General features: G+C 36.8%; 2 protein-coding genes, 4 long non-coding RNA genes, 3 other non-coding genes and 1 pseudogene across 14 annotated transcripts; 6 read left to right on the top strand and 4 right to left on the bottom strand.

Moving 5' to 3' along the window:
- The first annotated feature begins 29,913 nt into the window (after nt 1-29,913).
- On the top strand, nt 29,914-63,223 carry Msl2 (MSL complex subunit 2). The gene is made up of 2 exons (XM_005327045.5): nt 29,914-30,055; nt 59,892-63,223. The coding sequence occupies exons 1-2, from the start codon at nt 29,914-29,916 to the stop codon at nt 61,481-61,483; spliced, it is 1,734 nt and encodes a 577-aa protein (XP_005327102.1). The 3' UTR covers nt 61,484-63,223.
- LOC120884690 (U2 spliceosomal RNA) lies at nt 49,809-49,978 on the top strand (annotated as a pseudogene).
- A 1,476-nt stretch (nt 63,224-64,699) lies between the features above and the next one.
- Ppp2r3a (protein phosphatase 2 regulatory subunit B''alpha) lies at nt 64,700-231,440 on the bottom strand. Of its 5 annotated transcripts, none has more exons than XM_078043359.1 (14): nt 231,281-231,440; nt 212,462-212,621; nt 159,660-159,926; nt 153,200-153,303; nt 144,548-144,650; nt 134,149-134,223; nt 117,512-117,598; nt 112,772-112,928; nt 110,439-110,487; nt 109,744-109,833; nt 86,834-87,009; nt 86,011-86,129; nt 83,847-83,953; nt 64,700-67,481 (listed from the first exon to the last, which is right to left on the bottom strand). In XM_078043359.1, the coding sequence occupies exons 3-14, from the start codon at nt 159,711-159,713 to the stop codon at nt 67,358-67,360; spliced, it is 1,245 nt and encodes a 414-aa protein (XP_077899485.1). In that variant the 5' UTR covers nt 159,714-159,926; nt 212,462-212,621; nt 231,281-231,440; the 3' UTR covers nt 64,700-67,357. The 5 variants fall into 5 exon arrangements, with proteins under 5 accessions (XP_077899485.1, XP_077899486.1, XP_040125762.1 ...); XM_078043360.1 differs by having other exon boundaries at nt 212,477-212,621; XM_040269828.2 differs by lacking the exon at nt 231,281-231,440 and adding an exon at nt 175,504-177,940 and having other exon boundaries at nt 212,477-212,614.
- On the bottom strand, nt 75,250-75,322 carry Trnaa-ugc (transfer RNA alanine (anticodon UGC)). The gene has a single exon. It is a non-coding gene; the product is annotated as a tRNA-Ala (tRNA).
- On the bottom strand, nt 100,604-100,706 carry LOC120884715 (U6 spliceosomal RNA). The gene has a single exon (XR_005727126.2). It is a non-coding gene; the product is annotated as a U6 spliceosomal RNA (small nuclear RNA).
- On the top strand, nt 105,356-113,583 carry LOC144376266 (uncharacterized). The gene is made up of 2 exons (XR_013436532.1): nt 105,356-106,849; nt 113,066-113,583. It is a non-coding gene; the product is annotated as an uncharacterized LOC144376266 (long non-coding RNA).
- On the top strand, nt 118,339-118,440 carry LOC120884560 (U6 spliceosomal RNA). The gene has a single exon (XR_005726995.2). It is a non-coding gene; the product is annotated as a U6 spliceosomal RNA (small nuclear RNA).
- LOC120884303 (uncharacterized) lies at nt 170,129-219,048 on the top strand. The gene is made up of 3 exons (XR_013436531.1): nt 170,129-170,915; nt 211,350-211,426; nt 211,846-219,048. It is a non-coding gene; the product is annotated as an uncharacterized LOC120884303 (long non-coding RNA).
- A 10,152-nt stretch (nt 231,441-241,592) lies between the features above and the next one.
- Nucleotides 241,593-249,573, bottom strand: LOC144375847 (uncharacterized). The gene is made up of 2 exons (XR_013435698.1): nt 249,107-249,573; nt 241,593-242,077 (listed from the first exon to the last, which is right to left on the bottom strand). It is a non-coding gene; the product is annotated as an uncharacterized LOC144375847 (long non-coding RNA).
- A 126-nt stretch (nt 249,574-249,699) lies between these two features.
- LOC144376265 (uncharacterized) lies at nt 249,700-256,430 on the top strand. Of its 2 annotated transcripts, XR_013436530.1 has the most exons (3): nt 249,700-249,979; nt 251,234-251,612; nt 253,405-256,430. It is a non-coding gene; the product is annotated as an uncharacterized LOC144376265 (long non-coding RNA). The 2 variants fall into 2 exon arrangements; XR_013436529.1 differs by lacking the exon at nt 253,405-256,430 and having other exon boundaries at nt 251,234-252,765.
- Nucleotides 256,431-268,311: the final 11,881 nt, after the last annotated feature.

Below are 268,311 nucleotides of genomic sequence, written 5' to 3'. Positions count from 1 at the left end.
ATCCCAGCAGCTTGGAAGGCTGAGACAGGAGGATTGCAAGTTCAAAGCCAGCCTCAGCAAAGTGAGGCACTAAGCTGCTCAGTGAGACCCTGTCTCTAAATAAATTCCAAAATAGGGCTGGGGATGTGGCTTAATGGTCAAGTGCCCCTGAGTTCAACCCCTGGGAAAGAAAGGAAGGAAGGAAGGAAGGAAGGAAGGAAGGAAGGATTCAAAAAACTTAACACCAAAAAAATCAAATAACCCAATCAATAAATGGGCTAAGGAACTGAACAGACACTTCTTAGAAGAAGAAATACAATCCATCAACAAATATATGAAAAAAATGTTTATCATCTCTAGTAATTAGAGAAATGCAAATCAAAACTACCCTAAGATTTCATCTCACTCCAGTCAGAATGGCAATTATCAAGAACACAAGCAACAATAAGTGTTGGCAAGGATGTGAGGGAAAGGGTACACTCATATATTACTGGTGGGACTGCAATTGGTGCAACCACTCTGGAAAACAATATGGAGAGTCCTTATAAAACTTGGGATGGAACCACCATTTGACCCAGGTATCCCATTCCTTGGTTTATACCCAAAAGACTTAAAATCAGTATAGAACAGTGATGCAGCCACATCAATGTTTATAGCAGCTCAATTCACAATAGCTAACCTATGGAACCAACCTAGATGCCCTTCAACAGATGAATGGATAAAGAAACTGTAGTATATATACACAATGGAATAACCTTAAAGAATAATGAAATTATGGCATTTGCAGGTAAATGGATGGAGTTAGAGAATATCATGCTAAGCAAAATGAGTCAATCCCAAAAGACCAAAGGCTGAATGTTTTCTCTAATATGAGGATGCTGATACATAATGGTGGGGGTGGTTAGGGAAGGAACTGGGTATAACTTCGGAGGAACTCTGGATTGGGCAGAGGGAAGTGAAGGAAGGGGAGGGGGTGTGGGAGTGGGAAAGATGGTGGAATGAGACAGATATTATTACCCTATGTACATGTAACATGTGTGAACCGTGTGATTCTGCATCATGTCAGAGAAATGAGAAGCTGTTCTCCATTTGTGTACAATGAGTTGAAATGCATTCTTCTGTCTTGTATAACTAATTAGAACAAACAAACAACAACAACAACAAAAAAGAGTACCCAAGGAAAAGACAAACAACTTCTGTATTATTTTTTAGAAGAATGCTAGAAACTGTACCAAACCCCCAAGTTTCAGTGACCTAAGGACAGAAGCTCATTGTTCATTCTCATAGCATTGTAGTGTGGGTAATTCTTCTACATGGTGGGCAGCGTTCCTTCGTGTGGTGATTTTAGGGTACTGGCTTCTTTCATCTTTTAGAGACCTCTACATTTAACTGTAAAATAGGGAAGGAGACAAGCAGAACAGATGTCCTGCTTATTAAAGACCCCATCTTCCAGCAATAACTCCATAAAACAGAAGGGATTTCACAAACTTTTGGTTGGCAGTTTCCTGGGCAAATGTATATGGTAAAATACATGGGGAGTGGGACAGGATACTAAGGATTGAAGGACCCTGAGAGGAAGAAGACATGTTCTGAGAAGTAGGTTGAGAGAGTGGGAAAAATAGATAGTATACTAGGCAGTTAAGTAGGTGGAGTCCACCAATCCTGGGGCACAGGATTGTTTGAACAGCTTAATACCCCATAATTTCTTTCCTGTGGTGGTTGAACTGAGTTCTTTCTACATACAAGACCAGGTTGGCAAGAGTGATCTAATGGCAGCTATGTCCAAGAGCTATTGAAACTAACTGGGGAGATGTGTACATAGAAAGATAAGCTTTACTTTCTGGGTAGCAGGTGGGAAATGTCAAGGGTGGGGGCAGGGAGTGCTCTGTGAATTCAAAGTTGAATGTTATCAATGATAGGTGGGGGCTATGGTAGGTGTTTAGTCCATGTCTGCCAGGAAGGTAATGTTAAGACAGGAAGAAATTGTGGAAGAAATTGATTCGGGAAATCCCCATAAGGGAAATTGAGGAGGTTGTCAGGGAGGCTAAGAGAACTTTCATACTGTGAATGTTAAGTAAATCTGACCCTGAGTGAAGAAGAAAGGAAAGGTTCAAGGCAGGCTGGTTGGAAGCGTCTTAAATACAGAGTAGGCTAAGGAAAACTGAGCAGTCCATCAGGATGTCCTTCAGCAAAGTCACTCACAAGATGTCCCCTCTCCCATTTCCCAGCCACACTCAGTCATTGGGTGGGAGCAGCCTTCAAGAAGCATGGCTCCACAGTGAATCCAGTGATTGTTCTCAGAGACAGAAGGTGGGGCTCTTGGTCAGTTCTACTCCTCAAAGTTGGAGGGTGGAAAGGTGCATGATGCTTCTGGTCACTGCAGTCTCCCTTTGTACCACACAGATCCACCTCTTTCCACAGGTTTAGGAAGCTGCTACTCCGCAGATTCTATGGGTCTTTCTCCTGAGGGGAAACTAAGAAGAGGGAGTTTAATGAAAGGAACTACAACCCGTCATTGCCATTGATCTCAGAGTGCACAAACTCTCCCTCCTTTATTATCCATCTCAAACCCCTTTGTCTTCCCTTTACCGAGGCAAAGTTCTCGGTGACTTCCCTAGTGAAGAGACTCAAACTTTCTTCTGGAAGGATCTGAGTCAGAAAGGTTACCATACCTTTCTCCAGCCAGAGTTAGTTCATATGTCCATTCCAATTACAGTGGGGCAAAAGAGTACCAGGAAACACCTAAATGGACCGCCTGGCTCCCAAGTGTGTTCTTCCTTGACTTTTTTTTTTTAAAGGGAGAGAGAGAATTTTAATATTTATTTTTTAGTATTTGGCGGACACAACATCTTCATTTGTATGTGGTGCTGAGGATCGAACCTGGGCCGCACGCATGCCAGGCGAGCACGCTACCGCTTGAGCCACATCCCCAGCCCCATTCTTCCTTGTCTTCATTGTGTAAAAGCAGCCATTCTCCTGGTTGGGACTAATTACCCACAACAGGATGGTGAGTCCTTCTTTTGCCTACTGGTCCCTGGACACTAGGAGTTCAAAGTACTCTTGTAGCAGCTGTAATTTGTAGTTCAGTGGAATCTGTGCTATATCCTCTGGCAAGAGTGTGTTCTCTGTAGCAAGCAGGACCTCCAGCCATGAAGAGTTAAGAGTTGTGGGGGCAGTAAGAAAAAAACCCTCAGTAGGGCATTAGGTGTGATAGTCAATGGGGTCACTCCTCTTGCTATCCTTTACTTTCCAGACCCATGTATTCTTCCTGTCGAGTACAAAGCAACATATAGAGGCTTCTGATTTAACACACACACACTGTGTTCTAAAGGATGGCATTCCACACATTCACAATGCTGCCTCTATAGTGGTACTTTAGCACCATTGGAAGGCCATTCTGGACCTGCCTTGGCTGAACATTCAAATGTCTCTGGAACTCTGATACTCTTGACAATTAGGTCTTCAGTCTGCTACTCAGCTGTGTATGCCCTTTCTCTGCCAGAGATAAGAGTCTCTTTGTAATCTTCCCCAAATGCCCCTGTGGCTCTCTCACTTGACCAAAACCTACTTGTTATCTGCCCTCAGGCTCCCTGTTACCTCTTTGCAGAGCATTAGTACAACTGAGTAGGAACCACTCAACTTTACTGTCTTTGCAGAAATTATCCTTGCTTTTTTTCAAGTGCCTGGATCATCACATTTGTCATAGCAATCCCCTTCACTGGGACATTCTCCAGTGAAATCTTTAGTAGTAGAGCTATCTCATTTTTGTCAGGATCTATGCCACACCTAGTGGCCAGGATGGCATCCTTTTTGCCTGCTGGGCAGTGGGGGAGCCAGTGCAAATTCCCATCTTACTATTTTCTTGGACCACTCCTAGTACCATCTGTTAGTCTAGACCCCTGAGATGTGAATGTAAGACAGGGTTAATGTGCAGGAAATGTATTAGAGAAATGCCTTTGAAATAAAATGGGGAGGCAAATAGGGGAGGATGAGAAAACCATCAGACTATGATGCAGTCCTGAACCACAGTGAAGGAAGGAAGATTGGATGAAAGCATGTTATATCGCGTGGCAGTCTAAGGAAAGTCTGAGAAGGCCATTTGAATTTCTCAAGCCAAAGTCACCTATGAGAGCAATCTGGCATCTCCAAGAAATGGGTGTCTCAGTATCTCTGCCATGCTTAGTCATTAGCTGGGAGTGTAGGAAGCAGAACTTTGGTGCAATTTCAGGGGGCAGTAGCTGGATTGCTCAGTCAATGATGCTTTCTGCAATTAGAGACCTAAGAAGTGCATCCTTGTGGCCACCACAGCAACCTTCATGGAGGAGGCACAAAGGAAAGGAAATAGGGACAGCACCTAGAAAACTGGTAGGATATAGATAAGTGCTGACGGCCAGAAAATACATATTGATAACATACAGGTAGACTATGATGTGTGTTCTAAATAAAATAAATAGTGTGACAGACCTAAAGTACACCTTATCTAAGAGGCATATTTTAGAGGTATAAGTGGGGAAAGGAACATAAAGATAGAATTGTTGTAAAACTTGAATGCCACGGCATGAAATTTAGACTCTGTCCTCTAGGGATAGGGAAGCTGTGGACATATTAAGTCTATAATTTACCTAACCTCTAAGTAGTATTGAATTATTGATTACCCTTTCCTTTTTTACTTTTTCCTTTGTAAAACATTCTTTTGCCTTTTTTTGACACAACACACTCCTAGTTTTCCTTTTATATCTTTGGCCACACATTCTCATTTCTCTTCCTCCTTTGAGGTGGAGTCTCACTATGTCACCCAGGCTATCTCAGAATTCTGTGGTCAATTTAACCTTCTGCCTCATCCTCCAAAGTAGCAGGGACTACAGGCGTATAACACAACACTGCCTATTCTCATGCTTCTTTGTGTAGTTCTTAATGACTTGAAAGTGGGTAACTTGCCCAGGGGAGAACATAAACAGAAGAACAGAATTCTAAGTATAGAATGAATGAATTAATGAATGATTCCATCCAGGCAAATATTTTATGATTTTGCTACTCCTGAGCCCAAACTTTTTAATGACTCCTCAATGTTCACATGATAAAGTAAAAAACTCTGAACATGACCTAGAAGACACTACCTGACCTAAACCCTAGGCCTCTCTGTAACTCATCTACTCTTATCCCCCAAACTCTCTAATCCAGCCATACTGGTCTTCTTTCTGCTTTCAACTCCTCAAATGCACCATATTTTCTCCTTCTGTGAGGTCTTTGCTTTCACTGGATGGTGATTTTATCTCTCAGGTAGGATTTAGATAAGTGATGAAGGCCAGAAATTTTTCAATGTCCACACATTATAATGTCTATTTATCCTTTTTTAATATTTATTTCTTAGTTTTAGGTAGACACAATATCTTTATTTTACATGTATGTGGTTCTGAGGATTGAACCCAGTGCCTCATGCATGCTAGTTGAGCACTCTACCACTGAGCCACAACCCCAGCCCCTACTTATCCTTTACATCTTAGATTGACACTTTCTTTTATATGGACATAATAACTTTATTTTATTTATTTATTATTTTTTATGTGGTGCTGAGGATCAAATACAGTGCCTCATATGCGCTAGGCAAGCTCTCTACCACTGAGCCACAACTCAAGTCTTAGACTGAAATTTTCTCAAAGAATACAGGAATGACTTTTTTTTTCTTTTGTTTTTTCTGGTTTTGGTACTGAGGATTAAACTCAGGACCTCACATATGAACTCTCTACCACTGAGCTACATCCCTAGCCCTATTTAAAATTTTATTTTGAAACAGAATCATGCTAAGTTGCTCAGCTGATGTGGAATTATCGATCTTCCTGTGTTAGTTTCCTGAGTAACTGAGATTATAAGCATGCACCATCATGCATAAGCTTCCTTATCTTCTTTAACTAAATCAAACCTTGGTATATGTCTCCTAGTGTGATGTGATGCTTCTTTTATTTATAGCCATTATTAAAATCGTGTTTTTTATATTTATTTGTGTATTTGTCAGTCTTATAGATCTATTTAATTGGACTGTAAGATACCCAGGGGCAATGATTGTGTGTATTTTTATTCTTGTTTTTGACAGTGCTCAGGACGTTGACTAAAGCATAGTCCTTGAAATAATGAATGAATGGATAGATGGAAAGTAGTTTCTGAGCAGAGGAGGGTGGTACTGCTTGTGTAAATAATTCTTAGATAACTTGATAAGTCAATACACAGTAAATATTGACTCATCAAGTCCTGGAAGGTCTAGGAAGCTTTATTAAGCAATATGGTTTAGAATCTACCGGTATATTAGGGCAAAAGATAAGTTGCTACATAAAAGGACCTCTAAATACAATGGCCTAGGAAAATAAAAGAAAATAGAAGTTTATTTCTTCCCATGGATATTTTCAAAGTTGAACTGCAACAGGCCATGTGTGATGGCTCACACCTGTAATGCCAGTTACTTGGGAGGCTGAGGCAGGAGGATCACAAGTTCAAAGCTAGCCTCAGCAATGTAGCCAGGCCCTAAGCAACTCAGCAAGACCTCTAAATAAAATATTAAAAAAGGGCTGGGGATGTGGTTCAGTGGTTAAGCACCTGTGGGTTCAATTCCCAGTACCGAAAAAACAAACAAAAATAAAAAATAAAAACAACAACAGCAAAAAAACAATGGCTCTCAATCTTCTGTGTACATCAGAATTACCCAGAGAATTCATTAAAGCACAGCTTGCTGGGCTCATCTTTGCAGAGTTTCTGATTTAGTAGGTCTGGGATGGTGTCCAAGAATTTGCATTTACAGTTCCTAGGTGATGCTGATGCCACCAGGGACCATAATATGAGAACCAATGTTGTAGAATAAAATTTAATGACATGGGAAAGTGCTTATGGCATATTGTTGAGTGAAAAAAAAACAGGTCCCAAAATAGAATCATATTCATAATCTAATTTTGGTAGAAAATATATGTGTGTTTGTATAAGCATAAATAGATCTGTAAAGACTACAAACTGTTAACAGGTAGACATATAGGTCGTTTTTTTTTTGTTTGTGTTGTGAATTATTTATAAGGAACATTGGTAATAAAGCGGTTTGTTGTTCTTTTTTAAGAAAAAGAATTGACAAAACAATGCATGGGAGCAGGCAAGAGGTAACTCCAAGGTTACAGACTTGAGGGAAAGGGAGAATGATGGCATAATAGAATAGGGAAGGGAAAGGGAGCACTGGGAAGAGATGATAAATTTGGTTTTGGATAAATTTTAAGGTGGCTGCAGGACATCTAGCTGAAGATGGAAGAAAGAAGCTAGGCAGGCAAAATTAAAGCTCAGAAGAGATGCCAAAGTAAAGATGTTGATAAAATGATTCTTCAAGAAGAAAGGATAGGGGCTGGGGATGTGGCTCAAGTGGTAGCGCGATCGCCTGGCATGCGTGCGGCCGGGGTTCGATCCTCAGCACCACATACAAACAAAGATGTTGTGTCCGCCAATAACTAAAAAAATAAATAAATAAATAAATATTAAAAAAAAAAAAGAAGAAAGGATAATTTAAGTCACTTGAGTGGAGTTGCCAAAGTGAGAATATGAATTAATACACATTAAAGACTTTGGCCTGAATCCATACAACAACTGATTCATTCATTCAAAAATAAATGAACTAATATATCAGGTTCTCAAAAAAACTTAGTTTAATAAATGAGAATGTAAATAGCTGGCTTTAATTTAGGGATATAAATATCAAATTGAAATGAAAGAAAATAAGTAGCAAAGAAAAAGAGAAAATACATAGAAATAGGGAAACTTGTCTGGGCAAAATCAAAGAATGGAGAAAGAACGTTTTAAGAAGAAAGATGTAATAAATGTTAACAAAAATGTTTGGTACAGGGGCTGGGGATGTGGCTCAAGCGGTAGCGCGCTCGCCTGGCATGCGTGCGGCCCGGGTTCGATCCTCAGCACCACATACCAACAAAGATGTTGTGTCCGCCGAGAACTAAAAAATAAATATTAAAAAATTCTCTCTTCTCTCTCTCTCTCTCCTCTCTCACTCTCTCTTTAAAAAAAAAAAAATGTTTGGTACAGTCAAGGAGAGCAGGGTTAAGATACTGTCAAATGGTATGTTTCCTCTGTTCCAAAGCTGGCCCTTTGGGCCCATGGCTGAGGACAATGAATGTCTAAGTACCCTCAAGTGCTGTAGACACTGTCCTGAGGATTAAGAGGTAACAACAGCAATCCTGCCTCTACCAGCTGCCACTCAACTCTTCTCTCTCTCTCTCTTTTCCCAGTTCATAGAACCAGGGAAGTAACGAAGAGTCAGATTCCAGCCTTGTAGTTGTGAATTTATGGTAAGAAAATTTGCATTCTCCTCTAGGGAAGCTGTGCTCTTTCACTATTTGCAATGCCAGCTAGGATTGGAGGTGGGAGGAGGTTGTTTTCCCAGCTAAATGTATTCTTGGGCAGGAAACTCTATTCCAGCAAGGAAAAGGAACTAGAGATAGATACCAATGGAATTTGGAGGAAGGCTGTGGAGTACTCACATTCCCCCCATTTTTCATAGCAAGGAAAAGTATTTCCAATTAAGTGGACTCTGAGAATAATAGCTGAGATTGAGCTATCTTAGTAGTATTCCACACAGGGAGTTATTACAGGAAAGGGGTCCTAGCAATGGAAAAATATAGGATAGAGTACACTAAGTATGAACAGAAGATGGAATTGGTCAAGGCAAAGGTATTCCCGTGTGTCCTGGCACTGTATGGTGGAGTGGATACCAACAAGTGGTCCTAGAAAAATGCAACCAGTGTACCCCAAGAGAGACCCTACACTTGGATGCCCTCTACTCAGAACTTAGGTTGCCAGTTAATGTTAGAGAGGCAATGACAACCATCAGAGATAGAACTGCATTCCCTTCTGAGATACTTGTCCAGGTCCACCCAGAACATATTCAGAGGCCCAGGCAGGAGAGCAAATGATGGCCCAAGTGTCCTATGTCTATATTTTCAAGTTATAAATTGCACTAACAAAATTTTAAATAAAACGTTTTATCCTCTGACCTTGACATATGTATTTTTAAAGCAACATGGAAGGCCAGACTTGAATTTAGAGTTTTTGAAATCCTTGGAGTCTCACACCAGAATGAGGGAACACAGATAGAATTGGTCCCCGGAGCATAGCTCCTGCCTGGCCCACTTCCTGTTTCTTCCTACCCATGACTCTTTCTCATACTTTGAAGAACCTGATGTGTACATTCCAACCCAAACATCTAATTCTATCACCAACTGCCATCCCTTGGCCACTTTTATTAGTCTCTAGGGAAAATCTCCTTGGTCCTTCTCTACCTGAAAGAGAGGCATAACCAGAATTGCCTCTTCTCGTCTGGGTCTAAGAGCTATACCAGACATTTCACTTTTCCTCTCCTATCTCACTCAGCAACACATCATTTGAGCTAGATCTTAAAGTCTGAGGAGGAAAATGTGTTTGTGTCAGAAACTGATCATGGCCATTGTATTTGGCATGTCCACAGACCATTGAAAGACCACATGCCTGACTCTCTTCAGCTGAGAATGGCCATATGACTAAGTTATAGTACAGAAATATAAGAGAAGTATTATGTGGGCTACTTAAAACTGGAGGGTGTTGGGCTGGGGTTGTGGCTCAGCAGTAGAGTGCTTGCCTAGCACAAGTGAGGCCCTGGGTTCGATCCTCAGCAACACATAAAAATAAATAAATAAATAAATAAAGGTATTTGTCCCAAACTACAATTAAAAAGTAAATATTTAAAACAACAAAAAACTGGAGGATGCTTAGAAGGTGCTGACTCAGCTGGGAGGCGAGGGGTGGGGCCATTTTACTCTCCTTTCTCCCTTGTTTCCTGAAGGCTCACATTCAGGAGCCTTCTTAGACTATGTGTTGGGGTGAAAGGTATGTATGTGAGTGACTGAGTGTGAAGACAGAGCTTGGATTTCTGAGCACAGTGGAACTGCCATGCCAACTGTGCCTGGACCTTTTCTTACATGAAAGAAGTAAATTTCTATTTTGTTTAAGCATTGTTATTTTAGGTTTTCTCTGTTTTCAGTCAGTTTTAACACTGACTGAAAGCTATAAGCTAGACTGGACTTTATTAACTGAAAATAAGCCAAAAAAGTTATGGTATCTGCCCAAAATATCATAGAGGAACAAGAAAGGGCAATTTAATACAGCATTGTTGAAAACACTGATTAGACAACAAAAAAGCCAAACATTAGGGACGCTCTAGTGGGGTTTTTTGGCTGTTGTTTTATGTTTTTAGTTGTAGATGGACACCATACCTTTATTTATTTATTTTTTTTTTAATGTGGTGCTGAGGATTGAACCCAGTGTCTCACACACACCAGGCAAGCACTCTACCACTGAGCCACAACCTGAACCTCACTCTGGGGGTTTTGTTTTGTTATATCTCAGTTCAGGAAGCTGGGGAGTCTAAGGTGAGGTAAGGTCCCATCTTCACATTCCAACACTTAAATACCCTCTAGTATATATACAGTCCAAGTTGGCTCCTGAACTTGAGCCTTTCAGGTAATGAGAGAAAGGGGGACACAGCTTGTTGCTGCACGTGAAGGAAGGGGCAAACAAGATTCCATGGCCTGTTATGTAACAGGCTGAGCAAGGGGGCACATGCCCATAGTCCCAGCTACTTGGGAGGCTCAGGCAGGAAATTGACTATTTTGGCTTAAGCCTAGGAATTTGAGGCCAGCCTGGACAACACAATGAGACCCTGTCTCAAAGACAAAAACCAAACAAACTGAAAATATAAGGATACTAATCCCATTTTTTAAACTGGGGATTGAACAAACCCAGGGGTGCTTTACCATTGAACCACATCCCCATACTTTTTTTTTTTTTTAGTTGTAGATGGACACAATATTTTATTTTCATGTGATGCTGAGGCTCGAACCCAGTGCTTCATACAAGCGAGGCAAACACTGTATCACTAAGCTACAACCCTAGACCTTCCCATCCCTTTTTTTAAAGGGAATATTTTTAATTGTCAATGGACCTTTATTTATTTTATGTGGTTCTGAGAATCAAACCCAGTGCCTCACACATGCTAGGCAAGCGCTCTACCATTGAGCCACAACCCCAGTTCCTCCCCAGCCCCTCCCCAGCCCTTTTTATTATTTATTTTGAGACAAGGCCTTGTTAAATTGCTGAAGCTGGCTTTGAACTTGCAATCCTCCTGACAAAGCCTCCCAAACTGCTGGGATTACGGATGTGGGCCATTATGCCTGGCCCTAGTTTACTTTATAAAATACTTCTTTTTAAAATATTCATTCCCTGGGGTGGGGCTGTAGCTCAGAGGCAGAGCGCTTGCCTAGCATGCATGAAGCACTGGGTTTGATCCTCAGCACCACATAAAAATAAACAAATAAAATAAAGGAATGCTGCCCATCTACAACTACAAATAAATAACTAAAAACTCAAAAAAAAAAAAGTTTATTCCCAGGCTGGGGATATAGCTCAGTTGGTAGAAGGCTTGCCTCACATACACAAGGCCCTAGGTTCACTCCCCAGCACCACAAAAAAAGAAAAGAAAAGAAAATATTCATTCCTTTCACTAAAAATTCCCCTTTTAAAAATATATACAAAGTTTTATTTTCAGAAATGTTCGCTAAAGACAGAGTTATTTATAATGGAAAAAAATCCTGTATTGTTTAATGAAGTGTTCAACAATGGAAGACTGATCAAATCAAGTATGGTATACCCATAGTTGCTAAAATTATATTTAAAGTATTTAATTATATTATGATATTATTACAACTAAAGGTACAATATACTAGAACCCAGTGGGTTTTTTTTTTGTTTTTTTTAGAAAGAGGGAGAGAGAGGGGGAGAGAGAGAGAATTCTAATATTTATTTTTTAGTTTTTGGTGGACACAACATCTTTGTTTGTATGTGGTGCTGAGGATCGAACCCGGGCCGCACGCATGCCAGGCGAGCGCGCTACCGCTTGAGCCACATCCCTAGTCCCCCAGAGTTTTTCTTTATGGTACTAGGGATTGGGCCCAGGGGTGCTCTACCCCTGAGTGTGTCCAATCCTTTTTATGTTTTGTTTTGAAACAAGGTCTATGAGTTACCCAGACTAGCCTTGAACTTGAGACCTCCTGCCTCAGTCTCCTGAGTTTCTGGGATTACAGACATGTGCCACCATGCCTAGTTTAGGATTCAATTTAGAAACACACACACACACACACACACACAAAATTTATCTAGGCATAAAAAAAAAGAAGATGGACTGGGGATGTGGCTCAAGCGGTAGCGTGCTCGCCTGGCATGCGTGCGGCCCGGGTTCGATCCTCAGCACCACATACCAACAAAGATGTTGTGTCCGCGGAGAACTAAAAAATAAAATATTAAAAATTCTCTCTCTCTCTCCCCTCTCTCACTCTCCCTTTAAAAAAAAAAAAAAAAAAAAAAAAAAAAAAAGAAGACTACATTGATTAATTTGGGGTATTGGAATAATAAGTGGCCTTTTCCCCACTTTTCTTTCTTGGGCAGGAAACTCTGCCCAAGAAACTGTCACTAAATTTTAAACTGTCTTGTTCAAATATGTTCATAATAGAAATTCTCTTATGAACATATTTGAACAAGACAGTTTAAAATTTAGTGTAGTTTGCCAAGTGTGTTGGCACATGCTTGTAATCCCAGTGGCTCAGGAGGCTGAGGCAGAAGGATTGCAAGTTCAAAGCCAGCCTCAGCAATTTAGCAATGCCCAAAGTATCTTAGCAAGACCCTGTCTCAAAATTAAAAATGAAAAAGGGCTGAGAATGTGGCTCAATGGTTAAGCCCCACTGGGTTCAATCCCTGCTACCAAAAAAAAAAAAAAAAAAAAAAAAAATTAGTGTAGCTTATATATAGCATTATTAGGTGTATTCTGTGTACTTTAGTAGCTAAGGGTATCGCCCTTTTCTGCTACCTTACAAACTTTGGCCTTATTGAATCACCTGTTAGGCTTTTTTTTTTTTTTTTTTTTTTTTTTTTTTCTGGTGGTAGTGCTGGGGGTTGAACCCAGGGCCTTAATACATGCAAGGCCAGCACTCTGCCACCTCTCCAGGCCCCTGGTTAACCTTTTTGTACCTTTGTCTCCTCATATGTTAAATGAGGAAAATAATGTCCATCATGATGTAATTCACAGGAAGTTGTATAAATGCAATGTTTATAGTTCACTGTGAACTATGTAGAAAATGGCACTAATAATATTATTTATATTTAACAATAATAATTATTATTATTCTCAATGGAAAGACAATGGAAACAACTTGATAACCTTTAAAAAGAATATTTTTTACTGAACCAAGAAGAAAATAAGAGTAAACAAAAGAAAAGGTTACCTACCAAAACAGATTGCAAGGGAATATATAGTAAATTATTCAAGAAACATTTAGTATTTTCCAACTGTAATAGGCTGGGCCTGTAAGGATGGAAACTTTAAGACAGCCCCATTCCCACATACTTCATCCTGGTGAGTGACCAATATCACTCCCATAGACAGAATCAGAGGCTAAAATCTTTGAAATTAAAGAGGAACAATGCTGATGAGGCAAAGTGCCCCTAGTAAGACAGTAAAGAATCATCAAATTCAACTGTTGAAGATGAGCTGAGCCAGGTACAGTAGCTAAGTCCCGTCAAGGGGATGGTGGCCCAGATTGAGTGTAATCTTCATAAGTTTTACAGAGCCATAAGTGAAATCAGGGGGCAAATTGTTTGGGGATGCACTATTCTTGAGATGTTTTCCTAGCAGGATATTTCCTTAAATATAGTAGAATGCTAAAAAACAAAACAAAACAAAAAATGGGGCTGGGGTTGTGGCTCAGTGGTAGAGCACTCCCCTAGCATGTGCAAGGTGCTGGGTTCAATCCTCAGCACCACATATAAATAAATAAATAAATAAATAGTTATTAAACAAAACAAAACACAGAGGCCTGAGGGGAGAAAAAGATCCCCATTTGCTAGGAGACTGGAATGGGTGGTGGAATTACTAAAACGCCATTCACAGAGCAGGAGATCCTCTTCCATTACTCAAAATTTCCCTTGTTACAGGAGAGTCAGAGAAATTTGTGACTACTATCCCCTTGAGCTCCAAAGTAGTTTGGAATAATATACTATTCAGTAGACTAGAGGGAAGAGAAATCTGATTTTTAAGAGATTAAGAAGTTAATAGCTTAAAAATTGAAATAAGGTTGAATTTTTCCAATAAGTTTGACACGCTGGGCACAGCGGTGCATTCCTGTAATCACAGCACGTTGGGAGGCTGAAGCGGGAGGATGGCAAGTTCAAAGCCAGCTTCAGCAATTTAGTGAGATCCGAAGCAACTTAATGAGACTCTGTCTTAAAATACAAGATAGAGGCTGGGGTTGTTATAGGGTATTGATTTAACATTTGAGGAGCCATTTTATGAGATAAGTTTCACTTCCCTGCATTTTTCTCTTACCCAAACTTCCCCAACCCCTGTTAGTGACCTACCCTGTGGTACCATAACCCTAAACCAATCCCAGAAGGACACGACCCCTGGACTCTGGAGAGCCCCAGGGTGCTATGGACCTAAGCCAATCCCATGCTATTCCACCCCCCCCCCCCAGGTCTGACGCAATGCCCCGGAGCCTAGCCCACAGCACCAGGGCTACAACCCCAACCCCTGCCCCACAAACGCCGAACACCAGAACTTCTAGGAGCTGCTCTCTTTTCCCTATAGAGGGATGGCCTTTATTTGTCAGCTTTGACAAAGTGTGGATCTCTGCCTGGCCTCCGTCCTTCATTTCTCACTCGCCCCTTTCCGGCTTTCTCCCTTTCCTTTCAGCTGGGGCTCAATGGCAGAGCACTTGCCTTGCACGTGTGAGGCATGGGTTCCATGCTCAGCACCGCATGGAAATAAATGTATTGTGTCATCTACAACGAAAACAAATACTAAAAAAATAATAAGGGCCGGGGATGTGGCTTAGTGGTTAAGTGCCCCTGTGTTAAACACCCGTTACCAAAAAAAAAAAAAAAATGTTTAACAGATTAAAGGAAGAGAGAGACAAGGACTGTAAGATGGATTTTCAATCACATAGCACAGCTGAGCAGTCCTGGGGAGGACGACAGGGAGGGACAGCCGGATGAAGAACTCAGACTTGGCAAATGTATGGAGCACATTCCTGGAGGCGCAGGGAAGGAGAGGGTGAGAAACTGATACCACCGGTTCCCAGTGAGGAGTCCTGCTCCCTCACAGGCTGGAGTTTGAAAATTGGAAAAGCTCCCCGAGGCAAGTATATAAAGCAGGGTTTACTTAAAAAGGGAAGGGAGAAGGGGGCCATAGCCGGTATCCCAAGAAGCGAGGTGTTCAGCCTTTTTTATATGTCCTAGGCTTTCTTTGTTCTCCTGCTCTCTTCCCCTTATCTCTTTCCTTCCTGCTGCTTAACTACACCCAGGAGGTGGGATGGCCAAAAGGTTTGAAACAGATGGATGGGGGAAGAGCAGGATGGAGCAGCCTAGGACACTTTAACTAACACCTTTATAACTCCCTGTAGGGAGGGGCAATTCCTGGGTCAGGTTACCTGAGCCACAGGTTGGAGCTGGGGCTGGTTATCTTGATAGGGTAGAGGAAGGGCCTCGAAGGCATTTCTTTTTTTTTTTTTTTTAAAGAGAGAGGGGAGAGAGGGGGGAGAGAGAGAGAGAGAGAGAGAGAATTTTTTAATATATATATTTTTTTTAGTTCTCGGCGGACACAACATCTTTGTTTGTATGTGGTGCTGAGGATCGAACCCGGGCTGCACGCATGCCAGGCGAGCGCGCTACCGCTTGAGCCACATCCCCAGCCCCCGTCTAAGGCATTTCAATCCCTCAGGGGGGCAGTCTCCAACTTCCTGAGCTCACTCAAATTGGCCTCCTTGATCTGACCTGACTCAGTTTACCCATCTATACTGACTGTCTGTCTAATTCTGGCTTCAAAACTATGGAATGTTTTGATGTAGGAAAGGAGATCTTGATTTTCTTAAGGTGGTGGTAGGAAATTAAGTGTGACTCCCTTTTTGAGAAACCAGCCTCTACCTCAGAGCAAAGCCTGTCCAAGGAAGGGAGCATGGCCCTTATCCTTGGAGAAACCCACAGAGCACTCCTAGGCACATACCCACCCTGCTGAGTTGTTTATCTGCAAACAACAGGAGAGATCTTCTGAGCCAGGTGTCCCTGGCTCAGGAAGGCTAGGTGAGGACCCATAGCAACCCCCTAGCACCCACCAATCAGCATGAGACAGGGAAAATACCTGGGATGCCAGATGACCCTCCCAGTAGTTTATGGTGGCTGATAACATGTTGGGAAACCATGTAGTTTAGCATATACTCCCTTGTGGCCTAAACCAATCAGTTCAACCGAATCCCCTTCTTGTACTAACCAATCACCTCTACCCAACTTGTTCCTGCCAGTGAATGTGCTAATTATGATTTAGAGTTGTTTTATGATTTTCCTGCGGTGTGTGATGATTTGCTAAGAGATGCTATGATGTAGGTTAAGTCCCTGCCTTCCCCAAAGAGTGTATAAAACTGCTGCAAACCCTGGGCTTGGGGCTTCTCAGTGTCTGCAGTTGCTGTGTGCGCGCAGAAGACCAAGCTAGCTCGCAGTAAACACCTCTTTGCTGCTTATATCAATCTTGGTCTCTGGTGGTCTTTTGGGTGGTCTTTTGCTAAGAATGGGAAGGCAAGGGAGCCCAATGTGGTAGCATGTGTTTGTAATCCCAGCTACTTAGGAGGCTGAGATGGGAGGATCATTAGTGAGACCTTGTTTTAAAATAAAAAGGGCTGGCATTTGCTGGTTAATGGATAGAAATGGAGAAGAGCATGCTAAGTGAAATAAGCCAGGGCCAGAAAGTCAAAGACCAAATGTTTTCTCTTGTACATCGGGTAAAACAAGGGAAAAAAGCAGTGGGCACAATGAAAATAAAAGGAAGATCAACTGTTGGCCAGTGATGAGTCCTTGCTTCCCCAGTGTTGAAGAATAACACCAGAAAAGCATGCCGAGGCAAGGTCAGAGTAGAAATTAGAAGTTTATTAAAGGACAGCAGAAAAGACTTCTCCTGGAGGAAGAAGGGGACCCAAGAGATGGAATCCGTGGAAATGCGGTTGTCTCCCCTTTTTATAGTTTTGGTGATGGAATGTAAGGGGGAAGGGTTGGGACACAGGTGGGCCGAACAAGTAATCTGGGCAGGAAGGACTTCATTATCACTTCTTTGGGATGGGCTATCTCCAAATCTGTTGGGGGCTGTTTCCTGGGTTCCATTAACATTTCTTTGGGGGCTGGGGATGTGGCTCTAGCGGTAGCGCACTCGCCTGGCATGCGTGCGGCCTGGGTTCGATCCTCAGCACCACATACCAACAAATTCTCTCTCTCTCACTCTCTCTCCTCTCTCACTCTCTCTTTAAAAAACAACAACAACAACAACAACAAAAACCATTTCTTTGGGGTGGACTTTGGCCTAAGGCCTTTCTGGGACTTCATTAACTTTCCATGAGTTGTCCCTTGTTTCCTGGAATCATTATCAGCATGGCCTCCATTTTAGATTTCACTCGATATGATATTAGACCCGATTTACCTAACTACACTGACTACCTAACTTTAAATCTGGCTTCAGGAGGAGGAATGGGAATGGGAGGGACTGTGTGATGAAATGGACCAAATTGTGCTATGTACATATATGAATATACTACAATGAATTCCACCTTTATGTAAACCTATAAAGCACCGATTAAAAAAAAAACAATAAATAAATAGAAGACCAGTAAAATAGAGGAAAGGGAACAATTAGAGGGAGAAGAGAGGAAAAGATGAAGTACTAGGGACCCAAAATGGAGCAAATTATATACCAGGCACCTATGATTATGTTAGAATGAACCCCATTGTTATGTAAAACTATAATTCACTAATAAAAACATTTTTTAAAAAAGGCCTGGGAATGCAGCACAGTGCTTGTCTAGCGTGTGTGAAGCCTTGGGTTCAATCCCTCTTTCTCTCTCTAAAAATAAGTGGAAGGCAATGTGAGATGAAGGCTCAAAGATATGGGGTCATGGAAAAGGGTTTGAACAGCCCCCAAGCACAGTAAAAAAAGGACTATGACCTTCCAATAAGACTTCAGTAGTGAAAGAAATTACCGTTTGTGATGCTGACAGGTGCGGGTTATTATGCTAGGTCCTGGAGGCACACTGTTCACTGAAGATGAATCATCTCTCCAGTTAATTAGCTGCCTACTTCTGACTGCTCATTCTCTGTCTCTTCCGTGGTATCCTTTCCCCCTGCTCTTTTGCTTAAATCCTGGTGGTCCTCAAGGTGTCATTCTTAGCCTTCTTCCCTTCTTACTCCCCCTGAGTAATTGTTCTCTCTCCTCCCACAGTGATTATTGACATCTGTATACTGCTGAATACCTCTAATGTCTATCCCACTCCCCTAAACCCAGGGTGCCAAGACCCATTTACCCCATTGCCTACTGGACTTTTCATTTGGATGTCCTATATATGTTCAAAATCTATGTTCAACATTTCCTTCCAAACCCATTCTTCTGGCCAAGTTTCAAGTCTCCATAGATTTTTAGAATAGTTTTAAAAGTAGAGATTCTGGAACCAGACTGCCTGGCTTCAATTCTCACCCTACATTAGCTGTGTGACCTTGAAAAAAATTATTAGATCTCTGTATCTCAGTTTCCTCATATGTGAAAGGGGGATGATAATACTAGTACATATCTTACAGTGTTGTTGAGCAGATTCAATAAGCTAATATATTTAAAGACTTAGATCAGTGTCTGGCACATGGCAAGGCCCTGTAATCGTCCGTTGTTACTATTATTGTCAAAATTAGAGCTTGGACGTCATTTTTTTTCCTCATTCTTACATTCATCAAGTCCAATTACTTGGTCTCCTTAATGTCTCTCACTCCTCACTGCTACCTTTGATGCCCAAGATTAAGGGTTAGAAAACTCTTTCTGTTAAGGGTCAAATCTGCTGTAGTAGAATTGTTTAGAAACTCTTAACAACACTAAATGATTGAGTGTGACTTCATTCCCATAAAACTTTATTTATGTACACTGAAATTTGAAAGTCATAAATTTTATGTATTCTGAAATATTATTTATTTTTGTGGTGGTGGGGATTGAACCCAGGGCCTTGTGCATGCAACGCAAGCACTCTACCAACTGAGTTGTTTTCCAAGCCCATAATTTTATTTATTTATTTTTATGTGGTGCTGAGGATCAAACCCAAGGCTTTGCACGTGCTAGGCGAGCACTTTCCTGCTGAGCTACAATTTATTTATCATGGTGCTGGAAATTAATTATTTTTATTTTTAAAAACCATTTAGGGGGGCTGGAGATGTGGCTCAAGCGGTAGCGCACTTGCCTAGCATGCGCAGGGCTCTGGGTTCGATCCTCAACACCACATAAAAATAAAATAAAGATAGTGTGTCCACCTAAAACTAAAAAATAAATTTAAAAAATTAGATGTGTGGATATATACATCTTTAAAAAAAAAAAATTTAGGGCTGGAGGTTAAGCTCAGTGATACAGCACCATCATGTCAAAAGCACTCCCAGTACCATTAAAAAAATAATAATAATACAAACAAAACAAAACAACAACAACAAAAAAACCCTACTATTTAAAAATGTAAAAAAACGTTATTATTTCTTGAGCCATAGAAAGATAGGCAAGGTGCCAGATTTGGCTTTGGACTGTAATTAGCCAATTCCTGGCAAGATCTTTTTTTTTTTTTTTTTGGTACCAGAGATTGAACCCAGGGGCACTTACCACTGAGGCACATCCCCAGCCCTTTTTTGTGCTTAGGGCCTTGCTAAATTGCTGAGGCTGGCTTATGAACTTACTATCCTCCTGTCTCAGCCTCCCTAGCAGGTGGGATTACACCTGTCACTATTGATCATCTTTGATCTTTCCTAATTGGTCTTCTAATTTCCAATCTCCCCTTGATCCCCAACTTATTTTCTGTGAAGCTTCATTGTCTTCAGGACAACCCTTCTGATGTTGATAAGGTTCTTTGTAATCTGATCTGTTTATTACTCCAGTCTCATATATCATCATTTCCCTTCTTCTACTGTGCATATCTTAACTACATGATAAAATTTCCCAGATATCTAAGCTTCTTCCTCCAGGTGTTTCTATATGTTCTTCCTACTCTTCCTCTGTTTCTCTTACCTGGTCAACTCACATTTTATACATTACTTCCTCCATATTTTCCTGAGCCCTGACATCTGGTTAGATATCCCTTCTTAAGTTTTCACAGAATTAAAGTACTTATTGCATTGCATTATTGGTGCCTATTTATTTCTGTCTTAGCTGTCAGACTGAAACTCTGAGACTATCTTTAGTGTATCCCTCCATCCATATATCCACTATGTATCCATAGCACCAGTGCTGAAAACACAGAGATGACTCACTATGTTAAGCATCAACCATTTTATGGATGAGAAAACTAAGACTCAGAGAGCTTGAATATTTTCCCCAAACCTACACAGTAATTATCAGAATACAGATTTGCTCAGATTTGATCCACTGCTCCATTTCAGTAGTAATGAGGACCGTTTGGTCTTGCTAAATTGCCCAGCTAGTCTCCAACCTGGAATCTTCCTGCCTCAGCCTACTGAATTGCTGGGATTATAGGCGTGTGCCACCATGCCCAGTGAAGACAAATTTTGAATCTTCACCTCCAGGAATGTATACTTAGATATTTTTAGAGATCCTATTTTATCCGAGTGATGTACCCTTTTAAAATTATCCCTGCAATCCCTTTTTTAAAAAAGTTTTTATTAGTGCACTATAGTCATACATAATAGGGGGTCTATTTTGACATATTCATAAATGTTCCAGTCCCACCTGCAATCTCTTTTTAGGTGTCTAATCTGCTTCCTCTCTCATTTGATATAGCAGTAATTCCAAACTTTTCATTACTCATTTGATAGACTCTTTCTCATTATCTTCTCTGATAGTGAAATGTTAAAATAGTCAAATTTAGACCTGAGGCTACTTTTGTCCTACTGGTTTAATTCAACCTGTGCGACCAGGGGACTATCTCAGTCATGTAGTGCTAGCTCTGGTGAATATGTTGGAGACTGTAAGGCCTGTGATCCTAAGGTGTACATAGGCCATATAGAACAGGTGGGAGTTGTAAAGAAATATAAATTGTCCTAAGATATTTTTAGAGACGGAGAAATTGATATTCCTAGGGGCAAATGGGCTGTGTTCCAAAAATTCAATTTTAAATTGACTATTTAGAATGCAGAACACATTTTCCATTAGAAACAATGCTATCAATAATTGCAGTTATTTTTCTAGGAAAGTCCACACAAACTAGTTTAACACATAATGTAGCAGAAATATCTGCTAAGACATTTTAGATCTGCATTGAGAACATCCTAAATCTTTACCATTCTGAATTATAAATAAGCTGCGTACATAGCTGCCACCCCAACTAGACTGTGAACTCTTTGAGGGCTAGAAACTGTTGAATTATTCATTTCTGCATTCTGAATGCCTGGCATATAACTGGCAATAAATGTTGGTTGCATAAATGAATGGACAAATTTAATAGGCATTTGAATAGTGTGGAAAGCATCTTAGGAAATGAAAACAGTAACATTTAGTGGGTACCTTAATATGAGTCTGGCACTGTGCAAGGTGGATAGCCAATAAAGCAAAGTACTTGGTTAAGGCTAGAATTAGGGATGAAGAAGCTAAAAGCAGTTTTAATATCTGAGGAGTAAAATAAATGGGTGCTGGGATTGCTAAATGTTGAAACGAATGGATAGATATACTGTTTTTGAAAAATGTCATAGGAAAACTATCTGGAAGAATTGATATGAAAAGGGAAGTGGTTCTTGGGGGCTCAACGACTGAGGGGAGGGGTATGACCACAGCTGAAAGAGCAGAGGACGGAGGAGGAAGTTTGGTAAGTCAGAGAGTAACAACAGTCAGGAAAGAACAGAAGGATGCATTTGGTTTTCTGTTCCCTATAAACAAATATTAATTTGGCTAGGTGCAATGACACATGTCTGTGATTCCAAATACTCAGGATGCTGAGGCAGGAGGATCACAAGGGCAGCCAGAGCAATTTAGGGGAGCCCTGTCTCAAAAGAAATAAAAAGGGTTAAGAATGTAGCTCAGTGATAGAGTACTCTTGAATTCAATCCCTAGTACCCCCCCACACAATATTGTTAATTAGATTGATTGCCTTTCATAACTACAGTAGATTAAGTATTTGATTAAATTTGGTTGTCTGTGATCCAAGCCTGCTCAGGAGGCTTAGTTAGGAGGATTGCAAATTCAAGGTCAGTCTGGGAAATTTGGTGAGACCTTCTAAAATTTAATTTAGAAATAATCTGTCTCAAGCAACAATGCCAACAACAAAACAAAGCAAGCAAACAAACAAAACCCCAAGAATTGGGGATTAGCTCAGGTAAAGCACTTGCTTAGCATGAATTGAACCCAGGCCCTGGGTTCAATCCCAACCCTGGGGTGTGGTGGGGTGGAGAATAAAGAATTGGTTAGGATGGGTATATGTCAATGGGTGGAAGTGGTAGTCAAGAAGAATGCAATTGGGGAAGATGGGAGAGGGAAAATCATCTCTAGATAGTTTTTGGTGGAAGAAGAAAAATAACAGAGGAAGGAGGGTGAAAAAGGATGAGAAAGGAAGGCAAAAGGCTATTTCTTAATTTTGTAAAGGGCTCCTCAGAAAGTTCCTCTGATTTAGGGCCAGGCTGGCCTTTGTTCTTTGAAAGCATAACTATGACTACATTTTCAGTATTTACTTCATTGCCCCTGAAGTGCTAGAATGCAATCAATAAATACTAGTGGACTGATATTCTGAGTGTTTCAAATCAATCCACACTTTGGGTTTTATTAAGGACCTTAGAATCGACATTGATCAAACCAAAGTAAGAACTGTCTTTAAATTTTTAAGGCATCTTAAGTCTTTCCCTGAGAAAAAAGTGTTCATTTGTCCACACCCGTCACAACATGTGCTGCGGTGGTGGTTTTACCAACATTATCACATCTCTAGTAATCATCCTTTCCATAATTACTCAAGTCCCATTATTTGTCAGACTGTCTACTAGGCAGTGAGAATAAAAGGCAAAGATGAAGAAAACAGATATGATGGGAGGACATGAGGGCTAAACCAACAATTGCAGCGAGTATGAGCTCAGTGAAAGAGGCAAGCACTTGGTGACCTCAGAGGAGAGGAAAGCTTTAATTCAAAATGGTGTGAATATACTTTGTATACAACCAGAGATATGAAAAATTGTGCTCTATATGTGTAATATGAATTGTAATGCATTCCACTATCATATATAAATTTTTAAAAATTAATAAGAAAATGGATCTACAGGAAATAAGAAAAACAAGTATTCCCAGAATCCCACTATCTAGAAAAAAATTAATACTATGTTGTACATCTTTGCAGACTACACCATAGATATTTAGTTCTTCAAAAATGTTTCTGCCTCACTCCACAGACAGCAGCAAGTGTCTCCTCTAGTATCAATATGTAGATGCCACTATGTAGCTGTAACTGCAAGTTTAGCTTAAGTTAAGGAATTCCTTAAGTTAAGGAATCTGGGGGGAACATTGAACTTAATTACTGCTAATTTTGAAATGTCTTCGTAGTAGTAGCTTTGGCACAGATGCAGCACTAGAAGGCTAGAAGATGGGGTCACACTTATCTATTTTCTATGGAAACTGTTTGAATATTTGTTTTATATGGATTTTTATTCACTTTTCAAACAAGTTACTAAAGAGTGCCCCCTCAGCTATCCAGCAAGAATTTGTAGCTTGTACATGGCAGAATGGGCCAAAAGCATAATGTTGCAACTGGTTTTGAAAATAGCGGCTTGGGAGGCTGAGACAGGAGAATCTGAAGTTCAAAGTCAGCCTCAGCAACTGGGAGGCAGTAAGCAACTCAGTGAGACACTGTCTCTAAATCAAATACAGAATAGGGTTGGGGGTGTGACTCAGTGGTTGAGTACCCCTGAGTTCAATCCTTGGTACCAAAAAAAAAAAAAAAAAAAAAAGAAAGAAAATAAATTATCTTGAAATAATAATAATAAAAAAAGTTTCTGTAAATTAGGACTTTAAAAAAGTAATGTATTAGGGGGCTGGGGTTGTGGCTCAGCGGTAGAGCACTCGCCTCTAACATGTGAGACCCTGGGTTCAATCCTCAGCATCACATAAAAATAAATAAACAAAATAAAGATATTGTACCCATGTATAACTAAAAAAATATTTTAAAAAAAGTAATGTATTAGATTGGGCATGGTGGCACACACTTGTAATCCATGCTTCTCAGGAGGCTCAGACAATAGGATCCCATGTTCAAGGCTAGCCTAAGGCAATTTAGTGAGAGAGACACTGTCTCAAAAAAAAAAAAAAAAAAGCAAGGGGTGGGGGAGGGGGGGCTAGGAATGTACCTCAGTGGTAGAGCACTTGCCTAACATTTGTAAGGCCTTAGTTCAATCTCCCGTACTGGGAAAAAAAACAAAGTATAATGAACCTCTTTCCATCTCAATAAACATATTTCCATTGTTTTTTTAGCTATATAATATTCCACTTTATAAATGTACTATGATGTAGACTATTTTCAAATTAGAAATTTGGATTGATTCTACTTTTTAAAAATAGAAACAAAAAGCATGACATGTGAACAACATAATGACAATTCTTATTCATAGATCTGTTTCCCAAACAGTGTGCAAAGGTGCCCCTATAATACCACAGAGAACTTGCAGAGAAGCTGCATCCTTTTAAGGGGAATATAGAAACATCTGACATCTGTTGGGATGCTTTATGAGCTATTAGCTCCAGGTAGTTCACGTATTCAACACTAGATCAATGAGGTCACAGCTTTGTAAAGTTGGGTTTTTGCTGGTGTTGTAATAGTGAGCTTTGTACAAAAATCAGTATGATTCTGGAAATGAGAGTGATTATGTCCAACCTGACTGGAAGGTTTGAGAAGCTGTATGATGACCAAGAGATACATGTATTCTGTTAGTTAAGAAATGTATTTAATAATGAAATACAAATTCTATTTCTTTCAATGTATGTGAATTATTTTTTCAAATAGCTGCCAAGTTAGGGCATAAATACTCATTATTTGGACCCAACAACTTAAAAACATTATTTTTTATTTCTTTTGATCTAGGGGTGTTGTGGATTGAGGAAAAAAATCACTGAGACACTAGAGTTACCATGAACCTAGAAAGTTTGGGAACCTCTAACAGAAAATTTTTAACAGGAAAACTGCTGGTTCTGAGGCTCTGCAACCTTTACATGTTTTAAATATTGCCAACTGCCCTTCAGAAATATTATACCAATTTACCACCCCCCACCCCCCAACCACCACTACTAGTAGGCTAGTTTCCTTTTAGACTGGTGACCCTTGGACTAAATGAGAGTCCAGAGGGGTTAACTTGAAAGAGAAACTGTGACTGATGCACTGGGCTGAGTTTGATTTTTTTAAGTAATACAAAAAAGAGTAAGAAAACATCTCTAGTCGTCTTAGGCTTCAAATCTTTAAGGCAGAGACTATTTTACTTCACCTGCAACTCCCAAATCTGCTACAGGGCTCTGTGAAAGCATGTTAAAAAAATGAAAAAAAAACCCTTTCCTCAAGGGTTTCTAAGGCAAGATTGAAAATAATGACAGGTTATAGTCAAGTATACATAAATACTTGAGGTAGCCAGACAAAATACAGAATGCTCAGTTGAATTTAAATTTTACAAGTCAAGGTTCATATATTTTCTCCCATATGTGGAAGCCAGAGAGAAAAAAGTGTGTGTGGGGGAGGGGAATCTCATGAAAATAGAAGGAAGACGGAGTACAGGAAGGGGATCAGATAGGGGGAGATGGGGAGGAAAATAGAAGGTACAGGGGAATGAAATGGAGCAAATTATATTATTATATTGTGTGCATGTATGAATGTATAACAATGGATACCACTATTATGTATAATTATACTGCATCACCAAAAAATTACCAAAAAATTTAAATTTCAGATCAACAATGAATCATTATTTTAAAGTAACTATTTCCAAATTTTGCATGGGGTGTATCTACACTATAAAAAGTTGTTCATTGTTTGAGATGAAAATTGTACCTGAGTGTCAAGAAGAACCTAAGGAAACATAACCACCAAGTGTGATGTGATATACTGAGTGGTATCCTGAGACAGGAAGAGGACATTAGGGAAAGACTGAAGAAGTACAGATTTTTATGAATAATATTGTATTTCTATTGTTTTATTAATTGTGACAAATACACCATAATAATATGTTAATAATAGGGGAAATTGGGACTTAGGATAAATAAGAATTATCTGTATAATTCAAAATATGAAAAAATTTATTTTATCTTTTTTTGGGGTGCTGGGGATTGAACTCAACCACTGAGTAACATCCTCAGCCCAATTTTGTGTTTTATTTAGAGACAGGGTCTCACTGAGTTGCTTATTGCCTTGTCATTGCTGATGCTGGTTTTGGACTCCACATCCTCCTGCCTCAGCCTCCCAAGCTGCTGAGAGTACAGGCATGAACCACCTCACCCAGCATGAATAATTTACATTTAAATTGATAGTTAAGGGATTTGTGTATTTTGCCTAAATATTTGATCCAAACTCTATTTTCTATAAACAACTCAATTGTTTTTCTTTTTAAGCAAGGCTCAAGTAAGCCAATAATTATTAGAAGGGAATATAATCTTCAAGATGTATTGCCCTTAAATACCATAATTTTATCACCAATTACAACCAATTTCAGAAGCTAAAAAGGAACTCTCCCCCCTTTCCCCCCACACAGTAATTATCAATAGAATTATCTTCATTTGGGGTGTACATATCATTTCAAGAGTTTTCTTAAAACGTCCAGTTATGAGAAAATTGGCAGGTTAATGCCCTGCAAGTAACCACTTGCCTAGAGTGACTGCTAATTTGTGCTGCTTGGATGGAAAACAGTGCTGATTATTTTACCCTCCACGTTGCTCCTCTAGGGGAGAACCTGTGTGTTATGGGAGAAGACCTTAAGAGTCTGGAATAAAAATAGAACCGTATAACGGTTTTATTCGAAGATGAGCTTAGAAAAGATCTTATAAAAAAATTGGCAGGTGGAGCCTTTAAATATGAGAGTTAATTTTAGAATACTTGCCTGTTTCTATATACAAGACTACCAAATACATTTCCCAAAGCTTATTCTGTCTTGTTGCTATTCAAAATCGGAAAGATTCTTATTCCTTAATACTTAAGAGCTGATAATATGCTAGGCCTTGTAAAAAAAAAAATCAGCATTCAGATGCTAATGAAATCACACCTCAGGGGTTGTATGGGTTCCCTTGATCTTAATTCTCATTTGTAAAGTAGTAAGTCCCCCAAACTAACATGTACACCACATTTACATATGACACACCGTGTATATACACAAGTGGACAAAAGATTGGTACACCATCATACATTTCACTTTGCAAACGTGCAGGGCATAGGGTTGGGGATGTGGCTCAAGCCGTAGCGCGCTGGCCTGGCATGCGTGTGGCCCAGGTTCGATCCTCAGCACCACATATAAAGATGTTGTGTCTACCGAAAAAAACTAAAAAATAAATATTAAAAAATTAAAAAAAAGATGGAGCAGCAATGCTCTGTCTTCCCATTAAAAAAAAAAAGTGCAGCACATCTACTATGTGCAAAAAAAAAAAAAAAAAAAAAATTATGCTGAAGAGCTTTGCTGTGTCCAGAGACAAGAAATGGTTCTTATGCTGTTTCTATGTGTGCCACTCAAAAAAGGTTTTGTACTTTAAGAATGGAGGAGAATCATATGGTAAGTTGTACTTTTATTTATTTCCCAATGTCCGTGGTCTCTTGTTTTTGATAAAGCAAATTTTGTTTTAAAAGACACGCTGGGAAGGATTTGGACCCCTTCTACAGCAAAGCCATATATTCAACACATTTATTCACATACAAGGGAGTCGTTTTGTTTTGAAAACTCGGCTGCTCCCGAAGCAGCTCGGCGCGGTCGGAAAGGCCTAGCAGCAGAGTCGGTCAGGCCCGAGGCCCCGAGGCCCCAGCCGCAGGGCTCACAGACCCCCAGCGACCGCCTTCCGGTGCGCGAGAGGCCGCCGGCCGAGGCAGCGCCCTGCAGTGGGCCAAGACGCTCGTTCCGGGAGAAAGGCCGTGAGGGCGGGGCTTGGGGTTGTGCGAGGCTATTTCCTCACACAGTGATCAGTCAGTACCAGAGGCCGCGTGGGGGCCGGTGCGGAGCGCCACATGGCGTGACCCAGCCGGGCCTTGGCGTTGACCGGCACTGAGGCAGTGTAATGCGGGCAGCGTATGGTCCACACGGGGGAAGGAAGTGCCAGCTAACGAATATTTCACCACAGCTCACACGCCTATGAGAGGGAATTTGAGAGCGCGTGGGGGAGGGGCGGAGAGAGCAGGCAGCTCAAAAGAGCATGCTCCGTTCTAAGAGCCGTAAGTGTAGAGCCAGGCATGCGCAGTGAGCCTAGGGTGGGCTGGCGTGAGCGGGCTAATGTGTTTATCCGGTTCTCTGGGTGGGCGGTCAAAGCGCACGCGTAAGGGCGAAAGGCGGTGAGTCGGCTGGTGGGTTGCGCATGCGCCGAGAGCCGGTAGCTCGGGCGGGAGTGGAGGGGGTTCTTAGAGGAGAAGCAGGGGAAAAGGGAAGCGAAGGGAAAGGAAAGGGCGGGGGGAGGGGTGAGAGTGTGCTCTGCGCATGCGTGCGAGCGCTAGCGACGACGGCGGCGGGGGAGTCTCGGGGATGACAGTGGCTTTGCCCGTTGGGGTAACGGTCGTCGTCGCCGGCCGGGCCTGAGGCGCCGTACAGCCCGCGGGATCCATTACGGCCGTAGCATCCCGGGCCCTGCCGAGCTAGAGCGGCGCGTGGAGTCGGGGTGAGGGCGGCGAGGCGCGGGGGAGGGGCCTGCAGCGGGGCCTTGCCGTGTGCGCTGGGCGGCGGCGGGGCCTGGCGGTGTGAACGCTCGCCTCTGCCTCTGCCGGACGGGCTGCGCTGCGGGCGGCGGCGGCCGTGCTTAGCGGAGGAGTCATCTGTGTGTGCGGCGCCGAAAAGATGGCCGGGCAGTGAGGGGGCGGCGCTTGCGCCTGGTGACCCCGGAGTGTGCGACTGAGGAGCTAGGGGCGCCGCCGCGGCCCGCCGGGCCTGCTCCCCGCCCCCTCCCGCCCGCCGGCGGCGGCCCGCGCACTTCCTCCCCGGCCCTCCCCTCTCGGGCGGGGGCCTCTCCGGCCCGCCTCACCACTCCAGGGAACTGCGGGCTGCAACCGCGGGGCGGATAGCCAGGGCGCAGTCTGGGCCCCGCGTCCGATATGGCGAGAGCGGCGGCGGTGTCCGCTTGCCGCAGCAGAAACCTCCGCCGCCGTCGCGGCTTCCTGCACTAGATCGAGGAAGCCGACGCCCGAGCCTTCGCCCTTGCCGTCGCCACTGCCTCCGCGTCGGGCGCTGCAATGGAGTAAGCGGCCCTGCCGCCCGGGAGAAGCGTGCCGCCCCTCGGACCCGGCCGGGCCTGCTCTGCGCCCGCCAGCACGCCTTGAAATGCATCTCGAGCTAAGGCCGCCCGCCGAGCCGCGGGGCTAGAGTGAGCGCCGCGTTCTGCGCTCCGCCGCCGCTCCGGACGAACTCGAACGCTGGTCTCGCGCTCGCTCGCTCGCTTTCTTCCTTTTTTTTTTTTTGGTCTGGAAGTCTCAGGGACGGAGGAGGGGCGCCAAGGCCCCATGTGTGGGAGGATTGCTTCAGCTCCACAAACTTGCGCGGATTTTCGTTACTTCTTTGGCCCGTGGTTCTGCTCTGATTTCTTCCGAATTGTTGCAAATTTGCCATTGTTCCCTGGCTGCTCACAAAGTTTGATCCGGAATTTCTTTTCAACCGGGAGCCACTGGTGTCGAAGTGTCTGCAATGAACCCCGTGAATGCTACTGCTCTCTACATTTCTGCGAGCCGCCTAGTGCTCAACTACGACCCCGGAGACCCCAAGGCGTTTACAGAGATTAACAGGCTCTTGCCTTACTTCCGACAGTCTCTCTCGTGCTGTGTTTGCGGTGAGATGCTTTTTATTGTTCCCCTTTCAATGCGTGTTTTAAAAAGCCTCCCGGGCAGGGATAACTTGAATGGTTTGACTACATGGTAGTTTGATTTAAGCTTTTGTTATTTGTGCGGTAATGTACGGTCATTAGTTTTGAAACTCTCGGAGGGACTTTTGCCTAGCGTTCCAGAAAGGCAGAGAACCCTTTCAAAACCTCTTTGTACGGCGACCTTAAGGTTCTGAACCGGTTAATTCTCCTTGGTTCATCCGGTGATTGACGATTTAAATGGGGTTAAGATATGCATGCACAATGCCAGTTTTTTAAAACCTTTGCTGCAGGAACTGATTTGAGTACTTACCGTGGTTAAACGTGGTTAAGACATGCACATGTGGCGTGTTTGCATTTCCCCAAGCTGGCGTTTTGTGGAGGTGGTGGTATAATCTGATGCACCCACGGCCAGATAACTCTGCGAAACTTTCCCCCCAGGTCCTTCAACAAATGCTTTTGAGTCAGGGAAGATAGATGGTGCTTTTAAGTGCTGCTTAGGTGATGTGATTTTTACTAATTGTTTCTTATTTTGTAAATTTAGTATATTATGGCCTGGTAGAGAGTTATTTTAGACGTTGTTGTTCAAAAGTGTTAGCTCATGGTGTGTTGTATACCGTTTAATAGAAATGCGTCAAATGGGGGGATAATTTGTGTTAACTGTGCGTTTATTATTATGTACATGCTTTGCAAAAAATCTAGAATGAAATTTTGATGCAAAGGAAAGCATGAATAGACTCCAAATTTTTACATTTTCGTCAGTCCACTTGTGTAGTCAAAATTTGAGAAGTTCAGGCATTTTCAGGTTTCCACTTCATTTAAAATTGGGTAAAGGAGAATAATTTCTTAATAGTGACCTAAGGAGTAAATAGTATTAATTTGAGAGTCATCCAGCATTTTTTTTGTGTGTAGCCTTGGGGCAAGATATTGAAGGGGCGCAGAAGAGGTGAATATTTGAACTTTTTGTATGTCAGATACTTACCTCATAGACTGAGGGAGTTAGTGGTTAAGCTTAGCTATGACAGGTAATGGAATTTAACATCTTCAAAGTGAAGGAGTCACCCAGGACAAATCTCTTAACTGCCCTGGGCCTCAGTTTCTTGATGTGCAAGATGAGAACTTTGGGCTAGATTCAGAGTTTCTTTGCAGTTTAAAATTTACAAAGGGCAGTATAATATGGAGAATTTGCTAGGTTGCACAGTACCATTCTCCCCACTTTCATCCCCCCTTGCTTTTTGTGGTGCTGGGAATGAAACCCAGAGGCATGCTAGATAGGCACTCTGCTACTGAGCTACATCCCCAGCCCTCCCCTTACTTTTATGGAGTGCTTCTTTTTATGCTGTAGCTTTTGGTGATTTGAGAAGTCAGGAGATAGAGCTGTCCTAGTTTCCTTCTCCACAGACATTCTGTCTCTCTTTTTTAAGGAGGGTAATGGTGCTGCTGTGGTAAAGTAAGAGAAAGAGTGTAGGGCAGTCCCCTCTATCCTGCTGAAACAGCTGTACTGAGTATTGTCATCAGGTGACATTTGCAGATCTGGTAGGTCTTACTGGTTTTACTAGGTGGATGGGATAGATATTTGTTATTTAAGATTTTTTCAGTAGCTTCAGGTTAGTGGTGGTCTAATTGAATATTTTCCCAGATTCTAACTTGTATTTTAAAAAGTGACTTTAAGCTGGGCTTGATGGTGCATGCCTGTAATCCCAGCAATTTTGGAGGTTGAGGCAGGAAGATCACAAGTTGCAGGCCATCCTGGGCAATTTAGCAAGACCTCTTAGGGTAAAAAACACAAAGTGGGCTGGGGATTTAGCTCAATTGTAGAGTGCTGGCTTTGGATTCAGTCCCCAGTATGGGGGACAGGGCCCAGGAGAGGGTGTTAAATATGAAGCTACATTTAAAAAGAAGGCCAACTGCAGCTTTTAAAAAAAACATTCACCGTAAGGAGAATTTTTTCTGACATCAGAGCTTTGTCAGAAATTGGGTAAAGGCCTCTTGTTCAAGCCTCCCTCATCATCCTATGGAAGAGATTCATGAATTTTAGTCTCCCTTATCATTGAGTGGCATGAAATTTTAGTAATGTGAATATAAGTTCAGGGCCCCCCTCCCCCAGTGTCTGTGCTTGTCAAGAAAGAAAAAAAAATGTTTAGTTGAATTTAGTTCTGTCATTAAATTTGTACCAGGTTCTGCCCTAAGCCTTTTTTTTTAATGGCTCAAAAGCATGAACTCATTAATATAAGGCTTGCATGTGTATTCTTATCTCATTAGAATAATAAATATGTAAAAATAAAGTTTCAATTTATTTTGGTTCTGTAGGGAGTTTATTCAACAGGTCCTCTAGTGTTTGACTTATTCCTACCTTTTCAGTTTTGTATTCAAGTATGCTCTCATATAATTTCTTTTCCAGCCAAATGTCTTTGCCTTTTCAAACATCCTTTATATCTTCCTCCTCTTTTCCTTTCCATTGTTCCTTGAAGTTTCTTCTTCCTAAAATATATTCCTTTTCTCTAAAGGTCTAATTCATCAACTCCCTTTCTTGCTCCCTCCAGCAAAGGCTTGTCTTCTTGTCTCCTGAACCTCTTTTGTAACTCTTTGTTACATTCATAAGGTACTTATAAAATTCCTTTCAATGCAGTTTTTCTATCCATCTGATTTTTCTGGTGTACTTAATAAGCCTAGGGAAAGTACATTTTTATGCTCCTGCTTCACCCTCTCCTGTCTGGTGACTTGGCGTAAAGTTTTCTACCTTCAGCCCTTCCAGTACTGGAGATTGAATCCAGGGCAAGAGCTCTCTACCTTTGAGTTATGTCCCCACCCTTTTTTTTTTTTTTTTTGTTTTCTATTTTGAGAAAGGGTTTTGCTAAATTGCCCAGGTTGGTGCCTCAGCCTCCTAAATCTCTGGGATTACAGGCATGTGTAACTATACTTGACGGTATGTAAGTTTTTATAGACAGAGGAAAAAGTGAAAGGAAGTGAGGGAAGATAAAAGACCTAATAAACATTTTGCAGTTAGGCTCAAGTCTTGACTTTTCTATTTACTGTGTAGGCAAGTTAATTTAACTTTTTGCCTCAGTTTCCTTCATTTGCTGTATGTTTATATCTCCAAGTTTGTGTTATATGTGAACTTATTAATGGCTTGAAGCAAAGTTTTAAATTCACAAGAACAAGTCTAGATTCAATGACTGGCACTACTAAGTGCTTATCCCACCTTTGCATAGAAGTAGAGGAAGGTGGAAGCAGGTGAGGGAAGAGACTGCACTGTCAGGTCAATTATTGTCAAAGCTAGATACTCACTGGAATTACAGGTTTTGTTATCCTTGTTCTTTGAAATGTTAATTAGCTGATTATCACTGTTTGCTTTTCAACTGTATACATTCAAACCTTTGGAAGCTTCTGGAGAATTGGGATAGCAGTGCTCTAGAGAATTATTGTTCTTTCTAGGTCACATAAACAGTGACCAGAACAATCACTTGGGGAACCTTTTTTAAGTGTTAGTTACTTATTCTTCTTCTAAATGTTGGACTTGCTTATCAAGAAGTTAGAATTTCTTTTCCTTTAATGGGGTGAGAATTGATAAATTATGCCCTAGGGATTTTAGATTTTCATTTAACTTTTAAGTTCATATGTAGAGTCAAATCCTATTAGAAGAAAAATTTGGAGTCCTATAAATCATTTTGGTCAGATATCTTCTCAGGTACATGAATATTTTCCTAGTGTTTTAGTTAGATACAAAGTGATTTTGGTTTTGAATTTATTGAATAGTTGTGAACCTGTTACACACATAATTCTTTATTTTTTGGGTACCAGGGATTGAACTCTCAACTACTGAGCCACATCCCCAGTCCTATTTTCTATTTTATTTAGAGACAGGGTCTCACTGAGTTGCTTAGCGCCTTGCCATTGCTGAGGCTGGCTTTGAACTCGCCATCCTTCTGTCTCAGCTTCCGGATCAGCGTTCCTTGCCATGTAATTTTTCACATACGAAATAGGGAAGGGACTGGAGGTTGTTTTCTGTTGACATAGTATGATATTTGGTGACTAGCTTTTTGTTTGCATGTTTAGGACTTAAAAACATCATCTTTTCATTTTTACTGCTATTCTTACCTTCTGCTGAAAGGTTCCTTGAGGGTGGGACCTTCCTTCGCTCACCATTGTACCCATTTCTGTTAGTATTGGCTTAACATTTCTATTTGTTGAAAGGGTAAGTACTTGTCCCATTGAAATGAGAATTTTTCAGTATCATTGGAGTACTAAGAGTATGCTTTCAGAATAAGGAATAGCTTTTAAAATTAAATAGATACAGCTTTATGAATGACTTTTTCCTCTCATTTTACTATTGTAAAAAGCATTGTGGATCTACATTGAATTAGTAGAATAGTCATGTAGAGATCTAGAATTCTGATTTTTCTCTTAGCAGAAATTCTTTGCTTTGTGCCTGACAAACAATAATCTATAAATAGTCTTCTAATATGTAATTTAAAGGTGTAACCTCAAGTGACTTATTTTAAACTATATTTCTTTTAGATGGAAGCTAAATTAAAGACCATTTGAATAATTGCATATTATGTTAATGTTTTTGTTCATTTTTCTCAAGCATAAGATCATTTTATTAAAATTTTTCTTGTTCTTTTAAATCACTTTTTTGTGTGTGGTAAATACACAACAGCATTTACCATTTTCATTTGATACATATATGTATATATATATCCTCATATATGTAGTATATTTTTATATACTGTGAAGTAGATCTCTAGACCTTTTTCATCTTGCAAATATGAAACTCTAAACCCATTAGCAACAACTGTCCATTTCCCACTATGTCCAGACTGATAATCACCATCCTGATTTGTTTTTAAAAATTTGACAACTTAGGTTCTTCATATAAATGGAATCAAATAGTTTTTTTTTTAAAGGCTTATTTCACTTAGTATTATGTCATTAAGGACATAATCAGGATTTTCACCCCCCTCTTTAAAAAATATTTATTTTTTAGTATAGGTGGACACAATATCTTTATTTTACTTTATGTAGTGCTGAGGATTGAACCCAGTGCCTCATGCATGCTAGGCGAGTGCTCTACCTCTGAGCCACAACCCCAGTCCTAGGATTTCCCTTTAAAAAAAAATAGTTTTATTTTGAGATAGGGTGTTGCTAAGCTGCTCAGGGCCTTGCTAAATTGCTGAGACTAGCTTTGAAGTTGATCCTGTCTCAATTGCTGAGATTACAGGCATGTACCACCACAGCTGGTTGAGACTCTGTCAGACTCTGTCTTTAAAAAAAATTTTTTTTCTGGATTTTAACAATGTTATTGGAGCTTGAGAGAGTGGTAAGGTGCTAGGAAGAAGTTGCAGGTTAGATAGGAATTAGAATGGATGAAGTGTAGATCTGTAGAGAATGAAGAGAAGGATGGGACAGTGTTGAATAATTTGGTGCCAGGGATTGAGGTTAGTGAGGCAGTGTTACTGGGACATATGGTTAGTACAAGATATACTCTTAAATTTTTGTTTTATGTCCGTCTCTGGAAATTGCTTGTTTTTATTTATTTATCTATCTATCTATTTATTTATTTATTTATGAATGATGGTGCTGGGGATTGAACCCCAGGGCACCAACTGAACCATATTCTGGAAATTCTTTTAAAAATAATCTTATATACTATTTGTTATTGCAACACAACATATCTTCTGAAGTTGTGTTTGGGCTTGTGGTTCTCAGTCTCAAATTGCTTTGAACATCTATTCCTCCCCTTCTTTAACACTGCTTATTTTCTTTGTGTGCGTCAATAACATGCTATCACTAAGTTGTTAATGACTTAGCACAGTTGACTCTTAGGATGTTTATCTGGTAATGTTTATATATGAATAATTTAAATTTACTTCTGTGAGTATGATGTATTGCTTTTTTTGCGGGAGGTACTAGGGATTGAAGTAAGGGGCACTCCACCACTGAGCCATATCCCCAGTCCTTTTTTTTTTTTTTTTTGTATATAATTTAGAGACAGGATCTTACCAAGTTGTATAGCGCCTTGCTTTTTCTGAGGCTGGCTTTGAACTCAACATCCTCCTGCCTCAGCTTCCTGAGCTGCTGGGATTACAGGTGTGCACCACCATACCTGCATTATATACTTTCTAAATTTTATCTTTATCTTAAAAAGCAGCATTTAAAAATCTTTATTATAATTTCTCTTAATTTTTTTTGTGTCCAGCAGCCATTTTTGACTTTTTCATAGTCATTTAGTTTCTGTTACTGTGCCCCCCCCTTTTAAAAAAGAGAAGGCTCTTGGGGGCTGGGGCTGCAGCACAATGGCAGAGTGCTTGCCTGGCCCATGTGAGGCATTGGGTTTGATCCTTAGCACCACATAAAAATAAACAAATAAAGGCATGCTGTCTATCGGCAACTACCAAAAAAAAAAAAAGGCTCTTTCTAGTTTTATCGTCAAGAAATGAATTTTGATTTTTTTCATGTTAACTACTATCTGGACAGTTATCTTTTGCTTACTCTTACTTAGTTGCAGGGTTTTCACTCATTGTCTTCTAATTTCAGAAACCTTCCTGGATCTTTGCAGTTTGGTGTCTATGGCTTTTTTTTTATTCCCCCTAAAACTTTTTAGTTGTAGTTGGACACAACACCTTTATTTTACATATTTATTTTTATGTGGTTCTGAGGATTAAACCTGGGGTCTTGCATGTGCTAGCCAAGCTCTCCCCTCCACGGTTGAGCCACAACCCCAGCCCATCTCAGGGTTTTTTCCCAAGCATAGCCAGTGCATTTTTAAAAAAAATTTTTTTTTAAATTGTTGGTCGTTCAAAACATTACATCTTTCTTGATATATCATATTTCACAGTTTGATTCAAAAGGGTTATGAACTCCCATTTTTACCCCGTATACAGATTACTGAATCATATCAGTTACATCAATTACATTTCCATTGATTTACATATTGCCATTCTAGTGTCTGATGAATTCTGCTCTCTATCCTATCCTCTACTATCCCCCCCTCCCCTCCCCTCCCCTTCCCTCTTCTCTCTCAACCCCCTCTACTGTAAAACATTTCTTCCACTTGTATTATTCTTCCCTTACCCCTCACTTCCTCTTGTATGTAATTTTGTATAACCCTGAGGATCACCTTCCCTTTCCATGCAATTTCCCTTCTCTCTCCCTTTCCCTTCCCTCTCTCATCCCTATTTAATGTTAATCTTCTCCTGTTCTTCATCCCTACTCTGTCCTTAGTTACTCCCCTTATTAGTTACTCCCCTTATATCAAAGAAGTCATTTGGCATTTGTTTTTTAAGGATTGGCTAGCTTCACTTAGCATAATCTGCTCTAATGCCATCCATTTCCCTCCAAATTCTATGATTTTGTCATTTCTTAATACAGAGTAATACTCCATTGTGTATAAATGCCACATTTTTTTAGCCAGTGCATTTTTGTGTGTGCTCTTAGTTGTATAGCAGAGAGAGTACATTTTAAAAAAATATATACATACACGTATTTTTAGTTGTAGATTGTCCATTTTCTTTATTGCTATAGCCCACAGAAAAATGATGCATTTAAAGTGTTGTCTAGTCTCATATATGGATATAAAGTATGCTTTCTGGCAAAGTTGGGTGATTGTAAAATTGTGCAACAGTTAAAGGCATGCAGAAAGTGGGATTAGAGGATGCAATGTGTAACCTAAAAGTATTTGATCTGTTAATCTTCATGGACACTATTAAATTTATGCCTGATGTACTTAATTTTGGGGCTTTGGCCTTATATAATCTGGGGATCAAGGTTTAGAAGACACCATTCAAATTAAGGCTCCTTTACCCCTGTTCATTGTATTGGGGATTGAACCCAGAGGTGCTCTACCACTGAACTATGTTCCCACTCTTTTTAATCTTTTTAGATGGGGTCTTGCTAACTTGCTCCGGTTGACCTAGAACTTGCCATCCTTGGCCTCCCTAGTAGCTGGGATATAGGTATGCTAAGGCTTTCTCTTCTGATGAATTTCTGTATCTCCTTTATAGTTAATGAATTGTACAGCCTGTGACTGAACATCTTCAGCTTTTGACATAGGGTGTGAATGCAGCACCCAGTAGCTGTGAGGTCTCTCGGGTCTTTTCATGGTGTCATTGGGCTTATTCAGTTTTTTATATAGGCCTTGCTAGGAGGATGTTACTAGATTATTTTTCATGGTAGAAAATTTAGTTTTCTGGAACAATTCAAAAAGCCTTTGATAAAAATTGCTCTCCAACTGTGGAAGACTTTTTATATCTTTTCTGAGACGGTAAGCATCACTCAGTTCCTATTCTGGCATATAGTTTCACTTTTCTCTAAAAAGTGTGGATTTGGCCTGGCATGGTGGTGCACATCTGTAATCCTAGTGGCTAAAAAGGACTGGGGAGTGCTGTGAATGTGGCTCAGTGGTAGAGCGCTTGCCTAGCATGTGTGAGGCCCTGGGTTTAATTCTCAGCACCACGCATAAATAAAAAAATAAAGGTCCATTGATGACTAAAGAAAATATAGGGGGAGGCTGGGGATGTGGCTAAGTGGTTAAGTACCCCTGGGGTTCAGTCCCTGGTACCAAAAAAAGAAAAAAGAAAAAAAGAATTTTTCCACCTTTTACGTCCACAGTATTTTAGATATGGACAGATATAATTATGCACATTGGTGACTTGGACAAATTATTTTTCTGTTTTACTTATAAGAAAATTTTGGGCTCGGGATGTGGCTCAGTGGTAGTGCGCTTGCCTGGCATGCGTTAGGCACTGAGTTCAATCCTTAGCACCACATGAAAGAAAATAAAGATATTGTGTCCACCTAAAACTAAAAAATAAATATTAAAAAAGAAAATGTTGGAGGGCTGGGATGGTGGTTCAATGGTAGAGCGCTTGCCTTGCATGTGTGAGGCACTGGGTTTGATCCTCAGCACCACATAAAAATAAATAAAGGTATTATGTTTATCTACAACTAAAAAAAATATTAAAAAAAAAAGAAAAAAAATGTTGTTGGAGTAGAACAGAAACCAGGTGCAGTGGTGTGCACCTGTAATCCCAGCTACTTGAAAGACTGAGGTAGAGGGATGACCTGAATGCAGCTGAATGCAGGAGTTTAGGGCCAATCTAGGCAACAGAGCAACACCCTGTCTCTTAAAAACAAAACAAATATCCCCAGAAATTTGGTTGTGAATTTGACTTAAAAAATAAAAACATTTATTTTTTATTTGTAATTGGACATAAATACCTTTATTTATTTATTGTTACATGGTGCTGAGGATCAAATCCAGGGCCTGGCACATGCTAGGTAAGTGCTCTACTGCTGAGCCACGACCCCAGCCCACTTTTTTTTTTTTTTAAATATGTTTTTAGTTGTAGATGGACCTTTATTTTTTTTTTTACTTATTTATTTTTATGTGGTGCCAAAGATCAAACCCAGTGCCTCACACATGCTAGACAAATACTTTACCACTGAGCTATAGCCCCCGCCCCTTCACTAACCTTTAAAGATTGATTAAAAGTTTACCAAGTTAATTAATGGTCATTGTTTCAAAATCTAGAATTCACATAAAAATCCATATTTGGGGGCTGGGGATGTGGCTCAAGCGGTAGCGCTCTCGCCTGGCATGCGTGCGGCCTGGGTTCGATCCTCAGCACCACATACCAACAAAGATGTTGTGTCTGCCGAGAACTAAAAAATAAATAATAAAAATTCTCTCTCTTTCTCTCTCTCTCCTCTCCTCTCCTCTTCTCTTCTCTTCTCTTCTCTTCTCTCTCTCTCTCTCTCTCTCTCTCTCTCTCTCTCTCTCTCTTTCTCTCGCTCCTCTCTCACTCTCTCTTTTAAAAAAAAAAAAAAACTCTGAAGAGAAGCTGACAAAACCAAAACTATGCTTAGATTTCAATAGCACTTTCAACAACTGACAAAACTAAGATAACGGATATGACCAATCAAACTGTTGCAACTGACCAGAAACACTGTGCACCAACAACTATTCTCTGACTGACAAACTAATCCTTCTCTAGGTAAGGTTTCAAAACATAATCCAAGTTCTTAATATTAGAATCCTATGGCTCTAAATAGTGTCCAGAGCACAAGAAAAGACTTTTATAAATACTCACAATGGTCAGAATTAAAAGCCAAATTCTTTACAGGGGAAATCCAGTAAAGGAGAATTTTAAAAAGTAACAAAAACTAGATATGTATGACCAAGGACAAACTAGAGAACTCACTCCTAAAACTCATAGGGGAAAAAACTCAACTCTAGCCAATAATGCTATACCATGAGAAAATGTCACCCACTGATGCAAGACCTGACAATTTTCCAGAAGGCACCCCAAATATGGATTTTTTTTTTTTTTAAAGAAGAAGTAAGGGAGAAGGGAACAACCTCTTGGTATTTGTTTATTTATTTATTTTTTTTGAGAGAGAGGGGAGAGAGAGAGAGAGAGAGAAAATTTTTAATATTTATTTTTTAGTTCTTGGCGGACATAACATCTTTGTTGGTATGTGGTGCTGAGGATCGAACCCGGGCCGCACGCATGCCAGACGATCGCGCTACCGCCTGAGCCACATTCCCAGCCTCTCTTCAGAGTTTTTATCAGCTTTTGCTTCATGTATTTTGAAGTTATTGTTAGGTGTATAAAACATTTTTGAACATATAGAATATAGTTGTGATTTTCTTGCCTGCTAATTCTGTCATCTGTTGCATTTCTGGGTTTGATTTTACTTTTTTCTGCTGGTTATGGATTATGTTGTCTTTCTTTGGATGTCTAATTTTGATTGAATATCAGATATTGTTTTGTTGATAAAAATTCTTTGTTGTATATTCTTGAAGCTTTGTTTTGGGATGAGATTAAGTTATTTAGAGACTCTTAAAATTTATATTTTACAGTGTTGGGAATTGGACCTGGTGGCACTCTGTACCACTGAACTCAATTTCCAACCCTTCTTAATTTAAAAACCTGGGTTTTTAACAAGTTATGCATGCTGGCCTGGAGTTTATGCTCCTCCTGCTTCGGCTTCCCTAGTATCTGGGATTATAAATATGTGCCATTGAACCTGGCTTGATCTTTTTTTTTTTTTTTTAAAATACACACACACACACATATTGTAGTTGGATACAATACCTTTATTTTACTTATTTTTATCTGATGATGAGGATATGCTAGACAAGCGCTCTGTGGCTGAGCCACATCTCCAGCCCTAGGACCTGAGCAGCCTTTAGTCTAGGGAGTAATTTTCTTGCACTATTGAGGCAAAAACCTTGTGATAACATGATTTTTCACTCGATGAGTGGTGGAAACAGGAATTATTCTGCTACTGAGTTATGGAGATTGTTCTTTTGCTCCTTTCTGGGAAATTTCTGGTAGTTACTTCATATGTGTATGCTAATAAAAATTCTGCTGGAGACTTGAGGAACCATTTGCAAATCTCTGAATCTTTTTCCATATAGCTCTTTAATCTGTGGTACTGTGTCCTGAGACTTCCAGATGTCTGGACTCTCAGCTCAAGGAGACCCCCACATTTTGTCTGGATTCTCTGTGCTTTGACCTGAAACTTGTCTCCAGTCAGTAAGCTCAAGGATCACTGTCTGTGCTGCTTGTTGCTAAATGTTTACAGATCATTATTTTATCTGGTGTTGAAACTGTTTAGGTAGGGAAATCTGTCCGTATCCATCAGTGTTGGGAAGCAGGATAAGGTAACATTCTATACCAATGCTATCTCACAGAGCTGTTAGCCATATAGACTTTACTTCATAAAAACTAAAAATTTTAATCTAGGTTTTTATTTGTACTTAGCTACACTTTCAGTATTGAGTAGTCACATGTGGCTACTGGCTATCATTGGGTACTGTGGATATATTTTTATCATGCATAAAGTTTTACTGGACGGTGTGTTGTAACAACTAAAGAACTTTAAGAACCATAGAGCTGTTGTTTCTGGAAGCTATGGGAGCATTGAAAGATCTTGTAGTGTTTTGTTTTCATCTCAGAATTTTCAAGTTTTGAGTTTAGAACATTTGGGCAGTATTTTAAAAAACATTTTGATGGAGTTATGAACAGATTTTTTTTGGAGCTTACCACTTAGAGTTTTCTCTGCAGTGAATTGGGCTTAAGAAGGCATTCCACAGTGTTCCTGTAATAAAAGATTTGTATTATTAGAAGATAAAAAAGGCAATATAAAGTAATTTATTTTTCTTCCTTTAAAATGAGTTGTAGATGAGATAAAATTTGAAGAGATGTCAAATGAGCACTAGGACAAATAGCAAGCAGTCCTGTAATTACTGGTGGTACCACTTAATTCATCTGAAACCTTCTGTCTACCCCCATAGCCTATAATTGTTTAGTCATGTATTTTGTTAACTTTTAGTAATATTGTTTTCATATAATCCAATGTATTACTGGTTAGAGATAAAAGCCAGTAAGGAAATTAAGTTGATATTGAAATACTAGGTAATGAGCATAAAACATAAATGATATAAATATTTGACTTAATATTATTATTATTATTATCCTTTCCTATAAGTTGTTGGTGCTGAACTAATATCCTGTATCTTTTTTTAAGTAATTTTTTTTAATATTTATTTTTTAGTTGTAGTTGGACACAATACCTTTATTTTATTTTATTTATTTTTATGTAATGCTGAGGATTGAACCTAGGGCCCTGCACATGCCAGGTGTGTGCTGTACTGCTGAGTCACAACCCCATCCCCAATCCTGTATCTTAACAAGATGTTGGTAATATTTTAAAAAGCCAACTTACAAAATACAGTGCTACTCTGTAAACTTTAATTTTAGAGAATACAACCATTTATAATTGCATTATTGGAAGTGTTTGCAGATATTCATCTGAAGCCATTATTAAGCTCATTATTTAGTAACAAAATACAAAAATGGTTAACAAATTTTTAGTGAAAAATATTGGAATTCCATATAATAGCTCATATGTGTGTTTTGACTCTGCATAATATATTGTTTTGCCCCCCCCCCTTTTTCTTTTGGTACTGGTGATTGAACTTAGGGGTGCTTTACCACTGAGCTACATTCCCAGCCCATTTTTGAATTTTATTTAGAGACAGGGTCTCATTGAGTTTCTTAAACTAAGTTGCTGAGACTGGCTTTGAACTTGGTGATCCTCCTGCCTTAGCTTCCCAAGCTGCTGGGATTATAGATGTGTGCCACTGAACCCAAGCTCGGCCTTTTTAATTTTTTGAGACAGAGTCTCACTGAGTTGCTGAAGGTCTTGCTAAATTGTGGAGACTGGCTTTGAACTAGTGACATTCCTGCCTCAGTTTCCTAGATTGCTGGGATTACAGGTGTGAGCCACCATACCTGGCTAGTCTTTTTTTTTTAAACATTCCTGAGTTATAGATTTTTAAAAAAAAATTTTTTAGTTGTAGATGGAGACAATACCATTATTTTTTATTTATTTATTTTTATGTGATGCCTAAGATTGAACCCAGTGCCTCACACATGAGGCAAGTGCTTTGCCACTGAGCAACAATCCCAACCCCTGAGTTATGTTTTAAATAGCTGTATCACCAAAATGCATTTAAAAAAAATGTGACTGAAGAGATAAAACAAGGTGTTAGTGGAAGTAAAAATTTAGCCTTGTATTATTAAAATGAACTTTATAGTACATTTTTATAGTACATTTTTATACATACTGATTAAAAAACTTTTTACTTAAAAACTTTTTTGTTTTCTTCCTTAAATGATAAAAATGATTAGAAAGAATACTCATGAGGTCTTGTTACTCTGAGAGATACCTTCAAGGTAAAAAAGGTTAAACTATCATTAGTGGTTCCTAACCTGTTTATATATCAGTATTTGGGAAATTTTCTGAAAATACACATTCCTTGGGTAGCATTCTCAAATATTTGAGAGTCAGGTCTGGAGTAGACTACCTAGATGATGGATGATGGTAGTGCTGATTTGGAGTACTGTTTGTGTGAGGCATACTTTTTTAAAAAAGATCATATACTAGTAATTTTAAACCATGCTGTCTTAGACAAGTTTCTTGGTGCTAAATACTATATGTATTTTGGGATGACTTTCCAAGACAGTAAGAAAGCAGATCTCCAGGTCCATGGAATACCAATTTGGGAAATTTGGATCTAGATTTATATTGATTTGTTGATTGTTTGGTTTAGCTGTGAATCAATTTAATTGTAATTAATTGGCCAACCTATATTGTCTTATTGGTGATAATTTTATGAGTGATTGTCGTTGAAAATATGAAAATAATGGAATATTAGGAAAGCACTCTGTAACCACAAACACTCTATAAAAATCTCCTTTGCTTGGTTATTAAGATAGATGATGTCTGGCATTCTAAATGATGTCTGGTATTCTATTTTAATTCTTACAGGAATATGTAGTGAGGCTTGACTCGTTTATGAATATGTTATGGGTCTGAGTAGTTACACATGAACCATTTAATAAGAGTGGTGGTGAGTGTTTGGTTTATTTTAATTCATAATGATAATTGACTGTTGAAGCTCACCTTATATAATAACTGATTTATCACCTTGAATACCAGAAGTTATTTGTCATAGTTTTAGGTTAACCAAAGAATTACCAAATTAAGGAAACTCGGAGGTTTAACATCAGATGTTAAATAAACAGTTTGGCTTGAGTAGCACTCATATTTTAATGCATTGTTTGTTCTTTTTCTTTACCCTCAATCCCCTGTAAAATTGGCATATAGCTGTCACTGGTTTCTTAGTGCAGTAGTACCTAATTATTTAACATGATTTAGTGAACTTTATTTTTTTAGTTGTTTATGGACTTTATTTATTTGTAGTGCTAAAAATCGAACCCAGTGCCTCACACATGCTAGGCGAGTACTCTACCACTGAGCATTAATTAACCCCAAGTCCTCTGTTACTATTTTTAGTGGAATATGCATATTTGTCATACTTTCTTTCCTTGTTTATAGTTAAAATGCACATTTTTCTGGCATACTAAATTGTTTTGTGCTGGCTGATTTAAAGAGAATAGGTTACAGTTCTGTGAAATTCAGGTGATTAAAGATATTCATTTACTTAGACAGGGTCTTGCTAAATTGCCCATGCTAGCCTTGAATTCGAAATTCTTCTCAAATTTTCTTGAGTAGCTGAGATTATAGGCATAAACCACTACCTGGCTTGATTATGGATACTTCAAGGAGCCAGCGCTTTTCTGGGCATAGCTGCTTGAATATTTGTTAGAGAACTAACAGTTACTTTTTAACAGTTTATTTGAACTTACTGTTTTTTTTTTTACATACTACTAAAGTATAAACAGTGTTAAGTTTTTTTTAAAAAATATTTTTTGTTTTATTTATTTATTTTTATCTGGTGCTGGGGATTGAACCCAGGGCCCCCCATGTGCTAGGTGAGCACTTTACGGCTGAGCCACAACCCCAGCCCCCAGTTTATTATTTGTTGTAGTGGTACCATAACCACGAATTTTACCTAATGAAAAGTTTTTTTAGTTGTAGATGGACACACTATCTTTATTTTACCTATTTATTTATTTTTATGTGGTGCTGGGGATTGAACCCGGTGCCTCAAGCATGCAAGGCAAGTGTTCTACCACAGAGCTACAACCCCAGGCCCAGTTAATTCATTTTTGCCCATTTGCTGTGTGATACATGTGATCTTTTTATAGTGTAGTCATTTTTGTTCTTAGCTGAATCCAGAGACCATTTCCTTGTGATTCTACTTTTTTTTTTGGTTGTACTGGGGATTGAACCCAGGGCCTTGTGCATGGGAGGCAAGCACTCTCCCAAATGAGCCATATCCCCAGCCCCTGTGATTCTACTATTTGAAAATGTATTCTACATGTTTAATTTTGGCATTGTAATTCAGAGATATAAAAATGGTCAGTTAAGTGTCTTAAATGATAGAGTGGTGGATTCTAGCATAGAGCTTGGCATATAATTGGGCCTCAAGAATCATCTACATAAGTGATGGTGAAAGGAGAAATGTTTTATTAAATGAAGATAGCCTAAACAATTAACTCTTCATTTGAAAACGGTAGAGAGTGGGGATATTTAGATCAGTGGATTGGATTATGAAAGGATTATTATTTAGGTTGTGTCAGAGACTTTCAACATCATTGAAAGAGTATATTCTTCCCGCTCCTACTTTTATTTATTTATTTTTTTCTTAAAATAGGGCCTCCTAGTACCTGAGATTTACCAGCATGCACCACACGTGGCACAGACTAGTTCTTGAGAATTGATTCTCCCCTTCCTTTACCATGCCTTTCCTAGTTACTGTCCATCATTTTTAGTACCTGCTTTCTGTTTCTTCTTTCCCCCAAAAGGTTTAGTATCTTGGTTAATTATTGATTCTGACTATGGTTCATTTTCAGTGATCATTCGTCTTGATATGTAGAAAGAAGCTAGAATTGTCTCAGTGGTGCTACAGATTTAAAATAGCAGAAATATTGGGCTGGGGATGTGGCTCAAGTGGTAGTGCGCTCACCTGGTATGCGTGCAGCCTGGGTTCGATCCTCAGCACCACATACAAATAAAGATGTTGTGTCTGCCGAGAACTAAAAATAAATATTAAAAAATTATCTCTCTTTGTCTCTCTCTCTATCTTTCTTAAAAAAAAAATAAAATAGCAGAAATAAGGTGGTGCCAGATAAATGAATACTAGGTTAACAATTAGTAGACTCAGCTTCATTGCCAGCAACTAGCTGGTTGGAATGATGCCAAAGAACAAGAGATTTCCAAGGTCACTCCCAAATATAATCTTTCATGATTCATTCATTATACATCTGTTATATGCATAGAGACATGAGAGATAAATTTCTGGCCTTGAGTGAGACCTAGTGAACAACTAATGTGACAAGTAGTATAAAAGTGTGAACTGCTTTCAAACAAACTGAGAGGAAAGAACTAATATAATGATTTTTTAAAAATCAGACCAATTTTATTTCATTTTAGTAAGCAGTGTTTTTGTCATTCCCCCTTTCCCATCCTTATCTCTTTAAGAACATATCCTTTAATATGAGTTTTTCTTGTAGCTTTTATTTTCTGATTATTTTTGGTGTAGGTCCGTTTGTTTGAAAGAATTTTGGTTATGATGAAAAGCATGTTGTTATGTAGAAATGTATCATCTCTTTTGTTTCATGTTGCTCTCCTCAGTGAAATCCGAATGCTACATTTTAAAAAGTATTATTTATTTTTATGTGGTGCTAAGGATTGAACCCAGTGCCTCACATATGTTACTGAGTGCTCTGCCACTGATAGATAATTGAAATCATTACCATTACCTACCTTTTTCATTTTTTGCTTTCTGATAGTAGCATTTCAGGATGTTCTTTATGTGAGTTTTTGTTAATTTTCACTAATCCTCACATGTCCTCTCATCATGTATCTTTATATAAAACTACTACTTTTATTTGAGCTTATTGATTAAGGCAGTCCTTGCTGTAATAGAAGCATGACCAAGAGAAGAACTCTGGAGAGGGCATCATGGTAATACAGAGTATATCCAGTTTTCCTTTTACTGAAATTGTTCTCATTGTGATAATTTCTTTTTTGCATTTAAACTTTAAAATGAGGTTTCAATTCCCTAGTCTTTTTGTTGTTCATGTCACATTTTAACCTATTATAATGTTTGATATAGTAGGTTAATTTTTATGGTCTTTGCTATTACCAGATCCTATGTTTATGCATTAACAAATTTTGCTAGTCATTTTAGCCATGTTAGTTTTTATTTTTTCTTTTGCCCCTCTTTGTACTCTCATTTCTCTCAATATTGAGGTTAGAATATTCTTGGAGTTAAATACTCATTCCACTGTTAGAATGCAGAAAAAAAATCTTAATTCACAAGTGGTTAGAACATAATTTATTTGGTAGTATTCGTGTCAACATACAATTTATAATATAGTTATCTTTGTGTGTGTGTGTGTGTGTGTGTGTGTGTGTGTGTGTGTGTGTGTGAGACGCTGAGAATTGAATTTAGGGCCTGTACATGCTAGGTAAGCATTCTACCACTAAGCTACATCCTCAGTGTTGTATTGAAGTGAGTGAATTATTTTCACTTTGTTCAAAATTGGAATGAGCTATGTAGTTACAAGAGTTGGCTGTTCTTCATGTTAAGTTAAAGAGTACCTATCCTTTGTATACAGATAGGGGAAAACTGTTTTGAGACCTCATTATAGTTTATTTTGATGTGATCTCTAAAATTTATGCTGTTTTGTTAATCTTGATTTGTGCTAGGGGCAGTAATGAGGGTGTATACTAGCCAATGTAGATGCTAGCTTTGGCATATTAATTAATAGAGCAATGATTTGAGTGATCTGTGTTAAATCTGATTAATATAAGTAGAAACTTATATTAGAGCATGTTGAACTGGATGCAGTGGTGCATGCCTGTAATGCCAGCGGTTCCGGAGGATCTGAAGTTCAAAGGCAGCTTCAGCTGCTTGGGCCTTGAGAGACCCTGTCTCAAAATAAAAAAGAGTTGGGAATGTGACTCAGTGGTTAAATGCCCCAGAGTTCAGGGATTCAATTCCCCCATACCAAAAACAAACAATACCAACCAACCAAAAACCCAAGAGTGTATTGATTGAGAAAACTTAGGGGAATCCCATCCACCCCCCACCCCCCCACCCCGTGATAAAACCCAGGGTCTCACACTTGCTAGGCAACTACTCTACCACTGAGCTACATTGCCAGTCCACAAAATTGTTTTTTTTTTTATTGGCACATTATAGTTATAGTACATAATAGTGGGATTTGTTGTTACATATTCATATATGTACATGTTATAGAGGTATAACTTGGCCGGTATCAAGTTATACCTCTATAACATGTACATATATGATTCCTTTCTCTTCCTTCCCCCTGAACCCTTTCCTCTACTGATCTCCCTTTGATTTTCATGAGATTCCCCTCCATTTCTTTTTTCTTCTCTAGCCTCCATATATGAGAGAAAACATGACCCTTAAGTCTCTTAAGTTTGGTTTATTTCACTTAATTTAATGCTCTCAAGTTTTATCCATTTTCCTACAAATGCTATAGTTTCATTTTTCTTTATGGCAGAGTAAAACTCCATTGTACTGATATACACCACATTTTCTGTATTCATTCATCCATTGATGGACATCTAGCTGAGTTCTATAGTTTGGCTGTTGTGAATTGTGCTACTGTAAATATGGATATTCATGTATCACTATAGTATGATATCTTTAATTTTTTAAAAAAATATTCTTATTAGTTATTGATGGGTCTTTATTTACTTGTTTTATATGTGGTGCTGAGAATTGAACCCAGTGCCTCACACATGCTAGGCAAGGGCTCTACCACTGAGCCACAACCTCAGCCCTAAATTTAATTGTTTAGGATAAATACCAAGGAGTAGTAAAGCTAGGTCATATGGTGATTCCATTCCTAGTCTTTTGAGGCATCTCCATACTGATTTCCATGGTGCTTGTATTAATTTATATCCTACTAACAGTGTAAAAAATGTTCCTTTTTTCCCACATCCTCTCTAGCATTTATTATTGTTTGTATTCTTGAAGACTGTCATTCTGAGATGAAATCTCAATGTAGGTTTGATATATACTTCCCTAATTGCTAATGATGTTGAATATTTTTTCATGTAATCATTGTCCATTTGTATTTCTTTTGAGATGTGTCAGTTCAGTTCATTTGCCCATTTATTTTATTTTTTTTGGTGTTAAGTTTTTTATATAAATTCTTTATAAATTCTGGCTATTATCGCTTCTTTATAAATTCTGGCTATTATCGCTTCTCGGTCTTTTGGCTAAGATCATGTGTAGTATCTGTTCTTACCAGTTTAATAAATTCTGGCTATTAAGCCTCAGAAGAGCAGCTAGCAAAGATTTTTCTCTTATTCTGTAGGTTCTCTCTTTATATTCCTACGTGTTTCCTTTACTGTGTGGAAGCCTTTTAACTTGATGCCATCCAATTTATTAACTCTTGGCATTATTTCCTGAACCTTAGGGGTCCTGTTGAAAATCATTGCCTGTGCCTGTATTTTCAAGCGTTGGTCTTGTGTTTTCTTTTAGGAATTGCATAGTTTCTGGTCTAATTTCTGTCTTTGATCCATTTCGAGTTGATTTTTGTACAGAGTGAGACATTAGAGTCTAGTCTCATTCTTCTACATATGGGTAATGAGTTTTCCCAGCAACATTTGTTTAAAAGATTTGTCTTTTCTCCACTGTTATTTTGGCACTTTTGTCAAGGATTATATGACTGTGTGGGTTTGTCTCTCTTCTGTTCTGTACTATTGATCTATGTGTCTTTTTTTTTTTTATGCCAGTATCATGCAGTTTTTGTTATCATAACCCTGTAGTAAAATTTTGAAGTGTGGCACAAATGTTTTTTGATGACCAATTAAAACTTCTTTCCCAGGGTTTACAGTGTTTTTTTCTTACAAAAGTTTTTTTTTTTTTATTTCCTGGACTGGGGTTATAGCTCAGTGGTTAAAAGTGCTTGCCTTAGCATGGGCGAGGCCCTGGGTTTGATTCTTATCACCACATAAAAACAAATAAATAAAGATTAATTTAAAAAAATTCTCCCCTAGTACTGGGGATTAAACCCATGGGGCTCTACTACTGAGCTACATCCCTAGCTCTTTTTATTTTTAGACACCGTCTTACTAAGTTGTCCAAGGTGGCCTTGAGCTTGCAATCTTTTTGCCTCAGCCTCCTAAGTCTTTTGAGATTACATGTATGCATTTGTGTTAGATCTTAATCTGTTTTTCAAATTTTTTAAATCCAGCGGAGTAGCTCAGTGGTAGAATATTTAGTATGCTCAAGGCCCTGGGTTTAATCCTCAGGACTGCAAAGGGGTGGGGGAAGGGTACATTTAAGTCATTTTAGGTCAATATTACATCATTTGTTTTAACAGGACACATAAATACCAAATTCATTTAATTAAAAGACTACTTGGCTTAGTAAAGGAAGGTAAATTAGATGAAATATTGCCGTTTAAGAAATCAAAGACAGTGCCGTAAGAAAACAGTAGTTTGTTATAAACTATAATTTTTTAAGGCTGAAAGTATTTTGAGCAACTTTTTTTTTGTTGTTGGAAGTATATGGAACATTATCTAAGCTAAAATAAACCCTTTTTCAATCATTTCCCAGTTTTTATAGTAGAGTCTGCCATTTAGTAATATTTTTCAAATTGCCCATCCATTTGATTTTCTAGAATGAGATGCATTTTTATAGAATTTACAATGTTTTCTTTTTTTTTGTTCATAAAACCCAGTTATTTAATTGAAGCTATAAAAAGAGGCAGTATAATTGATAATTGGAAGAGTATTTAGAATGTTCCAAAAGATTTAAAATAGTAGTAGGATTTGTATTTCTTAATTTAAGCTAAAGGGTTCCTTAGAAGAATATAATAGGTATCTGGTTAATAATGATCCCAGTTAAGAAGTTCCTGAATCTTTATCTTTGTTCCTTACATCACTGGAGCTGCTTTCATTGGGCATTATACAAGAGAACTCTTTGGGAAGCTTTAGAGGCTTGGGTGGTTAGATGAATGCATTAAAAAAGTTTTTCTGGACATTTTATTTTAATTTTTGTGTGTGGGGTGTGTATGTGTGTGGGGTTCTGGGAATCAAACCATGCTAGGTGCTCCACCACTGAGTAGAGCCCACCTATAGGCATCTTCATTGGTAGATTACAATTTTTAAATATTTGTATTGGGGATTGGTTGGGAAATCCAGTAGATTATATGAGGCTAGGTAATGGAAGTCCTTAGAACTCACTGGTGGTTGTCAGTGATTTGTTTGTTTTCTTGCCTATTTTCAATTCTCAGTACTAGGTATGGTTATTCTCCTAAGTCCTCAAGATGACTACAAGGCCTATAATTCATTAAATTCCAAGTTTTCAGTTCTGGGAATATTTAAATAAAATTGACACGGTACATTAAGATAGATGTGGCTCAAGCGGTAACGCGCTCGCCTGGCATGCGTGCGGCCCGGGTTCGATCCTCAGCACCACATACCAACAAAGATGTTGTGTCTGCCGAGAACTAAAAAATAAATATTAAAAAAAATTCTCTTTTCTGTCTCTCTCTTTCTCTAAAACAAATAATTTGGCAATTATGTGATATTGTTCATATAAATAAATCAGGACAGATACTTATTTCTTTTTGTTTACTAGTTTTTAACCCAATAATCTGGTTTACTAGCATCCTGAAATTGATTTTTTTAAAAATGAATTCTTAATTTGAATATATTAGATATGCTTAATTCCATTGCATGTATGCATCTCAGTTTTTCTCATCTTTGGCCAGCTAGAACCTCTTCAAGTATACTTCTAAGTCCTGATTTTTCTTGTAGTTTATTTGATTTCTTGCATAGCAAGGTGAACATATCTTATCTTGAATTCTTGGTACGTGAAGCCCTAATTTCTTTTGTTTGGGGGTGAGGGGAGCACTAGGAATTGAACCCCAGGTGCTTAATATCTGAGCCACATCCCCAGCCCTTTTAATTTTTTATTTTGAGACAGGGTCTTGCTGAGATGTTTGTGGCTTCACTAAGTTGCTGAGGCTGTCTTAGAACTTGTGATCCTCCTGCCTCAAGCCTCCTGAGCTGCTAGGATTACAGCATCGTGTCCCTCTCGCCCTGATTTCTTTGAATAGGAAATTGTTTTTCATTACCATTATCTGAATTTATTTGCTACTGAGGTTGGTCCTTGTTTCTAGGGGTGGTGGTGGTGGTGGTGGTGGTGGTATGGAGATTGAACCCAGGGGAACCTAACCACTGAGCCACATCCTCAGCTCTTTTTTGATTTATATTTAGAGACAGGGTCTCAGTGAATTGCTTAGGGCCTTGTTAAGGCTGAGATTAGCTTTGAACTCTCAATCCTTCTGCCTCAGCCTCTGCAGCCACTAGGTTCAGGTGTGCACCACCACGCCCTGCTTATTTCTAAGCTTTTTAAAATAGGTAGTGCTGGGCTGGGGATATGGCTCAAGCGGTAGGCCCGGGTTCGATCCTCAGCACCACATATAAACAAAGACGTTGTGTCCACCGATAACTAAAAAATAAATATTAAAATTAAAAAAAAATAGGTAGTGCTAGAAAATAGTGTTCATTTAAGATGAAAAAATGAATTATGAGTTCATACTGATAAATACAGTTGAAATTCATTTTAAAAGACTACAGGATTTTTTTTACTTAACCTTTTCTGTCTTAAAACTTTCTTCTCTTAAAATAAAATTCGGATTCTCAAGGACATTAACATTTACTTTATTCCACAATACTACTTTATCCCACAATAGACACCAGAATGTTTATAATTACTGTTTACCACTAACAATGTGATTAGTGAAAACAAGAAAAATGAGGATCTAATGATTGAAACATTGTTATCTGTTGTAAAGTCATTTGAAATAATTTATCTCTGAATGTTTATTTTATACCTTCATATTTGATATAAAATTAGTGGCTTATTTCATTGTTTTTGATTTTTAGATTTTCTTTAATAGTTGAGATACATAAATACATAAAACATGGGCTGGAGTTGTGGCTCAGTGGCAGAGTGCTTACATAGCACATGCGAGGTGCTGGGTTCCATCCTCAGCACCACATAAAAATAAATAAATAAATGTATTGTGTTCAACTATAACTAAAAAAAATTAAAAAATTACATAAAACATGGTTTGAAAGTAAAAACTACAAAAATAGATTTAACTCAAGCTGTATATTTTGTTCATATTCATTTTACTTTGTTCTGTCTTCCTTTCCCAACAAAAACAAAAAGCCTATGGTTTATCCTTCTAAGTGTGTGTGTGTGTGTGTGTGTGTGTGTGTGTGTGTGTGTATGCATGCATGCATTCGTGCGTGCATGCAGACACCCACCCACAGAATCGTGCTAAATTAATCATGTTTTTGTCTATGGACCACATATATAATGGTGGTCCCATAAGATTATAATGTAGCTGAAAAACTCCTAATGTTTATATATGTTTTGTGTAAACAAAACTGCGCTGCCTGTCGTACAAAAATATAGGGCATAAAATTATGTATTGTACAGAATACATGATAATAACAAATGACTTTTACTGGCTTATATGTTATAGCATACTATGTTTTTAATCATCATTTTAGTATATGCATCATTAAAAAAAGAAGGTTGCTGTAAAACAGTATGCTGTGTTTCATTGGCAGCAGCCTCATGTTTATTCTTTTATATATATTTTCTTTTAGTTGTAGATGGAAACAATACCTTTATTTTATTTTTATTTTTATGTGGTGCCAGATATTGAACCCCTGACTCACACATGCTAGGCAAGTGCTCTACCTCTGAGCCATAGCACCCCCCGCATCCCGCCCCCTCATATTTATTGTGTGTACTATGACTCTTGCTTGCATCAAGAAGCCACGCTGAGTTCTTGGCCTGTACCATCTAGATTTGTGTGACTGTACTGTCTTCTGATATTTGCACAATGATGAAATTACCAAATGATTCATTTCTCAAAATATATCCTCATCATTAAGGGATACATGATTGTATATGCATGTAGGTGGGAAAAGTGTGTATGTATATTATATTTATTATTTATCCCTTTTGTTCTTCTTTGACCTAGATTAAATCAAGGGTACTCTGTAGGGGATTCCTTCATTGACATTGGGTAGAAGGTTGGATTCCATTAACCATTGGTGCCTTAAGCTTTTTATTTTATTTTAAGAGTTATACATCCATCATCACAAATCAGATTTTAGAATATTTTCATCATCCCCCAAATTCCATTGTGTTTCTTTGTTTTCATTTCTCTTCTGATAGGTTACTAGGAGTAGAATTGTTAAGTTGTATGGTAAATTTGTTTAACTTCTAAAATTTTCCAGTGTGATTCTACCATTTTACATTGCACCATTAATACACAAATTTCTCCACATTTTATTTATTTATTTTATTTATTTTTTGTAGTTGGACACAATACCTTTATTTCACTTATTTATTTTTATGTGGTGCTGAGGATCGAACCCAAAGTCTCACATGTGCGAGGCGAGCGCTCTACCTCTGAGCCACAACTCCAGCCTCTCCACATTTTAATCAACTCTTTGTGTTGCCCTTTGGAATTTAGCGGTTCTAATGGGTATATAGAAGTATCATAGATTATTTATTTATTTATTTATATTTATTTTTTAGTTTTTGGCGGACACAACATCTTTGTATGTGGTGCTGAGGATTGAACCCGGGCCGCACGCGTGCTACCGCTTGAGCCACATCCCCAGCCCCCTCTTATAGATAAAAATATTGAGCATATTTTATGCTGATATGGGTCATTTGTATATTTTCTTTGGTGAAATGCTTATTCAGATCTCTTGCCTACTGTTGTTTTATTTTTTTGGGGTGCTGGGAATTAAACCTGGTGCATGCGAGGCAGGTGCTCTACATCCCCAGCCCTATCTTGCCTTTTTCATTTTTTTCCTTCATATTTTGTTTTAGTTGTAGTTGGACACACTGCCTTTATTTTTATGTGTTGCTGAGGATTGAACCCAGCATGTGCTCTACTGCTGAGTCACAATTCCAGCCCTGATCTTGCCTACTTTTTTTTTTTTTAAAATATTTATTTATTTTTTAGTTGTAGCTGGACACAATACCTTTCTTTTTATGTGGTGTCGAGGATCGAACCCAGGGCCTCACATGTGATAGGCGAGCGCTCTACCGCTGAGCCACAACCCCAGCCCCTTGCCTACTTTTAAAATTGAATTATCTTACTGATTTATCGGAAGTTTTTTTTGTTATTGTTGTTACTCTTTGTCAGATATGTGATTTGTGAATATTTTCTCCCATCCTGTTGCTATTTTTTTTTTCGTTTTCTTAGTGGTGATTTTTGAAGCACAAGTTTTTATTTTTGGGGAAATATATTTTACTGTTTTTTTTTTCTTTTGTTGATTGTGCATTTGGCATCACATCTAAAAATGCTTTGCCCTATTTTAAGCTATGAAGATTTTTCTCATGTTTCTTCCAGAATTTTAAAAATTTTCCTCTGACATTTAGGCCTGTGATCATTTTGAAGTTAATTTTTGTATATGTTATAAGGTAAAGGTCTAATTTTGTGATTTTTTTTTTTTCCTTAAAGCTTTTGGATATCAAATTCTCCTGTATGATATTGAATCTACTCTCATTTCCAGTGAATTCTCTTGGTGCCTTAAGAATTCTCTTGTCACATTCTTGTTACACAAATCACTTGACCATAAACGCAATAAGAATTTCTTTCTGGACTCCCAGTTTTTGGGATCTATATGTTTGTACTTTGGCTGTTACTACACTTTTTTTTTTTTTAATCGAACCCACAGGCACTTAATCACTGAGCCACATACCTAGCCCTACCCACCTTTTTTGCATATTATTTTAGAGACAATCTCACTGAGTTGCTTGAACTCATGATCTTCCTGCCTCAACCTCCTAAGCACAGGGATTACAGGTGTGCACTGCCATACCCATCTCTGTTACTACACTTCTTGATTAATGTGCTTTATAGTAAAATTTGGAATCTGGTAGTATAAGTTCTCCAATTTTGGTTTTCAGAGTTCTTTGGCTATCTTAAGGTCCTTTGTGATATCATGTGAATCTTAGAATCAGCTTCTCCCTTGTCTTAGGGGGGAAGAAGCACCCTGAGATCTTGAATTTACAGATTGACTTGGGGAAGATTGCAATTTTGACAATATTGAGAATACAGTTATCTCTAGATTTTTTTTTCTAATTTCTTTCATCAGTATTCTGTGGTTATGAATGTGGAATTCTTGTGTATTGTTTGTGCTGTGACCTTGCTAAACTAATTTATTGCATTTATTGGTTCAAATAGTTTTTGTGTATAATTTTTTTGTTTTGATTCTCTTTATAAAGGATCCTGTAATCAGTTACTAAGGCAGTTTCAAGTCTTTTCCAACTGGATTCCTTGGTTTTTTTTTTTTTTTTTTTTTTGACCCTTATTGCACTAATGAGAATCTTGAGTATAATTTTGAATAGACGTGGCAAAAGCAGGCACTCTTTCCTTGTTCCTGATCTTTGGGAGTGCAGAATAATTTATATTTCACTTTTTAAAGTATGATGATGGCTGTAGGTTAAAGAATTCTAGTTTAAAGTCTTTCTAACTATGGATGGCTATTGGATTATTTATTGCTTGATTCTATTTACTGTTTTATTATGGGTTTTTGTGTCTACCTTCATGAGGGATTTTTGTATTTTCTCATGTGGGTTTCAGTAGTTAACACTTCTCAACTTATTCTTTAAGCTAGTTTTCTCCCATTTATTTAAAGTTAAAAAATAAATTTATTAGAATTTACCAGTGAGGTCAGTTAGTGTTTTGAGGTATATTTTAAGATACTATTCCTTTCTTATCCTTTTTAGTTTTGGTTGTTATTATTTTGCACCTGTGTGTGGAACGGGTGCTGTATTGGGGATTGAACCAAGGTGCACTCTGCCATTGAATTATATCCCCAGTGGTTTTTAGTTTGAGATAGGGTCTTATTGGGTTTCCTAGGCTGGCCTCAAACTTGGAATCCTCCTGTGTCAGCCTCTGTTAAATTGCTATTTCAATTTCTTCAGAAAGGTTTATTCAGGTTTGAAATTTTTAAGTAAGTCAGCTGGGCTTGGTGGTGCATGCCTGCTATCCCAGCAAATTGGGAGGCTGAGGCAGGAGGATCACAAGTTTGAGGCCAGTACCAACAATTTAGTAAGACTCTAATTTCAAATAAAAAATGATTTTCTTAATTTTTAAAATTTCTATAGGATCCTAGTAATTATTCCCTACTCTCCTTCCTGGTTTTGGTACTTTGTACTTCCTCTCTCATTTTCAGTCTTTTTTTTTCCCTTAATTTTTAAGCCTTTTTAAAAAATATATATTTATATTTTGGTTGGACACAATATCTTTATTTATTTATTTTTATGTGGTGCTGAACTCAGGGATTGAACTCGGGGCCTCGCATGTGCTAGGCGAGTACTCTACAGCTGAGCCACAACCCCAGTGCAGCCTTTTTTTTATTTTTTGAGGCAGTCTCGCTAAGTTGCCCAGGCTAACCTCAAACCTGGGATCCTCCTGCCTCAGCTTGCTGAGTTGGTTACAGGGATGTGCCACCAAGCCCAGCTTGATTTGTAATTTTTGTTGTGGTCAGAACATTGTTTGTATGATTCATAAGAAAAGAGGTTTTGGATTAACTGTGAATCATTTGTCTAAATGGGGAACCAAGGAACCGTTGCTGCTTTGGGGAGTAAGGATGGAAACAGGGATTGGAATTTAGTTGGTTTATAATGTATGGGACCCTTATAATTTGAGAGTTGTCCCAAGTGTCACTTTTAAACTATATTGTTTAAAATATAGTTTAAAAATATATTGTTGTGCTTAGAATACTTGTGGTTTATGGATGGGCGTGGAGGTGCACACCTATAATCTCAAGGTTCGGGAGGCTGAGACAGGAGTTCAAAGCTAGCCTCAGCCACAGTGAGGTGCTAAGCAACTCAGTGAGACCCTGTCTCTAAATAAAATACAATATAGGGTTGGGGATGTGGTTATTGGTTGAGTGTCCTGCCCTGAGTTCAATCCCCGGTACACCCCCCAAAAATAATATTTATGATTATGACTATGGTCATTTTATTTTGAATTCTTCTATAAGAATTGGAGTCCACTATTATGCTCTGTTTACTTTTTTTCTTTAGCAAGTTTAAATATAATTTTTTCTCCATTTTGTTCTTTGTAGAAGATTTAATTGAATAGTACTCTTTAACTACATTTTGATTTTCTCTTTTCATTATGTTTATGAAGTATGTATAATAAAAGCTGGTTGAAGGGCTGGCGTTGTGGCTCAGCGGTAGAGCACTTGCCTAGCAGTGTGAGGTACTGGGTTTGATTCTCAGCACCATATAAGAGTAAATAAATAAAGGTATTGTTTCCATCTACAACTAAAAAAATACTAAAAAGAAGTAAAGTATCTGGGGCTGGGGCTCAGCGGTAGCAGTAGCGCAGTTGCCTGGCATGTGTGAGGCACTGGGTTCAGTTCTCAGCACCATATATAAATAAAGGTCTATCAACAACTAAAAAAAATAAAACTAAAAAATCTAAAAAAAAAAAAAAAAAGAAATAAAGTATCTAACTCTAAAGAAAAAAAAAGCTGGTTAAAATAATATATTTTCTTTTGTGAAAATGTCTTTGTACTAATTGGTTAATGTTCTCAGACATTTTAAAAATGCAGGGACAAAATCTTTCTTGTTCATCTTTTCCCCATTGTCCAATATAAAATAATCATGATTTTGTTTAATATTTGATATTGCATTAGGTTGAGATTCCAGGGATTTTTTAAAAAAATATTTTTAGGTGTAGATGGACATAGTAACTTCCATTTATTGATTGATTGATTGATTGATTGATGGTGCCCAGTGTTTCACACATGCTAGGCAAGTGCTCTGCCACTGATCCACAACCCCCAGCCTGAGTTTCCAAGGATTTTAAGCATAGTTTATGTTTTTGGTAATTCGTCCCCCCACCTTTTTTTTAAGTTGTAGGTGGACACAATGCCTTTATTTTTATTTATTTTAATGTAGTGCTGAGGATCAAACCCATTGCCTCACCTGTGCTAGATGAGTACTCTACCACTGAGCCACAACTCCAGCCCCTCACCTCTAACTTATTAATAGCTTTTGGAGAGAAGAGGAGAATCAGGAAAGATCATATTTTGAGATAAAGGAATATATCATGGAAATGAAGTGAACTATTGAGTATTTTTCCATTTCTTTTCAAATATGATTTTGTTGTCTGGTGCGTTTAACTCATCTAGATTAATGTCTTGTTAACTTCAATATGTGAAACTGTAGATTTATTTTACTAAAATTTTTGCTTTCCTCCCTTAGGACATTTACTGCAAGATCCTATTGCACCCACCAACTCCACCTGCCAACACTATGTCTGCAAAACTTGTAAAGGCAAGAAAATGATGATGAAACCTTCATGTAGCTGGTGCAAAGACTATGAGCAGTTTGAGGAAAACAAGCAGTTAAGCATCTTAGTGAACTGCTACAAAAAACTATGTGAATATATAACACAGACTACATTGGCACGGGATATAATAGAAGCAGTCGACTGTTCTTCTGATATTTTGGCTTTGCTTAATGATGGATCATTGTTTTGTGAGGAGACAGAAAAACCCTCAGATTCATCCTTTACTTTGTGTTTGACACATTCCCCTTTACCTTCAACCTCAGAACCCACAACTGATCCTCAAGCTAGTTTATCTCCTATGTCTGAAGGCACCCTCAGCATTGCTATTGGCAGTTCTGTTATCAATGGTTTGCCTACTTATAATGGGCTTTCAATAGATAGATTTGGTATAAATATTCCTTCACCTGAACATTCAAATACGATTGATGTATGTAATACTGTTGACATAAAAACTGAGGATCTATCTGACAGCCTACCACCTGTATGTGACGCGGTAGCCACTGATTTATGCTCCACAGGCATTGATATCTGCAGTTTCAGTGAAGATATTAAACCTGGTGACTCTCTCTTACTGAGTGTTGAGGAAGTACTCCGCAGCTTAGAAACTGTTTCAAATACAGATGTTTGTTGTCCTAATTTGCAGCCGAACTTGGAAGCCACTGTATCCAATGGACCTTTTTTGCAGCTTTCTTCCCAGTCTCTTAGCCATAATGTTTTTATGTCCACCAGTCCTGCACTTCATGGGTTATCATGTACAGCAGCAACTCCGAAGGTAGCAAAATTGAATAGAAAACGATCTAGATCAGAAAGCGACAGTGAGAAAGTTCAGCCACTTCCAATTTCTACCATCATCCGAGGCCCAACACTGGGGGCATCTGCTCCTGTTACGGTGAAACGGGAGAACAAAATTTCTCTTCAACCTATAGCAACTGTTCCCAATGGAGGCACGACACCCAAAATCAGTAAAACTGTACTTTTATCTACTAAAAGCATGAAAAAGAGTCATGAACATGGATCCAAGAAATCTCACTCTAAAACCAAGCCAGGTATTCTAAAAAAAGACAAAGCAGTAAAGGAAAAGATTCCTAGTCATCATTTTATGCCGGGAAGCCCTACCAAGACGGTGTACAAAAAGCCCCAGGAAAAGAAAGGGTGTAAATGTGGGCGCGCTACTCAAAATCCAAGTGTTCTTACATGCCGCGGCCAACGCTGCCCTTGCTACTCTAACCGCAAAGCCTGCTTAGATTGTATTTGTCGTGGCTGCCAAAACTCCTATATGGCCAACGGGGAGAAGAAGCTGGAGGCATTTGCCGTGCCAGAAAAGGCCTTGGAGCAGACCAGGCTCACTTTGGGCATTAATGTAACTAGCATTGCAGTGCGTAACGCTAGTACCAGCACCAGTGTAATTAATGTCACAGGGTCCCCAGTAACAACGTTTTTAGCTGCCAGTACACATGATGATAAAAGTTTGGATGAAGCTATAGACATGAGATTCGACTGTTAAATCAGTGGGTCTTTAAACCTACCTCTGGTAGGGAAATAGCTACAGTTTTACGGCAGCTATGGTTCTGTTGGTATAACTTGCCGGAGCTCCTGCATATAGATCACTTGTATCAAGTGTTTTCATTGCTAAGTTATATGTGTTAGTGTCGGGGAAATAGTTTGCAGATAATGGAGGAGTAACCCTACAACTATATGTCCTTAGTTCTTACAGAACCTCATAGTTTGAGAACAAATGCTGATGCAACTGATTTATACAAAATGAACTTTGGCAAGGAAAATAACATTAACCTCATTGTTTATGGTCATGCTTTGTGCATAATCAAAGTTTATGATTAAGTGTAAGGAAGTGGTATCTAGTCAGTTCATAAAGATTGTGCTAATTTTTTTGTGGAAATGTAGCCATTAGTTTATTCAGGAGACTCAGTGCTGCCTTCAGATGCCCCATTGTTTCTCCTGTTGTAAAGCTGATGTGTCCAGCTCAACCTTTGTGCTGACATCATACCATTTCTGATCATGAAAATTGGCTACTGGTGTATGTAGCAGTTCTTAAATCAGCAGTATTATGAAAGAAAATTTGCCCCTCATTAGAATGTTTAAGAAAACTGTCTTTTAAAAAAGTGAACAAATTCAGTCAGACTGCAAATGTTTAGCTGTTTATACTCCAAAGCTACAAGTTGAGCCTCCTTTCTAGTAAAGACTGACTAATTTCTAGGGAAAAATTTCTAACTCCTACCTTCACTTTGTGCAATGTTCCAATTGGATAAATGAAGAGCAGTTTTATTCTGAAGGAGGTAATTGAATTTAGACTATATATAGTATAAGACAGAATTTTTAAAAAATTATAAAGATTTTATTTTGAAATTGGGATTTGTTTAAAATAATTTTGGAATAATGCCCCCAAACTTATCCAGATTCATGCATTATACTTATTGCCATTGGCTGCTGCTTTGATTTCTCTTTCCTCTGTTTATTTGCCACAGACTTTATTTTGAATATGCTCCTATTTTTTTTAGGGTGCTATTCATTAATAAGGCTTCTCTATTGAGGCCTACTAAAAATGCCTTTTTATGAAGCCTGTGCATTTAGGTAGGTTTGAAGCTAGGAGGATTTTCTTTAGAATGCTCTTTTGCATGTAAAGCACAAACCGTGTTTCAGTTTAAATGTACTTCTTCCCTTTAATTTTTACTGGGAAGATAAACATTCTGTTGAAGGGAAATCTAGTCAGTTGCTTGAAAGAGCACAGTCCAAGAAAAACAAGGACTGACTAGGTGTAAAGAAATAACCTTATGATTTTAAAGAAGAGTTGCTGCTTTGACAGTGCTTATTTAAAGAAAAATACTGCTGGAAAAGTTCCAATTTCTACTGCGTTCACCATCTCTAGTGAGATCTGACATATGTTGAAGTTGTTTTGATTTGGCACACAGCATGTTCAATGATGGTTACTCGCCTAGTACAAGATATGGAGAAGAAACCTTTGGACACAGAGCAGATGACACCTCCTTCTGTTTTGTAGTGTATCCTGGTGTCATTTTCTGTGAATGTGGTCAGGTAGAATTGTTTCTGTTGTTGTTGGGCTTTTTTTTTTTTTTTTTTTCCTTTTGGTCTCTTTTTGGTGGGGTGGGGGTGGGCTAAAGCCATAGGAAGAAAAATGTGATGTATGTGTCCAGTATGTACTATTTTGTTTTTGTTTTGCAAGAAGAGTTGAACTATTTTTGATAACAAGAGTAAATGGTGGAAAATGCTTCTTAGTTGTCTTGTCTTTATTTGCTTTCCAAGTTTTGGAATTTTATTTAATTCCTTTAAGTGTTAGCAGTGTTTATGAAACATGTATTTACCTAAAGTTTGTAACAGTTTTGTGTTGAACCCAGATACCCTGCTATATAAACTTGTAAATCTGTTCTTTATTCACTAATGATCACTGCAAAAATTACTAGAAATGATATTGTACAACACATGGATGAGTAGGATATATTTTGCAAATCTCCCAAACTTTCCTAATATTATGATCTTAAAATTCTTGAAGTACTTTATTCCTTCCCAACTTTGATAATATAATATTAATTTTGTGTTTTTTGATGCATGGGAGGTTGGCAATATAGACAAAGTGGAAATCATTAGTATGTGAGGACCTTGATTGTTATGTAATATTGCCAATGATGAATTCAGGTTGTTTTTAGCACAAGTTTTCTCTTTTTTATGCTGGTATTCTCACTGCCACATTTTTGGAAACCTGTATTACACCTTAAATCTATCAATAAATGATAGTTTTCTAATTCTATGTTGTAGAATACTGAGGAATTTGGGATAGCATGCTCTGAATGGTCTGTTAATTTGGGGAAGTGTAAATAATTACAGTGCCTTGGTTTTATTTATTTCTTTATACTACAAGTATTTAGGAATGCTGACCAATGACTAAGGAATTACTAAAATAACTGGATTTACTTCATCAGGATATGAAACTACAAGAAAAAGAACAGCATTTAATATGGCATGTCTTCAATGTTATAGCTCAACAGAATGCCATTATTTTAGTTATTTTTATGTGGTGTTAAGGACTGAACCTAGTGCCTCAACACATGCTAGGCAAGCACTCTGTCACTGAGTTATAGTCCCAGCCCTTCAATGTTCTTTTGAGTCCTTAAATAATAGTTTTAGAGCTGACAGTTTCTCTTTTTGATTAGCCTTCATTAAATGTACATTTCTATGCAGAGATGCAGTTTGGTTCTAAGATAGAATTCCTTTTATTTCATCGTGTCCTTTGTTTTTCTAAATGATTCAATGGCAACTTTGCTGAAGAAAAGTAAAAGTTTTACCATAGATGAGAAAACTGTCCTTTTTCATACCATCGGTAACAAATGCTTTTTAAAACAAGTGCTTTAGAAAATAGTAAGTTCCAAAGTTTAGTGTCTGGATCTAACACTTTGCTGTTTATATATATTTATATAAATTTATATATTTTCCCTTAAAAAATTATACATGATAGGTAAGGCTTGAAGTCCTGATTCCTCTGAACCCCTCAATCCCAAACCCTGATTCCTGTCCCCAAAGGAAAGCACTTCTCAGGTTGAGATATCCTTCTACACCTTTGTTCATAGTGTTCCCAGGGATTCAAAGAGTTACTTTCAAAAACTGAGGCTTGTTTACAGCATTACTTTTTCACACATAAATGAGTTGTAAGTGAGCAAAACCAGAAATTGATTATCTTAGTGAAACATGATTCATATTTGACAACTTTATTTAGCTTTGTGAAAAGGGAAAAACAAAAGACATGCAGCCTTCTCCACTCAAAACACACCTTAACATTTTCAAAAGCTGAGCAAATGACTGATCAGTCTAAAGTTTTATAAACACTCTGAATGGTATACAGTGACAAGTAAGATGCAGGAAAATACACAAAATTTTATTAGTTTGATTACCTTGGCAATTATGCTATAAACTTATTAAATAGCTTTAAGGTAATGATAACTCTCAACCTAATATTTTGTCAAGGGACCTGGGATATTGTAATGACTTGAAATTTCCAGTTTAGCAATAATGATTATATTTAGCATGATCTTTACAAGAAAGTCAATTATGTTTTATCCTAGTTCCCCAGAATTCACATTCCTTGAATTCAGCTCTAAGAAAGGAGTACAATGAAATACATGCATATAATTCTTAAAGAAAATGTGATAATTTGAAGAACCCAAATTAAATTATCCTATATTGGGATGGTGTCGCTAGTAGTACATTTTCATTCTGAAAATTTCTTTTGGGATAATAGACTTTTAAAACCAAATACTGACCCAAGCAAAAGCTAGAGAACTTGAGTAACAAAAAACAAGATAAAAAAAGTAAAGTCAAATAATTTGAAAAATATATATTAATTTTTGTTTTTTGGTAACAAGGATTGAACCCAGGGGTGTTTAACCACTAAGCTACATCCTCAGTCCTTTTTATTTTGAGATAATGGTCTTGATAAGTTGCTTAGGGCCTCACTAAGTTGCTGAGGCTGGCTTTGAATTTGTGATCCTTCTGCCTCAGCCTCCCATGCTGCTGGGATTACAGGTTAGTGCCACCATGCCTGGAGGGAAAAAACATTGCACAACTGAATTTAGTTATACTTTTTGGTGAGGGTCAGAAAGTTTAGGTCATTATGGACAACAAACCTGTAAACCATGTTATGTTTAGTTTCCTAAAATATTACTTCCTTCCTTTTATACTTTTATCTGAAATTTAAAAAGTTTTCCTGGTAAATGATGAATGAGATTGCTGGTAAATTTCATGTATCATAAATTATTGTGTTTGGGATATTGTATGCGGTGTTTCCTAAAATTTCACTCATTTTTAAAACTATTAGCTGTAATAGTTATTTCTTTAGCTGTTTAATGGAAGATCAGTTCTAATCATGAATAAAATAACAAGAAACTGGGAGGACCTTTTGACAGGCAATATTGCTGTCTTATAATATTAGTTGGTATGCACATCCTAAATTCTCTTGTCTCTGCTTTTTGCTTGCCATTTCCCAAGGTTTTATTTCAGTCCTTAGCTTTTATACCAGCAAGGGGAACGAACCAAGGTGGAATTGAAAGGGAAGCTACTCCAACACTTTAAATGCTGGTTAAAAGAAAAAAAGTCTAGGGAAACTTGATGAACAGAAATATTAAAAAAGATGCTTGGGGGGGCTTCTTTTACTCGTGTCAGAAATACCCATCCTTTTAAATAATTCTTTTCAATTTTGATCCTTCCTCCCATCCCCCTCATAGCGTAGGATTTGGCTGTACTGTGGCCACCTGAAAAATGTACGATTCTGAAATGAACACATCTATCACTATGGTAAATAACAGCTTTCTTTTCATGGGTGCCATCACTGTTTTTCCATTTCTGTGAGGAATACTGAGGTGGATGAAAGCTGGTGAACAGTTTCAACACTGAAGTAAGGAATAATGTTTAAGGTTTTGCTTTTGGCCTCATTTAATACTCATTGCAGAAAGGAATAACAGAATATTTCATACAGTACATCATCATTTTAAGTCTTTGATTAGCTCTTCTGTTAGAGTGAAGATAGGGCATCAATTAATTTGGAGAGATTAATATTATCATTTAATAGTTCTCTACAACTGTTAGATAAAAGGACCTTATTTTTTCAAGTATGAGTCATGAGTCAAATTCTGCACTTATGAAGATATTTTTTTCTTGATATTTTATGTAAAATCCACAGTCAGGATGGGGAGGTTTTCAGAGCTTGGAAGGCCCAGTGGTTACAATACCTGAGGATGTAAAGTGACTAGCAGTTTGGCAGGTTATTGTGAAATTAACATTGAACCAGGTTAGTTCAAGATCTTTGAACTCCAGTACACAAGATTGAGTCTTTGAGATGTTTTGGCAGTGCTTTTTATTACTAGGGCTAAGTCAATTCTGGAGGCCCTTAATACTTGAAATTCAAGTTCCAGAATTAATTTTTGACTCAAGTTTTCTGCAAGTGAGTGTTTCTTCTAGGCTCCATAGGAGCCCTTAAGGGCCTCAGGGATGCTGGCCAACACTGAGGCAACTTCTGCTGCTGTGCAGAGAACTAATTGCTTGGCACTGTCCCAAGAGATCCTTGGTACATTCAGGGGTGTAGGTGCTGATTTGCAGACTTCGGAAGGTGATGGATGGCAGGCACATCCTTATGTTCACTTCCAAGGAAAATTCTGCAAGAGGTTTCAGGCAAACTGGAGGAGTTGCCTAAGTTGAGGGTGTATCTATACTCACTGCTTAAAAGCATTTTAAAGTTCCCAGTGCAGATACACTCTTGGGAGAAATCAAAGCCTTTAAAAAGCAGTATGCAAACTAGGGCATCTCTTCACAAGAAAAGAGTATTTAAAATATCTTCCTTTTATGTAGACATTGGCAGCTACTCTTCATCCACTGACTGAAGCTTTCCATGTTTCTCTGAAAGGCTTGAGTTTATTTTATTGCCTTTGTTTCCAAATTCAGAGGGAGAGGCAGGTTCATCTGTTTCATAATCTTCAAAGGAGCTGAAAGAAAAAAGCAAAATTAAGTTGCTGAGTTTTGAAAAATGTTCTAATATTTGTGTAGAAGACAATATATAAAATAGAAGGAGAAACAGCCTGAAGAAGTACCCTCAGTTGCTAAATGGTGGCTGTAAACAACTGTGGTGTCCCAGAGATAACACTCTTAAGAGCAGAGACATTGTTCCTGTTCCTTAAAACTTAAGTCTGTTAGAATTCACAGAAAATGTACTATATGAATGAGGCTTTCCTTATAGGCCTTGGTGGAAAAAAGCATTATGGATGGTGCCTGTAGGTTAAGGAGTGTTAGGAGCTTTACATGAATGTTTTTTACTCAAGTGGTTTCCACCCAGACTTACACTTTCTCAACTCTTAGGCTGCTTTATAGTTTTCCTCTATAACTTCCAATAAGCACATTCAGATGTGCAAGTGTGTGCACAGAGCATGCTAAAGCCCATTCATGGATTTCCTTCCATTTTGTTTTGCAGGACTGCACAGCACAGTTAGATGTTATTGCTGGAAAATTAACCTCTGCTCTCTTCATGTCTTCCATGCTGTCCCTGATATTTGCTTTAGGCAAAGATGACAAAATATCTTGTTGGATGATGGCTGCCTGAAGTTTTGAATTGATAAATATTCTGAGGCTTCATCTGAACCGAGAAGCATACGTACACATGGTCATTTACTTAAGTCTCTTTGAATTTGACATCATTGGCTTAGCCTTGTTACTTTTTGGAGGGACCTTCCACAACGTTTGAGCAGAAATTTCTGGATGTACAGTTAATAAAAAAGGTACCAAGGCCAACTAGTGATATTTTTTTTTTGGGGGGGGGGTGCTCAGGATCAAATCCAGGAAGACCTCATGTAGGCTTCTCTCTGGTCCCACCCTTTCTGAAGTGGGGTCTCACTATGTTGCTCAGCCTGGCCTTGAACTACTTTGGCTCAAGTAATCCTCCCCTGTCTTCAGGGTTGATGGGACTACAAGCACCTACCATTGTGCCTGGCTCCTTTGAACAGAGATTAGAGGAGGTTAAAACTTTAAAAAGCCTACCTGGTGTTTGGGAAATTGTTCCCTATGAATACCACTTTATGATACTATCAGAAATGAATAATCATTTTGCAGCAATACTACAATTCCTGGTTTGTTTCCACTCCTATGTCCCTGTATCTTTGAGGTCTTAATGGAAGTGGATATGCTGGATGAGGCAGTTAGGAGGGTAAACTGCTCTAATAGGAGTTAGTTAAGTGGTGGGTGACAGAGCCTTCATTTTTGGGAACAAAATTCTCAAAAAGTTTAGTCGTAGGGTGTAACACCATTTTCTGTCAGAAGGGAAAAAACATTTTCTTCTCCTTGGTGCATGAACATGATTCTGTAAGTTGTCAGTATCAACACAGGTCTGAGAATAAGAATTTTCAGAGTTGTCTGAAGTGAGACTCATTCAATAATATTTGAACTCTTGTTGCTAAGCATGAGCCAAATGCTAAAAATACAATGGGGGAAAGAGTGAACCAGCACTGCTTCACAGCACTTGGAGTCTAGTGGAGGCAAATAGAAGACTGCTACTGATTTAGCTGTAGAGCATGGTTTTGGACTCAGGACTCTACAATCTGTTCCAATCTGATTTTGCTCCATGTAACATTGAGTATATTACCCCCTCTACATCAGTTTTCTCAACTATTGAGTTCCTATTCCTCAGAATGCAGTGCAGATCAGGACGTGATAAACTTGACAAATGTTACCTACAATTTTTGTGATGAAGTATTGAAGCTTTTCAAAGCATGGCAGTGAGACCTAATCCTCTTTAAGGGGCAGGATTACAAATTTTTGTCTTGAGTAAAACAAGAGAATTGCAAATTCAAGGCCAGTCTGAGCAACTCAGTGAAACTCCACCTCAAATAATAAAATAGGTCTTGGAATACAGCTCAGTGGTAGAGCACCCCTGTTGAATCACCAGTACTGCAAAATATAAAAATAAGGGAGTTCATCCATTGACCGTCCTTGAGATTCTCAACTGGGATGCTTTTGCTCCCAGGTGTATTTGGTAATATCTGGAGATACAGTTGATGATCAAAACTGGGTGTGTCTTACTTGCACTAGTTATACCCAAGGATACTGCTAAATATCCTACAATATGCCAGAAATGCCTCTCGATGGAATTACCCAGATTAAAACATCAGTGCTATTGAGAAACCCTGCTCTACCCCTTTCCCTTCAGTGTCTGCAGGTGAGATTGTGGACTAAGTTCTCCTTTTGTACTTCCCTGGCAATCTACTCTCACCATGCTTTGCCCACCACTTGTTCACCTATGGCTTCTCAGCTTTCTAAACTGAAGACTCCTTGAATCTAGCTGCCTACTAGATGGGTCTTTCAGGATGGCTGCTTCTACAAACCTGAACTCACCTTTCCTGCTGCCCTTGTTCTTCCTATTTTAATATTACCATTAACTCCTCGAAGCCAGAAACCTAGTTATCCCAAGTTTTTCCTCTTTCCCTTTTATTTATTCAAATCCAGTCAGTTTCTTCTTTTTTTAAAAAAAATATTTTTTTTAGTTGCCAATGAATTTTTAACTTTGTTTATTCATATGTGGTGCTGAGGATCAAACCCAGGGAATCGCACATGCTAGGCAAATGCTTTCTACCACTGAGCCACAACCCCAGCCCTCCAGCCCTTCCTGCTTCTTGTACCTCATAGACACAGTCCTGCTTCTTCCTTCCTATTGCCATGGACTTAGTGTAGCGCACTGTACTTTCCTGCTTCAATTACTAGTTTCCTAACAATTGGTCCTCCATACTTTTTGCTACTGCCATACTAGGCTGTTAACCATGTTGGAAGGGTTATGTTCATATGCCATGTATATATTTTTGAGTTGCTTGAAGTATCTATCTCTTTGGCTAACTGTTCATCTTTTCATCTGAGATGTCACTTGGGTTTTCTGAGTCCTTGCTTTTCGAGCTACCACTATCTATTATATAGATGTCTGTAATGGCTTCCTTAATATTATTTTTGGTACTGGGGACTAAACCAAGGGGTTTGTTACCACTGAATTTTATCCCCAGCCCTTTTATTTTGAGTCAGGTTCTCACTAAGTTGCAGGCCAGCCTTGAACTTAACAATCCTCCTCCCTCAGCCTCCTGAGTTTCTAGGATTATAGGCACAGATCACCATGCCTGACATGGCTTCTTTATTTCTCTTCATATTTCTATTCTTGCACCTCTGCCAATCAATCTATCAGAATAATCTTCGTTTAAAAGTGTGTGTGTGTGTGTGTGTGTGTGTATGTGTATGTGTATGTAACATATATATATATATACATATATTTAAAATTTTTTTTGTACCAAGGATTGAACCAGGGTTGCTTAACCACTGAGCCACATCCCCAGCAAACCCCTCTCTTTTTAATACATTTAAAAATATATTTATTTATTTTTATGTGGTGCTGAGGATTGAACCCAGTGCCTCACACATGCAGGCAAGTGCTCTGCTCTACCACTGAGCTACAACCCCAGCCCCTTTTAAATTATATATATCTATATATATATATATAATTCTTTTAAAAAATATTTATTTCTTTAGGTGTAGATGGACACAACACAATGCCTTTATTTTTATGTGGTGCTGAGGATCGAACCCGGGTCCCGCCTATGCTACGGGAGCGCTCTACTGCTGAGCCACAATCCCAGCCCCTTAAATAATATTTTGAGACAGGGTCTTGCTAGGTTGTTTGGGGCCTTGCTAAGTTGCTAGCTTTCAACTTGTGATTCTCCTACCTCAGCCTCCCAAGCCTCCAGTATTCACTCTTTTTTTTTTTTTTTTTGGTATGGGAATAGAACCCAGGAGTGACTAATTGCTGGGCCACATTCTCCAGCCCCCACTTTTAATTTTTTAAGTTGTAGATTTTTATGTGGTGCTAAGATCAAACCTAGTGCCCTACACATGCTAGGCAAGTGCTCTTCCTCTGAGCTACAACCTCAGCCTCTCACTTCATTTTAAATTTTTTTTCTTTTTAAATTTTTTTAAGTTGTCAATGGACCTTTATTTATTTATACGCAGTGCTGAGAATCAAACCCAGGGCTTCACACGTGTGAGGCAGGTGCTTTCCACTGAGCCCCAGGCCCAGCCCCAGTCCCTCACTTCATTTGTGGTGGCTGAAGGATCTCTTGTAGTTTCCCAAGGTCATGAATGATCAATTATAAATTCTTATTGTGGATGTAGAGAGGATGCTAATAATGAACCTCAGGGGGGGTGGGACAGAATTTCATTTTTATTACCAAACACTAAGCCTAGAATAGGACAGGTACCAGTAATAATCTATAGAAATAAATTAAAATTGAGCTTTGATTTGTTTTGTTGAATGTGGGAAAAAAAGTAAACCTTAGCTTCAGGTCCATATATTTATTGAACATTGTACAAAAATGCCTCAAAACTATTCTATTTGTGAAGTTATAATTTATGCTTTAGAATATTCTTATCTTCCTTTTCTATTCCTACATCCCAGTATATACACAGACCTCCTCATCCCTGTTCACTGTTAATTTCTCTTACCTCACGGAGGGTAGTGAGGCTCAGACAAGCTCTCACCTCACTAGCTATGTTCCTGGAAGCATGATGCGCTGATGGGTTTTTGGTTGGTCACTTTTGCCTGTAGGGCCTTGTGTTCCAGTGCTGATAGAAGTCAATATAGAAATCTTACAATGAGTAATTTATGTAAGTTGGTATTTAATATAAAGGAAAAAGCTGCCTTTTAAAAACATCCAGTATAAAACAGTTCTTACAAACTACCTAAACGTCCAATAATGAAGAAATGGATGTGAGTTATTGCTCGTGAGAATGCACTGAAGCATTAAAAGTCATGCTTTTGAACACACTACTAACATTTAAGAGTCAAGAGAATACAATAAAGCATAAATAATGATGTTATCTCTGGCCTGCTGAACCAAGAGTGGTTTTTAATCTCTTTATAATTTTCAGTTTTTCTTCAGCAAGCCTGTATTTTTCTATGAATCAGATTCTCAGAACAAGGAAAACTGTTTAATCTAGGTTACTTAATGCTAAGCTGTTGGTAAAATATCAGAATATCCTCCTGTAAGAGAGTACTTTTAAGATAATATATAAGGTTCTTAACTAAAAATCTTAAGTAATCAAGTAGTAGTCAACCTGACAGAAGAACTTGTTTCTGATGATTGCAGGTCTGCTTTTTAGAGTAACATGGAGGATCCTGTTGGCCCGCTTTATGTAATTTTGTGGAGTTTTAAACTTTATTGTAGAAAATAAGAGTGATACTTATATTAATGGCATCATATCTGTTGCTTTCCCACAGGTGATACATTTGGTCAAATCATTTTAAGTAATTGATATCCGTGTCTTCCCCATGACCATTCATTACTAGGACTGAATTTATGCAAGTGCTGTCATATGCTGTGGTCACTTGGTGCTGCATGTGCTAGTTCACAGGGCTTGCAGCCTCATCCCTTCACCTCACTGAGGCCTGGAGTCATTACTGGCTTATTTACTGAAGGCCCTACACAGGATCAGCCTTGAATCAGGAGGCATAGGCACTTGGCACAAAGGCTACTATGACTGCTGTTAGAAGGAAAAGCAGATGGAGAATTCCTAGTTGCTTTTGGAAGGTTAGGTCATCTGGTCTCCTGCAGATATCCTTGTGGTGAAGGTGGCTGCTGGAGAGTTGCTTTTTCCTGTGTTATTCGGTAAACATTTGCTAAGGACCTCCTATATCCCTAATGAGCTAGCTGCCAGGTGAGGATTACAAAACTAAGAAAAGGTTCTTTGCCTTTCAGGAGGCTACATCTAGAGATAAGATAACTCCTTTTTTTTTTTTTTTTGGCACTTATAAGATAGACACTGTAGGACACCTTATATACCTCATCTCTGATCCTCAGTACAGTCCCTCTGGTCACATAACACAAACTTTGTGTCAACTGTGTGTCCTGGGAATGAAGGGAATGAGGTAGGTGATGGAATGCCAGTTAGAGCTGATTAAATGCTACTTTGGAGAGGTTAGATAATGTAGCCAGGATCACAGAAGTGATATGATAAAAAGCCATTTTTTAATGGATTATCTAGATATACATATATTATGTATACTGTCTTAGTCCTCTGCACAGCTAAGTGAGTATCCTTATTGTATAGGGGATGCCAAGGCTTAGATGCCTGGATCACACAGCTAGTGGTAGAGTTTAAGTTTGTCTAATTCCAAATTTCATGCTCTTATCTGTGTTGGTATATATTGTTACCAGCAGCTATGTGCCAGGTGTTTTACATACATTATCTCAGATTCTCACAACCACTTTGGAAGGTAGCTGCTGATAACTTCTGAAACTGAGCCTCAGGAGTCGGGTAACTGCCCAGCTGGTAAGTGGACCAGATCTGTCTGGCTCCTAAGCCTCTGCACCTTCCTTGGTAAGGACATTCTTCCTCACTTTCTAACAACTGAATCTGGCAATTTCTGCTTGACATTTAGATTCACCCTGACTTCCTAGGTGATATAGCCTTGGGTTTTGAGTCTTGCTTTGCTTCTGAACTGGTCAGATGTTACTGCTGTAAATTACATTTTCTTTCTTGATACCCTAGTACTCATTCAACAGGTGGCTGTTAACCCTCCTCTCCCCTTGAGACCTCCCCCACCTGTGCACTGTGCAGGCCTTATCTTATCTCTATAACATGAGAAGTGTCCAGCAAGAGCTTCTCATGTACAGTGGTTGAATTTCAGTAAAGCTGTTCTCTGCATCTCCTCTCATAACCCTTCACCTGTACTCTGTCTGTGTCCCCTACCTCCCCTTCTTCCTTTCCACACACACACTGGAGTTTTCTCCTAGTGCTAGTATAACTTGGAAAATACTTTTGCTTGAACCTATTATTTATTCACTTTAGCTTCCATCAATATCTGTTTTTATTCATACATGTATCTAAGTATCTCTATTTTCTACTTTCTTTAAAGCAAGTTACAAACTATGTTTGTATATATATGTTTGTATGTATATATAGTTATATATGCATGACTATAGTTTTATTTAGCTTAAAAATAGTTTTATATTTGTGAAATAGAAAACTTGCATAGAAGTGATATGACAGGCTGTCTCTGAGTGGTGGATTTTAGGTAAAGACTTGTTTGTTATATCCTAACTGTTCTGTGTATATATTATGTAAACATATCTATCTAAGTAAACAGATAAAGAAGAAAAATAACTTTTTTTAAATTAAAATACACCATCATTACATGAACCTTTTAAATTATAGCAGTATAAAAATGAAATTACTTGAAATTCCACAGCTCAGAGTTAATCAGTTAGTAGTTTGGAGTGATATCTTTTTTGTGTGTTCTACATATATACTTTTTAGTACTGAGATTATATCAAACAAATTTTTAGCCCTGATTTTTCTGTGAAATTAAAAATTTTCAAGCACAAAATGAACATGGCTGCATAATATCATGGCACAGATATCATGATATTTAATCACTCTATTACTTGTGCTGTTTGACATTTTTAATTTTAGAATTACCAGTGGTCAATGCCTATTGTTTGGATAGAAAAATTCTATTCTATTCAAATTTCTGGGTACTTATAAGAATTAGGCAGCCAAAGGACATAAATTCAGGCATCTGCTACATGTTGTTGAATTAATTCCCAAGGATTTCTGTCTTCTATCAGCAAAGGTCTAAAAGTGCTTGTCCTGCCCAGCGAGTCTAGCGAGAGGTGTTTCTGCCACATGATTTCTTTAAAGATACATTTATTTATTTATTATTTATTTATTTATATGTGGTGCTGAGGATCGAACCCAGGGCCTCATGCATGCAAGGCACACGCTCTACCACTGAGCCACAACCCCAGCCCCTATTGCTTGTATTCTTGATAATTGTCATTCTGACTGGAGTAAGATCAAATCTTACAGAGTAGTTTTGACTTGCGTTTCTCTAATTACTAGAGATGTTGAACATTTTTTCATGTATTTGTTGATCGACTATATACCTTCTTCTGAGATGTGCCTGTTTAGTTCCTTAGCCCATTTATTTATTGGGTTATTTGTTTTTTTTTTTTTTTTTTGGTGTCAAGTTTTTGAATTCTTTATATATCTTGGAAATTAGTGCTCTATCTGAGGTGCGTGTAGTAAAGATGTTCTCCCATTCTGTGGGCTCTCTCTTCACATTATTGGTTATTTCCTTTGCTGGGAAGAAGCTTTTTATTTTGACTCCATCCCATTTACTGATAATTGATTTTATTTCTTGTGCTTTAAGAGTCTGGATAAGAAAGTGAAAGAAGGCATTCCTGTCTTGTTTCAGTTCTTAGTGGGAATGCTTCCAATTTTTCATCCTTTAGAATGATGTTGGCCTTGGTCTTAACATAGAAAGTTTTTACTATGTTGAGGTATGTTCCTACTATCCCTAGATTTTCTAGTGTTTTGAACATGAAAAGGTGTTGTATTTTGTCAAATGCTTTTTCTGCATCTATTGAGATGATCATATGATTCTTGTCTTTAAGTCTATTGATGTGATGAGTTATGTTTATTAATTTCCATATGTTGAACCAACTTTGCATCCCTGGAATGAACCCCAATTGGTTATGATGCACTTCATTCCATCTTTTTAATATGTTTTTGTATATGATTTGCCATAATTTTATTAAGAATTTTTGCATCTATGTTCATCAGGGATATTGGCTTGAAGTTTTCTTTCTTTGATGTGTTTCCCTTTGGCTTAAGTATCAGAGTAATATAAGCTTCACACAGTGAGTTTTGGGAGGGTTCCCTCCTTTTCTATTTCATGGACTAATTTGAGGCATGTTGGTGTTAATTCTTCTTTGAAGACCTTGTAGAACTCAGCTGAGAATCCATCTGGTCCTGGGCTTTTCTTGATTGGTACGCTTTTGATGGCATCTTCTATTTCATTGTTTGAAACTGATCTGTTTAAATTGTGTATGTCCTCCTGATTCAATTTGGACGGATCATGTATCTCCAGAAATTTGTCAGTGTCATTGAAATTTTCTATTTTACTGGAGTATAAATTTTCAAAATAGTTTCTAATCATCTTCTGTATTTTAATAATATCTGTTGTGATATTTCCTTTTTCATCACAAATTTTAGTAATTTTGAGTTTTCTCTCTTTCTTTTCATAAGAGTGGCTAAAGGCTTATCAATTTTTTTTATTTTTTCAAAGAACCAGATTTTTGTTTTGTCAATTTTTAAAAATTGTTTCTTTTGTTCCGATTTCATTGAGTACAACCCTGATTTTAATTATTTCCTTTCTTCTATTATTTTTGATGTTGATTTGTTCTTTTTTTTCTTAAGACTTTGAGATATAATGTCAGGTTGTTTATTTGTTGAGTTTTTATTCTTTTCATGAATGAGCTCAATGCAATGAACTTTCCTCTTAGTACTGCCTTCATAGTGTCTCAGAGATTTTTGTAAGTTGTATTGTAGTGCTCGTTGAGTCTATATATGTCTGTTGAGTCTAAATTATTGATTGTATTATTAAGTTCTGTAGTTTCTTCATTTAGTTTTTGTTTGGAAGATCTATCCAGAGGTAAATGAGGTGTGTTAAAGTTATCCAGTATTATTGTGTTGTGGTCTATTTGATTTTTGAAATTTAGAAGGGTTTGGTTGATGTATGTAGATGCTCCATTATTTGGGGCATAAATATTTACGATTATAATGTCTTGTTGATGTATGATTCCCTTAAGCAGCAGGAAATGTCTTTCTTTAACCCTTCTGACTAACTTTGGTTTGAAGTCTACTTTATCTGATATGAGGATGGAAACCCCAGCTTGGGGGCTGGGGATGTGGCTCAAGCGGTAGCATGCTCACCTGGCATGCGTGCGGCCCGGGTTCGATCCTCAGCATACAAAGATGTTGTGTCTGCCAAAAACTAAAAAATGAATGTTGAAATTCTCTCTCTCTCTCTTAAAAAAAAAGAAAAAAAGAAACCCCTGCTTGTTTCTGCAGTGCATGTGAGTGGAATTTTTTTTTTCCCATTCTTTCACTATCAGTCTTTGGATGTCTTTTCCTATAAAATGAGTCTCTTGAAGGCAGTATATTGTTGGGTCTTTTATTTATTTATTTATTTTTAAAAAATCCAATCTGCCAGTCTATGTCCTTTTTTTTTTTTTTTAAGGTATTTATTTTTTTAGTTGTAGTTGGATACAATACCTTTATTCTTTTATTTGTTTTCATGTGGTGCTGAGGATCGAACCCTAGCATGTGCTAGGTGAGTGCTTTACTACTGAGCCCCAGCCCCAGTATATGTCTTAATTGATGAGTTTTAGGTCATTAACATTCAGAGTTATTATTGAATTGTTTTGCATTCCCAGTCATTTTTTTTTTTTTTAAGATTTAAATAGACACAGTATCTTTATTTTGTTTATTTTTATGTGGTGCTGAGGATCGAACCCAGTGCCTCACATGTGTGAGGCAAGTGCTCTGCCACTGAGCCACAATCCCAGCCCCTGTTTTTGGTCTTATACTTGATTTGGTTTCTCCTTTGATTGTTTTTTCCTTTAGTGCAGCTCCTCCTTTGCTGATTTTTTTTTTTTAAGAGAGAGTGAGAGAGAGGGGGGGATAGAGAGAGAGAGAGAGAGAGAGAGAGAATTTTAACATTTATTTATTTTTTCTTAGTTCTTGGCGGACACAACATCTTTGTTGGTATGTGGTGCTAAGGATCAAACCCCGGCCGCACGCTCGCTAGGCGAGCACGCTACCGCTTGAGCCACATCCCTAGCCCCTCCCTTGCTGATTTTTATTGTTGTTTTTCATTTCCTCCTCATGGAATATTTTGCTGAGAACGTTCTGTAGTGCAGGCTTTCTTGTGAATTCTTTTAACTTTTGTTTATCATGGAAGGTTTTTATTTCATCTTCAAATCTGTAGTTTAATTTTTCGGATATAAGATTCTTGGTTGGCATCCATTTTCTTTCAGAGCTTGGTATATGTTGTTCCAGGATCTCCTAATTTTGAGGGTCTGTGTTGAGAAACCTGGTAAGATCCAAATTGGTTTCTCCTTATATGTAATTTGATACTTTTTTCTTGTGGCTTTAAAAATTTTATCCTTATTCTGTATGCTAGGCATTTTCATTATAATGTTTGTTCCTTGGTGTGGATCTGTTGTAATTCTGTATATTTGGTATCCTATCAGCCTCTTGTTTTTGATTTTTCCAATTTATTCTTCAGGTTTGGGAAATTTCCTGATATTATTTCATTGAAAAGACTGTGTATTCCTTTGGGCACTCTGTGTTTCTTATTCTTGCATGGTTTGAGAGAATGGAAACCCCAGCATGTGTTCAGTTCACCTGCTTGAAACTGAAAGCTAAAGCTGATCTATATTATTGCTCTTATGTTAGAAGTTTTGTTTGAAGCTTAATAGGTATTTTGTCAATGGTCTATGGATATAAATCACAAAGGTATTTTAAATCTATTTTCAAGGTATAGTTTACTATGTCTGCAAATAATAGGTCTCATCTTTTAGTTTTTCTTCAAAGATGTCATCAGGATAGTTTTATTTTTGTTTTTAAAGCAATCTTGATTCTTTTTATATTCAACCTAGAGGGTTTTTTTTGTGTGTGTATATGGGTGTGTGTGTGTGGGGGGGGGAGGTTGTTATTGTCATTTCATGATTGGATTTTTCTTTTATTAAGTGAATCTATTCCTTTTACATTCATTTATCTGAAAATACTGGCCTTAGTTGATATCTTTAGTTTATACTGCATAGCCTGTGTTTTTCTTCTGTACATATTTTGTGATTAAATTAAAATATCTCAAGTTTGGTTTAGTATTTCTTAATATTTTTAACACTACAACTTAAATTAGCAATTTTTGAGGATATCTGTTAAGACTGCTAATGAAACTAACATATATATTTTATTTCTTCTCTGTACCTCTTAATCTCAAGTTATTTCTAGAATTTCCACATATATTTCTTCCCATTGTCTTTTAATGCCCTTAAAGTTATTTAGACTTATTTTTACGTTTGAAAGGATTGAACGCTCACTTTTATTTCTTGTCAATCACAGCTGCTCCATTTCTGTTCTCTTTATTTTGGTTTGTCTCTTGGCTTTATGGTTATGTCCTTTTTAAAAGAGCTAAAAGGTGCTTTATTACCTGAAGTTTTTACATGTTTGAAAATATTCATTTGTATCTTTATGCTTGAATATTATCTTAACTTTGTATGTAAACACTGTCTCATAGTCTTTCAGTATTCTTACTGGGAGGTATCTGAAGCAAAGTTGATTCCCCCCTCCCTTGTCTTGCATTTTTTAAAAATAGGGAAAAAAAAACAAAACTCAAAATAAACTTTATTTATCTTTGAATTCCAGCAAATTGACAACGCAAATCTGGAAGCACTCATTATTATGAGTTCTTTGATATAATGTGACTTCTGACCTTTCATATTCAGGTCTTCTTTGCTGGGTGCAGTAGCACACAGCTGTAATCCCAGCAACTCAGGAAGTTGAGGCAGGAGGATTGCAAGTTTGAGGCCAGCCAGTCCCTGTCTCAAAAAATAAGAGTCTGGCAAGGTGGTCTATGCCTGTAATCCCAGCCTCTGGCAGGAGGATTGAAGGTTCTAGGACAACCTGAGCAACTTTGTAAGACCCTGTCTCAAAAAAAAATTTTTTTTTAAAGGTTTGGGGGTGTGATTCAATGGTAAAGCACTCTTGGGTTCAATCCCCAGTACCAAACAGTAAAATAAAATAAAAGTAGATAAATAAATAAAGAGCTGGGGAGGTAGCACCCCTTCTTCAATCTCTAGTACCTACTCCCCTAAAAGCCTTTCTATCATCCTTGAATATGTATATTTATTCCAGTATTCTATTGTCTAATACAAACAAGTTAGATACCTTTTGTTTTCCTTACATATACTTAACAAGAGTTATCTATTACATTTATCTTTCAAAGCCTTTTTCCTTGTCCCTATTATTTTTTTGATAAGGAAAGTAAAAAAATATATATCTACAACATGATCTTAGTGCTTACATGAGATTGTGTATCAATAGTATAATTTTGTTAACCTTCCCTTCATATGCTTAGATTGTCTATTTTTCACTATTATAAACATCTACACCTGTTCTTAACTATACCAATGATGCTTAATAAGATCAATAAAATAATTCCAAAAACCCTTAGACCATACTTGTGAATCCACTTTCCTATTTTATGATGTAGTCAGGCTCATGATATTCAATATATGAATGATTTTAGGATTTTCAGGTCATTGATATAAAAATGAAATCCCACTTTTGAGGCTAAACAGATTTTAAAAAAATCCTCAGATTAAAGAAGACCCTTAAGGGCCGAGGTTGTGGCTTAGTGGTAGAGCACTTGCCTAGCATGTGTGAGGCACTGGGTTCAATTCTCAGCACCACATGCAAATAAATAAATAAATAAATATCCATGGACAAATACAAAAACAAAACAAAAACAAACCTTAAATCATGGGCAGAACTAGACTTTGCCTGTGAGCCTGTTTTATGCTGTTTATCCTTCCTGAAGTATTCTTCCCTATTTTCTCCTTTGGGTAACTCCTCTTCATCTTTTTTTAAAAATTATTTTTAGTTTTAAATGGGCACAATACCTTTATTTTATTTATTTTTTTATGTGGTGCTGAGGATCGAACTAGTGCCTCACACATGCTAGATAAGCGCTCTACCACTGAGCAACTCTCCAGTCCCATCTTTCAGGTCTTAATGTAGTCATTGACCTCCTAAAAAACATTCCATGACCCTGTCCCCACCACAGAATGGGTTAGCCTCATTTTTTTTTGTGTGTTGCTGAAGAATCCTGCTCCTCTCACCCTATAATCATACTGCTGACTTCTCTAAAAGGAGTTTCTTATTATTTATTGTCCAAACAAGGATACCTGAGGATAACTATAATTTAAAATATTTTTCTCTTTTGCTTTTTAAATATTGGTTCTTTTTAGTTATATAATCCATTTGGATATAATTATACAAACATTGGAATATCTTAGTCCCATTCTTATGGATGTACTATAAAATAATTTTCAAATAAAATGTTTACTTAAGTTACATGTTTTGTACTCATTAAAGTAAAAAGAATATTTGTACTAAATATATAAACTTTAAAAACAACATAAGCAGAATGATTTTTCTTGTTATATATTCATAGTTTTAAACAGTTCTATGTGTAACATAGTGTCACTGTTATTTTACTTATGGAGAGTATATTTTTGAAATAAAATCATTGTTTCTAATTTTTTAAAATAAAACTGTTTCCAATCTTCAAAAACACTATACATATTAATTCCATGTCACATAATCAAAAAAATTTAATTTTTTAGCCATGTGATTTTTGGCTTAAAAATGGTCCTAAATTATATGGAAGTTAATTACATTTATCAACTAAAATAAAAGGGGAGGGAGGTTAGTGATGGCATGTCCTACATCCACAAAAAAAAAAAAAAAAAGCATGATGGAGGAGTAAGATGGTACAATTTTACTACAGTATTCATTGGGCTGGATATTTCCTGTTTATCACTCCAGATCCCCCTTAGCTTTATGTCTCAGGAGCCTGACTTGAACTCACCACATAGGGGCCTTCCTTGTCTTCTGATTTCTGACTGAATGAACAGGAGGCACCAGCAAGTTACTGAAGGGTATGAAGTTGGGTACTTTTCTCTAGCAACTCTCTCTCAGCTGGGTTTGGCCCAGGTTGGTAAAATCCCATAACTGAAAGTCACAGATTCTGTTAGGTGCCCCTTTTATATAGCCCCTCTCTTTTGGATTCTAGTGATGGTTTCATCTCTTTGTCCCTTTGGGCCTAGGAACTGAAAGTGGCTCCCCACTCTTGCTTGTTTTAGGTGAATGCATCATTGCTTGGCTTTTCTAAAATCTCATATCTTTGCATACTTTTTACAAATACCTAGTTTGACTATGCTTGTCTGTTTGCCATAGTTTTAGGAAGTTAGCCTGTGTATGTATAAAATGATGTGTATATAGGATGATTTGTTGCAACACTATAATTTCCAATAATGAGGTGTTAGAGATATAATGTTAGTAAAGAACTATAAAATAAGCTGGGTATGGTGGTACACACCTCTAATCCCTGGATGCAGAAGCCAGCCTCAGCACCTTATAAGATCCTGAGCAATTTAGTGAGACCCTGTCTCAAAATAAAATGGACTCGGTGTGGGGGCTGGGGTTGTGACTCAGCAGTAGAGCACCCGCCTTGCACGTGTGAGGCACTGGGTTTGATCCTCAGCACCACATAAAAATAAATAAAGCTATTAAAAAAAAAAGGGATGGGGATGTAGCTTAATGATAAAGCACTCCTGGGTGCAATTCACAGTATTTAAAAAAGAAATAAAAACAATGTATTTATATTTGCATATACACACAGTACACACAGTCTAGAAAGGTATACAAAGAAATGATAACACTGGCTGCTGTGAGGGAGGAGAACTAGGTGACAGGGAGACTTTTAATATTTATTCACTTTTTTCTTTGAATATTATGTCATATGAATGTACTACGAAACAAGGACTAAGGAAGAATTAGGAGACATTAGATTATAATGGAAAAAACCAGCAAATTATAAAATTGCTGAAATGTTACATCAGTCAAATTCTTGCATTCATTTTTTCTTTTTATTTGTTCTTTTTAGTTATATATGATAGTAGAGTATGTTTTGACATATTTTTGATTGTGAATATGGTCCCTCCATGGAATTTTGCACTGACTAGTATAAATAATATACAGAAGTTACTTCTTGTACAGGCTCGAATGCACAAAACAATATGTGATAAAGATCTGTTTTAAAAGCACGATTATCTTGTTTTTAAAAGGAGCTTCAGTTCCTATAGCTTCCTCCTTTATCCACAAAGTTTACTGATATCATTAAAGCAGTGGTATGACCCAGTGATATTGGTTTCTGTGAAAGGTGTGACTTATTAAAGGAAATGGGACATGAGAAGACTTTACTAGGAAATAAATGGTGGAAGAGAAGAATGCCGAAAAAAGTATTCATTTAACTAAAGTTGGCTAAATCAATCATTTTTGTTATTCAAAAATAGAAAAAACATCCAGGTGTGGTGGCACACACCTGTAATCCCAGTGGTTCAGGAGGCTGAGGCAGGAGGATTGAAAGTTCAAGGCCAGCCTCATCAACTTAACCAGTCCCTAACCAGTCTTGCTAAGACCAAGACGCTATCTCCAAAAAAAAAAAAAAAAAAAAAAAAAAAGGCTCAAAATAAAAATGGGGGATGTGGGCTCAATGGGTAAATTCTCCTGGGTTTAATCCCAGGTATTATTAAAAAGAAAAAAAACTAGAAAAAGATTTATCTAAGGTATTTTTATATTCCTGATATGGGCACCCCTGTTAGAGAGTTCTATAAGACATGGGGAGATTCACTCACCCTTCCTGGAACTGTGCTTGGGCCGATTCCTCTGCGACAAGTGTCTCGTATTCCTCAGCAGCAAACCTGTCCCAGTCAGAGGGCTCAGGCCCATCATTTTCAACATCCTGGTACAAGGACAGACAGAGAAACAAAAATAATCAAAGACAAAAAATTGAAGGTAGGTCATAACAGATATTGTATATGCTAAAAATACTTCTCTGAAAAGTGTTTCAACATGTTAAAAGAGGTGGTAAGGTAACACACTTATGATGATTTTCTACAATTCAAACAAAACTGTTGCACTGACTAGTATAAATTATATGTAGAAGTTACTTCTTGTACAGGATTGTTGTTTAGCAGCCATATTTTTTTATGTCTGGATTCATTAGCCTTGTAATCAGAGATGTTTCTCCATTTCCTTCTCCCCAGCCCTTTGTGTAGTAGCATCTGAACAGAGATGTAATTTGTACATGCCTACCTGAAATGTACCACTCTTTTCTCTGGCTATTTTTTTTTTTTTTTTGGTACCAGGGACTGAACTGAGGGAACTAGGCCACTAAGCCACATCCCTAGCCCTATTTTGTGTTTTATTTAGAGACAGGGTCTCACAGAGTTGCTTAGTGCCTCACTTTTGCTGAGGCTTGCTTTGAACTCGCCAGCCTCCTGCCTCAGCCTCTTGCCTCAGCGTCCTGAGCTGCTGGAATACTGGCATGCACCACTATGCCCAGCTTCTCTGGCAAATTTTTACTGTTTCTTTAACAGCCAACTCAGATATCATATCACCTGTGAGCTCCTCCTGGAAGCAGCCTTTCTCTTCTAGGTCCCTTTTTTTCTAACTATTTGCAAACTTTTGCTGTTCTGTCTTTGTAATCTCCAAATACTCAGTATCTTTCCAACATAGTGAATTTTTTGTTACTTTCTGACTTGTTTTTCACAGTTATGAATAAATATTGATAATTACCACTTGATAGAAAGAAAAGTAAAATTTATATAAGATAAAAATAAGTGAGGGGAATAACTATTTTCTTGCCCTCCTACATGTGGGCAGTGTCTTAGATTATATTCTAGGTCAAATGTCTTTCCAAGATGAAAAGGAGTTAGTATTGCTCTAGTGTAGGGTTGGTTATATTTAGAATATAAGTACCTAAACACTGGCCACAAAATGTATTACTTCCTATATTTAACCCATGTTAAATCCACTACCCAACCCTTTTAACATTTATGACATTGCTATGCATTGTAGACTAATAATTGGCAATTGTTTTTGGTTAGATATGTAAAATAATGGAGGATGTTAAATTCAATGAAACATTATATTGATGTTAGTTAGCAATAATGAACCTTGGTTATGCCCCAAGGTCAGCTGCAGAGTAACTGTTCTTATAAGGTGATTTTTATAATCTTACCATTATTTAGGTCAACAGTTATATAATATATAGAAGAATAAGAAAATATTTTTAAAGTTACCTGTAGTTGTATTTTACTGAGCTAAACAATCTTTCCTATTAACATAATTTTTACTTCTTAAACAGGGATATGGTGGAGCAAGTGGTTATATTCATTTTTGTTTTGTTTTTGACATGGATTACATGTACAAGGTTTACTGAGGGTCTAAGGTTTTTGGGCATCTCTAATCAGATGTAAAACAATATTTAAAACTGATAGCCATGAACAGCAATCATTAACACTTGAAAAATATTGTATTTTCTGAAGGTAACTATCAAAGGCTTCTAGATTTCACTTGGAAGGGGCAAGTTATTTATTACAGAATCCCAAATATGCTTATTAGAACAATTAAATCAAGGTCAATATAGTTTCTAATACAGATGTACCTATTAATATATTTTGAAAAGCTGAACTTTTTTCAAAAATACTTTTTTGAAACTAGTTCTAATGTGTATGCAAGTACACAGTCTACACAGTCCATTCAGTTCAAAGTATAGGTAGATGAAGTTTACCTAAACTTCAAGATCGGCTGTGGGGAAAAATGTGCTTTTGGTCCTTTATTCTATTTCTGTGGTGCTGGTGATTGAACCCAGGGCCTTATATACTTTATTCTCTTTTCAACATTTGGTGAAGATATTTTAAATACTAAGATTCCTACATGCGGAGACCATTTTAATATGCAGAACACAGCTCCTGATATTATAGTTCTCAAATAAAGTTAAACTTATACTGGTACCTTCTGGACTGCAAAGGGATCTCTCTGTTCATGGTCCAAGTATTTTTCCAGATTAAAGAATGTATCATAGAAGATGTGAGCCATTCTGCACCTCTTCAGATCTTGTAGAGTTATTTTGCCTACATAAAAACAAATATAACTGGTAAATTTCATCAAGAACTATTCTGACAAAAGAAAAAACTTCCAGTGATGTCTAAAGTGTATGTAAAAGTTTATTATAAAAATCACATTTAAAAAAATCAACATAATATTCACAAAACACAAAATTTTAAATGTTACAATTTAGTAGGATACTCACAATACTGTACAACCATCACCACTATCTAGTTCCATGGTACTGTCACATCAAAAAGAAACTCTTCCCTTTTTCCTTTACTTTCCAGCCCCTGGAAACAACTATTTTGCTTTCTGTTTTTATGGAAAAATCTTCTTTTTTAAACAATGCATTTGCCATTATTGCTGGTTCTCTACTCAATAGCCAAGGGGAAACTTCAAACACTTCTGTTCTTGGGAAGCCCACAAGAAAGACCCTGGAGCCAAGTATGGTGGTGCACACCTGTAATCCCAGATCAGGAGGCTGAGGCAGGAGGATGGCAAGTTTGAGACCTGCCTGGGCAACTTGGCAAGACTCTGTCTCAAAATTTAAAAAAGGGCTAGGGATGTAGCACAGTACTAAAATAAGTGCCCTGGGTTCACTTCATAGTGCTGTGGAAAAAAAATAAAAAGACTCTGGAAAGTTAAAGAAGTTAGGATCTATGTAGTATTATGTGCCCCACTCTGTTAAAAAGGTAAACAGTGCCATATGCTATTTATTGGGTCTCACCATCATTGGCTGGCTTCACCAAGTCAAGCATCTGACACAGCAAATCATGGAATGGCAAAGGCTCAATGCCCATGGCTTCCATCCGTTCACACTGCTCCTCGTAGAAGTACTCCAGCTCATACATGGAGAGTATACCATCTCCATCCAGGTCCATGCAGCGGAACCAATACTCAATGCTAGGAGATAAGGACACTCATTTTAGCATGGGCCTGGTAAGCGTCCTTTATTCATCAAGATTTGTTATTGCCTGTGTTTCTTCCTAAATTAATTTACATGTGTATATACTTCAGAATTGGACATAGTTCTACAAAGTTTGTTAGGAAAAAAATGGCAGACCTTTTCCTCCTTTTATTTTCTCATCCCAGAATCAACCATTTTCCACACCTGCTTTACTTTTTACCTTCATATTTTCAGGTAACACATCTTATTTTTCCTTTTATTTCTGTTGTAAGAGCTGTCTATTGATTTTGCTCTAAAAAAGATGAGGTTATAGCTCTTTAACTACTTCATATACTTTACCTGCACACCCTTCCCAAACTTTTAATTTAAATTCATCAACACTGAGTATATAACTTTATACTTTAATCTCTTATTTGCTTAGTCTTCCATGTACTTGACTTCTTCCCTCCTCCAAATCTCTGCCAGTTGTCTAAATCCACATTTAGTCCCATCAGGTATTTTAACAATTGTATTTTCCCCTCCAGTACTGGAGATTAAACTCAAAGCACTCTTAATTTCTTTTCTTTTAATTTATTTTGAGACAGGGTCTCGCTAAGTTCCTGAAGTTGGTCTCAAGCTTAGGATCCTCCTGCCTCAGCCTCTTGAATCACTGGGATTACAGAAAGAGTACCACCGTACCCTGTAGCAATTGCATTTCTTGATGAAGCCTTCCTTGGTTTCTTTTGACCTTCTTTAATCTAGTCGGCTTGGTGTCTATGCTTGGTTCACAGTTTCATCCTGTTGATACCTAGTGATACCTTTTTTATATCTCACATTTCCTGCATTCTTTGTTTCTTTAGCACATTCTTCAACAGCAGGTAAATATTTTGATCTTTTTATTTTTTGAGGTGGGGTCTCATTATGTTGCCCAGACTGGCCTCAAACTCCTGGACTCAAGCAATCCTCCTGCTACAGGTGTATAACACTTCACCCAGCCTAGACCTTGGATGTGGGAAAGTTCCCTTTTCCTACTCTTAGTTTGTATTTTGGCTAGTTATAGAATTAAAGATTGGTGTTGCTTTTCCTTCAGATGTTTAAAGGCAATGATGTATATAGTCTTTTGTCTGTCCAGTGTTACCCAGAAGTTTAAATCCATGTTGATATCTGATCCTTTCACTGTAACCTACAGAGGTGCCTCTGAGTCCCTGGTGGTTTGAAATATGATGGAGTGTCTTTGTCTTGATCTAACTCATCTATTTTACTGGGTTTTTCTGAGAAACTATTCACTTTGGAAACTAGTATCTTTCAGTCTTTGGAAATTTTTATAAATTATTTTCTCTCTCCTATCACTCTTCCTTCTTCTCTGTTCTCTTTTTTTTTACAACTTCTGTTATTTAGACCAGGCATTTGAAATGTGGCTAGTCCATTATGAAATATGCTAAGTGTAAACATACAACAGATTTTTGAATATTTAATATGAAGAAATGAATGTAATACATCAGTAATGTATATTACATATTACAATGGTAATATTTTGAGTATACTAGAGTAAGTAAGTTGTGCAATTAAAATTAATTTTACCTACTTCTTTTTACTTTTGTGGCTAAATTTAAAAATCATATATTAATCTTTAATCGTATTTCAATTTTTATTTATACTGGACTTCTCTGATTTTCACACCTTGTTTTTATTTTTTGGTTGCTTCATCCTTTTAAAAACTGTTCTTGGGGCTGGGGTTATGGCTCAAGTGGTAGAGTGCTCACCTAACACACATGAGGCACTGAGTTCGATCCTCAGCACCACATAAAAATAAAATAGAGATACTGTGTCCACCTAAAACTAAAAAAAAATTAAAAAATAGTTCTTTCTGGGAGGTTTACTTAGCTTTATTTTTTAAATATTCTGATTTTTTTATTCGGCTATTATAGTTTTTTTTCTTTCCCTTTTTCAGTACTGAGGATTGAACCCAGGGGTGCTCAACCACTGAGCCATATCCCCAGCCCTTTTTTATATTTTTATTTAGAGACAGGGTCTTATTGAGTTGTCAAGTGCCTCACTAAGTTGCTGAGGCTGACTTTGAACTTGAAATCATCCTGGCTCACCCTCTCAGGCTACTGGGATTACAGGTGCGCACCATACCCGGCTCTGCTATTATAGTTTTGATTTTATAGTTCTTTTAGTGGTTCCCTGAATACTCCTATTTTATAAAAGAACCTCTCTTATCTCTCTAAGGATGTTAATCAGTGTTTTGTTGTTGCTGAAGTTTTCTTTTTTGAAAGTCTGTTTCTCTGAGTTATCATCTGCATTTGTTTGGTCTCTATCTTTTGTTAAGAGGCTCTACTCAGATACCTTCTGAGCCCTTGTTTCTGCTTATTCTTAAGAGCAGATATTGAAAGCTGATTGGAAGTTTTGATCCACTGGTTTGTTGACTCTGGGATTTACTGTAAAATGATCTGGTTTGGTTCTTTCCTTGGGCACAAACTTCATGCCTTTATTTCAAACCTTCATGCCCTTATTCTTAGGCTAGTCAGATTCCTCAGAAAAGCACTTTTCAGTCTCTTGCTTGGAGGTTTGGGCAGGAAGAGAGCATTCTGTTTGTTGAGAAAGAAATGAAGACTGGGAATCTCAGCTCATTTAATCTGTTTTCAATCTATTATCTGCTATGGTTGGGACAAAAGTGTATCCTCCAGGGTTTTTGTGTTAAAAGTCTTGGTTCCCAGTGGGATGGTTTTAAGAGGCAGTGGGACATTTAAGAGGTGGGGAGTAATGGGAGGTCATTAGGTCACTAGGGTTCTGCTCTCTGAAGCAATTAAGGCAGTTCTCTAGAGAGGATTATTATAGAAAAGCAAGACTGGCCCCTTCCTGCCTGGTCTGACTTGGTGTCTTGCCATGTGATCTCTCTCTCTCTTGTCTGAGCTGTTGTTACTGTGATCCATCCATCATGAAGTCTGTACCAGAGCTGAACTAATGGTAGTACCATGCCCTTGAACCTCCTAAACTGTGTAAAATAAAACCTCTTTCCTTTGTAAGTTACCCATCCTCAGGTATGGATGCTACATTGGCCCAACATAAAGTGGACCAATTTACAACTTCAGCTGATCAAGTGCTCCCAGGTGCCAGGTACACCCAAGTCTTGAATGTTTGGAAGTTTTGCTTAGTATATCTGCTTGTTTATTTTTCCCCTCTGCTGGCTTAGAATTTTAGCAGCCTACCAAGTTTATCTGCTTTCCAGCTTCCAAACCTTTATTATTATCTCTTTTCCTATCTCCTTTATTTTTGTGGGTTCATTCTCCTAAAAAACCTCTTCATAGGCATTTTAGTGGGGTTTCAAGACAGACAAAAATTGCTACATATGGTTAAGTTGGTATCTTCACTCAGAAACTATTTATGGCCACTTTGTCATATATCACTATCCCTTTATAACTGTATCATCAATATAATCACAGAATATGAAACCAGCAGAATTAACTGGAAATAGGGAACATTATATACTTTAAAAGCTACTAATTTTATGGCAAAGTAAAACTCAAGAGGTTTTAGAACACTACTGGTTAAATTCTCACTTGTAGGCATGAAACCATATTAAGAACCACCATACATTTAATGGTTTGTAAAAATTTCTTTTGGGAAGAGAAAATAATTACTGTTAATTGTTTTTCCAAGTCAATCACACTAAGATCTGTGTGTATCTTTTCTGAGAAGGATATATTTTATATAATTGCAACAAACTGAAAATGTAATACTTGCAAAGTTCTTTTGAGAACTATATTCTAAAAATTATGCCAACCTGATGTTTAATGTTACTATTAAAGAACAGAGGGAACATTCATGGATACAACCAACATGAGGTAACAACAGGGCCATAGTGAGGTCCAACCTTATATCTATTCTTAGAGTTATATTTAAAAAAAAAGGCAGAATATTGCATTTTGAAACAATTCCTGATTGTGGGGAAAAACCTTGAAGAGACATATCTTATCCACTGAGAGTTACAATAAATGTGTAGTGTTTAGCTGTTACATCATAGTCTTCATTTTTAAAATAATGCTTTTAGTTTTAAAAGGGTAGTAAAATTTCTTTGATCTGTAAGAATCTCCTTTGACTGGTCTTTAAGAATCTTAAAATTCCTTATTACTTAAGAGAACCAAAAGGAAGAAAGCCAATTTTGATTTTGACAAGGACCTAATAGGACAGAAGTGAAAAGCAACTTATTTTACTAAGGAATGTAAACTGAAGTACTTTATTGCCACTTACATTTTCAATTAAGAACTAAGATAAAACAGTTTGTACAGTAATTAAAGCGAAAGCATATGCTATGTGATAGCCCCAAAGAGATAAGGCTAGAATGCACAGAGATAGATACTGCCTGAATACCTGCCAAAGGCTCATGATAGTAGCCTTTAAATATCTATATGAAGGACATGGAAGATGAAATTCCTTGTGATTCTGTGAGAATTAGAGAACATAAAGATCAGTGTTCAAAAGACAGAAAGTGATTTTGGGTACAGACCTAGAAAAACGAAACAGGCTGCCTCAGTTGGTAGTTACTTATCCCTGAAAGTTCAGAAGCAGTGGCTGGTTGGATAAACACATGAAAGAAATATTCAAAGGGAATTTTCTTATTGTAAATACGGAATACTCTCTAAAGTTTCTTGCAATGCCTATTTTCAGATATTTTTCTTACCAAAGCTAATTTATATTCTTAGAGGCTAAAAGCAGTGATTCTTCATTAGGAAAAAATCAGAAAACAGAAAAGCACACAGAAGGAAAAATTTGTTTAATTTTTGCTATATTTACCATCAATTTTCAAAGGATGCACTTATCAATGACAAATTATATTTGTAGAATTTTAGACATAAACAAGATTACCCCTTGTTCCTGGGCTAGATGAAATTGAGTTCTGGATTGGTGATTTCTTACCCTGATATAAACTCCTATAAGCGGGTGGATCCAACATGGTGGCGGGCGCAGAGAGATCAAGTCTCTGACCTCTCCAGCTGCGCGGGCATAGGGAGTCGTAAACGTCTAAATGCTGTTTGCTCAGGATCGCTAGGCAATGCTGAACTGACGTGGATCTGGGGCCAACAGTTTGGGCCTCTCAGAACACACACCGAGCCGTATCGGCTGCATTCAAGCTCCGGTTCGCCTGCTTCTCATGACTCAGCACTAACGATCCCGCTGAAATAACTGGTTGGCTTTTCTAAACTTACAGAGGTAAAAGCCAACCGAGCCTTCATATGCAGTGGCCACAGGATTGAAACGGGGCTTGGGAGAGACAGTCAGGACCCACCTGTTGCATTGGTCACCCGGCAAAGGGCACGAACGGTCACCATTTGCATGGGATACCACCATGGCAGAGAACTGACGTCACGGGCAGAGGAGATAACTTCATTGAAACCAGCGGTGACAGGTATGTAATCTCCTAGCCATCCCTCTCCACACAGCGGGGAAACCTTAAGGGCCCCTCCCAGCTCTCCCGTGAGCTCGATAGCCAGACCGAGGGAATCAGGAGTGGCGCGGGACTCACGGCGCGGAACTCCCGGCTACCGCTCCCACCAGTGCTGACAACTGAGGTCTCTTGCACCAGCTACCAGGGGCGTGGCTACTGGAGGGCAAGCAAATTCGCTGGGGGTTTTCAGCCCCAAGCTCTACAAACTTAGGTCTGAGGGAGGCAAACAGGGAGAGTGTGCCCAGGTGTTCATGAAAACAGGGCTCCCAGGAGCAGCACACCTGGCATGTAGCCAGTATTGTGGTGAGCGTCATGGGTAAGCGGGGCCTGGCTCGAGGAAACACAAGAGAAGGCTCTAGACACTCAGGATTGGAGACTCGCCCAGTCTGAGAGGAAGAACTGCTGCACAGTGATTGGTTCCCACCTATTGAGAGGAGAAGCTTGGCCCAGTGGGCACAGCTCCACCTACTGGAAGAGAAGTTAATTGAACTCTATGACTGCATTTATTATTATTATTATTATTTAATTTGTTTTTTTCTTTCATTTTCATTTTTTTGTTGTTCTTTAACTTTTTAAAAATTTTTTAAAAAAATTTTTATTATTATTTTAAATTTTAATTTTAATTTTTTTATTATCATTATTTTTTTTTAAATTTTTTTCTTTCTTTTCTATTTTTTGTCTTTTCATTTCTTTTCAATTTTCTTATTCCCCCTTCCTTGAATTCTACCTGCCTACTCTCATTCTCTTTAGTGACTTCTTCCCTTCCCTTCTAATATCTTTCCTCCCAAGCATCAAATAAATTTATAAGAGTAAACAGTAAGTCAGCAGTCAAACAGAACAAGAAGTAACAGGAACAGCATAAAAAAGCAAGGAAGAAGAGGAGTACAAACAATGAAAGACAGCCTAAATATTCAGGAGGACCTAGAGTCACCAGAAAAATGGTCATATAAGAACTCAAGGAATACCTTAGACAGATGGAATGGAACCTTAAAGAGGATACGAGACCGCAAATCCAAACAGTGAAAGAACACATTGAAAATGAATTAAATAAACAGATAAAAGAAGAAGTTAAGCATCTTTATCAAGAGATAGAGATTATAAAAAAAAATCAAACAATAATTCTAGAAATGAAGGAAACAATAAACCAAATTAAAAACTCAATTGAGCATATCACTAACAGAGTGGAGCAAGTAGAAGCCAGAACGTCAGATAATGAAGACAAAATATATCATCTTTTTTTTAAAAAAAATTTTTTTAATATTTATTTTTTAGTTTTCGGCGGATAGAACATCTTTGTTTGTATGTGCTGCTGAGGACCGAACCCGGGCCGCACGCATGCCAGGCGAGCACGCTACCACTTGAGCCACATCCCCAGCCCAAAATATATCATCTTGAAAAGAGTCTAGCCAACTCAGAAAGGCTGTAAAAAATCACAAGAAAAACATCCAAGAGATATGGGATAACATAAAAAAAACCAAACTTACGAGTCATCGGGATAGAGGAAGGTATAGAGATTCAAACCAAGGGAATGAGTATCCTACTGAATGAAATAATTACAGAAAACTTTCCAGAAATAAAAAAGGAAACGGATATACAAATTATAGACGCATACAGGACACCGAGCACACAAAATCACAGTAGACCAACGCCAAGACACATTGTTATGAAGATAGCCAATATACAGAACAAAGAGAAAATATTAAAAGCTACAAGAGAAAGGAGGCAGATTATATTCAGGGGTAAACCAATAAGGTTAACAACGGATTTTTTATAACAGACGCTGAAAGCGAGAAGATCCTGGAACAACGTATTTCAAACACTGAAAGACAATGGATGCCAACCAAGAATTCTGTATCCAGCAAAATTAAGCTTCAGGTACGACAATGAAATAAAAATCTTTCATGATAAACAAAAGCTAAAAGAATTTGCAGCCCGAAAACCAGCATTGCAAAGTGTCTTGAGCAAAACACTACATGAGGAAGAAATGAAAAACAATAACCAAAACCATCAGTGGGAAGTGCCTCGGTAATGACAGAGGGCGGGGAGGAAAGCTAATCATGGAGAAACAAAGTAAATTAAAAAAAAAAGATAAATAATCAAACATGGCTGTCAGTACAAACCATATATCAACAGTTACTCTAAACGTTAATGGCTTAAACTCTCCAATAAAGCGACATAGGCTGGTAACATGGATTAAAAAAACAAATCCAACAATATGTTGCCTCCAGGAGACACATCTGACTGGAAAAGACATACACAGGCTGAAGGTGAAACGTTGGGAAAAAATATACCACGCACACGGTCCTCGTAAGCAAGCAGGGGTGGCCATCCTCATATCGAATAAAATCAACTTCAAGACTAAGTTAATCAAAAGGGATAAGGAAGGACATTATATACTGTTAAAAGGAACCATTCACCAACAAGACATAACAATTATCAATATTTATGCACCAAATAATGGTGCTGCGACGTTCATAAAACAAATTCTCCTCAAGTTCAAGAATCAAATAGACCACAACACAATAATTATGGGTGACTTCAACATACCCCTCTCACCATTGGACAGATCCTCCAAACAAAAGTTGAATAAAGAAACTATAGAACTCAATATCACAATCAATAACCTAGACTTAACTGACATATATAGAATATATCAACTATCATCAAGTGGATATATCATTCTGAATGAAGAAAAACTGAAGGCATTTCCTCTAAAATCTGGAACAAGACAGGGATGCCTTCTATCACCACTTCTATTCAATATAGTTCTCGAAACACTGGCCAGAGCAATTAGATGAAAGAAATTAAAGGCAAAAAAATAGGAAAAGAAGAACTTAAATTATCACTATTTGCGGACGACATGATTCTATACCTAGAAGACCCAAAAGGGTCTACAAAAAAACTACTAGAACTAATAAATGAATTCAGCAAAGTGGCAAGATATAAATCAACACGCATAAATCAAAGGCATTTCTGTATATCAGTGACAAAACTTCTGAAACGGAAATGAGGAAAAACACTCTTCACAATATCCTCAAAAAAAATAAAATACTTGGGAATCAACCTAACAAAAGAGGTGAAAGATTTATACAATGAAAACTACAGAACCCTAAAAAGAGAAGTAGAAGAAGATCTTAGAAGATGGAAAAATATACCCTGTTCATGGATAGGCAGAACTAACATCATCAAAATGGCGATATTACCAAAAGCTCTCTATAGGTTTAATGCAATGCCAATCAAAATCCCAACGGCATTTCTTGTAGAAATAGATAAAGCAATCATGAAGTTCATATGTAAAAATAAAAGACCCAGAATAGCAAAAGCAATTCTAAGCAGGAAGTGTGAATCAGGTGGTATAGCGATACCAGATTTCAAACTATATTACAGAGCAATAGTAACAAAAACAGCATGGTACTGGTACCAAAACAGGCGGGTGGACCAATGGTACAGAATAGAGGACACAGAGACTAATCCACAAAGCTACAACTATCTTATATTTGATAAAGGAGCTAAAAGCATGCAATGGAGGCAGGATAGCATCTTCAACAAATGGTGCTGGGAAAACTGGAAATCCATATGCAACAAAATGAAACTGAATCCCCTCCTCTCGCCATGCACAAAAGTTAACTCAGAGTGGATCAAGGAGCTAGATATCAAATCAGAGACTCTGCATGTGATATAAGAAAAAGTTGGCTCCGATCTACATATTGTGGGGTCAGGCTCCAAATTCCTTAGTAGGACACCCATAGCACAAGAATTAATAACAAGAATCAACAAATGGGACTTACTTAAACTGAAAAGTTTTTTCTCAGCAAGAGAAACAAGAAGAGAGGTAAATAGGGAGCCTACATTATGGGAATAAATTTTTACTCCTCACACTTCAGATAGAGCCCTAATATCCAGAGTATACAAAGAATTCAAAAAATTAGACAATAACAAATAACCCAATCAACAAATGGGCCAAGGACCTGAACAGATACTTCTCAGAGGAGGATATACAATCAATCAACAAGTACATGAAAAAATGCTCACCATCTCTAGCAGTCAGAGAAATGAAAATCAAAACCACCCTAAGATACCATCTCACTCCAGTAAGATTGGCAGCCATTATGAAGTCAAACAACAAGTGCTGGCGAGGATGTGGGGAAAAGGGTACTCTTCTACATTGCTGGTGGGACTGCAAACTGGTACGGCCAATTTGGAAAGCAGTATAGAGATTCCTGGGAAAGCTGAGAATGGAACCACCATTTGACCCAGCTATTGCCCTTCTCGGACTATTCCCTGAAGACCTTAAAAGAGCGTACTACAGGGATACTGCCACATCGTTGTTCATAGCAGCACAATTCACAATTGCTAGACTGTGGAACCAACCCAGATGCCCTTCAATAGATGAATGGATAAAAAAAAGTCACATTTATACACCATGGAGTATTACGCAGCACTAAAAAATGACAAAATCATGGAATTTGCAGGGAAATGGATGGCACTAGAGCAGATTATGCTTAGTGAAGCTAGCCAATCCCTAAAAAACAAATACCAAATGTCTTCTTTGATATAATGAGAGCAACAAAGAACAGCAGGGAGGAAGAGCAGGAAGAAAAGATTAACATTAAACAGAGACATGAGGTGGGAGGGAAAGGGAGAGAAAAGGGAAATTGCATGGAAATGGAGGGAGACCCTCATTGTTATACAAAATTACATATAAGAGGTTGTGAGGGGAATGGGAAAATAAACAAGGAGAGAAATGAATTACAGTAGATGGGGTAGAGAGAGAAGATGGGAGAGTAGGGGAGGGAGGATAGTGGAGGATAGGAAAAGTAGCAGAATACAACAGTCATTAATATGGCATTATGTAGAAATATGGATGTGTAACCGATGTGATTCTGAAATCTGTATTTGGGGTAAAAATGGGAGTTCATAACCCACTTGAATCTAAATGTATGAAATATGATATGTCAAGAGCTTTGTAATGTTTTGAACAACCAATAAAAAAAAGAAAAAAAAAATAAACTCCTATGAGCTATTCAAGAACAAAGTTACAGGAAACTCCATTATGCTAAGGGAATAACTAAATGTGTATTCCTTCATACATCTGGTATACATATTTTAGCATATACTATATTCAAAGGCACTAGCCTAGTGCCCTCATGTATAATAAAAGTGAGTGAAATAGTTGCTAAAGATGACACCTAGAGGAATGGGAAAAAATAAGGAGAAAAATGAATTACAGTAGATGGGGTAGAGAGAGAAGATGGGAGGGGACGGAAGGGGGGATAGTAGACGATAGGAAAGGAAGCAGAATACAACAGTTACTATTATGGCATTATGTAAAAATGTGGATGTGTAACCGATGTGATTCTGCAATCTTTGTAATGTTTTGAATAACCAATAAAAAAATAAAAAAATAAAAAATAAATAAAAATAAACTGCACACACACACACACACATACAAAAAGATGACACCTAGAGAGATGACTAAAGCAGAAGCAGAATGTAATAAAAACTGGGGCAGGGACTGAAGAACACACCAAAATAAGGCTTGTTAAGAGTCTGTCCACAAAACAATCTACCACAAAGACATTTTTTCATATCTATTCCTGCTGGGACCAGATATGCAGTCTTAATACCCTACCTTTGTCCACAGTATCTTAACACTTTATTGAGTGTATTACTTATTTTCATGAAACTCCTTTTTCCACCTGTGTCTTTCATAGGCCAGAAAGTTGATTTCTGTCAAATGCTTCCTATTACATTTTCTTTTTTAAAAACATTTATTTTATTAACCTTTTAAAAAATATATATTTATTTTAGTTGTTGATGGACCTTCATTTATTTGTTTATATGCAGTGGTGAGAATTGAACCCAGTGCTTCTCACACATGCTAAGCAAGTGCTCTACCACTGAGCCACAACCCCAGCCCTATATTTTCTTAAACAAGAGTTTGATTTGGTATTTCTTCAAATGATTAGACGAGTACAATGAAATTATATGGCTCGGGAGATTTCTTTTTTCTAAATGGTTTAATATAAATATATTTAAAAGATATGAGTCTATTTACATTATGTATTTCTTCTTGGGCAAGTATTACTAATTAGTGACTTTCAAGGAAATTTAAGTCAACATATTTATGTGTTTGTGTTGGAGATTGAATCTAGGGGTGCTCTATCACTGAGATATATTTCTAGCCCTTTTCATTTTATTTTGAGACAGAGTCCACTAAGTTGTCAAGGCTGGCCTCAAACCTGTGATCCTCCTGCTTCAACCTGCTGAGTTGCTGGGATTACATAAGCATATGCCACTATACCTGGATCATTTATTTTTCTCTTACTGATTTCTATATTAATTCTATTTTGATCAGAGAATATACTCTCTTTTATTTCAATCCTTTTTTAAAAAAAACTGTACTGAAATATATTTCACATCATACTTTCATTTAAAAAATATAATTCAATGTTTTTTAGTATACAGGGTTGTATAACTGTCACCACAGTTAATTTTGGGACCCTCTCCATCATCTCCAAAAACAAATTTCATACCCACTAGCACTCATTTCTCATTTCCTCACAGGCCCCCAGTGGACTAAGCAATCACTAGTCTACTTTCTGTATCTACTTATTTTGCCTGTTTTGGACAACTCATATATAGTCATTCATTGCTTAACAAAAGGAAACATTCTGAGGAATGTTGTTAGGCAGTTTCACTGTTCTATTAACATCAAAGCACGTACTTACATAAACTAAGATGACTATGGTATCACTAGGTGATAGTCACATGTGGTGGCCTGTTGTTGACTAAAACATTATTGTGGCACATAACTGTAAATAAATTCATATAGTAAGTGGTGTTTTGTGTTTGCCATCTTTTTTAAAATTTATTTTTTATTTTATTTTTAGTTGTAATTGGACACAATATCTTTACTTTATTTATTTATTTTATGTGGTGCTGAGGATTGAACCCAGTGCCTCGCCACACGTGCTTGGTGAGCGCTCTACTGCTGAGCCACGCCCTAGCCTCGCCATTTTTTTTCCCACATAAATGTTTTCGAGATTCAACCATGTGTATTATGTACTTCATTTCTTTTTTTAAAATATGTTTTTAGTTATAGATGGGCACAATATCTTTATTTTATTTATTTTTATGTGGTACTGAGTATTGAACCCAGTACCTCACGCATGCAAGGCAAGCACTCTACTACTGAGCTACAAATCCAACCCTTTCATTTCTTTTTTTACTACTAAATAATATTTGATTTTATAGGTATACACATTTGTTTACCTACCAAATGATGGACATTTGGGTTGTTCCTATACTTTGGCTGTTAGATATAATGCTGCTACAGATTTTTGTGTGGATATGTCTTCATTTCTCTTGGGTATATACCTCTGAGTGGAATTACTGAATCATAAGGTAAGTAACTCTAAGTTACTGTCTGAAGAACTGTCAGACTATTTTCCAAGTGGCTTTGCCAATTTACATTCCTACCAGTAGTTTATAAAGTTCTGATTTCTCTTCATCCTCACCAATACTTGTTATTATCTAACTATATGATTACAGCTTTGCTAGTGGGTGTGAAGTGGTATATTGTGGTTTTTACTTTTTGTAGTACTACGTACAGAATCCAAGGCCTTATGCATGCTGGGCAACTGCTTACCACTGAACTACATCTGCAGCCTTATCTTGTGGTTTTAATGTGCTTTTCCCTAATGATTCATGATGTGAAATATCTTTTCACGTGCTTATTCATCCATCTTCGAAATGCCTATTTAGATTTTTTTGTTCTTTTTAAAAACTGGGTGTATTTTTATTGCTGAGTTGCGTTGTTTATATATTCTAGATACAAGCTCTTTATCAGAGGTATCATCTGCAGATATCCTCTCCTAGGTTGTAAGTTGTCTTTTCTTTTTTTAAAAATTTTTTAATTATACATGGGCACAATCTCTTTATATTGCTTATTTATTTTTATATGGTGCTGATGATTGGACCCAGTACCTCACATGTGTGAGGTAAGCACTCTGACACTGAGCCACAACCCTAGCCCTCATTTTCTTGATGATGTCTTAGGAAGCACAAAAGCTTTGAATTTTGATGAAATCCCATTAATCCATTTTTTTTTTTTTAGAATCCAAAGCCTCTTTATGAACAGTAAGATTTGAGGTTAGTTTAAAAATATGGAACACTTCACGAATTTGCGTGTCATCCTTGTGCAGAGGCCATGCTAATCTTCTCTGTATCTTTCCAATTCTAGTATATATACTGCCAAAGTAAGCACCCATTAATCCATTTTTTTTTCTGTGTTGCTTGTGTTTGTGGTGTCATAGAAAAGTAACTGTGCCTAACCAAGGGCATAAAAATTTACTTGTATATTCTTCTCAAAGTTTTGTAGTTTTAGCTCTTATGTTATGGCCTGTGATCTGTTTCACTTTTAATTTTGTGTATAAGGTAAGACTGGGGTACAAATTTATTCTTTTGCTTGTGATATCCAGTTGCCCCAATGCCATTTGTTGAAAACACTGTTCTTTCCAATTGGATTTTTCTTGGCATCCTTGTAGAGAGTCCATTAGCCATAAATATATTTCTGGAGTCTCATTTCTATTTTTTTATATGTTCATCCTTAATCAAGTTCTATAGTCTTATTTACTTTAGCTTTGTGGTATGTTTTAAAAACAGGAAGTATGAGTCCTATATTTCTTTATTTTTCTTCATGATTGTTTGGTTACTCTGATTGCTTTGCATTTCCTTATGGATTCTAGATTTAGCTTTTCCATTTCTAGAAAAATAGTAACAACAAAAACCTAAAAAGCAAATAACTGGAATTTTGTTAGTAATTGCTTTGAATCTACAAGTCAGTTTGGAGAGTATTGCTATCTTAACAATTTTGCTTGTTTTCTGTGGCTGTAATAAAATATATAAGGCTGGGTAACATATAAAAAAGGAGGTTTATTTAGCTCATAGTTTTGGAGGCTAAAAGTCCAGGCTGGGTGGTCCCTTTGTTTTGGCCTGGTGAAGGTCCTGTTGACTGTATCGTATCGTGGTAGATGGCATTATGGTGGGATAATGTATAAAAGAGAGAGAACACATGTCAAGACAGGAAAGAAAAGCAGAGAAGAGCTACCCTTATTCTTTTTATAACAACTCGCTCTCAGGAAAATGAACTCACTTTGCAAGACTAGCATTAATTCCTCAAAGGGCAGTGCCCAAAGATCTTATTACCTTGCACTAAGACCCACTTCTTAAAGTTTGCACCCTCTCTTAATTCCACTCCATTGCCATACTGGAACCGAGCTTCTAACACGAGAAACTTTGGGGAACAACTACATCTAGACAATGATATTAAGCCTTCTGAATCATGAACATGGGATGTTTTCATTTCATGTGTATTTCAATGTTTTATAATTTCCAGAGTATAATTTTTATATTTCCTTTGCTAAATTTATTCCTACATAGTTTATTGCTATTATAAGTGGAATTTTCTTTCTTTTCTTTGGTACTGGGGATTGAACCCAGGAGCTCTTTACCACTGAACTACATTCCCAGTCCTTATTTTTTATTTTGAGACAGGATCTCCCTAAGTTGCTGAAAGTGTCACTAAAATGCTCAGGCTAACCTTGAACTTGCAATTCTCCTGCCTCACCCTCCATCCAGAGTTACTGAGATTATAGGTGTGCATCACTGATCCCAGTTTATGAGTGGAATTATTTTCTTAATTTCACATTGGACTTTTCATCATTAGTGCACCGAAACAAAATAGATTTAAACATTGATCTTGTACCCTGCAACATTATTTAATTTATATTTATGTGTGTATATATATATATATATATACACACACACACACACACACACACACACACACACACACACACACACACAGACACACACCACATTTTCTTTATCCATTTATCTGTTGAAGCACACTTACATTGGTTCCATATCTTGGCTATTGTGAATTGAGCTGCTATAAACATTGATGTGGCTGCATCACTGTAGTATGCTGATTTTAAGCCCATTGGGTATATACTAAGGAGGGGGATAACTGGGTCAAATGGTGGTTCCAGTCCAAGTTTTCTAAGGAACCTCCATATTGCTTTTCAGAGGGGTTGCACCAATTTGCAGTCCTAACAACAATGTATGAGTGTACCTTTTCCTCCACATCCTCACCAACATTTATTGTTACTTGTATTCTTGATAATTGCCATTCTGACTGGAGAGAGATGAAATTGCAGTTTAGTTTTAATTTGCATTTCTACAACTACTAGAGATGTTGAACATTTTTTTTTCATATATTTGTTCACCAGTTGGGTTTCTTCTTCTGTGAAGTGCCTATTCAGTTCCTTTGCCCATTTATTGACTAGGTTATTTTTATATATTTATTTTTTATTGTGGTAAGTTTTTTGAGTTCTTTGTTTATTCTGGAGATTAATGCTCTATCTGAGGTGCAGGTGGCAAAGATTTATCTCCTATTCTGTAGGCTCTTTATGTATGTTCTTGATGTTTCTTTGCTGTGAAGAAGGTTTTTAGTTTGATACCATCCCATTTATTGATTCTTGATTTTACTTTTTGTGCTTTAGGAGTCTTGTTGAGGAATTCAGTTCCTAAGCTGACATGATGGAGAGTTGGGCCTACATTTTCTAGTAGGCACAGGGTCTCTGGTCTAATGCCTAGGTCCTTGATCTACTTTGAGTTGAGTTTTGTGCAGGAGAGATGGGGTTTAATTTCACTTGGCTACATATGGATTTTTGGTATGTTTATGGTACCTTTGTCTTGTGTTTTTGTGGGTTTGTCTCTGTGACTTTTATTCTGTTCCATTGGTCTTCATGTCTGTTTTGGTGCCAATACCATGCCATTTTTGTTACTATAGCTCTGTCACAGTCTGGTATTATGATACCTCCTGCTCCACTTTTCTCACTAAGGATTGCTTTGGCTATTCTGGGTCTCTTGTTTTTACAAATAAATTTCATGACAACTTTTTCTATTTCTATGAAGAACATCATTGGAATTTTAATGGAAATTGCATTGAATTAAATCTGTATAGTGCTTTTGGTAGGATGGCCATTTAAAAAAATGTAGATGGACACAATAATTTTATTTGTCTTTATGTGGTGCTAAGGCTCAAACCCAGAGTCTCACACATGCCAGGTGAGTTCTCTACGACTGAACCACAACCCAGCCCAGGATGGCCATTTTGACAAAATTCTGCTTGTCCAAGAACATGGGAGATATTTCCATCTTCTAAGGTCTTCTTCAATTTCTTTCTTGTTCTGTAGTTTTAATTATAGAGGTCTCTCACCTCTTTTGTTAGATTACTGTGAATGGGATAGTTTTCCTAATTTCTCTTTCAGTTGATTCATCACTAATGTATAGGAACACATTTGACTTATGGGTGTTAATTTTATATCCTGCTACTTTGCTGAATTGATTATGAGTTCTAGAAGTTTTCTGGTAGAGTTTTTGGGTCTTCTAAATACAGGATCATGTCACTGGCAAACAGGGATGGTTTGAGTTCTTCTTTTCCTACTTGTATTCCTTTCTTTCTTCTAACTACTTTGGCTAGAATTTCCAGGACTATGTTGAATAGAAGTGATGAATGAGGACATCCTGTCTTGTTCCCGTTTTTAGAGGGAATACTTTTCATTTTTCTCCATTTAGAATAATGTTGTCCTTGGGTTTAGCATATATAGCTTTTACAATGTTGAGATATATTCCTACTATTCCTAGTTTTTCTAGTGTTTCGAACATGAAGGAGTGCTATATTTTATCAAATGCTTTTCTGCATCTATTAAATCATATGATTTTTGTCTTTAAGTCTATGATGTGATGAATTATGTTTATTGATTTCCATATGTTGAACCAACTTTACATCCCTGGAATGAACCCCACTTGGTTGTAGCGCACTATCTTTTCAGTATGTTTTTTGTATATGATTTGCCAGAATTCTATTGAGAATTTTTGCATCTATGTTTCTCAGGGATATTGGTCTGAAGTTTTCTTTCTTGATGTGTCTTTGTCTGATTTTGGTATCAGGGTGATACTAGCTTCATAGAATGAATTTGAAAGTGTTCTCTTCTTTTCTATTTCATGGAATAATTTGAGGAGTATTGGTGTTAATTCTTCTTTGAAGGACTGGTAGAACTCAGCTCAGAATCCATCTGGTCCTGGGCTTTTCTTAGTTAGTAGGCTTCTGATGGCATCTTCTATTTCACTGCTTGAAATTGATCTGTTTAAATTGTGTGTGTCCTGATTCATCTTTAGCTCTGTTAATATGGTATATAACATTTATTTTTTAGATGCTAAACTAACCTTGCATTTGTGGGATAATTCTCATGTAGTCATGACATAATCTTTTTTATATGTTGTTGGATTTAGTTTCCTTGTATTTTGTTGAGTAAAACTGACTTGATAGAATGAATGTCAAAGTTCTCTTATCTTCTATTTCTAGCTTATAAAGAATTGCCATTAAATCTTTCTTAAATGTTGGGTAATATTCTCCAGTGAAGCCTTCTCAGTCTGGGTTTGTTTTTCTTATTCAGATATTTTCTTTCTTTTTGAGCCTGTTTAGTACTTTGTGTTTCTCCAGGAATTTGCTCATTTTCTCTATATTGTTACCATAAAGATGTTCATTCATAGTCTTCCCTTATAATTCTTTTAATTTCTATAACATTCTGTAATGTTGGCAATGACATTGTTTCATTTCCAATTTTAATACTCTTACTATTCCTTTTTCCCCTTGATGAGTATAGCTAGAGGCTTATCAATGTTACTGACCTTTCCAAAGAATTAACTTTTGCTTTTGTTGATTTTCTCTATTTATCCATTTTAATTTTTACTCTTCTTTGTGTTTGCTCTGCTAATTTGCCCCCCACCACCCCACCCCCGTCTTAAGGTGAAAGGTTAGATTACTTATTTGAGATCTTTTTTCTTTTCTTTCTTTTTTTTTTTAATTTTTTTCAGTTGTAGATGAACACAATATCTTTACTTGTTTGTTTTTATGTAGTGCTAAGGATTGAACCCAGGGCCTCACACAGGTGATGCAAGTGCTCTACCATGGATCTACAACCCCAGTCCTTGCTTCTTTTTTAACATATGCATTTAAAACTATAAATTTCCCTTAGCATTGCTTTCAATACCTCCCATAAGTTATGGTACACTGCATTTTCATTTTTATCATCTCAAGTTTTGTTATGTTGTGTTTTAATCCATTCTTTTCAAAGTATCTTCTAATATCTTTTCTGTATTTTTTTTTGACTCACTGGGAATTTAAACAGTTTATGTCCTTAGGTTTGTGAATCCACAAGTTTCCTTCTGTTACTAATTTTAACTTTATTTCATTGTATGATTTCACTTTTTAAAATATTTATCGAGGCCTACCATATGTCCCATCTTGGAGACTGTTCTATGTGTATTTCAGAAGAATATGAATTCTACTGTTCTTGGGTGGAGTATTGAATTACTGCATGTTAGATTGAGGAGGTTATAGTATTTATAATGTTGTTCACAACTGTTATTTCTTTGTTGAGCTTTGTGGCTTGCCAATCCATCATTTAAAATGGGGCACTGAAGTCTCCAACTATTATTGTTTAATTGTTTATTTCTTCCTGCAATTCTGTTAGTTTTTGCTTCCTGTATTTTGGGGCTGTGTTGTTAGGCACAAATATATTTATAATCACAATGTCTTCCTATTGGATTGACTCTTTTGTCACAGAAGAATGTCCTTCTTTGTCTTTAAGAATAGTATTTGTATTACAGTCTATTTTCTTTCCCTCAGTATAACCACATGAGTAAGAACTTTCATGAGTAAGAAAGTAAGAACTTTCTTACCACTACTGTCTGCATGACTTTTCCCTGTCCTTTTCCTTTTTGTACCTTTAAATCTATTTTTGTAATTATATCCAGCCTGATAATCTCTGCATTTTGATGGATTTTTTATTCAGTAACCTTTAATGTTATTGATATATTGGATTTATGCCTGTTGCTTTACTTTTTGTTTTTTATATCTCAAGAGTTTTTCCTTTGTGCTTTTTTAAATATTCGTTTTACATTTAAATATTTTCTTTCTTTTTAAATTTTGTACTGGGTATTGAACCTAGGGGAGCTTTACTGCTAAGCTGCATTTCTCAATCCTTTTTATTTTAGTTTTAATTTTGAGTCAGGGTTTCACCAAGTTCCTTAGGAGCTTGCTAAGTTGCTGAAGCTGGCCTTGAACTTGTGATCCTCCCGCCTCAGCCTCCTTAGCTGCTGAGATTCAGGCATGCATCACTGAGCCTGGCACATTAATATATTTTCTAACATTTTAATCCTTTTTTTTCACTATTCATTTTCTAATTGTTTTCCTACTGGCTTCTCTAGGATTCATCATATACATTGTATGTGTATGTTGCTGGGGATCAAACCCAGGATGTCATTGCAGCCTGGTAAGCACTCTTCCACTGAGCCACATCCCCAGCCCTATCATTTACATCTTAACTTATCAGAATGTTATTCAGTTTTATACTATTTAATTCCAGCAATACATTAAACTATTACTCATATGTCCCCCTTTCCTTTTCCTCCTCTTTGTGCTATTATTGTTACACATATTACAGCTACATATATTACAAATTTTTTGTTTTAATTACTAGTTTCTATAATTTATGTTCTTTAAAGAAGCTGAGAGAAGAAAGGACAGCAAGCATGTATTCACACAATTTGTTATATTAACTCTTAACTACTATTTCTGATTCTCTTAATTTTTTTCTGTGACATGAAAGGAGTTCCAAAAAGAGGAAAAGATGGATGGGAAATATCTGAGGAAAGCTTTTCCACAATTAAGGAAAAATGAAACATGAAGATTTAAATATTGAAATTGAGAGAGGTAACAGAACATCAAAAAAAAATGCAGAGTCTTCAAATCTTTGGAAATTTAGATAATATAACTGAAACAATACCAACCATTCAAAATAATGTATTAATGACAAATATGTATACACACACACCCATATATAATATATGATGGAAATATAATGTATGTGAAAAATGTGTTACCAAACTAGGTATTGCATACTGCCATTTATCATAACATATCATGTGAAGTAGGGAAAAAGAGGAGGAGGAAGAGGAAGTGAGGTGAAGGAAAGGGAAGATGAGCAGGAGATGGCTGGAAGGAAGAGGGGGAGTAGAACAATATAGACCAAACTGTTAATTATAGGTTATAAAATTATGAATAAATTTTATGATAAGGTTTTAGATTACATATATTTTAAAATTTGCAATAAGTTATACTTGTGATAAAATAATACACTTAAAAAATTGGGGCTGGGGTTTTAGCTCAGTGGAAGAGCACATGCCTAGCATATATGAGGCATCAGATTTGATTCTTAGCACCACATATAAATAAATAAAATAAAGGTCTATTGACAACTAAAAAATATTTTAAAAAAATCCAGCAGAAATTAGCAAAACATACAAAAAAGGCAAGTCATCTACAACAAAATTAAAATGGCCCAGAAATATACACAGTTATGTTCTGCCCAATGATGTTTTGGTCAGTGATAGACCACATATACGATGGCTGTCATATAAGATAATAGAGATGAAAAATTCCTATTGCCTAATGATGTCATAGCTGTCATTGTACCACAATGCATTGCTCATGTGTTTGTTGTGTTGCTGGTGTAAACACACTTACTGCATTGCCAATTGTAGAAAAGTATAGCACATACAACACATAAGACTTATAATACACAACTATGTTACTGGTTTATATATTTACTATACTACCATTTTTGTCATTATGGTGTACTATTTTATCTAGTTTCTTGACTGCATCAAGAGGCCATGTTGATATTGACTATACCACCCAGGTTTGTGAAAGTACACACTATTGTTCATACAACTACAAAATCACCTAATAATGCATTTCCCAGAACACATATCCCTAATGTTAAGTAACATGTAATTGTATATTCCCAACCTCTCTAGAAATCAAAGAAATACAAATTATGATGATACTGCATTTTTAACTGATCAAATTGGAAAATAGTTTTCATAGGAAGATGCTCAGTGTTAGTAAGGATCCTAGGAAATAGGTTGATAAATGTATGAACATACCATTTTTCTTCTTAAAAAATTTCTACACCTTTTAAACTAGCAATTCCTTTTCTGGGAATTTATTCTATGGAAAAACAGTGGATACTCCAACTCTTCAGCTGTAATGAATATTAGAGGACATTTTAGAGAATATTCCATGAGAAATTTGGATTTATATTAATTAAGATTTAATCCAATGGTATGTGCCGAGGCTGAGACGGGGGGATTGCTTGAGCCCAGGAGACGGTGGCCCTAGGCAACATAGCAATACCCCATTTGAAAAAGAAAGAAAATGATTTAATACACTGAAAATAGTCTAAAATGGCAAATAACACGTAAAAGAATATACGAAAAGACCACATAATATAGATGTTTTTTGGATATTAGAATTGTTAGTATTAAATTTGCTTTTCTTTTGCTCTTCAATGTTTTCTAAGTTATCTAGAATAGACAATAAATTACTACATTTGAAGTAGAAAACAGTTATTTAAAAATAAAACATATTACCCTAAGATATGGAAGCTATTTTTATTTCTTTTTCAATGATTTATAAACATATATCCAATATTTACATAACTTTTTGAGCTAATGTGAAAATAGCTGAGTCAGTTACACTTACCACAGCATCAAAGATTGCATTCTCTGCCTCCCTTGATAAGGAGCACAAATTATGTACAGAGCACTGTGTTACACAAGATAGGGATTATATATAAAAGCCAGGGACCTGTATTTCTGACTTAAATAAGAGGCACAGTAACGGGGAGAAAAAGACTTATAAATTCACAACTACAAATCAATGGTTGAAAGTGTCAAGGAAAGGAAGAGGTGATTCCAACTGGGAGAATGAGGGCATGGTTTTATATACTAGTCAGCCACAATTTGCTTTTCTTTCCTTCTCCAATTTACCACTGAATGATTAAGATCATAAAAGAACTAAAATTCAAAGTATCTACTCCCATATTCCATATAAATGCTTACTAATGTTACTGATCCCTCCAGACCAGCTTATGTGCCACTTTACCATTGTTTCTGTAGGTTAACAGTATTTCTCATGATATGCTGTGGCCAAGAATTCTATGTCTGTCTCCTTCCCTAAACTGAGAGCTCTGATAGGGCAGAGATTAAGTTTAACCCATTTTAGCATCCTCAGGTAGAATCAGCTTCCACAGATATCTGTCATGACCTTTAAAACTTTGTGCATGTGTTTAACATCTAAGAAAATAAAATGTAAAAGTCATACCTGGTAGGATTCCTCTTGTCTTCCTCAGAGATCAAAAACCAAACAAAATCTGCGTAGCTCATTCTTCCCTCTTTCTGAACTGTTTTTCCTCTGAAGAAAAATGCAAGATGTAAAATTTTCTGAGCAATTAAGGATTAAAATAACATCCTTCCTTAGAGAGGAAGGATTCTACTTTTTGAAAAAGTAGACTACTGGGTACCTCATAAACGGCACATTTTGTGGCCTAACTTCTTTTTTTAAAGGCCTCCAGGGTGAAACCAGAAGATATTTACAAATATGAAGAAAAGAAAATATGGTTTCTAACTTAAATACAAATAATGGTATCAAATATTGTTAGCTGTATTTAGGTATAAGACTAATTCTTTTTTTTAATATATATATTTTTTAGTTGTCAATAGATTTTTAAAATTTTATTCATTTATTTATTTATATGTGGTGCTGAGGATTGAACCCAGGGCCTCACACATGCCAGGCAAGTGCTCTACCACTGAGCCACTACTCCAGCCTAAGACTAATTCTTATGTTAAAGAGAATTACTGTCTTACATTAAACCATGATTGTGGGTTGTTTTTTTTTTTTAGGATATTATTTGACCCAATAGTGCTGCCAAATTATACAAGAAGCCTTGCTAATATGAGATTATTACATTATTACTGATAGTTATGTTTTAATTCAGATTTTAAACTTTTTCTTACCTTGTTACTGCCCCAGAAAATATCCTTTCAATAATTCTGTTTGATGATGCTAAATGTAAATAACAAATTACAAAGATAGTTAGAAATATACTTCATGTAAGCAATACTTCTGGCAAATTTATTTTCATTTGCTACAAGCTAAACCATAACAATCTTCTATGACAAGAATATGAGTAAATCTTTCTTATATATAATTTATGCTTTTTTTCAGTAATTTAAAAAAAGAACAAGGAAATGAATGTGCTTGACATCTGCAAAGTATTTATGTAGTTGAGCTTATATGTATAAAATTTATATTGATTTTTGTTATCCATAAGACAAAATTTCCTCTAAAACAAGACAAACGTTATCTCAGCATTAATTCAAGGGGGAACTGATTTTTACAGCTCCTAAAAAAAGGTCAAATGAAAGCAAGTAAAACAATGGAGAATTCTTTTAAGCAGAGTTTTAGAAAAGAAACTAAAACATATCATGAACATACTTTCGTAATTCCCATTCTATGAAAGTCCAGGATATAACAAAATTTTTAGAAATTCTATCTGTAAGTCTTATTTATATAGATAATTATATCTTAAGATGATATATTGCTTTTTGATACCTCACTGTGATTCAAACAGCCAAAGGCATTAATTTAAATTAAAAAAAAAAAGGAGATCTTAGGTCTCAGAACTGCTCTTTTAACAAGTACCCCAGGAAATGGCATACACACTAGAATTTCAGGACCCATGATGAGGTTAATAAGGAATTAGCAGCTATTGACATCTAGTTTTTCTGCATGCTGTTAGATATAGTCAACATAAAGGTACATCAGTCTAGTAGAAGAAAACTTTGAATGTGTGTGCCAGGAGAGTCATACCTGGCCACACAAAAAAGTTTACATAAAGACCCTCTATACTTTATTGAGCTCTATCGTATGGGGTTAATCATTTGTACTAGATAGAAAAGAAGGGGTATATAGGGAAAGCAAGGATATTTAATTCCAAAGCTATGATTTTTCTTAAGTCTTTTTTAGCTTTGGAAGCAATGATTCTATTTCCTAACCCTGAAGATTATATTATTCTATACTGTCCCATTAAGCACAGTTGCTGAGTGAAGAATTATTTAGTTTAGAGGTCTCTGCATTTATTCAGACCTAGATGCCTGCTTTTCTGAACTTTGTCCCATTCAAATGAATCTAGTGAGTTGCTATTATGAGAGGATTTTTGAGAACTTGAAAATTACGTTTATAGCAACCGGAAAGGGAGCTTTAGAGTCCATAGGATTGTTCGTGATTTTTTGAGGCTGGCTCATGTATGGATGATCTGTTATGGGTAATAGAAAGGTACAGGGCTAATAGGGCTGATCATATACCTCTATGAATATATTCATCTTTATGGTATATTTTAGTGACAAAAATGTTATGACCACTTGATGATGGGAGGTAACAGTACTAATATGTTTGTTTATCAAATAAGTTACATGAAGTATTTCCCCTTTATGTCTGCTTGGAACCTGAGAAGGAGAACTGCCACAAACCATTAGTCACAGATACACCAAATAACAAACAATATTCAATACATTTATTTAAGATCTATACTCTGTTACATCTAAAAAGGCTGAGAAAATATTTAAGGACAGAACAGGAATAATCTTATGACAGAAGAATGAATCATTGTATGTTGGTGCTTAATTAAGAATATTCAATCAGTAGGCAATAGGTTCTAAGTTTGCAGTGAGCAAAAATGAAGCAAAAAGCATAATATTGTCTGACATGTAATTTTTTCTTTTCTTACAAAATCACACAAAATTCATCTTCAGAGGGAAATATCTTTCTGGAATAAAACTGAAAAAATAAAATTCTGTAAGAGTCCTTGAAAATAATACTTGATAAGGTAGAGACATTATTTTCATTCTTGGCCTTTTATAGAAATATTAAATGAAAAAGTTTATAAAAAGTGTGTATGTGTGTGTATATATATATACATATACATATATACTCTTTCATATAGATTTACAGAGGTGTGAATTTTATTCAATTCATCATCATAAAGATACACATCACTACAAAGTCTTGCCACTTTATCAAAACTAATAGTGGTATTATTTACTTACCTTTAAACCCCTTATAAATCTGGCCTCTAAATTAAAAACAAACAAACAAACAAACAAACAAAAAACAACAACTTTGTTTCCACAAAAGAATTCTTGGCTCTGTAAAGAAATCCGGTTAGCCACAGAATTTAAGAAATAGAAATTTCTCATAATGAGTGGGAATAATTTACATAACTTTTCAAAATAACATTTTCAAAATGTTTAAGCCTTAAACATTTCTTAGCCTCTGCAGAATTACTCACCCTGGTCATTATATCGAGAGAGATCGGCCTGGCTGATGAACAGGTCATGATCACTATCTAGCTCCCAGAATTTACAATATATAACATAGAAATGTTCATAGGAGAAGTAATCTGTGATTTGATTTATATCTTCCTCTTCTTCTAAAAGGGCTAGAGTCTGAAAATAATATGAATAGAAGATTAATTTTAAAATTATGAAAAGCAAGCTTAGGCATTGTAGTCTAGCAAGTTTCTGTTTTAAATTGAATTTAAAATTTTGTCCTTTGTACTAAACCAGGTACTTTTTTTTAACAGGTAACCTGCTACTACCTTTAATCAACTGATTCATCTACAAGCATTTATTGAGCTCTGTGATATACTTATCAGCAAAAGGCTATGATGTGGAGGATACAAAAGCAAAACGATGTGGAGGATATAAAAGCAAAATGATGTGGAGGATACAAAAGCAAGGAGAGGGAAGGATCATCATTAAGAGGGCTGTAACCTCTCAAAGGTCCCCAGACTGGCAGGCACAGAACAATCAGACGATAGACTTAAAATGCATGGCCATAAACTAACACTGCTCTTAACTTTTAAAAGTTATGTGAACAATATTAAGAAGCTTGGGAATCACATACAGCATTTATTTGTAATGAAATCAAGGATATCGTAAGATTAGTTATGCACACAATTGTGGTAACATATGGTGGTGGCCTTGCATAGAAGGCATTGTGGGTGGAGCTGCAGGATCCTGAGCTAGAAGAAAACTGAGTTTCTTGACTCACTATGTATCCCTAAGGAAAACATCAGAAGTAAAGATTATAAACACACGATTCTATAGTGAGCCAAATTAAATGAGTAGATAAATGAACAATTTCAGAAATGGAATATTCAAAAAGAAACCTTAAGGAAACAATGAATAGGGCTGGGGATGTGGCTCAAGCGGTAGCTCGCTCGCCTGGCATGCGTGCGGCTCGGGTTTGATCCTCAGCACCACATACAAAGATGTTGTGTCCGCCGAAAACTGAAATATAAATATTAAAAAATTCTCTCTCTCTCTCTCTCTCTCTCTCTCCCCCCCTCTCTCTTTAAAAAAAAAAGGAAACAATTAATAGAAAAAAAGTCAGTTGGCAGAAATAAGGTCAGATATGTCAATAATCACAATAAAGATAGATGAGCTTAATCTCCCTACTGAAAGATTTTAAAAAAAATTTTTAATTTGTTTTAATTAGTTATACATGACAGTAGAATGAATTTATGCACTTTGATATATCATACATAGATAGGATATAATTTCTCATTTTTCTGAGTGTATATGTTGCAGAATCATATTGGTCATATAGTCACATATATACATAGAGTAATAATGTGTTTCATTCTACTATCTTTCCTATTCCAACATCCCCTCCCCTCCTTCCCCATCACTTCCCTCTACCTAATCTAAGGTAATGCTATTCTACCCTAGTACTCCCCTTCTTATTGTGAATTAGCATCTGCATATTAGAAAAAATGTTCGGCCTTTGGTTTTGTGAGATTGGCTTATTTCGCTTAGCATGATATTCTCCAACTCCAACCATTTACTGACAAATGCCCTAATTTCACTCTTATTTAAAGCTGAGTAATATTCCATTGAGTATATTTATCACATTTTGTTTATCCAATCATTTATTGAGGGACACCTAGGTTGGTTCCATAGTCTAGCTATTGTGAATTGAGCTGCTATAAACATTGATGTGGCTATATCACTATAGTATAAATAAAAATAAAACAAAGCTTATTGTGTGCACAACAACTAAAAAATATTTTAAAAAAGTCTTTCATGTAATAGTATAGTGAAAGACTTTTAAAAAATATTTTTAGTTGTTGATGCACACAATAACCTTTGTTTTATTTTTATTTATTTTTATGTGGCTGAGGATTGAACCCAGTGCCTCACATGTACCAGGCAAACACTCAAAAACACTCTACCACTGAGCCATAATCCCAGATCCCTGAAAGACTTTTTGATTGAGTATGAAAACCAAATCTAGAAAGATGATTTTGGTATATGAATATCTATAAGAGGTTACACCTACAGTAAAAAAAGAAAGGTAAATATAAAAAGGTAATATTAATAAAAGTAGTCAATGAAAAGGAAAATATGTATTAATATTAGTAGAAAATAAAATGGAATTCAAGATGAAAATCAAAGGACAGAGAGGACTGTATCATAATATAAATGCATTACTTTGATAAAAATTATTTTTTAAATGCAGACAGAAACCAAAATGCTCTGGTAAATTGAAAACAACAAAAATTATTAAATTATGGCAAATCTGATTAATGGAAGATTTTGTGGTGAGTAAAAACTATAGTCTACATATAAATATAGGAAAACCATGATGTAGTAAGGGCAAAATATAGGCTGCAAGATTATACATATAAAGAACTGTGCAAAATCCCCCAAATCCATACACGTATATGAATGGGGCAAGAATAACATAAATGGCACTACTTGCATTAGAGGAGTAAAGTGTAGTTTTTCTTCTGTGTTCTAAATTTTCTTGTAAATGGTTTGTTTTATAAAATATCTTTTCATGTGTATAAAGCAGAATATTGTCAGTAATAAAACAAATCTTTCACCTACTGGATTGTCACAACATAAAGAAGAAAAATGTCTTCTTTTGTTGGTGAGTATGTAAGTGAAGGTATGAACTAGGCAGAATCTATCAAGTTAAAATTTTACATGCCATTTGATGAAGGATTTTCCCTCCAGTGGTCTATTCTGTAGGAAATTTCTGGCTTATATACAGCCAAAAGGAAAGTATAAGGATGTTTTCTACACCACTGTAATAGAGAAAATCTGAAATTGAGGAATATGTAATTAAAGTGCAGCATGCAATTGATAATGCAGTTGTTAGGAGAAATGAGATAGATTTACATGAATGGAAATGAAAGAAGTCCAAGACACTGTTAATAAACAAGTTACCAGAATAGTAAGTATGAACCCATATATTAGGGGAAAAGTCCTCATAATAGTAGCCACACAAAATTATGTATTCCATATATGCATTTACAAGGAAATAAAACTACGGATAATATGGGTTCCTTCTGGGAAGGAGAGTGAAATGGCAGAGTAAAGACAAAGAGCAACTTTTGCTTATCTTTTAATCTAGATATATCCATATTATTTGTAAGTTTGGAATAGTTGTTCATGTACTAAAAGAAAGACTAAGGCAAGAGATAGGGAAGAAAAAGGAGACAAAAATAAATTATACTCCAAGAAGAGAACATTTGAGTTCTATTTCCAGTTCAGCAACCTGCCTGTTGTATGCTCTTATGCAATATAGTCAATTATATTTGAGACTCAAGTTTTATTATCAGTAAAAAATTGATTATAATAATAATGATTCAAAAACTACAAATGATAATGTACTTCAGAAAATGTGAGGGAGTATTATCATTGTTCTTAAGATGTTATGGAGGGCTGGGGTTGTGGCTCTGTGGTAGAGTGCTTCCCTAGTATGTGTGATGCATTGGGTCTGATCCTGAGCACCACATAAATACAACACAATACAATACAACACAATAAAATAAAGTTATTATGTCATCTACAATTAAAAATTTAAAAAAAGATGTTATGGAAATACTATCATCTTAACACATTCCATAATACTACTGAGAGCTGAAGCAGGCATCAGGTATTCATTCAATAAGCATCAAAATTACTGATCATTTTAGAACAAAATGTTTTAAAATATATTATGAACTGTTAGTTTGGCCAAATCTTCAATACCATGACTGTCTCAGGAAAAAATAAAGAGTAATAAGGTTGTATTATTTGCCAAAGCTTCATTTACTAAGATTCATTTAAAATAAAACATTTCTTGGTAGGCTGACAGGAGGATTGCAAATTTGAGGTCAGCTTCAGCAACTTAGTGAAACCCTATCTCAAAAAAATAAAAAGAACATGAGATGTAGCTCAGTGGTAAAGTGTCCCTGGGTTCAATACCCAGCAATGCATAAACAAAAACAAAAACATTTGTTTTTAAGTCAAAACAATTCTACTTTAGTTTTATAGAAGCTGTGATCAGGCATGAAGATTACCTCAGTAAAAGGCTCCCACTAGTGGTCAATACTTTCATTTGATAAAATAACTGAATGAAATGTATTCCTATTTTAAAGGAATTTTTAGTACTGTTCTTCAGCAGTAGTTGGATAAACTCACTGCAGAAAGAATCAGGTCCATATTCTTCCATTTCTTTAGTAAGGCACTTCCCCAACCTGGTTCCAGCCTCATCAATGGTCACTCTCCCAAGGGCTTCTGGCCACTTAATACTGTTTGGCAGTTCTTGAACATGACACTTTCATGTTTTTGCCTTTTGCTTATGCTGCTTCTTTTGTCCAGAATTCCCTTTGTACTAATTTTTTATCTTGGTAAACTCCTTACATCCTCCAAGTCAAGACCACATGCCATCCCTTCTATGAGACCTTCTCTGCATCTTTTACACATGTCTGTGGAATCTATCAAGTCTGCTGTTGCTGTCTGTGCTTGTCTCTCTCTTGCTCCACGTTGCATGCCTTAAGGCAGATATGCCTTGCTATTCAATTTTCCTCCTCCCCTCACCCTCCAACACATTCTGGTCTCTCACTATAGGTATTTGATAAATGCTTAATGTCTAAAAGTAGTGATAAAGCTTTGCATACATTAAGCACTCAAATATTTGTTAAATGAAGTAAAAGGATTAAATTGTTCTTTATATCACTGTATGAGAGGCATACTTGCAAAAAGTTGCTTTTTCTTATCTCTGTTGAAGTAATTTTTCCACTCCAAGATCTGTTGACCGTGTAGAATATTCTCTGAATAACCTGGTTCCAAGGAAAACAAAACCAAATAAAAATATTAAAGATCTCCATTATTTTACCAATATATCTGGAGGCAATATTTTTTTTGAACCAATTTAAGTTTTGATATCAGGTATAATTCCTGGTGAAAAATAAACCTACATCTACATATTTTGAATCTGCTTTTATAATTTTGGGAAGAAAAAATTTTCTGCTCTCAAGTCTTACTTTCCCAGCTGCTTACACATCCCTTCCTTTATTTACCTCTCATTTATACAGTGATGCCCAAGTAGTGTTTATTGGCTGAATGTTCTGAGAAGGCAAATGTGGGGGTAGTATCTCCTAGGTTGGTCTTATGACTGATCAGCAGTCAGAAGGATGGCCGTCAAGGTGGTATGATTGAAGAGGGCATTATTTTGGTTATTAAAGCTTTATTCATCAGAGCCTTGAATACCTCTTGGTTTTCCATATTTTTATGGAAACTCAAAATACATCTTGGGTAATTTACATGCTGACTTTCCCATGGGCATAAACACCTTTCTTATCAGCTAGTGTTTTAATGAGTTTAGCAGAAGCAAAACTCTGGAAAACACCAGAGATAGGATGGGAAGGAAACAGGAAACAAATGTCTAGACTGGGGATGTGTGCTACAGCATAGGGGAAGACTGGAAAAGTAAGATAGAGGCTGCAATCCCTGGTACGAAAAAAAAAAATCAAAATCTCATTTATCATAATTCCATGTCCCCTCTCTTAAGTCAATTTCAGTGCTTGCTTCAGCAGCACATACACTAAAATTGGAATGATACAGAGAAGATTAGCATGGCACCTATGCAAGGATGATACACAAATATTTTTGAAATATTTTCAAAAAACAATTCCCAATAAGGTTTAGATTTGATGATTAAATAAAAACCTTCCATAATAAACAAAAGAATTTACAACTAGAAAACCTGTACTACATTAGTACATCCTTGGCAAAATATCCCATGAGGAGGAAATGAAAAAGAAACAATGAAAATCAGCAAAGGGCAATATTACACTAAAGGAAAAACTAATCAAAGGAGAAATCAAGTCAAATGAAATAACAAAACCAAAAATGACCAGGAATACAAATCATGTCTCAATAATAATCCTGAATGTTAATGGCCTAAACTCACCAATCAAAAGATACAGACTGGCAGGCTGGATAGAAAAAAAAAGAAAAAAGACCCAACAGTATGCTGCCTTTAAGAGACTCATCTCATAGGAAAAGACATCCATAGACTGAAGGTGAAAGGTTGGGAAAAAACATACTACTCACATGGACTGCGGAAACAAGCAGGGGTTTCCATCCTCATATAAAATAAAGTAGATTTCAATCCAAAGTTAATCCAAAGGGTTAAAGAAGGACATTTCATACTGCTTAAGGGAACCATCCATCAACAAGACACAACAATTATAAATATATATGCCCCAAACAATGGAGCATCCACATTTATCAAACTCTTCTCAAGTTCAAGAGTCAAATAGACCACAACACAATAATTCTGGGTGACTTTAACACACCTCTTTCACCACTGGTTGGATCTTTCAAACAAAAGCTAAACAAAGAAACTACAGAACTCAATAGTACAATAGATAACTTAGACTTAACAGACATACATAGAATATTTCATCCATAAATGATTGAATATACTTTCTTCTTAGCAGCACATGGATCCTTCTCTTAAATAGACCATATTTCATGCCACAAAGCAACTCTTAGCAAATACAAAAAGTAGAGAGACTACCCTGCATTCTATCAAAGACATCAACAAATTTCTAGAGTCAGATGATTTGCCCAAACTGAATCAGGATGATATATACAAGTTAAACAGATCAGTTTCAAGCAATGAAATAGAAGACACCATCAGAAGCCTACCAACCAAGAAAAGCCCAGGACCAGATGGAAACGCATTTGAGTTCTATAAGACCTTTAAAGAAGAACTAATACCTATACTCCTCAAATTATTTCATGAAATAGAAAAAGAGAGAACACTTCCAAACTCATTATATGAGGCCAATGTCACCCTGATTCCAAAACCAGACAAAGCCATATTAAAGAAAGAAAACTTCAGACCATTACCTCTAATGAACATAGATGTAAAAATTGTCAATAGAATTCTGGCAAATCAAATACAAGGATGTATCCGAAAGATAGTGCACCACAATCAAGTGGTGTTCATTTGAGGGATGCAAGGTCGGTTCAACATTCAGAAATCAATAAATGTTATTCATCACATTAATAGTCTTAAAAATAAGAACTATATAATCATCTCAATAGATGCATAAAAAGCATTTGAGAAAATACAACACCTTTTCATGTTCAAAACACTAGAAAACTAGGGATAACAGGAATATATCTCAACATTGTAAAAGCTATCTATGTTAAGCTGAAGGCTAACATCATTCTAAATGGAGAAACATTGAAGGCATTTCCTCTACAGGGATGCCCTCTTTTACCACTTATATTTAACACAGTTCTTGAAACTCTAGCCAGAGCAATTAGACAGATGAAAGAAATTAAAGGGATATGAATAGGAAAAGAAGAACTCAAACTATCACTATTTGCTGATGACTTGATTGTATACCAAAAAATTCCATCAGAAACGTTCTAGAATAAATAAATTCAGCAAAGTAGCAGGATATAAAATCAACACTCATAAATCAAAGACTTTTTTTTGTACATCAGTGACAAATCCTCTGAAAGAGAAACTAGGAAAACTACCCCATTTGCAATAGCCTCAAATAAAAAATGAAATACTTGGTAATCAATGAAAGTGGTGAAAGACCTCTACAATGAAAACTACAGAACACTAAAGAAAGAAATTGAAGAGGTCCTTAGAAGATGGAAAGATCTCCTGTGTTCTTGGATAGGCAGAATTAATATTGTCAAAATGACCATACTACCAAAGCACTACACAGATTTAATGCAATTCCAATCAAAATCCCAATGACATTCTTCATAGAAATAGAAAAAGCAGGGCTGGGGTTATGGCTCAGCGGTAGAGCACTCACCTCACATGTGTGAGACCCTGGGTTTGATCCTCAGCACCACATTAAAAAAAGTGAATGAATAAAATAAAGGTATTGTGTCCAACTATAACTAAAAAATAAATGTAAAAAAAAAGAAGTAGAAAAAGCAATCATGAAATTAATTGGAAAAATAAGAGACCCAGAATAGCCAAAGCAATCCTTAGAATAGTGAAGCATGTGGCATCACTATACCAGAACTTAAACTATACTACAGAGCAATAGTAACAAAAACATCATGGTATTGGCACCGAAATAGATTTGTAGACCAATGGTACAGAATAGAGGACAGAGACAAACCCACATAAATACAGTTATCTCATATTAGACAAAGGCACCAAAAACAAATATTGGAGAAAAGATAGCCTCTTCAACAAATGGTACTGGGAAAACGAAATCCATATGCAGCAAAATGAAATAAGCACCTATCTCTCATCATGCACAAAACTCAACTCAAAGTGGATCAAAGACCTAGGAATTAAAACAGAAACCCTGCACCTAATAGAAGAAAAAGTAGGCCCTAATCTTTATCATGTCGAATTAGGCCCTAGCTTCCTTAATAAAGACTCATATAGCATAAGAAATAAAACCAAGAATCAATAAATGGGATGGATTCAAACTAAAAAGCTTCTTCTCAGCAAAAGAAATAATCAGTGAGGTGAATAGAGAGCCTTCAGAATGGGAGCAAATTTTTATCACATGCACATCAGATAGAGCACTAATCTCTATGATATATAAAGAATTCACAAATCTTAACACCAAAAAAATCAAATAATCCAATCAATAAATGGGCAAATGAACTAAACAATTTTCAGAAGATGATATACCATCAATCAACAAATATATGAAAAAATGTTCAACATCTCTAGCAATTAGAGAAATGCACATCAAAACTACTCTAAGATTTCATCTCACTCCAGTCAAAATGGCAGGTAGTTAGAATACAAACAACAATAAATATTAATGAGGATGTGGGGAAAAAGGCACACTCATACATTGCTAGTGGGACCACAGATTGGTGCAACCAATATGGAAAGCAGTATGGAGATTCCTTGGAAAACTTGAAATGGAACCACCATTTGACCCAGCTATCCTATTCCTCGGTTTATACCCCAAAGACTTAAAAACAGCATACTACAGTGATGCAATGACATCAATGTTTATAGCAGTACAATTTACAATAGCTAAATTGTGGAACCAACCTAGTTGCCCTTTGGTAGAGAATGGATAAAGAAAATGTGGTATATATATGTATATACCCAGTGGAATATTACTCAGCATTAAAAGAGAATAAAATTATGGCATAGGTAAATGGATAGAACTGGAGAATATTACGCTAAATAAGCTAATCCCATAAAGCCAAATACTAAATGTTTTTTCTGATATGTGTATGCTGATCTATAACGGGGATGTGGTGGGGAGCATGGGAGGAATGGAGGAACTTTAGCTAGGGCAAAGGGGAGGGAGGAAAGGAAAGGGTGAATGGGGATAGGAAAGATGGTGGAATGAGATGGACATCATTACCCTAAGCACATGTAAAGACACGAATGGTGTGACTCTACTTTGTATACAACCAGAAACATGAAAAATTGTGCCTATACGTGTACTATAAATTGAAATGCATTCTGCTATCATGCATAACAAATTAGAATAAATAACTAAATTAAAAAACCTTTCTCCTTTGTAAAACTCTGATTGGCATTCTGTGTAGTGGGCAAAACAGAACTGATTCAGTAACAGTGTGAGGAATAAATGGGAAATCCTATGCAGATGGCATCTGGTGATACCTCTACTGTAAAAAGAATTACTTTCTGGGACTGAGAATATAATATAGATAAAATCTTTATTTGATTTCCTTAAAAAAAATTCCCAAAGCTCCCAAATAGCAGAAATCCAATGGAAAAATAATCCACTAAAAGAGAGTCAAGACAAAAAGTGGCAGGAAATCACAAACACATATCCATACTAATACTGAAGGTTAATGATCTCAATTCCCCAATTAAAAGACACAGATTAGAAGAATGGATCAAAAGCAATAACTAACCATATGAGCAGCTGACACCGATGCACACACTGATCACACACTGATGTGAGGACCTGGACTGACATCCCAGCCCTTCTCATCTGCCTGATCCTCTGTGTTATTCTCACTGCTCTCAAACTCTACAGCAGCCTCTTGACCTTGGTGAGAGCCACAACTTCTCCCTAGGACTGCCTCCTCACCTGGCCATCAGCTCCACCCCAGGGAAAGCCTGCCTTGGTCCCTGACCTGATCACCTTGGACTGAGTGAGTGGGCATCAGTGGACTTAGAGCCTAAGACTTGAGACTTCTGATCTGACACTTGAGCTTATCACGCAGAGGGAATGTCTGTCATGAGCCTGTCACAGTTAAGTGTGTTTGCAGTGCTTAGAATTAATCTAGAATTGTTTGCTGTGAATAATTAATCTAGAATTAATTGCTGTGAACTGATTATCTATGTCTCTTGCAGTGCCCAGTATTAAGGATTGTCATTTTCTTGATTAAGAACCTATAGAGTGAAATTGTATTGAGTGAGTTGAGTGAATAAAGCATTGAAAAGGGCAAAAACAAACAAACAAACAAACAAACAAAAAAACTAACCATATGCTGTTTACAAGAGACTCATCTGACATGCAAAGATACCCACAGTCTGAAGGTAAAAGGATGGAAAAAATTATTCCATGCATAAGGACCCTGAAAACAAGCAGGAATTAACTATTATCATATCTGACAAAGCAGATTTCAAGCAAAAACTAATCAGAATAGATAAGAAAGTCACTATGTCCTGATAAAAGGAACAATCCAACACGAAGATATTAACAATAATAAACTTTTATGTTCCAAATGTCAGTACAACCAATTACATATAAAAATAATACTATAAATCAAATGGACCTAATAGACATCTACAAAATATTTTACCCCCAAACAGCTGAATTAACTGCTTTAGCAGCACATGGAACTTCTTCCAAAATATACCATATTCTAGGCCACAAAGGAAATCTTAGAAATGCCAAAAAAAAAAAAAATCAGTATAACCCCATGCATCCTATTAGATCGTAGTAGAATGAAACCAGGAAATCAGCAGCGATAAAAATATGGAAACTATGTAAACATATGTAAATACTACTCTCTTAAATGAAGAATAGATCAAAGAAGAAATGAGAGTAGAAAATAAGAAATTCTTAGAAATGAATGAGAACAAAGATACACTATAACAAAATCATGGGGACAATATGAAAACAATTTTAAAAGGAAAATTTATAGAACTGAGTGCCTGCATTAAAAAAAACAGATCCTTAATGAATAAGCTTATGGTCTACCTCAAGGGCTTAGAAAAAGAAAACTAACTCCAAAACCAGTAGAAGACCGGAAATAATTAAAATGAGAGCTGAAATCAGTGAAATTGAGAATAAGAAAACAATACACAAGATCAATGCAATGAATAGTTGTTTTCACAAAGATAAATAAGATTGACAAAACCTTAGCCAAACTAACCAAGAATGAAAAGCAAATCAACAAGATCACAAAAGAAAAAAGGAGATATCACAGACCCTTGTAAAATCAAGAATTATCAGAACTTACTTTGAAAATTTATACTCCAATAAACTAGAAAATCTGGAAAACACTGACAAATTTCTAGACACATATGACCTGCGCAAATTGAATCTGAGAGATATAGAAAACCTAAATAGACCAATATCAAGTAATGAAATTAAAATAGCAATTAAAAGCCTTCGATAAAACAAAAGCCCAGGGGCTGGGGTTGTGGCTCAATGGTAGACACTTGCCTCGCACGTGTGAAGCACTGTTCGATCCTCAGCATCACATAAAAATAAACATTGTGTCCATCTTTGACTAAAACAAAAAAATGCCAGGACCTGATAGATTGTCAGCTGAGTTCTGCCACACCTTTACAGAAGAACTAACACCAGTCTTTCTCAAATTTTCCAGGAAACTGAAAGAAAGGAAACACTCCCAAAATACACTCAACGAAACCATTAAAACCCTGATACCAAAACCAAAGATGCATCAAGGAAAGAAAACTATAGACCAACATTCCTGATAAACACAGATGTAAAAATCCTTAATATATTATTAGCATACAGCATTCAAAAACACATCAAAAAGGTAATACACCATGATCAAGTGAGTGTTATTCTAGGGGCACAAGGTTGGTTCAATATTCACAAATCAATAAATGTAATTCATCACTTAAACAGAATTAAGGACAAGAATCTCATAATAATCTCAACAGATAAGGATCTCTGATAAGATCCAGCACCTATTTGTATTAAAAATGCTGGAGAAGTGAGGGATCAAAGGAACTTACCTCAACATTGTAAAAGCCATTTATGACAGACCCAAAGCCAACATCATACTGAATGGAGAAAAACTGCAATCATTTCTGCTAAAATCAGGAAAAAGATAAGGCTGTTCACATTTACCACTCATATTCAATATAGTCCTCAAGACATTAGCCAGAGTGATCAGGTAGAAAAGGAAACCAAAAGGGATACAAATAGGAATAAAAGAAGCCAAACTATCTTTGCTTATTACATAATCCTAGATCTAGAAGACTCAACAAAACAAAACAAAACAAAAACAAAAAACTCCACCAGAAGACTTTTAAAGCTTATGAACGAGTTCAGCAAAGTAGCAGGATACAAGATCAACACCCATAAATCAATAGCTTTCTTATACTTTAACAGTGATTGAGACAAGAAAGAAATTAGGAAAATCATCCTAGTTACAATAACCTCAAAACAAGCAAACAAACAAAACTACCACCTTGGCAGTGCAATTAATATAATCAATAAAAGAGCTTTACAATGAACATTATGGAATAATGAAGAAAGAAAAAGACTTTAGAAGGTAGAAAGACCTCCCATATTTTTGGATAGGCAGAATAAATATTGTCAAAATGGCCATATTACCAAAATCAATATACATATTCAATCTAGTTCCCATCAAAATATCAATGACATTATTTACAGCATTAGAAAATAACAATTCTTAGATTCATTTGGAAGAATAAGAGACTCAGAATGACCAAAGCAAAGAAAATCGAAGCAGGAAGCATCACACTATCTGATCTGAAATTATACTACAGAATCGTAGTATCAAAAACAGCATGGTATTGGCATCAAAATAGAAATGAAGATCAAGGGAACAGAATGGAAGATCAGGGACCAATCCCTATACCTATAGCCATCTAATCTTTGACGAAGGTGCCAAGAATATATCCTGGCGAAAAGATAGCCTTTTGAACAAATGGTGCTGGAAAAAATGGATAGCTATATGTAGAAAATGAAACATTCCACTGTTGTTGTATATTTAAAAAATAATAAAATCAATAAAAAAGAATATTAACTTGTTAAAAGGGCGATACTGAAAAAAAAAAAAAAGACTTAGGAATTAGACCAGAAACCCTGCAAATGCTAGAAGAATACACAGGGTCAACATTCCATCATACAGGTGCTGGCACTGTTTTCCTTAACAAGGCCCCCAAAGTACAAGAAATAAAACCAAGAATCAGTAAGTGAGATGCCATTAAACTAAAAAGTTTCTGCAAAGGAAAGGAAACAATTAACAGCATGAAGAGAGAGCCTACAGAATTGAAGAAAATATTTGCCAGCTATTTTCCAAAATACATAAAGAACTCAAGCTGGGCACAATGGCATATGCTTGTAATCCCAGCAACTTGGGAGGTTGAGGCAGGAGGATCCTGAGATCAAAACCAGCATCAGCAGATTAGCAAGGCACTTAGCAACTCAGTGAGAACCTGTCTCTAAATAAAATAAAAAAGGGATGGGGATATGGCTCAGTGGTTAAGTGCCCTGTACCAAAAACAAAACAAAACTCAAGTAACACATCAATAAATCAACAAAAGAACTAAACAGAAACTTCTCCATGAAAGAAACACAAATGGTCAACACATACATGAAAAAATGTTCAACATCTCTAGCAAACAGGGTAATCTAAATAAAAATTACAATAATATTTTACTTCAGTCCAGTCGGATGGCAATGATGGAGAATACAAGCAATAATAAATGTTGGTGAAGTTGCAGGGAAAAAGATATACTTGTATATTGTTGGTGGAGCTGCAGGCTAGTACACCAACTCTGGAAAGAATAATTTTGGAGATTCCTCAGAAAACTAGGGATGGAACCACTCTATGACTCAGTTATTCTACTCTTTGGTATTTTCCCCATAGATCTAAAATTGGCATAGTATAGTGATACAGCTACCTCAGTGTTTACAGCAGCATAATTCATCATAGCTAAATTATGGAATCAACCCAAGAGCCTATCAATTGATGAATAGATGAAGAAATTGTGGAATATATGTACAGTGGAGTTCTACTTGGCCCTAAAAACGAATTAAATTATGGCATTCATAGGTAAATGGAGAATATTATCCTAAGTGAAATAAGCCAAACTGAGAAATTCCAAGGTTGAATGTTTTCTATCACATGCAAAAACTAGAGTAAAATTAAAGGAAGGGAAGGATGAGATATCATAAAGATAAAGAGGAGATCAGTAATATAGAAGAAGGAGACTGAGAGGCAGACTGAAGGGAAGGGTAAGGGGAGGCAATGCAGAATGAATTCTTAAAAATCATGTTATGTGAATATATAAATATACCATAGGGAATTTCACATTAATGCATAAGTAAAAAGAATGAATTAAATATAAATAAAGGGGAAAACTGTAGTAGAGTAGGGGAAGGAAAATAGAAAAGGAAGGAGGACAGAAGAGAAAAGGGGAGAATCATGAACTGAAACTGAATTCCCTAAATGTATGAGCTTGTCAAGATGAATCCAACTATTATGTATAACTATAAAGCTATAATTGAAATGTGAATTCAACATACTCACCAAATTCTTTTGAGTAGCATTAGATTTTATCCTTATTTCTTTATTTTTGATAAATTTAAAGTCTGTTTCCTATCTAAATTTTGTACTTATATACTCAAGTATATTATTTATAGACATACTAAAAATTTATTTTTACTTATTTTACTTTTCTTCTTTTTTTGTTCTTTTTGACAGAATTTTAAAAATTTGCTTGTAGTTTGTTAGGTGTTTCCTTATTTTTAGCCTCTGCTAACCTACTTATCTAGCACCATAAAATAATGTATCTGTATTCCATTTTTCCATAGCCTAAATCTCCTTATTCAGTAGCCCCACTTCATTAACATGTTTGCTGGTTTCCACATTACTGATTCAGCATTTTAGATTGCTTACGCAGGAATACCATCTAGTGGTAAAAGCATGTAGCAGCTGGTACTAAATTATGGTTTTATTTTTCTAACTTTTGGTCTACCATTTTTAAATACATAAAAATTAATCACAATTATAAAAATATCAAAACCTCCACTTCACAAGTATAGACCACCAGGAATAGAAGTGTTTGGTGGATCTGCCATATGGCTTTTGAAAGTAGATTAAATGCGGGTACAGAAATTATAAAGACTTCCTCACTGTAGATGACTTGAGTGCAGATCAACACACTTGAACGCTAGAAGCCTGGGTCTTCCGCTTGGCAAGCAGTGATGGATGGATTATAAATCCAGAGTCTGAAAAGTATGTCTTTGTAAAATTTGGACAATTTAAAAAATGTACCTGGGCCAGGCATGGTGGCTCATGCCTGTAATCTCAGCTACTCAGGAAACTTAAATAGAAGGATAACAAGTTGGAGACCAGCCCGGGCAACTTAGGGAGATCCTGTCTCAAAATACAAAATAAAGGGCTGAGGGTATAGCTCAGTAGTAGAGTAACTCTGGGTTCAGTCCCCAGTACCAAATAAATGAAAAATAAGTAAATAATTTAAAAATGTATCTAATAAAAGTGATTTTTTTTGGTGTCAAGAGCCAAATTTTCAAGGGGAGCTAATAAGCTCTCAGTGATGAGCAGTCATCACCAAACAACTTAGATTTCTTAGGAAATATTAATACCTTGTCTTTAACAATTAAAAAGCTGGCATTTCAGCCTAAAGTGATGAAGTCGGGCCAATCAAGATACTGAACACACCACTAAGACACCATCTGAGCAAATTACAAAAACATCTTTACTGACAGCACCAGTGTCATAAAGAAATATTTTAAATCTCATTGATTATTTTAAAAACTCATGTAAGCACCATTCCCTCAAAGGTTGGCATAAGTGGAGTCTTTCATTCCACTGGTAATCTTTGTATAGGATGCAAAACTGCAAACTCAAGGGCTACAATTTGCTGGTATTTCTAAATTTCATTTTCATTCAATATCAAGAGGCTTATTTCTTATTTGTTAACTCTTTTTTTAACATTTATTTTTTAGTTGTAGGTGGACATAATATCTTTATTTTATCTTTATGTGGTCCCTTATGCGTGCTAGGTGAGCACTCTACCACTAAGCCACAGCCCCAGCCCCTCAATTGTTAACTCTTTTGTGAAATAAATAAGGAATATGGACTGACTTTTGGTGCATTTATTTTTTCCATATTTTTATTTCAGTACTATAGTTGCGCAGAATGTTGGGATTTGTTGTTACATATTCGTACAGGTACACAGTACAACAATGTAATTCGGCCAATGTCATTCCCCAGTAGATGCAATCACTTATTAGTCTACATAATCACTTATTTAGTCTAATGCAATCACTTATTTAGTCTTTTCAGTCTAAGAACAGCTGACAAAATAATTACCTAAACAACCAAAAGTCTTTTCCTATAGTAAAGGTTTTTTTTAAAAATATATATATATTTTTTCGTTGTTGATGAACCTTTATTTATATTCAGTGCCTTACATATGCTAGGCAAGCATTCTACCTCTGAGCCATAATCCCAGCCCTATAATAAAGGTTTTTTACTTGTGGGGAAAGGAGGGTAATGGGGATTGAACACAGGGGCACTCTACCATTGATCCATATTCCTAACCCTATTTTGTATCTTATTTAGAGACAGGGTCTCACTGAGTTGCTTAGTGCCTAGATTTTGCTGAGGCTAGCTTTGAACTTGTGATCTAATCTCCTGAGCTGCTGGGATTACAGATGTGCACAACTGAACCCAGCTGTGGTAAAGGTTTTTAAAAAATTAAGAGTTGTCCAACATCCCACCTACAAGCTAATTTTTGAGTCATGCTTTGTGTCAGTGGTTTCTTCCAAGTGTAAAGTGATGTAATTGAAGAACACTAGCATGTATACATAATACAGAATAAAGGCTGAGTTCCCTTATCCAAGTGATAACACTAGAGATATTTCAGGTTTCAGAATGTTTGGGATTTTGGAATATGTGCATACACTTTATTGGTTGAATATCCCTAATCTGAAATGCTCCAAAATCTGAGAGAGAGAGAGAGAGAGAGAGAGAGAAAGAGAGAGAGAGAGAGAGAGAGAGAGAGAGAGAGAATGAGAATGAATGAGTGTGTGTGTGTGTGCACATGTGTGCAGTACTGGGAATTGAACCCAGAGCTTCATTCATGCTAGGCAAACACTCTATCACTGACCTACATCCCCATCTCTTTAAACATTTTAAAATTTTGAAACAGGATCTCAGGCTAGCCTTGACCTTTGTGACACGCCTGACCCAGGCCTGTGATGTGTCACCGTGCCCAGCCTAAATCCAAGACTTTTTGAGTGCTAATGCGCAAACAATTTCAGATTTGGAGCATTTCAAAGTTTGGATTAATGATGTTCAGCCTGGGTATTATGGTTCTACCCTATATGCCACTGAGATTATATGATATTCAACAGGGTCATATGATAAAATGATTTTGCTCTTTGGAGCTATTTGTCATTAATTCTGAGGCTGATCTTTATAAGTTTCTTAGAAACAGTGTAATATCTCTGTTTTTGATATATAAGCAGGATAGAAGACAATGCTTTAGTATGGTACTTTTTGCCTAATGACATCATCAATGAATTTCATACTGGAAGGCCTTATTTGACATTTGTTCTAGAAAAACTCATTGTACTATGAAATAATACAAAAGTTTCAATGATTTCATGTTAATATTTCACCAGGTTTCATAATACAAAAGGCACTATGGAGAACAAGTACAATAAAATTTTATTTCCAGTTGTTCATTGTTACACCTTTTAGTTTCACTTTTCTTTTTTTGGGGGGTAATATAAGATTATTACAAGAGCAATCACTTGTCTTAGTACATACATCCTGTATTCCCATTTGAATCTTGTTTACTACTTACGCTGTAATGCTTTTTTTTTTTTAAATTTTTTTTGAGAGAGAATTTTTTAATATATATTTTTTTAGTTTTTGGTAGACACAACATCTTTTATTATTTTATTTTTATGTGGTGCTGAGGATCGAACCCAGTGGCCCGCGCATGCCAGGCGAGCGCGTTACCGCTTGAGTCATATCCCCAGCCCTGTAATGCTGTTTTGATTTGCTATATTATTATGTTTCATCACAAGTATTTCTTGGTTAATGAGTACTTCTGAGTAATGGATTCACTTTTGTGAATTGGGGATAAAGCAGAATAATACAACAAACTGTAAATTTAACAAATATAAACAATAATGTGCAAATACCATGAAAAATATGACAGCAGAGATAATTAATGTATTCTATTAATTGACCAGTATGGTTTTTTTTTGTTCAATGATCATTAACATGACAGAATAAATGAAAATGTAAATTATACATGAACAAAATGACTTCATGGCTTTTCATTTTAAAAATCATAAGTCTTCTTAGGACTACTTGCTAGATGACCACAGACAATTATAGGTCCAAATAATTCAGAAAATATCAAACAAGAAAACAGAAAAAGAGAACTTATCTGTGTTACTTTTCTGTTTATTAACTTCTTTTCTAAGAATGATTCGAATAAAAGGTTCCTCTTTAAAGAGTATTTTCTGAATTAGCTGAAGGTTGTACTTTATTATTTCTTAGATCTTTCTCACCTCCTATGTTTCTAAATTATGCTGTTAACGTGCCCAGAATTTACAGAAGAGCCAACAACAAGAACTCAATAATTTCCTTTAGGATTGCTGGTAGAGTTAATGCAGAATTCTTAAGCAAGAATAATTTTACTTATTCACTCAATAAATAAATAATGTGTGTCTATTATGTGTCAGGCACTATTCTAAGTACTGGGCAGAGAGCAGTGAAAAATAAAGACAAAGCTCTTGCTTTCAAGGAATTTGTATTATGTAGAAGGAGATGAACAATAAATACAGTACAATTTAAATATCAGTTAATAAGAGTAAAGAAGAAAAATAAAGCAGGAGAAAGGAACACAGAGTGTGGGGGAGGAAGCAGAGTGAAAATATGGGTCAAGAAGGCAAAGAGTGATGACAGAATACACGAGCAGATATCTGGATAAAGTGAGGGAGGACTGATGTAAGTGGCAATTGGCAGAAGAGCATTCCAGGCAGAGAACAGTGGAAAGCACCTGAGGCAAAAGTGGGCTTGGTCTGCTCTGGAACAGCAAAGGGGAGGTCAGAGAGAAGGGCTGTAAAGGTATGAGTGGGGGTGGGGTGGGTTACAGAGGGTTGGCAAGGACTGTAGCTTTGATCTGAGTGAGATGGGAAACCACTGGAGGGTTTGAGCAGAGGAGTGACATGATCTAACTTACATTTTTAAAGGATAACTCTATTTGCTATGGGGAAACTAGACTACAGGGCAGTAAGAGTAGAATGGAAAGGCCAATTAGAAGAAATCCAAGTGAAAAATGAGAGTGGCTGGAGGTAATTTAGTTTAGTGTTGTGGTTAATTAGCAAAAATAGCTTGTGAGATAGTCTCAGATGACAGTGACACCTTCTGGCTCACAAAAATCTTACAAAATTTTACAGTGATAAGAGAGAGCTAGTGGAAGAGCAAAGAAAGAAGTTCCTACAAGAGGAGTAAAAAAAAAAAAAAAAAAAAACAAGAAAAGCAGTAGAGGCAAGGGGCATCTCACTTGAGTTTATCAGAGAATGTGAGTCATGCCTGTCCTGAATGTATGGGATGCCCCAGAGATGATCTTGGAGTTAGGGCAGGAATGTAGGAACTGGCTGCCCTGTGACTGACTGAAGCTGTGCCTGAGAAACAAGGAGTGAGAGCCCCTCACAAAATGGACTGTGATTACATTACTTTAGATTCATAGACGATTTATTTTCTATTTACACTAAGCTATTTCTCATTATTTTTCTAGTTCTACCTTTGAAGTACTAGGGACACATCTCTTTCTAGAACTGTTGAAAATTATTTTCAGTATTATTTGAAAATTCTATAGATCAAAAGGATATTAATATTCATGATAGAGCAAAGGTATATATCATAAAAGCAGAATAAATATACTACTTAATTTTGTTTATATTAAGAGTCTTCTTTTAAAAAAATTTTTTAGTTGTAGATGAACACAATATCTTTATATTATTTATTTATTTTTATGGTGCTGAGGATCGAATCCAGTGCCTCATATGTTCAAGGCAAGCACTCTACCACTGAGACACAACCCCAACCCTATAAGAGTCCTCTTTTAAGCACTGAACACATATAAGAAGGGAAATGGATACAAATGAAGAAATTATTACTTTGAATTTATACTATTTTCCTTCTACTCAAAATAATCATTATAACCATGTTACCTTCTGGATAATGATCTGAAAACCTGGATACTATACAGTGATAAAAAAGTGCTTTAATATTAACCTATTATGTCCTACCATTCCATTTAAGGAATGCCTAAAAACCTTGAATTGAGCAATAAATATACCACTTCTGATAACTTTGAAATAAATAAATGTTTTTAGAATTCTACTCTTTTGGGAAAACAGGTGATGATCAGTCATAATACTCATTAGTATTATTAATGACATTAATGATAATAAGTTGTATAATAAGCTCTAGATTATGATTTCCAACCTATTTTAACATACTTGTATTACTTTAATTAAAATATTTGCAGAATTGAAAACTTGGGACTTAACACATTAAGATAAAATAGAGATCAACCCTTAAAAACAGCATACTACAGGAACACAGCCACATCAATGTTTACAGCAGCACAATTCACAATAGCTAAATTATGGATCCAACCTAGATACCTTTCAGTAGATGAATGGATAAAGAAAATGTGGAATATTATTCAGCATTAAAAGAGAATAAAATTATGGCATTTGCAGGTAAATGATGGTTTTGGAGAATATGATGCAAAGTGAAGTAAGCCAATCCCAAAAACACAAATGCTGAATGTCTTCTTTGATATAAGGATACTGATTCATAATGGACCTGGAGGGGAGAGCATGGGAGGAATGAAGGAACTTTATATAGGGCAAAGAGGAGGGAGGGGAATGAAGGGGGCATGGGGGTAGAAAGATAGTGGAATGAGACAGACATCAATACCCTAAGTACATGTATGAAAACACGAATGGTGTGACTCTACTTTTGTGTTCAACCAGCGACAAGAAAAATTGTGCTCTATTTGTGTATTATGAATTGAATTGCATTCTGCTGTCATGTGTAACTAATTAGAATAAATAAAATAAAAAAAAATAAAAAAGAGTCAACCTACCGTGGTGATATAACGAGAGTGGAATTCTGGAGCATCTTTCAGGAACGTAAGGCCAGGGTGTGTATCCACCACATCCTGAAAAAGATCCAAAACTAAATTAATAAATCTATATTGAAAAAAACCCTATGGAATTTTTTACTTCCTGTAGAATAAGTTACAAGTTAAGCAAATTTGCCATTTAGAATACTGAATAATGCACTTAAAATTTAATTAATACCTGAAGTCTAAATTTTATTGTAAGCATACTTAACACTGTATATATACTTAAGTACACTATGTATACTTACGTTAAGTATACATAGTATAGTGTACTTAAATGTAAGTTAATTTTTTTTAAGAGAGAGAGAGGGAGAGAGGGAGAGAGAATTTTAATATTTATTTCTTTTAGTTATCAGCGGATAAAACATTTTTGTTTTGTATGTGGTGCTGAGGATCGAACCCAGGTCGCACGCATGCTAGGCGAGCTCACTATCGCTTGAGCCACATCCCCAGCCCCAAGTTAAAATTTTAATTTAACTATATTTGGTGATTTGTGAATCAAATGTATTAGAGGTATATACCATAGTTCTAACACATCAAAAAATGTCAAGGATAGATGGGCGCAGTGGTACACGCCTGTAATCCCAGCAGCTTGAGAGGCTGAGATAGGAGTTCAAAGCCAGTCTCAGCAATGGTGAGGTGCTAAGCAACTCTGTGAGTTGTTTCTCTAAATAAAATACAAAATAGGGCTGGGGATGTGGCTCAGTGGTTGAGTTCCCCTGAGTTCAATTCACAGTACCAAAAAAGAAAAGAAAGGAAATGCCAAGGAAATTCATCTGACAGATTTTGATAGGGGTTGTTAAGTAATATTTACACAAAAAGAATGACAGAAGCCAATGAGAATGGTTATCTTTCTTTATCTAGAGGCATGAGAAAGTTTTGAAAACAAACAAATAAACAAAAAAAACCCCATGCAGTTAAAATCTATGTTAATGGGGCTGGGGATGTGGCTCATGCGGTAGCCCGCTCGCCTGGCATGCGTGCGCCCCGGGTTCGATCCTCAGCACCACATACAAACAAAGATGTTGTGTCCACTGAGAACTAAAAAAAATAAATAAATATTAAAATTCTCTCTCTCTCTCTCTCTTTAAAAAAAATAAAATAAAATCTATGTTAAATATGTAAACCAGCTAATGTCCATCAATTTTTATTAAAAGGGAAATGTGGACAAATCTGTTCGTAATTTAGTATTTTGTTTATTTTAAAATTTGTTATCTTGTTATCACTAACAATTATTATAATAATTAATACACAGAATACTGTTTCTATTTTCTAATTAGAAATTGAAAATACTTTATCCTAGAGAATATATTAGAGATAATTATTGTTAAAAACCAGAGGCAACAATAAGGGCAACATAGATATAATCTATTTATTGGCTAGTCATCAATGGACAAACGTTAGCTGTATCTCTTTGTTTCTTCAGAGCAGTTAGCTATATATATCTACCAATATAGTCTAGAACTAGGGAATCTTATAATTTCTTTTTTGTTTGTTTTTAAATCTAGAAACAATTTTGGACTCACAAGTAAGTTGCAAAAAATATTATGGAGAAATTTCCTAGGCCCTTCTTCTAACTTCCTATAACAACTCACAAACCATAGTTTAATGACTGAAACCAGGAAATGAATGATGATACAATAATAAACTATAAACCTTATTCAAATTTCACTATTTTTTTCTGTTCCAGTATTCTACAGTGCATTCATTTTTTTTCTAAACTGAGAACTGAACCCAGGGTGTTCTACCAAAGGCTTCATCCGAAAACCCTTTTTATTTTGACAGGGTCTTGCTAAATTGCTGAGGCTGGCCTTAAACTTGTGACACTCTTGCCTCAGCCTTTGGAGTAGCTGGGATTACAGATGGTACTAAATGCACCACTGTGCCTAGCTGCATTTAGTTTTTATGTCTCATTGGTCTCTTCCAATCTGTGACAGGTCCTTTCCTTGTCTCTCATGATTTTGAATACATATATCCTCTATTTATCTTTTTGTCTGGTTTATTTCACTTAACATGCTGTCTTCTGGTTCCATCCAATCTTGCCTTACCTGCAAATGGCAAGATTTCATTCTTTGTGGGTGAATAAGCCTCTGCTGTGCCATGTTTTCTTTATTCATCCATGTCTCTTTTTTTAAATTCCTTTATTTATTTCATGTGGTGCTGAGGATCAAACCCAGTACTTCACATATACTAGGCAAGCATTCTACCACTGAGCTACAACCCCAGCCTTTATTTATCCATCTCTTGATGGGTATCTAGGCTGTTTCCATGTCTTGGCTATTGTGAACAATGCCAAAGTGAATACGGGTATGCAAGTGTTTCTTCTGTATGCTGACATCAGTTCCTTTGGATGTATACTCAGTGAGGTACAGCTACACCATACAGAAGTTCTATTTATAGTTTTTAAAGGAATCTCCATACTGTTTTCCATAGTGGGTATACTAAGGATTCCCACCAACAGTGTAAAAGGATTATTCTTTTTCCTCCACACCCCTGCCAGCATTTGTTGTCGTTGTTGTTTTAAATATATATATTTTTAGTTGTAGATGGACATAATATCTTTATTTATTTTTATGTGGTGCTGAGGATTGAACCCAGTGCCTCACACATGCAAGGTACATGCTCTACCACTGAGCGACAACCTCAGACCCTGTTGTTGTTTTTATAACAGTCATTCTGACTGGGAAGAGATGGAATTGCTTTTTATATTTATTGACCATTTACACTTCCTCTTTCTTGAAGTATGTGTGTGGGTGTATATATGTATATACATATATATTCTTTAGAAAATTGCTCAGCTCCTTTTCCCATTTATTGACTGGATTTACTTTTCTGGTTTTTTTTTTTTTTTTTTTTTTTTTTTTTTAGTATCTCTATTTTTGTTTGTTTATGTGGTGCTGAAGACTGAACACAGTGCCCTCATGTTTGAGGCAAGTGCTCTGCCACTGAGCCACAACTTCAGCTCTTTAAGTTTTTAAAATGTATTCTAGATATTAATTCTTTGGCAGGTGAGGAGCCGGCAAAGATTTTCTTTAATTCTGTAGGTTGCCTTTTCACTCTTCTGGTTGTTTTCTTTGCTGGTGCAGAAGTTTCTTAATTTCAGGTATTCTCATTTGTCAAGTCTTGTTTTATTTCCTGGGCATGGCAGCTCCTGAGAATGAAGGAATTTCCTTGCTAAGATAACCACTGGAGTCACCCAGGAAATGACTGCCTGTCCCAATATCTTGCAGGACTCTATGTTTTCTTTTAGTAGTTTCAAATTTTCAGGTCTTATATTAAGGTCTTTGATTTACTTGGTTGATTTTTTTGTACAGAGTAAGAGACAGGGGTCTAGTTTCAGTCTTTTACATTGAATATCCAGTTTTTCCAGCACAATTTGTTGAACTTTTGGCACCATTGTCTGGAATCAGATGGCTAAAGCTATATGGATTTATATCTGGGTCCTCTATTCTGTTCCACTGCTCTGTAAGTATTGTTTTTGTTATTAAGATTCCATAACATGTTCTAAAATCAGATCTTATGATGCTTCCAGCACTACTATTTTTGCTCAGGATTGTTTTGGTTATTTGTGTTTCCACAGAAATTTTAGGATTATTTTTTTCTATCTCTGTGAAGAATTTGATTGGCATTTTGATGGTGACAACACTGAATCTGTAGACTACTTTTAGCAGTATGGCCATTTTAACAATGTTAATTTTCCCAGTCCAAGAACATGAGAGGTCTTTTCATTTTCTAGAGTCTTCTTTTATTTCTTTCTTCAGTGTTTCATTGTAGAGGTCTTTTACATTCTTACCTAGGTTATTCCTAGGGATCTCTTTATGTGTGTGTACATGGGGGTGGTGGGCTACTGTGAATGGGATTGCTTTCCTGATGTTTCCAGTGAGTTAATTATTAGGATATAGAAAAGCTGTTGATTTTAGTAGTTGATTTTGTACTCTGATACTTTATTGGACTTGTTTATCAGTTCTGAGAGTCTTTTGATGGCATATTTAGGATATTATTGTCAGGTCGGTGACGGTGACTTAGGAACAAAGCACCAAGCAGCCTGCGTGCGTGAAAGAAACATCAATCAGGCACCAATGGAAATGCTTGTCAATCAACAGGGTCTCTTGGTCAATCCTGGATCTCAGCCAGTTCCTCCAACCAATTCCAGTGGGACAAAGGACTCTAAAAAGCTCTTTTCCTGTCCAGAGCACTTCCCTTCCTGCTGTAAGCCCCATGAAATTCCAGTCCGGTTGAGTCCCCACTGGTTACTCCTCAGACTCTCTTCCTATCTGCTCTGTGGTTCTGATAGAGTTCTGCCTGGGAGTGGAATCTCAATAAAGCCTTTTTAATTCTGCCTCCTTTTGGTTGCCGCCATTGCCTGACCTTACATTTATGCGTATATAGAACCACATCATCTGCAAAAGTGATAATTTAAAGACTTCCTCTTTTTCTACTTATATGACTTTTTATTTCTTTCTCTTGCCTGATTGCTCTTTCTAGAATTTCTAGTATTGAATAAGAGTGCTGAGAGTAGACACCCATGTCTTATTCCTTAATCTTAGAGAAAATATTTTCAGATGTTCCCCATGCAATATGATGTTGGCTATGTGTGGAGAGTGGTGACAGTGACTGGGAGACCAGTGTCTGAGATTGGGGTCCCTGATGACTTCACGGCTGTGGCATATTTGGTGACTGGGAAAATTTCTGTGCAAAGGCATAAGATGCCTGGTTGCTATGGAGATGTCCTCCATGCTAGAGTCTTATTGGCTTCGACCTTATTCTCAGGCATGGCAGCGCCTGGAAATGAAGGAACTTCCTTGCTAAGATAACCACAATGTTTCATCAGTTCTGCTGCCCCTGAATCTGCCCGCAAATTAGTAACTTTAAACAATAGAGTTTCTTGAGAGCTGCAAAATGCTCCTAACATTGCACATTGCAAATGTAGAATGTAACTGAGGAAATAGTTGCATGCTGTCGCTAACTCTGTAACTTTCATGAATATAAAGAATAATGTTTGCAGTCTTTAATCTGATTTAGACACATATATAATAAAGATTGCTGGTGTAATTCTTTAGACCTGCTTCTCCATCACAGACAGCGCTCCACCTGACCCCGGCTGTTTTATCTTCAAGATCTGTGTGTATGATTCTTTATTTCTTCCAATTGCTCATAACCCCTTGCCAGAACCTGTTCATTTGGCTGTGCTGGTCATGGCAGATATGTGTATGTCATATGTGTCTTTTATTATGTCAAGGTATGATTATTTTATACTTAACTTATTCAGGGCTTTCATCATAATGGAATGTTGACTTTTTATGAAAGGCTTTTTCTACATCTATTGAGATGATCATGTGATTTTTATCCTTGATTCTATTTATGTTCTATATTATGTTTATTGATTTGTTAAACCATTCTTGCATCCCTGGAATAAAACCAACTTGATCATAGTGTATGATCTCTTTAATGTGCTACTGAATTCTATTTGCCAGTATTTTGGTGAGGATTTTTACTTCTATGTTCATCAGGGATTTTGTTCTGCAGTTTTCTTCTTTTGTTGTGTCCTGCCAAGTTCTGAGAGCAGGATAATATTGGTTTTGTAGAATGAGTTTGGAATGGTTCCTTCCCTTTCTCTTTTATAAAATAGTCTGAGAGCACTGTTTTTGGTTCTTCTTTAAAAGTCTGGCCAATTCAGCAATGACTCTATCCAGTCCTTGCCTTTTCTTTGTTGGGAGACTTTTTATTACTGCTTCAATCTCATTACTCGTTATTCATCTTTTAGATATTTTATTTTAGATGGTTCATTTTCAGTTAGTCATATGTGCCCATAAGTTTGTTCATTGCTTTTAGATTTTCCCATTTATTGGCATATAGTTTTTCCCAATATTCCCTAATGATCCTTTGAATTTTAGTGGTAACTGCTGTAATGTCTCCTTTTTCATCTCTAATTTTATTTATTTGGAACTTCTCTCTCTTTTTACTAGTTTAGTTAAAGGTTTGTCAATTTTATTTTTCCAAAAAAAAAAAAACTCTTAGTTTCACTGATCTTTTGTATTGTTCTTTTAGTCTCTGTTTATTCATTTTTGCTTTCTTCTTTATTATTTCCTTCCTTCTCCTAATTTACAGTTTGGTTTGTTCTTGTTTGTCTAAGACACTGGAATCATTATTAGGTTTTATTAGGGTTAAGGAGCAAATAAGGAAATGGAAAGACATACAGAAACTAGCCAGAGGAGGATGCTGTTATTATCCCTTGGGCTAAAGTACAAGGGTTAGGAATGGAGTTATGGGACATTAGAGGAAACAGAACCATGGAGAAGAGGTTGTGGAATAGAAGCTGTATTATAGAGGGATAGAGTTACTGTGCTGAATGAAAGAGTGGGAAGAAATGTCAGCTTCTCCCCTCTCCCCTTCCATTTGCTAGCAGCATTTCTTATTGGCCAGACCCAACCAAAGCTAATCAGAAAAAGCCCAAAAGATGCAGTTTGCACAGGTGAAAGCAGAGTTAAGAATGAATCTAGAAAAAAAACAGGAATAGTAGGAACATACCTCAACATTGTAAAAGCTATATATTCTAAACCCAAGGCCAATATCATTCTAAATGGAGAAAAATTGAAATCATTCCCTCTAAAAAGGGAAACAAGACAAGGATGCCCTCTTTCACTACTTCCATTCAACACAGTCCTAGAAACTCTAGCCAGAGCAATCAGATACATGAAAGAAATAAAAAAGCAAAGGGATACAAACAGGAAAAGACAAACTCAAACTATTCTTATTTTCTGACAACATAATTCTATCTTTAGAAGATCCAAAAAACTTCACCAGAAAACTACTAGAACTCATAAGTGAATTCAGCAAAGTAGCAGGATATAAAATCAACACCCATAAATCAACTGTGTTCCTATACATCAGTGATGAATAAACTGAAAGAGAAATTAGAAAAACTATCCCATTCACAATAGTTTCAAAAAAAATAAATTCTGGGACTCAATCTAACAAAAGGGGAAAGACCTCTACAATGAAAACTACAGAACACTATAAAGAAAGAAATTGAAGAAGACCTTAGAAGATGAAAACATTTCCCATGTTCTTGGATGGGCAGAATTAATATTGTCAAAATGGGCATACTACCAAAAATGCTATACAGATTTAATGCAATTTCCATTAAAATTCCAATGACATTCTTCATAGAAACAGAAAAAGCAATCATGAAATTAATTTGGAAAAAACAAGAATAGCCAAAGCCATCCTTAGTGAGAAAAGTGAAGTAGGAGGCATCATGATACCAGACTGTAAATTATACTACAGAGCTAACAGTAACAAAAATGGCATGGTATTGGCACCAAAACAGACATGAAGACCAATGGTACAGAATAGGAGACACAGAGACAAACCCACATAAATACAAAGGTGCCATAAACATACCAAAAATCCATATGTAGCCAAATGAAATGAAATCCCTATCTCTCACCATGCACAAAATTCAACTCAAAGTAGATCAAGGACCTAGGCATTAGACCAGAGACCCTGTGCCTACTAGAAGAAAACATAGGCCCAACTTTTCATCATGCTGGATAATAGGAACTGAATTCCTCAACAAGACTCCTAAAGCACAAAAAGTAAAATCAAGAATCAATAAATGGGATGGTATCAAACTAAAAACCTTCTTCACAGCAAAGAAACATCAAGAACATAAATAAAGATCCTATAGAATGGGAGATAAATCTTTGCCACCTGCACCTCAGATAGAGCATTAATCTCTAGAATAAACAAAAACCTCAAAAACCTCAACACCAAAACAACACCAAAACAACACCAAAACAACACCACCACCAACAAACCCATCAATAAATGGGCAAAGGAACTGAATAGGCACTTCACAGAAGAAGAAACCCAATTGGTGAACAAATATATGAAAAAAATATTCAACATCTCTAGTAGTTAGAGAAATGCAAATTAAAACTAAACTGCAATTTCATCTCACTCCAGTCAGAATGGCAATTATCAAGAATACAAGTAACAATAAATGTTGGTGAGGATGTGGAGGAAAAGGTACACTCGTACATTGCTGTTAGGACTACAAATTGGCGCAACCCCTCTGAAAAGCAATATGGAGGTTCCTTAGAAAACTTGGACTGGAACCACCATTTGACCCAGTTATCCCCCTCCTTAGTATATACCCAATGGGCTTAAAATCAGCATACTACAGTGATGCAGCCACATCAATGTTTATAGCAGCTCAATTCACAATAGCCAAGATATGGAACCAATGTAAGTGTGCTTCAACAGATAAATGGATAAAGAAAATGTGGTGTGTGTCTGTGTGTGTGTGTGTGTGTGTGTGTGTGTGTGTGTGTATATATACACACACACAACCGGTGTAACTCCACATTATGTACAACCAAAAGAATGGGAAGTTATACTCCATTTATGTATGATGGATCAAAATTCTCTCTACTGGAGCTAGGGTTGTAACTCAGTGGTGGAGTGCTTGCCTGGTGCATGTGAGGCTAGATTCAATACTCAGCACCACATAAAATAAAGGTATTGTGTCATTCTACAACTAAAAAATATTAAAAAATATTCTCTACTGTATTGTCTAAAAAGAATAAATAAGAAATAAAATAAAATGTATCTCATGAAAAAAAAGGAATGAATCTAGAGGGTAAGGAGGGAAAATGAATAGAGAACAAATAAAACCTGAAATTTTATTAGCAATGTTGTTCAAATACTAAATATCTGAGATTCCACAGGAATGTGTAGTGTTGGCTTTTAGGAATAATGATACTGATTAAATAAAAAACCTATTAAGAATTCTCATTCTCATGTGTATTTTTTTTTTGTTATTGTTGTTGTAACAGGGACTGAAGCCAGGGGCACCTAAACACTGAGCCACATAAACAGCCTGTTTTTTTATTTTTCATTTAAGACAGGGTCTCACTAAATTGCTTAGAGTCTCTGTAAGTTGCTGAGACTGGCTTTGAACTTGTGATCCTCTTGCCTCAGCCTCCCAAGCTGCTGGGATTACAGGCATGGCACCATTGTGCTCAGCTCATGAGTTTTTGTTTTTGTTTTTTTTTTGGGTGGGGAGCAAAATCATACAGCAGATGAGTCTAAGGATAATAAAGCCCACCCTGCAAATTAAAATAAATTTGAAGGAACTGGACATAAAATCAGAAGCAAACTTCATCTTTTAAACATGAACAATTGTTACTGTAAATAAAAATCTATGCATATGCTATTAGAAATCAGCCTAATGGTTAACTTTAGGTATTTTATGTGTATATATTTCCATAAAATATAAAATAGCTATGATTATAAGTGTTAAAAAGCCATAACCAAGTCAATGTATTTCTATGCCTTTCAAATGATAACAGAAAATCAAATGATAACAGAAAATCTTCTTACAGATCTGAGATTAATTACATTTGAGACATCTTTTCCACATGAATAATAATATGAATATATAACACATAAGGTGATATGTGTTAAAGTTTATTAAAGTGTCTTCTGTGTATTAAAGTTTCATAAACAGAAAAGGAAAAATGAGAAATAAACTACTGTTTCACTTATTTGATTCCATCAGTGAAAAGTTGCTCCATAAAGTGAATTTTCTCGATGAGTAAAAATAGTTTATGATAATAATACAAATTATTGATCTTGGCTGAAATCTGATAAAAAGACTGGGGACTATTTCTCTTATTTCAAATTGCTCCTACAGGAGCAATTTGAACTAAGGGAAAACCTGTAAGAGGAGTGCTCTTACAGGTTTTGCATAGTTTTTCTTTTTTACGTAGCTTTTCTTACTTCTAATAACACTTAGAGTCCATTTGGAAGATCTTAGGGAGTTTGATTCTAGTTTATTCTCTCCCTCCTTTATACTATAATTTTTCATTTCACATAAATTGGGTTTAAAAATCAAAAAACCAATCATTTTAGAATTATGCTTAAATCAAAGAGTCAAACCACACTGATTGAAAATCCTGTGGTTCATGACATTGGTTCTGGTTACTCCACAACCATTCCTTGTTTCCTACCAGGTTTTTAACTATGTTTAATGTCATCATTTTCCATGTTGTATAAAACAGTTTCAGAAGGTAATTTCTGTGGATAGAGGTGGGTAGTTTGGTGAATGGCCCCTTTCTCCTGCTTCATTGAGACTGTAGCCCTCTTTTATCTGTTTTATGCTATGAGCTTTGTTTTAGACTTTGTTTAACAAAGCGATTTTATTGCTAAAACAAGTGCAAAAACCAATTTTCAAGAAAACTTACTTATAGATTTGTATAACTTAACTGACAAGTAATACAGTTGCAAATTTTTTAAAAAAAACTCTGAAACTCCAGAAAAATAGAACCGATTTTTGAAAGGAAATATAAATTACCTGAAGTAAAGGGAAGAAATCCTCCTGTTCTAGAGAGCTGCAGCTCGGTTTTGCTAGAAGACAGATAAACTTAGAGGCATCATCATGATGGTTATTCAGCAACCTACAAAAGAAACAACTGCTTAGGAAGATCTGCTACTCTGAACCATGACTACAACATCACTGGTCATTTCAGTCTGATCTGAAGGCCACTTAGATTAAGAATCGAGTACTCTTTTCTTTTTTGGGGGCTTGGAACTGGACCCAGGGCCTTGTGATTGATAAGCAAGTACTCTACCACTAAGATACCCCCAGAACAAGTCCTTGCTTTTCAATGAATTCCATGCTTTTGATTTTGTTAAAGGAATATCTTAAAAGCTCAATAACAAAATGGTATATTATTCTAATAGAATGCTTCTGAGACTGAGATCAAAGAGTCAACTGAACTAGTGCAGATGAAATATGTGTTATTAAAATACACTGGGGGAGAATATCCATTCAGTTTAGTGCAGAACATTTGGAACCAGAACTTCTAAGCTGGCATAGCAAGGAGGGTGTGATACCTCAGATGGACAACTATGCACTACACAAGGCATAAAGTACCCAGGTTTACAGACCTTCAAGGTTAACCTGATAGGTGGCTTTTGAAATTAGACTCTGAAGGAACAGGCTTAAAATAATGAGTGTTCTATTAATCCTTCTCAGTTCCAAGAATTCTTATCTCCAACTATTTGCTAGATGTTTCCAATTGGGGACTACATTCTGATAGTGAAGCTGAAATACTGAAAATCAACTTTAAAATCTTTCTCTCAAAGTCAGTCCTTATCCTGGGCATCTGTGTTTTTTTTTTTTAATATTTATGTGTTTTTTAGTTGTAGTTAGACACAATCCTTTATTTTACTTATTCATTTCTATGTAGTGCTGAGGAACAAACCCAGAACCTCACATGTGCTAGGTAAGTGCTCTACTGATGCCTGCACTTAGAGGCATCATCATGATGGTTATTCAGAAACCTACATTTATTTTTGTAAAAATGGTGGTATCTTAGTTGTCTGGGTTTGACACTTTAAAGTCATTAAGAACTTATTTCTTTTCCTATTCTTTATAACCAATTAGTTTCCAATTTTCTTATTCTTCATTAATAATTTATTGAATACTAACTATGAGCCAAGTATTGTAGCTGGCCATGAGGATGTAGGGGAAACAAGAAAATAAGACACAGTGTTATGCTCTGTAAGGAAGTTCCAGGATAATGTTTAGTTATCAACAAAATTAAACTACAAAGACCAGCCATAACAGAAGTAATCTGAACGGGGTACTATGGAAGGACAGAGGAGGCCAGTGAGATTCCCCGGAAAGTGAAGTAGAAAGGAAGGGCATTGTGGTAAGGAGGAAAATAGGTACAAATGCCTGGTATGTGATGGGCAAGAGTAAGCACAGAGATGGTAAGAGAAAGGGATATATGCAGGTAGGATCAAATCCTGGAGGCCTCTGAAGTCAGGTTAAGAAGCCAGGACTTTAATCAACTCCACAAGAGAATTTTAACTTGAATAGTGACATTATAAGAAGTGCTTTTTTTTTTTTTTCAGAAACATTAAGCAAGAAACAATGAGAACCTGAACATGGATACTAGCAGTGGGAGATGAAGAGAAAGGTGCCCATTACCATGAAAGGATGTGGTAACTGACAGGTGTTGGGCATGAGAGAATTCCCAAGTTTCTAGCTGGGACCATCAGGTGCTTGGAATACAGGATAGGAATACTGAATATCCTGAGAAATTTTTCCACAGAATGTTCTAAACAATGGCTTATTCCTTTCTATTTCCATTGTACTATCAAATTCAAGCCCTTTTAAATTTATGTTGAGACTGCCAGAAGAGGGTCATAACAGGGTTCGGTACTCATCCAACCTTGTATAACAGATGATTCATCATTCTAAAACAAATGTTGATGACATAATTTCCTTATTGAAAAATGTTCAGTAGTGTGCGTGCTCGCTCGCTCTCTCTCTCTCTCTCTCTCTCTCTCTCATAAGCATAAGCCTACTCTTGTGGGTTGATTTTATTTTTTTATTTTTTTTTAAAGAAAGAGTGAGAGAGGAGAGAGAGAGAGAGAGAGAGAGAGAGAGAGAGAGAGAGAGAGAGAGAGAGAGAGAGAATTTTTAATATTTATTTCTTAGTTCTCGGCGGACACAACATCTTTGTTGGTATGTGGTGCTGAGGATCGAACCCGGGCTGCACACATGCCAGGCGAGCGCGCTACCGCCTGAGCCACATTCCCAGCCCTGTGGGTTGATTTTAAATGTCTACCAAAAGCTCATGCATTAAAGGCTTGGTCCATGATGCAATAGTGTTCACAGGTGGGGCCTCAGGAGGTGAATGAATTATGGGGCCTCTGACCAAATCAACAGACTAATCCATCCAGAGCTTAATGGATTTTGGAGGAGAGGCAAGAAAGCTCTCCCTTTGTTTCCTGGCTGCCATGAGGTGAGCAGTATTGCTCTACCACATATGCCCAGCCATGATGTTCTGCCTCTTCCCAAGGACCCAGAAATTGATGGTGCCAAGTGACTATGAATTGAAACTTCTAAAACCATAAGCCAAAATAAATGATTCCCTCCTTTTAAGTTGTTTATCTCAAGTACTCTGTCACAGTAATGTAAAGGTGACTAACAGAAAATTGGTACAGGAAGTGGGGTTGTTACTGTGACTATTACCTGATAATGTGGTTCTGCTGAAATTGGCTCATGAGAGGGATTTGGAAAAGTTTGGAGATGTAGGCTAGAGACATTCAAAAATGCTATAAGGAAAGGTTAGTGGGCTAATTCTGGTGGGAGGTCCAAAGACAGAATACTAATAGGAATGCAGAGTAAAGACCAAGCTCAGGAGGATTCAGAGGGAAATGAGGATTCTACTGAGAATCTGACTAGAAGCCATTCATGGTACCTTCTGGCAAAGACCTTGTCTACATTTTGGCCATGCCCTGAGACTTTGTGTAAGGCTAAGTTTAAAGGTGATGGATTAACTAATCTGGCAGAGAAAATTTCAAGGCACCATAACATTCAGGTTGTGGCACAGATATTTCTGGCTGTCTTAGCCAGACTGACAGTGAGAATCAGGAGCAAAAAAATAATGGAAAGATCTGATAAACTGGCACCTCAGCCAAAAAAAAAAGTACCAGTAAAGTTGTAATCAAGGAGGATATGGTTGTATAAGAGATGAGTGTAATCAAAAAGAAATGCTTTGTAATAGGATAAGAGAAATCAAATCAGAAATACCCCACCCACTACAGGCTCAAGGATGTAAAACTCTTTCCAAAGACTGTGTTGAGAAGGGAGCCCTAGAGTGCACTGCTCACATAGGGTTGTCTAAGAAATGGTTTCCCTGGGATTTGTTCGGTTGCCCAGACTCTCAGAAGCCACTGCAGTCGTGTTTCAAGATAGTCCTTCTGCTGGTGTCAGAACTTGGGACTCATCCATGTGGTGTTGGTTTTGTAGGCGTGTAGAATGTAAGAGTTGTAAGGTCACTGAGGCTTCCACTGAGATTTCAAAAGGAAAGCCTTGGAGGCAGGCAATGTGTGGCAGTGTCAAGAGTCTCTGCAGGCAGACCCTGAGAGGGTGATGTGTGACGTTGTAAGAGAGAAACCCAAGCTACAATGGAGACTCCAGAAAGTGAAAGATGCCAAGAACATGCAAGGCTTGCCAAAGGATGCCTCATGCAGTAAGAAGAGCTAGCCAAAGAGAGTGGCTATGTGGGCTGCAGCCAGCAAAACCACAGGTGTCTTGCTGGGACTGCCCAAGTCTTTTGGACCTCACATCACATCACTATGAGTTCAGATGCTAGACATGAATTTAATCAACTTAATGTTTGCCCTCCTGGGTTGCAATCTTATGGTCCCATTCCTCCTTATTATGCCCCTATTTCTCCATTTTGGAATGAAAATGTTTACCTTATATCTATCCTACCATGGTATGTTACAAATATGTAACTTGTTTGTTGATTTTTAGAAGGATTTACAGGTAAGAGTTTGCCCAGAGTCTCTGAGAAGATTTTAAGATTTGGACTTTTGAACAATGCTATTAAGACTATGGGGATAAACTGAATGTATTGCAGATAAACTGAGTGCATTTTACATGATGAGATGGACATGAGTCTTTAGGGTTCATGGGTGAAAATTTGTGGGTTGGGTCTTAAATGTCCTCTAAAAGTTCATATGCTAAAGGTTTGGTCCATAGTGCAGCAGTATTCAGAGGTAGGGCCTTCAGGGGATGATAGAACCATGAGGATTCTGATTTTATCAATGGATTAATCCATTTGTGGATTCACAGCTTAATGGGTTTGTGGGTAGGGCTCTCTCTTTGCTTCTTGGCTGCCATGAGGTGAGCAGCCTTGCTCTACTACATGCTCCCTGCTATATGTTCAACTCCCACTATAGGTCCCTCACTATAAAGAGATGGGGCCAAGTGAACATGGACTGAAACCTCTGAAACTGAGTCAAACTAAGTCTTTTCTACTTTTAAGTTCTCTATCTCAGGTATTTTGTCACAGTGACACAAAGCTAACATACCTACTACAATGGGCATTTAAGGCCCTCTGTAATTAGCCTGGAGGTGCCTATTTACTTATCTCATGACTTTGCTAAATGAAACAGGCAGATGGCTTGAGTTTTATGTAGTTTTACCTGTGTCATTTTTATACTATAAAACCCACCCCCAATTTTGTCATCTTAATGATGTTAACTCTTTTAAGACCTAGCTTATAACATACCTCTTTCAAAAAGTCTTCTCTGACAACTAAATTCTTAATTGATCTTTGTCCAATATGTGTATCTCTCTCTCTCTCTCTCTCTCTCTCTCTCTCTCTCTCTCTCTGTGTATAAAGAATTTAGTTCACACATATGACAAAGATAAGTAAAAAATTCAGTTCTTTACTCTCTCTATTTGTATTATTGGCTTTATTTATTTCTATGGGTTTTTTTTCTTTAGCACCTAAAGGGAAGGAACTGTTGTAGTACTTTTCATCTATAGCACATAGTTTAATCACTTATACATAAAAGACTCTGAAAACATATTAGTGATTGAGGATCAAACCTAGTGCCTCACACATGCTAGGCAAGTGCTCTACCATTGAGCTACATCCCAGCCCCATGATTTTTGTATTTATTTTCTTATCATTTAAGTCCCCTGAAGTAAATAAAGTAAATAAACATGTTTTAGAAAAAAATCAGTGTAATGCAATAGATGCAAATGAAAGTTACCTCTTAGGATTAGAAAGTGGGTGGGATGATGACAACAGAAAGGCAGTGAGGTCTTTGAAAAATAGATTATTTTTTAAAAGCACAGTATTATTAAATACAGTAGCAATATGACACATGAGATTCAAATAGGGGATGGCTTTTTGCTATTAGAACCATGAAACAGAAAGAAAAGATGAATTACAATTCTACTGGCTAATAAACTCGTATATGACAGGAGAAATGGAGATAATAAAAGCCATAAAAGCTGAAGGACGAAAGTAAATGTAGCTATTTTACACTGGTATTCTATACTGACCATAATGTTTTTAAGACAAAATACTGTTTTGTTAATGGGCAAATAACACATTGATATAAAAAGGTAAAAGCAAATAAAACTTAGTAAAGCTGAGCAACATTACTACTCCATGTGAGAGAAGTTCTGCCCAAAGCTGGTGTTCCAGTAACTTAAAAAGCTGTTGAGCCATATCTTTCCCCTAAAAATGTCTGGCTATAGAAAAAAGAGATGTCAGAGTATAGTTATGAAATGAGCAGTAGTTCTAGGAAAGGAGGGGAACAGAAGAAGTAGGGGCGAGTTACTAAGGTGTTCATTCTAAAATCACTTGTAGAGAGGTACTGAAGCCTCCAACACCTGAGTACTCTGACAGGAAAGAAACTATTTCCTCTAATATTTATGACTTTTACATTTGACTTTATTTTTTTAAAAAAACTCTATATTATTGGAGCAAGTCAGCATGCCTATGTATAGGCCAAAGTGCTTTAATGCTATAACCTGCCAGTTATTTTTTGTGTTTGGAAATTCTGATATGCTATACTTGGGCCTAAGTTGTTTTATGCAAAGGGTAGTTTGTAAAAAATTTAAAGACATCTTTTTTTTTTTTTTCCCTAGGTCAGGTGGTAACTCAAAGCATTATACTTAGCTGCTACTCTCAACAAACAGCTATACTTGGGTCTCTCTTAAAGCATCCTGGCCTTTAAAAGGCATTTTAAGAGCTCAGAGAAGAGTTCCCACTAGAGGGCGCCCAAACCATTTAAGTATCTGACCAGGACATTTTAATATAGACACATACATTTATATATTTGTTTTAAGTTAGCTTTTCTGTCCTTGTGACCAAAATACCCAACAAGAACAACTTAGAGGATAAGTTATTTAGGCTTTGTGGTTTCAGAGATCTTAGCTTAAAGACGCTGATGCTATTGCTGTGAGCTTAAGGTGAGGCAGTACATCATTGGGGAAGCGCCCAGCAGAGGAAAGCTGCTCAGCTCATGGAGGGACCAGGAAGCAGAGAGAAGTGGGTGGGAAGGGCCCACTAGAAAAATGAACTCTTCCAGGGTATACTCCCAATGACCCACCTCCCCCAGTTGCTCCTCACCTGCCTACAGTTACTACCCTGTCAGTCCATTTAAATGAGGATAGACTCATTAGGTTACAGCTCTCACCATGCAATCATTTTACCTTTGAATGTTCCTGAATTAATATGAGCTTCTGAAGGATACCTCAAGGTGATTAATCTCAATAAAGGAATACAGCTATTGTGGCTGCTGTGCTGCACTGCTCTATCCACCAATATAAATGTCTACCCTATTTCAGTATACATAGTCTTAACCAAAAACTGGCTGTGATTCTCTTTAATATTTAGGAGTTTAATGCAGATAAATCAAGTGGGGCACCGGTTTTCCTTTGCTACTGTCAAACTTAGTGTCCTAGAATATTCAAAATAGAATATAAGTGATTATATTTCTTGTCTCTGGCTCTAATATCTCATATAATAGATTATTTTCTTTTTCAGTCTCCCAGCCTGATCACAGCCTTTTCTTAAGCAATTATTACTCACTTCTTGCTGTTTTCCAAGATTACTAGATAGTTCTTGCTGATCTTAATGACTAAAGCTACTTCTGACAAGAACTGTTTCGCCTCCCTGTTCTTTTTATCCCTGATTCATACTCCAGCTAAGGCCTATTCAGGGCTTACACCTACCAGGGTGAAAGAAGCTAGCTGAATGAAAGCTAACATCTATAAATTTTAAGTTCTTAAATTCTGCTACTTTTACATATTGATTTTTAAAAAATCATACTACCCAGCTGAAATCCTGGTTTAGCTAATGGGAAAGGAGAGGGAATACAAGCTGACTTCCTACTATTCCAGGTCCTACAATCTATTTTCTTCCCCCATGTTACAGGTTGCCAGAAATAAAAAAAATACTCCAAGGACAATGCCAGTTTCTCTGCTAGTTTACTCTTTCTCATTAGTATTGTTGTTATTATGTGTTTTTTCCTATTTCTAGTATCCAAGAAATTCTACACATTTAAAACAGAAAGACACTTCTTATATTTATTAGCCTGTTTTCTATTTGCTATAGGGGTGGTAGAACACTGACTATTGGAACTGTCTTTGGAGGGTCAGAAGGTAGTGTATGAGTAATGGCTCTCCTTGGGCTCTTTTATTCCTTGGACAGGTCAGAACTATTCCAAGAAGAAAATGGCTAAAATGCACCTAGACAACAAGAAGCATTTATTTAAATTTTAGCTTGGGTGTAGTTCTTTAAAAAAGTTTATTAACTGGAACAGTCTTACATACCATTTAGTTCTAATATAATGAAGAACTTAGTGAACTCAACTTGCTGCTAGACTTTTAGAACTAAGAAAACATTTATTAATCACCTAATATGTTCTCAAGCATTATGCAACTAAGGGAATAGAAAGAATCTAAGTTGAATTCTGCTGATACTGCACACTGACTTGTATGATAATAGTAATTGAACAGCATTTCTACATAGTTTACTAGGGGGAAGGGTATATAGCCCAGAAAAGGTATAATTGGTTAAAAGAGGAAGAAGGCACAAGATTTGATATTTTCCTAAAATGTATAAATATATTAAGAAATAACACCTTAAAAAGAAAGGTATAAAGGAGAAGAAAGTTGAGTTTGAATTAAAGAAAATTTATCAGAAAGTTAAAATTCAAGAATATTTTGATAAATATACTAGTCCTTTGGTTCTTTAATTATAGCCCTCAAAAATAATAATTAAAATCTATTATAATTCAATTATTTTTGATAAATTAACTAGATATAATTCAATATTGGATTATATGAGAATGGAACGGTATTTTTCATGTGATATATGTGGTTTGTTTCCCTTTTATGTAATTGCTATTAGATTCAATACTGAGTTTCAAATGTAACAAGTAAAACTAAGAAACTATTAAGTAGTTATTAAAGAAGAATTTCTTCAGATTTACTCTACTGTTTAAAGACATGTAAGGTAAAGGCTTGTGGTGAAGAAAATGGTTGTGAATCACTAAATTTTCCTTATTGAAGTAAAGGGTAAAAGAAAAATGAATAAAACAAGTGACCTTTATAAGGCATGTTATGAGGACCACATAATTCTTTGTTAGCCCCAGAGTAACTGCTCATACTTACTTTCTCCACATGGCAATGAATGATGGTGCTGATACAAATCCTGTCTTCTCTCCCCCTGCAGCCCTGAACATGGGGGCTTTCCAGTAGAGAGGACAGCCACAGATCTGCAAATAAAAATCAATAAAGAGTAAGGCCAGAGGCTGTAAAGGGATAACATGGCCAAAGAAAAGTATCTGGGACTTTTACCCTTCATGCCACAGTAGACAGAATGGCCTCAGGGTGAACACAACTGAGCCATAGGCAAATGTATCAATGAGGGTAGATTCAGAGAGACAGAGAGAGAGGAATTAAAATTAAGAGGAGTACATGCTTAGTGAAGAAAATCAAGCCAATAAACTTTTTCTCCAAGTTCATTATAGTGATATCTCTCCATCCTGAAAATAAAGCAGCCAGTCTCCCCACCTGGCACTGTTACATCATGTATTTTCTACCTTCTACAAAGAAAAAGAAATTAATGAATATCATGGATGTATATGTCTTTCAATCCTTGAGCAGAACTTTATCATTGGGGTCACTTGTTGTTAAAACACTCAACTATTTATTTCCTTTCTCCTTTGCCTATACTTAAGTTTCAGGTTCAAGAACCAGAAAACCCTGTGTTGTTCAAGAAACCAGGTATCAAGCAGGTGTGGTGGTGCACACCCATCACCCAGCTACTCAGAAGGCTGAGGCAGGACAATTCCAAGTTCAAGGTCAGGTTAGGAAATTTAGTGACACCCTATCTCAAAATAAAAACTAAAAAAGGGCTGGGAATGTAGTTCAATCCCCAACACTGCCAAGAAAAAAAGAAAACTATATGGTTAAAATCTAAATGGTTATAGTTCAAGTAAAAGATAAAAGGTAAAAATCAAAATGCTAGAGCTACCACAAATAACTACATATTATATATATTAATTCACTGAAAGTCTTAAAAGAACTAGGAATGAATATAAAGACTTTCAATACCCTTAAAAGTATTGATTTTTTCCTTAATAAGAGGCTGTTCTTTTCATTAAAAATAAAATACTGGCTTCCTCTTGTAAACAAGAGTTCTTATAAAATTTACCTGCTTTTTCCTTAGAGGGAAATTATTTCCTATAATTAATACTACTTAAAAATTAGAAATAATTAGAAATTATTAACTTAAAAATTTAAATTAATTTTAAAATTAGAAATAATGTCCACATCTTCCTAATTTTGTACATACATAGAAAATATATCCCTAAATCTAGAACTCTTCAGAGTGACATTGTATTAAAAGTTAAAGATATTATTCATATTAATACAGGATCTGTTGAGCTTTCATCATTCTACAAAGGGAAGATTCTTTTTTGGAGTTAGATTAGATGTGTATCCACCTTAGGTTTAGGTGAAGTTGCTCCTGGTGTGAGGCTTCAGTGCACAGGAGATTCCCATGGAAAGCATGAAGAGTACCTAGTTTAACATTAGTTATTCTGAGAGACTACCCAAGGATGCTGCTGGTTCATGGCAGAAATTAGACTAGGGAAACCAAGATTTAGGCCAGTGAAGGTAAGGACAGGACAGAAATAAGAGGCTGCTGCCTCCAGGGCCACTAAAGCATGTTCTGCAAGCAGGGTAGAGATTTAAGATTTCCAGAGGTTGAATACCTTATTGAGGTCAGCTTAACAATGATATGGCTTTGTTTATTGTATGATTGCCAAGGGACAAAGCTAACAATTAATATGTTTTGGGTGTGTGAACTGTCAAATCTACCTTCCCTACTCCCTGTCTCTCCTTTTGCACAGAGTGGGTTGCCAAGGAAATACTCTTAGAGAGTCTTGGTGATGGGCTATTGGCAACTGTTTGGGAAGCTGAAAAAATGGTTCACATTACAGAGATGGGGGAGCTACAAGAACAGAAAGTGTAGGGAGAGACCGGAAATGGCTTGCCAAAGGTCTTGAAACTTCCCCCTCTGGAGTCATTCATGAATTTTTCAGAATTGGAAGGGTCAGGACTCTTAGAGCTCAAACTTGGGAAATAGTCACCAACCTTAGCTTATACACTTCAGGGACTGTGTGTTTATGTTTATCACCTCCTATGGGACAAGTTCCTCTATTAACAACCTTCATTCCCTTGAACTGAGGGTTTTTTCCCAGATTTCTGATAAAATGCATGTGTCAGCTCATGAATAGTGAGTGAATCACTAAGACATTAACACATAAACTTACTATGATCCAAAGGCAAACCCCTACGAGAAAAGATACACAATGAAAATGTTTTGAAGGAGACTGGAAAAGGTCAGCCTTTTCTAATAGTGGGGAACCCTGAGTACACTAGTGTTACAACATGAAGGTATCAGGCCCTTGGAGAAAATGCCAAGAGGGGAAAAAAGGAGAACAGTGAATGTCAAGGGTTGTGGACATTACATTTTGACTATTTAAGAAATGCATGGGGAGCTGGGGTTGTGGCTTAGTGGCACAGTGCTTGCCTAGCATGTGTGAGACGCTGGGTTAGATTCTCAGCACTGCATATAAATAAACAACATAAAGTTCATTGACAACTAAAAATAATATTAAAAAAAAGAAACATATGGCTAGTCTACATCTACTTGAAAATCAAAGAATTAAGATAGAGGGAACCAGTGGATCAATAAACTAAAAAGTAAGTGATATTAATCTGAAGGTGACAAATTAGAACTATTAATAAAACAAAATAGAACGTTTTAAACAAAGGAAGAAAGTGATTGATAAGTGGAAACAAACAGGGAGATACAGAAAATGGATTTAGGAAACTTATGTTTAGAGTAAGTAAGAGTCAGAATATGGCAATCAAAGTCACTTGAGCAAAAAAAACTTGACTAACACCTACAATTTGATCCAAGAATAGCACAACATCAAGAACTGAAATCTAAGTGCATGCCTGTAATCCCAGTGACTTGGGAGGCTGAGGCAGGAAGATCACAAGTTCACAGAGAGACCCTGTCTCAAAATAAAAAATAAAAAATAAAAAAAGATCGGGATATAGCTCAATGGTAGTACTCCCCTGGGTTCAATACCCATTCCAAAAACAAAAAAGAACAAAACAAAACAAGAACTTAAAAGCAAGGCTGTCAAGCGATATAAACAGGAGATGATTACCCAATATTTGTAATGTTCATTCAACATTTTAAATTGTCTCATGCCTATTATTCATTAGATCCTAATATGATCTCATGCAGAAGAGAGCAGGCAGATTTATCCCATTTTGCAGAAGAAGAAATTCAGGTAAGAGCAGCTGCTTTACAGGTCACAGGCACAAATAGGTCAAGATAGTGCTACATCAGTCAAAAGAGAGGGGCTGGAGAGCTTTACATGGTTCAAAAGAGTTTTACTTTTTTTTTCCCCTCTCAACTTTCTGCTAGAGGATAAAACTATGTAATGAATCCCCTGGCCTAGTCTCTGACAAATGCTTTTCTATCTGTTGCTCAGTTTTTGTTTTACACTGCTTTCATCCCTCTTTGGTTCATTCTCTATCTCTTCTCCATCTCAATTAATGCTGTGGGAAAAAGTACAAAAAATACATACATACTGAACCAGACATGACAGTAAGCTCTCTAGGGATGACTGAGGTCTAAGATCAAGAGGGTAAAACTGCACTAACATACACAGATTTCATAAACACAATTTTCTTTGCACTTAAAAAACAGATCCCAAACTTTACAGCAACACTTAAATGCCAAGCTCATCTTTCAAATAGCTTTAAAAACTATATGAAACCATAAACACATTCATATACTACTCTGATGATCTGTTCCTTCCTTGCCCCTTAAAGGCTGCCTCTCTTCTCCCTTTTTCTATATCAACCGACTGAAAGTTCATGGGCAGCAAGTGCTGGAGATAGAGTTCACTGTCTCCTGGCACAAGAGACACATATAAAAGATGGTTAAAGATAAGGATGACTAGTATGTGCTAATAGATTGACAGCTGAGTAAAAGCTGGATTAAATAAAAACAGAATAGCTGGAATAAAAATTCCTTCTAGCTCTGACCTGGTGAACATTTTCTAACTGCTATCTCACCCACCTGCTGGTAGTTGCTCAAACTTGTCCCAGGACCTGGTTTCTGGCTAACATCTGTAATGGCTCAATAAATTCTTTTATGTGGGAGATCCCCTGATCTCAAGAGTTTTGGTTTAATACATGTTACCTCCAAAATGAAGATTTCACTCATCTTTTCTAACTTTTATATTTTTGATTTAGATCCATAGTTCCAGGCTATTCAGAGAATTTACTGTCTTGGTTTTGTCACCTAATATAGGAAAAGAGAACTTGCAATTTATTTGGATGACTACCGAATGGGGGCTAGCTAATGTTTGTGTATGTTCAGGAAATAAGACCTATGGAAGCAGGATCATGCCAGAAGTTAAGAAGATTTGTCTCCTGACAAGAACTAGTTCTGTGACTTCAGTACTTTGTGGTACTGCAATTTCCTCATAAGTAAAACCCTGTGGAAACAGGTAAGTTCTTACTTTTGGAATGAGGGAGTTTGTTGATCTAAGGGATCCAAAATCAAGTTCTAAGAGGGGGGAAGTGGCAAAGAAAGAGATAATAAAAGAAAGAATTCTTTTAAAATCTCTCTGTTCACAAACTATTTAGCAGCAACAGAAATGCTCTGTGAGGTCAGAGTTAGGCAAAGGGCAGGGCATTATAATATGTAACATCTATGCCATTTTGTTTTACACCATCCTATTCGAGATTAGCTTTACTTTGCAAAATTGTCCCTCGTAAAGTTACTCTTTGTTCTTTTCTTTGCTGAACACTGTAAGTCTAAAGAAAACCCCTTTCAATAGCTGAGATATTACTACTACAGTCAATTATTACAGAAAAAGGGGACAAAGAGAAAAGAAGCTGGTCCCCAGACTTTCCAAACATTAATTTTTCTTTAGTTTGTCAGAACCTAGAACACCTAGTATTCAAATAACATCAAAGTGTGGGCCAAGGACTTACTAATCCTATTAATTAAAAGGATAATATTTAATTTGCAGGAAAATAATGTATTTATCTAAAAGTTTATAGGGATTGGCCTAGGAGACAAAAGTTATTTGTAATCACAATATTCCAAACAAAGAGAAAGGAAAAAGATCCCCTGAATGAAAAAGATGATTACTGAGTGATTAAGCATGAAGACTTCTTGTCCCTTTTCCCATTACTTTACTTTCCTCTTCATTAAAAGCCCTCTGTACCACTGAATTTCCTAAGATGGAGTTTTCAGGATGATGGCCTTGCCATCTTCTTAGAATAGGCCCTTGAATAAATCTGATTTCCTTCTCACCAACTCTCATCTCCAATGATTGGCTTCTGCACAGTGTGAAAGTGGACTTGTGTTCAGTATCAACATGAACAGAATTAGGGATTTCTTTAAAAAGGCAGAATGTAAGCCAGGTCTTCAAAGTGGGTATTGTGGAGGATGATAGGAATGGAAACCCATCTTGGAAGGGAGAGCTACAAGAGTCCAAATGTAGAGTTGTGACTGTGAGTGGGTGATAGGGTCAGGTTCATGCAGGAAACAGCATTAGGTAATTTTAATTTTGGAAAGGATCTCTGGGGACTGAGTATGGAGGCCCTAGATTACTAAGAGAAGGGTTTTATCCTGAGGAGCAGCACTTTTCAAACTTTAACATCTCTCCTGAAAGCTGGGGAACCATTCTAAATAGAAGTCTGCATGGAGTCATGGGCACACTCACTTGATCTCCTACTTGCCTCCATACAATCCTCAGCCTCTTGAAGCATAGCCTAGAACCACTGCTAAAATCTGAGGTATGATATGACTTTCAAATATATTTTCAAATGAGTGATAAAAATAAAACCAAACCAAGCAAAGTACTGCCACAGAGGGTAAGAATCCTGAATATTCCTGAGCTGAGGAATGGCATTATCAACTATAATCTGATAGTCATGTTCAATATTATTCTAGGAGGAGTGCAGCCATAGTAGTCCTACATTAGGGGGCTAAAATATTAAATTAGAAGCAGTTGGATATATTGGAAAAAAATAAAAGACTTGCCTCCTGGTATCACATTCATTTATTTCTGGATAAAATGTTAGTGTTGAGATGGCCTAGTGGCTCCTTATCTAGCTTCAGGGTAGAGTAAGGTCAATAGCTGAAAACAAAAAAGAAATTCCTATCCAACATAAGGAAAATGTTTCCAATAAACAGTTCTTTAATATGGAACAAGCTACTGGCAAGGTAGTGAGCTTCTAGTAACTGAAAGCATTCAAGAAGAGAATGTATTTATGAGTTAATGATGTCTTAGAAGGAATTCCTACATTCAGTGGGAAGTTGAACTGGAATACTACTAAAATTTCTTTCAAACTTTTGAGTTCCATGAAGTAGGGCTATAGCTAGAGATCTAATAGTATTAAATAACGTTTTTTCAACATGGAAAAAAAATCCTCTGCATGCAAAACAGCAAAGAAGCAGTAAGGAGAACACTGGGACTGCAAGAGAAAAGGGAATTATTAATCATTCAGTAATTGTTATTACCTTTGCAATTTTTCCCATTTCATGAATGTCTGCTTTCTGATCTTCAATATCCATGAAAGCAGTTTCAATTCTGCTTAAAATCTGTTCATGGTTAATGCAGGTATCTGGGAGTCCTTCGGGAAAGTAGAACCGTGGAATGTTTATGGACGAGGGTGCATTCACAACATTGTTCACAGCAGGAACAGGGGAGAGAGGTTGAGGGCTAACTGGAAAAGTGGCTGGAGTTGGAAGTGGTGTTCCTGGTTTCTTTTCTGGTTTATTTTGAATCTGGAAGAGAAATGTGATTAGAAGACACAAAAATTCTAAACTGTATATATTTCTTGAGTATCCTCACCAGTAATAGGAAGTAGTATATAAATACAAGAAACCACAATTACTTACTTTACTTGAGGGTAGTAGGCAAGTCTCTAAGGAGATTTAAATAAATGAATACATTATTTATTTATCAATACTTGAGTTTATATAAATTTATATTTTAAAAATTCTATAGGACATTTTCCAATCAATATTTCAAAATAATCAAAGAGCAGTATTAGTTGATAGAGTAAGGACTTTGAGGTGTACTATTAGTCTGCTGGAACTAGATTAGTATTTTTTAAAATTTTTTTTAGGGGCTGGGGATGTGGCTCAAGCGGTAGCGCACTCGCCTGGCATGCGTGCGGCCCAGGTTCGATCTTCAGCACCACATACAAACAAAGATGTGTCCGCCGAAAACTAAAAAATAAATATTAAAATTCTCTCTCTCGCTTTAAAATTTTTTTTAATTGTAGATGGACACAATACATTTATTTATTTTTAAATTTTCATTTTATTTATTTATTTTTATGTAGTGCTGAGGATTGAACTCAGCGCATCACACATACAAGGTAAGCGCTCTACCACTGAGCTACAGCCCTAACCCAGTAAATTCTTTTTGAAGACTGTTTTTAGACTTTCTGTTCTTAGTCTTTCCCCTCCTTCAATCGGCAGAAATGACAAGTTCTTTTTAAACACACAGATCTAAAATGCACTTGGGGTAGGGGGCTACTTTTACTTTCTTTTCTAGTTAACTTTGTTGAGGAAGAATCACTATCAAGCTCTGATGCTAAGAAAAACTTTTGTTATGAAAGTCAAAGCATTTTAGTTATGGTTGATTTACTTAATACTAAGGGGCATGCCATTTTACCCAAGATACTTATTTATCTCATTTTTGGTATATTCTTAATATGCAAGTTCTGTGGTCATTAATTTCATTACAACCAGACTCCCTTTACAGTTAAGTAACTCATTTATAGTTTATATCCTTCTTTTCTCCAAACCGAATTTGATGTGGTATACCATAAAGGGATATTAGAAAAGACAGTGAAAAGGTGTGCGGGGGGTGGGGAGGAGCAATTGGGAGATGGAGATAACTCAAGATTGAGGGAAAAGGGAAGGAGGGAGTATTCTATGAAGACTCTCAGAGTTTTAATTTCCACTCTTAATTAATAACCCAATCATTTATGCTCATAAGCATGGCACTATATACTACATAAAGTATGAAATACAGAATGGCTATTGACTGGCTAAGTTTATTTTAAATTCACTGATCACAAAGTATTGCTCTAATGTTCTCCTTTTTTAAATTAGCCTAATGCTACCCCTGAAGTCTGAACAACAATCCTACAATAAGCAATAGGCAAGGAAGAAAGAGCACAGAGGAAAAGGATGCCAATGAAGAACTGAACAGAAAACAGTGATGGTTTACTGTGTCCTCAGGAAAGTTACTTAACCTTTTACAATTTCAGTAATAAAACAGAAATTATAATCCCTACACCTTGGAAGACTGTTGTGAGGACTGAAGGAAATTAAAGAATGTAACATGAGTAAAAGATTCAAAACAGTGCTGGGCAAAGATCTGTCCTCATGGAAGAAAATGAGTGACAAAGCCAAAAGGTGGGGGTTTTCAAAAGATTATGTATAATTTGGCATAATTTTTAGGTTCAATCATAAATAATCATCTCCATTTGTAAAGCAATTTAAAGTTTACAAACCAGTTTGGATTAAACACACTGATTCTATTACTATTCTAAGTAAACATTTCTCTCTGCTTAATGCTGAATCTGCATATACAGATTCATGAGTCAATCGTAGTAGAAAATATTCTTAAAATTCTAAAATAAGGCATAACTCTTTCTTCAAAGCTTTAACTTGATCACTTGTCTCGTCATTTCCTTCCCATTATTTTAAGCAGAAAGAGGTTTGAGAGACTACATGTGTTCAATCATAAAAATTCTTTGTTTCCCTAAAACGTTTGTTTTCCACGGTATGATATCCAGGGTAGTTATTATAATTTCAGGGCAATTATAGCCATAAGATTTAAGACCAGTGGTGCCAGTGGGGGAGAAGGTTTGGAGCAAAATCTCCAATGTTAACTCTATACTTTTGCTTTGACAAGGTAAGTGACATTCAGCACAAACACTGGTTATCTGTCAAAGCTTTTATTTTAATGGGAAAATACTTGATTATATACTGCATATATTTTGCAATTCATTGTGTATTTCTTAACACAGAGCAATTCACTGATAGGCAAGAATTTATTAAGTCACTGGTTAATTTCATATTTAATAAAACTGATCAAGTTCTGTGGTCATTAAAAAGGAAATGATGTAAATAAAATGCATTTATTTTGAACTTTCGGGTATATCAATTTATTTTCCATTGAGTTCAATAGGATACACATAATTTAAACCTTAAAGTAGTGTAATAAAACTGATACTTTATAAACATTATACAATAAAAACTAGTAGAACAAATTTTGCCAGATTTACTGGTAAATTAGACAACTGCTCATATTGAATAAAGCTTTTCAGTCAATATAGGAACAACATTAAAAAAATAAGCTGGATAAAGAATTTTAATTTTCCACCTTAGTCTTTCCTTATAAACGTAGTATTATTTAAATATTCATTCTAAATAGTGTTCTAACACTATTATATCACTGGAGGATTTCCAATATTTTTCTGGTTTTGACCTACAAAGGGGGAAAAAAGGAATTTCACATAGTTCACCCAAATAATTTGAAATTATTCTGGGTCAAAATAACTATGAAACTATGGTTTCTGGATGGAATTTGGATGGCCAGTATTTGAGTAGCCCTTGATTTGTATTGTACGCAACGTTAGGCAACTTGTGTGGTAAGACACTGGCCCAAAGGTAGTAATCAAGAAAGCAGAAACTCTGCAAAGTAGTTATCACAGGCAGAAATCACTCAGTCTCACTGCTTGTTGAGGGAAATCACCTTTTCATAATCTAGAAGCCATCCTTCATTATTATCTACCTATACAGTGTATTACACATGTACACAATTGTTTATATATAAAAATACTTCTGCCCTTAAAAATATTACCAGGATCAATATTTAAAAAAAAAAATCAAACATTCATTACTGATCCAAGTGTGTTAAACACAGTCTACTGATTCAAAGTGCAAATAAGGCTTCTAACACCAATACTATCAAAGATTCCTACTAAAGATTCTAGTATTTTTCTGGATAAATTATAAATTATTTGTTAAATTGTATTTTATTATCTCTAAAACTGGATTCTCTCTCTACATGAGAAAAATGTGAGTACTGTATTCCAGATCCAGAAGGTCTATTTTTAAACCTGTTGGAATCCCTCTACAAATAGCTTTCTGCAAATAGCTGAATAGAGGACACAGATTAATTCCTTGATCTAATATCAAGATACAAGTGAGTTATAAAATTATTTGTGAGTTAGTTCACTGGGTGGTTTTATTAGTAATAAAAATATCTTAAAAGAAACACCCAAGTTTCAAACCTGTGTCTGCTGAAATGACTTCAGCCGCTTCTTAAACCTTGATGGGAGAACAAAATCACAGCCCCTCGCCAGGAAAGCTAACTCTCCCCTTAAATCCGGGTCCCTTCGTAAAGATGTTTCCTTGATCATCATCTTTGAAAAATGAACGATTACTTCGCAATTGTCCAGCACACTTCTGAAGATAGTCAAATTTAATAAGCTGTCAATCTTGTCAGGTAGAAAGGTATTTTTTTTCTTCTTGTTTCCCAAAGAAATTAAATTCAAGCATTATGTTCTCCCAGCCTCCAGGGACTACAATTCATGCTTGTCCTGACATGTAGCTGATTCCCAAATACAACCTGAAGTTTCAAATACCTGCTCATAATTTTCAAATGAAAAACACAGGCTGCAAAGGGCTTCCTGCGCCTTGTAGGTAGCTTTATATCAAATTGACCTGCACATATTGAGAATACAGAGCCTTCTGGGAAAGGAAGCACCCACTACTCCAAGTACCAAAGTTAGAAACATTACAGCTGGACCTAAAAATAGCAACTTCTCAGATAATGCTAACTTCTTAAACTCAGAGTATGTGAGGTGTCAATCCACATAAAGCAGTTTCTCCTAAAACGAGAGAGAGAGAGAGAGAGAGAGAGAGAGAGAGAGAGAGAGAGAGAGAGAGAGAGAGAATATGTAGAATATTTTTGGCTTTTGCAACTTAATATTTTATGAAAAAAGAATAGGCCTCTCATCAAAACGTAGAGAAAGAAATATTTATCCTTAAAGATTTGTAAAAAAAATTGTTGGTCTCAGATTTTAAAAAAAATTAAAGCAGAAGACTCATCATCAAACCTACTTTTTTTGGGGGAAGTGATTTTGAAAATTTACTGTTAAAAGTATTATTTAAGATAGTAGAACAACATAAGAAAGAAGTTTTTGATATATATGAGTTAGTGAAATCTAGCTGAAATAGGTTTAAAAAGATACCAAATAGTAATTACATGGAACGTCCTGAATTTATGAGACTTTCTCTTTTGAGGAGCTAAAGGAATCATCTCAGATTTTAAAAATAACTATTCCATGATTTTATCATATATTAAATATTGGATTTATTATTTACAAGTGAATCATCACTTGTTTTAATCATCATTTGTTTTAAATTTCAACACTTATTTTTAGTCAATCTTTTAAAAGTATTTTAATCAATACTTATTTTTAATCAAATCAGTATTATATTCTAGTTCTAGAAAATATAAAATGAGTATCATAGAAAATAGAAACAAAAAGTAGCTTACAACCTTCTTTTACTATCTAATTTAGTGGTCATAAAATAATTTGGTTTTCCACTGTTTCCTACAATGTTAAGTCAGCTTTCCCCCACTCATTTCAAGATATTCTGACATTGGGTTTATATGTCTAAACTTGTGGTTTAAAAAGTCTTTTTCTTTAAGCTGTGGAATCTTCAGCTTGTACAAAACCTTACCTGAAAGCTTTCAGGTACTAGTAGATTAAAAAAAGATTATCATTGAAAATCACTGGTTCTATGCTTTGACCTGGCCCTTCCTTAGTTTCTATTTCTCTCACTGTTAACATTTTACAGATCGCTTTTCCATATTTTTTTCCTTTTATTCCTGCCTAGTGAACTTTTCTTCTTTCATTATTATTTCTCCAAATTAAAACAGCAGCAAAAAATCTAGGTCTTTAGACATGACTACTGCTTATTCAATTAAACCAAATGTTACTGTATTTATTCCTTCCTCTTCTTTCCCTAACCAACCCATGGCTTCAGAGGAATGAATTTTCATTCCCCTCCTGAGAATATTCTCTTTCCTCAAATGCACATTCTGATCATCTTTCAAAATCCAACTCAAATTCTACCTTCTTTTAATAAAGGTTTCCCTGATTGTTTAGGTCCCTTTAATTATAATTCTTAATTATATATATATATATATATATATATATATACACACACACATACATACAGTACTTAATCAAATACTATAGAATATCCTTTAAATGAGCTTCATTTAAGTCTCAAGATTAGACAGTTTTCTGTTTTTTTTATTGGTTGTTCAAAACATTACAAAGCTCTTGACATATCATATTTCATACATTAGATTCAAGTGGGTTATGAACTCCCATTTTTACCCCAAATACAGACTGCAGAATCACATCGGTTACACATGCACATTTTTACATAATGCCAAAATAACTAATTCCCACAACACACCGATGCACGTTGATGGTTCACTTTTTGTTATGCCCCTGTTTTTCTAATCTTAGTAGTTAAGTTGCATATTTATTTAGAGTCAGTTGTGTCTGTCTCCAATCTGTTTATGTTGGTTGTTATTTTTATAGTAAAAATTCGATTCAAAAGGCTGGAGACATCTCACAGTGGTACTGCTTGCATACTGTGCCAAGGCCCTGGGGGGTTTGGTCCTCAGTTAAAAAAAAAAAATCAAATCAATTACATAAAGAAAGTGTAGAAAAAAAGAATAGTTTCCAAACTATATTTTTTTTAAAAACTCAAATAGTTAAAACTTTTTTTTGTTATAAAATTATGTGAGTGTGGGATAAAAGAAAAAATCCAAAGGTATCTATGTTCAAACTGTTTCACTACTGTTTTAAGTTCTTTGTCCAGTTAAAAGAGACTAAAACTGGATATCAGTCAACAAATCATGAGTGTGATTTATTAAAAAAGATGTCATAGAACTCAGTTTCTTTGAGACTTTCTCAAAGAAAAGCCTTGTTAGTGATGTATGAATAAATTAATGATGTGAATTAAAAATTTTACAGCATACATAATGCTTAGATAGTTTTGCAGTAGATAGTTTAGGATTCCCTAATGATTATAAGACACAGTTATATTTAGGTAAAAGAACTTCTATTTGTAATATCTTATAATTATAATTTGATAATTGTTTTCCAATAGTATTCAAAACTATGAGTGAAGTTCAAGTTATTAGTCATTCACTCATATTCAGGCATTTTTGTGATCATTTATTAAGTGCCAGACACTTGGCTAGGTGTAAGGATAGAAAAATAATAAAATAATAAAGAAGTAATTTCTTCTTTTTCTCACTGTAATTCTTTTTCTCACTGTACTTCTAATTTATAAAAGGATACTGACTATTCTAGAAAAACTTAGAAAATGCTAAGTCAAAAGCATGGTTCACACAAAAACTTACACATGAACATTTATCAGATTATTCATAATAGCCCCAAAATGGAAACACCCAAATAAAAATAATTTATTATTACATGAATAAACAAAAGGAAAGGATGAACACAACATGGAACTACAAACAATGGAATATTTTTTGAACCATAAAAAGGAATAATGCCCTGGTGTATGCCACAATATGGTAAACCTTAAAAACATTACATTGTGTGAAAAAAGCCAGTTGCAAAAGGTCACATATTGCATGATTCCAATTACATGAAATGTAAGAATTAGCAAATCAATAGAGATAGGAAGTAACTTACAGTTGCAAAGGGCTAGGAGTAGGGGGGTAATAGAGACTGATTATGAATATGGGTTTCTTTTGGTGGTACTGCAAACATTCCAGAATTAGTGCTTATGGTTTCACAATCTTATTGGATATACTAAATACTACTAAATTATGTACTTAGTAGGAAACATTTTTAAAAATATTTTTTAGCTGTTGATGGACCTTTATTTCATTTATTTATATGTGGTGCTGAGAATTTAAACCAGTGCCTCATACATGCTAGGCAAGTGCTCTTCCATTGAGCTACAACTCCAGCCCTAGGGCAAATTTTATACTAAGTAAATGACATCTCAATTAAAAGTCCTCTCGTCTTATAGTTCTAACTGGCTGAACAGTTAAAAAGGTAATAATCTGGAATCACAGACTTTATTTAAAATATCATTTTATGCAGGCTTTAAGAGAAGAAATTGACTACAAACTAATTAATTGATTACTCTAATTTTTAATTTTTTGAAAATCTAAGATAGGGTCTCACTAAGTTGTTGAGATCTCCCTAGTTTGCCTATGCTGGCCTTGACTTGATGCAATCCTCCTGTCTCGGTCTCCTAAATCACTGGGATTACAGACATGTGCCACCAAGCCTGGCTCCAGTTGGTTACTCTTAATTTTTTTTTTTTTTTGGTAACAGGGATTGAACTCAGGAGCATTTGATCACTGAGCCACATCCCCAGCACATTTTTTTTTTTTTTAAATTTTGAGGTCCTAAATTTTTTAGGACCTCACTAAGTTGCTGAGGCTGGCTTTGAATTTGCTATCCTCCTGCCCCAGACTCCCAAGATGCTGGCATTACAGGCCTGAGCCATCATGCCTAACAAATTATTCTTAAAATTCAATATTCTTCTCCTTTATGCTTTAACTTGGTGTTTTTTAATCATTTAATTCATGGCTTGTTCTGTTATAAATGTTGTTTAACTCTTAAATAATGAAATGCTGAGGTGGGGGAATGAGGCCACATGGTGATGGTTATCTGTAGTCTTTGTTCTTAGCCTGTCTTCTAGCCTTTACCTTCACTGATTGCAGCAAAATAGGAAGGCATATGCATTATAGAGGAAATCTAATAAACATTTTTGTCTTGTTTCAACTGCCTCCAAATGATAGAACACATTCCATGACAAATAACAGAACCCCATCTAATATTTTTGCTTTTTAGTCATCCAAATATTTGGGGTACATATACTTCCAGAATCTAAGGAAGCAAAAGAGAATGAAGAGCCTAAAATTATTAGGTATCGTAAATCTTAAGATTCCTAGAATTTCTAGTTTTCTGGATATCTCCATCCTTGTTAGTCTGATTTCCTTCCTCCCTTTTTCCTTGAGAAATTACTTCAGTTGGAGATTGCTCATTACAGAGATAAGAAATCAATTTTGGATTTACAAATAAAATAAATTTCACAGCAAGTTGGAAGGAACAAAGGGGTTTCTACTTCACTGACATGTTAAAGGCCAGGGGGGAATGAATATGAATGAGAATGATTTCTCAGTAATTTTGGCTAAGAGCTAAATACATAGATATCAAAACAGAAGGCTGAACTGATGGTCAAGATATCTTGGTAATAATGAGTATGCTTGAAATACAACAGCTGATGGAGCTAGGACTCTTGGGTGCAAAGCACTTCTCAGGGTAAACACCTCAACCATGGTCTCAGAAATTCGATCCATGAGGATAGCTGACAAAACTGTCAGATCTAGTCTTGAGTAGTTACTGCTTGGTTGTAACCTAGGAGAAATGGCAGAACTCTTGATTTAAGGTCTGAATCTGACTCTCAGTTTTATGAAGTCAGGAAACTGCAAGGTATGGCCTAATCAAGCTTGTGAAGTAATCATTTTACTCAGATAATTTCTGAAGATGGTCATATTAGGAAAAGCCTAGTTTTAGGGGTTTAATCCTGGTGGAGATAGTGGGATTTCCCTGGGTATCTTAGAAAAAGTACTTTATTTTTTCTTCTTACAAAAGGATGATATTGTTTTATAAGGAAAAATCTAAACACTACAGAAACATAACATACAAATAAGTCGCTTTAAAAGTGACAATTATTAACAATATCTATTGAGCACCCACTAAGTTCTAGTCACTACTGGTCTAGGTTTCTAGGATACAGTAGTGAACTAAACATAAATTATGTATTAACTATAAATGATCTTTACCACCCTACTGAAACAAGTCCAAATGAAGTCTATACTTATCAATATGTTGACAATAGTTTTACTTTTTAATCTTAAGAAATCTTTTCTTTAAAAATATTTAGATTTAAGAGGTTGTGAGGGGAATGGGATAACAAACATGGAGGGAAATGAATTACAGTAGATGGGGTAGAGAGACAAGATGGGAGGGGAAGGGAGGGGGGATAGTAGAGGATAGGAAAGGTAGCAGAATACAACAGCCACTAATATGGCAGTATGTAAAAATGTGGATGTGTAACCGATGTGATTCTGCAATCTGTATTTGGGGTAAAAATGGGAGTTCATAACCCACTTGATTCTAATGTATGAAATATGAGATGTCAAGAGCTTTGTAATGTTGTGAACAACCAATAAAAAACAAAACAAAACAAAACAAAAATATTTAGATTTTAATTGGACTTTTTACTAATCTTAAAATGTGTTCTTAGTTGAAAGCTATCGGTTTAACTAGACTTGAATATTATTGTTTTTACAAAAAGAAATCTTAATTTACTTTAAATTCTTTCTTGAAGAATCTGGCCTCTCCCCATCTCCATTGTTTTGATTATAGAAATAGAAGTATTTACCAGTCTTTGTTTTTACTAAAATTAAATAAAATAAATGATTTTAAGGGTAATTAGGGTTTGTTATTTTAACCTATGATTAATTATTAGTATGATATTGCCCCAAAAGTTTAAAAATAGATTTAAAAATGATAGTAATACCATCTGCGGATGGAAATAAAACAGAATTAAGGTATCCTTTATTATATAAATTATCAAATTAGCATAGACTCTTAGTGTATTGTTTTCCTAAAATTATTCCATTATTCTATATGTCAAACATGTCCTCAGAATTCATTCATTTGTAATTATGAAACCCTTTTGGACTTCAGTCACATCACCTTTTCTACGAACTGTTCTCTTATTCTTGTTTGACTTATTTGCAGGCCCATCTGTATGTCGTAGCTAGTCTAGAACCTATATGGTTGTCTACTGTCACATGGAGGCTTTGTAAAAAAAAAAAAAGCATAGCATGAAGACTCATTTGTTAACCAATACATATACAGAGATAATTTGACATTTTGTGCAAAGTAAGAAAATAAGGGAATTCAAGACACAAGATAAAAAAGAAGCCAGTTTAAGTCAAGAGATAAATGGTGACTAAAGAGTAGAGAGAACAGTTATGGTCAGAATCCTTCATGAAGGACTTATTTACTATGAAAAGAGTAAATAAATAAAAAGAGGTCTCCTGCTTCAGCCTCCAGAGTTGCTGGGTATTATGGTTTAAATATTAGGTGTCATCCAAAAACTCATGTGTGAGACAATGTAAGAAAGTTTAGAGGAGAAATAATTGGGTTAGAAGAGTTTTAATCTAATCAGTGCATTAATGCCCCCATAGGAATTAACTGGGTGGTAACCCTAGACAAGTAGAATGTGGCTGGAGGAGGGAGGTCATTGCAACATGCCTTTGGAGTACATATTTTGTCCTTGGTGAGAGAAGTCACTCTTCTACTTTGTGGTGGTATCCTGAGCTGGTTGTCTTCTCTACACCCTTCTGCTGTGATGTTCTGTTTCACATTGGGCACAGAGCTATGGGGTTCACTATCTATGAGACCTCTGAAACTGTAAGCAACAAACTTCCTCCTCTAAAATTGTTCTTGTCAGGTTTTTTGGTCATAGCAGTGAAAAAGTTGACTAAAATACTGAGATGTACAGGTATATACCTAAGCACCTAGTTTTATTTACCTTTTTTTTTTTTTTTAAATTTTTGCAGGACTGGGAATTGAACCTAGGAGTACTTTACCAGTGAGTATATCTTTCCACTCCCCCATTTTTAAAAAATTTTGAGACAGGGTCTCCCTAAGTTATTGAGGCTGGACTGGAATTTATTATCCTCATGCTTTAGTCTTCCTAGTATCTGGGTTTATACGTGTGTGTCACCTTGCCTGTCTATTTACCTTTTTCATGTTTATTGGATTACTGTTTGAATTATTGTTTTTTTTTTGCTATTAAATTTCAGTGATATTTCCAAGATTTCCAATACATTTAACAAAGTAGTTTTATCAAAAGTCTGCTTTGCTGATCTATGGGGGAATATTTAGAACAGGAGTCAGTAAACTTTTGATATAAATGACTAGATATAATAATTTTAGACTTTGGGGTCTCTGTTGTTCCTACTCAATTTTGCAAATAGAACATAAAAGCGCCCCAGATCTGATGTTAACGAGTAGGTTTGCTGTGGACCTGTCAGCAGCAGTCTGGATTTGGTCCATAGGCCTATACTGCTGATCTTTGATCCAGACCAATATTCTTTTTGTGATTTCTCAGAATCTTCCTAGAATTTTCTGTTTGGATCCCTTTCCCAACACAAGTTTGAATTTCAATTATATATGGACAACAAATACTTTTTACTCTTGGGAAATTACTTTGAAATACCTGTTAAATTATTAATAACATATAATACTCTCATATCAACCTTTTTTCTTAGGGATAATCATCAATGTCATTTGAAAGTACTGCCTGTAGGGATGGGGTCATAGCACAATGGTACAGTGCTTGCTTAGCATGTGTGAGGCACTGGGTTCAATTCTCAGCACCTTATATAAATAAATAAAGGTCCACTGACAACTAAAAAAAAAATAGGGGCTGGGGTTGTGGCTCAGTGACAGAGTGCTCGCCTTGCATATGTGGGACCTTGGGTTTGATCCTCAGCACCATTTGTGTCATAAAAATAAATAAGTGAAATAAAGGTATTGTGTCCAACTATAACTAAAAAAAATTAAAATAAAATAAAAAAGTACTGCTTGCATGCCCTATTAATTAAAATGTTTGAACAACTGGCAAATTTTCAGCTATCCAAAAAGAGAAAATAAGCCTTAGTTTAAAATTGGCTATCCTTTAAAAATATATCATACTGAGAGAATGTTTTGCTTAAAAGTCTTCTTTGGCTTCCCACTTTCCTTAAAGACAAATTCTTTGGCATAGCATACAAGGTCATTCATAAATTGGCCTCAATTTACCTCTTCTGTTTTATTTCTTGTTATTCTTTGAACACACTCTAAAAGAATAAAAAACATGAAAGACAATATTGTACAAAAACTGGTAGATCAACAACTTAAGGATAGTAGCTCCTTCTGGAAAAAGAATAGTACTGAGGGGTACCCTAGTGATTTCAACTATGTATGAGATTATTTTTTAGGACTGAAATGCTAATGATAATGAAAACACTACAGCTGAGATCTGAAACAAATATGGCAAAACATTAAGATTGGATAAAACTATGTGGTAGGTGACAAGAGTACTTTTTATATGATTCATCACAGTTTTCCATTTGCTTAAAACAAATGTTGACAAACTACAGTCCATGGGCCAAATCTGGCCCACTGCCTGTTTCTGTTAAGTCTTGGAGCTAAGGACAATTTTATATTTTTAAAGAATTGTTAAAAAGAAAAAAAAAAGAAAGAAAAAATTCAAAGAAGACTTGCTGCACACAAAGACTAAAATATTTACTAAAATATTTAAAATACTTTCACAGAAAAAGTCTGCGAACTACTGATTTAAAACATTTCATGAGAAGAGAAGAGTAAAAGAAAAAGGAGAGGCGACTGAATTCAAGGTGTGTGTCACCTTGGAAGAATGGTTTGCCTTTTTGCATTAAGCATCTGCCTGAATGAAACATCTTATATTACCTTTCTCTTTAATATTAGCTTTCATTAATAATTTTTTCAATTTTTATCAAGCAGAAATCTTTTCAAATTTTTTTCTATTATACTGGAATTCACTTAAAAGAATATTGAAAGACAGTATATTCATTAGATTCTGATTTCAGTCTATAGTTGTAAAAAACTGGGAAGCTCATGTAGATCTCAGTGCAGCATTTTTAGTATACTTAGACTGGGGATATCAAAGGGACCTACTCCCCAGCTATCTTGTTTTTTCACAGGGGATAATGGAGGAAGAGGGTTGAATAAAATTCAAAATGCTGTATCACAATAGAAGCTTCTGGATAATGATTATAAAGTTATGAAATAGGTCACTCAAAGAAGTAGACATTTTTATTTTAATGGACAAGATTATTTTAGGGAAATTAGTGAGATAATATATCTACATGTCTTAGCATGCTTTAGCTCACAACAACTGGTAGCTCTCAGGACATTATTATCATTTGGGGATTACTATATAGGTATTTTCTTTCCTTTATAAAATATTAACCATATTAGTATTTTCTGTGAATATGAAAATATTTTTTCATAATGTTTATAATTAATTCCTACAGTTTTGCTTTCTGTGATGACCCAAGTTTATTAAAGAGATTAAAATTTATGGGGCTAGGGTTGTGGCTCAGTAGTAGAGCACTTGCCTAGCATGTGCAAGGCACTGGGTTCTATCCTCAGCACCATATAAAAAATAAATAAATAAATAAAATAAAGGTATTGTGTCCAACTACAACTAAAAAAAATATTTAAAAAAATTTGTGAAGGGGCTGGGGATGTGGCTCAAGCGGTAGCGTGCTCGCCTGGCATGCGTGCGGCCCGGGTTCGATCCTCAGCACCACATACAAACAAAGATGTTGTGTCTGCCGATAACTAAAAAAATTAAAAAAAAATTAAAAAAAAAATTTGTGAAAACACAAATGAGACTCACATAGAGATTTTACAGAGATTTTACAGTGTCTGTCTGAAGATATTCAGACCCAAATCACCATTTAACAATCTAAGGTATGTATTGTTTTAAACTTAAATGTCACTGGCCAACTAAAAATACATACAAAACATACTGAGTAAAAGTGATCCATCTGATCAAAATATGCCCTTTTTTCTGATCAAATAAAAATTTTAAAGAGAAGGCTAAAATAATATATAATTGGATTTTTAATTTGGTCACATATATGCTACGTCTAATACTCAAGTTTTAAAAATTTACCATGCAACATTAAAGAATATATAAAAAGGCATAAATATTACAACAAAATACTTAGGGATATGCCACCCAGATTATGAAAGAGAACATCATATTTCTGAGGCCCCCTGACACACCCTTCTTTTGTTGCATCTTTTCCTCACCCAGGTTTAATCACTGTTTTAATCATTGTATTTCAATAGACACTAGTATTGCTGTATGTATATACATGGCGGTATAACCAATGTGATCCTGCAACCTGTACACATAGAAAAATGAGAATTCATATCCCATTTGAATCAAATGTATGATATGTCAAGATTATTGTATTGTCATGAGCAACTAATAAAAAAAATTTTAAAAAACATTGTATTTGGTGTATCCATGTGTTTATATTTCTTACACAAATGCACACCTCAAAATAATTCATATTATTTTACAATTTGATTTTGTTGATTTGGCTTTATGTCTGAATCCACACATGCCAACATGTGATAGAGATAATGCTTACCAAATAGTCTAAGTGTTTCTGTATGTTTCACAGGTTTTAGGTTGGAAGACCTGGAGTATGATTTGAAGTGAACAGTGCTGTGTCAGGGGATGAGATAGTTAAAAACCCATCCCTTTCTTCCCCATGTTCCAGTGAACTCATAAGTCATATATTCCAGATAGGGAAATGGAGAAACAGTAAGAACATGGATCTTCCATCAGCTTGGGTCCTTGAACGAGGTGACAAAGAGCCCCCTGCTAACCTATAGACTTGTGAAATGAACAAGAAATAATCTTGTTGCCTTAAGAAACATACATATAAGTGGGTAGATAATTGCTTTTCTGGGCTATAAGTAGGAGGATAGATTAAAAATCTTTTGAAAATACTTCTGTGATTCTAGAGTAATATTTATTTATTATCACTTGCATGGAGAAGCGAATTTCATATACTCTAGCCTTGACCTTTTTTGAAGATCTGTTGCATTAACAACAGATGCATATTTTCAGATACATGCTCATGTATTATTTTAGGAATGTTAGTTTTGTCTCCCCAACCAGATTTTAAGTTCTTTAAGAGTCATGTCCTCTCTTGTACCCTACCGTTCACCTTATAAGAGTCTACAAAAGCATGAAATAAGTACTGATCTCTTGGTTGCCTGGGAAGGATGAGACTGTTAGCCAACTTGAATAAGAATTGTGCTGCAATGCTTGTGCTTAACATACATTGTCTTGATCCTATTTCCACTGTACACAATAAGATATAAAGGTTAAGGAGCTTTCTTTGGTCACGGATTTTTATCAAAGAAGATGAAGGGTATAAAGAAGGCAGCTGAAGCCAGACAGCTTGACTATAAAGCCTTTGCTTTTTACTTACTGAACGTAGGTGAGATGATTTTTAATATAGAAAATGAAGCAGTTAACAAAAATAGTTTTTGTTTATAAAATGTGCAAACATTAACACACTTCTTTGGAGACTTCTCAGCACTCAAGATTGTTAGGTCCTTACCTTGATCACTTCTGGCGTCTGCTGAATCAGAACCACTGAAGTTGTATCTTTGGCTTTATCACCAACAGGACTTCTACAGACTGATAAATTGGCTTGAGAGGAACTCGTCAAGGTCTCCTGTAGAATTTGCATCATTTCCTTTTCTTGTGATAGACTTCCTCTGCCTGATTTGCATTCAACTAGTTCTTGAGCAAAGTCTTCAATGCTTTCCAGGATTCGAAGTAAGAGGGCTCGATCCTCTTCCTCTATTTTGTGTCCATTGTTTTCAATAATCTTTGTTAGACAGGAAGGTGAAACTTTTTCCACAGGTGAAGACACTTTAGATTTAGGCTCAAGATCTACAGGGATTTGACCAGTTAAATGACTGTGAATATTTTGAGAATTGGAGTTTTTACCTTTGGCAAGTGGCTGTCTTAAAGACGTCTCCATTTTCTGTGAAAATGATTCCAAATCCATTAACAATTTATCTATCTCTTCCTGACTGTTAGGGTTTATAAAATCTCTCTGGTCTCCTGCTTCTACTTTAGGAACTTTTGATTCAGGATCTTCCTCAGGTAGATGAGCAATTGGTTTCTCAAATATCTTACCAATTTCATTTTGCATTGCTGCAGGACATTTTTGAAGATGAGTACCATTGTCTAAAAATTCTGCTCTATGTTCATTTACCTTTAACAATTCCTGATCGGGACCATTCTCTGTCCTTTGTCCTTTATCTAATAATGCCTTCTTTCCATCTGACTCTTCTTCAATATAAAGAGTTTCCATTAAGTCACCAGAAGAAACATTCTCTAAAGGGTTCATGGTTAATGGCAGTGATTGAAGCTGGACAGTTTTTATAGTTCTGGGATCATTTACTTCCAAGCTATATAAGGAATTTGTGTTTGGAATGGCTTTTATACTGTCTGTTATCCTGGAATTATGCTTGTCATCTTGCAATTCGAGAGTTTGAAACTGTGAAGAATCAGGGGTTGAGAGCTGGACAACATCTTCATATTTAGGGGGCTGTTCAGAGCCATATATTGGGGAAAAGGGAGTCAGTTGTAAGGTAGGCATATTATTGACCAGTTCTGTGAAATCTATGGCCTCGTTATTCCCAGAATGCATGAATTCAAATGGTAACTTTTTCAGATAGGATGCTAACCTGGTCATTACATTCATATAGACAGTTTCGGAGCTAGAAATTGCATCATTACCACTTCCTTCATTAATGTTACCTCCTGACTTTTTCTTTATGCACTGTTTTATGATATCTGTGCATTTTTTTAAATCCTCAGAGCATTTCAGTAAGATGTCCAAGCACATTTTTATGTCAGTCCCAGAAGAAAAAGAATCTATTTTATGTTTTTCCAAAATCTGAGTAACAAGATCTTCTTCAGAGAAGTTCTGAAAGAACATGGAAGTCAGGTTTGCATCAAGTGAGTTTCTATGGGATAAAGATTTTTCCTCAACTGAGGAACTCCGAAGTAAACCCATGGATGGGGAGGTCCCATCATTGTTATAATGACCACAGAGCAAGTCAAAGTCAACTGACCTCCTGTTAAATGAGTCAGACTTAACTTTCCTTCCCTTTTTGTAAGTTGCATGGTTAGAGTTTTTGAGTTTTTCAAGGGAAAATTCTTTTATTTTTCCACTGGCAAAACTGATTGCTTCTCCAGCAATGTCCTTTAAATTACAGGTATTCTGAAATGTGGATACTTTCTTGACTCTCGGTATGCCTGGGAGGACCTGATGTGGATAGTCACCTTCAGTAGAGGAAAGCCCATTTTCATGGGGTAGAAATACAGAGTTCAGATCTGCATCTTTGAATTGAGACACAGGGATATGCAAAAGGTCTGCACAAACGCTATGGTGTACCACAATGCAGTCAATTCCATGTGTGAAGGTGTGGCAGGTTCCAGTGCAATAATGTATAGCTTGTTCGAAACGTCGGTCTATCACCACGCTGCTGTAGTGGTTCACAGTACTAACCACAAGTCTGTAAGTTGCTGCCATAATACCAAATCCGCTTAGTGGTGGGACTTGGAACGTTCTAGAACTTGTTTCAAGAAAATTCTCCCAAATGACACTTAGCTGAAAATATATTTAATGAGAATGTTTAGTGGTTTCTTGCCACTATACAATTTTTCCCATGAAGAGAAACCCTTTAAACTTGAGGTTTGGTAACCATCAGTGTCAGTAGCTGTTGCACATTAATACAAGCTGTGTGCTTGTATTAACAAGTCTAATAATTTAATAATGTGCTTTTTAGTTTTATTTAGTAATATGATACTATAATATTTTTATGAAAGAATGTCCTTTTTTAGTTCTTCAGCAGTTCTATAATGAGGAAATTTATTGTCATAAATTTACTGCCATAAATCTTAGTTGGTAGCATAGAAGTATTGTGATAATTGAGTTTTCCAAAGGTTTAAAAAATCCATTTTCTGTATAGAGAAACCTATAATAAAAGAAGAAAACAATTAAAAGGAAATATGATTTCCTAATATAAAGCATTTATTTCTTCTTTCTTTGCATCTTGCATGCAGTTAATCACTAACCCCTATTCTCTGCCACATCACTGATTGCTGATTCAGTATAGGCCTTTGTTTTGTCACACTCTACCCTCCTTACTACCTAGAATAGTAATACCTCAACTCTGCCTTGTTGTGTCTGCCTCCCAGTTGATATTCCTTATCCCACTCTCTTGGCTCCCTTATATGTCACTAACCTTCGCTTTGGATAGCTTTCCTGTCTTTCAAAGCTCAACAATTCATACATTGATTACTATTGTGGAAATTCTTGTTGGTGGGGTGGGTCGGGGTACCAGGGATTGAACTCAGGGGCACTCAACCACTGAGCCACATCCCCAGTCCTATTTTGTATTTTATTTAGAGACAGAATCTCATTGAGTTGCTTAGCACCTTGCAGAGTTGCTGAAGCTGGCCTTGAACTTGTGATCCTCCTGCCTTAACCTCCCCAATCGCTGGAATTATAGGCGTGTGCCACTGAATCTAGCAGGTTCTATCTCTTTTGATTTACTTTTAAAACCTTCAACATCTGTTCCCATCCACCTAACTTTATTTTCTATTTTTCCCCTGCAGTAACCTTTTGCTTCCATTGACCTAGTCTGATCAAAGACTGCCAATACATAGTGCTGCAACTTCCTTTGTTCTTGGAAATTATTTTATTGTTTTTCTTTAGAGAATAACAGCCTTCATTACTGTTCTTAATCCAAATCCCCTAGACCCTGTTCAATGCAGATATTTCTCTCTCTTCATTAAGTGGACACAATTTACTTAATCATTCTCCTACATTAAAAAACATGGCTTTCAGAACATGTTATAGTTACTTTCCATAAAGATTCTATCAATGTAACCATTCAATAAATAAATACCAAGTGCCTACTATATGCCAGGCTCTAAGTAATACAGCAGTGACTAAAACAAAGTCTCTGCTTTTATGGAGCTGACAATCTAGTTGGAAAAAAAAATAACACGTAAATAGGCATATAACTTATTTATGCTGATATATGTTATGGAGAAAAATGAAGGAGGGAAAGATAAAGTTGGAAGGTGCTGTTTTATAAAGAAAAGGAAGACCTCAATGACTTCTTGAATAGAGACTTGAAAGAAGACAGGGAGCAGGTCAAGGAAGTGTTATTAGATAAATCCACTTTAGGCAGAATAATCGTAAGTACAAAGGCACTGAGGTGGGAGCATGCTTTATTTACTAGAAGGAGACTAAAGTGGTACGAGCTGAGAAAGCAAGGGGGGCAGTGTGGGGCATAAGACATGAAAGGTGGAACTCTATATTATGCAGGGTCTGTAGATCATTATAATGAAATTGGCCTGAGCTCTGAGAGAACCAGGAAACAACTGATGGCTAACTGAACAGAGGAATGACACGATCACTCACATTTTAAGTTGGTGAATTTTGGCTGTGTGTTCAAAGATGCAGAGATGTAAGATAAGAAGGAGGGAAACAAATTAGGTACTACTGCAATGATCCAGACAAGTAGGTTGGGGGCTGGGGCTATGGCTCAGCAGTAGAGCGCTTGCCTAGCACATTTGAGGCGCTGGGTTCCATCCTCAACACCACATAAAAATAAATAAATAAAATAAATATATTGTGTCCAACTACAACTGAAAAAAAAAAAAAAAGAAGGCTGAGGGGCTTGGACCAGGATAGCTAACTGTGGAGATGTTCGGATACTGTATTATTTCAAAGATACAGCCAATACGATTTGCTCAAGGATAGAATGTGCCACACTGTCGAATCAAGAATGGTGCAATAAAGCAATGATAGGAAGTGGACAATGAAAGCAATGAAATAGAGTATAAGTTTCATTGCACCATTACCAGCATATTTTAACAATAAAAAATCTTTACCTATTTAATAATGAGAAACTCAACTCCATTATTTTTATATTTTACTTCTTTAATCCTAGAAAATTTTATTTTTTTTTTTATTCTTTGGTAAACTGTCTATTCTTGTCCTTTACACATATACATATTGGGGACTTGTGAATTACAGAAACAATAAATACAAATAATTCATGAATAATCTTTTCTTGTGTTGAATTCTTATACTGGTTAAAATACAATTGCTGGTTCCTTGGATCCAACAATAACTGTTTTTATGCCAGTACTACACTACTACATTACTGTTACTTTTTAAAGTTCTACTACCCCTGACAACGTTCCCCATTTCCCTAATTATGGTTCTTTTTAACCCTCTAAATGTTCTTCCATGATCTTCCATATGAATTGCTGAATTATCAATTTCAAGAAAAATCTTACTGAAGCTTGATTACAATTGCAATAAACTTATGGATTATTTGAAGAACACTGACATAATATTCAGATTTTCTATCCAGGAAGATATAAATCTTAATCTAATATTTGTTTAGATTAATTTCTCTCTGCAGTTTTCTTCAGCTGGGTCACACACTATTCATCTGTTTCTTAGTGTCTTAACTCTGTTGTTATGTGAGTGTATCTTGAACTATTATTCATTCCTCCATTTCCTTGTCTTTAAATCTCAGGTAGTAGATTATAAAAAACTAGATATATTCAGGATGGATGAAACTGAAGCAGAAAGAAGTTCCATAATAAAGGAGGTACCTAGTAATTCTGAAGTGAAAATACAAAGAAGACAAAGAGGGAAAAGTCTAATGGAACAAAAGATGAGAACATGGCAATGAAGGAATTACATTTTCAAAAGGTTTATATCCAGAACACAGGGAAGAAATAGCACCTTATAAAAAAATTTATATATGACAGCAGAATGCATTACAGTTCTTACTACACATATAGAGCACCTTTTTTAGAAATATAAAAATTTTGAAGAGCTTTTGGGTAAGGATAAAAGAGAAAATAAACACAAATGATAAATGTCAAGAAAGTATTGTAGGGTAACTATATGAGATATTAGGATTACTTCCTAATACGGTTGATAAAATTGGTCCAGAGGCAAAATACGTGAGTGTGGAAAAATTTAAATATCCAATTATCTATCACTATCTGATAAATTCCTAAACTGACATAAAACAGGGTTTTTTTCCTCTGAAATTTCAGAAAGTAAAGAGGTGAAATATTTTCCTAATCCAAAACAACTGGTTAATAAGGTATCATAACAGAAAGTACAAGAAAGCATTCAATTATATTGGAATGTGAAATAGTCAAAGAACAGAGAACATACACTGTCCAATAAAACTTCCTGAGTTGATGGAAATATTCATCTACACTACCTATATGGCTATTATTAGCCACATGGGGTCATTTTTAATGTGCTTAGGGCAACTTAAGAACTGAATTGTATTTATTGTTTAGAAAAAAGCTTTAAATTGTAAAATCTTTTTCTTGGTGTGTGTGTGTATGGGGGGGGGACTACTTCAATTTGAACCCAGGGGCACTTTACCACTGAGTTAATCCCCAATAGTTTTTTTTTCTTTTAATTTTGAGACAGGGTCTCACTAAATTGCTAGTGATCCTTCTGCCTAAAACCTTCTGAACTACTGGGATAATAGGTGTGTGCTACCATGTCCAACTAAATTGTGAAATCATTTGAGACTAATGCAGAAGTTGCAAAAATAGTCCAGTTCCTGTGAACCCTTTCCCCAGTTTCCTCCAGTGATAACATTCTACATCAATGCAATACAATGATCAAAATAAAAAAACTGGTATTAGTACTATTAACCAGAGAACTTATTTTTTTCAATAATTTTCCATGTACTCACTCATTCTTTCCTCTCACTTTTTATATAATATAATAATATAACAATTATTATTATAATCAGAATATAAAACTGTTCCATCATCCCCCCAAAGGCCCCATACAACCCTTTTGAAGTTACACGTTCACTCCAACCAGAACTTCTCGCAAACACTGATCGGTTCTCCATTGCTATAATTTGTTATTGTAAGAAATTTTTTTTTTTTTAGTACTGGGGATTGATACCAGGGCCTTGTGCATACTAGGCAAGTGCTCTACTACTGAGCCACAACCCCATTCCTAAAATATTTTCTATGGAATCATATAGTATGTAACCTTTTAAGACTGATTTCTCTCAATATTTCACACTGTCAGGCATATCAATTGTTCATCCATTTTTACTAATGAGTAGTGCTGTGTTGTGTGTGTGTGTGTGTGTGTGTGTGTGTGTGTGTGTGTGTGTGTATATACACACACACACCCATACACACATATATATGCACACAGAAACATACATTCCACTATTTGTTTACCCATTCATCCATTAAAGGGTCTTTATGTTATATCCAATTTGGGCCATTATTGCATGGGTTTTTGCGTGAATTCTGTTTCCATTTTTCTAGAGTAAATACCTATAGGTTATGATTGCTGGATTTTATGATAAATATATCTCTAACTTTGTAAGAAACTACCAAACTGCTTACCAGAGTCACTGAATCATTTTACATTCTCACTAAATGTATGAGGAACATGGTGGCTTCTATATTCTTGTTAGTATTTGGTATTTTCTATTTTAGCCAATCTAATTGGTATATGTATTATCTTACATTGCTTTAACTTACATTTCCTTAATGGATAATGATTTTGAACATCTTTCATGTGCTTATTGACCAGCACCATATCTTCTCGGAGAAGTGCCTGTTTAAACCTTTTACTATAGATACATAAAGTTAGGGGCTACCATATTAAAGCAGTTCTAGATAACAGAAAAGCAACTTTCAGAAATTCTTTAAAAGCAAATATGAAGAAAAAAAGATGGCAACAATGAAGGTTGGTAGGTTTTAAAAATGAAATCTGACTTGTCTATTATGAGTTATATTACTGAGAAGGAAAAAAAAAGCAGCGAGAAAATGTAAACTAATTACAATTTTAGGGCCTTGAGTTCACATTTTAAAAGGCCATGAACAGCAGAAAGCCAGACCCCAAAGGGTGGCCCCAACTATCAATGAGAAGTCTACAATCTAAAATGATCTGAGTTTTTAAAAAAAATGCCAAAAAAAGAATATTAATTTCCTGGTACTTGGTTCAGACTTGCAATGTTAAATTCTGCCTTTTAATTCAGACTATATGATTCAATTAATTTCCATATAAAATTCTAGACATGAAATCTAATCAACTTCCTAATTAGGAATATAACCTAATTCAGAACCAAGATGCTATCCTGTGTCTAAATGGAAGCCAGACTGCAGCCTTATGAAAACAAATTAACTATGTCAGTCTTTACCAGCTGCAAAATGGAAAGAATAAGAATATTCATCTCATGACGATTAACATATATCAAATTCTAAGAACAATGCCTAGGATACGGAAATGCTCAGTAAATGTATTGCTGTTCTTGCTCTAATTAACTTACCAAACATTTTCTAATTTGCACCAGGCCCTGGGAGAATATGCTCAATAATCTATGGTGATGGTCCTTAAGCCACTGTTTAATGAGGGCATTGACAGAGGAAAACATAGCAGCTAGCAGGGACATTAGAGTGGGCCTTCTGTTTTTTCCCATTTTGCTCACTTTCAGAAAAGTTGCCCACATACATTCATTCACATACATATATATATATCACCATTCAGAAATAACCACTGCTAATATTTTTATGAAAATTCTTCAAATTTTTTTCTTGCAAAAATTTAAAAATGACACTTTTAGTAGAGACACTTTTCTAGTAGAGGATCACAGGGTATATTTCTGGAAAGATATGGAAGCCCCACAATATTCAAGAAGATGATGTACCTCGGACCTCATCAGCTCCCCCTGACAACTCATTATTGAAACCATGTTAGCTTTTTGTTACTGGGACCATAATATCTGACAATAACAACTTTAGAAGAGGAAAATTTGGGGGGCTCATGGTTTCAGAGGATCAGCCTATGTCAGCTGGCTCCATTCCTTTGGTCCTGAGGAAAGGCAGAACATCATAGTGGAAAGGTGTAATAGAGGAGAGTTACTCAGCTGATGGCAGCCAGGAAGCAGAAAGACAGGTCTTCAGAGGCCAAAAGAACCTTCCAATCCCTGGTGACCTACATTCTCTAGCCATGCCCCACCTGCCTATCAGTATTTTATTTTTTTTACCATACAGGTTTTTTTTTTATATTAGGAATTGAACACAGGGGGACTTTACCACTGAGCTACATCTCTACCCTCTTTTATCTTTTGAGACAGAGTCTTGTTACGTTGCTGAGACTGGCCTCCAACTTGCAATATTCCTGCTTCAGCCTTTGTAATCCACTGGGATTACAGATCTACATGATGGTGCCCGGCAACCACTCAGTTTTTAAAAAATTATTAATCCATCAAATGGATTAACCCTCCAATTAGTTTATAGGTCTCATAATCTAATCATTTCACCTGCTGCATTAACATAGAAGCTTTGGGGAGATACCTCATAATCAAACTATAACAGTTCCCATCAATTTATGAAACTTAGATTTGTTTCTATTTTTAGTCAGGGTTTGGAGGAAGAATGAGGGAGGAAGGAACAATGGGTCAACATGGTAGAAGAAATATGTTCTGAAATAAACCCTGGGGTGGGTAAAGCCGCCCACCAATAGTTAGAAGTCTTTGCTTTTGTTCCACTAATAGTTAGAAGTCTTTGCTTGGCTCTATGCTTGCTTCTGCTAGGGTCAAGTGGCACTAGGATGCCATCACTGAGTGTACCTCAGGGTTTCAGCAATATTGACACTCAGGGTTGGATCGTTGGGAGGGGGAGTCTGTCCTGTGCAGTGTGGGATGTTTTGCAGCACTCTGGCCTCTTCCCATCAGCTGCTAATAACAATACCACTTCTACGTGTCACACTAAAAATGTCTCCAGACATTGGCAAGTGTCCCTCTTTTGCTACCAAAAACCATATTATAGTGGCAAGTCAAAGCATTGAGGAAATCAGTGTTGAAGAAATCCTTTGGACAGCTGGAACAACCAGAATCCAGAGGTAGCATGGGGGTCTGGTGAGTATGGAGAAGATCCAGAGGTGGGTAGGACTTCAGAGCTTTAGGGATGCATGGACTTCAGTAGATAGGTTTTAGGCAGGAGGAAATGCACAAGCAAAAGCTCAATGTTAACAATGACAGGATCCTGGAAGGACAATAAAGTGTGAGCTAACTACTGATAAAAGAACCTGTTTTAATTTTAAAATGATAGCATCTGTGCTTTATTTTTGGTATTAGAGATTAAACCAAGGGTGCTTTATCACTGATCTATATTTCCCTGTCCTTTTTATTTCATGGAACATGTTCTCACTAAATACTAAGGCTAGCCTTGAACTTGTGATCCTGCTACCTCAACCTCCTTGGTAGCAAGGATGACAGGCATGTGTCACTGCACTCAGCCAACATCCATGCTTTAAGTATTTTAGGATTTAATTAGAAAATTGAAGCTTTTCACTCTTTATGGTCTTAATACTTTGTTTAGAGATTTTGCAGGTATAATCAAAGGGACCATATTTTTCCAGAAGTGTCTTGGTACTTTGGGCCTTTTCTCAAGCATGGAAGCACCCTGGAGTGGGTAAAGCCGCACTTGTTTTGCCACTAATAGTTAGAAGTCTTTGCTTGGCTCTGTGCTTGCACCCTCATCTGCAGCCTTTGCCAATTTTTGTAGTGTAAACACTTCCACTAAAGGCATAGTCAAACCACTAGTAATTTAATAATAGGCTGGAAAAACTTCTAAGAGTTTAATAATCAACTCCTGTGAACAAGGATCAGCCAACTCCAGCCCACCTCTGCTTGAATATTTCTCTGTAAGTCCTGTAGAAAACTTTTTCTCCTTTCTAAAATGCTTACTCTATAGTTCTGGAGGCTGAAAAGTTCAAGTTCAAGGGGGCCATCTGGGAAAACAAGGCGGCCAGCATCACATGGCATGGCAAGGAAGTGTGCAAGATAGAAAAAAGAGCCAAATGCATCCTTTTATGAGAAACTCAGTCTCACAATAGCAGGCTTAATCCATGAGGGCAGTACCTTCATGACCTGAAGGGCCCACCTCTTTTTTTTTTTTATTGTTGGTCGTTCAAAACATTACATAGTTCTTAATACATCATATTTCACAGTTTGATTCAAGCGGGTTATGAACTCCCAACTTTACCCTGTATACAGATTGCTGTATCACATCAGTTACCCTTCCATTGATTGACATATTGCCTTTCTAGTGTCTGATATATTCTGCTGTCTGTCCTATTCTCTAATATCCCCCCTCCCCTCCCCTCCCCTCCCCTTTTCTCTCTCTACCCCTTATACTGTAAATCATTTCTTCCATTTGTATTATCTTGTCTTACCACTCCTTTCCTCTTATATATCATTTTGTATAACCCTGAGGATCGCCTTCCATTTCCATGCGATTTCCCTTCTCACTCCCTTTCCCTCCCACCTCTCATCCCTGTTTAATGTAAATCTTCTTCTCAAGCTCTTCGTCCCTACCCTGTCCTTGTTTACTCCCCTTATATAAAAGGGGTCATTTGGTATTTGTTTTTTAAAGATTGACTAGCTTCACTTAGCATAATCTGCTCTAATGCCATCCATTTCCCTCCAAATTCTATGATTTTGTCATTTTTTAATGCAGAGTAATACTCCATTGTGTATAAATGCCACATTTTTTTTATCCATTCATCTATTGAAGGGCATCTAGGCTGATTCCACCATCTTGCTATTGTGAATTGTGCTGCTATGAACATCGATGTAGCAGTGTCCCTGTAGCATGCTCTTATTAGGTCTTTAGGGAATAGACCGAGAAGGGGAATAGCTGGGTCAAATGGTGGTTCCATTCCCAGCTTTCCAAGAAATCTCTATACTGCTTTCCAAATTGGCTGCACCAATTTGCAGTCCCACCAGCAATGAACAAGAGTGCCCTTTTCCCCGCATCCTCTCCAGCACTTATTGTTGTTTGACTTCCTAATGGCTGCCAATCTTACTGGAGTGAGATGGTATCTTAGGGTAGTTTTGATTTGCATTTCTCTGACTGCTAGCGATGGTGAGCATTTTTTCATGTACTTATTGATTGATTGTATGTCCTCCTCTGAGAAGTGTCTGTTCAGGTCCTTGGCCCATTTATTGATTGGGTTATTTGTTATCTTATTGTCTAATTTTTTGAGTTCTTTGTATATTCTGGTTATTAGGGCTCTATCTGAAGTGTGTGGATTAAAGATTTGTTCCCAGGATGTAGGCTCCCTGTTTATCTCTCTTATTGTTTCTTTTGCTGAGAAAAAACTTTTTAGTTTGAGTAAGTCCCATTTGTTGATTCTAGTTGTTAACTCTTGCGCTATGGGTGTCCTATTGAGGAATTTGGGGCCCGATCCCACAGTATGTAGATCATAACCAACTTTTTCTTCTATCAGATGCCATGTCTCTGATTTAATATCAAGCTCCTTGATCCATTTTGAGTTAACTTTTGTGCATGGCGAGAGATAGGGATTCAGATTCATTTTGATGCAAACGAATTTCCAGTTTTCCCAGCACCATTTGTTGAAGATGCTATCCTTCCTCCATTGCATGCTTTTAGCCCCTTTATCAAATATAAGATAGTTGTAGTTTTGTGGATTGGTTACTGTGTCCTCTATTCTGTACCATTGGTCCACCCGCCTGTTTTGGTACCAGTACCATGCTGTTTTTGTTACTATTGCTCTGTAGTATAGTTTGAAGTCTGGTATCGCTATACCGCCTGATTCACACTTCCTGCTTAGCATTGTTTTTGCTATTCTGGGTCTTTTATTATTCCATATGAATTTCATGATTCTTTTATCTATTTCTACAAGAAATGCTGTTGGGATTTTGATTGGCACTGCATTGAACTTATAGAGAACTTTTGGTAATATCGCCATTTTGATGATGTTAGTTCTGCCTATCCATGAGCAGGGTATATTTTTCCATCTTCTAAGGTCTTCTTCTATATCTTTCTTTAGGGTTCTGTAATTTTCATTGTATAAATCTTTCACCTCTTTTGTTAGGTTGATTCCCAAGTATTTTATTTTTTTGGGGGATATTGTGAATGGAGTAGTTGTCCTCATTTCCGTTTCAGAGGATTTGTCGCTGATATACAGGAATGCCTTTGATTTATGCGTGTTGATCTTATATCCTGCCACTTTGCTGAATTCATTTATTAGCTCTAATAGCTTCTTTGTGGACCCTTTTGGGTCTGCTAGGTATAGAATCATATCATCTGCAAATAGTGATAATTTAAGTTCTTCTTTTCCTATTTTTATGCCTTTAATTTCTTTCGTCTGTCTAATTGCTCTGGCCAGTGTTTCGAGGACTATGTTGAACAGAAGTGGTGAGAGAGGGCATCCCTGTCTTGTACCAGATCTTAGAGGGAATGCCTTCAATTTTTCTCCATTCAGAATGATGCTGGCCTGTGGCTTATCATAGATTGCTTTTACAATGTTGAGGTATGTTCCAGTTATCCCTAATTTTTCTAGAGTTTTGAACATAAAGGGATGCTGTACTTTGTCAAATGCTTTTTCTGCATCTATCGAGATGATCATATGGTTCTTATTTTTAAGTCTATTGATGTGGTGAATAACATTTATTGATTTCTGTATATTGAACCAGCCTTGCATCCCAGGGATGAATCCTACTTGATCATGGTGTATAATTTTTTTGATATGTATTTGAATCCGATTCGCCAGAATTTTATTGAGGATTTCTGCGTCAAGGTTCATTAGAGATATTGGTCTGTAGTTTTCTTTCTTTGAAGTGTCTTTGTCTGGTTTCGGAATCAGGGTGATGTTGGCCTCGTAGAATGAATTTGGAAGTTCTCCCTCTTTTTCTATTTCCTGAAATAGCTTGAAAAGTATTGGTGTTAGTTCCTCTTTAAAGGTTTTGTAAAACTCTGCTGTATACCCATCCGGTCCTGGGCTTTTCTTAGTTGGTAGTCTTTTGATGGTTTCTTCTATTTCCTCTATTGTTATTGGTCTGTTTAGGTTGTCTATATCCTCCTGACTCAATCTGGGCAGGTCATACGACTTAAGGAATTTATCTATGCCTTCACTATCTTCTATTTTATTGGAGTATAAGGATTCAAAATAATTTCTGATTATCTTCTGTATTTCTGAAGTGTCTGTTGTGATATTACCTTTTTCATCCCGTATGTTAGTAATTTGAGTTCTCTCTCTTCTTCTCTTCGTTAGCATGGCTAAGGGTCTGTCAATTTTATTTATTTTTTCAAAGAACCAACTTTTAGTTTTGTCAATTTTTTCAATTGTTTCTTTTGTTTCAATTTCATTAATTTCAGCTCTGATTTTAATTATTTCTTGCCTTCTACTTCTTTTGCTGTTGTTTTGCTCTTCTTTTTCTAGGATTTTGAGATGAAGTATGAGATCATTTATTTGTTGGTTTTTTCTTTTTTTGAGGAATTAACTCCAAGCAACGAATTTTCCTCTTAGAACTGCTTTCATTGTCTCCTATAGATTCCGATATGTTGTGTCTGTGTTTTCATTTAACTCTAGGAAGTTTTTAATTTCCTCCTTGATGTCTTCTAAAACCCATTGATCATTCAGCAACCTATTGTTCATTCTCCAAGTGATGCTTGATTTTCCTTCCTTCTTTTATCATTGATTTTCAGTTTTATTCCATTATGATCAGATAAGATGCATGGTATTATCTATACCCCTTTATATTGTCTAAAAGTTGCCCTGTGACATAATATATAGTCTATTTTTGAGAAAGTTCCATGTGCTGCTGAGAAAAAAGTGTAGCTACTTGATGTTGGGTGGTATAGTCTATATATGTCAATTAAGTCTAGATTGTTAATTGTGTTATTGAGTTCTATAGTTTCCTTATTTAACTTTTGTTTGGAAGATCTGTCCAGTGGTGAGAGAGGTGTGTTGAAGTCTCCCATGATTATTGTATGGTGGTCTATTAGACTCTTGAACTTGAGAAGAGTTTGCTTGATGAACACAGCTGCACCATTATTTGGGGCATATATATTTATGATTGTTATATCTTGTTGGTGTATGGTTCCCTTGAGCAGTATGAAGTGTCCTTCTTTATCCCTTTTGATTAACTTTGGCTTGAAATCGATTTTATTAGATATGAGTATGGACACTCCTGCTTGTTTCCGCAGTCCATATGAGTGGTATGATTTTTCCTAACCTTTCACCTTCAGTCTATGAATATCTTTTCCTATCAGATGCGTCTCCTGTAGGCAGCATATTGTTGGGTCTTGTTTTGTGATCCATTCTACTAGCCTGTGTCTCTTAATTGGTGAGTTTAAGCCATTAACATTTAGGGTTATTATTGAGATATGGTTTGTTCTTCTAGCCATATTTGTTTATTGATATTACTAAACCTGATTTGTTATCCTCTTTGACTACCTTCCCCCCTTTACTGTCCTACCTCCCATTGTTGGTTTTCAATGTTATTTTCCATTTCCTCTTCCTGTAATGTTTTGCCAAGGATTTTTTGAAGAGATGGTTTTCTAGCTGCAAATTCTTTTAACTTTTGTTTATCGTGGAAGGTTTTAATTTCATCTTCTATCCTGAAGGTTAATTTCGCCGGATACACAATTCTTGTTTGGAACCCATTTTCTTTCAGTGTTTGAAATATGTTATTCCAGGATCTTCTAGCTTTCAGAGTCTGTGTTGAGAGATCAGCTGTTATCCTGATTGGTTTGCCCCTAAATGTAATCTGCTTTCTTTCTCTTGCAGCTTTTAAAATTCTCTCTCCTTATTCTGTATGTTGGACATCTTCATTATAATGTGTCTAGGTGTGGATCTCTTATGATTTTGCACATTCGGCGTCCTGTAGGCTTCTAGGATTTGGGATTCTGTCTCATTCTTCAAGTCTGGGAAGTTTTCTCGTATAATTTCACTGAATAGACTGTTTATTCCTTTGGTATGGAGCTCTGTGCCTTCCTGTATCCCAATGCCTCTTAAATTTGGTCTTTTGATATTGTCCCATAATTCTTGGATGTTCTGCTCATGGTTTCTTAGCAGACTTGCTGAGGTGTCTATGTTCTTTTCCAGTTGAAATACTTTGTCTTCATTGTCTGATGTTCTCTCTTCTAAGTGATCTACTCTTCTGGTAGTATTCTCAATTGAGTTTTTAAGTTGGTTTATTGTTTCCTGCATTTCTAGGATTTCTATTTGTTTGTTTTTTATTACCTCTATCTCCCTGTGAAATTGATCTTTTACTTCCTGGATTTGTTTGTCAATGTGATCTTTCATTGTCTGATTTTGCTGTCTCATGTCTTCCTTGAGACTCCAGATCATCTGAAGCATATATATCCTGTACTCCTTATCTGACATTCCATCTGTTGCAGCTATTACCTCTTCTAAAGTTGAGTTGACCTGCATTGCTTGTGGTCCTTTCTTTCCTTGTCTTTTCATACTGCTCGCGTTTCTTTCTGCTTGGTGCAACTGTTGTGTTTTTGAAATTTACCCCCTATTTATTTATATTGCTCTTGTATAGTTGGGAAGTCTCCCTTGCAGGGCGGGTAGTGACTGTGCTCCTCCTCTAATTAGGGTGGTCTGTCTACCACGCTGATCGGTCGCAGGTCTGCCCCCCCTGCGGGCACGGGTGGCAGTTCTGCTCTGACCCCACTCCAGTTGTGGTAACGTAACTACCACGCCCTGGGGTTGTTGGTCCTGATCTGGATGTGGGTGGCGGCTGTGCTGGGTCCCCACTCCAATTGGTGTGACGTGTCTACCACGCTGGCAGGCCTCTAGGCCGGTGGGTCGCAGTTCTGCACAGCCCCCACTCCCAATGGAGGTACCTGACTACCTCTCCAACGGGTCGCTGAGCCCCCTCCAGACCCGGGCGGCGACCCTCCTCCACCCCCACTCCAACCTGTGTGACGCGACTGCCTTGGTGTTACGTGTCCACCACGTTGGCAATCTACCTGGCCTGTCTTGCCAGTGGGCCGCAGGTCTGCCTGCCCTGCTTGCTCAGATGGCAGCTCTGCACAGCCCCTACTCCAAATGAGGTTACTTGGCTACCGCGCCGCGGGGTCGCTAGTCCTATTCTAGGCGTGGGCAGCTTCTCTCTTTGTCCCAGCTGCATTTGGGGTGTCATGATACCACGCCGGCGGGTCACTTGGCCTGCTCTGGGCGCAGGTGGAAGCTCCACTCTGCCCCCACAGCACCCAGCAGGACCCTGGCTGAGAAGCAGTCACTGCCGGTTCCCTAGCCTTGGGCCAAAGCAGCTTAGGTAGCCAGAACCCCGCCTCTCCGATCCCGATACACTCTCCGCTGGGAGGTGGCTCCAGCGAGCGACCCCCACGGGTTCCCCAGCCCCAGGCCAAAACTGTTCCGGGAGTCAGAACCCAGTCGCCCCAAGCTCAGCGCACGCTCCACTTGGAGCTGGCCTCCACCGGCAGTCTCCACAGATTCCTCAGACCTGGGCCAGGTTAGCCCCGGGAACAAGAGTCCAGCTGCTCAGTGCCTGGCGCACGCCTTGCCAGGCACGAGCCTCTAGGAGTATTCTCCACAAGATCCCCAGTCCCGATCCTGAGCAAGAAATCTGTCTGCTAGACGCAGGCAAATACCAGCCTGAAATCACCTGTTCTGTAGCTGAATGAGCTGAGATCAGTAGAACATGGGGATGATTACATCATCTCTCCGAAATGGCGGCTGCTGTCCTCCTCTGTGGTCTGACCGGTGACTGGAACCAAGCTGGACCGCTTCTCTCCTGTCTCAAAGCCGGAACTCAGCACTAAGCGCTGCCAATGAGCCCCCCGAATCCGTATCGCTGCTCCCCCGCTCCGGCACCTTGCTGCTCCCCAGCGCACGCCACAGACTCCAGCCTCGGGGCGATCGCCTATCAGGCTATGCGACCCTCCGTGCGGAGAAATGGAGCTCCCACAGCCGAACCTCGCACGATGGAAATCTGTCCACTAGATTCTGGAGCGCCTCAATTTCACTGGAAATTCCCAACAAGATAGCCTTCAGCCGTTTCATATTGTCTTTCTCCGGCTCAGTGACGCGGCGCACTGGGGTGATGCACTCCCTTCACCGCCATCTTCCCGTCTCAGGGCCCACCTCTTAATGCTGTTACAGTGGCAAATAAATTTCGTGAATTTTGGGGGACATTCCATGTAGCTTTTTCAAATGGCATTTTAATAACTGTTACTATGTTTTAATAACTTTTTAGTAACTTTAATACTTCTGTCTCCTTTGGTAAACTATAACTTTTACATCGAAAGGGATGACCCTGTGATGTATCTGGCACATATTGGGCCTTCAATAAATACTTGTTGACTGAATAACTGAAAAAAAATTACAAATGAGGTTGGGGATGTAGCTTAGTGGTAGTGTGCTTGCCTAGTATGCATGAAGCCCTAGGTTTGATCTCCAGTATCACACACACACAAAAAAATTAAATATGTATATTTATAAAACATGACCCATACCAGGTATACAACTTACTTTAAACTGCCACTATCTCACGAATTTACTTCTGTGTCAAAATAGACGCAACTCATTTTTTACCTTGATTTTTATTTGCGTATTATTATTTTTTATGTGATGCTGGAGATCAAACCCAGTGCCTCACACATACTAGGCGGCAAGGGCTCTGCCACTGAGCCACAATGCTGGCCCCAACCTAGCTCATTTTCATGGATACATCATATTTTATCATTTGGATGAAATAATTCTTTAATCATCTGCTATTGTTGAAAATTTAGGTCATTTACTATATTATTTTTACATATGCACTGGTAAGTTTTCTTATGCTTATACTTTAAATAGTTATCCAGTTAATAGTCAAAAGGGGTGTTTATGTGTACACATACATTTTTAAGAGTTTCTTAAGATACACAGGACCAATCTATCCTCCAGAAAAATGCCAAATTTATACTTCCAATATCAGTATAAAAGATGGTCTATACACCACAGAAGTGATATCATTCTTCACATTTTTTTGATAATCTGATAGATGGAAAAGTAAAAGTTTATATTTGCTTGATTACTGATGAGCCTGAACATCTCTTCATTTATCTGGCACATATTTTGTCATTGTTCATTTGTGAAGTCTTTCTTTATGTCCTTTGTCCATTTGAAGAAGGAACATGTAAATCAGACTGAAGTTTCAAAATAAAATAAGGAGTAAATATGAAAGATCAGCAAGAGACAAAATGGAAGGATACTCCAGGCGGAGGGAAACCCATATGGAGGCACAGAGAGTCTAGGAGCACAGGCATCTGCTGCAGCTGGTTTCACTGTGGGGGACTGTAGAGCCAGAAAGAGGGGAAGAGACCAGAGAGCAACAGGACTATACCACAGGCTGCCTTGTATGTTAAACTAGGGAGACTGCGCTTTATTCTGAAACCTATTCAAAAAACGAAGACTTTTAGGCTGAATAGTAATATGAGATTTATGATTTAGAAAGATCATTCAAGTAGCTGAGTGGAAAACATAGAGGGATCAGACTGGAGGAAAGGAAATCAATCAAAAGACTACTGTAATCCACGCATGAATATCTAAACCAAATATGTGGCAGTGATAACAAAGAAAGGGCACTGATTAGATAGCCGAGGAGCAAGAATCCACAAAACTCAGGGGAAGGGAAAAGTCAATGAGGCATCTTGATTTCCTGACTTGGGTACTAGCATACTAGTACTATTGCTCCCAAGACAGACTTTGGTTTTAGTTTTATAAGGGGTGGTTGAAGAAAGGGTTTGATTTTGAATATGTTATTTGAGGAAGTGCCCATAAAACATTCAAATGGTGATTACTGGATAAAAAGGTGAATAATTGCAGGAAGATGTGGGTTGGAGATGCAGCTTTGAAAAATTACTCAGGGTAAATATCCTCTCAGACTGAGGACAGATCTGGGCTGAAGGCACAACTGAGGACACATTTCTGTATAAAACACAGGAGAAGAATTCTTAGAGGAATTCTAAAAAGAAGAGTTAAAAAGCCTAACAATGAAACCAGGAGATAGCAGTGTTTATGGAGGCTGAAGGAGGGACTTTAAAAATAATGTCACCAGCATTAGATACTGCTGACAGATCAAAGACAAATACAAATTATCCACTAGATTTGCCAATATGAAGGTTGCTGGTAACCTTAGCAACTGCAATTTCAGGGGCTCAGTGTAAAAAATATGGTATAAATGGCCTGGATTTTCATTGATTTCTTTTGTTAAAAAAATGAGGGCTAAAATTATATTGCTATATTGTATGTGTGTACTAATATGTAACAATTAATCCCACCAAATGGAAAACTATAATGCACTAATGAAAACAAAAGAGATTATAATGCTGGATGTGGTGGCCTAGTTACTGGGGAGACTGAAGCAGAAGGATCTCAAATTGGAATTCCAGTCTGGGTGACTCAGCAAGACACTGTCTCAAAGTAAAAAAGGTTGGACCACTCAAAAGTGTCAGACCACCCCTGGATTCAATCACCAATATGGGATTGAGGGAGGGCTATAAAATGGTAGCTAGAAGAGAATGGGGCTATTTATTTTCTTCCTTTAAGAATGGAAGATATTTGAGTTTATATATATATATATATATGTCAAAGAGAAGGATTAAGAAGAGGTTCCAATGAGGCAGGAAATAATAGCCAAAGTCCCAGTAAAAGGATTAATCTCAGAAGCGAAATACGTTTTCTAGTGAGATCAATGGGATAGTAGTTGAAAGAGGAAAAAAACAAGGGATTCTTTCCCCCCATGACAGTTTCAAATTTTCTCAGTGAAACTGAAGACAAAATTATTAAGAGTTTTGGGGAGGACTGGTATTGTAGCTCACTGGTAGAGCACTAAGCCTTTCACGCGTGAGGCCCTGGGTTCAATCCTCAGCACCACATTAAAAAAGGCAAATGAATAAGTAAATAAAAATAAAGATATTGTGTTCATCTACAACTAAAAACAAAACAAAAAAAAGAGTTTTGGGGAAAGAAGAAGTATTAGGGATTTAGAATGATGGTGAAAATCTGGAATGCTAATGGAACTAAGGGGGAATATGACTAGAAATTGGTAAATGTAAGAATAGATCTTGGCCATGCATGGTGCATGTGCCTGAAATCCCAAAGGCTCAGGAGGCTGAGGCAGGAGATTGAAAATTCAAGCAGCTTTAGCAATTTAGGGAGCTCCTAAGCAACTTAGGAAAACCTTGTCTCAAAATAAAAAATAAAAAGGGCTGAGGATGTAGCTCAGTGGTTAACTGCCCCTGGGTTCAATCTCCTGTACCAAACAAACAAACAAACAAAACAAGAAAATATCCTGAAAATACCAGCAGGACTGATGTTGAAGTAGGAATGGTAAATGTTGGGGTACTTCAAGGTTTTTCGTAAAGGACAGAACACAAAAAGAACACTGACAAGAGATTCAAGAATAAATGAGAAAGCACTCATAGAAGTATGATGTAATATGTTCACTGATCAAATGATATCAAACATTAAGGAGCAAAGGAAAGAAACATCTTTAGCAATTCACCAAAGATCTCTCATTAGGATGATACCTGCTTATGCAATAAACTTTGACTTGAATTATTAGGTTAGCTAACCAATATTTTATTCACTACATATTAGTGGAGACTTCATTAAATCATCTGAGAGATATAAGTTCTATTTTTTCATCAGGCTTCTTTTAAAAGTTGATGAAGGGCTGGGGTTGTAGCTCAGTGGCAGAGTGCTCGCCTCGCATGTGGAAGGCTGGGTTCCATCCTCAGTACCATATAAAAATAAAATAAAGGCATTGTGTCCATTCACAACTAAAAAAATTTTTTTTAAAGTTGATGAAGATAACATTCCTAAAAATTTTCACAAAAGATAATACTTTGAGAAGTTAAATTTGCTTATAAATATATTTTAAGAAAGCAGCAATTTTCAAATAATCATACAATCAGAAAGTTGTTGGTGTTACAATCACATTAACTATTAAGCTATCCTATTTTTAAATTCTACAATACATTTTTTGGATATTTTAACTTAATTGAAATGATGATTACATCTTATAGTTGATAGCATCTTAAAATTCCTATTGATCAGAATTGTGACATTGTTGTCACTGAGTGATACCTTCTAGCTGAAAAGATACCATCATACAAAACATGAGTAATGATTTGGCAAAAAAAAAAAAAAAAAAAGAAAAAAGAAAAAAGAGAAAAGAACATTCCGTCCCCCCCAAAAAAACCCTCAAATACAAAAACAAATAAAAAACTTCAAGGAATATAGCAAAGTATTCTTTGTTTTATCATCACTCTTGATGGCATAGAAGAGGATACTGTGAGAAAGAAGATAAACATAAATGAGACTCTAAGTTGAAAAATGATTTTAAAGGATGTAAGAACTATCACTGACAGAACCACTACTGACAATATTATAGAAATATTGTAACCAATTGTTTTCCCCTTGTTTATGCACAAGAATGATAAGAAATTAAGAATATCTGTCAACAAAAACTAAGAATTCTTTCAATAAGTGAAAAAGTTCTAAATTAAAAGCAAGCAATATATCAAAGTTTCATTAAGAGTTTTTTTCTTAATGGCAAATAGAATAATGAGTGTTCTACAGTCTTAATTTAGATACAATAAAATATTATAAAAAATTCCCATCAGTCTAAATGTCTGTGATATTCTGCTTTTTATCCCTGATTCAATAGACTTCTTAGGAAATTTTATAATTATTCTGAACATTTATATTTACTCCCCCTGAGGTCTTTTGTATGTGGCCTTCCAACCCACCCCCTATCCCCCACAGGCCTTTTTTCTCTTTTGGTTCTTTTATCTCTGAAAGGACAAGAGTCTGTTTTCCTAATTTCTGGTTGTGTTGTTCTGTTGTGTTGTATCTTCAGAGTCCATTCAACAAATAATGAGCATTTACTATAATTTCCACTTTGAGCAGATTACAATTGCTCTAAGTACTTTCTGAAGAAATACTTTCTAGAAAACCCCATAGTAACCTGCTATATGGCAATTCCTGATGAAATGGATCTGTTGTGAAACCAATGGAAAGAAACTGGGTTTTGAGAGATGACAGCTTTCTTAGGTAAATAAAGAACCAGACAGGCCTTGTAAGCAGAAAGGAATTCTACAAAGGCACATGAAAAGGCCTTGTGTTTTTGAAGAAGTAGGAGTTTGATACTGCCAAAGCTGAAAATATGTAGTAAGGGTTTTACAGTTCTAAGGTTTCCACCAAATGACAAGAAGAAAAAGGAATGCAAAATCTATCTTCAAAAACCTAGGAGAATAACTGTGATTTGCATTTCTCTAATTGTTAGATATATTGAACACTTTTTCATATATTTGTTGATCAATTGTATTTTTTTTTCTGTGAAGTGTCTGTTCAGTTCCTTAGCTCATTTATTGATTGAGGTTATTTTTTTTTTGGTGTTAAGTTTTTTGAGTTTTTTTTTTAATATATCCTACAGATTAATGCTTTATCAGAGGTGCATGTGGTAAAGATTTTCTCCCAATCTGTAGGCTCTCTCCTCACATTATTAATTGTTTCCTTTGCGGAGAAGAAGCTTTTTAATTTGAATCCATCCCATTTATTGATTCTTGATTTTACTTCTTGTACCTTAGGAGTCTTGTTAAAGAAGTCAGATCCTAGCTGATGTGGTGCAGATTTGGGCCTATTTTTTTCTTCTATTAGGTGCAGGGTCTGTTCTAGTGTAGTAGCACCCCTTTTCTCCACAGAAAAATCTTAACTAGGTTTCTCCAGAAATCTTCACCATGGCTGATTGTAGGGCTGTCAGCAAAAGAGTCTCTTCTTAGAAGAGTTCAATGTAGATAAACTTCCAATTTTCATGTTGCCCTGTTTTACTTGGCCACTGGCCAGGAAGAAATCAGCACTCTAGGTGCTGGACACTCCCTTACTAGTTTTTTACAAACATGTATCCAGTACAGTAGTTTGTAGAAATGTATAAACAAGGTCTCTGGCCTTGAGCTGGGGCTTCACAGAGATGTCTACATTTCTAAGATAAGAGAAGTTACCATTTGGCTCCATGATAACAGCTGGCAGAGGGGGGAAAGAAAGGGGAGAAGAGGATCTCCCCTTATCAGGTGTTGTCCTTGAAGGGTTAACCTGCCCAGAACAGTGAAAGAAAAAAAAAACTGCTTTTATGTGAACTTCTACAGACTGTGAATTTCTGAGCCCCTCCCCTTACATGCTGGGTATAAAAGTCTGAAAGTATCTGAACTCAGAGTTCAGAGGATTGATTGATTACAGCAAAAGCTGTGCCCTCTGAACCTGGCTGCAGCCAAATAAACTGTTTCCTGCTATCTTCAGTGCCTTGCCTTGTCTGTCCCTACAACACTAGAGCCTAAGTCTTTGATCCACTTTGAGTGAATTTTTGTGCAGGGTGACAGATACAGGTTTAATTTCATTTTGCTCCATATGGATTTCCAATTTTGCTAGCACCCTTTGTTGAATAGGCTATCTTTTCTCCAGTAAATGTTTTTGGCACCCTTTTTTGCTTCTTTTTGTTTTGGCACCTTCTTTGCTTCTTTTCTTAGCTTGAGATAACCATATTTATGTGGGTTTGTCTCTGTATCCTCTATTCTGTACCACTGGTCTACAAGTTTATTTTGGTTCCAATACCATGCCATTTTTGTTACTATAACTCTGTGATATAGTTTAAGGTCTGGTATTGTGATGCCTCCTGCTTCACTTTTCTTGCTAAGGATTGCTTTAGCTATTTTGGGTCTCTTATTTTTCCAAATAAAATTTCACGATTGCTTTTTCTATTTCTATGAAGAATGTCATTGGGCTTTTTATAGAAATTGCATTAAATCTGTATAACGCTTTTGGTAGTATGGCCATTTGACAATATTAATTCTGCCTATCTAGGAGCATGGGAGATCTTTCCATCTTCTGAGGTTTTCTTCAATTTCTTTGTTTAGTGTTCTATAGTTTTCATTGTAGAGGTCTTTTACCTCTTTTGGTAGATTGATTACACACACACACACACACACACACACACACACATACATATATTTTAAGCTATTGTAAATGGAGTTTTCCTAATTTCTTTTTAAGTGGATTTATCACTGATGTACAGGAATGATTTTGATTTATGGGTGTTGATTTTATATCCTGCTTCTTTGCTGAATTCATTTATTAGTTCTAGAAGTTTTCTGGTGAAATTTTTTGGATCTTCTAGATATAGAATCATGTCATCAGCAAATAGTGGTAGGTTGAGTCCTTTACCTATTTTGTATCCCTTTAATTTCTTTAGTCTAATTTCTCTGGCTAGAGTTTCAAGGATGATGTTGAATAGAAGCAGTGAAAGAGGACATCATTGTCTTGTTTCAATTTTTAGCGGGAATGCTTTCAACTTTTTTAAATTTAGAATGATGCTGGCCTTGGGTTTAGCATATGTAGCTTTTACAATGTTGAGGTATGTTCTACTATCCCTAGTTTTTCCAGTGTTTTGAACATGAAATTGTGCTGTATTTTGTCAAATGTTTTTTTCTACATCTATTGAGATGATCATGATTCTTCTTTTTAAGTCCATTAATATGAAGAATCATATTTATTGATTTCTGTATGTTGAACCAACCCTGCATCCCTGGGATGAATCCCACTTGATCATGGTGCACTATATTTTTAATATGTTTTTATATGTGATTTGCCAGAATTTTATTGAGAATTTTTGCATCTATGTTCATCAGGGATATTGGTCTGAAGTTTTATTTCTAAAACCAGACAAAGACACATCAAAGAATCAGGGTGATATTACCCTCAAAGAATAAGTTTAGGATTCCCTCCTTTTCTCTTTCATGGAATAACCTGAAGAGTATTGGTATTAATTCTTCTTTGAAGGTGTTGTAGAACTCAGCTGAGAATCCATCTAATCCTGGGTTTTTCTTGGTTTATAGGCTTTTGATGGCATTTTCTATTTCATTACTTGAAATTGATCCATTTAAAGCATGTATGACCTCCTCATTCAGTTTGGGTAGGTCATATGTCTCTAGAAATCTGTCGATGTCTTCAATATTTTGTATGTTATTAGAGTATAAATTTTCAAAGCAGTTTCTAATTATCTTCTGTATTTCAGACGTGTCTGTTGTAATATTTTCTTCTTCATCTTGTATTTTAGTAATTTGAGTTTTCTCTCTTTTTCTCTTTATTAGCATGGCCAGGAGTTTATCTATTTTATTTATTTTTCAAAGAACCAAAGTTCTATTTTGTCAATTTTTTCTTTTGTTTCGATTTCACTGATTTTGGCTCTGATTTTAATTATTTCCTGTCTTGTACTGCTTTTAGTGTTGATTTGTTCTGCTTTCCCTAGGGCTTTGAGATGCAGTGTTAGGTCATTTATTTGTTGACTTTTTATTCTTTTAATGAATGCACTCAATGCAATAAACTTTCCTTTTAGTACTGTCTTCAGAGTGTCCCAGAGATTTTGATATGTTGTATCAGTATTCTCATTTACCTCTAAGAATTTTTATTTCATTCTTAATGTCTTCTATTATTCATTCATCATTCAATTGTGTATTATTTAGCCTCCATTTATTACAGTAGCTTCTATTTTTTATTTTATCATTGATTTCTAATTTCATTCTATTGTGGTCTGATAGAATGCAGGGTATTATCTCTAGTTTTTTTTTGTGTGTGTTTACTAAAAGTTGCTTTGTGGCATAAGATATGGTCTATTTTAGAGAAGGAGCCATGTGCTGCTGAGAAGAAAGTATATTTGCTCGTTAATGGATGAAATATTCTATATACGTCTGTTAAGTCTAAATTATTGATTGTATTATTTAGTTCTAAGGTTTTCTTATTTAGTTTTTGTTTAGAAGATCTGTCCAGTAGTGAGAGAGGTGTGTTAAAAATCACCCAATATTATTGTACTGTGGTCTATTTGACTCTTGAAATTGAAAAGGTTTTGTTTGATGTACATAGATGCTCCATTGTTTGGGGCATAAATACTTATAATTGTTATGTCCTGCTTATATATACTTCCCTTAAGAAGTATGAAATGTCCTTCTTTGCCTCTTCTGATAACTTTGGTTTGAAGTCTACATTATCTGAAATGAGAATGGAAACTCCTACTTATTTACGCAATCCAATGAGTGACAAGTTTTTCCCCATCCTTTAACCTTCAGCCTGTAGATGTCTTTGCCCATGAGGTGAGTCTCTTGAAGAAAGAATATTGTTGAGTCTTGTTTTTAAATCCAGTATGCCAGTCTTTTTAGGCTATTAACATTCAAGGTTATTATTGAGATATGATTTGTATTCCTTGTCATTTTTTTGGGGGGGGTACCAGGGACTGAACTCAGGGGCACTGAACCACTTAGCCACATGCACAGATCTATTATTATTATTATTATTATTATTATTTAGAGACAGGATTTCACTAAGTTGCTTAACGCTTCCCTAAATTGCTGAGGCTGACTTTGAACTCGTGATCCTCCTGCTTCTGCCTCCTGAGCCACTGGGATTACAGGCATGTGCCACCATACCCAGCTGTATTCCCTGCAATTTTGATTTATTTCTGGGTTTTTGATTTGTCTTAGTTTCTCATTTGGTTGAATGTCCTTTTAGTGTAGATCTTCGCTTTGCTGGTTTTCACTATTTTTTTTTCACTTCATCCTCTTGGAATATGAGAATGCCTGTAGTGTAGGCTTTCTCATTGTAAATTCTTTTTTTAAATTTGCCCAAATTGAATCAGGGTGATATAAAAATTTAAACAGACCATTATCAATCAATGAAATAAGACACCATCAGAACCCTACCAAACAACAAAACCCCAGAAACAGATGGATACACAGTGGAGTTCTACAGTACCTTTCCAGAAGAACTAATACCAACACTCTTCAATTCATTTCAAGAAATTGAAAAAGAGGCAGAACTTCCAAACTCATTCTATGAGGCCGATATCATTCTAATTCCAAAACCAGGCAAAGACTCATCAAGGAAAGGAAACCTCAGACCAATAATTCTAATGAACATAGATGTAAAAATTCTCAATAAAATTCTGGCAAATTGAAAACAAAACCATATCAAAAAGATAGTCCACCACGATCAAGTGGGGTTCATCCTAGGGATGCAAGGTTGGTTCAACATACAGAAATCAATAAATGTAATTCATCACATCAATAGTCTTAAGGTAAGAATCATATGATCATCTCAATAGATGCAGAAAAAGCATTTGACAAAATACAGCACTCCTTCATGTTCAAAACACTAAAAAAATTAGGGATAGCAGGAATATCTCAACATCATAAAGGTTATCTATGTTAACTAGGCCAACATCATTTTAAATGAAGAAAAATTGAAGGCATTTCCTCTAAAAATGGGAACAAGACAGGGATACCCTCTTTTACCACTTCTATTTAACATAATTCTTGAAATACTGGCCAGAGCAATTAGAAAGATGAAAGAAATTAAAGGAATACAGATAAGAAGAACTCAAATTAGCACTATTTGCTGATAATATGATTCTATATCTAGAAGATCCAGAAAACTGCCTAACTAGTAATGAATTCAGCAAAGTAGCAGGATATAAGATCAACACCCATAAATCAGAGGCATTTCTGTATATCAGTGACAAATCCTCTGAAAGGGAAATAAGGAAAATTACCCCATTTACAATAGCCTCAAAAAAAGAAATACTGGGGAATCAATCTAACAAATGAGAGACCGTTGCAATGAAAACTACAGAACCCTAAAGAAAGAAATCAAAGAAGACCTTAGAATATGGAAAGATCTACCTTGCTCTTGGATAGGCAGAATTAATATTATCAAAATTATTATACTAACAAAAGCACTATACAGATTTAATGCAATTCCAATCAAAATTCCAGTGTCATTCCTCATAGAAATAGAAAAAGCAATCATGAAATTAATCTGCTAAAGCAGGTGGCATCACTATACCAGAACTTAAACTATATTACAGAGCAATAGTAACAAAAACAGCATGGTATTGGCACAAAAACAGACTGGTTAGACCAATGGTACAGAATAGAAGACACAGAGACTAACCCACAAAATTATAATTATCTTATATTAATTAGATAAAGGTACCAAAAACATGCACTGGAAAAAAGATAACCTCTTCAACAAATGGTGCTGGGAAAACTAGAAATCCATATGCAACAAAATGAAATTAAACCCTATCTATCACCATGCATAAAACTCAACTCAAAATGGATTAAGGACCTAGGAATAAAACTGGAGACCCTGCGTCTAATAGTAGAAAATGTAGGTCCTAATCTTCATCATGTGAGATTAGGCCCTAATTTCCTTAATAAGATTCCTTTGGAGTAAAAATTAAAATAAAGAATAAATAAATGGGATAGATTCAAACTAAAAAGTTTCTTCTTAGCAAAATAAACAATCTGTGAGGTGAAATAGAGAGCCTACAGAATGGGATAAAATTTTTACCCATCATACATCAGATAGAGCACTAATCTCTAGGGTATATAAAGAACTCAAAAAGCTAAGCACCAAAAAAACAAATAACCCAATCAATAAATGGGCCAAAGACCTAAACAGACACTTCTTAGAAGATGATATATGATCATTTAACAAATATATGAAAAATTGTTCATCATCACTAGCAATTAGAGAAATGCAAATCAAAACTACTCTAAGATTTCATCTCACTCCAGTCAGAATGGCAACTACTATGAAGACAAACAACAATAAGTATTGGTGAGAATGTGGGGAAAAAGATACACTCATACACAGCTGGTGGGACTACAAGTTGGTGGAGCCAATATGGAATGCAGTATGGAGATTTCTTGGAAAACTGAGAATGGAACTACCATTTGACCCAGCTATCCCTCACCTGGGTCTATACCCAAAGGACTTAAAACCAGCATACTACAAGGACACAGTCACATCAATGTTTACAGCAGCACAATTCACAATAGCTAAATTGTGGAAGCAACATAGGTGTCTTTCAGTAGTTGAATGGATAAACAAGTGGTATATATACACAATGGAATATTACTCAGTAATAAAAGGGAATGGATGGAGTTGGAGAATATAATGCTAAGTGAAGTTCGCCAATCCTAAAAAAACAAATGCCTAATGTTTCCTCTGATATAAAGAGGCTGATTCATAGTCGGGTAGGGAGAGGGAGCATGGGAGGAACAGATGAACTCTATCTAGATAGGGCAAAGGGATGGGAGAGGAAGGGAATGGGCATGGGGTTAGAAATGATGGTGGAATGAGATGGACAGCATTCTCCAAAGTATTTGTATGAAGACACAAATGGTGTGAATATACTTTGTATACAACAGAGATATGAAAAAATTGTGCTCTATATGTATAATATGAATTGTAATGTACTCTGCTGTCATATATAACATAGAATAAATTTTTAAATGTATTTTTTAGTTGTAGTTGGAGACAGTACCTTTATTTTATTTATTTTTATGTGATGCTGAGGATCAAACCCAGGGACTCACATATGCTAGGTGAGTGCTCTACCACTGAGCCACAATCCCAGCCCAATTGTGAATTTTTAATTCTTTTAATTTTTGTTTATCATAAAATGTTTTAATTTCATCTTCAAATCTGAAACTTAATTTTTCTGGATATAAATTTCTTGGTTGGCAACCATTTTCTTTCAGAGCTTAAAATATATTATTCCAGGACCTCCTAGCTTTGAAGGTCTGGGCTGAGAAATCAGTTGAGATACAAATTGGTTTCCTCCATACATAATTTTTTTTCTCTCACAGCCTTTAAGATTTTATCTTTTTTTCTCTGTGTTAGTAATTTTCATTATAATTTGCCTTGGTGTGGGTCTGCTGTCATTTTGTACATTTGGGGTCCTGTGAGCCTCTTGTATTTGATTTTCCATTCCATTCTTTAGGTTTGGGAAATTTTCTGCTATTATATCATTGAAAAGATTGTGCATTCTTTTGGTTTGTATCTCTGCTCATTCATCTATTCCAATAACTCTTAAATTTGGTCTTTTCATGTTATCCCATAATTCTTGGATGTTCTGTTCATGGTTTCTTACCATCTTCTCCACATGTTCAACTCTATTTTGTCTTCATTGTCTGAAGTTCTGTCTTTCAAGTGGTCTAGTCTTTTGGTGATGTTTCCTATTGAATTTATAATTTGTTTACTGATTCCTTCATTTCGAGGATTTCTGCTTGTTTTTTTTTTTCATGATCTCTAACTCTTTGTTGAAGTGGTTTTTCACGCTGTATATTTTTTCTTTGATTTCACTCCTTATACTATCCTTTACTTCACCAATCAATTTAACTACATGATATAATCTCAACTGCTTCTTGGCAAATCAAAACTACTCTTAGATTTCATCTCATTTCTGTCAGAATGGCAATCATCAAGAATACAGGCAACAATAAATGTTGGCAAGGATGTGGTGAAAAATGTACTCATACATTGCTGGTGGGACTGTAAATTGGTGCAACCACTATGGAAAGCAATATGGAGATTCCTCAGAAAATGGGAATGGAACCAACATTTGACTCAGCTATCCTACTCCTTGGTTTATACCCAAAGGACTTAAAATCAGCATACTATAATGACGCATCCACATCAATGTTTATAGCAGCTCAATTCACAATAGCTAGACTATGGAACCAACCTAGGTGTTCCTCAATAGATGAATAGATAAAGAAAATGTGATACATATATTCAATGGAATATTACTCAGCTTTAAAGAGTGAAATTATGGCACTTGCCAGTAAATGGATGGAGTTGGAGAATATCATGCTAAGCGAAATAAGCCAATCCCACAAAACCAAATGCCAAATGTTTTCTCTAATATGCAGATGCTAATTCACAAGGCAGGGGGACACTAGGGAAGAACAGCATTATCTTAGATTAGGTAGAGGGAAGTGATGGGAGGGGAGGGGAAGGAATGTGAGGATAGGAAAGATAATAGAATGAAACAGACATTGTTACTGTATGTATATATGTGACTACATGACCAATATAATTCTGCAATGTACACTCAGAAAAATGAGAAATTATATCCCATTTATGTATGATATATCAAAGTGCATATATGCATTGTACTGTCATGTATAAATAATTAAAACAAACAAACAAACAAAAACCTAGGAGAGTCCTGAAATCCCAAATTAGTATATATGAAGACAGAAAACAGAAGGAAGAGTGGTAAATGACCTGCAAAGTGGGATACTGATGACAGGCAAACCAGTTCATCTTCCACAAATCAAAAGATACTAGAAAAGCACCCTAGAAAATGGGGTAAAGAAGTGAACACTGGGACATTGATTAGACCTCCTACACTCATTCTACAAATCAGAAAAAACTCTTTTATCCTGATGAAGACTGTAAATTTATTTGCTGGGGGGAGAAACTGAACCAGAAAAGCACTAATACCAGGGGGCATCAGACACAAAAGGCAGTAAACGACTGAAGATAAAGGAAAATTGAGTAGAAATCTAAATGTCAAACAGTGAGTTCATTAGCCAGCTTCTCACCACCACCATTCTCCCCCAGCCCTGCCCCCAAAATTGCTTATTACCTCCAGCTCCTAATCCTCACTGTGGATTAAAGAATCCTTTTCTGGACAAATAAAAATCTCCTCAAGGTATATGATCACCCTAAGTGAAGCCTATTAATTGATGTATGGTATCTACAAACATACAGCTTCCTTTCAGCTTTTCAGAGCCTCACTTTTATTTTAAATAAACTTTACTGATACATAATTGAAATACAGAGTAGTTAAGAGCATACTGAGATCTGTCATGAGATTTGTCAAAAATCATGTTAACTAATTGCCAAATTCCCCCACCTAAAATATCCAACAACCACTCATCTGATGCCTATAATTATAGACTAATCTTATCAGACTCTACCTTCATATGAATGTAATCATACAATATATACCTTACTGTTTGGCTTCTCTCACTTAGCACAATAGTTTTGAAAGTCATTCAAGTTACTGTACATATCAATTATAAATTCCTTTTGAATTCTAAATGAATCAATTGCTGAGTAAATCCACAGTTATGAAAATATCAAAATATGTTTAATCTATCAGCTGATGAACATTGGGTTCTAGTTCATGCTATTATAAATTAAAGCTGTTATGAATGTTCAAGTAAAGATCTTTTTGTGGATGTGTTAATTTCTTTTAGGTTATTGGCAATGAAATTATTGTTATAAGTGTACATTTAACTTTATAAAAATTTGCAAAACTGTATTCTTATGTAGTTCTACCATTTTACATTTTCATTAGCAACACTTGAGAGCTATCTTAGTCATCTTAGTGTGAAGTGGTATCTTAGTGTGGCTTTAATTTGCATTTCCCTGATGATTCAATGATATGAGCATTTTTATATGCTTATTAGAAATTCATATATATCTTCTTTGGTGAAGAGTCTATTCAAATCCTTTGGGTTGTCTTTTATTATTCAATTCTTTTTTTTTTTTTTTTTTTTTTTTTTTAGCTGTAATCGGTATACCTAACAAGAACTACTTAGAGGAAGAAATGTTTATTTGGGGCTCATAGCTTCAGAAGTTTCAATTCATAGAAAATGTTTGCATTGTTCTGGGCCCACAATGAGGCAGTACATCATGGAGGAAGGGCCCAGCACAAAAAGCTGCCTAGCTCATGGTGGGGTCCAGAAGCAAAAAGAGAGGAAAAAGGGACCACAGGAAGAATAATGCTTTCAGGGCACCCCCTGCTTTGCCCCCAGTGATTCATCTCCTCCAGCCACACCCCACCTGCCTACAGCTAAAACTCAGTCAGTCCATTCCAGCTAGGATTGACTAATTAGGTTTACAGCTCTCACAATTCAATCATTTCATCTCTTGATATTTCTGTGTCTAAGAGAAGAAAAAGTAGGCCCTAATCTCCATCATGTGAGATTAGGCTACAACTTCCTTAATAAGACTCCTTTGGCACAAGAATTAAAATCAAGAATCAATAAATGGGATGGATTCAAACTAAAAAGTTTCTTTTCAGCAAAAGAAACAATCTGTGAGATGAATAGAGAGCCTACATCTTGGAGGCAAATCTGTACCCCTCACACATTAGAGCACTAATCTCCAGGGTATATAAAGAAATCAAAAATCGGGCTGGGGATGTGGCTCAAGCGGTAGCACGCTCGCCTGGCATGCGTGCGGCCCGGGTTCAATCCTCAGCACCACATACCAACAAAGATGTTGTGTCCGCCGAGAACTAAAAAAAATAAATATTGAAATTCTCTCTCTCTCTTAAAAAAAAAAGGGGGAGAATGTGTCCCCCCCCCCCAAAAAAAAGAAATCAAAAATCTAAGCACCAAAAAAACAAATAACCCAATCAATAAATAGGCCAAAAACCTGAACAGACACTTCTCAGAAGATGACATACAATCAATTAACAAATGTATGAAAAATTGTTCATCATCACTAGCAATTAGAGAAATGCAAATCAAAACTACTCTAAGATTTCATCTCACTCCAGTCAGAATGGCAGCTACTATGAAGACAAACAACAATAAGTGTTGGTGAGGATGTGGGGGAAAAGGTACACTCATACATTGCTGGTGGGACTGCAAATTGGTGCAGCCAATATGGAAAGCAGTATGGAGATTTCTTGGAAAACTGAGAATGGAACCACCATTTGACCCAGCTATCCCTCACCTGGGTCTATACCCAAAGGACTTAAAAACAGCATACTACAGGGATACAAACACATTAATGTTTATTATTCAATTCTAAGAGTTCTGTTTTATATTTTAGATATAGATATCATCTCCTAGTCTGTGGCTTCTTTCCATTTTCTCAACAATAGCTTTTGAAAGTAGGAAGTTTTTTTAGTTTGTTTTTGGACAGGATCTCACTATATCTCCAGACTGGTCCTGGATACATTAATCTTCCCACCTCAGCCTCCTGAGTAACTGGTACTTTAAGTGTGTGCCATCATGAAGAGTAATACATTTTAATCTTATTAATTTTTATCGTCTAATTAATCCAGTTTTCTTTTATTATTAATACATTTGTATGCTGAGATCTTTGCCTATCCTTTGGTCACAAAGATTTTTGAGCTTTTTTTTTTCTTTATTGTAATTTTATAGTTTCAGCTTTATTTTTAAAACTATATCTACTTTTAATTAATTTTTATGTATGCTATGAGGTTGAGTTTGAAGATCATCTAGCAACATTTGTTCAAAACACTGACTATTCTGGGGCTAGGTATGCAGCTTGGAGGTACAGGTCTTACCTAGCATGCACAAGGCCCTGGGTTTGATCTCTAGAACCACAAATAAAAAAAGACTACTGCCCCTATTAAATTATGTTGGAGCCTTTGATGAAAACTAACTATATATGGGGCTTAATTCTGAATTCCCTATAATTTTGTCTATATATATACTGATACTATTCTGCCTTAATTATTGTAGAATTAGAGTAAGTATGAAAATTATAAAACATATCTCTCAATTCTTTCCCCCAGAATTGTTTTGGATATTCTGGGTTCTTTGCCTTCCACAAAAGCAGTGGAATCAGCAATCTTCACAAAGCCCACTGGAATTTTAAGTGGAATTTCATTCAATCTCAATTTCCATTTGGTGAAAATAGAGATCTTAACAGTATCGAGTCTCCAGTCCACAAACATAGTATATCTGTTTGTTTATTTAGATGCTCTTTAATGTTTTCAGGACTTTCATTAAATTTTTCTCGATTATGTCTTGTTATGCTAATTAAAATGACACTATTATTTTACTTTCTTTTTATATACTGTTCTTTGCTGGTACAGAGAAATACAGTTGATCAACCTTATCACTTTCTACCTTGCTAAATTTGCTTATTGTATTTTTTTTTTGTGTAAATCCATTGAGATTTTCTATACAGATAATTGTATTGTCTGAGAATAGACACAGCTTTACCTTTACCATGCCTTGCTGCCATACTGGCTAGGATTTCCAGAATAATGCTGAATAGAAGCAGTGAATTCAAAAATCCTTGCCCCATAGTTGATTTCAGGGAAGAAGTATTCAGTCTTTCACCATTAAGTATGATAACAGCTGTAGGATTTTTTGTAGATGCCCATTATCAGGCTGAGAAAACTCCCTTCTATTTCTAGTTTGTTGAATCTTATAAAACTTTATGTGTTTTTAATTCTATCAAATATTTTGTGTGCATCTAATGAAATGATCATATAATTTTTATCCTTTATTTTGTCAATGTGGTAAAACATGCTGAGAGCCAAAATTCATAATGTTTAAAATTAATGAATGATGAATTAGCAATAAGTATGAATTTAGAAATTTGGAGATAATCAGAAGAAGAAATAGTGAAGAAAAATTTGACAGTTTTTTAGGAGCATGCCTACTTGGGAATGGAAACTGGTTAATAAAACTTTACACAATACAAATGTAATGATGGTAATTTTTAAAAAGCCTTTTATAATAATTCTTTAAACATGAAAATAATATTACAAATTTTAAAAATTAAAAATAAGTTGAAGGGAAGATGTGAAGATGATCTCTATGAAGATGTAGAGCTAAGGCTGGCTGGAGGGTCAAGGGTAGAGGAAAAATGAATTCAGCTTTATTTTCATGTTTCAGTGACATACTCAGAAGACACTCCTCATTCAGCTGGATATACTTGGCAGCAAGAGAGAGTTGAAGAAAAAGATTTGGGAGTAAGTACCAAAGATAAGGGTTTTAAAGCCAGAAGAATAGATGAGACTTAGCATGCACTGTATGTGAAAAAGTTAAGTACAAAATTCTGAGGAAGGCTGGCATACATAAGGCATGGAGAAGGATAAAAGAAGGGAGACAAAATGAATATTCAAAAGACAGGTGGAGAACCAGCAAAATATGTCACTGAATTCAAGGCAGGAAAGTGTTTCCTTCTTCCAACTTGTTGGATTTTGAATTCGGAGAAGTTTGTTTGTTTAACAAGCATCAGAGCTTATTTTGCTTTTATGGGTGTTTCTTCCTAATTTCATAAAGAAACTTGGGAAGTTAATAAAACTTTACACAATACAAATGTAATGATGGAAAGTACAGAAAGGTGTTACAAATATTTTTATGTTGCTATTTATTTGTTCCATTTCAGGAAACACCTGGAGCAGGCAGTATGAAGTAAAGAAATTCCATTGTTTTATCTCAGCTGATGAAAGAGTTCAAGAAGAAATGATCAACATGAACTGTAGATACAAGAGAGCACTGATTGAATATCCATGTTAGTTAGTGGGTCATTTAAAAGCTGAGAGCAGAAGAAATTTTAGAAGTGTCTTTAAAATTTTTTATTTAACAGGGTACAGAAGGTGTGATGATTCAGAAGTAATGAGTCATTTAAAAATAATAAAACTATTGCTTTGCCTGGAAAACATAGGCAATCATTCATGGATGACTCAATATGGAAATTGCTTCTAAGAGTCAAGAGGAATACAAAACAGGTACCCATAGAACTACTTGATGGATAAAATGATGAGACCTGGGATATTCAATTTATTTTTACTTCAAATATAGTTGAGAAAATAAATTGACAAAGGGAACTTGTCTCAAAAGGGATTATTTTCTGATGTTCAAAGAAACTATGTATGTAAAATGAAAGAAAAATTAACACTTTAGATTTAGTAATATAATAATATTACTAAAAGTAATATAATAATATTCCAAGAGCAGGCCTAATTTGAGCATATAAAATTAGGAAGTGCTTTAAAACTTACTTTTATCTTTCTTACCGTAGAGGAATAAAGTGTGGTTAAGGGAAAAGCATCAGGTGGGCAGTAAGGAGCTCCTGGTCCAGCTTCAGCTTCTGTACTGTCTACTTTGGTAGTCTGATAACTTGGTCAAGTCACTTCAGTCACCGAGATTTCACCTTCTCCTCTGCGGGGTGGGAAAAAAAACATGCTGAAAGATGGCTTTGAGGTCCAGACAACATGAGAAAAACAAAACTTGTTTTTTTTTCTTGGTTTCAATTAGGGAAATGTTATATTTTGCCAGCAAACTATTTTTTATTATTTGATGGAAGATAATGAACTGGCTATTCATATTTAATTGCAAAACTATGGATTTCCCTGAGAACTGACTCCAAAATAAAAATTTGTGGTTAAACTTATATAGTTTTGTAATTAAAAAAAATTCTCAGGCTAAGGGTGCAGCTCAATGGTAAAGCACTTGTGTAGCTTTTGTGAGAACTCGAGTTCAATGCCTAGTGCATGTGTGTGCACACAAAAAATTTCTATTATATATTCCAAAACATCACAATAGTTGTCTCTGTCTAGCTGATATTATTTTAAATCACACATTTTCCTTTTCTAAGTATTTTTCTTAATTTGGAGATCATATAAAAATCAGATAGCATTCTCTATGGGGAAAAAATCCCTTGGACAGTTTAGAAGAACATGTATACTTTAAGCACAGTTTAATAAACATTTGAGTACTACCTCAGACTAGGTACTCTTCGAGATAGCCCAATTCTACAGTATTACCTCATGTAGCTCTCAGTATGAGTGGGGAGAAAAAGAGGATACCTAATCTTTAGGTGGAGGAAAGAGTTCCAAGAGGAGGGACAACTAAACCCAGTCCTGTAGCACAGTAGAAGTAGTTGACCACAGGAAAGAAGGGGAAATGCTGGGTGAGCAGAGGGAGCAATATAGAAGGTAGCATGGGATTTACCAGGAGTTTGGTTTTATTATTTAAGTGTCAAGCTGGCTTCCAGGAGCCAAAGCTAAAGGGGTAGGACAGAGGTAACTGCTTCAGAGAACTGTTTTTCAAATGGAGAGGGAGGAGAAACATGGTTGGATTTAAACTGTAGGTAGAGCACTTTATGTAGTACTGTGGAGGACAGACTTAGGAAAGCAAGACAAAGTGAAGTAAACCTGGTAGAAGGCCTCCGCAGACTCCAGAGAGAATCCATGAGGGGGTAACTGGCTTAAGTGACTAATTCATGATCAGAAAACAATGAGCAGAATTTATCTTTAAATTCTGTGCCTTCCTACACCCTGGTGTAAGCACAAATTCTGGCCAAAATTGAAAAGAGATCTTAATTTTATCTTTATTATGTAAACTATGGATATATTTCTTAAAAATACTTCGTTCATTAATTTATCTTAAGTACCAAAATGTTCAGCACACTGCAGAAAACAAGTCATCTTCTGTCTTGTAGGAATTTATGGGATAAAAGAAATGAGAAAAAAAGAATAGGTAAAATAATTCAATAGTTATTTACTGAAATCCTCCTGAACCCTGATGGAGATAACATTTTAAAGACAGTTCCTTTTAGGACATAATTTTTATGGCCTTCTTTGCTTTCCTGAGGAGTTCATTGTGGCACAAGCGAACAGAGAATTCACAGAGCCAAGTAGGCAATTCTAGGGTAAAATAAACAGAAGCACAGGGTCAGGGAAAATTTGCTTGAATGGGATAAGAGAAAAATCCCAAAGAATGGTATAGGTGGCAGTGATATGGAGAGGAGCCTGGAACTGACTTTGGCACATGACAAATGATTTCTGGTTTTTGTTTTAAATAGGTTTAATCATGATAGAAGTAATGACTATAGAAGTAAGACATACTGGAATAAAGTCAGAAAGACAAAGAAAGCAACAAAGATCAAAGAGGTAGTGTCAATGTGACAAAAAATATCCTTTTTGGGTTTAAACATATATATATATATACACACATGAACAGGCATGAGTTTTTTTGTGTATTTCTTTAAAACAAAAGTGAGATTATAGCTTATTTCCTGTTTTCCCCATTTAGTATGAACAAACTTCTTTCCATGAAAATAAAAATCCATTATCACACAAACTTATATACAATACTAAATTTATTTATTCAATTCTCTATTAAGGTACACCAGGCTGTGTAAGATACAGAAAGGAAGCAAGAAGCAAATGCTAAAACTGACAACAGCTGTGATAGGATTCTGAATTCTAAAGGTGGAAAGAGGTAGGAGATATAGAAGCTCAAGAGATTTTAGTGCTCCAGACACAGATGAATAATGTCTGAAACAGGAATTCTTTGTGGATGAAGAATAATTTCCAAAAGGAAAACAAAAAAAAAAAAAAAAGAAAAAAGAAAGAAAGACTGTAACACACTAAAAATGAAGTAATTTCAAATCTTCACATCTGCAGAACAGATAGAATGTCAGAGAACTCAGACAACTAAAAAGAGTGGGTGGAATGCCAGGAAAAAAAAAAAAAAAACAAGCGTTGTTCTAATGATCATCCACAACCACAGTTTTGCAAGGAAGTGAAAGAACTCCCCAAATTGTGCTCTAATATGCACTGAGCCTTTATCTTAAGTTGCTAGATGGCTGAAAGACTTTGTGTATCCTCTCTGAGCCTCCACTTCCTCAAGAGTTTGCACAGGCTCTGTGGGTTACACACTGCTTGTCAGAGTTCCTTTGGAAGCTGCTAAAACTAAACATTTTCCGCTGCAGCAGGAACAGCTCTATCTTTTTAGATACAGGATCTTCAAAAAAGGTTTTACTTGAAAAAACAATTACTTAATTAAAAAGTATTAAACTCACAGGGTTAAACAAATAACATTAGCCTCATTTGTTAATCACAAAGGAAAATGTAAATTTATAATACAAAGCTCTTAAAGTTACTACTTTTAACATATTAGTCAAATTTAGCATCACTACTGGTGTGATAATCAGGTAATATGTACTTCCTCACAGTGCAAAATGAGGACTGCAGTATTGTCTATGGAGTTTGATATTTTTTTTGTTTTGGACACATTTTTAGGATATCTAGCAGATATCTTGGCTGGAATCTGGGCTGGAAATTTGGGAATCATAAAGTCATTAAATTTGATAAAACACTCAAGGAAAGAAAGATTTGAGTTAAGGTTTCTCTAATGTCAACCATTCTTTTTGTCCTATGATAAGTCTACATGAAAGCTAAAGGAGCTAGGATAGTCAGTACCTTAGTATCCCTCCATAATATGCCAAGTTTCTCAACTTCTAAAGCAGGAATGGTCTCAAAATCTTAGTAAGAGGAAGGAAGAAAGGAAGGGACGGAGGGAAGGAGAGAAAGCCTATTGAAACACTGAATTAACACAGTAATCTACATAAAAGAAAAAGGTGTTTTTAAAAATCCCAGTTTTGTTTTTTAGAAAGGCTGAAAACCAATAAACATATTAGAGAATGATGAAACTGTGACATGTAAAATAGCTATATAAAACAAAATCATAACAGATAAAGTTAATGGAGTAAAAGTTAGAATTAGAGTTTTAAAAACCAATGAATAAATGCTACCTATCTGAATTTCAGATTATACTATCAAACTTTTTAAGAATAATTAAGGCATTGAGTTTGTTCAATAATAAAACAAACTGGAGCATAAGTAAAAGCATATTCACAAATGGCATAATATCCATAAATACAATTATTTATAAAAAATGCTATAAGTGCAAGCATAAAAGTTTAATTTAAAACAAAAACCAAAAAAAAAAGTGATCTGTGAGATTAAATCAACAGGAGGGAAATGGAAAATGCAGTAGGTTCTAAATGTGAAAGAATGCAAATGTCAGGGCAAGAAAAAACAATTTAAAGAAACTTAACAGAAGAGTAAAACATGAAATTGAATTAGGAGAAAACACAAATACAAAACAAAGATTCAATGCAAAAGTCACTGAACAGAAAAAAACAACAACTTAGAAGCAGAAGCAGATGAGTCAGAAAGTCACTACAATTTATTTGTTCTTATAACCCAATGTGTAGCCAGTTCAAAAAACAGAAATTCTACAATATCTTCTTAATATATGAATTGTCAGATCCTCAAATGGGGTAGAGGGAGAAGGTAAAAGTCCAATGGAAATATGCTTACTTAAGAAGGTAAAGCAGGGGCTGAGATTGTGGCTTAGAGGTAGAACAACACCTAGCATGCATGAGGCACTGGGTTTAATCCTCAGCATCACATAACAATAAAAAATAAAGGTACTGTGTCTACCTATAACATAATAAAACAATGTCAAAATTGTGTGACATTTTTACCACAAGTTAATCTTGGAGTCAATCCTAGAGGACTGATACCCTACCATATTTGGCAGATGGACGTCACACACTTGCCAGAATTTGGAAAATTAAAATATTTGCATGTTACAGTTGATACTTCTTCCAGATTTTTGATGGGCTCCCTTCATGCCAGAGAAAAAACTAAAGATGTTATAGCTCATTGCTTACAAAATTTTGCCACTGTGGGTGTTCCAAAATAGTTAAAAACAGATAATGGTCCTGGTTACGCTTCTACCTCTTTTAAACAATTTTGCTCATCATTTGGCATTACTCATATACCAGGAATTCCATACAATCCACAGGGACAAGGCATAGTTGAAAGAGCTCATCAAACTATTAAAATGTACTTATTAAAACAAAAGGAGGGAATTGTAAAGGGGTATATATCCCCCAAAGATAAACTTAAAATAACCCTTTTTACTCTAAACTTTTTAAATTTGGATTCATCAGGGCTTAGTGCTGCAGAAAGACATTTGTATCCAAAAAATGTACATAAGCCTAAGGTACTTTGGAAGGATATTCTAACAGGACAATGGAAAGGTTCTGATCCAGTGATTGTCTGGAGTCGGGGCTCTGTTTCTGTGTTTCCACAGGGAGAACAGCAGCCGATTTGGATTCCAGAGAGATTAACCAAAACAATTTCTACAGACCAAAAAGATGATGATTTGACTCAAATCCATAACAGCTGATATCCAGAACTCTAGCTTGGCTATTCTTACATCTTCGACAGTGATTAACCAGGATGTTTTTTTCAATATCTATTTTATTATTCCTTTTTCCCACATCATAAATTCTATTTTATTTTTGAGCTCGTACAGACCTAGATTAATGTTTTTCTGATCAGTTTCATTTTTTGACTGTGGAGTTTTTGAACATTACAATGGAGATTTCACCTAGGTAAAGCTACAAGGCCTTTACTATTGTCTTATATGTTGTATGTTACGTGTGCACACTTCTGTTTTGTGTTGTATGTCTGTATGTGCGTATGTCCATATATCATATATGAGGAGCGCTCATGAATAAATGGATCCGAATTTTTTTTTATTATTCACGTGATTTTAATGGTTTAATTTAAATTGGGTAAACAGCTGTTGAGGATTGTTTTAATATGTGTACAAATAAGCAGGTTAACAGATCTGTTTGTTTACTTTCACCTTTCCTTTTCATTATATTTAATAATTCTGTTCAGGATAATGTAAACTGTTCAAAAAATTGTTTTCTTAGTACCTGTTGGAATGTTACATAATTTTTTTTTAGCATCATTGTCAGAATTCCTATCTTCATCCCAGTGCCGGTGAAGACAAAGATGAAACCAACTACAGTTTCTTCGATAGTTATCACAACAAACTGTATAAACTGATGCATCAATGAATAATAACTCAACAAGTAATGCTCAATCACTGAGTTGATTTATTTTGGGAGGAAATGGACATATTGATTGATTTCTCCGCTTTGAACTGCTTACAAAACTTGCCTGGGCTATGTATCACTTGTATGCATTGTGCTCTATCTGTTGATGCAGCGAATTATGGTAGTGCTGGCGTATCTTTGCTGATGTGTCACCAGTGTTGCAATTTTTCCTAAAGAGCCGTCAATTGACTTGGTGTCGTGGCATTTCTGTATTCTCCTCCCTTCTACTAGTGATAGTCTAATTTTGGGGGCCAACAGAGGTGAGGCATAGAACCTCACCCCCCCACACCAGCACCAAGGCCAAATTTGGGGGCCAACAGAGGTGAGGCAAAGAACCTCACCCCCCTACTGGTGCATAGGCCTATCCACAAGTATGGCTATATGCTGGACCAGTAGTCAGTGACGGGTATGATCCAATTGCAGTGGTATCAACCTAAGACAGAAGGCTGATGCCTAGAGGTCAGTTTTCTGATGACGGGTAAGAACCATATGTTGAATTGGACAAACCTAACAGGCACAGTCCCTAGCCACATTGCTTGTTGCTTAATTAAACAGAAGGGGGGAGATGCTAAGAGTCACAGCCAAGTAATATGATGCATGGCATTTTTGGTTGAAAGGTGATGCCAGCTAGCCATTGAGATGACATGATTATGTTAAGATTTACATTCATATGGATATTGGACTCCTGCTGTCCACCTCGGCCTGTCAGGGACTCCTGGAGAGTTCCCATTGGTTGGGGAAGTGCAGTAGGAGGGATTTCCAGAGGAGGAACTTCCTCTTGGGATCCGGGAGAACACCGCACGCGTCGATCGGCAATCTTCCCAGGCGCGTACGGGGCATTGGCGGCAGTTTCAAAAAATAAAGTTTGTTCCTGCTTGAGTGGCTTGTGATTTTGTGCCCAGCCAGACTTCAGCAGTACTGTGTCCACCTATAACTAAACAATATTTTTTTTTCCAAAAAATATGGTAATACAGATTTCTCTAAACTGACTCATCACAGTTCTTGGATGTGACCTTCAACAGAAACCATTTCTTAGCTCCTTCCCTGGATACAGCTTTTGTATCCTATTTTGTGGTCCCACTGATGTCCTCTATTTAACCAATCTTGACTGTATCTTTGGTGAGGTCTTATCACAGCTAAGATTATTAGATCATTTTTGCACTGAGCTTTCCCACTGGAAGAGTGCATGAAGTACTTATCTGTCTCTAAGACAGATAATTTCAGGTAAAATAATACGGTCTTGTGGGGCTCAAGAATAGTACCTAACTAAACAAAACTAATCAAAGATAACAAGTCTGAATTTACCACCTCTAGTAGGGTTCTGTGATCACAATTTCAACAGTAAATTTTTCATTCACTATCATAATAGAGGGGTGTGTGTGTGTGTGGGGTAGGGTTTTGGGGAGATGGGGAAGATGATATGGAAATCGGTTGGTAAAGCAGAGCTGTGGGAAAATCCAACTTCAGGAAGGGGATACATACTAGGATTCCAAAGCAAAAGGCCAGGAGTGGTATGGAGACCGAACACAGAGGAAAGAATTTGAGAGCAGGAGGGCTGAGAACAAACAGAGCCATCTAATGTAACAGACTAAGCAATGTAATTAAAAATGTAATAATGGCACAGAAACAATGATTAATGAGATTAGAGTTCTAAAACCAACTTATGTATATATGAGAATTTATGAACTGATAATTAACATGCCAGGTATTATAAAAATTATTCCAAATGGATAGCCATTTGAACATTCACACTATTCATAGAAATAATTTTGGGAATTAAAGATCTGAATTTCAAAAATATATAAAAGTAATAAAAAAGTAAAAATTTCATGTTTATATATTTTGGGCAGAAAACACATTCATTAAAAAAGTCAGGTTTTAAAAAGTCAGTTTTTAAAAAGTTCACAAAATTAAAAGCTAGGAAGGCAATATTAATATCAAAATTAAAAATGATTTAATAAAAAAGACCACAAAAGGAGAGAACTAACAGACTGGAGGAAAATGTGACACTTTTACAATAAAAAGTGAGTACCTAGAATATAAATAAATAAGAAAAAATACATGTATTATGCTACAAATAATAAAAAAAACTAACATAAGAGTATTTAAACAAGATAAAAGTTACATTTTTCTCTCCTGCAAAAGGTGAGGGTTGGAGTGGCTCCACCAAATGCATGGATGCGCCGGCTTTCTGATCGATGACCTATCACCAACCTGATGACCCTGATGGTCTAGGATGGCTGCTAATGCTCCAGTCATTTTAAGTGTGTTCTAATATACAGAAGAGGTGAAGGGATGAAGAAGGGGGTGCCTTTCCTCTATTAAAAGACTTCAGAGTCCCACCTAACCTTTCTGCTAACCACTAGCTAAAACTTATTCAAATGGTATGCTTAACTCTTAAGGAGTCCCGTTTTCTGGATGGGCAGCAATGGGCATGGCTAAAAGCTGGGGTTTCTATTACTAAACATGAAGGAAGAAAGAAAAAATAAGTAACTAGCAGTTTCTGCTATGTAACTCAAAGGACAGAAAAAGAAGTATAAAAGATCAAAAGCTTTAGAAAACATATCAACCACAGTGTTCTATTATACAGTAGACAACTATAGTTAATAATATACTGTACATTTCAAAATAGTTGAGAAAATTTCAAATGTTTTCAACCACAAAGAAATGATAAACATTTGAGGTAATGGATATGCCAATTGCTCAACTTTGGTCATAACACATTGAAAACACAAGTCAGAACAGTACCTATTATTATGTGTTAATTAAAAATATTAAAAGGGAAATAAGAATTAAAACAAGGAGACACTGTACCATTTTGTAAAACTTTTATTTAAGACGCAAAGGTCTGGGGGTAGGGCTGTGGCTCAGCAGTGGAGCGCTCGCCTAGCACATGCAGGGTGCTGGGTTCGATCCTCAGCACCACACAGAAATGAATAATCAGAATGGAGACATTGTGTCCAACTACAACTAAAAAAAAAAAAATTAAAAAAAGAGGCAAAGTTTGCAAATTGGCAAGAATATGAGGACTTATGTTAATTTTTTAATAAAGTGAATATATTAAATATTATTAGTATAATTAAAAATACAAACATTTTATTGAAAAACCAGAAACAGATATTAGTTACATAAAATATTTTATATTAGTGTAGATACCCTGGGCATCAATTTGACAATCTCTATTAAAACTGTGATTGTATGATTACATAATCCAGAAATTCTCTTTCAGAATCTATGCAATATAAACATTCATAAAATTGCACAAGAACAATGTTTAATATAGCAAATTATTAATATAAGAAAATATTATTTATATTAATATAGGAAATTATTAATGTAAGAATTATTAATATAGGGGGAAAATCATAGACAACACAAGTGTTCATCATTAGGGGAATAGGCCCACTTTATTTTCTTCATAGCACTAATACCACTGTCTGAAATTATATTAATTTATCTACTTGTCATTTAGGAAATTAGCTCATCTAGGAAAAGAGATAAGGTAAAGAGAGTATATTTATACAACAGCTGTCTGGTTAAAAATTCAGTAGAAATAATTATCTTAAAACAACAAATCAAAACAACCTCCATTGCAGCCTGTAATAACATGAACCTACCAGAAAGTCTGCATGAAGGCCAGCAGATTTGCAGACAGATTGAGAAATGTCAAACCAGACAAAGCCTCTGAATTTACTTTTTGGAGACAACAATCACTGGATTTCTTTAGGGTCTAGGGCATTCCACAGTAAAATCAACATACTCCCTCCATTACAAAGGATCCTCAAATGTTTTCCATGCTTGGATCCCAATACTCTCAGAACCAGGTGGGTCTCCACTCATTAGGAGGACTCACCATGGGACAGAGGTTCTAACCAGATCTGCCAGAAGAAAACCAAGGTCATTAAAATGTACTAAATTGAGAGAAGACAAAATGCTAACACCTGTGCCATAGGGCTTGCAAGAGGATATGGCATAGAAGCATCATCTTCATCAGTACACGAAAAGCAGTATTCTGAGGCTGACCCCCAAGATTGTTGTAAAACAGGGAATGTGCCTGTGATCTATCATATGGAAAGAATAAATGTCCCTTGGTGTGGTTTTTGAAAGCCTTAATGACATTTCCATTCATAGCCACTAATCTTAGCTTTTAATTTCTGATCTCATGGATAAGAAGTTTATAAAACTTTTTTTTTTTTAAAGAGAGAGTGAGAGAAGAGAGAGAGAGAGAAATTTTTTTAATATTTATTTCTTAGTTCTCGGCGGACACAACATCTTTGTTGGTATGTGGTGCTGGGGATCGAACCCGGGCCGCACGCATGCCAGACGAGCGTGCTACCGCCTGAGCCACATTCCCAGCCCCTTTATAAAACTTTTTAAAAAATATTTGTTTTATTTTAGTTTTTAGTACCGGGATTGAACTCAGGGACACTCAACCATTGAGCCATATCCCCAGCCCTATTTTGTATTTATTTAGAGACAAGGTCTCACTGAGTTGCTTAGGGTCTTGCTTTTTGTGGAGGCAGGCTTTGAACATCACTTGTGATCCTCCTGCCTCAGCCTCCCAAGCCACTGGGATTACAGGTGTGTGCCACCATGCTTGGCTAAAAAATTTTTAACTGGAGGTGCCCTGCTCAAATGAAAACGTAAAGATGAATAATCAAAGAAAAGGAAATGGGATAGTCTAAAGGAAGGATAGCCTTAAGTGTTCTGTCTTGAGGGGTGGGTTAGGAGGAATACTTAGACTCCCCAGAGTGCTGGGAAGTAGAGTTTGAAGGGGAAGGGAGACAGGGAGCACTGGGGAAGTGAACTTTAGCAAAGACCTGAGAGTAATGAAGGAGGAAGAAGTTTTGAGAGGGAGAATGCAAAGATCCTGCAGCAGGAGCACACATTCTTGTTGGAAGAAGAAAAAGATTGTGTTTATGACTGGAACAAAGCAAGAATGGAACAGAGTGGTAGGAGATATTGTCAGAGAGACAAAGCAGAGTGTGGCCTACCCTCACCTATAAAAATGATTCAAAATGGGTCAAAGACCTAAATGTAAGAACCAAAACTATACACTCTTAGAAAAAAAACCCACAGGGGTCAATTGACATGACCTTGGATTCTTACATATGATGTTAAAAGCATAAGCAACACAAGGAAAAACAATTAAAAAGTTTCATGCAAAGGACACTATCGAGAAATGAAAAGACAGCTCACAATTCATGAAAAAGTAATTGCAAATCCTATAGTGATAAAGGTCTAATATCGGGGCTGGGGTTGTGGCTCAGTGGTACAGTGCTCGTCTAGCACTGGGTTTGATCCTCAGCACCACATTAAAAATATATAAATAAAATAAAGGCATTGTGTCCAACTACAAGTAAAAAAAATATTTAAAAAAGTCTAATATCCGGAATACATAAGCAACTCTTACAACTCAATAACAAAAACAACCCACTTTAAAACCAAAGGACTTTAATAGATATTTCTCCAAGAAGATATCCAAATGGCTGACAAATATATGAAAAGATACTCAACACCATTAAGTCACTAGGGAAATGCAAATGAAAACCACAGTAAGATATCACTTCATACCCACTAGGATGGATGACTACAACCGAAACAAACAAAAAGCCCAAACAGAAAAAAACTATTGGAAAGAATGTAAAGAAACCAGAATTCCTAAATATTATGTTAGAAATGTAAAATGGTGAAGCTGCTATAGAAAAGTTTGGTGGTTCCTCAAAAACTTTTACCATATGACCCCAAAACTCTATTCCTAGATTTATACACACACACACAAAAATAAAACTGAAAAGAGGTACTTCAGCAAAAACCTGTTAGACAAATGCTCTTAGTGACGCTATTTAGAAGAGCCAAAAGGTATAACACCCCAAATGCCCATCAATTGATGAATAAACAAAATGTGGTATATCAACACAATAGAATATTATTCAGTCAAAGAAAGTAATGGAGTACTGGATACATGCTAAGACGTGAATGAAACATGTAAATATTATACTGAATGAAAGAAATCAGACAAAAAGGTTACATGTTATATGATTCTGTTTATACAAAATTTTTAGAATACATAAATTCATAGAGCTAGAAAGTAAACTGGTGGTTGTTAGGGGTAGAAAGGAATGGGGACTGACTGCTCAATGGTACAGAGTTTCCTCTTGGGGTGATAAAAATGTCTTAGATTAGGCAGTGGTGATGGTTGTTCAATATTGTGAATGTACTGAAAAATCAGTGATAAAATGGTTACTCTTACCCCCAAACCCCCTCCCAATTCAATCACACAGCTCATATTTGAAAAACCCAAACTCTGTATCTAAGAATTAACTTTATGTCTTCTGCCCACTCAGTCATTCTGCATCCTCCACAAACTAAAGGAGCTCTGAACCACAATGACAATGGACTTTTCCCTCTATCTACCATCATTCAGAAGTGATACATAATTGTACTTGTAGTAATAGATTTCCCACTGTTGCCCAAGCACATACAAGTTTCCAAACAAAATTATTTTCTTATAATGGACTCTCAACATAAACCATCTTGGAACTAACCCTAACCCTAACCTTTATATAGAAGTTAACTATCATCTATCTATCTGATAAATCAATAGTGGCTACAATTGCTAGTCCCTTTAAGATGATGCTCCTGTTTGCAAGAGTATAGCAATAGGGTCATGTTTCAACTAAAAAACACCATTCTTCAGTAATAATTCCTGGCAATTTCTATCCTCTGTGTTTTCTCTCCTGGTGGTAGACCACAACTCTTAGAAACATGACACCTAAAACTGACTTTTGTTTTAGTTCACTTTTTCACTGCTGTAACCAAAAGAACAACTGGAAGAGGAAAAGTCTATTTGGGGCACACAGTTTCAGAATTCTCAGTCTATAGATGGCCAACTCCATTGCTCTGGGCACAAGGTGAAGCAGAAAATCATGGCGGAATAATGTGGCAGAGGAAAGCAGCCCAGGACATGATATCAAAAAGCAGAGAGGGAAAGACCCTAACCATCATTGACAAAATGTGTATCCCAGAGGTATGCCTCCAATGAACTACCTCCTCCTCCTGCCTATAGTTATCACCCAGTTAATTTATTCAACTGGATTAATGCACTGATTAGGTTAAGGCTCTCAGAACCCAATCACCCCTGAACTTTCTTGCATTGTCTTACACATGAGCTTTTATGGGACACCTCATATCTAAACTACAACAACTTAAAAACCTCCTCTTTGGGCTGGGGTTGTGGCTCAGTGGCAGAGTGCTTGCCTTGCACATGTGAGGGCACTAGGTTTGATCTTCAGCACCATATAAAAATAAATAAAATACAGGGATCATGTCCATCAACAACTAAAATAATATTTTTAAAAAACATTTCCTCTTCAAGGTTAATGCTGCTAATAAGGCAGAAACTGATAAGAGACAGAATGGTTATGGCAATATGCGTTATAATCCTTCCTAGATAGTCACTCTGAGCCTTCAAGGTAACAACATTCATACAACCTTTTGGAAACCAGTTTGTTCAATGCTCTTCTCTCCAAGCTAAATTAAGAGCCTACATCTCCAATTTATAGCCATCCCATACCCTTCAATCACAGACAGTGATAAAGATTTCAAAGTATGAGAAATTTTACATGCATGCAATTGGAAAAATTGAGCTAAAATATCAAGTTAACTGGAAAAAATACAACTGCAAAAACTACTCCTGGAAATCTGACAGTTAGATACACATTCCCTAATATAGCCAAGTACTCCATTTTCAACACGCCAACAATCTGGTCTTTGTTCATCAGTTCAATAGAAGATGATGTCAGGGTCACTGAAGCCCAGATCACTGCTGGCCTTTAGGTACTCTATGGCTTTCCAGATACTCAAGACACTTAGGTCCTAATCACCAACATCTGACACAGCCCTTTCAGAAGTTTTAAGGGTCATGACAAAATATCTCCTCAGTGAAAAGCACAAAATTTCCAAAATAAACACAAGCAAGACTCCTCTAAGATGGGGCAGAGGCACCACTGAGCTACCTCCCTGAAAAGTTAACTAGTAGTGTGTGGGTAACCAACATATTGAGCTTCTTACCATATAAACATACAGGACATCAGTCCCTCTGCAGCACTCCACCTTTTTCGGCAAACTTAAGTTTTTGAACTGAATTAAGGTGGTAGAGCACTTGCTTAGCATGTGCAAGGCCCTGGGTTCAATCCCCAGCACACAAAATAATAATAATAATAATAATAATAATAATAATTATTATTATTTTAAAAAGAAAAAAAGATTTTTCAAATATTCACCATTTCAATTTCTTACTTCCTATCCACCTCCATCTGGTTTCTGCCTCTTCTAATCCAGAACAGTTCTTACTAAAGTCAAAGACTCCATCTCACTAAACTCAATAGTTTATTTTTAGTCCACATCTTTGCCTGATGACTTTTTTTGTGAAATACTCTCTTCCTTTGCCTTTTAGAACCCACCTTAAACTAGAATTAGCTTCTTAAGTAAGCATCTAAGGCAAAAATCAATAGTTTAAATTACTCCTGAAAGTCCTTTAAGTGGCCCATTAAGTATAGTACACTTACATACATGCAAATCAAACTTGGTTCTTTCTCATCTAATTAAAAATACAGTACAATGTATTTAGCTAAGTTTACTTACTTAAACTTCAAGCAAAGTGCAATCGCATTGTACCTCTTGGGCCACATGACCTGTTCCTGAGTTACCCTCCTCTACCAAACTAAGCCTGAACCCTTTTCTCTTACTAATCTCTTTCGAGGTTCTCAACTTTCATGGCTCAGTGAAATCATTTGAGGAACATTTAAAAATCTAAGGCTGCAATTCAGACCAAGAAAACAGAAATAGAAACTTGTTAGGTGGACCCCAGCATTAGTGGTTTTTAATCACTCAGTGATCCTAATATGCAACCAAGATGAAAATCACTGTTCTATACTCTCCCTTGACCAAAACTCACACACTCAAAAGCCTATAGAATCAGGGAAGTAAATCATCAAAACGGGTCAGGCTTAAGGTTTTAGAGAGTTGTGAGCTTTGTAGTGAACTAGAAAGCAGCTGAGATCAGTTGTGACTTAGCTCCAATCACTGTTGCCATACAGGAAAGCCAACTTAGAAGTGCCATATCTTCTCATTTTTAAAGTGAAGCTTCAAATCCTGATTTTCATGGGAAATCTTTGGATTTTAAGGTATGGGCAACTAACATAGAATTAAACAACAAAACCACTGAATGGGCAAAACAAAACAAACACATCTGTTAGCCAGATTCTGTGGTGGGCTACTGGTCTGCAACCTCTGCCCTGGGTACTTTCACTCATACCCTTTAATTTTTAACCTTTAAATTTATGCCACTAATTCTGCCCTTTCCAATGCCTGTGACACCTATTCTTGAAAGTCTCAGCATCCCAATGTGAATGAAAAGTGATTTAAACACACCTCAAAACTACCCTTACAATGTTCTCTATCTCAGGTAACAATTTCATCATTCACCTGGTGGGGCAAGCCAATACTCTGAGAAATTCATCATAGGAACTTATTTTTCTCCCTCAATTCTTTTTTTAAATATGTATTTAGTTGTCAATGGACCTTTATTTTACTTATTTATATGTGGTGATAAGAATTGAACCCAGTGCCTCCTCACACATGCTAGGTGAGCACTCTACCACTGATCCACAACCCAACTCCTCCCTCAATTCTTATACCACATCAACCAACAAATCCTATCAAGTATGCCCACTAAATATATCTCCTTTATACATATACTCTCCTCCACTGCTATCACCTTAGTCCCAGCAACCAGCTTTCTCTCCAAGTTATTCCCAGTAAGCTAAATTAGGGTCAGCTGTCACCCACATTCACTTTTGTTTCCTTCCAAACCTTTCTCTCCCATATGACCAGAATGAACATTTAGGAATATAAGTATTTGCAAATACACATACACACACTTACTTGACAGAACAATTCCACTTCTAGCAATTTATCCCACAAATGTATTCATATACATATTAATTAGCATATTTTAATATTGTCTGTAATAGACTGAAAATCATTTGAATGTCAGTAGGGCAGTGGCTAAATAATCTGTTGTATAATCATCCAGTGAAATATTATATAGTCCTTCAACAAAATAAGGAAACTATATATCAAGAGATAAAGATTCTAAATATACTATTAAAAAAAGAATACACAGTATGCTACTATTTGTGTAAACAACAGGAAGAAAGAACATGCATTTGCTTGAATGCCCATTTAAAAGTGTCTATAATGATAAAACTGACATCAGTGTCATACCTTTGCAAAGCATGGGGGAAATGCTGGCTGATGGGGGCTATTGGGATCCAAGGAAGACATTCTTATTTAATGGGCCTGGAGGAGGCCCTGGCATTTATACTGTTTAAATACCTCTGGTGATTCTGATGAGCAGGCCAAACTGAGAATCACTGACAAGTAGCCTCTATTTTCCCAGCTTCATTCTGTATCATATTGCCCCACCATTTTCCATGCTCCAGTCACACTGGTTATGGGTTCCCAGAAAAGGCTGTTCCTTTCTGCCAAAGGACCTTCACATTTTTTTTTTTCCCTGTCTGGGATATACTGACCCTCTAAGCTTCATCTGGTAACTCCTATTTATCCTTCAGAGTCCACCTCAAAGGTCACTTTTCCAAGGAAACTTTTCCCCTAGTTTCCAAAAATCTCTCTTTTAATATTCAGAGTAACCTGTTGTTCTCCTCAGAATTTAACATAATTGTAATGAGGTAACTGCAATTACTCATATATACATCTGTCACCTTCTTTAGACTATAGGACCAGAAATGCTGAGACCACATTGTTGCTTTTACCACCATATTCTCAGACTTAACTTAGCAGCCAGCTGGCAAAGTAGGCCTTCAGATGTTTGTTAAATAAATGATGCTTGCTTTTGCCCCCCAGCTTAGCTGAGGAAACCAACACATAAGCAATTGAGGACAAATGCAATGTCACTGGTATTAAGCAGCAGTTAGTTTAGAATATAGTTCTCAATTGGGGATGAATTTGCTCCTTCCCAGGGGATGTGTGGCAATATCTGGAGGTATTTCAGATTGTTACAATAGTGTTTGGAGTTGCTACTGATATCTAGTTAATTAACCAGGAGTGTAGGACAGCCCTCCACAACAAAGTGTTACATGGTATAAAATGTCCATAGTACCACAGATGAGAAATCCTGATTCAAAGATGGTAATATTCAAGAGGGTGGTTAATTCTACTCCAAGTTTGTGGGTTTCTGTTTGGGAGATCCTGGAGGGCAAGTCAAGAAAAACTTCAGTGAGGAAGCAAAGCTTCAGTGTTGAAAGGTGGCAGGGGCCAAATCACTGGGGACTTAAAGTAATGAGGAGTCTTGGAAGAGTTTAAAAGCAAACAGATGGTTTGAACAGGTACCCTCACTAAGTACCGCATACTCCTTTCTCTTCAGATAGTTGGTTTCAGCTAAATATTTAAGGCCAAATTAGTTCAGACCAAGATAAAGTCAGACAGCCCCTTCACTCTCAAGAATGTTAAGCTGAGTTTTAAAATATGCAAATACTTACAAGTACAAATAAATCATTAACTGTTTAATGTTCAGATTGCTAGTAAATAATTATTTTTGAGCCCAAAAGGTTGGACCTGATAAAGACTTCTCAAAAGCTTTTTATTTATTTTTTTAAAAACTTGTTTTTTCTGTCCTGGATTTCTGAGCTTATATATTCTTTTACAATATAAAAGTTGTATAAAATAGCCAGCTCTCTCCCCAGCTCCCCCAAGTTTATCACAGTATAAGTTCTGCCAGAAAGGATGGGAGAGCCATTTGGATACAATAACTGTGATTAGATTGTGGGTGTAAATTACAAGTCTATAGATTTATTTTTTTAAAAAGGTTTTCAGTAAAAGTCATGGAGACTACTGAAAGAAATCTAGATACTGTTTAAAGGTATCGCCAAGAAAAAAAACAAAAAAACCACCCCGTGTTTTACTACAACACAAACCTGCTGCCTGCTGAGCTGAGCTGAGCTGGACGCCCATGCTCTGACCTAGTATGGCAATTCTTTGGGTCTCGGCGCTGAGTACTCCCTGTTTACAAGAAACTGAGGCCTGACACTAAGGAAGAACAAAGAAAAATGCCTGGCACCATAGGTGCGGGGGATGTTTTGTACATAAATGAAGATTTGAGGAGGAACGCTTTCTCTGATCTTGAAAGACATTACAAATCACTCTTTCTGCTTACGTGTTAAAAATTTATTTTGTTTTCAGATCACTGCCTAATAAGAAAATACCTTATAATTTACAAACAGCAGTTTCTCTCCCCCTACATTTGCCGACAATTAAGCGGGATAAAATTTCCTTAGGCTTTAACCAGAGTGGGAGGAATGGAAATAATGTGTGCACAAGAGAGTTCGGATGCAACATCAACTCCAAGCCCGGCCAGCTGGTTTCCATCGAAAGGTCCCCCAGGAGAACGCCCCTCCAAGGCGGAGGCCGGCCACCGCGGCGGAGACCCATCGAGGCGCTCCGAGCGCGGCCGCCGAGCAATGCCGAGTTCCGCCCGGCCTCCGTTTACCTTTGTTTCAGGTACCCCAGCTCTCAGCCGGGCAGGGATCCCGCCCGCGGCCCCGAGCTGGTGACACATCCTTCTTTGGCCAAGACGGGGCCGAGGTTGGGCAGGGGGCGGGGAAGGAAAATAAAGCCTCAGCGCCTAACGATGTGACTCTCAGTTCTTCCAGAACGTTGGCATTTGCTTCCCTGCCAAGCTTTCCTGTTAACAAGTTCCCGAGGACAGTGCGGGGGAACTAGCCCCGGAGCCCCGAAAAGTGGGAGGCGCCGGCCACTCGGCCTCCCTCCTCCGCCGGCGCCCGGGCAGGCGTTTTCCACACTCTCGGGCCCCGGTAAGTGCGCAGAGGTGCCCGCACTGCCCGGAGTCATCGTGACCACAGCCCTGTCCGTTCGGCTGTTCCTCTGGCCAGGCCGGTCCCCGCCCCCAGGCCCGGCCCCGCCCGCCCGGCCTCCGCGCGCCGCCCCCCGCCCCCGGCTTCGCTACCCCTTGGGCCGGGCCGGGGTCGCCGAGGACTGTAGGCCGCGCGGCGGGAGCCCCCGCGCCTACCTCAGAGCCCGCGGCTTCTCCTCCGGCGGCTGCCTCAGCTAGCGGGCCACACTCGCCACCAGAGCTCCCCGCAGCGCGGGCTCGGGGATGCAAACGCGGCGCGTGAGGAGCCGAGGCCTGAGTGTGCCCCGCCCAGCCGCGCCGCCGCCTCCCGCTCGTCCCACCCTCCGCGGCTGGTTGACGCCCCGCCCCTCCCCGCCCTCCAGGCCCCGCCTCGCCCCTCAGGGTCCGCCCCTCCAGGCTGGTGGGGGCAGAAAGGGAGCTGCGAGGGCCGCCGCGGCTGCAGCCCACGCACGCCCTTGTATGGCGGCCTGGCAGAGAAGTGTGAGTCTAAAGCGTTACTATTATTTGACCTGTACCAGGCTCTTGCTCGAATGTGTTACTATTACTATTGTCATCGTCATTTTTATTCTGGTTGTTGTTATAGTCTTTAGTTGTTTTACCCTCTTCAGAGGCCACTGGGCCCCTTTGAGGGCGGCCCTCATCGCTGACCAGACAATCCTGACCTCGCGTTGGCCAGCACCTGCGGCACATTCGGCTCAGCCCAAGAAGTTATATGAATTTTGAAAGAAATTTAAAAATAATTGTTGTTAAATGTAACCCCAATACAGAAAGCTATAGAAAACCAAATGCACAGCTAAATATTCTGACACTCATAACCACTTTCCAATTTTCACACCACATAAGGTGGTCTGGCTTCTAATAAAAAAAACCTCATCAATAACCAGGAGGATTCAGCCTGCGAGGGCTTTGCAAAATTGCCCACTTAGTAACTGTCTCAAAAACCGAAAGCTGACTGGCCCACAGTCGTGCCCTTTCTCACAATACATTTGTAAAATAGAAATTTCCCCAGAATTAGGAACCCCCAATCAAGTGTGTTTTTGTGAAGTTCTTGATTAAGAATATAATAAGTATATAAGCATACAAATAACAGTAAGTCAATCAGGAGACTGAATAGCATGATAAGGATGGAGATAATCCTAGAGGGAGGATTGGGAGGTAGGTAAAGACTTAAAAGTAGCCAAGAATTAGATGGGCTGTGAGGATAGGTCCCAGATATCCTGCTATTGTCCTCGCTCTCTGTCTCCTGCACCCAAAACAGCACCAGGCACACACAAGGTGTAGTGTGTGTGTGTGTGTGTGTGTGTGTGTATGTTGATTGCCAGGAAAGGAAAATGTATATAAAATCGCCCAGAACATGCTTTACCTGCTGAAAAAATTGCACCCAAAGTCTATTTTCCCAGTAGCTAAAATGATACTGTCTGTAAGATGCCTTGGAAAGAAAAACAAATTATATTTTCAACTTTATACTGCTTTTCCACTTTAAAAGCCCTTTCACATGCTTATGATATCTTACTTGAGACTTAAAGCAATCCTGTGAGAAAGGTAGGGCAGGACAGAAAGATTTCGCAAAGGTCAAGGTTGACTTCATGTGGGTAAGAAAGGGAGGTACTTGGTACACAGTGAACCATAAAACAATTCCAATACTGCTGACCCTGCCAACCTGGATTCTTGGTTTGTCTTGACAGTTTTATTGCCTGAGTTTTTGCATTAGGACTCCTTTGGCTCCTTTGCCATGCATTTATACACAATATAACTTGAATGTACAAAGGACACAAATCCTGTCTTGAAATTTGATTTAATACAGTGGAATCAGCCTCTTCATGAGTGCCTTGGTGATTTGGGGCTAGAGGGTTGCCAATTTATCACCATTTATTGAGCACTCAGGCTCTGTAGTCGGTTGTAAGAATACAAAGAATATGAAACAAATGAGACAACATCTTTGCTCTCAAGGGACTTATGGCCAAGTAAGGGAGATTGAAAATAAATAAGTGTTTAATTTATTATGATGGAGGGAGAATAGTCCTGAGCACAATTAATTGTATTGGGGCAGGGAGAGAGATAGTAGGGTCCATTTTCTCAGCAAAAAGAACATCTGAATATTTTTAATTAAAAAAACATTTAAAATGGAAAAAACTATCAAATATTCATGAAAAATTTAATATCAATTGCAAAAGTGAAAATAATAATTTATAATGAATTACTATGTACCTGCTTCAACAGAGTACATTACTATGTACTCTGCTTCAACAATTATCATCCCATGGACAGTTTGTTCCATCTGTATCCTCACCACCTTTCTTCCCTGGATTATTTTGAAACAAATCACAACTAGCATGTTATTTCACTCATAAATATTTTCATATGCATCTTTAAATGAAGTCTCTTTTAAAAAGCAAGGACATCATTAAAAATCTTTTAAGATAAATAATTTCTTAAGGTGTACGCAGTGTTCAAATTTTCCCACGTTTTATAGAATTTATTTCTTCAACTCAGGACCCAAACAAGGTCTTTACATTGCATTTTCCTTAAGTCTCTTAAACCTTTGTTTCTTTCCTTTTGTTTCATATGTAAAAGAAATTGATACTTTGTCCTATGGAGTTTCCCATATTTTGCATTTTGCTGATTACCGACCTATATTGTTGTTTAACATGGGCTCTACCCCTGTATTTTCCCATAAGCTGATAGAACTAGAGTTTTGATCAGACTTAGGAAAGTACAACCCATAAGGAAGAGAAAAATCAACCTATCAGAAACAAACCCAGAATTGTCATGAATATTACAATTAGTAGACAAGGATATGAAGACATATATCTATATCCCAAAATATTAAAAAAGTTCCCAAGAGACAGAAAATATAGAACAAAGACCTAAATCATACTTCTACAGATGAAGTCTATAATATCTAATGTATTTTTCTAAGATGAAAAATACATTAAGGTCTGAGGATGTAGCTCAATAGTTGAGTATCTTGCATAAGCCCCTGGGTTCAATCCCCAGCATCACAGTAAGCAAAAACAAAAACAAAAATGAAATTGAATTAATGGCAAACTAGACATCACTAAAGAAAAGATTAGTGAACTTTAAGCTACATCAATAGAAATTACCTAAAAATCACACATTCAGAGAAAAAAAAGAGATAAAAAAGAAAAAGAATATAAGTGAGACGTAGGACAACTAGAAGTCACCTAATATATGAATAAATGTAGAGGTGTGGGATCAAAATATATTTGAAGAAATAATAGCTGAAGGTTTCCAAATTTTGTGAAACCATATGCAGTCATTCCTTGCTTTCTGCCAAAGATTGTTTCAACAATCCCATCCTTCTCCGTATCAAGATCCATAGATGCTCAAGTCTCTTATGTAAATTTGGGGTAGTATTTCATATTACCTTCAAACATCTTTTTGTATACTTTAACGTCTAGATTATTTATAATACTAACAAAATATACATACTATGCAAATAGTTGTATTACTGCATTGCTTAGGGAATAATGACAAGAAAAAATTCTGTATGTATCAGTGTAGATGCAACTCTTTTTCTGAATATTTTTAATCTGCATCTGGTTGAATCCACAGATGCAAAAATTGCAGATATGGAGGGCTGATTGTACTTAGAGATCTAAGAAGCTCAATACACTTTCAGAAAATGAAAAGAGTATCAGAGAGATACAAAACAAGCATAGTTTCCAGACCAGCAGATGATAGACTTAAAATAGAACACATCAATGATCATATTAAATATAAATGACTAAAATTTTATGATTAAACAACAAAGATTAGGTAAAAAATCTAAAACACAACTATATGCTGCTGACAAGAAATTCACTTTAAGGGGCTCAGTGATGGAGTGCTTGCCTAGCACCCGTGAAGCACTGGATTTGATCCTCAACACCTTATAAAAATAAATAAATAAATAAATAAATAAACAAACAAAGGTATTGTGTCCATCTACAACTAAAAAAGAAAAAGAAATGTACTTTAAATTCATAGACAAAGTTAGGTTAAAAGTAAAAGGATAGAAAGAGATTTACTATTCTAAAAAAAGATGTAGCCCAAACTAAAGTAGATTTTATAGTAAAGAATATTATCAAATGTAAAGAAGCTGGACTGGGATTGTGGTTCAGTGGTAAAGTGCTCGCCTAGCATGTGCTAGGGCCTGGGTTGGATCCTCAGCACGTATAAAAATAAATAAATAAAGTAAAAAAATGTAAAGAAGCCTATGTCATAATGATAAAGGTGTCTGTTAACCAAGAAGACACAATCTTAAACGTATATGCCCTTAACAATAGTTTTAAAATACATGTAACAAAACTAGGATCAAGAAGAAATAAATCCATGATTATAGCTATAGATTTCAATACCATGCTTCTAGTAACAGTAGATGGAAAATATGCAAAAATATGGAATATTTGATTAACACTATCAAATAACTTCACCTAATTGATGCTTGTAGGATGCTCCATTTAATAAAAGAATCTACATACTTTTCAGGTGCTCATGGAACATTTACCCAGATAGATCAGATTTGATGATATGAAACAAATCTTAAATGTAAAAGAATTCAAGTTGTGCTAAATATACTCTCAGACCACAATGGAATTGTATTACAATCCAATAACATGTCTAGAATTTAGTATATCATCTTCTTCTCCTAACTCCCAAACCTGCTTCTCTTTCAATGTTCTTTTCTCATCTTAGGTGAAGTTCCCAATATTTACCATGACACTTAAGCCAGAAATTCTCATTTTTCATTATTTTTTTTATTGAAACATAAAAATTGTACATATTTTTGGGATACCATGTGATGTTTTGATATATGTATACATTTTGTAATGTTCAAATCATGGTAAGTACATCTAACTCCTCAAACATTTATCATTTATTTTTTTTTTTCAGTGTTGGGGATTGAATCCAGAGGCACTCTATCACTGAGCTATATCCCCAACCTTTTTTAATTTTTGAGTCAGGGTTTTCTAAGTTGCCAAGGCTGGCCTTGAATTTATAATCTTCCTGCTCAGCTTCTGATTACAGATTCCTGTCACCATAACTGGTTTTATTATTTCTTTGTGGTAAATATGTTTAAAATTTTCCTTCCCTGTTCTTTGATTTCTTTCTTTCTTTATTTTGGTACTAGGTGATTAAACCCAGGGGCACTGAACATTGAGTCACATCTCTAGTCTTTTTTAGTTTTTATTTTGAGACAGGACCTTACTAAGCTGCTTAGGGCCTCACTAAGTTGCTGAGGCTTTCCTTGAACTTGCAATCCTCCTGCCTCCGCCTTTTGAGTAACTGGGATTACAGGCATGCACTACCACACCCAGCTTCTTCCAATTTCTTTGAAATACACAGTATTTTATCATTATCTATAGACATCCTATTTTATTTCTCCTATCTAACTGTAACTTAGCACCCATTGACAAACTTTTCCCCATCTCTCTTGCCCCCACTCTTCCTAGCCTCTGTTAACCATTATTAGACTTCTGATACAGGATATCAACTTTTTTAGATTCCACATACTGAGTGAGTTTATGTGGGATTCGTCTTTCCATGTCTGGCTTATTTTACTTAACATAATGTCTTTTGATTCTATTCATGTTGTCATAAATGACAGGATTTCACCCTTTTTATGCCTGAATGGTGTTCCACTGTGTGTGTGTATGTGCATGTACATTTCACATATTATATTTTCTCTATCCACTTATCAGTTGATGGATGCTTAAATGTGTTCCTAACAAATAGTTTCTCCACTATTGTGAATAGTACTGTGATCCACATGGGAGCAAAGATGTCTCTCCAACATACTGATTTCATTTCCTTTGGATACATACCCAGTAGTGGGATTACTGGATCATATGGTAGTTCTATTTTTAGTTTTTTGAGGAACCTTCATACTGTTTTCCATTCAGTATTTAAGCCAGAAATTCTTCATTCTTCCTGTTCCCTCGTCTCTATTATGCAATAAATCTCCAAGTTTTGCTGACTTTTCTTTAAAATTGTCTCTAAATGTGTTCCCTCTTCTCTGGCTCTATTATTGCAGCTTCAGTTCAGGTCATTACCATCTCTCTTTGTGGCCCAGCACCAAAATAACATTCTACTGGGTGGCTATACTGCAATTTGTGTATACATTCTCCTGCTAATGAACATTTAGGTTGCTTCCAGTTTGGGGCTATTACAAATAAGCCTGCTCTGAAGATTCATGTCCTTTCTTTGTATAGATATACGTTTTCATTCCTACTGGTTATATATATATATATCTAACATAGTTATATGCAACTCTCTATTTAAAGTGCTAGATTGTCTTTGAAAGTCAAGATTTTTGTATGTGTGAAAACCTGGATTGAGAGAATTTGACCTACCATTATTTAATCATTTTTTAAAATGTTTTATTTAAATTAAACAAAAACATTTAGAACTATTTTTGTTTAATTAATGTCAAATTTATTTAAGCTATCTACTTTTATTAGGCTTTTAAGCTAATAAAATGGAGAACTTTTGTACTCTTCTTATTTTGAAATGTATCAAATGTATAAATTAAGCTTAAATTTAAATCTTGTAGTGATATCTATAGTCAAATTTAAAATTAGCTTGTCAATATGATAAATTCTATAAATATTTATATATTAATTTGATGAAACTCTTAAAGTTTCAAACTGTCACTACAAATGTAATGTTTCTTATCCTCAAAATCACTTCAAATATTCCACAAGCAAGCTTACAAATCTAATAAACCTATATTCCTAAGTGCATAAACTCCATTTACAAACCTAACAACTCAAAAGTTATAGATTTAGTACCTCAGAATCTCTGAAAAATTCAAACGCAGTCTATAAACATAATCAATCCATCTCAGATTTTACACATCTCAAATTTAAATCGCCAATCTATCATCAATTAAGTTCATTTAAACATTTCAAGTTAAAATCACAAGTCTGAATCCAACATTTCAAATATCCCATCTGTCAAAGAAAACCTACCCAAATTGCCAAGAGGATTAAAAAATAACTTATTTTTGAACTCAACATAAAAAGTATTGAATTTAAGGTTTGAGTCACTTCTTCACTCTTGCTCAGTGTCTGCTTAAGTTTGTCTTACAGAAAAACTCAGCTAAAGTGGAGAATCATAAATAATACTTCATACATAGTTTAACATTTTTAAGAGGGTTAGGACATATAAATGTACGTTCATTTGCCATACATACCTTTTCTTTCAGAGTGAATCTGTTCATTAGAATCACAAGATATCTTTGTAGTATAAACCATTCTCATGGTATGTTCACTACAATGTCCAGTTTGGAATATGTTAAAATGGAGCAAAAACTTTAACCCACTGGAAAGCAGCATGCATGTAGATGGATTTTTTTTTTTTCATTGCTGGAGAACACAGGGCCCCATGCACGCAAGGCAAGCACTCTGCCCCTGAGATACTCCTTTGGCCCCCAAATTTTATTTGTTGATTGATTGACATAATATTTGTACATCTTTAAGGGGTACAGTGTGATAATTCAATAAATGTTTACAATGTGTAATGACCAAATCATGATATAGGTGCTTTCATCTTCAAACAATTATTATTTCTACACATGGAGAACTTTTGTACTCTTCTTATTTTGAAATGTATCATAGATTGTTGTAAACAATTGTTACCCTGTAGTGCTATAGGTGACTAGAACTAATTTCTTCTATTATCTACTCTAAGCTTAAATTTTTAAAAAAAAATTTGTTTTCTGTTTTTTGGCATTTTGCTCAATACCAATGAATCCAAGATGAGACAAAAAGATTGAATTTACAGGTATGGTGGTACACACTTATAGTTCCAGCTATCTGGAAGATGGAGCAATAGGATTGCTTGAGCCCAGGAGTTAAAGGCCAGTTGGGAAAAATGGTGAGACCCTGTCCAGAAAAAAAGAAAAGAAAAAAAGAAAGAACTGAATACTAACTATATGAGTATATGACAGAAGATAGATAAATCTGTCATGCAGAAGAATTACAAATAATTTACACAGATACCTCTCCTTTAATGAGGGAGATAACTCCCCATCCATAGGTGTGGGCTGCCCATACTGACTTTCTTCCAAAGAGAAAAGTCTGGAAAGGGCAGAGAAGCAGCTTTTCAATGGCGAGAAATGACAAACACTACCTCTGCCTGGTGATCAGAGTCAACACCTACAGTCAGAAATTATGTTGGTAGTATGCACTCTTGATGTGATGAGATAAAAATGGTACCTTACTGGGGCTGGGAATGTGGCTCAAGCAGTACCACGCTCGACTGGCATGCGTGTGGCCAGGGTTTGATCCTCAGCACCACATACAAACAAAGATGTTGTGTCCTCCAAAAACTAAAAAATAAATAATAAAAATTCTCTCTCTCTCTCTCTCTCTCTCTCTCTCTCTCTCTCTCTCTCTCTCTCTCCCACACACACACACTCTCTCTTAAAAAAAAATGGTACCTTTCGGCTGTCATCTTCCTCCCAATAACCCATCACCCAGGTCTCCTCATGAGAAAAACAATAGACAAATAAATGTGTGCAATGGGGAATCCTACAAAATTAAGATTGATACTCCTGAAAGTTGTCAAGGTAAATAAAAACAAAACAAAGACAAATAAACTCAAAAATGCCCCCAAACCAAGGAAATTCTAAGTAAGGAACCAACACCAGCCTAAAGAGACAGAACAACTGAAGAAATACACTATGTATATTAGTTAATAATTATATTTCAGTATTAGGTCTTTAATTATAACAAATGTACGATATTAATGTAAGATGTTGATAATAAACTGGGTGCAAAGTATGTGGGAAGTCTAGTATTTGTTTAATTTTTCTTTTCTTTTTTTTTTTTTAAATAGTGATGGGTATCAAACCTAGGTCCTCACACATGCCACACAAACATTCTTCCACTGAACTACATCCCCTACCCCTTAATTTTTCTATAAATCAAAATCTATTCTAAAAAAATCAACTCTATTTTAAAAACCAGTTGGGCACATTTGTATGGCTCTATTTCTGTGTTCTTTATTCTGTTCCATTGATCTATTTGGATCCCTCTGCTCATATAACACTGTCTTAAGTCGTGTCTGGTATGATCAGAGGGATAGCTACCTAGTAGGTGTTAATATTGGGGGAGTTTTGTTTTTAATTATTGAGTTTTGAAAAGTGCCCATGTACTAGAGAAGTCCAGTGACTGTAAGTACTCAGTCATCGTACTTACTGAGGCCAGTTGATAGGTTTTACAGAAGGAATGAAGATTATTAGTTAATTTAATAATTTGGTTAAATAAAAGTTGGTTACAAAAATTTCTTTCTTTCTTTCTTTCTTTTTTTTTTTTTTTTTTGGTACTGGGGATTGAACTCAAGATCTCTTTACTTTTTTAAAAAAAATTTCCAGATAAGGTCTCCCTAAATTGCCCAGTCTGGCCTCAAATGTGGGATCCTTCTGCCTCAGCTTCCTGAGTCTCTGGGATTATAGGCATGTATCACCACACCCAGCTAAAGGTTTCTATTATTTTTATTTCTGAGTTCCTTCCATGGGTTGAAAGGACACATACGCATCTGAATTAATATCAATTACTTGGAGAAGTTGTCAAAGTACTATATATTTACAGATGTAGATTATCTGCTGGAGGTTAAGGGATTGAATACTGGATCCAGCTTCACCTTCCAGAATTATTCCTTCTGAATCCTTTGACAAACTAGGTCTCTTCTTATACAGTTAGAAAATCTTCAATCCTTTCAGCTGGAATTTAACTCACTTCATTACCTAGTGATTGCATAGTCTCTAGGCATATTTAAAGTTATATTTTTGCCTCTTTCTCTAAATCTCTTTTATGATATTTTGGGATTTGGGTTGATGAGAGTCTGCATCCCTACACTCCCAACCAATCCACAATTTCCTAACGGAGTTTTTTTTTTTTTGGTACCAGGGATTGAACCCAGGGGCACTTAACTACTGAGACACATCTCCAGCCCTTTTTTGTATTTCATTTAGAGACAAGGTCTCACTAAATTTCTGAGGGCCTCGCTAAGTTGCTGAGGCTAGTTTTGAATTCATGATCCTCCTGCTTCAGCCTCCTAGGCTGCTGGGATTACAGGCACATAACCTCACCTCCCACACACCTCTTTGTCTGGTGAAGTTTGTGGATCCCTTTTTAAAGTAATGTTCTAAAATCTATTTTCTTAAATGCATTGGATCACAAAGGAAACCAATTATTGAAATAGTTATCAAAATATTAAAACAAATGTGTAGTGTCTTTATGTTTCTTTATTAACAGATTAATCAAGATCTAGTGATATATTTAATTACTACCATAATTTCAAAATAATGAACAAAAATATTTCAAGACATTTGCAACATCATAAAATTCACTGCAAGTGTGAATTCTATTGGTGACAATCATCAATACTATTCACATGGCTGTGGTTTATTGCTCACATTAATAAATGGAGGAAATGCTAGATTTTTTCAATTACCAGATTAGTAAAAATAAAGATGCAATTTTATTTTTTCATCTGAGTACTTCGCTTAATGGAATTTCATTTCTGTTCTCTGAGATCCTGCATTCGTTCCATATTTTAATTTTTGATTAGTTTCACCCACTACCATTATCCCAGGGGCAGGCTTTAGGAGACTGGGGGTTGAGGAGCAAGGGTGGGTACAGACCTTGATCTCTCCTCCTGTGCCCTCTGTGCTTCTCTTCCTTCCCCCTTAATGCTTTGCCTTCCCAGGCCCAGTCATTTCCATGAAAACCTGCCCTAGTTACAGAGGGCTTGGACTCTGCACCCATTTCCCTCTGTGTTTGTTGGTTTATTTGCAAGGCCTATTCCTTGCTAGTTGGCCTCTCCTCCTTAAGATCCTGAAGCTTGTCATGTCGGAAAAGTGTTTGTTTCAAACACTCTGAATCCAGGCAGATCATTTGGAAGATGAGAACATTTGTTTTCTAGTTCCAACTTCCATGGATCCTAGAAGGCAAAATGGAAACCCCAATTTAATGCTGAAATTGAAGACTTTGCTGTGAAAGAGAAACATTCAAGTATATAAGCAATATATTATTGGTACTATGAAGCTAAACAATGAAGGCGATTATTTTTTTCAAATGGGGACAACTATTGAGCTTCTGTAACATTCTTCTCCCTTCATTTCCATGCCTGGAAACAGGCAGAACAGTGGAACTCTTGGTGGTGAGAACAGCTGTGTTTTCTGCCTTTAGCAATGCTGCTGGCTTCATAGTGTTTTGCTTATTGTGGGACTCTTGTGGATTTCTACCCTAGAGGTCAAGGGCAGAGATGTTCCAGTTCCCTTGACAAAGTCCCAGGGGCCTGGGAGTGGACTGGACTCTGGCCAGGGCCATTTATTCTCAAAGAAATTAGAAACCAGAAGAGGACTGCTCTGCTTATTCAGAAGGTGTAAGAAATAAACCAGCATGTGACTGGGCAAGGAAGTATATCTCAATCTAGACAAACATTTATCTTTATAGGTGTAGGGAGAAGATAAAAACAAAGGCCAGGAGAGGAGAAATGGTTGGTAGTAAAGAGAGAGAGAGGAGGGGACAAAGGTTGTTTTCATGTGGAGTTGAGATTCTTCCACTTTATTTTCTCCCAATTTTTTTTAAAATTAGGAACTTTTAGAATATATATAGCATGTAGAAAAGTATAGTTAATTAAATGATAAGCAGATACATACTCACCGCTCAGATAGGACAAGCATCTGAGGGGAGAGTTCCTGTAGGGAAGCTCTGATAAGCCAATGGATATGTCCACAGAGAAGTGACCCTGTTAGCTATCCTCCTGGCCAGGGAAAGTGAAGCTACCAAGCGGGGTAAGAAATGGTCTGTCCCCTTCCCTTCCGCCCTGCCAACCACCTTCCATTTTGGTAGAGAACAAAACAGTGGGTAGTGAGTTGAAGAGGAGGACAGTGGGGGAGAATAGAGAGCAGAAGGCCTTGCCTCCATTTCCTACTTGAGGCTTCTAGGCCTCGGAGCTGGCTCAGGGGAGAATCATCACTAAGTGAAGTTGCAAAGTTGGATGATTTCGAAAGGATTTTGCCTTCTAATTGCTGAACGGAGACTGCTTTAAAACGACTGTGAGACTTTTCCCTTATTTAATAGCGAACAGAAAAGCTGTGGGACTCAAGAGTTTTCATTTGGAAGCCAAGAAGGTGACCTTCATTGAATACGTGCCCACTCGAAGGAGACACTGCAGAGGAAGCAAAGTTGGCCTTTGACTGTGGGGAGCCATGCTTGTCTCCTATACCACATGGAAAGCACTTAACCAAATCCAAGAGGCTAATGCTACTAAGGAAAGTAATAATTTCCCTTGCCATTAAGAAGGATTAAAATCGCTACTTTGGATATATCAAAATTAATGCAAAAATCCACAATGAACAGGACACCAATGTTTTAAATAAAGACAGGATCAATATTACTGATTTTCCCCTTTGCCCCAGGCATCAGTGTGTCTTAGTATGGCACTGTCACTAATTTTTATTTAAAATTTTGATATTTTGCTCATTATGAGTTTTTTGGCATTTTTTAAAAAATATTGCATTAAAAGTTTACTTATCTTGGTCTTGGAGGTGTGTGTGTGTGTGTGTGTGTGTGTGTGTGTGTGTGTGTATGTTTCACTAAATTTTGTACTTGAGGCCAGTACCTAAAAGAAGAAAAAGAAAGAAAGAAAGAAAGAAAACAGAAAAGAAAAGATCTTTTTGTTCATTTTCTTGCCCATGTAATTGCAGATGGGAGAAATAGTTGCATATACTTCTCAAACAGGGAGCCCTTTATAGTACTTACTGGAAAATAACAGAAATGGTCTCATTGATAGCCCCAGATAACACTGAAGAGGGAGCTCTAATCTTCCTTTTAAAACATTCCAACCTACTGCCTGGGATGACAAAAGTCCACAGTAAACAGCTAAATTGGTGCTTTAATGTTGTTGATATTTAAGTATGAAATAAAAGCCTTGTTGTGCTGATTTCTCATTCCTGCTATTTAAAGAAATTCCCTCTAGTACCAATGAGAGTGTACAAGGAGATTTATGACACCTGTGTGTCATATAATACCTGGCATATAGCTCTTGACCATTTTCCTCTCTCAATTCTCGTATTTCTCACTTGAACCTCAAAGCTACCCAGAAGGTAGGCAGGAAAGGTGCTGTCCCATTTAATGGACAGAGTGTCAGCCTCTTTTTGTAGAGGAAGCTGGCCCAAGTCACACCACAAAGTACTGTAGCCTGGGAACCAGGACTTTGGTCTTTAAACTTCAAGGACAGTCCCTTTCCTGTACACTGTGCTGTGTGCTTCCGAAGACATGTGGAGAATTGTTGTAAGTGGCTGCATTTGAGGGATTGCAGCTATAATCTGAGCTGGTTAGCAGCTGATCTCCCTGAGGCTATATCCAGTCTCCTAATGCTGTTTCATATTAAACAGGTTTGGGAGTGAGTCACTTGGCTGGCACAGACCAGCAAAGTGATTGCTTCAGCCTTGCTTGGAAACTCTAGGTCCTCCCTTTGCCTGGGGGTAGCAATCTTAATGCAAACCTCAGCTATAATCTTGCAGACGCTCTGGGGCCAACTTTGTGTTTCACTTATATAATTTCAGGCTTCATTTAGCATTCACCGTTTCCCTTTCCATGCCTACACGATTTGGTAGAGTTCTCTTATACTCATACCCTCAGTCTACACACATTTTCCTTTGTTTGGGTGATGTTGGGGTAGAAAAGCAGATAAGCCCTGCGTGGGAAACTCAGTCCAAAAGGAAAAGGAGGCTGGAATAGCCAGGTGGGCTGCTGCCTAACACCCACATTGGAATTAGAGGTGGGAAAATTTTGATCAGTTCAGGAGGGAATTTGGATTTTCTGTCTCTTCCTCTGTAGGGCTGAGGTATAGATTGCTGTTGGTAATTAGTTTGGGAGCCAGAAAACCCCCATTGTAAACTAGTCTCACTGAGGGGAGAACACTGGCTGTTCTATGAATTACATGTAAACTCAGTGACCTCTCCTTCGCCACCTCCTAAACAGACATCTGACGTAGCAATTGCAATATTTTATGTTTTTATTTAATGTTTATTTAATGTCTGTTTGCCCTATGTGATTTGGGGCACCTGGAGCATAGGGATCATGTCTTACTTTGTAATCCCCCAAACGATGGGCCACCTTGTGGTCAGTTTTGTCATTGTTTCCCAAAATAATGCATAATCCACTGCAGAGAAGTTCACAAAGTCTCCAGGAAAGGACCGGCAGGACCACAATGTACAAACACACACACACACACACAGTTAGTACTGTTATAGCCTTTCCCACCCATCTGTCTGCAAAGTCCATTTGTTAAACCACCTATTCCAATTTTCTGTCACCCTACTCTGGCCTCATTCACTTTTTCTCTTTTTTCTTCTTTCCTTTCCTCATCTTCCTATCTCCTCCTGTTCTCTGGTCCCCACTGTCTTCTCAGCTCTGTATTATATGGTCTCTGCTGACGTCCTTCAAAATTCTTTTTCACTCATTTTATTGATCATTACAACAGAGCTCCAGAGTACACAGATAAGCCTCCTTGAAAAGTCTGAGAGTATTGATATAAGGGGAGGAGAAGGCTGTTAATATGCATATGTTAATATTTTTATCCTGCTCATATATATCTTTGTTTCCTCAGCACCCACTTCTGCATTTAGCACAAAGGTTTTCAGTAAATGACTGATGAATAAATTGAGTACTCCTAGCCTTTACTCCTGTCCTGAGGAATGCCACCCCTTTCAAGGAGAGACTGGCAGATCAATAGTTTCAGATCCTCAAATTAGTTGGACCTGCTTTTAAGGCTGTAGGTGGAGGTAGCGCCAATAGGGAGCAGCAAATCCCCCTCAAGCTTTCTAGTGCCCAGGTTGCTAACATCCCAGGTGTTATGTATGTAAGGGTGAAAAGCCTTGTCCCCACCCAGTAGTGAGGCCTGCTTCACACCTTGACAACGGCAGCCCCATTTCCTGAGGCTGGGCCCAAGGCACCCATTCTCCCTGTGCCTCAGTGTACCTCTTCTACCCAGTGCTCGCTCACTCTCTTTGCCCCTTTGAGTAGTTGCTTTCTGTGGCCCCTCAATCCCTAGCCTGAAACTGGGCTGAATATACTGCATTAGGCTCAGATTTTTGTCTTCTATTATTGATCCCCTTCCGGACTCATCATTTCCCCTATCTCTGGAAATTTTTTGCCCTACATTCCTATTCCTTTTTACAGTCTCTTAGCAACCATTTTCTTAACCCTTGCTGAATACAAATCCTGATAGTTATCTTCTTGCAAGATTCTGGATCTCAACTCTGAACCATGGCTCATGGTGGGGAAGGAAGTGGAAATGGTAACCACCATCTGAAGAGCAAAGCTAGGTATTCATGGCCATAGCTTCCTGCAGAGTTGATCGGAAGGTTAGTATTTGAGGTACATTTTGGCGAGAATATTGGATATAAAGGACTTTTTTATAGTTTGACATTAATATGTGTTTCTACATTATGATAAAAGAAGAAAAGTGATAAAGGGTGACTGCATACTTAAGTTGAAAAGGAGACAATCTTGGAAGACACTATGATGATTTTTCAAAAAGACAAGGCATGAGGACATTGTTGAAAGGAGAAACATTTGTTGGATATTGAAGTTTTGAATTGTTCCTGGATAGGACCTTCTAAATTCCACTGGCCCAATACTGCTCAAAATTTAAATGAGAGGTGATTTTGGCTGTAGCCAATTGAAGCTGAATTTACCTATAGGCATCTCATGGGGTTTTGTTCAGACTTATTAGTTATTAAATATTACCAGAGCCTGGTATAAAGTCTTAAGATTATCTAGATAATGTCAACATTATTAATAATGTTATTTTATTAGTATTTATTTATTTATATTTTGGTGACTGGGGATTGAACTCAGGAGTGCTTTTACCACTGAGCTATCCTTTTTTATATTTTATTTTAAGACAGGGTCTCACTAAGTTGCTTTGGACCTTGCTAAATTGCTTAGGACTTGGCTAAGTTGCTGAGGTTGGCCTTGAACTTGAGATCCTTTAGCCTCAGCCTCCTGAGTCACTGGGATTACAGGTATGCACCATCACCCCGGTTTATTACTATTTTTAATAAAGAACATAGTCAATCATTTTTAGTGTTTCATTTGTAGATAAAATTACATATTCTCAGCTATTTCCATCTTTGAATGGACCAATAAATGTAGTAAAATGGAACTTAGTGGGTGACACATAGGGTATAAGTAGTTGAGACAATGAAGGCAGATGGGCGATGGATTAGGATCGAATAGAAGGACCCATAGATTAGCACTCCCAATGAGGTCAAAGAACAGTTGTTTTTGTTTTCTTTAAAATCGAGAACTGGCAAATGAACTGGTGATGGTTTTAGTGAAATATTAGAGTTTTCAAGTTGGCAGATTTGAAATAGTTCTGGGTTTATGATCACATTCAGGGTGCAGCCACAGGAAAGGCTGGTGAAGTAGAGGGAGGTGGGGGCTACCAATAACTTTGGCCAACAATAGCCACAAGAAAGAGTAGAAGAATAAGATTTTGGATATGATAATGTGGAGCCAGAAGAGTAAATATGCCCTTTTCCCTAAATAACCCTAGGATGTAGAATCTGTCTGGACCTCTAGCAAAAGGGATTTCTTAGCCCATATGGAGGGGGTGCCAAGTGGTGTCTTAGGCTAGGTGCTGCCCATGGTCAGGTCAGCAATGAGAGGCCTCTGCCCAGCAGTGTGGCTGCAAGATTATTTTATGTTTCAGCATGAGCCGGCCTCAGGTAAGAAGGGTGGAATTGTTAGACCTGAATTAAAAGAAAGAGAATTATATATGTTCCCAGCAGTGCATCTGTACAGTGCATCTATGCACTGCTTCTGATGAATTATCCAAACATTTCTTCATGTTCATGACATGTCCTCATCCCTTGGTGTCCTGTGGAAGCACTGGGCCTCTGGCTATACATTTCTCAGGGTTGGGAGAGATAAGAATTCAGATCCTGTCCTCACTAACTAAACCAGTTTGACTGGGTGACCATAAAACAAAGCTGCTCCCTAAAGTCTTCAACATGAAGGCAGTGGGTCTTCCTGGCACCTCTTCCCATTGCCAGGGTGACCCTACCTCACCCAACCCAATACAGGGCAGGAGGCCAATCACTGAGGATTTAGATATAAAGCCAAGAACTTGGTCCAAGAGGGCGGGGAAAAACCAAACCACTATAAACTCAAGTTTTGTGGAAACTGTGTTTAATCAATTCAGGAAAAGAACTAAGACAATATAAGTGCTGAATCAGCGAGTGACTGATCTAATCTTCATGTAACTCAGAACTCAGCTAGGCTCACCCTGCCTCATAGAGAATGCTAAGATTGGCTTGAGACCCATGGGATGGGGGTGGGAGGATAGAAATACAAAGCCCTCTCAGATTTATGCAAAACTGCCTGAGTGACAGTTTTCCTAGTCACCCCTGCTCTGATTCCTGACTTTGGCTGAGTTCTCTATCTCCTGAGGGCCTAATTGTGGAAACTAGCTTATTCTGCTTGGTTTCCTCCTCAAGCACTCACAGCGGTAGTATATTGTAGAGCTTTGCTGGTGGGATCTACAGATCAGTCCTAGATGGTGAATAAAGACCCTCTTAGTCATTTCTGCCAACTTCCAGACTCCACACTCCCACCATGATGCCTAACTTTCTCCTTGCTTCTTCTCTTCCTCATCTACTTCCTCTTCACTTTCTCCACTTCATCCCCCACTTTTTGGTGGTGCTGGGGAATCAAACTTAGGTCTCTGCACATGCTAGGCAAGTACTCTACCACTGTGCCACACCCCAACTCCCCCCCCCCTTTTTTTTAAGCAATGAAATTTAGCTGCTTCTTTGTTAACTCTTCTCTGCCGACCCCAGTCCCAGCGCTTGCCCTCCTCTTCCACCTAACTTTCCAAGACATTTTCCTAAATAGGGGTAGTTTCTTTCCTAAAGCAAATTCTACAGTCAATTGTGTAGAAGATTTTCCTTACCTGTTTTCATTGCCTCCTGTGAAAAACAGCTGGTTTCTGGGGTGTTCCATGGGGCTTAATCTGCAGGTACATTTTAAATAGTTCCTAATATAGTGGGCAGAGGAGGTAGATGGAATTATGTAGATAGTTTGGGGGCAGTCCTGGAATAGAATATTGACTTTCTGAACCCAGTGGTTGGGTCTTATATGTTTCCCAATGTGGGCCCCTGAGTTGACTCCAGTCATGAAAACTTTCCAGATCACTTGTATACTTATGCTTGGAAATTGTGGAAAATGCATCGGCTTGTTCTTTGTTCATGCTCTTTCAAGTAACAGCAAGTCTTTCCTCGGCTCTTTCTTTGAACTCCTGGCTCGAAGATATCTTCCTCCCTTCCCACTCGGTGGAGGACAGACACAAAATCTCTCTTTGTTTAGTACCTGAAAACTCAAAGAGTTTTTTTTTTTCCACCTAATTAGAAGGAAGTATTTTTCCATACACTTCATTTTCTTTTTGGAATTTGCTAGCTGAAGCCGAGTAGTTTAGTTTACGCACAAGGTTTGTTCATTAATTAACAGCCTTCAGGCCAAGTTGCCCTTATCAGGACTTAATATCTAACTCAGCATTGGCTAAACCAGAAAGAGTTACTGGTTCTCTTGTGTTGGGAAAGGGTCGCCAGCTCTTTTCTGGAAGCTGTGGAGAAGATTGAGACCTTCCAAGGAGTATAACCTGAGGCATTTGGGCATTTTTAATGGACATCCAGGGATGGCCACCACTTTGCCAGTTTCTTGCAATGATGAAGTAAGACCCATGACTTGGGACAAAGAAGAGCCAACAGAGTTTTTTATGTCACTCATTTCAACAGTGCACTTTACTTTGTACTCAAGAGAACATGAGGTAATTGCCAACTGTATCCTAACTAGTTTCTCCCTTCTTTGCTATGGTAGGTAGAATTTTGTTCTCAGGACTTTTGCCCCCTGGTGATATTCCTGTGGTTTACATTATGTTAATTGGCAAGAAAGAATTTGCAAATGTAATTAAGGTTATTAATCAATTGACCTTAAAATGGATTCTCTGAGTGGGTCCAATGTAATTACAGAAGCCCTTAAAGCAGACCTTTCTCCCAGCTGAGGACATGAGAGAAATTCCAAGTACAAGAAGGATGTGAGGCACTGTGGTTGGATCTGAGATAAAGGGGCCACATGTAAAGACCAAAGAGAGGCCTATAATAGCAAGGAACTGATTCTGCCAACAACCTGGGTGAACTTGGAAGTGGATTCTTTCCCAGAGCCTCCAGAAAGGAGCACAGCCCTGCCAACACCTTGAATTGGCCTCCTGAGACTCCAAGCAGAGAACCCAGTTGAACCACACTATGCTCAGACTTCTGACCTACAGAAACTGCAAGATAAGAAATACATGTTGGCTTAGCTTTCTAGAGTATATGATCATTGGCTGTAATAATAAAATATGATTGCACGAGGTTTCTGCCTTTTGTTTGAAAAAGAATGAGCAGTGGAGACCTCCTTGCTTGGTAGGGGCTGACAGGCAAGCATCTTCATGGCAAAGTTCTGTGGACACACTTGGTCACTGTGCTCCCAGGGGCAAGGGGGCTCAGCCTCCCATTTTATAATCTATCTGTGCAGTCTAATGTAGAAGCCACTGGCTTCATGTGACTTGAAATTAAATAAAACTGAAAATCCAATTTCTCAATTGTGTTAGGAACATTTTAGGTGTTCAATATTTATGTGTGACTAATGGCTACTCTGAGTTAGAAGGCATAGGTATAGAGTATACAGGTATGTATGTAGGTAAATATATATATATATATATATCCTATATTGTAGAAAGTTCTATTGGAAAGCTCTGTTCTTGATGATGATCAGTGATGACATCCAGTTGCAACTGTTCTTTTTTCTCATTTGGGGCACTGAGAGGTCTGATTCCTCTACTCACTAGTAGAACCATTACAAAGCAGAAATCATGCAAATTCTCCTGACTATAGCAAGAAATATGATTTTTAAAAAAACTTTTATGTCTCCTTTCTTCTCTTATCATTTATGTAATTTATCTCCTGAGGTTAGAAAGCCCTAGGCAGAGCATCCTGGGAATACCAGTGACAGGGTATAAGGTCTTTCTTTTTTTTTTTTCCAGATGGAGGAAGATTTACTGCATGGTAATGGCCAAGAAGTACCCTGGCAGAGACTGCAAGATTTCCCAAGGGTTTCCTGCTATAGCAAGACAAAGATACCTGCTGGGGCAGGCCAGTAAGGTCACCCCCTGAAGCAAACAGACTAAGGCTATTAGACTTGCCACAGTATGCCCAAAGGGGACACTAGCTAGAAGAGGAAAATGAGGCTTATACTGAAACATCCAGTTTCAGGATCAAACTTCTGCCTTGGGTTCAAACATGGAGAAATGAGGCTTATGACTTCCTGACCGAACTCAATTATAATTGGTGGACAGGGATTAAAGCGTACAGGTGATGCATTTGAAGAAAGAACTGCAGGCCCAAGTAAAGAGCCCAGAAGATGTGAGTTTGAATCCCGCATCCATATTGCTGTCATTCTGTGTTAGTTACTGAAACTTTGTGAGTTGTACATTTTATTATCTATGATGCAGATAAAATAATTGGAGGATAAAACAACCCCAATTTCTAGGGGATTGCTGTAGAGTTGTAAGGAGTAAAGGAGAGAATTACACAGACTGTCTGACATGCAGGAGGCATGTCAGGAAACAGTAGCTCATATTATACCTGTGTCAGTTCAGGTTGCATCAGAAAAGGCCATCTAATCCCATCCCTGGTCAGTCACTAGTGTAGTTTTGTCTCCATGATCACCTCAATCACCACTCCTATGGCCATGACCTCAACCCTGATGTTTCAATAATTGTATTGCCCCCCACCCAAACTCCCTACGTCACTCTTCAAACATCTCACTTTCTCATATCTACCCAAAATGTTCCTCTGAACACCTAATTTCTTATAATTGTCCTATCCCACCAAGACTTCCCATCTAGCATCTCTTTGAGCAAAATAAAAGCAACCAAAAAAAGACCCTTACCAGCACATACACCTCTCTCCTGGCTTTAGTGTTCACAATCTCTGTCTTTCCTCCTGCTGAGATGGGCAAATTGTGCTGCTATCTAATGTCAGCCTCACTACCTCTATCCTGCATCCAGTGGCCCCCTTTCCTATTCTAGAACTTTATTCCTACATTTGTCCTCTCCTGCACCATTGATTTTTCCTTTTTTACTGGATGATATCCATGGCACCAAATACAGTATTTCTCATATTTAAAATATTCTTCTTAGACTCCTGGCCTCCTTCAACTACTCCCTTTTTTCTCAGCTCCCTTTAAGGTATCTTTCTTTGGTGTTTTCTTATCGTATGAAATTCTCAGGGTTTAATCTTTAGAATTTTGTTCTGCTACACTCGCCCCCAGGAATCACGTGAAGTCCCATGACATTAAACACCTTCTATACACTACCGATCTTATATGCCCTGCCAGCACCTCTCCTCTGAACTACAGGTCCTTATTTCCAACTGCCCATTCAACATCTCCACCTGGATGGACACTAGGTATCTCAAGTGTGTCCAAAAATGAACTGTTGATTTTCAGTCCCTAACACCCAAATCTTCCCTTCTATGGATGTTTATAGTTCAATAAAAGGAATTCTATTCTTCATTTGTTTATGCTAAAAATCTTGTCTTTTCCTTGAACCCTCTGTTTCTCTTACCCACCTCATCTAGTCAATCAGAAAGCAAAGGGAGAGTGAGAATCCTGAAAAGTTAAAAGTAAAAGTCCTGAGACACCAAAGAATATTCCCTTTTAGTGACAATTACTATATAACCTATATGTATTCACACTATATTCAACAAATATGCATACTAGTTTTTATATACAACAAAATATTTTATTTACAACACCAGGTGGTGTTGTAGGTGATGGGGATATAGCAACGAATAAAACCAGGTAAAATTTCATGGAGCTTAAAAGAAATCTTGCCAGATGGTTAGAGAAAAGTACATCAGAAATGACAGGAAGTGATGGAAGAATGCTGTCTTGGGTGGTTATGGAAGATTCTGAGATAGATGACAGTTAAGCATAGGCATTTAAACATTAAACACAGGGAGCTGTGCAGATATATGGGAATAAATGATTAAAATACATGAGACAAAAGCATGCTTGAAGTGTCCCAGCAATAGGCCAAAAACCTCTGGAGGAGTAAGTATGGTGGGTATGGTGGGAAGGAGGTCAGAGAGAGACTGGGTGAGGCCAGAGAGATGTTGCAGCCAGAGATGGATTTTTTTTTTCCCCTAACAGGTAGGAAGTCAATGGAGGATTTGGAGCAGAGGCACATCCTAGTCTGACTTGCATTTCAGAAGGATCTGGCTGCAGAATGCACAGTGGGGAGTCAGGACTGGAAACAGAGTGACTGGTTTGAAGCCTGTTCCATCCCTCTAAGTGTGAGAAGATCTTGCTTGAGTTAGTTACTGTGTAGATGACAAAAAGTACTGGAGTCAGAATTCTTTTGAAGTTTGACCTCACAGATTTGCTGAGCACATGGTAGGTACACAATTTATATTTGTTGTGTGAATGGATACACAAGCAAGGAATGTCCTGGGGCAAGGCAGGACATTTCCCTAACCTAATGGAAATTCCCACCTGTTCCCTTTGCTCTCTTTCTTTGTTTGCTTGTAGCTGTTGGATGACAAATACTTTGTTCCCTGTACCTTGACTCTGGGAGGGGCGTCTTCAAGATTGAACATGAGGACATTCCTACCTAAAAAGGTTTATGATTATAATTTAGTAAGTTGGGATTCTGGATGATTTGCAATTCACTCACCTAATTTCCCTCAGTCTGACCATCTCTGTGCTGATAAAGCTCCACATGAAAAAATTGAAGCCAAAATGCAACATGATGGTTCCACAATTTCTTTTTATACTGTTGGACCCCTCTGAGCTATTATTAGGGCTTAGTTTTGAGAAGTTTCTCTCACTTCAACAATATAGACTTCTGTTACTCTTCAGATTTATATTGTAAAATTTCCAGTATGAGGTATTAATATAATTGGCCAAGAAACCGGTTTTCAAATTCGTATTTTTGGGGTGCTGGGGATTGAACCCAGTGCATTTTACCACTGAACTGCATCCCCAGCCTTATTTTATTTTTAATTTTGATACAGGATCTCACTAGGTTGCCCAGGCTAGTCTCAAACTTAGTATCTTTTAGGGATCCAGTTCTGATTGTCAGATTCACAGAGTTCTTAACTTCCAGTTTTCTTCAGTTCCATGAATAGCAATAATGCCTGCCTAGGCTAGGTCTAGGGTGGGGTAAGTGAGGTGTCAAGAGCTCAAAGTTTAAGGAAGTCCTCACTTGCAGGGCCCTGCAGGTGCAAGGTCAGCACCTGAAAAATAAATGCTTCCTTAAATGTTCTGCTCTGGGTATCCAGCCAGCCTCACCCAGTCCTGGCCCTAGGAATAAATGATTAAAATGCATGAGACAAAAGCATGCTAAGAGTGTCTCAGGAATAGGACACAAATCTCTAGAGGAGTGATTAAGGTGGGAATGGTGGGAAATGAGGTCAGAGGGAGACTGGGTGAGGTCTGAGAGGCTTTGTAACCAGAGATGGATTTACTTTTTAAAAATTTTTTTCTAACAGGTAGGAAGTCAATGGAGGATTTGGAGCAGAGGCATATCCTAGTCTGTCTTTCAGAGAATCTGGCTGGAGAATGCACAGTAGAGAATCAGGACTAGAAACAGGGTGACTGACTGGTTTGAAGCCTGTTCTATCCCTCTAAGTATGAGAAGATCTTGCATGAGATCTTCTACAAAGAAGCATTTTTCTTCATTAACCAGGCAGTTGTAGTATCAAGAGTAGGAGAGTTCCCTACTGTTTAGACTGTGCAATAGTAAGCTGCTTTCAGAGAAAGCAAAAGACATGGATGAGGATCCTTTTTCTCCAAAGCTCTGCCAATTTAGAAATTAAAACTGGTGGGAAAATGGAAATGAATATTATGGAGTTTTGTTTCAGAATCAACTCAACAAGCCACTGACACTTCATTTGTTGAGGGCTACTGGGATCTAGGATTTATAACATGTCTGCCATGTTTGCAACTCCTTGGATACAGCATTCTAAAAAGTGTCCATTCTCTACTTAATCTTCTTCTGTACCTTCTTTAAAAATGTTACAAAAATTAACAGAGTAAGACAGAGTAAGGATTGCAGTGTAAATGCTTTGGACAATCAGGTAACAGCTTTTTTTTTTTTTTTAAAGGTTGGGTTAACAATTTCCATTTTCAAAATGAGCCCAAATTGACTGAGTGATTCTAAATTAGCTCTTTAGTTTTTACCTTACGTTGCTGATAATGCCACTATTAATTTCAATTATTTAGAGGCAACATTAATACGTGTGAAAAAAGAACAGCGATAAAGACAGAAAGGAATAAATTACTTGCTGCAGGACAGAATGACATTTTGACTGGCACAGAGATTTTTTTTCTCTCACACACTTTGTGCTTTGACATTTCACTTGGCACAAACATTTCACAAATTCTTGACCTAATCTGATGTACTGTTGTTTAGCAATTGCTGACATGACATGTTTTAACCTCAAGCTTGCTGGATTCCAAATGTTACCTCTTCCTGTCAATCAGGGTTGGATGACCTCCAAAAAGCAGTCCAAGCAAAACTCTATGTACCTAAGAGGTTAAATGCATTTGCCCCAAATAGAGAAGAGGCAGTTTGAAGTAGGAGTTGGGGGAAGGGCAGGAAGAATGGTGTCATTTAGGAAAATTATGGGGTGAAAAAAATGTAGGAGGCAGATCCTTAGGGAACCCTGATTTCTGGAGAGAGACATCAGTCCCAAACACAGAACCTAGAAATAAACCTAACAAGACATACATAGGGTATATAACAACAACAACAATAACAAAAATAGTCAACTTAGGAGTAGAAGAGATTTCAGATAACAGAGAAATACATTATCTTCCTCAAAGGGAAGAATGTGTTATATAAAAATGTTGCTCCTTCTCAAATTATGGCTATAACTTGACCATCTCCCCTTTTCACTGCCTTTTGGTATGGAAGAGGTTACATTCATATTAATATCTATGCTTTGCTAGTTATTAGGTCATCTGTCTTTTGCATCCCAAGACTTTATTAAAAAATAAGCCAACTCACATTGCTTTGCTCTGATCACATTTTTAGGACTCTATCAATTAGAAATGCTTTAATTTGCAAGTAGAAAAACAACTTTTAGTCCATGGTTGGTGAACTCCATTGTGCAGAACATCATGGCAGAAGGGTTTGGCAGAGGAAAGCTGCTTAGCTCATGACAGAGGGGGAAGGAGAGAGAGAGAGAGAGAGAGAGAGAGAGAGAGAGAGAGAGAGAGAGAGAGAGAGAGAGAGAGAGAGAGCATAAGGAGCCAGGAACAAAATATATAGTCCCCAAGGCATGACCCCAGTGACCCACTTTCTCTAGCCATGCCCCACCTGCCTACATTTACCACCAAATAAACAATTCAAATGATTATACTGTCAAATGGATTAGTTGACTGATTAGGTTACAGCTTTCATATCTAATCTTTCACCTTCTGTATTAACACAGGAGCTTTTGGGGATACCTCATATCCACACTGTTACAGTTACTATTCCTATATATTATTATTATTCTCATTTTGCTAATGAGGAAATTAAGAAGATTAAGTGGGATGAATTGAAATCCAAATCCAGGTGTTTTTGATGATAAAAAACCAGAGTATGTACTTTTTCTATAATACCCTGCCACCAACAAAATCCTGAGAGAGGATTACTTTTCAACAGAATCAGAAATAACTAGAGGAACGAGACAGGAGAGGATGATCCGAGACATGGTATAAAGGAAAGGAGGGGTATAAACTAGAAAGAAAAGATGAAAGTGAAAATTATCTACAATACATAGTCCAGATTGGATCTAGGATCATTGGGAATAGACAGGGAGGAAAGATGGACCCCCCCCAACTCATGTTGCCTGAGACATGGACTAAATTTTTGACCATGCATAGTCAAGGCACTGTAGGGAGGGAAGTGAACAGAACTTTTATATAGAATATATCTTCTTTGATCCCCCCAGATCACTTACTAACTACATGTCAAAATGAGGATAAAATAGAATCCTTGAGTGATCCAAACTTGGCCTATATCAGATTGCAATTTTCTCTCCTCCAAATGTACCAAGGTTGGGGCTCTTCTGTTAAGTGCTCTGATTCATGCCAGACTGTGCTCCCAGACAAATGAAGGAATAATCCTAGAACAAATTTAAAGATGAAGATAGATGGGCTGGGGATGTGGCTCAAGCGGTAGCATGCACGCCTGCGTGCGGATCCTCAGCACCACATATAAACAAAGATGTTGTGTCCACCAATAACTGAAATAAATAAATAAATAAATAAATAAATAAATATTAAAATTCTCTCTTTAAAAAAAAGGATGAAGATAAATAAGAGAAATTTGTACCTGGCAAGCATAATTTTACTCTGGTTGCATCTACCTAGATTCCACTGATTAAATGCTATATGCTGTTTTCCTGGCTTAATGTAGCAAGAGACTTAACAATTGCCCCAGTAATCCCAAGCATGGCATTTTCTTTTTATAGGTGCAATGTATTTAAATATTTATATTGACAAATATAAAATTAGATATAAAAATTTATGCTTACCACTGGTGATTTCTATCAATGCTATTCATATGGCTGAATTCCACAGCGGAATAGGACCATTTAAAACTAATGTTGCTCAATTTATAGCTGGCTTTTCAAAATCTTAACTTTAATTACTTAGTTGCTCGACACAATTACAGCTGTAAATAAAAATTGATTAAACTTGAGCATGAAAAGTTCAATTCATGAAAGGTTATCAACAAAAAATTTGGCAAAGTTCTATTTCTTTTTTTAAAACATTTTTATTAGTTGTTCATGGATCTTTATTTTATTTACTTATTTATATGTGGTGTTGAGAATCGAATCCAGTTCCTTGCACATGCTAGACAAGCGCTGTACCACCAAGCCACCACTCTAGCCCCAAAGTTCTACTTCTAAGTGCAGATTAGGTGTCACACGGAAATAGACGTACTATGGTTTGCAAAGAAGTTCTTAGTACAAGTAATATGATAATAATAAAACACCAGTTTATCAAACTGATCAATAAAACTAACGATTATCATAATAGTTTTTTACTAAGTAAAAATGACAGATATCAGAATTTATATTACTTATTCTCTTTAATAAGACCAAGAATACTTGATTAAAAATGGCCAATAGTCTTTTCCTAGTTTCATTTATTTGCAAATTATTTTATAATCACTCTGAGCTATTGCTTTGATGCTTGTAGAAGCTATAATTTTGCTGGAACCTTGAAATTAATTTAGAAACAATTTGATATCCTATTTTTTTAGCCAACAATAAAGCAACAAGCAGACAAAACTAATCCCAGTGCATTGGCATGAACATATTTAAAGTGTATATGAAGGTGGAAAAAAACATTCTTGCCTCAGATGTTCTTAAATATTCATAATTTCATATTTATATGTGAGACCTACACACATATCAAAGTAGTCCCTGGTACAAAGTAGGTGCTTAGGAAGTGTTAGTTAAATAAATAATTAATACATCTTTCCAAATACAGATAAGTGTATATCACCACATTATAGATACAATTTCTTAAAGTTATTGAATTTTAAACAGTATAAAAGTCTATTCCAATGATGTGTGGCCCATTTCCTGGAGGGCATAGGGTGCAAAGTCCCTCGGACAAATGTTACCTCATATCTGTTTTGCACAGCATGGCAATTTTAACTACCTTTCCCTGATCTTTTTCAATTTCTGCACCTGTGAACTTAAACTCAAATATTATTAGTAAGGTTCCATCCTTTCCCTAGGGAAGCCACACTTTCCACATCTTATTTTGAAAGAATCTCTGTTGGATTTGTTGCACTTGTACAATTTTATCTGGCTTTTTGAAACTTCTTATAAAAAATTCTTTCCTTATGGGTCCCCAGACCGGAAAGAACACAATATACCAGATTTTGCTTTCATTAGTCTATTTTACTGCTTAATAACAGTTTTACTGAGTCATAACATTTTGGTTTTCTACATGCATTTAAAATCTCTCCCAAATCCACGTAATTTTGTCTCATGTCTTATTCTGAATGTTTAGTGAATGTCCAATCAATCCAATTGCATGCTTGTGTTATTGGAGTTAAAAAGGACTTCCTACACTAGCCGCATTGGCCTAACAGGTATTCTTATTTGGGGACTAAGAAGATACCTATTATGGTTTAGATATGAAGTGTCTTCCAAACACTCATTTATGAGACAATGCAAGAATTTTTAGAGGTAAAATAATTAGATTATGAAGTATAACCTAATGGGTGGATTAATCCACTGATATGGATTAACTGGGTGGTAACTGTAGGCAGGTTGGGTGTGACTGGAGGAGATAGGTCACTGGGGATGTGCCTTTGGCGTTTTTTATTTTGTCCCTGGTGAGCAGAACTCTCTCTGCTTCCTGATTGCCGTGTCCTGAGCTGCTTTCCTCCTCCTCCCATACTATTCTGCCATTATGTTCTGCCTCAGGCCCAGAGCAATGGAGTTGGGCATCTATAGACTAAGACCTCTGAAACCATGAGCGCCAAATAAACTTTTCCTTTTCTAAAATTGTTCTTGTCAGATGTTTGGGTCACAGCAGTTAAAAAACCTGATTAAAATTGTACCAGTCCTGCAGGGACTGTCATTGGGGATGGCCAGGGATCCCTGAGCAAAATAGGCTCCATAGTGGCTGGGGCAGGGATGAGGTAAGATGAGCAGGGCCTAGAGTATCAAGGAGTCAGCCATGCACAGCATACACCAATTGCTCAGGTAGAATTTACGCACCATCTTGAGTTTTGGGGGTGGTCCTTGGAAGGTATCACATTGTGGAGTACTTGGCTTCTGCATCTAGATTCCTCTCCATCCTTTTTTCTTCTCTGTTCCTGAGATATTTACCAAAGTGAGTGCCAGAAAATGCAAGTACAATTTTGTTCTCCCCAGATACAGGCATTGGGGTTGTCTAACTAGTGCGTCCTTTCCCCCATTATCCGTTTCCAACAGACATGCTTTTAAGAAGGCATCCACTTCACCTCCATCTCTCACCCACAGTGTACTGCTTTAAGGGAAATCAACCCTTCTTCACTTCCAGGGCTGGGTGCTGATTGATGACAGTTTCCTTTGTTGGGGACTGGGTAACGAATGGGTATGTGACCAATCTGAACCAGAGATTCAGATTGGAGGAAGTGTGCTGGGACTTCTAGGGAGGGACTTCAATTTCTAGGAGAGCTCCAGGCAGCTTCTGGCTTTCTCCTCCTACGATGTCCTACCTAATATAACTAAGAGTAATGATGCAGTCCCCAAATACAAGCTTTACACATCCATATTTTTTAATCCACACTTTTGGGAAGGCAGCCTTTGGTCCTCCCTCTACTTCCCTTCCCTCCATGAAGAGGGACTTTAAAAATGTCGTGGTAGGCAGGAAGCAAAAAGAAAGACTCCTTAGAGGAAACTGGTGATGGGGAGGAGCTGGTGGAGGAGAGGACTCTTTCCCTGGAGTCCAGGAAGGATAGCTTCCTACACCTGCCAGCAGCATCCCACACTTGTCAACTGTCTGGGAGGGAGGCCAGCCGAGGCTGGTATTGACCAGGAATAGCAAGGCTGGTCCTGCCCAGTGACAAAGAGGTGAGTCACTGAGATTGGTGACCCACTCCCTTCTGGGGAAACTTGTGGTCTGATGCAGGCAGCAGGGTGAGACAAGCAGGATGTGGTCCCCGCCCACCAGGACATATCAATGGTTGATCAATACTCACCCTATAGGTTTACATATGAAGGAGTGAGCACTAGAGACTACGGAACTCTGCAGAATATTTTTATTGGCTTTACAGACGAAACACAGTAGGCTAAGAGTAGAGATGGGCAGAGGCCCTAAACATGTCACACTCTATTTTAAAGGCTGCCACTTGTGAAGAATAATGAGAAATGAAAATTGAAGTATTGGCTATCCCTAGTGTTAACTAGCAGGCTTTATTTTTCTAGATTGTAGCTTTTGATACCAGTGCTCCTGGCAGAGATTACTGCACTAAATCTGGGAAGACCTGTTTGTCAGGAAACACCTACCTAATTGAGAGATTCCACCCCAAATGTGAAGGGGCGGGGAGAAATTGGCCTAATGAAACAATGAAGTCAGGAATAAAAAGAACCACCATTAAGGCAGAGGAGAAAGAACGAAAACAGAATTTTCTGGTGAAAGCATCCAGGAACTGGGTTAGAAATGGAGTGTATGGGCTTTGAGATCTCTATAGTTTGGTGCAGAATCTGGGGAACCAACAAATGTATTTAACACTTTCACACAATAAGGTAAACATATCTCATAACTGGGGTGTGATAGGAACCAATGGCTGGCCCAGGCCTGTCACACTGTGTGAAATGTGAGGACTGCTCAGGCTTAGAACAAGCCAAAGCTTGTGGGAGGATAAAGGGCTTCAGAAGAGCAAAAAGTTTTTTTAAAAGCTACATTGGGAACAAGAAGAGCATGGAAAGTGTAGGTCTGCAGTTTGGGACATGTAGTGCAATGTTTGCAAATGATAAACACTGTCCTCAATTTGCTTCTGTCTCTCCCAACAAGGGAATGCTTCTCAAGCTCCAGTAGCCCAACAAATACACAGAGAAAGAAGGATAAGGAATGTGATCTAGGCTCCAAATATTTACCTGTTAGAGATGTGCTTGCTGAAAAATTGTTGTTAATTAACTTGGTGCAAAAGAATAATAATAATAATAATAGTGAGGAGATAAAAGAGATTTTTATCCAAAGGGATTTGAGTACTTATTTTAGAAATCTCTCTCTTATGTGGACTATCTTCTCCCAGTCAGGAGTATTTGTTAAGCTTAATGGTTGGCCTTGCAAACCCTCTTAATGCCAGGTTACAGAGAAAGGGCATTACAGAGTTAAACCCTGAGATTATAGATCAAGGTCAAAAACACTACAGATTTCCTATTCTCAAAGGCATGTGTATGGAGTAGACAAGGTGGAAAGGCAATAGGAGGTCCTCTGATTCTGAAGGCAGGGAAGGAGGCCACCATGTCATTCTCTGCTAATCTGACACCTGTTCCTAGCATGTGACTTAATCATCAATCCCTTAAAATAGCAGCTTGTTCCCTAGGCATCCTGGGTTCCTAGTTAAAAAGACTCTTCCTTAGTTTCTTTTAAACAGCAGTAATTAGTGGCAGCATGAAATTTTGGGGAAATATTTTGGAAAGCAAAAAGAATTAGATAAATCAACTTTGACCTCATTTCCTGGAAATAGTCTTTGTCAACATGCTCTTTTACGATGTTTAGTATAAATTTGGAATGGAATGTTCATTATAAATTTAGAATATTAGGAAAAAGCTTAAATTATGAATAAAATAAAAATGGCTTGTGATTCCACCAATACTGACATTTGGATGCTTTTCCTTTCAGTCTTATTTTCCTTGCACACATGCCTTTATCTACAGACACATCTTTAATAAGATGTAAATCTTATTGCATATGCAGTTTCATGCCCTGATTTTTTGTCCTTAATATTGTATCATGAGCATTTTCCTTATCATTTCCTATTGCCCATACCAGAGCATGGCTGTAATTGGCTGTCCGCTATTTTACTGTGCTATAGTCCCTTCAATTATGACCTCAGTGTTGGACCTTGGCTTGTTTCCAGCTCTTAACCATTTGAAAAGAATGCCTTCCTAGATATCCTTGAATGAAAAATCCTTGCTTAGGATAAATTTCTTAAGGTTGAACTATGAAGTCAAAGATCATGAGCATTTTTAATCTTTGAGCATAAATTGCTGCCTTGTGCCCACACACCTCCAGTGGGCAAGCCTGTGCTTATTTCTTGTCAACTTCCATTGTGATTTGCAGTTTCTGCCGCATGCTTGGAGACCTTCCTGCTTTGTGCAATTCCATCATACCACTGCCATCTTGTGTTCTCCCTCCATGCCTTTTCTTGAAAGAGGAGGCTGCAGTCATTGGGCTATTTGAAATTCTCTGTCTCTATTCCTTTAAAGTCTGTTACTGCTCCATGGTTATTTTTATGATCCTGCTTTGAGGTGTGATGGATTTTCCTCAGTTTGACCAGCTGGATAACTCCTCCCTGTTCTTGGGACTTGGCCCAGATTCGTCCCCTTTGCAAAACATCCTTTGATATCCCATGCTGGTTTTGGACCCTCTCCTCTCTGCTGTGCCCTCAAAGTCCTTCCCCATCAAAACACTTAGCATATCCTATGTGGACTCAGCTGTCTTTTTTCTGGGTGAGGAGATAGGGAAGTGTCTTTTCTCCACTGTGTCTTCAGTGCCTGACACTGCATTTGACAGATGTGGACACTCAGTAGAGGCTGAGTAACTGTTTATCTTAAAAATAAGGTTCATCTGAATTTTCACCCCCTATAGTATATCCAATTCCCACTAAATCATTATTAGGTGTTTTTCTGGTTACATAAGCATCTTGTTTAATAACTCAGAGGTGATTTTGAGATACCAATAAATAAATAAATAAGAAAGGAAGAACAAATAGGTTACAATATAAATATTATATTTTATATTCTGCATGATTTTGCAATTTACTTTCCTGGATGACACTTTGTGCCTGGATGACATTGTGTCATCTTCTGTAGAACCCCTCACCATGGCTGGCATGTTTTTCTTAGTGTTCACTGAGGTATCCCCCTGGCCTTGCACAACTCAAGGGGCTGGGACGGGAAGATCACAAATTCTAGACCATCCTGGGCAACTTAATGCTCAGTGCACTGTAGCTGTTCAGTAAATATTATGAGCTCAGAGAAAAAGCAGCATCATCATCTCCATCTTTTAGATACGGAAATGAAGCTGATTGGAAAAGTTGACATTTCAATCTTGGGAGTTGGAGTCCCAGTTTGGTGCTCTTTTCACTGCATGTCAACTAATAGAGTGGGGACTGTTCTCTCTCCCAGGATGAAGGTGGAGGAAAAATGGGAAAGGAGAGTAATGGAGGAAGAGAGCGCAAAAAAGAGAAGGAAATCATAGAGATGGAGAGTAGAGAAAGGTGGTTTGAAATTATGCTTTGATCAAAGAGAGGATACATATGGAGTTTTGTCACTCCATTGAGCTTAGCAAATCAAGTTTCTCTAAGAATTGCTGTTTTTTTTGAGGGGGTGGTGGTGGTGGATGCTGAGATTGAACCTAAAAATGCTCTACCATTGAGCTATATCCCCAGCCCTTTTTATTTTTTATTTTGAGACAGAGTCTCATTAAGTTGCCCAGGATGGTCTAGAATTTGTGATTTTCCTGTCCCAGCCTCTTGAGTTTCTGGGATTACAGGCATGCATCCCTGCATTGAGCCTCACTGCTATATTTTAAAAACCAGTCAAATTAAAGAGTTCAGGTGATGCAGGCCTGTAAACCGAATGACTAGAGAGATTGACACGGGAGGATCAAACATTCAAAGCCAGCTTCAGCAACTTAGTAAGATCCTGTGTCAAAGTAAAAAATAAAAAGGATTAGGGATGTAACTCAGTGGTAAAGTTCAACCCCTGGATTCAATCCCCAGTACCCAAAACAAAACAAAGCAAAGAATTCAGTTGTACTTTGCCCATTGTAACTTTTCATGTTCTGAGGCCGATCAGTGACTACATTGCCACAGCTTTGAAAATACACTGAGTCCCCTAGGGAGGAAGGGGTCTCCTGTGATGTCCTCCAGAGAATCATGGGCAGGACCAGGCTGCCTACTCTGGGCCTCATACAACAGAGCCTAGAGGGCTCTGTGAACAGGAAGCTGTGCTTTCTGGGGTGTCACAGATGAAGAACAACAAATACTATGACATAGGTGTCACCTCTTCTCCCTTTGTAGTAGTGTCCTTGGTAGGATTTTTGTACTCTTGGGAGGCAGCAGAGCATAGAGTTTAAAAAAATTCAGGCTGTGGAGCCAGACTGCTTAGACTGGGATCCTGGCTGAGTCATTTCCTTGTGGGATCTTGGGCAAGTTATTCAACCTCTCTGTAAGCTCAATTCCTCATTTGTAAAGTAGGAATAAGGAAAGTACCTGAGTCATTGGAATGTTGTGAAGATAGAATGGGTTGTCCAGAATTTGGCCCATGGTTAGCCGTAAATAAGTGTTGCCTATCTTTGTTAAGATGGCCTTTGAGTTCCAGACGGGGAAAGATGTGTCTGCAGTTTTGACCAGTGAACAATGGGCTTGGGATCATTTCTCATTGCCTCACATTCTGTAAGTATTCCTAGGTATTGATCAGCAGTCATTCCTAGGCCATACATCAGGGTGTCCTGCTTTTGCCCAAAACTTTTGAGAAAATCAATAGCCAACCCTTAGGGTTCTTCATCCACGTGTTTTTCATCTTGCTGAGGGTTCCTCAATAAGGTTCCAGAAGTCACATGGAATCCCCTCCCCTCAAGAAGCCATTGATATTTACTTTGAGTTGGTGGTGGACTCAAGACTGGAGTTGGAACTACTACAGGCACCCCAAAAATGAAGTCCTGGAAAACGCAACAACTGGGACTTAATACTTTTTTTAGACATACATACACACATTATAATGGAAACCAGAGAATAATGGGGGGTGGGATTAGAGTTTAAAAACAAACAACACAAATGTCCATTAGCAGACACATGAATAAACAAAGTATGACATACAGATGCAGTGAAATAGTACTCAACTTAGTGAGGCCCTAAGCCACTTAGTGAGATTAGTGAAACCCTGTCTCAAAATAAAAAATGAAAAAGGGCTGGAGAGTGGCTTAGTGGTTAAGCACTTCTGGGTTCAATCTCTGGATCCCTTGTACAAAATAAATAAATAAATAAATAGTATTTAATTATAAAAAGGAAAACATTTTTTTATGGGGGGTACTGAGGATTGAATTCAGGAGCAATCAACCACTGAGCCACATCCCCAGCCCTATATTGTATTTTATTTAGAGACAGGGTCTCACTGAGTTGCTTAGTGCCTCGCTTTTGCTGAGGTTGGCTTTGGACTGGCCATCCTCCTGCCTCAGCCTCCTGAGCTGAAAAATTCTGATACATGTTATAACATAGATGAACCTTGAAAACATTATGCTAAGTGAAATAAACCAGACTGGTTTTACTTATATGAAGTAACAAGAATAGGCAAATTCATAGAGACAGACAATAGAGTAGAGATTACCAGGAATTTGAAAGAAGAAGGAATTATTATTTAATAGATATAGATTTTCTGCTTGTGATGATAACAGTTTCTGGAAATACATATGGAGAAAATGATGCTACATTGCAAATGCATTTAGTGAATTGTACACTTAATTAAATGATAAGTTACATGCATACTTTACTCCAATAAAAATGCTAAAATAAATAAAAAAGAGAGGTATAAAAAAGGAATGTTAGGCAAAATATTGTTAAAATATGTGACTACATCTAAACTGGACACACATAGTTATATAGAAAAATAATAACATTGACTACATTGGAGGGCAAACCCAATAAAAATTTTGGAAAGGATGTGAAGAAAAAGCAACACTTTTACACTATTGGTGGGGTTGTAAATTTGTATACCCCCCTATGGAAATCAATATGGAGGTTTATTCTTTTTCATTCCCAAAAGAGTAGGAATGAAACCATCACATGACACAGATATACCATTCCTTGATATTTATTCTAAAGAATTAAAGTTAGCACATTATAGCATTACATGCACTCATGTTTATAGTAGCACAACCCACAATAGCCCCAATATGGAACTAATGTAGATGTCCATCAATGGATGAATGGATAAAGAAAATGTGCTACATATTCTGTCATAAAAAAGAACAAAGTTATGTTATTTGCAGGAAAATGGATGGAACTTGAGAACATCTGTTAAGTGAAATATGCTAAACTCAGAAAGCCAAAGGTCATACATTTTCTCTTGCATGTGGAAGTTTGAAAGGAAAAAGGAAAAGAAAAGTGTGTATGGGGGCATCTCATGAAAATCAAAGGGAGATCAGTAGAGTAGAGTAAAGGGACCAGGAGGAGAGAGAAGGAGAGGGAAAAGAGAAATACTGGGTAATGATATTGGCCAAATTATATTATTATATTTTGTGCATCTATAACTATGTAATAATGAATCCCACTATTACATATAATATGCCAATAAAATATGGAAAAAAATTTGAACAACAGGATTAATAAACTTAATCTAATATATGTAAAAAGCAACTTCGTATTGGTCACAACTCTCAAGTACCAAAACTTCACTGGTAGGCAGATATTCCTTCTGATCACAATATGATTCAGTTAGGAATCGGTAGTGATGTGACTGACAGCTTTTCATATATTTGAAAATTTAAAAAACATACTTCTGCCTAACTCATAAATGGCAAAAGATATCATAACGATAGAAAGTACTCGAACTGAATAGTAATGCAAATATGAGATATTAGGAATGGTTTAAGGATGGGCTGACTAGACAGCAGAAAGGTGCCATCTTCTTTATGAGGGGTTTTAAGACCTCCAGTGATTAAGATGGGGATTTTCTGGGTGGGACTGCCCTGCATCCCTGAAATGGATGTGTGATAAGGTGGACCACATCTGCAATTTCCATGCTGGATACAGAAACATGCATCAGTGATCAAGAAGTGTGCTCTGCCCTGTGGTTTTACTTGAATGAGCATTGCCGCAGGCAGTCTGATAAGGAGCAGGAGAACCTCGCAGTACAGAGCTTATTCAGGATAACAATATTGAACTTCATATGAAAGCTCACTCCAGTTCTTCCTGCTGGTAAGTCGTATCTCTGGTAAGACAGAGGGAGGCCAGATGAGCAGTTAGCATGGAGTAGGATTAAGTAAGCAAAGACAGACCTGAGATCCCATGGCTGGATTTGGAAGCAGAAAGTGGTGTGGATATGGACTTATCTCTACACTAGAATTCCTCAACTGAGCTCATATATGGGAGAAAGAAGTAGAATATCCACATCTAAGGACTCCCTCTGTCCTTCCCCAGGGGAAGCTTAGGTTCTGAACTAGAAACTTCATCCTGTAGAATGGTTTCTGTTTGACAGAATAGGCTGTCAGTGGGGTGTGGCAATAATTTAACTTATGACTTCTGGTGTTTCAAGGCTGTGGTGTGGGTGAGATTGAATTCAACATCAGATTCTTAGCAGATGGTCTCGTGTGCTTCCTTTAAGG

This window comes from Ictidomys tridecemlineatus, chromosome 3 (genome assembly GCF_052094955.1).
Source record: "Ictidomys tridecemlineatus isolate mIctTri1 chromosome 3, mIctTri1.hap1, whole genome shotgun sequence".
NCBI classification, from domain to species: domain Eukaryota; kingdom Metazoa; phylum Chordata; class Mammalia; order Rodentia; family Sciuridae; genus Ictidomys; species Ictidomys tridecemlineatus.
Note: the sequence above shows the minus strand (reverse complement) of the source record. Positions and strands in the feature narration are given on the sequence as shown.

Bases quoted from the DNA above. Each gene is read 5' to 3' on its own strand.
- Msl2 (XM_005327045.5), top strand. From the start codon at position 29,914: ATGAACCCCGTGAATGCTACTGCTCTCTACATTTCTGCGAGCCGCCTA. The intron at 30,056-59,891 runs GTGAGATGCTTT...TTCCTCCCTTAG, and splicing joins TCTCTCGTGCTGTGTTTGCG to GACATTTACTGCAAGATCCT.
- Ppp2r3a (XM_040269828.2), bottom strand. From the start codon at position 177,495: ATGGCAGCAACTTACAGACTTGTGGTTAGTACTGTGAACCACTACAGC. The intron at 112,929-117,511 runs GTATGCCTCTCA...TATTATTTTCAG, and splicing joins GAAAAAGCAACTTTTTGCAA to ACTCTAGCCCTTTTAGAAGA. The intron at 87,010-109,743 runs GTATGACTTTTA...CTTATCTCCTAG, and splicing joins GACAAGAGGAATCCTACCAG to CATTGAGTATTGGTTCCGCT.